This window comes from Eublepharis macularius, chromosome 17 (genome assembly GCF_028583425.1).
Source record: "Eublepharis macularius isolate TG4126 chromosome 17, MPM_Emac_v1.0, whole genome shotgun sequence".
In the NCBI taxonomy this organism is placed as follows: Eukaryota; Metazoa; Chordata; class Lepidosauria; order Squamata; family Eublepharidae; genus Eublepharis; species Eublepharis macularius.
In genome coordinates, this window is record NC_072806.1 from 3,913,855 (window position 1) to 4,201,561 (window position 287,707).

Genomic DNA, 287,707 nt, shown 5'->3' on the forward strand with positions numbered 1-287,707 from the left:
CACGGTAACAGCATCTTCGTGCGAGATTTCACTATTTTGCAGAATAAGGTAAGCCGTGTGGAAACGGCCATTGTGAATGCATTTGCATTCCACCCATCCTCCGAAGAGATGGAGGTGGCAGACATGAGGCTCCCTGTCACCATTGCCACCTTGAGAGAGAGGTGAGGCGGAGAGAAAGTGACCAGTCCACGCCCACCTACCAGGCTTCAGCGCTGAGAGGGGATTTGCATGAGTCTCTCCCAAGCCCTCATCCGAGATAACTCCACCGCACTGGGTCTCTTTACGTTAAATAAAAGCTCAACGTTCAGGAAAGGGCATGGGATATTCTGAAGGGGGCCGCATTCCCACAGGCCTTCCTCTGGTGACTCCTGCAAAGTCAAATGAGGCCAGAGGGTGTTTGAGGGCCTGAGGCAGCGGGTTCCTTCTTCCACAGGCACAGCTGCTTGTGTGGTTCTGTGGCGGCGGCAGTCACAGGGCGGCGGGAAGGCTGCAGGAGGCGAGAGTAAGTAGCTGAGAATGAGCCGTGTTTCTTTTTCTGTCCCTCATTAAAACTCAAACAAGTGCCTCTTCTGTGTTGCTTTTGGGAGCATGCTCTGCGGCCGCGGAGGAATGGGCGGCGAATGTTGTGTTTACTTGTACCTCACAGTTTGGGGGAAGAAAAAAAATTGCCTTAAACGGTAACTACTTAACTGTTTTAATAGCTCTGCTTGCCAAAACTGGTTTCGGGAGCAAAGACAGAACGTATCTTGGTGTGGGATGCAACGGAAAAAAATTAAAAATCAGAGTGGGTGGGTGGGATAGGGGTCTGCTCTTGAGGTTCTAAGGAGAAAAGGCACCCCTTTCAACTCTTTCAGATACAGTACAGGATAGCTTGGGTACAGCTTCTTTGGGACCTGCCTCCCACCAAAACCATTGTCTGAGTTGTTGAGATGTTATAGAGTGTTCACTAACATCCTCCCTGCTGAAGAGGAGGAGAGAATGTTTAAATCATAGAATGTTAGTGCAACAGTTGTGAGGAAGGAGAAAAGTCACCTGGGAAGGAAAACTTCACATCTAAGCCCTGGGGGCAGCAGGGGCTTGGTGTTTGTGTAGGAATGTAGAAGGTTTTGAGGCAGGATGTAACTTGTATCAGGGAGTCAAGGGGGCAGAATAGAGTTGCCAGGTCCCCTTAACCTCATATTAGGAGGAGGGTCCTGATGCTTACAGAGGGTGACTCCCTTGTGTGCATATACCATTGCCAGGTCAGATGATATCACTTGCGGAAGTGATGTGATCGCACCCAGTGGCCAGCATGCTTCCATGCCTGTGATGCGTGGGAGCATGTCTGCCAATAGGTGCAATGATATCACTTAAAGACGTAACATTATTGTACCCAGTGGAAGTGCGCCCGTTGCGTGCTGGCTTTTATGCCACTTGGGCCCATTCCTCAGACCTTTCTTCCTGCTGGCCAGGTGAGTGGAAGTGGGGGGCAGAGGCTGGGAGCGGGGGATCTCCCGCCCCCACCGGGCCAAGATCACCAGTCAGAGCAACAGAGCTGAGGCAATCCAAAAGCAATGGCGAACAATAATACAAGAAATCAAAACAAAACTGAAAAAGCCATTCTGGATTACCCATGTCCTCTTGTGGATCGAAAACTGGCTAATTAATAGGAAACAGAGAGTGAGTATAAACGGGCACTTCTCACAGTGGAGGGTGGTGAGCATTGGGGTGCCACAGGGGTCGGTATTGGGTCCAATGCTTTTTAACTTGTTTATTAATGATTTGGAATTGGGATTAAGCAGTGAAGTGGCTAAATTTGCAGATGACACGAAATTGTTCAGGGTGGTGAAAGCCAGAGAGGATTGTGAGGCACTCCAAAGGGATCTGTCGAGGCTAGAAGAGTGGGCATCCATGTGGCAAATGAGGTTCAATGTAGCCAAGTGCAAAGTAATGCACATTGGAACCGAAAATCCAAAATATAAATACAAGTTGATGGGGTCTGAACTGGCGGAGACTGACCAAGGGAGAGATCTTGGAGTCATGATAGATAACTCACTAAAAACGTCAGCACAGTGTGCGACTGCCATAAAAAAAGCTAATGCTATGCTAGGGGTTATTAGGAAAGGGATTGAAAACAAATCAGCCGGTATCATAATGCCTCTGTATAAATCGATGGTGAGGCCTCATTTGGAGTACTGTGTACAGTTCTGGTCGCCACACCTTAAAAAAGATATCATAGCACTGGAAAAAGTACAGAGAAGGGCAACTAAAATGATTAAAGGGTTGGAACACTTTCCCTATGAGGAAAGATTGAGGCGCTTGGGGCTCTTTAGCCTGGAGAAAAGACGACTGAGGGGAGACATGATAGAGGTTTACAAGATAATGTACGGGTTAGAGAAGGTAGAGAAAGATGTGTTTTTCTCCCTTTCTCACAATACAAGAACTCGTGGGCACTCTATGAAATTATTGAGCAGTCGGGTTAGAACAGATAGAAGAAAATACTACTTTACACAAAGGGTGATAAACACATGGAATTCGTTGCCACAGGAGGTGGTGGCAGCTACAAGCATTGCCAGCTTCAAGAGGGGACTGGACAAATATATGGAGCAGAGGTCCATCAGTGGCTATTAGCCACAGGAGATAGATGGTATTCTCTTTGTGGGGAGGTGGTGCTCTGTTGTCTTGGTGCTGGAAGGAAGGCAGTGGGAGGGCTTCTGGTGTCCTGGCCTCACTGACAGTCCTTTAGATGGCACTGGATTTCTAGCCACTGTGTGTGACAGAATGTTGGACTGGATGGGCCACTGGCCTGATCCAACATGGCTTTGCTTATGTTCTTATGTTTGCTTATGTTCCAGACTCAAATGTCTGTTTCTGTAAATATACATTACCTTCTTTAAGGTCTCATGGGTACCTATATGGGTTTATAATCTTTTTTAGCCATTAGCCTCCATTAGCTTCCAAGGCTATTAAGAAATTGTCATTCTTTTACCATAGGCCTGACTCCCACCAACTTTGTCTTTTCCAGCCCCTACTGATTAGGTTTGCCATTCGCCAATCCCTACCCCTTCTCTCAATCTCTCACCCTCAATAATATGAAATCCAGAAGAAAAAATGTGTGTGGGAGAAGGGTGTTGATGTTGACTGTCTAGGAATTTCCCATAGACTCCATGGTATTTACCATCAAGATTAGAGGAAATTCCTAAAGCATCCTCTGGAAGTGATGTCACATCCTCCTAAAACTCCACCTTCCCCAGGCATGCCCTCCCACAACTTTCCAGCATTTGCCTTTGGAGACCTGGGAACCCTACTAGTGACAGACAGCGACGTCACAGTGTGTTAAAAATTAGTTGCCAATCAGCATCTTACCATATCAGTTTATTACACAAGACTCAAATAACTGACAGAATTGTTGCTCCAAGATGCAAAGATGTCCATTTGCTTAGCTGGTTTTAAAGGAGGACTAGACAAGTTTGTGGAGGGCTGGTCCACCAAAGCCTATTCGTCATACTAGCTAAATCGAGCTTCCATTTTCGGAGGCAGTCTACTCCTCAGTAACAGATGCTGATTTGTGGCTAGATGGACTTGATCTGGCCTAGCACAGCTGTTATGGCTGAGGTGAATTTGAACTCGAGACTTCTCTGTTCCTTTACTTAGTCACTGTATGATGCTTGCTTGCATTGGAGAGAGAGCAGCCCAGATCACGGTGTCTTTCCCTGCCTTCCTCAGTTCTGTTCTTTGCAACTCAGGAAAGAGGGCCATGGGGTGTTCTGTACGTGTGTGGGGTTTTTTTTTTAGACAGGACAGTTTGGAGGCGGCAGCTTTGGAACACAAGTCGTTGGAGATGTCCCTCCTTGTTCGTACTGGTAGGTATCTGGGCTGGCTTTTCAGCTGACGCGGCTCCAACCGGCAAGGTGCCCCGTCTTTCTGTCTGCCGCGGGATGAGTAATGTTTACACAAATTAATTTAATCCCTGCTACTTTGGAGATGTCATCGGGCCGACTGGAATGCGAGATTGAGCGATTAATAGAGGGGGTCTTGAGCTCTGCGAAAACAGGCGGAGAATAAAGAAGGCCCTTTTCTCTTCCAGTCCTGCCGAAGGAACGTGGCTCTTCCATTGCATCTAAAGATGTGTTCACATTTAAATTCCGCCCCCCACCCCCGGTCCAAGGTTATGAGAATTTAAAAAAAATAATAATCACATTTCTAGCATATATCTACAGTATTTCAAGTCTAAACCAGCACCTTGAATTGGGCCTAGCACCCAGTGGAAAGCCAGTTGAGAGGTACAAGTGGCAGTGATGTATTCTTCAGCAAACAATTTCCATCTAGAGACTGGCAATATTCAGAACTGGCACCACGGACCCAATCACTCCTTCTGATTGCAACCCAGTTTGCAAGTGGCACCTTCAAATACCCCCAAATGCCTATTTTTTTCCTGATTGTTTGAAATAGGTCTGAATTGTACAGAAAGACGTGTTTTTCTCCTAGAGCTTTCTCACAGCTGTCCCCCCCCTCTCCTCAAATTTTTTAGCAGTCTTCAAGGGCAGTCCCTCAAACTCCTTGCAGTAGTCCCTTATGAATGCTCACCACCACAACAGTCATCTGGATGTCTACTGTACAAAAAAAAATGCTTGATCAAAGAGACCCTTAATCTGATTCAGTAGGATTGCTTTTCCTCTCCTATGCTTTAACGCACATGTACTATGACAGCTCGTGCATTCGCATTAATGCCAATAGTGGGATGTGATCTGAACTTGCTACCTAATGATGGCTGCTAGCTCAGGTGACTTTTTAAAAAGATGACACCAGTCTCTGGAGGAGAAGACCTCCAAAGGCCACAAAATCGTCTCCATGTTCAGAGGCAGTGACTCCCATTTTCAAAAGTCAGGAGTTCAACCTGTTCTTTGGGTTACTTTTCACATATTCAAGCAGCAGCATGCTGTACTATGCGATTGGTACTCTTTCATGCATGCACATTATCACAGCGTCTAATGACAGCCCTACTTTCCCCTTCTCCACAGACATATTGTCACTGCACATGGTTTGGCAGACAAACGTATAAATAATCAGGGAGCAAATCAGTCTGCCAGAAATCTATATATATAAAGACAAGTGTCCTGACTGACTCATCAACGCCAAGCCCAAACCTCTGGATCTAGAAACATGAAATTTGGGGAAAACATTCCTTTCATGATGCAAACACTCACTAAGAGGGTCAAAAGGGGTCAAATGTATTTTCCCAAAGGGATCCAGCTTCCCTGTGTAGCTGACAGGCTGCTGCCTGCTTGCGCCCCCACCCACTGCCAGCTCGGCCACTTTTCCCTGATTGGGCCATCTTTTCAAGGTCATTTGCATATGCAGGTTGATTGGGGCTCACAACATTTTACACCTCATCTCCCCCCCCCACAGAGACAGTTGGAACACACAGGTTATTTGCATATGTGGCCTGATTGGTCCTCCTCACCCCCAGATTCTAAACAGTCTGCAGTTGCTATTGGGAGTCATTGAATGTGTCCTGAGGTAAAATGCACTTCCCAGACTTCCTCTAAAAGTTCACTGTTCAGCTGTAATCCTGCGTTGGTGCTTTCTCCTTTAACCCTCATCAGTAGTTGTTTCAAGCCTTCACTGTTTTCTGCCAGTAACGTGGTGTCGTCTGCGTATAGCTTTACTGTTTTGAAATGAAAGGTGTTCCAGGGATTGTGCTCTTGGGTTTGGGGTTTTAACAGCTGTAAACTACTCTCCCCCACACCTTTCAGAATTCCCCTCACACCTTTTATTAGGACCAAGCAAAAGACACAAAACAGTGGCCTAGCTTGCCAGTTCTCCATCACTCTTCATCAGGCCAGATGCTACAAAAACTGAACGGTTCCCTATTGACTTCTCAAGTCCTAACACTTCTGGATCTGGAAGCTGCAGTACCATTTCTGGCCACCAGCAGGGTGTTGCTTTCACGGTGGCACAAGTTGTCTGATCTTTGGTGCGATATTCCTTGGTTCAAGACCCAAGGACACCTTCCATTGTTGGTTTTTCCACCTCATCTATCTCACAGGACTGTCATACGGCTAAATATATACCAGGCTTAGCAGAAAGCTCCTTGTTATTCTTCTGGGACGTGCCAATGTTGCGATACAGCATGAATAGATGGCATGCATTTGGGGACAAATTTTCCAGTTAGACCAAAGTTCCCATTTCCCCAACGGACCCTTGACTAGGCCGGCCTTGTGGTGCTCTGTCAGGAGCTCACCTGGAGGTTGTGACAGCTTGTTTGTGCTGTTCTCTGTGGGTGAACTTCACGGGGCCCACATGTGTGAAGGCCCACACGTACGTTCAGGGAGCTTTTTCCAACCAACTGTGTGGAGAGATTAAGAGGACATCACCTGGTGACATGTTGATCCAGCCACGCTGGCAGCAACAGCTACTCGGTAGGGTTGTGTTCAGGGATGAAGAACCCCCCAGAGACCTCTGAGGGAGGCTGACAGATGTAATTCAACTCCCCCTGTTGACCTCCCAGAACAAGGATGCTTTGAGCCTCCTCCCAGTCGCAAAGCGCCTCTGTTTCCTGATCCCTTAACCTCCCCCGGACTCATCCATGTGGCGTACCTTCTGCGAATAGACTTACAACTTCCTGTTATTCAATTATTCTTGGCAGCTCCGGGGTTTCTCCTAATTAGCTCTCTAAGACAGCTAAGAAAGATCAACACTGGCTCAGCCATTTTTTGTGTGCAAAAGAGGGATTGCGGAGAGAAGGTGCTTACATGGATAGTGGGGCCGGCGCTTACGTTCGATTAAAAGCGTACGGAGAGAGGAGTCTCGTTTCTGTTTTTGTCTGCAGCCCAGTATCCCACCCACCAACAAAACACCTGATCCCCAGATGGCAGCGTTCTGCGAGACGTTGCCTTAGCATGAGTCAGACTTTCGGTCTCGCCCAACCACCGTCTGTGCTGGTTGGCTGCAGGTCCCAGGCCGAGATCTTTTCCAGCCCTGCTGAGATCCGTGACCTGGAGATTTATTTAGAGATTTATTTAGAAAATGCATAGGCTACCTCTCCAGAGAGCCACTTGAGGCATCTCCTGCTATCAGAGGTGAGCAGGAGCATGAACATCACCCCCATTCTGCAATCACTCCATCGGCTACTTCTCAGCTACCGTGCTCAGTTCAAGGTATTGGTTATCACATACAAAGCTCTTCATGGCCTTGGCCCGGCATACCTATGGGACTACCTCCCACCCTATGTCCCTCCACGGCAGCTTTGTTCATCTAAACAGGATCTCTTGCAGGTGCCACTCTGCACATGGGCGAAGTCCACAGGCTTTCTCTGTGGTGGCTCCTACACAGTCAACAGCAGCCCATACATGGGCTTTCTCTGTGGTGGCCCCTACACTGTAGAATGGTGTGCCTGAGGAGGTCAGGAGCACCCCCACTCTCCTAGCTTTCTGCAAATTCCTCCAAATGTCAAATTCCTCCATGGTGGCTTTGCTCATTTGAACAGGGTCTCCTGCAGGTGCCACCCTGCACAATGGGTGAAACAGCAGCCCATACACGGGCTTTCTCTGTGGTGGCCACTACATTGTGGAACGGCCTACCTGAGGAGGTCAGGAGACCCCCCCCACTGTCCTGGCTTTCTGCAAACAATGCAAAACCGAATTATTCAAAAAGGCTTTTGTATTGTAGGGAGGGGCTCTCAGATGCTCCGCTAATGAGTTAGGGACCACAGACTTCACCACTGTGTTGCCTTAAGTACTACCTGATGTCTTAAATATGGGCTCCTATAAGCTGCTTCTGCTTCATGTGGTATAATGTCAGCCCTAGAATTGATTATGCTCTGTTTCAGCATTTCTACAACTCTGTAGAATCTGGATCCTTGCTAATGCTATGTCTTTGTAAACTTATATTTATTATCCTATGGCATTGTCTATGGAAATGTCCTTGACACTGTATGGAAATGTTGATACTGATTGTACTAATCTCACACTATGTAATCTGCCTTGAGTCTCAGTGAGAAAGGTGGACTATATAAATGACATAAAAATAAATAAATAAATGCATACATGGTAAAGGGGAAAAAATCTGTTGCAAGGAAAATAGAAAATGACTGCAAATAGAGGGTTCAATCCATGCTAGGGGTCAGGGAGGAATTTTCTCCAGGCCAGATTGGTCTGGGATCCTGGAGGGTTTTTTGGCTTTCCTCTGGACATAGAGCAGGGGTCACTGGAGGGGGAGGGGAAGGTAACTAAATTTCCTTCATTGTGCAGGGGGTCAGACTAGAAGGGCCCTTGGGGGACCCTTCCAGCTCTATGTTTCTGTGTGTCTATGTTAGGGAGGAACACCGTGGGAATTGGGAATGAGATATTAGAAAACTTCTCTTCGAAAAAAAGGAGAGGCCAAGAGGAGGTGGGAATTTCTCAGGTAACTGATGAACAATTGGCATTCTCTGCTGCCTCTCCTGTTACTCTTCATTGTCTGAAGAAATGGAATGGTCCATCTGCTTTGGAAACCAACCCATATCATAACCAGGAAATAGGGACCGCTTTCAGTGAATACGAGTTACTGGCAGGGCTAGATCGACGGTGGGGGGCAGGGGGGTAGTCTGCCCCGGTGCTGCCAAAGAGGGGGCACCAGGTGCAGCTGCCAACCCCAGGAGCCGACGGGCGGCAGGACAGGGGGCGCGCTTGCTGCATGCCCCCTATCCTGTGGGCAGGCAAAAGGCAGCGGGGGGGGGGGGCGACTGGGAGGCCACTCGCGCCATTCACCTGCCCCGCAGGACAGGGGGGGCGCAGCAAGCTGGCTGCCCCCTGTTCTGTGGGGCAGGCGAATGGCACGGGCGGCCTCCCAGCCACTCGCACTGCCGCTGCCACCTCTGCAGTGTGCCGGGGCAGCCGGCTTGCCGTGGGGCGGCATGTGCCGCCCTGCGTGATGATGTCATGGAAGTGACATCATCATGCAGCACTGGGAGTGTGCGTGCGCTGCGCACACACGAGTGGCTGGTCTTCAGTTGCCCTGGGTGCCGGCAACCGTAGATCCGGCCCTGGTTACTGGAATGTATTTTGTTGGTCTCTACTAAAATATGTGGGAGCAGAGGTTACAAATGAGACAATCTGGGAAAGTCAGATGAGGTTGCCAAAGCTCTGGGAGACCCGCACCCAGTCTCAGTGCAAAGTCAAACTTTTCTCTTGGGCTGCGCATCAACTTGGCAATGCTCCGTTGCAGCGCAAAGCAAGTGCTTCGCTGTCAGGCTCCCCGGCCCTCTACAACGTAACAGAGAGAAATTGGCCGGCAATCTTGCACATATGTCTTCCCTTGCGAGTTGCTAAGGGTGAGATCACATTTGCCTCGGATGAATCCCAACAGCAGTTGCAGCTTATACCGGCTTTGACCTCAAGGGTTAGCTGTCTGCTGGTTATACAGTTTTCGGTGGGCGGGGGGGGGGGGGAGCAACATCTGCTTGGAAAAAGGGACTTTTGGCCAAGAAGTTTAAAATCCTAACTTTTATGGACTGTATTTTTTTTTAAGGGATTCTATAATCGAGCCTGAAATTTTGCCCTGTCTGGACGGGTAGCAGATGACCAGGAGTTTCAATTACTCCTTGGTGAGGATCATAAAAGCATGAAACATGATTTCTGATTCTTGAATGAGGACGTTTCAGAGATGGTGTGTTTGCTGCTCAAAACAGCGTTCCCCACATTGCGTCCTCTTCTCTCTCTGTGTAATGTCTAGGGCTAAAAAAAGCATGATGTGACATCATTGGTTGTTGAGTTTTTCTGCTCTGTGTGGTTGGCCAGGAATAGGGTTGCCAACCTCCAGGTGGGGCCTGCACAGCTCATGGAATGACATCTCCATACAACAGAGATCCGTTCCCCTGGAGAAAACGGCAGCTTTGGAGGGTGGACGGTATGACATTATACCACATTGAGGCCCCTCCCCTCCCCAAACCCTACCCTCTCCATGTGTGTGTGTGTTATGTGCCATCAAATCGCCTCTGACCTATGGCGACCCTATGAATGAAAGCCCTCCAAAACATCCTATCCTTAACAGACTTGCTCAGATCCTGCAAACTGGAGGATGTGGCTTCTTTTACTGAGTCCAGCCATCCCAGTTTAGGTCTTCCTCTTTTCCTACCGCCTTCCACTTTTCCTAGCATTATTGACTTTTCCAGAGAATCTTGTCTTCTCATGATGTGATCAAAGTACAATAGTTTTGTCATTTTAGCTTCTAGAGGACTAAGATGTATCCACCCCCTTCAGGAATCAACGGTCACATCAGCAGAAGAGAATTGAATGTTCCATTGGTGATGGGAGCGGAGGAATCCTTGGAGGCCAGCTGCTGGGCAGCAGCAGTACTGCAAGGTGACATTGGCAGAGGATCTTTCACAGACAACGGCAGTGTTGCTTCGACTAACTCTGGTTAGTACTGCTCAGCAGAAGTAGGCAATGTTAAACCACTTCTGCTAATCTCTTACCTTGAAAACCCTATAATGAAACAATCCAAAATGATTACCCCCAAATCTCTAGGAATTTCCCAACTTGGAGTTGACAAGCCTAGCCAGGACTGGGGGAGGGGTGATAAGGAGCAATTTGGAGCCCCACTAGGCTGAGCCCCCTCCCCAATAATTGGCTCATATTGCCTAAGGTTAGTACTCAGACTGTTGTGCCCATCTGACCTTTCACCTTCGACCTTCAGGCAGAGGCTTACAGAATCAAACAGGAAACCTGTTTGCAACTAAAATGACATGCAGACAAAACTTGATGGGGCTAGAAATTCCTTTATGGGGGCGGGGGGCGGGATGCATCTTTCCAAGTAGAAATCTAGTACGGCAGGCAGCTGTGCTGCTGCACCTTGAAATGCTAGTTTTCTACATGCATGAGCCACTTTTATCCCCTGCACAGTGATAGGATCCCTGGTGGCCACCAATGGTGGGCAATCTCCTGGCAGTTTGCCTAATTGCCCACTGGTCACTGGCAACCATCAAGCTGCCTGGTGATTGCTCATGCTCACCACAGGCAGGCACTCTTTGATACACACAAAAGAGAAGCCAAACTGAAATGACGATCTGAGGGTAAAAATTATGAGGATGAGAAAATCAAAACTTTCCCAAATGCGAGCAGGCCTTTATTGCAGGGTATAAGCTTCCAAGAGTCAAAGTTCCTTTCTTCAGATCCGAGTAGGAAGGGAGTTCTGATTCTCGAAAGCTTATACCCTGAAAATCTTGTTGGTCTCTAGAGTGCTACTGGACTCAAAACCTGCTGCCTACCTGACAATATTTCCCCTGTAATGCAGTTGGAAAATGTCCACTGAATGTTTGAAAGAAGCCAAATATCGTTCCATTTGATCACATCCCCCTTTCACTGCCTTGCTGAACCGACGCAGATGATTTTGGACAATCAGACATGGTTTGCCAGACCAGTCGGCCACTGGGCTTTCCTCAAGCAAATCCAAGGAACAGCTAGGCCTCCTCCCATTATTTCCTCAAAGCCAACACGAGGGCCCCAAGTTTGAGCTCCGTGACATATTTGCTGTTGTTAAATTGATGCTATCACTCTGCACTGATTCTCTGTTCTGAATGCGGGGAGCGAATGACTCATTTCGTGTAATGTGTCTGTGCCCAGGAGGGGTAGGAAGGTTGAACTTCAGATGTAATTGTTAACAACAAAATCATTGTCACCTCCAGGGGCCATTTTCAAGTCTCAAGGAATTTCCGTGCCAAAAGTGGGATGTGGCAGGGGTGATGTTTGTTGAGAAAATGAGGTTAAGGGATGATTGAGAAGTGACATCCCATAGAGATTGGGAGGGGTGCAAGTTCCAGGGAACCTGGGGGCTGAGCATAATGCCACTGGAGTATGACTAGAAATATAACAGAGAGAGAGAGAGAGGAAATAATTCCTTTGCCCAGTCACTATGTCCCCATCTCACAATACATACGGGATATACAATTAGTTTGTGCAGAACATTAGCCAACGCTGCCTGGCCTTTCACGTCCCTACATGAACCGAAAATGCGCTAGCGCGCAAGGTTTCTGCAACACCTCTGGAAGCCCCCATGCTGCACAATGCTGCCTGTCCTCCCCCCACAGCAGCAAGGAGACACTCGAGAAACGCAGCCAGCTCCCTCCGGGAACAGCAAGGAAGGATTCACAAAGAGCCTTGCTTTGCGCAAATCCCAAACGAGCCAAAGATCATTCCAGGAAATTTATTTTCATTCACCGGAGAACTTAATTAGCCACGGAAGAAGCTCTAATTACTCTTTAAAAGTCCCTGCAAAACGTGACCCGGAGCCAAATTCTTGTTCTGCTGTTTCTAAAGTAAACAGCAAGGGCTGAGGTAATTTTCAAATGTTTACTTTTTTTAAAGACATCAAACAAAGAGGATGACAAAGATGTATTAAGCCGATCAAAATATTGCCCGTTTTCCCTCCCGATTTAAACGAAAAGCTTCCCAAAAGGATGGTGACTGTACTCTTCCAGCTCAGAACAAGTACAGACTAGCTAGCCAAACTCAGAAATCTGACTGAACAGAAGACAAAAATCCCCCCTCCTACACACATATCCTGTGCCCCCCCTTTGCTTGCGACTGTGTGTCAATGGAGTAGTTTGTAGGGATCCATGGGGGATCCCCCACTCCTACCCTCTGCCGCTTGCTTCCACTCACCTGACCAGTGGAAGGGGGGGGAGAAGGTGTGAGAACAGGCCTCTCGAGCGCACTCCCAGAATGTTGTGACAATGTCACTCTTCAGAGTAACGTCATAGTGCCACCATGAGAGCATTCCTGAATTGGGCCTGTTTGGGGCCCAAATCAGCCCTCTGTGAAGCTCGTGCACGCACCTCGATACCTGTGCGATGACATCACCCACAAGTGCCATCAGCAGAAGGTGTGGGAGTGCGTACAAAGCCAGTTTGGCATGGTGGAGAACCGGGTTTGATTCCCCTCTCCTCCCCTTGAAGCCAGCTGGGTGACCTTGGGTCAGTCACAGCTTTCTCGGAGCTCTCTCAGCCCCACCCACCTCACAGGGTGATTGTTGCGGGGATAATAATGACATACTTTGTAAACCGCTCTGAGTGGGTGTTAAGTTGTCCTGAAGAGCGGTATATAAATCGAATGTTGTTATTATTCCAGCGCAACCCGGAAGTGGTGTCATCACATAGCTTTTGGAGACATCACCACATCACCAGCAATATCACAACATTACTAGCAAGTAGACATGGGCACAAACCAAAAAAATTTATCGAACCAGCGGATTGTGGTTCGGTGCGGACCACGATCCCGAATTCCCGAACAGCAACGACCATCTCCCGTCCCCAAACCGAACCCGGATTGTGGATCGTGGAAAACGCAGCAGGGTGCGCCACTGTTCCCACCCCATGGCTATTTATAAGCATGGGTCCCATTCAGCAACATAGGAGGTCTGTGTTTGGCCGTCAGAGCTACCTATCAGGGTTTGCAGGGGTGAGATTGGAGTGCCCATGGCTACAGAACACCCCCTTCCCCCTCCCTCCCCTGGGTGTCTTCTCCCAACTTGTAACTGCTTTGCAGCTCCGTGGTTGGAAGGAAGCCCTGCTGATCAAGGAAAGCTGGGCTTCCATTTGGGTTTCCAAGGTGACAGAAGGAGGGCAGACAAAGCTCAGGCATTCCCCTGGCTCCGTTGCCAGGGGAATAGATTGCTGGCGCCTGAGTGTCTGGATTCCCGAACAGAGCCCGAATGCCACGATCCAGGCCTCTGGACCTGGATCATTGGCCGTGGACAATCACGATCCGCCGGGTCACAATCGTGCGATCGCCATTTTCGTGGATTTTTGATGCTCGTAATGCAGTTCGTGCCCATCTCTACTGGCAAGTACCCTGTCCATGGAAGTCTCTGAAAACCCTACTTGGAGATCCTTAGAAGAAGAGCAGGATCAAACCATGATAGATGTACCATGGCTACTAGTTGGGATTACTCCACAAGGAATTATCTCCTACACCAGTAAGCATGAAGAGGGACAGGTTTACTTACGAACCCATTTACAGAAGAAGAAAATGTCTTATGCTGAAACAATATCGAAAATTTATAAAATTGCAAAAAAGGGTGTGTGCGCATAATTTACTTCGAAACCAACAGATTAACATACATCAAGCTAACGTTAAAGGCTGGACAGAAAAGGCATTTTCCGGTGTCCTAAAAAATGCAATTTCCACTATAGTCACCTGAACCAGTTACATCTTCCCCTGGACGTATCCTAATCTATGACTGATTGTTTAGCAGCTCTTAAGTTACAGTTAGAGGCATTTCTTTGGTAAATTCATTCCTGCACTACCTTAGTGTAATCTGGAAGTAACTACAGAGTGGCTTACAGAGACCATCTTTCTCTGTTCTAATAGCGCGGAGGAAATTAAAGGGCTCCTTCGGGACTGAACCAGGTGAGAAAGAAGGCAAAAGCCCCCCAAAGGGAAAAAACAAACTATCCTATTAAATATATTTTGTTTATTTTTATAGCTTCTTTTTTTACTTTAAAGTGCACAGTGCCCAAAGTGCTTAATAAGTGTAATAAATATACTCAATACAAATCCTAAATAAATAGTACCTAAGACTCCCAATTTAAAATCCTGGTAAGTATGCATATACATCATATATAGTCTTATATACACACCACTGGTTGCAAAAAAATACGCTGCAGAGAAATACAATACTGCAATAAATGTCCAAATCACAAGGTGGAAATAGTTCCAAAGTAGGCTTATCTTCTGTTTCTTCTTTCTTATTATAAGCACACGAGCTCAAAGCCAAAATACTTCAGAAGACAGGATACTCTCACCGCCTCTGAGTAGTAGATGGGCGGAGCCTAATGGGCGTTGCCAGCTTTGGGCACTGTGCACTTTAAAGTAAAAAAAGAAGCTATAAAAATAAACAAAATATATTTAATAGGATAGTTTGTTTTTTTCCCTTCGGGGGACTTTTGCCTTCTTTCTCATGCTGTTCTAATAGCAGGCAAAGTTGGCCAATCAGCCATCAATGAGATTGGGTATACCAAGACTAAATATGCAAAACCACAGCCCTATGCACTGCATTGCCCTTACCTGGATAGACCAGGTGAGCTTGATCTCGGCAGATCTCAGAAGCAAAGGAGGGTCGGCCTTGGTTCATAATTGGATGGACCTCCAATGAAGATCAGGGTTGCAGAGGCAGGCAACAGCAAACCACCTCTGTTAGTCTCTTGCCATGAAAACCCCACCAGGGGTTGCCATAAGTCAGCTATGACTTTAGGGCACTCTCCATCACCATGCACTGCATTAATGATCAGGAAATAATGATAAGCTATTAATTTAATCCTGAAAAATTAACACTTACATGTGTGGCCTTAATGTAAGATGCTTATTTAAGGGTTTCTATCTGTTCTCCTGGGTTTCTAGAAATAAAATTCTCTCCCTGGAAGTGGGGATAATGGGCACATCTTGTCTCCGGTGCATATGCGTGTTCATTAATGCATGCTCATTAAACTGCTCTGTACCACATCCCCCAGTCTGCCATGTTCACATGCTGGCGATGCTTCTTTGGAATATCTCTGTTTTGTCTAACGTGTCTTTTACCAACAAAACAAACACCATCTTGCCTATTAAAGTGGTGGAGGAGAGCCTGCTGCAGGGAGTAGACTCAACGAAAACAGTAGGCAGCAGATGGTGCAAGACCTTCAGAAATGTGTAACTGTCAGGCTTAGTCTGTTCTGGTTTGTGCTGGGAAGAGATCTGATGAACGGCAGATGGCTCTAAGATTTTTGACAAGAGACTGGCCATTTTTTTACTTCTGTATCCTTCCTGACAGCCTCTTTTGGACATTTGTTTTGCATCTAACACCATAGAACAAAGTCTCCAACACCTCCTGGGCTCACTTCCCAAAACTGCAGAACTTGAGCTTTTCCATTATGCCCTGAAACATCTTGTTTTCTCTCCCCTTTAAGGTTCCCAGATGCCCCCTTCCCATCCCCCACTAGTGCTTAAAGAAGTGGAGGGGGTACAAATGGTGGGGGCGGGGGAGACAGCATCATGCCATCCCACAATGTCACTTCCAGCTAGGAACCCAGAAGTGATGTTGCCACATTGTGCAACACTGTAGGGATTTCCTTGATCTCTATGGTTTTTACCATAGAGTTTTGTGGAAATCCTAGAGCTTCATGTGATATTGTGATGTCACTTCCAGTTACGTAGTAATGTCTTGCTGATATCATGTAGAGCTTTTTTGCCAGGTCTCCATTCTCCCCTATTTCCTACTAGCTGTCAGCACTGGACTGGCAACCTTGCTCTCCCTGCTCCCCATCTTTTCATTGTAGGACTGGAGTACTCAGGACGTGTCTTCTCTCCAGGGCTCAGATGCTCTTCACAGGTCCCCTCCCTTTCATGATAATGTCATCTGTTGCTCCACAAACCAATTTCATGGCTGAGAAATGCTCTGAAGAGCTATTATGGTTGAAATGCAATGTACATGTGGTGTATGGAAATAAATAGTATAAACGGAGATCCAGGTTGGCAGGTCTCCTTACCCTCCCAGTAGGAAGGGGGGACCTGGTGCTTACATGTTCTTTGTTCCCAGCATCTTCGTGCCTATGCCAGTTTGGTGTAGTGGTTAAGAGCAGTGGGACTCTAATCTGGAGAACCGGGTTTGATTCCTCCCTCCTCCACTTGAAGCCAGCTGGGTGACCTTGGATCACTCACAGCTTCTAGGAGCTTTCTCAGCCCCACCCACCTCACAGGGTGTTTTGTTGTGGGGATAATAATAACATGCTATGTAAACCACTCTGAGTTGTCCTGAAGGGTGGTATAGAAACTGAATGTTAAATGATGTCACTTCCAGGAAGTTATGTCATCACACAAGAGCAGGAATGTGCGCCCGCTGTGCAATGTGGGAGAGCTCTCTAGGCAGCATGATGATGTCACTCACACCGTCCATGCCTTTCACCCTGTTGGCCAGGTGAGTGGTGGCGGCAGGGGGGGGCAGAGGGTGAAAGTGGGGGATCCCCCACCCCCACCGGAGGAATGGGATCCCTAACTGAGAGAAAGGGGTGAAGTTTGTTAAAGTAAAACAGAGGAAAATAAATAGGAATGTAAATCTACTTTATGGGACATTTAGTCAATTTACAGTGCAGGTTTAAACAGAATCAAAAAGAGCCCAGCAGCACCTTTAAGACTAACCAATTTTATTGTAGCATAAGCTTTCGAGAATCACAGCTCTCTTCGTCAGATGAAGAGAACTGTGCATCTCTGACGAAGAGAACTGTGATTCTCGAAAGCTTATGCTACAATAAAATTGGTTAGTCTTAAAGGTGCTGCTGGGCTCTTTTTGATTTTGCTACTACAGACTAACACGGCTAACTCCTCTGGTTTAAACAGAGTCACACGCCTCAAAGGCTTTTGAGGTTAATGAAGCCCATAACACTGTTAAAAACTCAGTTCTGTTCATGAATACACACTCAGGGCTGTTCATGAATACACACATGAAAAGCTGAAGTTTATCACATTGTTATCTATCCCTTCCTCCAAGGAGCTCAGGTGGTGATGTATATGGGTTCTCCTTACTTCCCTTGTATCCTTACAAAAGCCCCTTGAAGTACATTGGGCGGAGAGAGAGAGAGAGAGAGAGAGAGAGAGAGAGAGAGAGAGAGAGAGAGAGAGAGAGAGAGAGAGAGAGAGAGAGAGAGAGAGAGTCTTATAGGGCTACTTTGACCCAGGGAGCTTTACCGCTTGGTGGGGATTTGAACCCATGTCTTTTCAGGCCCAGCCTGATCACTACACCACCCTGGTTATTGTAGCCCAGTCTTGCACATGTTTCCCGAGGAAGCGCCAAGCTGGTGTTCGGAGGCATTGCAGTCTGAGCATCTCTCTCAACATGCCTGACAGTCTTTGAATCTTTCCTATGAGATCGCTGCCCTTCCCAGCCTAAACAAAGAGTAAATATTTAGAGTGGTTTAAAAGCAACAGCCCCAGGGAGACGTAACACGTCGTGCCTGGCCAACAGAAAAAAGCCATCCAGGACTCGGCTCTGTGCGAGAATCAAATAAACAGATGAGAGCCTGAATATTTTCTTAAATGCTACAAGGTGAAGAAGAGGAACGATCTGCTGAGCTCCTTCCGAATGTAACCCTATTCTGTCTTCTCAATGCAACGGTGTACAAAGTGGAGATTCCGCAAAAGTTTACAGGTGCATTATCGTCATCTCTGCATCCTAGCACTGTCACACATCCCTTATACTCTTGCCAGACCTCCTGTGCTGGTAAGCCCTGTTGCCCGTTTTTTATCAAATTGAAAAAAAAAGCGATGTCATGGATGTTATGTCACTTCCGGGTAAATTCTGCAACTGACATAAGGCAGCTCTAGGAATTGCTGGAAACTCTATGCCTCCTTGTCCCTGCCCCCAGGATTTGGCCTGGCTATAATGTTACATGTTTAAAATACTCAGAAGTCAGCAGCTGAAGTCTCCTGGGCCACATCCTGCCCCCTCTCCATTTATTACATCAGCCTGGCCAAGGATGTAAAAAAAGCCCTGCTGGGTCAGTCCAAAGGTCCATCTGGTCCAATATCTTGCTTCTCTGCCCCTGGAAGGCCGACAAGCAGGGCAATAAAGGCAACGACATTCCAGGAAGATATTGAGTGGTATACTGCCTCTGAACATGGAGGTTCCACTTAGATATCATTTAGCTTTCTTGAACTTGTCTAGTTTCTTTTTCAAAGCTATTCTAAGGCAGCAGATTCCACAAATTAATGTTTTTGTGTGTGTGCAGAAGTACTTTTTCTGGTCTGTCCTGAATCTGCTGCTAACTGCTTTCCTCCAAGGAGCTCAGGACATGGTTTGCCCCCATCTCCCAAAGACACGCTGATGTAGTCTAGTTTGAGAAATTGTGGCTGGCCTAATACAACTCTGTTGCATAAAATTTGTGTAAGGAGTTTTCAAGAAAAAAAAAACCCCAGATGTTACAGTGAGCCATACGGGAGCTCAATGCGGTTCTCCCCATCTGCCATTTTATCCTCACAACAACCCTGCGAGGCACGCTAGGCTGAGGGAGAGTAACTGGCCCAAAGTGAGCACTGATTTGTTTATTTGCTTGATTTGTACCCCGTTTTTTCCCCTTAGAGGCTAATTTTATTTTCTGAACAATCTAAAAGTTAAATATAAAGGATCAGCAAAGCTATCGGCTTCAGGTCTCCAGTACAGCATAACGAACACAAGCTTTCCATGATGGACTTTAACCTAGTACCGTAGGTAATAAAGGCACACAGCTGTTGGAATGAACTTCCCACTGTGGAAAAAATGCGCTGCCATTTCTCTCTTGTGAATTTTACCAAAGAAACCTTGATTCAAATAATCTACACAGAGTTTAAAAAATAAAGAAGTACATATTGAGATTCTTTACTTCAATCAGGAAACATTGCCAGAAATAGAATTTACCTTCCATTTACAAGTTTGCAGCGCTGAGGGGACAGCAGATGGACAGAAGTTATACACGTCGACGAACAGAAAACTGAAGATTCGTTACCGTTTTGTCATTTCTAATACGATGTTTATAATCAAAATGGACGTCACACGTGGATTACAATATAACACAAAGCTGCTTGATTGAGGCCCAGATGGTTTTGAAAAAGGTGCCCATTTTACAGGGGTAATTTGTGTGAGGAAACAAGATGGCATGAAGCAAAATGGAAATGGGAACTTCTAACGAATGGATGAGAAGTTCGAAATCATTCCTAACTCACACGAATGTTCTGCGCTGTATCAGAAAGAAGACATACCAAACCCTGGCCCGTTTTTCCATTCCTAGGCCAAACAATCTCAGTTTGAAAAGACACTACACTAGCACCCTCTGTTGTCCAAAGTGAGCCTACAGGCCCAAGTCCTTTTCCTTTTAATTTTTTTTAAAAAGGTATACGCTATTGAAATCAATGCATATAACCATTATACAAAATTATACCATCTGGGAATGCTTTTGTTAATTTCTTTTGTGAGTTAACCTCTTATGCTGTGACCAGGGCCATTTGCACATGCTTACCTTCCCTTGGAACGACCCAGAACTTCGTGCAAAAAACGCGGAAGATTGCATTTTCTTGCGCGAGATTTGCGCGACGTCGTGCAAATCTCGCACAAGAAAACACGATCTTCCACGTTTTTTGTGTGATGTTCCGGGTCATACTGAGGGAAGGTAAGCTGTGTGGAAATGGCCCATGTTTGCAATCTCTGCCATCTTCAAATTCCCTATAGTATAAACATTCCTGTCACAGGCTGTTGTTTCCCAGTCCTTGGTACTTGTGACTCGATGGCCTTTGGAGATGTGAAAGGAAGACAGTTGTTCTAAAGAATTAAGGCAAATCTTTATAAGAGATGATCTATGAACCACGATAGCAAAGAATGAAACCTCCATGTTTATTTACTTACTTAATGTATTTATACCCTGTGTTTTTCCTAATGCAGACTGAAGAGCTTTACATCATTGACCTTTCCTCCATTTTATTCTCACAACAACCCTGCGAGGTAAGTTAGGCTGAGTGTGTGTGACTGGCCCAAAATCACCCAGTAAGCTTTCATGGCAGAGTTGGGAATCCAACCTGGGTCTCCTAGCTCTTAATCTCTAGATACTCTAACCGCTACACCACACTGGCTTTCTTTAGAGGCGGTATATCTTTGAATGCCAAAGATCGGGGAGCTAGGAGGACACAGAAAAGCTATCATCTTTATTGCCTGCTTGCGAGCTTCCTGAAGGAGTCTGTTAGACAAAGACATGTGGGATTTAGAAAGCCTCACGGTCTGGAAGGCAATCCTTCCAGCTTTTTAAAACATGTGTGGGTTGGAAAGAGAACTTCCACAGTAGCTGTTCTTGCTCTCATTTTCTAATAACATGTTTTAACTAAGCCATGGAGCCAGGCTCGAGCCGCAAAGACCAGCAGATGTTGGCATCAGGCACAGACGTCTGCTGAACGCTGGCTTTCCGATAGCCTTGTGGCGAGGCTGTTGGTTTGTTCTTCAAAGTGCCCCAACCACGTCTAAGTGAAGAACGGGGATGCACCAACTTGACCGTGGGAATCTTACGGTGCAAAGCTCTGGGTGCTGGGCATTATCCAAAAGGAGGGGCCCTGTTAATCAGGAAGAGAGGCTGCTTTATGGATGGCCACTTGGGGTCCACAGCTCGGCACGCTTTCCTTTTCGGTCCTCAGCTCTTTGGATTTGGCTCTGAGTGTTTATTTCCGCCTCCTTCCTCAGAGAAGCAGCAGACATCATTGCAGACCAGCCCATAGGAGCAATGAGTGGATGAAGGAAAAAACCCAGGGATGAATTTCTTATCCTGGCTACAAGATCTGAAGAAGTGACCTGTGGCTCACGAAAGCTCACACCCTACCACAAATTTTGTTAGTCTTATAGGTGCTACTGGACTCTTGCTCTTTTATCCTGGCTCTTTCAGCCCCTGTTTTGATTTCCCGTGGGCAAAGTGAACCGCTGAGGTTTTTATTTTCATGCCAATTTCCAGTGGGAGGCAGTGCTGTTTTTCTCTTTAAAATAAACTCATTTTTGCAATGGTTTCAGGTGGTAGCCATGTGGGGCTGTAGCAGAAGAACAAGATACAGGTCCAGCAGTACCTTAATGATTGACTAGATTGTAGGACAGTGAAGAAAGCTGACTGGAAGAAAATTGATTCCTTTGAAATGTGGCACTGGAGGAGAGTTTTACGGATACCATGGACAGCCAAAAAGACAAATAAGTGGGGTACTAGATCAAATCAAGCCTGAATTCTCCTTAGAAGCTAAAATGACATGATTGAGGCTATCGTACTTTGGTCACATCATGAGAAGACAAGATTCTCTGGAAAAGTCAATAATGCTAGGAAAAGTGGAAGATTTAAAACGAGATGGCTTGACTCAATGAAAGAAGCCACGTCCTCCAGTTTGCAGGATCTGAGCAAGTCTGTTGGTGATAGGACATTTTGGAGAACTTTCATTCATAGGGTCGCCATAGGTCAGAGGCGATTTGATGGCACATAATACACACACACACACACACTGGGATTTCCAGATCTTGCTCATTTTTGCAATTTCATTCATGCATTCAATAGATCAGTATTATCAGGGCTTTTTTTCAGCAGGAATGCGGTGGAACGGAGTTCCGGCACCTCTTGAAAATGGTCACATGGCTGGTGGCCATTTTTGCCGAGGGTGATTTAAACTTTAAGAAACTTACCCCTTGTTCCAGCTGACCCAAAGTGATGTCATTGTGCGGTCCTGGGAGCATGCATGCCCTTTGTGCACATGCATGTGGGCAAACCTCCTGTCAAGAGTTGCCCCCTGTGCTGGCAACCCAGTGAGTTCCACCACCTCTTTTCCCAGAAAAAAAGCCCTGAGTATTATACAGAGCTCACTAATGTGCTCTGGCACCCAGTTTGGGAAATGCTGGTCTAGAATTATTACTCCCGGCAACTGATTTAAGAACGTAAGAAGAACCCTGCTGAATCCAGTCCGGCATCCTGCTTCCAACCTTGGCCAGCCAGATATCTCCAAGAATCACACAAGCCGGGTATATAGGCCCAGCTGATTTCCCCCTAGCCAATTGTTATTCAGAGGTATACTGCCATTAAACCTGGAGGTTCCATTTAAGTGAACTATCCTTTTGTTTTGAAAAGCAGTCAAAATTCCTCTTTCCTTCCCCTGCAATGGCAGATCCAGAACAAGCCAGCATCTGAAAACCACGTTGGATTCTCCATAATGATAAATTGCACTGAAAGCAGGAGGAGGCAAGAAGAGTGTGTGGGGATGTGTGTGTGTGTGGGGGGGGGGATAGCATTGGTGCCCTGAAAATCAACCCAGACGTCACTGATTTCCTTTGTTTGCAAGTCTCTGTTACAGCCCATTTAGCTGACAAAAGCCAAGGGGGAAATTGGCCTTTGATGACCATAAGGAAATAGAAAGCCGGTGGCCAGACATGAAAGAGAAGGCATAAACAAACGCTGATTACTTGGGAGGGGGTGGGGTTGCTTGTTTGCTTAGAAAGCAATTGGTGATTCACAAAATTGGCTCTGATCGGCAGGGAAGGTACATGCCTGGAATCAGAACTTGATGTGAAAGCCCTGGCTAGGGTTGCCAGCTCCAGGCTAAGAAATTCCTGGAGATTTGGAGGGGGGGTGGAGCTTGGAGTGGGTGGAGGGGTCTCTGCAAAGTATAATGCCATACAGTCAACCCTCCAAAGCAGCCATTTTCTCCAGAACTCATCTCTGTCAGATGGAGATCAGTTGTCATTCCAGCAGCTCTCTAGCTACCACCTGGAGGCTGGCAACCTATGTGCTCCATGTTTGTGGCACAAATGGTTCCCCGTCCTCAAGGTTGCTGTGCTCTGTTTCCCTAGATCTAGCAGCCACAATCAATATTATGCAAATGATCCTTTAATTATGTCAATTTCACACCATCCATTAATGTGTTGGATTGATTTATTGAAATCTATAGACCACCCCCCCCTTTTTCCTGGGTTGAGGATCCTTAGGGCAACAAACCGATCATCAACAGAACATTAACCGGAAATATATTGTGCATTACAAACCAACTGTAAAAGCAGGATAAAAATAGAAAACATCGAAATGGGCACCAGCAGGCCAAGACAGAAACTTGATTGAATTGCCATTCAGCCCCAAGGCATCCTGAAACAATAGGGCCTTTGCGCAACATCTGAAGGAGAACATTGAGAGCTAAACTACACGAGACGAATCACACGAGGATGCTCAAGTGAAGGGAGACACAATGTTGGCCGGGTAGTTTGAATTTCACCTCTCTCTACAGAGCCAGCAAAGATCGCTTCTCAGAGGGTTTGTTAATAATTGGCAGAGCCTTCAGGGAGGCAAAGAGGAAATTAACAAACCCTCTGAGGAGCGATCTTTGCTGGCTCTGTAGAGAGAGGTGAAATTCAAACTACGCTTCCCAGCTAACATTGCATCTCCCTTCACTTGAGCATCCTCGCGTAATTCATCTCGTGTAGTTTAACTCTGAGAAAGCCCTCCAGATTTTCCGGAGTGAGGAGGTTCAAAGAGGGGGTGGTGTAGTAGCTCGAGAAAGCCAACACAATATGTATCCACTTGCCTAAGGAGGACACCAAAGAAGATCTCAGTGTGTATGGTGGATTCTCATGGCTGGAGGTAATGGCTGAGACAACCAAGTCCCAAACTGTTTGTTCTTGGATTGCCAGCCATCGGTGTCCACTTCTGGCGTCTACCAGGAAAATGGAAGCCTGTAGGCCAAAGCATGACCCACCAGCAGGCCATCAATAGTCTGTGTATCAGTGCTACCAAATATTTTGGAATTCCAGAACATTCTACACAAAGAAAGTAGTTATAACCTTCCTGTCCTGCCTTTTTCCCCATGAAGCCCAAACCAGTGTAACATGGGGTTCTTCACATGACCTATTTTTTGAAAGAAAGAAAGAAAGAAAGAAAGAAAGAAAGAAAGAAAGAAAGAAAGAAAGAAAGAAAGAAAGAAAGAAAGAAAGAAAGAAAGAAAGAAAGAAAGAAGAATTTCCCTATGTACTTCACATGACCTATTGGATGACACCAAAAAGTCCATCTAATTCCACAGTGGTCATACGGTCAGACTCAAAAGTCCACCTTCTTCATCCATAGTGGCCACCTGGGTGCATCTGGGAAGACAAAATTGAGGGCACAAAGGCAAAAGCTCACCCCCTCTGGTTCTCGCCCCCAGCAACTACTATTCACCAACGTATTATTGACTCTGAACAAGGTTGCTTTCAGCTAGCGTGGCTAACACACCTCACCCCATTGCGAAGTCTCATTTTAAAGCCAGCAAAGCTAGGGGTTATCACATAGGATTGGGCCTGGGGATCTCCTGGAATTGCAATTGATCTCCAAAGGACAGAGATCAGTTCCTCTAGAGAAAATGGCTTCTTTGGCGAGTGGACTCTATAGCGTTAATACTCCACTGAAGTCCCTCTCCTTCCCCAATCTCCAGAAATTCCCCAAGCTAGAGTTGGCAGCCCTTGTCGGCAGTTTGCGTGGCAGGGAATTCCCTCTATGGCGAATTCCCTGGTGATCTCCAGACTGGACCCGGATCAGCTTCAGCAGAGCAGCAGGGCCACGCGTTTCCGGATCATGTCCTGGGTTCCAGTACGGGCTTTGGATGGGGAATTCAGTGGTTGGAGAGAAACTATAGGCATGCCGGGGCGCTTTGATGTTCCCTCTCGCAAGGCATTTCTAAGCCAAGCGGTGACATAACAAACAAGCTGTCAAGAGCCAGGGGATGAAAGAGGGAACGCGGATTGGGTGGGATACTCCTGTCAAGGGGCAGAATGGATCTGGAGGGAGAACAAGCAGCGAGATGTCTTCCTGATGCTCGGCCCTGTCGAAGTGACGTCTACTCTCATTTATCACTGATGTTTAGCTCAACTTATCATGTGTGGGTGTAGCCCAGGGTGGGGCAGGAGAGAGAATTGCCAGGGCTTTGATTTGGGAGTGATTAAATGCCCATTGTATGTTCTTCTCCATGTTCTTTCTTTTTTTTACCCCCTTAGCAGCAATTTCAATGGATGAGGAACTGCATGGAAGCAGGATTAGTGGCTTGTTGAAATAAACTGCACTGGCACGTGTGTGTGTGTGTGTGTAGTCGATTTGACTTGAGGCCGACTTGCACCGAAAATGACTAAGTCCTGGGGGTTGTGGGAGAATAGGGGTGCCAGGACTCTATCGCTTCCTGGCAGGAGGGGGGGGGGCAGAACCTGACACTTACCTCATGCCAGTGGCATAGTATGTCTTCATGCACATGCATGCTCCGATAGCTGCACAATGACATCATTTCCAGAAGTAATGCTGTCGCGCTAGCCACGGGAGTGCTCCTGTGCCCCATGTGGGGCCAATTAGGCTCTTTGCGCCCCCCAATTGGCCTCAAACGAAGCGTGGGAACGCTCCCGCGGCCTTCGCGACGATGTAACTTTCAGGAGTGATGTCACGCCCCCTGGGAGCGCATGCGCCGTGTGTGTTCCTGGGGTGCCAGCCAGTGGTGGGTGACCTCTGGGGGCTTGCTACCTCCCACCAATCGCTGGTGGATCAGCAGGCAAGGGGGCAAGTTTGTCCGCCATCTACAGGCACCTGGGAACCCTATCAGAGAAAAGGGCTGCACCAAGTACGGGAACAAAGAACCAAAAAACCCCAGTGGCGCAGTGGAAAAAGTTGTGTTCAAATATTCTGCCCTGACCCACCCAGCAAACTTCCATTGCAGAGTGAGGATTCAAACCCAGGACTCGTCGTTTAGGGTTGCCAACCTCCAAGTGGGGATTGGAGATCTCTCAGAATTAAAACTCATCTCCAAACTACAGATATCAGTTTCCCTGGAGAAAATGGCTGTTTTGGAGGCTGGGCTCTATGGGGTCCTTCCCTACTCTTCACCACTCCCAAATTGCCAGGAATTTCCCAACCTAGAGTTGGCAACCCTACTCCCAGCTTCTGGTCTGACACTCTAACCACTGCACCACACCACCTGGATAGATGCTGAGTGGAGTGGGGCAATTAACCTCAGGCTCCCGTTAAGCTTTCCGCAACACCTCCACAGAGGTAAAGGATGTTGCATGTGAGATGAAGGGGACCGACGGACTGGAGAAGGAGGGCGCCCGGCATTTCAGGGGGAAAACTGGATGGCCTTTTTCTTGGGGGTCCTCCAAACCCTCTCTCTCTGGAAAGCGAGGGGACCACAAAGCCATGTATAACATATCAAACAACAAGAAGATCTTTTCACTCCATTAATATTCATCCCCGTGCCAGGATCTCTGGTTTTCTCCTAGAGGCAGACCTCTCCTTTTCTTCTCCAGTGACCCCATATTTGGGACAGGGCGGCCCCTGCCTGGGGCAGGGAGGGTGAACTAGTTCTTCCCAGTATTCTCTTACTGTGCTTGGATAAGATAAGGGGAAGGGGGAAAACATCCCGTCAGCCTTCTTGACCGCTGCGCTTAATTTGTCTCAGGTTTTAAGAATTTATTTGTGGTGCCTGCAGCCTTGGCGTCTGGGCCCCAGTGGAAACACCAGCCACAAGCTGATCTTATCTGCAGCTATTATAGAGACGGCCGCTCTTACCCTCCTCGGACTATCTGTTATTTCTGCGAAACAAAATCTCTGGTGTTAGGATTCCCTTCTCCCCGCCACTCTTCACATCTCATAAACTTCATTTTCGCCCTGGGAACCCGCCTTCCCTGAGGTTTTACAGGAGCCAGTTTGGAGCTGTATTCTAATAAGGCCATCACATCTTTGGACTTTCAGTTTACGCACTAACATAGCTGGGGAGGGCAGGGAGGGCTTTTTTGGAATCAAAAGGCTGAGACGACTTTGCAAAAACTTCCCCAAATTTATGTTTCCGTATGGAGAAAACCTTGTACCAGTCCACACAAAATCTAAATGCAAGAATGTAATCCGTGTAGTATCTTTTATTACTACCGAGCAAATGGACACAAGATGTGGAGCAAGCTTTTGAACTCAAAAGAACTCTTCATCAGACTGGATTCCTACTTGTCTCCCTCAGACAAAACATGCAAGATCCAAACTTTAACACCGTGGCTTAAAGAACCTGCTTTCAACTCTTCTATCTTTTTAAAAAAATTGTCACATCTTGCCTGATGAAGAGTTCTGTTGAGCTTGAAAGATTGCACCGTGTTTTGTGTCGATGTGGTTAGTCCTAAGAAAAGGCATTACAAAGATTTCATGCTTGTTTTCTAAAGTATGGAGGCGTCTTCTGAAACAGGGACAATATCTTCTTCTGTATATTGCTACGTTGGTCTGCAGTAGAACCGCAGGATTTGAATCCAGTGGCATCTTAGAGACTGACATTTTTTTTAATGTATAAGCTTTCAAGAATCAATGCTCCCTTCTTCAGATCTGACTCTCTTTGATTCGTCTTGAAAGCTTACACACTAAAAATCTTGTTGATCTCTAAGATGCCATAGGACTCAAATCCTCCTGTTCTAGTGCGAAGTTGTAGAGCCTTCCGAGAGGACGGGGTGCCTAGAGAAGGCCACAGAAAACTGTCTTATATCTATTGATACATTTTTCTCCTGCTCTTCTTCCAAGCAGGTTAGGGTGGCATGCATGCTTCTCCACCCCATTTTGGCTTACGAACTGCTGTGCATTTATGAATATACAAGTTGAGCAGGAGGAATCAAGAAAGTACCAGAGAACCCTCAGCAAGAAGAATTAACAAAAGTAATGGAGACGGTGGAAACTGATAAATCAACATTGTTAATGAAAGGGCAAAAGGAAGAAGACTTCTCTGTACCATGGGATCTCTTCTACAAATGGATGACAAATAATTACAATGTTTAAACATAAATAGGATACTAAGACTAACTGTATAATGACATAACAGAACTCACAATTAAAGATGTAAGAAGATGAATTATTATAGGTAAAGAAATAGATATAGACAAGCAAAATGATAACTGTCTCATGTCTGTATATGTATGTGTGGAAAAATAATAAAAAATATTTAAAAAAAGAAAAGGAAGCACCAGAGAGCAGCACTCCCCCCGCCCACAGCTGTCGTTTATCAGGCAGCTGGAAAAAAGTAAGATTTCTGTCTCCTTGATACTATCAGAGCTGGTCCCGTCCTGAATGGCAAGCATGTGCCCAGATGGCTATTAGCCCACTAGCCAACCAAAGTCATGGTTCACACATACGCCTCCAAGTCCCGGCTGCCTTATCGAGGAAGTATTTTTAGCTGCTTGCTAAAGAGAAAGGGTTTTCTTCCCTCTTGACAGCCAGAGTGATCAACTCGCAATCAGTTGTCTTTAGTCACATAGTGTGAATTTTTAGTTCATACAAGAGACCTGCAATAGTTAGCTGGTTATTTCAAACCAGTACATGTGCATCCGCTGTTTCCCCCTCTGTAGCTGCAGATGGTATGCAGCCTTCTTTTCTGCTCATTCTCTCTCCCAGTTCTCCCTTCCCTCTGGCCTTTCCCTAAATCATCTTCGTTAGAGTGGCCTGCCCCTTTTGCAGGCTCCAAATAGATTAGCCGGACACTGCCCCTGCCTGTTCCTCTGTGACATCATGGAAGTTCAACCAGTCACGGACAAGAGACTTTGTCACCATCACTGATCACACAAAATCTCTTAGTGCAATGTGGCATCTGATCAAACCCTTGCAATGTTGAATATGTGTTTGTTGGCTCATAGAAAGGAGTAAACATCTCCATATTGGCCACGAGGGGGAGTCCTGTAACTTAAAACAAAAGAGCTGCCACTCGTATGCATAGACTTATGAAAGTAAATTCTGCGAAAATTGATAGGACATAGAGCCATGCAGAATCTCCCTGAGAAATGTTTGCTATTTTTTAAAATTTAAACTCTTTTTTCTTCTCTTGAAATCCCTCATATTACGCTTAAAAAGGGATTTCCCCCATCTCCTTGGGAATTTTTGTAGGGGTTGGCCAAATTTTCTATTCCCTTATCGTTCCAGAAATTAACTGTGTTGCATCCCATCTCTCCTTAATTCTGGGAAGATAGGAGAATTTCTAAAATTAATTTCAGAAGTGAAGCACACACAATATGTGACGTTTAATTCCTGCCATTCACCTGCACCCCTCCCCATGTTACCATTATATGCTGCACATTTATACAGAGCAATCTTGTTATTCCTTTTATGTGCCATACTGAAACGATCATGCACTCCCATGTATCATTGAAGCATGTGATGTAACCATATGTATGGTTGCATCAAGGCTGTGGCCTTTGCAATGTTCTAATCAATGCGCACGTGCACATTTGATTGTGCAGAGGGAGAAGAAAAGGTTAAAATGGACTCAGAGGAGCAGTGGCAAACACGCATGTGCACAATTCAGAGAGAAAGAAATAATGCAAAAGTCCCAGTGCTTCAGTTCCGGCAGACCGTATATTCTGGATGAGCTTTCCTGGGAGAAATTTGGGCAAGCAGAGTTTTAGAAGCATTCCTGCTTCAGCTATTGTGTCATGAAAAATTATAGAGTTGGAAAAGGTACAGAGGAGAAAAAAGGCAACCTAAATAATCACAGGGGGGGAGGGGACACTTAATAAAGGTTTATATAATTATAATTATGAGAAAATAGGGTTTCCCTCGTCTCTTTGCCAGAAGATACTCAGTGAAGGTGCTGGGCAGGAGATTCAAAAGAAAATACACACATAAATTCAGAATTAGCTTGTGGAATTGGCTTCTAGGTTACATGGGTTAAAACCAGGAGTCATTTCGTAGAAAAAGAGCTGGAGGAACTCATTAGCATAACTCATTAGCATATGCCACGCCCCTTGCCATCACTGGAAGTGTGTCATTAGCATAGCTGATTTGCATATGCCACACCCCCTGACATCACCTATCCTGGCTGTTTTGGACCCAATCCTGGCCATTCAGGGCCAAAATTTGGCCCAAAATGGCAAAAGGGGCTGAAAATGGCTGAAAAGGGGCCCAAAATGGTCAGGATTGGGCCGCTGCTGACTGGGAGAGTGATCCACCACCCGTCAGAGGCCCGATCCTGACCGTTTCGGCCCCAATCCAGACTGAAATGGGCCCAAAATGGCCGAGAGTCAGGTGGGTGGGGCCACCTGACATGTGACCTCTTTGGGGAACTGCCGGAACTGCATTCCTGAGTGTTCCCCCTCGAAATGAGCCCTGGTTAAAACTGGAATTGGATACATTAATCACCATGAGAGCCAAATGGAACAGCCATGTTCAGAGGTAATATACCTCTGAATAACAGTGGAACAACAGCAGAAGGTACTGGCATATTTGTCCTGTAGGCCTTGTTGGAGGCATCTGGTTGCCCACTGTGGAAAACAGGTTGCTGGACTAAATAGTCTGATGCTATGAGGAAAGGTAGAAGGAAGGAGCTCGGTATGTTTATCCTGGAGAGGAAACGACTGAGAGGTGATATGATAACCATATTCAAGCACTTGAAGGGCTGCCATAAAGAAGGTCGGATCAGAGAACCAACAGCTTGAAATTAAATCAAAAGAGTTTTCAGCTAAACACTAGAAAGAACTTCCTGACAGAGCGGCCCCTCAGTGGAACAGGCTTCCTCGGGAGGTGGTGAGCTCTCCTTCTTCAGAGGTTTTAAAGCAGAGGCTAGATGGCCATCTGACAGCAATGCTGATTCTGTAGACCTGGGCAGATCATGAGAGGGAGGGCAGGAAGGGTGGCACCAATGCTTAGTTTTTGTGGCCCCTTCTTACATGTCCAGGGTAATGTTGATCACAAGCTTGGGGTCAGGTAGCAATTTTCCCCAGGCCAGTTTGGCTAGGGATCCTGGAAGCATTTTACCATCTTCTGGGCATGGAGCAGGGGTCACTGGTGGTGTGTTGTTGGTGGTGGTGGTGATGTGTGGTGAATTTTCTACACTGTGCAGCGGGTTGGACTAGATGACCCTGGAGGTCCCTTCCAACCCTAGATTCTAGGATGGTTCTTATACATTTCTAAGCCATCCAGTTGAGTTTCTGTAACCGCCTTTAGTCCTCACTAAAGTCAAATAATCTTCCCCTTCCCCCCTTCCTCTCTATCCTTCCTTCATGGTCACACATTAATCAGCTTATCACTTACAATTGCTTCATTCATCAAAACGCAGCCTGCTGACAAAGGGCCCCAGCTCCCTCTGCAATGAAAGGATGGCTGTGTGTTTAATTAAAACCAATAATAATTTTCAGATTAATGAATAAATGCAACTCCCAGCTCTCTGAGCTGCTTGCAGGGGATGGAATTAATTTTTAATCTTCTGCTGAATTATTAAACCAAGTGGAGTGCTGATCCTGTAACTGGTATAACTGGGAATCTCTATGGAGATTGCCCTTTGAGCACATCGGAGGGGGGGATGGATTGTTTCTTTTTGCCTTATGCACTCTTCCTAATACAGCAATCCTCATTCTGGTTGCTCAGGAGCAAGCTCCGTTCACTGCAAAGGGGCATGAACGCAAGCCATTTATGCTTGGAATTGGGGCTACCAGCAGGAACCAACACTATTTGGATCAGAACAAATCCCAAAGCAAGAGTTAGACAATACTTCGATTGAGATCCAATAAAATTTTGCAAGCTTTGGACTTCAACAGATCTCTTCAGTCTGGATAAGCAAAAAAGGAGAAGTACAAAGGAAGGAAGGAAAATATGTTGTAGGGCATGGAAAGCCAGTGTGGTGTAGTCACAAGAATGCCAGATTAGGAGGTTCAAATCTCCACTCAGGCAGGAAACTTATTGGGTTATCTTGGGCAACTTGCTCTTTCTCAGCCTACCCTACATTGCAAGGTTGTTGTGAGGATAAAATGAATAATCAGGTATGTCTCCCTGAGCTCCTTGAAGAAGTCAGTCCACAAATGTGATAGAATATCATGGGGGAAACCCATTCAGACTTAGCTCAGCTCTTTCAGGCAAGGAGACTAGATGCCTACTGGGCCTCAAAGGCTGCCCAGTTCCTTAGATGTCACCTAATAATAACTGTGCTTATACACCGCTCTTCTAGACAGATTCATGCCCCACTCAGAGTGGTGGTCCATATATTATTATCCCCACAATACAGCTGGGAAGATGAGGAGGAGCAGCTTACCCAAGGCCACCTATGGAGCTCAGGGAGGTTGTGGGATTTGAACCAGCAGAGTGCTGATTCACAACCCAACCACTTAACCACTATGCTACAGTAGCTCTGAGGAGCAAAATACAGCAGAGGAGCTGGGGCTGAGAGGAGTGGCTTACCCAGGGCCACTTGCAGAGCTCATGGCAGTTGTGGGATTCGAACCGGCAGAGTGCTGATTAGCAATCCGGCCACATAACCACTATGCTACAGCAGCATAAGTTGAGACATTCTAGTGGCACCATCTTTTCTGTTGTATACCACAGCACCGCCCCTTTAAATAAACTGCATCATCAGTTTAAAGTGTGGAGCTCTGGCACTCTTCAGTCCTGCCCAGAGTATATAAAGACCCCACTGGGTCCTCCTTTGCAAATAACATTGTTGGAGAATGGAGACCCACTCGGAGCTGTCCAACTACTGCGGACCTGACTTGTGGCAATAGCAACTTCTTACCTGGCACAAATATCCAAGCAAATTCGAGCTCTTGCCTTTCTGCTTTCATATGAAGTCATGCCCCGTAGCTGCAGGATACTGCCCCACCTAGAATGGGGCCACAGGAGCTCCAAAAGCCTCATCATGCGGTTACAGCAATTAAAAGAATATTTAATTATGTCACTTTCCGCCCACTTCAGTTTGGAATCACTGGACTTGTTTTCAAAGTGGGAGATGATAATGCCAGATATCTCAGAGGCTTAGTATGGGCAGGAGGCCTGGGTGAGTAGCAGTTTTTTATTGGCTTTGGGCTTGGTATCTAACACAGGAAGAAAACAGTCAAGGAATGAACAACCTGCCAGAACTGAGGCCCAAGGAAAAAAGGGCCCACACATGCATAATGCATTTCGCCTCCTAGCAAACTCAAAAAACAAACAAGCCAGAAAATAGAAATGTGGGCTAAGCCCAGAAAGGAGATGTGGTGGGAAGATTCTGAAAACCAAATCCCTTAGCCTTCCTTTAACCTCGGTCTTTGAAGGCGGAGTGGGGGGGAAAAGTCGCACGGATACCTTGAGGAGTGGAAGTTGCTTTCATCCGTGTCCAAATGTGGAAAAGAAAAATGAAGGTGTTTATTTTCCACCCGCATTTTTCCTCAGCCCTGAAGTCGAGGAGATGGCTTGCAGAGATGGAGCTAGTTTAGAGATATTATCCTGGATGTTTTGGTGTATGTTACATTACATTTGCATCTCTGGGAAAAGCCCTGTGCTGCAGTTTACTTTGTGAAAACAAAGGAAAGGAAAAGGATATTGCCATTAAAATTCATTATGTGTCACAAGGGACAATGCTGACCCAGTGGTACGCTTATAATTATTTCCGATTGCACAAAGTATATTATTATACGAAGTACTTTATGATTCTTTAATGTGTTATCAGAGTCTCATTAGATAGGAGCATTGGCTGAGAGGTAGATAGAACACTGGGTTTGCAAGCATAAAATCACAACCTCTCCTGTATCTCCGCTTAAAACAATCCTGTTCCCTCTAGCTGAGACGCTGGGACAGCAGTTTGTCCCATGAAACTACCTTATACCATGTCAGAATATTGGCCCATCTCGCTCACTGTTAACTACCCTGATTAGTAGCACTTTCCAAGGACTTGAAATCCTTGAAGGGTTGAACCTGAGACCTTCTGCATGCCAAGCAAGCATTCTATTGCTGATAAAGTGACAAGTGGTGCAGACGAAAAAGAATCTTTAAAAGTTGTACAAACCCTACTAATTTTGCATGTAGCTTTGAGATTGACACTTGTGGAACTGTACAAAAGACATCCCCCATGGGACTCCCACGCTGGGCCATTGGGCCTTAATTTGCACCAAGCTTTGAAAAAATCAGGAGGGAGCTTAGAGTTTGAGTCCAGGAAAAATAGAGAACCTGTTGAGCGGGAAACTGTGTTTATCTCAGGCAGCCTTCCGACTCGGGACACTCCCAAGAAAGGAAGTGTTTGCTGGTATGAATCCACTACAGACCAAACGAGATAGGAATGAAGCCGCCACGGGAAAGTATATTAGGCAAGTACCCTATTTTTGCCAACGGGTGGACAGACGTTGTCTCTAAGGGGAATATTGTGCTAGCAAAAGTGGAGTTCATGAGATAACGAATTTGAGAATGAAGGTCAAGAGAGCACACCTTCAGTCTGTCTTTGTAAAGTGAATGTCGTGATCGAAAACTGCATCCAGCCACATAAATATTTGAAAAGGCATTTACAGGTCATAATTTGCCGAGGCAAACTCTTGCTTCGTCATCAGCTACTAGCAGCAAAGATCAAGGACGCTCCCGTGTGGTCCATTTTTCAGTCGTGGGAGAAAAACAAGCTGCTTGTTTAAACTTTGTTAACATCTCAATAGCAGCAAAAAAGACTGAAGGACCCACCTTGAGCCAACCGACAGGGTAGCGCTGAAAACGTGATCCAAAGCATGCTCCTTATCACGTCCTTCCCCCAAACTTCATTGGGTCTATCTTCTTGTCACAGCAGGTATCCAACATGAGTGAGACACCAACAGATACAGAAAGCTTTCATATACAAACAGTGTGCCATTAGAGGCATCTCTCACTTCTGCCAAATGTGGGACCCCCGGCAAGAAGACAGCATATAGGGCCACCAGTGGGCAACAGTATATGAATGAAGAGATCACTTTTGTTGCACTCAAGCAGGTCCCTTGCATTCTTTAACCTGTCGTGTTTCGATGTCAGCAGGCATTTGTCTTGCCAAAGGTTTGCCAAAATGTTGACATGATCGGAGCATCTGGTTCTAGCCAACATATTTCCTAACTTACATTCCTATTTTCAGACTTCCAAAAAAATTGATCAAGATGTCTTAAACTAAACATACTCAAAATTTTAGGTTTCTAGCTGGTGAAGTATAATCAAAAAGAGTCCAGTAGCACCTTTAAGACTAACCAATTTTATTGTAGCATAAGCTTTCGAGAATCAAGTTCTCTTCGTCAGATGCATCTGACGAAGAGAACTTGATTCTCGAAAGCTTATGCTACAATAAAATTGGTTAGTCTTAAAGGTGCTACTGGACTCTTTTTGATTATGCTACCACAGACTAACACGGCTAACTCCTCTGCATCTATAGCTGGTGAAGAAGCACCTTCTGTCCATCCAAGTCCTTTAATTCAATGTACACATTCCCACTCTCCTGCCCTTTTCTGTTTTTAGTATTCAGGGCTGTATCTTGCATGATGTGTATTGCAGTTTTCAAAGGAGACACGATCATGGACCTCCACCAGTCTGAAAAACCTAAATTGTGCACACAGCCACAATTGAGATTGTGGCTGCATGGGAAGGGAAGACTGAATTTCACCTTCAAGCCTCACTTAGTTTTAGTAATCAAACCCAGGCTCTGCGCATTGTTGTTAATTTTTTAAGAAAAAAGATGGGGTTTTAAAGGACATGTCTTTTTTCCTTTGAACCGCTAATACCAACACAGAGAGTGCTTAGCGAAAATAAAGCGAGCTTGAAGAGTTAAATCCTCTTCGTACTTGGTCCTGATCCGAATAGCTTACTTTTAAACAAAATGACAGAGATCTGTTACTTCCATTGTGTCTGTTTGGGCTGTATCTGGTATGGAAGTATCTCAACCACATCAAAAGATGGGCAAAATCCTGTTTACTTTTCTACTAATTAGGATACCCCAGCTCATGCAACTTACAAATTCCAGATTTCTAGATAGCATTAAAAAACCATGAAGATTTTGATCACTGCGTATTGTCATACAGAACAGTTCGCTCAATGTCATTTGTACACTAGGATGCACGGAAAATTTCATTGTTTAGCCATTGAGTCAATTCCATGAAAAATGCAGCTCGAATAGCGGAGTCTGGGGTTACGCCGAAAGCTGAGTTACCTTTGCTTCCCCTCCACCCCATTTGAGCAGAAAGAAAATTACATTCAGGCAGGAAAGTATTTCTGAATTAATAATGTACACATTTGAGGGAGGAGGGAAAAAACCCTCCACCCTCTGACTTTTATTTATCAGCCCACTATTCACCTCCCGAGCCGTGCTTCAGCAAATCCGCCTGTGATTATAAATACTTAATACAGATGTCGGAACCCACCGAGCATCTGATCCATCTTGTCTAATTAGGTCAGAGGTATTCACAATGGTGTGTCTTCCTGCGCCTCCAAGAAGGAACATCTTGGAACGTTTGCTAAACCTTTTCCGTGTGCTTGAGAGGGGTTTGTGGTGTTTCTAAAGAAAGAGTAAGGCTTGATATTTCCCCCCTTTTTAAAAAAGCCATTAACCGTTGAGAGAGCAGGTAGATTTCATTTAGGATCATGATACCTGATATTCATATAGCACTTTCTCTAAGCAAGCAAAAGACTTCTGTTATATCGTCACTTTCAGCAGCTCTGCAAAGTACCCCATATGGGTAGCCCTGTACAGAGGACTTGGCTAGAACTAGGTTTTATGATTGTAGCCTGCCTGCTGCTGAAACTGGTAGTTATGTGCTTGGCTAGCTTTACTCCTTCCCCATAATATCTGGCACAATGTACCCACACTGACATTACATTTTGCATTACTCCATAGTCTGCTCCATCATTGGCTCCTGATGGGTGGAAAAAATGGCAGATGTGTCAACTTTATAAAGTGTAACACAATTTACTCATGAGTCTCAACCACTTTGTATTTCCCCACCCTCATCAATGGAGACTGCTAACAATTGAACATTGCACCAGGCCTTCAGGGAAGCTCCCATGTATGCTGTGTAAAGCTGAAACCAGCTGATTCTTCAGTGCTGTCAGCCTACCCAAGATCAAATCTCTACCATTATAAAATATTCTGTGAGTGGCCTTGGGCCGATTAGTCTCTCTCAGCCTAATCTACCTCACAAGATGGTTGTGAGGACAAAATGAAGGAGAGGAGAAGCTTGCATACCATTCCGAGTTCCTTGGAGGATGGTTGGGGTTTTTAAAAACTGTAATAAAAAATAAACTCCAGGGTGAAAACCCTGGTCCTGTATGCTCTGGGAATTAGGGGCACTGTGTGAGGAGATAACCCTACTGTGGAGTTCAGGTTATGGGGAAACAGCAGAGCTGGAGACAGCTTCCCCATCCCTAGGGTACTGGAGTATCCACACTTATGACTGGGGAAAGCCAGTCCTCTTGCCAGGTGACAAAGAAATGTTTGCTGCCCTCATGAAAACAAAAGAACTAAAAAAGAAACAGGAAGAGGGTTAAGCTGGGGAGGCAGTATTTAAAGATCGCAGCAGTGATCTTCAACACAGCACCCTAGAAGTCCACCAGAGTGTTTTTTTGGCATCCACGTCCTTCTTCCACCAAAGCAAAGGTGCCCTGACTTTCCTCCACTTCACTGGGTAGGTGGAAGGGCCCGGCAGGGCATCACCTTTGTCTCCGTCTGGAGCACAGATTCAGAAAGTTGCCTCTATCATAGAACCTCCCAAAGTTTTCTAATCAGCTTCTGCCCTCATGGCAACCATTCAGTGCCCCCTCGTGGCAGCCATTTTAACATGTTCTACTACATGTTCTGAAAATCCCCATAGAGTCCACCAACTCAAGAAGGTTGGGAACCCCTGGATCAGAGGTAGGCAGGCCAGGGAAGATTCCACTGGAACTTCCAGCTGAATGTCTGAAAGATGAGACGGGAGGCAGAGGAATGCTTGGTACTGTGCCCTTTCCTGTCTGAAGCCTGCAAGGACCTTGTGCTCACCAAAGTCCTGCTGTGACCCCCCCCCCCCTACACACACTGAAACACCACATTAGATTCTCCTTAGCAAGAGAAATGCTGGTGCACCGACAGTTCCACTGGTCATCCCATTTGGGGATGCATGGGCAGCAGAAGGTACGCTATGTGGTTTACCAGATCTAGAGATGGAGTTGGGGAGATCCCTGTTCTTAATGCAGGACATATACACTCCAGTAGTCCTGACTCTTGTGGGATGGGTTAGGGGTCTGCTTTAGAGGTCCGCTAGCAGATAACTGCAAAGCCACTGACAAAAGCTGGCAAAATCCACTTGCATGTGCCCCTGGCCTTCTGGTAATGTCCACCAGGACGTATAGCTTGTTTCCGTTCTCAGTTCTCTCTCCCACTGTTCTTTATCTTCTCTATGTGGCCAATACAAGAGAAATTCACGCTTCTCTTCCAAGCCCTCTGAACTACTGAAGGACTTTTGGGAGTGAAGGAAGCTGGTGGCAAGCTCAAATAGAAGCTGGCTAATAAACCAAGCAGGTGTTTGCAGACCCGTTAACAAGGGCATTCTTGATCTAATGGAATATCTCATGATACCTATGGCCAAACGATACTCAATTACCATTTTTATGAGCATTCCAAAATGAGGCTCTCTCATTCTACTCCCCGCCCCAAGTATTTGAATAAACGTTGAACCTGTGGCCATTTTCTTAAGCCACAAGACACACTACATGATGCAAAGCTGGTTTTATAATGTCACTGCATCTCATCTCGGCTTTGTAGCCAAGGATGAAATAAACAACTGTGACTTCCCATCTGGCTATCTCTGTGCCGTAATGGAATAAACATGCAGGGCAGTTTGATAGATTTCAAACACAGACAGCGCAGGGCTACATCAATGAATTTCCAAAAAGATGCTGTTCTTAATGGCAAGACCCAGCTTTAAGACAGGCCGGAAAGTGGTTAATACAGCCACTCTTTCAGCTTGCTGGATAATGAAGAAAAATGTGGATCGATCTCCTCGGAGTTCAACGGCAAATGGCCGGAGGCACATGTTTAAGAATACAACCATTCAAAGATGTTGTACAGCTTGGAAACGGAAACACGCTCTAATTCAAAATAATGGTTATACACTTCAGAGCAGTTTAAATCCTTAAACGGCACAGAAATCAGGGTTATATTTAACTGCAGGCAGAAATGCTTCCTGTTTCATTAGCACGTCTCCCAAAAACACGAGAAAGCTGCTTCAGCCTCTCTGGGTATCCCTGAACTATTCAGTGCGACTGCTTAAATCACTGCTCCGTTTTCTTCCCTGCATCCCCCTCCTCTTTCACTGTCTCTTTCTTTTTCTCCTGATGGATAAGATTGTGCTGGAATTTACAGAGATCAATGACTAACAATCACTGGATATAATCTTTAGGTAGCTGTTCTCCTTGGGCTAATTTGACTTGTTTAAAAATTCACCTTTAAAATGTTTCTTTGATTGTTAAAGATAATGAGAAATTATCTATAATCAATAAAGCACAATTGCTCAATAGGAATTTCTGATTCCCAGCTAGGATGCCAAATCAACTAGAGAAAAGGCAAGTGGAAAAGGACCCGGATCCTGAGGTACAGAGGGAGCAATCTGAAGCAGATCTACTCAGAAGTAAGTCCCATGTTATTCAATGGAGCTTGCACCCAAGAAAATGTCATTCTGTCCTTTAGTCACAGTTCAGATAGGGTAGGGGCATGTCCAGTCAATTGCTCACCCAAGCATTGCTGCACTGTGAAAACAGCTGCCTGTTCTATAGTGTTTGGCAGAAACCAAGTCCTTGTTTTACGGACCAACAAAGACTCGCCACACCTCGGACCGGTAGGAGGCCTGTCAGAAGTGCTTGTGCCTCTCTATAAAGGCCCACCCCATATACTGAGCAGTCTGGTTTTAACTGCATTCTTCATCATTCTAATGGAAGTAATGGCATGGCACAACTACTGGCAGAACATAAATGCTTAGCGTAGCAGACTGTAACCTGTTAAAAAGGCCAGCTGTCTCCGCAGCGCTGCAATAAGTTAACACATTCAAACATCGGACAGGTTCAAATATCTGACTGGTTGGTTTTTGAGAAGGCAAATATCCCTTTCTGGTTTAGACCTACTGGCTGGAGTTTGTGTGTTTGCACAAATCCAGAAGGTTCTATTCTTCTACAAGTTTTCTGCGTCACATTTCATTTGGCGATTTTCCATTTCTTCTGAAGCTTAAAATACAATCACTACAGAGGAGTTCTGAGATTGGGAGGAGGACTTTTTAAAAAAAAACAACACCACCAGAAGTTACAACACACATAACTTTCAGAATTATTAATATTTCAGCAAAAGGAGGGTTTTTACATCTTTTTTAAAAGCTCCAGTACATGCAGAGTGTTTGAGATTAAAACCCATCCCCAGAGAATTTAAATAATAAACTGTACAGCAGGAAAGGCATTTGATAAGTAATACTTATGATGAGCTTTGACAAACTCCTTTTAAATAATTTAAAATTACCGTGACACTTGGCTGTTTTCAAGCTTGCAACTATACACAGAACATTTACAATATTTATAAATAAATAATCACCACTGTAAACACAAAATTTTACATACAATAGCAATTCCCTCAAAATAAGGAGGCTGACTTTTTTTAAAAAAACCTTTCTTAAGGACAATTTCTTAGGGCAATGCTTTGAAAAACTGATGGCCTGCTGTGACTACAGCCCATTATCAGTCATGTATGGCAATCTGTTAGGAGCTTGATAAAAGCTGTTTTTGCCGCTTGCCAGGAACTACACAAACTTGGGAGTTGTCAAGAACTTGGAAGGCCACAATCCAAGGCTAGTGAGTTACATTTGGCTTGGTGGTCAAAAACCGGTGGGGGGTGGGAGATCCCCCGCTCCCAGACTCTTACCTCCTGCCACCACTTACTTGGCTGGTGAGAGGAGAAAGATGTGGGGAACAGGCCCAGGAGCTCTGGACTTTCCTATTGCACTGGGAATTATGTCATTTCCAGCGCAACAAGAAAGTTGCCCCACTCCTTAAGGCCTTGAGAGGGTTTGCTTGAGAGGCAAGGCCTCCAAAAGTGGCAGTTTTCCTTGCTGTTCTCCACTCATTTATACTGAATTAGCCAATTGCCTATTTAAAGTGGATGCAGTTTAAGGAAAACACCCCTATGGATCTACATGACTTTGGATCCTTTCTTAAGACAAAAAAGGACATTATTTGTTTTCTGACAAATGATGTACTTGCACCAGAATGATGTTATAATATTAAAAGCATCTAAGCCCCAAAACTAGTAACACTCCACTAACAGCTATGACTAGAGATGTGAAGGCCTAGAGGGGGAAATTGGGGGGTTTTCCCTAAAAGATTTTTAAAAATTAAAGGGAAAAATTGCAAACTTTGAAGGAGAACTGGAAAAATCCCTATTGGAAAGAATGAAATTCTTCTTAAGATAGAGCTTTACTCCAACTACAGCATGAACACTTTTATGCATGTCAATCTGCAGCATAAGAGAATGATAATCCCTATGCATATCCACCATACCATACTTTCAAGGATGTTTACTGTCTACATGGGCAATAATGAATATGCTATAGTAAAACATTATTAAAGAGTTAATTGTTTTCAATGTTAGCTTGACATCCAAATATGAAGGTAGTCATATTGTGCCTATATGAGACTATTTCTGTCTTTCCTCTTTATTATGAAATGTGTTTTTTAATTTCAACTCTACCTCTCTTGACTCTTGGTGGTGGAGAGTGCCGTCAACTCACAGGTGATTTATGGCGACCCCTGGTGAGGTTTTCATGGCAAGAGATTAACAGAGGTGGTTTGCCATTGCCTGCCTCAGCAACCCTGGTCTTCGTTGGAGGTCTCCCATCCAATTACTAACCAAGGCACACCCAGCTTAGCTTCTGAGATCTAACAAGATCAGGCTCACCTGGGCTATCCAGGTCAGGGCCCTCTGACTCTTAAGAGGGCAAAAATTAAGATACATATGCTAACATGGCACAGGGTGCAGCAGTTTGTGGCTCCCTCTCAAGTATCGGGGATGTTTGCAAACTAGCTTGTAGAAAAACAATAAAGCATTTTATACTTTGAAATTTCATAAAGATGTGAAACAGTAAAAACATGTATACTAACAAAGTTACAAATCATGCCTTTTATGTTAAAGCAATAGCATAATTTTGGATTTGAGAGGGAAGTACAGCATATATTCAATTTCACTCAAAGTTTCCTTTTTTGTATGTGAAAAAAGTCATTCCCCCCTTTACCTTCAAAATTTACTGAAATTTTCCGTCACTAAAAATCTTGATAGAAAACAACCTTCTATAGTAAATAATAATCAATACTTCCAAGAACAAGCTTGCTGGGCAACTTGATATTGCTGCACTATTCTCTCAAGATCAAACACTGAAAGATCCGGCATTGTTTTTTACAGAATGAGAGTTTCTCCTCCTCTGAGTAACTGGTACTTAATTCAGGTATAAAATAAACTGGGTAAAAAATGTTCTTTCCAGTGACACAACTTATCAAAGTCATCTAACAGTATGTGATGAAAATGATCAGAACATGCCCTTAAGAGAACAAACATTTTCCACCTCTAATACACCATAACAAAGGCATACATTGACCAATAACAGCAGTAGCTCCTGTATTTAGAAACAGCATTTCAGACCACATTTGTCATCATTTCCACTGGTGCCACAAATGAATTTACTTTTCCATTACAGTTATAATTCTAAATTTGCCAGTGTGCTTGGCTAAACCAGGCTTATCATTATGAAGAAAATAAAAACAAAAACAGCTGCCACATCATCTTCCCACCCCATGTGCAGTTCTGAGCTACTATTGTAGCTCAGTCACTTCACTCAGAAGTTTTATTTTCCCATGATGAGAGACGGTTGTTCTTGGTCTCATTTCAGCTACCATCATCTTCACATACAAAACTTTCTCTATGCTCTTCTTGTATAACTTTCACAGAGCAAGGCAGGACCATGTGCAAAATGGTCCCCGACAGACTGTACAAAACTGCTGGATAATTTAAAAGTTGTGACTGAAAGGGGAAGCATTTCCATGTGCCACATATCTATCTCCATGAGTTCCTCACACCCATCATGTTGTCCCTTTTTCTCTTTTGCACAGTCTTCAAGGGATGCCATCTTTCCTTTGACAGCATTGTGAAGGAGGCACACTCCAGTCATATATATAAGACAGTCGGAGTTTAACCTCCTCTTTACAGAGCTTCCCTTCTTTAGCCAGAGTCTGATGTTTCTCCAACATGTCCTCAATGCCCTGTTTATGAGTAATGATGTACTTGTTGTTGCAGCCTCGTGATTTATACTCTGTGTCAAACCGAGGGTCATGGACCCTTTTCACATCCACAGGTGCTAGCCAGGCACCCAAGGAGACATCTTCACTCTGCCAGACATTGAGATAGTCTTGGCTGAGGCGCAAATAGTGCACCAGGTCCGCCGAGATCACGTAGCCGCCACCAAGGGCATAAGGCAAGTAGTAATCACAAAGGAGCCATGCATTTTCTTTCCATTTGCCACCCGATTTCACACGCCCCCGCCCAGAGAAGAAGCCCCAATACAGACGGCGTGGCTCCTTGGTTCTGAGTTCCTCTACGAGGACATCTAGACGTACAAATGTATCATCATCTGCCTTGAGGACAAAGCGAAAATCCAGGTGCTGGTCAAGCCAGACATACATAGCCAAGACCTTGGCAGTCAGATTCTCGTAGGAGTCACGGAGGTCAGGAAGGAGCAACAGGTCCCGATGGTGGCTCTGCTCCAGTTCCAAAGTATGAAGCTCCTCCCCACTCAAGCTACCAGTGCCCACCACAAAGCGGCACCAAACATCACCATGAGGGGCTCGGCCAGCCGCTGAGAGCCAAGTGCTGCGGATGATACTACGCCGTTCTGTATATTTGGGGCCACTGGCCACCAGCACAGCCAAGAAAGTGGTCTCCTCAGGAGGAGGAGGCAGAGCTACAGCAGGGGGATGCAAACCACCTATGCCACCAACACGGGCTGGAGGTTGCTGGTGTGGCATCCCCCATCCTTGGGAGGGCTTGAGGCCTTCTGAGGTGCACTTGGCCAAGTAAAGCAGCACCACACCAAAGAGCGACAGGCCACCCAGGCCCAGCGCCGTCTTGTGGCGGCAAAGGAGGCGGAGAAGCTTCATGTCTAAGGAGGTAACCAAACCACTGAGGGAAATTTCCTCAGGGTTGGTCTTTTGCAGGCACCTCCCTCTTAGGCAGCAGTTGGATTGCCTCGCTCCTTCCTTTCAATGGGTGAGGGCTTTATCCTAGCTTCTTCTCCTCAAAAACCACTGAGGGAGGTTTTCCAGGATGGCCTCTCATAGGCTCCACTCTCTTAGAAGGCGGTTGGCTCCTTCTCTTTCATTCTTCCCTCAGTCTGGTTCATCCCCTATAATAGAAGGCTTCTCTTAGGGTCTCTACTTCAAAGACCAAAGCGAGTTTCCTCAGGGTGGCCTTTTATAGGCTCCCCTTCCTTAATGGGGGGTGGAGCTTTATCTCTTCCCTCAGAGTGGCTCCGCCCCCTTCTGAAGGACGGCAAATCTGACCAGCCGTTAATGCCTGACTCCTCCCCTCTCCACAAGGGGCCGGCAGCCAAATCTCGCCCCTCTCCTTTCCACCCCCCCCTGAGGCTGCCTCAGTTTTTCGCCCCGCCCCTTCTGAGGCGCGAGGCCAGGGCTCCACCCCTCCCCCTGCGACCGCCGCCTCGAGTTTTGGCGGGAAGCCGCCCGGGCGAGCTCAGAGGGCTACGGGTGGCGGGTTGGGACACACCTCTTCTCCCTCAGCCCGCGTTCGGAGGCGCCGCCGGGTCTTCCCTCAGCGGGGGTTCCATTGTGGCCGGACGGGTTTCCCCTCAGGCGCGCACCTTCTCCGGCACCCCAATACGGAATCTGTATGGCGAAAAGAAAGGGGATGGCGTCCTGGCGCAGGTCCTCCCGCAGTTCCGTCGTCTCCGCCCACCCTTCTGAGGCGAAGGAAAAGAAAAGAAATGCGAATGAATAGAGGGGGGGGGTGAAGGAGGAGCCGGCGTCATGTGACTGTTCTCTCCTCCCCCTTCACCGGCTGCCATGATGTGGTAGGGCATAGGAAGCCGAAATCTGGTGCCATCTTTGAGGGCGTTTCCCGTCCATCGAAAAACCGCAAGGGCTTTACATTTGCCCTCGTTCACGCACGCGATTGAAGCCACAGTGGCCGCCATCTTAAGCCAGGGCATTCTTTTGCATCGGGCGTTCCAAACGCCATCTCGCGTGAGGGCAAACTGAGGCCGTGGTTAGTCTCCATCTTAGATCCGGGTACTGATTCAGTCTGCTCCACAGCGGGTTTGCGTCACCATCTTTCGACGGGGTGATTGAGGCTGCCGCCACCATCTTAAGCAAGGGCAGAGGCGGTCTCCTCTTTGCCATTTAACCAAAACCAAATCCGCTCTGCCACACTGGCAACATGTAAAGTACAAGGGAGGATCCGAGAATAAGTGAAATCTTTTATATGGGTATGTAGGAACCAATTGTTCTTTTCCCAGAGCAAACATGGACGCTGTAGAGTCCTTCTACCAAAATACACATGGCTCCCACGTTTCCACTCATATAGGTAACTAACTGGTCGCCTGTTTTATTTCTTATTTCTTACACAGTTTTTTTTTAAAGAAACGTTTCCCAACCAACTTTACAGGGAACTAACAAAATCCAAACCAAAACGGAACCCAGCCTGGTCTTACTTCGGGGGGCGGGGTGAGGGGTCCTACCGCCGGTCAGGCAATGTGATAGCCGCCCGTGGGGGAGCGGAAGTGGTGGGGTGCCGAAGCGCTGAGCGGTTTCCGGCTAGCCTCTGTCCTGGGCATTCCCGGCTGTTACGTCGCCCGAACGTGGTGGAGCGAGAAGCCCCGGCGAGGGGCTGGGCGATGCGGAGCCGCCGCGGGTCTCCGCGCAGGTACGAGCCCGAGAGCGGTGTGTGGCTAGAAGGGGGGAGCAAGCACGAGCTTCCGAGCATGCGCGAAGCGCCTAGGGGAGAGTTCCTCTGAGCATAAGCAGAGTGCTTTTCGGTTGGAAGGAGAGAGTACACGGATGTATATGTAACATTTCTTTTCCCCATAGAGGTACTCAAGGAATACGTGTGTGCTTAGATCGTTTTTGAAAAAAATATAAGTAATAATAAGAAACAAATTAATAAATACATAAATAATAAAGTAAAGAATAACCTGGATAGGATCAGACTGGCTTTCTTATTGGGAGGTTATTTTTTAATTAGTGGAGAGGACCTTTAAGCATATAGAGGGACTCCTTCCTGAGGAGAATAAAATGTATTTATTCATTTACATTATTCATAGACTTTCTCACAGAGACTCAGGGTGGATTACACAGCATGGGTCCATACAGTCAGTTCTGGAGAAATTTCATAAGTTATGTGACATACAAATTTGCAAAGATTTAAAACTAGCAGAAGTCCAATACAGAGTTGAAGAAATGCTGAAACAGAGAGCATAAGCAATTCTGGCATATTAAACAAGGGAGAACTTAAAACTTCACCCAGGGATTTGTTTATAGATATGGGGATGCAGGAAAACAAGAGTCATAAAAATAAATGCCCCTTGGATGCAGAGAAATAATGTGAGGGAATAATGCCCCCCTTTCCCTACACCTGCTATCAAAGCTTCCTTTATCCCTACTCAAGATTTCTTCAAGCCCCCAGTATCTAAGACACACTCACATACTGTCATTGCTGCCTCCACCATCTGGATTAAGCCAGAGTTTTATTGCAGTATCCTGGACTAAATAATACTGTGGCTAGCCAAATGCTTTCAGGATGCTTCTGGGAAGCTAATAATTTTCTTCATGCCATTTTCCTAGGCCCCAGCAGCTGGTATTTTGAAGTTCACTGCCTCTGAAAATAGAGGTTTCACTTATCTAAAGGTAAAGGTAGTCCCCTGTGCAAGCACTGAGTCATTACTGACTCCCCCCCCCCCCACCCATAGAGGGGACGATGACGTTTTCTTGGCAGGCTTTTTGTTATGGGGTGGTTTGCCATTGCCTTCCTCAGTCATCTGCACTTTACCCCCAGGAAACTGGGTACTCATTTTACCAACCTCGGAAGGATGGAAGGCTGAGTCAACCTTGAGCTGGCTACCTGAACCCAGCTTCCACCAGGATCGAACTCAGGTCAGAGCTTGGACTGCAGTACTGCAGCTTACCACTCTGTGCCACAGGGCTTCATTTATCTATTGTAGCTCTTTCCAGGTGGGTAGCTGTAGTAGAAGAGCAAGATTTGGGTCCAGTAGCATCTTAAAGCCCAACTGGACCTGAATCTTGCTGTTGAAACTAATTGCTGTTGAGAGGTCTACATTTTATGATGAAGCACTTGCGTGAAGCATTTCTGTGCATGTGTCTTTTCTGAATTTATCGATCATCAAATTAATTGAGGTAGATTATTATAGGGGGAGGGAGAAAAAGTTCTCCCTGTACACTTTTCCGTCTGCTACATAATTTTATAAAAATGTTATGTGTATCCCCTCCTCATGTTTTTCTAAACTAAAAATCCTCCAGCTGTTCAGCCATATCTCATCTGGAAGGTGTTCCACATCCAACCTCTTGATCCTTTCAGTTGCTCTCTTGCACATCGATCCCATCTCTGCAATATTCTTCCTGGGGTGGAGTGACCCGAAGTGTGCCTGATATTCTAAACGAGTGAGCTCTGGTATTTCTTCAAATAAGCTTCTGTCCCTGAAGCCAGCCCTGCAGATACATAGGAGTTTCTCTCAGAGTTGCCAAAAAACACAACTCTTCGATCCATGTGGATCTATGTGGCTGACGGTGCAGGCTGGCTTGGGCAGTACGTCTCAAGTGCTTGGCTGACCTAGCCATAGAGGCAGATTGGGTGCCAAAAAGTCTGGTACAATTGCTTCGAGGAACAGACGGAGATTACCTGTATTTTTAGAGGCAACACAGGAGGTTTAGCAGGTTGATTTTAATTTTTAATTATGAACATAAGAAGAGCCCTCCTGGATCAAACCAATGGTCTATCTACTTCTGCTTCACGCAGCAGCCAACCATTTGCCCCAGAGGGTCAACAGACATAGAGGCTGGGGCCTTTCCCTGCTGCTTTCTCCCTACATTTGGGGTTGAGAGGTTTTCTGCCTGGATGTGGTGGCTACCTTCAGTCGCCGTGGCTAGTAGCCATTGATGGGCCTTTTCCTCCATGAAGTCCATTGTTTCATGTACTTCTAGAAAGGCATTTGTTATTTTTAAAAACTGGTAAATAAGCAAGCCACTTCAAAACTTCCAGCATCTTCCTCTCTTTCAGCAGCGTGCTGTCTTCCATTTCTGTTTTAACTTTTGCCAAAGCCTTGTTTGTTTTCTCTTTTTGTTTCTGTTCCTCTCTCTAATCTTTGCAACCTTCTCTGGTGACGTTCAACCAGTTATGGGGAGGGGATGCTTTTGGACATCGATGGATCTCCCCCCCGCCCCACTCTAAGCAAACAGTATCAGCCAATCGCCTCTCCCTTCTCCCAAACATCAGATAAGCAAGAGAAAACCCAGCAGAACTTTTGCATTGTGTTGTTATAAAGAAACAGGACTTTGGATACATGGCGCAATATCAATTGATGAATTCTTTCACTCGTCTCATTTCCGTGAGGCCAGTAACCCACATGCCCTTTCTTCATTCCATGTAAGTGACAATGCCATAAATAGCTGAATTCCAGGTACCTAAAAATGTGCCCAGGTTTCTGTAAGAAAGCCTTCACTGTCCCTTTCTCCATGTGCTCTTTTCAGTGTGTTTGCTGCTACTGTGTATTCAGTATATCAAGATCTAGTATACCAAGTAAGTAATTATCCCAGTCTCTCCACGCGGGCCATTTTAGCTGGTCAGGAGGTAAGAGGAGCAAAGCGGTCTGTGCAAGCTCCGCAGCAGATGATGTTCGCGCCTGTCTGGAATTGAATTGCCTCTTGCTGTGATATCCAAATGCAGCCTCAACTTTTTGCGCATAATACTTGCAACCGAGTCTGCTCAAGCCCTGGGAGTGCTTGGACCTGTCACAATCTGTGTCCCCCCACCCACCCCGGGGCTGGCACTCTAGTTTGTCCCGTGTTCCCTGAAGCTAAGAATGCTACTGTGGAGGTGGCAGCTTAAACAATGTCGTTTGTTATGAAGGGAAGGTGTCAGGGCTACTCCCCTCCACCTCTGGAGCAAGCATGGAGCAAACTGGGCAGTCGTGCAAAGCTCCTCAAACTTTTTAAAAAGAACTCTCTGTTACTTTGCTTCATCTCTGGTCTCATTTCATTTTTGTTTTTTTTTCAAATGTTTTTAACTGTAGGCTGACCCTGGTGTTCTTACCTATAGCCAAAGGAAGGCTGTTGAAGTTCAGAAGCTCTTGTGGCATTTGAAGAGCCGGACGCTAGTCTGCAAAAGTTTCTGCTGGAATAAAAATTCTGCGAGTCTTTCATAGAATCATAGGGTTGGAGGGGATCTCCAGGGTCATCTAGTCCAACCCCCTGCACAGTGCAGGAAATTCACAACTGCCTCCCCCCCCACCCCACATGCACCCCCAGTGACCCCTGCTCCATGCCCAGAAGATGGCAAAACACCATCAGGATCCCTAGCCACACTGGCCTGGGGAAAATTGCTTCCTGATCCCAAAGTGGCAATCATCCTCACTCTGGGCATGTCTTTGCATGTCATAAAACTTCTGTTTGTTTCTGCTGCAGGTAACCCCTCTGGGATCTTTGTGGTTGTTCTAAATACATTTTCATGTATTCCAGCTTGCTGGGAATTGGAGGTAGAGCATCCACTTTGTATGCCGAAGGCCCCAGGTTAGGTTCGGTCCCTGCCATCTTCTAGTTGAAAGTTCTCAAGGGACAGTTGTGGGCGGGGGGGATGTCTCTCTGCCGGCAACCCTGTTGGGGCCACTGCAAGGCAGAGTAGAAAGTACTGAGCTAGTTGGACCCGTGGGCAGGCGTGGCATAAGGCAGCTCTGGAAGTCTGTGGTCTGGGATGCTCAGCTTCGGGTGGGGAACTCTCATAACTGCATGCTCTTCTGTATGAAAAACTCCCTGTCCATAGAAAACAACTTTGTCGGTGAGGACGGCTGGGAGGGAACGTTCTTCCTGACCCTGTTCTTGGTGGAAGGGATTTGGGGGGGGGAGGGGGGGTTACCGCTGTTTATAGCCCTGCAATCCGGGGCGGTACAGCCCTGTGACAGGATTATCATGTCAGCGAGAATAAAGCCAGAGTCTGGAAAACAGCATCTCCCCTCCCCCCCCCTTTTAATTGATCCTGCAACTTTAGGATATTTTTCCAGACCATCTGTGGTAGTGGATGAGAATTAGCAATGTCAGAGCTGTGGCTAGATAACGTCCTTACTCCAGACTACCTTCTGCAATCAGACAACAGTCCATTGTTTCCAAAAGGTTTTTACTGAAGAATTAGTTCATTATAGTCCACTGGCCTGAATACAATATCCGGGATGGTACATATGCATTGTTACCAATGACAGGCAAAGCATGAGGTACAAAGTAACAGATCCCAGCAGGCCCAGCCTCCCCCCATAGTTCTCAAAACAATCCCTTTGAAGCTAGGAAAGCGAAAGTCCTTCAAGGCCGGTTCTTGGTGGAACATCGGTAGCCAAAACAATCCTTCTCTGGGAGATAGCCGCTTGGGAACCTTGGCACCTGTGAAGAGAGCACTTAAACACTGAAAGGATTAAACATGGAGTCGGTTAGGCAAGAACGTACATGAGAGCATTCTGAACCTGACAGCAGCAGCCTCTGGTCAGGTCAGACTGAGCTGCTGTTGGTTTCGTACATGGACAGCTTCACAAATTCACAGGCTGCATGCTTCAGAAAGTCTGTGAAAGGACTGATTCTCTCGAATGATTTCTAGAATTAATTTGGAGAGTGGCCATAAAATCTCTCCAGTTGTGTTCTTCTGATTTGGTTTACATCTAGATGTCTCTTCAGTTACAGGCTTACAATGACTTCCTGACTTGTAGATCCAAAGGAGTTAGCTGTGTTAGTCTGTAGTAGCAAAATAGTAAGGATGCCTCTAACAAAGAGAGCTGTGGTTCTCGAAAGCTTATGCTACAATAAAGTTGGTTAGTCTTAAAGGTGCTACTGGACTCTACTATTTTCCTGATTTGTGTGTGTGTATGCAGTTCACTCCAACCTCTCTACCTTTTGGGTTTGACTTGCTTCAGGAAAGCATTTTAAATGCGTGGTAATATAGAATTTTCATGATTATCGATGAAGTGGTACCTGCAGGATTAGAACTTCTGATGCTGTGGCGTTGGTCATGGTGAAATTATTGGCAAGAACTTCATACGTTTCACAATTTAATTTATTTTTCTCTGTTGTTTATCTGAAATGTGTCCTGGATAAATGATTGTAGAATTGATAGAAAAGAGTCCAGTGATTCTCGAAAGCTTATGCTACAGTAAAGTTGGTCAGTCTTAAAGATGCTACTGGACTTTCTATTTTGCCATTACAGACTAACACGGCTAACTCCTCTGAAGAATTGATATTTTTCTTCCCCAAGTAGAGCAATATGACAGTCCAAGAGACAGCACACCTTGTCACAAGCTTGAATGAGCTCGAAATAATGTGGGGGTTCTTTTTTAAAAACACGTGTACATTATAATTGTTGTAGGGTGGTATTTGACCATTTTTCATCCAAATTTAGTTGGTCTGTTGGAGGTTGCAGCAAAGAACATCTTAAAGAAGCCGGGCTTTATCTAATTTGGTTCTTGTCTAGCATAAACATAACAATAAGGGCCAAGCCAAAAGAAGTGCAAAATTTACAACCAGTAAAACCACTTTAAAGTGCATGAAACTGGCAATACTATTGTTCAGTGAACATATAACTAGAAAACCTGCCAGCAGTGAACAATACCTGAAGAAGAGCATTCAGTTGTCATAAGGTGATTTTGCCAGTTGTCATTTTGTGAGGTTATTACTGCATTTTTTTAAATATATGTCCGTCCGTCCTTCTGTCTCCTGGATAAATGGCAATACTATTGTTCAGTGAACATATAACTAGAAAACCTGCCAGCAGTGAACAATACCTGAAGAAGAGCATTCAGTTGTCATAAGGTGATTTTGCCAGTTGTCATTTTGTGAGGTTATTACTGCATTTTTTTAAATATATGTCCGTCCGTCCTTCTGTCTCCTGGATAAATGGCAATACTATTGTTCAGTGAACATATAACTAGAAAACCTGCCAGCAGTGAACAATACCTGAAGAAGAGCATTCAGTTGTCATAAGGTGATTTTGCCAGTTGTCATTTTGTGAGGTTATTACTGCATTTTTTTAAATATATGTCCGTCCGTCCTTCTGTCTCCTGGATAAATGGCAATACTATTTCTGTCTATCTATCTATCTATCTATCTATCTATCTATCTATCTATCTATCTATCTATCTATCTATCTATCTATCTATCTATCTATCTATCTATATGTATATTTATATATAGTAATATATTTCAGTGACAGTATATGTTAGTGGGGATTTAAGATTATACTGAATAAAAACAGTTTTAAAGCTGGAAACCCCCAACTAAGATTTTATTACTCAGTGTCATGTGTAACCCATTTAATATATTTCTTGAAGTTTTATTTAGATGCTTATGCGTATCTTTATGTATTTCCTGGAGGATTATTACAGAAACCCCTCAGGAATTTTTATAACCTACTTTATCGAAAAAGGCAATTCCTTATTCCGTTTTTATTGCATTTTTCCTGCTGTTGTCTTTATTTCCCGTACAGCCTCTTGTCTTTGTTGATGACGGGGTTTTGCGTCATCGTTTTTAATCCCAGCTCAAGATAGACTCCTTGTTACGTTCGGAGTGTGCTGGAATCTGGAACTGAAACCTTTGGAGTGAAGCACAGGTTCCCCTCCCTTCTCTCTTGTTGACATGAGATTACCGGCCCTGGGATTTTAAAGACATCAGCCTCCCTCCCTTTAGGGGTGATTATTTGACTGGTCAACTATTGCCAACATATTTTTTTTTCTTGGTACGCCAGCCAGCAGTGTTAAAATTATTTAAAAGAAATGAAATTTAAGTGAATAAAGGAAAGTAGCAGTAACTTTTTTGAAATGGGAGTTGCATTCATCTGCCGGGTGGATGGCAGGGGAACTTTTTCTCTGTCCGGCTGCTAGGTTTTCCCTTGGCGGCTGCAGGGCAACCATTTCTGGTCTCTCAACTGATGTGTGCTCAGTGTGCGTGGCTCACATCTTGGTCTCTGCACAGAGGTCCCGTATTTTACAATGGAATTCTGCCCCCCACTACATTAGTAGCTACTCTGCCTCCATTGACACTTGCCCTGGACAGAGATTTTGAAATTATACAGAATAAATTCAACACAACAACTTTGGCTGCTCTGTGCACTTCTGCCATGGTTTGTTTGTCCTTGTCCATAATGAAATATAATGTCTGCTAACTTAAACCATACCTTGACCTGGATAGCCCAGGTGAGCCTGATCTTGCCAGATCTCAGAAGCTAAGCAGGGTTGGCCTTGGTTAGTAATTGGATGGGAGACCTCTAACAAAGACCAGGGTTGGAGAGGCAAGCAATGGCAAACCACCTCTGTGAGTATCTTGCCATGAAAACCGCACCAGGAGTCGCCATAAATCAGCTGTAGCTTGAGGGGACTCTCCACTACCACCTCTTAAACCATGCTTGAGAATTGGCCACCAACCAGGATTGCGGAGGAATACTAACCATGGTTTAATATTTAGTTAAGCTGCTGTTTCAGCCATAATCCTTCCTATTTAACATTTTATGGATATGGCGTTTTTTCCTCCCAGGAATCCCCCCCACTGCTCCCTGTTTTATCCTCAAAGCAGCCCTGTGATGTAGGCTAAGCCAAAAGATGACTGACTTGCCAAAGATCATCTAGTGAGATTTATGACAGGGTAAGAATTTGTATCTATAACTCTCTGGTCCTAATCTAGCAGTGCTTTAACCACTGTACCGCAGTGATGCAACATATGCAGGATTTAGTTTGGCGAGTGAAATCCTGGCTTCTCTTGATGTTTGGGTTCATAACCAGGGTGAAGACGACAAACCATGGTTAGCTCTAACTGGAGTAAAGCATAAACCGCACATTTCCAAAACAGCTCATCTTCCAAACTGCACGAAGCATTGTGAAAATGGCTTTTTTTTTTGTCCGCCTGTCCTCCTTTCAGGTTATCCAGCCACCGTCCTGGTATTTCAGATTGCTGACGCTGTGAAAGAAGAGGAGCACGATGGTTTCGAAGCGGGCCTTCATCTGCAGCTTGGGCTCCATCTATTTGTCCCTCCTCTTCGTCTTCTTGCTCATGGACGTCTACGCCCGGCCGGCCAACAGCTCCGCCTTGAAAGAGAAGGTGGCCGACAGCAAAGACGAGAACGAGATCCTGCCCCCGGACCACTTGAATGGGATCAAGATGGAGATGGACGGACATCTGAACAAGGAGTTCCATCAGGAAGTCTTCTTGGGGAAGGAGATGGAGGAGTTTGACGAAGATTCAGAACCACGGAGAAACAGGAGGAAACTGATGATTATCTTCTCAAAGTGAGCATTGCTTCAGTTTGATCACCATGACACAGCCCTGTAGCTTTGTTTTGTTGCCGTTCTGCCCGTGTTATAGCCGCTATTTGCAGGCTGAACCACACTTTGAAAAATTAAGCCCACCACAATATGGTTATCCCATTGTATGCCTGTTGGACCGGGAAAGCTGTTTCTCTAATTATCCTTCTGAATGTGTTTTTTGCCTGCTCTTCCTCCAAGGAGCTGAGTATAATGTATGCCTCATCCATTTTATTTTCACAGCAACCCTGCAAGGTAGATGAGGCTGAAAAAGAGTTAAGTTTCCCAGGGCTGGGTGGGAGGAGAAGTTAGGAAAGATCACTGACTGTCAGTGCTTTCCACGAATGGATCGTGGGATCCAGTCCTACATTCTGCATATCAAATGTCTGAGAAAACCTGCTTTGTTGGCGACATGCTGACAAACAAAGTCAAATGGTGTTTTTAAGGCCCCGCTAGCTCTGCCTTGGGTCCTAAATTAAACCTTCCAACAGTGGCTTGCGGTCTGTTTGATTTATGCACAACGTAGATACATTTTGGTTGTTGTGGGTTTTCCAGGCTGTATTGCCGTGGTCTTGGCATTGTAGTTCCTGACGTTTCGCCAGCAGCTGTGGTGCTACACCTCTACACCTTTTGGTGCTACACCTCTGAAGATGCCAGCCACAGCTGCTGGCGAAACGTCAGGAACTACAATGCCAAGACCACGGCAATACAGCCCGGAAAACCCACAACAACCATCGTTCTCCGGCCGTGAAAGCCTTCGACAATACATCGTAGATACATTTTCATTAGTTTTATTTAAATATGCCACATGCGGTCGAAGGTCACCCTGTTCATTTTGCTATAGGGGTACCTGGGCCGGTGTGTCTGCTTGCACCATTGAAAGAAACGAGACAGCCTGTGCTCAGCTGCGTCTTTGGATCTTCTGCAAGATAACAGCTCAGCAATCCCACTAATTGCTTAAAATTATCTAGCTTTTTTCTACATTGTGAAGATGGTTTTTCTCCCCAGCAGCTTGTGTGTGAAAGGGGAAAATAACCCTAAATGGTCTGGTAGGGTTTTTCGGGTTTGTTTTGTTTCCAAAAACCATTTAGTTTTGTCTGTATTCATAGCCAACCTCTGTTTAAGAATAATTTATCTCCATCCTTAATGCTGTTGGATTGGTAACTGCTTTGCCAGGCGCCTTGTCTACAAATTAAAAGGTTTGTTATTAAGAGCGTAGCAGATCAGCAGCTGGCAATAATGAAATTGAAATTTGATTAGTGTGCCTGGCAGCCGATTAGGGATTGATGTAATCCACAAACATGCCCTCCCCTTTTCTGCTTCCCGTTTTGTCTTCAAAAGTAGAGGTCGGAAGCAGTTTGGCTTCCTGGTCTTGCAAAGACTCACAGGCGGAGGGCAAGTGCTTTGCCGTCTCCTTCGGGAACACAGATTGGAAATTTGATCTCAGGTTTTAGGAAAAGAAAGTGTCGGGGGGGGTTTGTTTGTTTTTTAAAGATGAAATCAGAGACCAAACCATCGAGTTGAAAAGACTTTGGCCCTTGAATAATGTGCTGAGAAAAGGGGTCTTTTTGGAACAGCTCATTTTAAATTATTTAGATTACTCCAGCTCAGTTATACGAGCTGGGAGAGGATTTCACCCAGTTCTTTGGTATCCTTCCAGCCCCAACCATTCCAGCCTGTACTAAATATCTAACAGTTCCTCATTACTATATTCATTCTCACATGCCTGAACGTGGCCCCCAGAGCAGATCTACGTGAGAGATACTGTAAGTTGCCTTATTTGGACAGACTTTGCCAATGTGATTTGAAAAACGTTGACACCCTTGTCCCATACGATATTTGAATGTCCTCACTATAACGTTTATTGCGATTTATGGATCGCCCTTATTTTAACAACTGTATTAAAAGATGATATAGTTCTCTATCTCTAGGTGAATAGAAACCCAAGAACTACGCTAGCCACGGCCAAGTATCTCTCCACCATATTTTCCTTAAAGAAGTAAAAACTTCGTATCCGCTGCTCAAGATCATTGGATCAAAGGAGCCTGAAAAGGCTTAGAGGATTTTAAAAATGTCTCTCTATATTTTCCAGATAATGTTGATGCTCATCTGCCCAGTGCAAAATGCATTCTGTAGATTGCAGCCTCATTGGCAATGGTTAAGAGCTAGGTGCTCGCGCAGAGGGTGGAGAAATTAGCTCCGTTCATACTGAGTTTTGTTGCATCTAAGCTGCCCAGTTTCTCCTTCTGGGAATCCTGAAGCAGGCAGATCAGCTGCTTGCCCCTTGCCCTTTCTCCATCTGGCTAGGCAGGAGAGACCTCCTTCCCACGCTTGCTGGGAACTGCTTTTTGCTTGAGGTAAGAGTAGATGGCTGATGGAGCTCTTGAGCCCTACGGATGAAAAGGAAGCCGTTTTCCCTGTGCTTCTTCCCTCCCAGCTAAGGATGGTCAGGAGGAGGGAACTGCTATGAAAATTAGTCTCATCAAAGATAGCAATGAAGGAACGACTCCAGTCAGCAATTTTTCCTTCCCTTTAGCCTGGAACCGTTCCTGCCAGTTGTGGAACCGTTCCTGCCAGTTTGCTTTCCCAGCCAAACAGAGATTTAAACTCAGGTGGTTAAAGCAACATTCTTTCTGCTGACCTGCAAGGTAGATGCTTGCGCTGGGCCTCTTTGAGCTCCGAAGAACATAAGAGAAGCCATGTTGGATCAGGCCAATGGCCCATCCAGGCCAACACTCTGTGTCACACAATGGACAAAAACCCAGGTGTCCTCAGGAGGTCTGCCAGTGAGGAAGGGACACTAGAAGCTCTCCCACTGATTGCCCCCCCCCAAACCAAGAGTACAGAGCATCACTGCCCTAGACAGAGAGTTCCATCTATACCTTGTGGCTAATAGCCACTGATGGACCTCTGCTCCCTGTGTTTATCCAGTCACCTCTTGAAGCTGTCTGTGCTTGAAGCTGCCTAACTAATTGTTTGTGTACATTTACCCTGCAGAGTAGACCAGAACCGGGACAAGAAGATTAGCGCAAAGGAGTTGCAGAGGTGGATCATAGAAAAGACAGAGGAGCACTTCCAGGAGGCCGTGGAGGAGAACAAAATGCACTTCCGGGCGGTGGATCCAGATGGAGATGGTAGGAGCGTGGCAGGCAGCTTTCCATAGATTAGCTGTCATGACATGGGTTAGCTGCTAGAGGGCACTAATGGAGGAAGTCAGAATGCTTCCAGTTGTTCCATTTTGTTTAGGACTCCATGGTTTGCCCAAGCCTGGAATTTTATACTGATTGTGGAGTTCAACATTCTGAGAGTTAAGCTCAGAGCAGCTTTCAATAGTATCTCTGCCTAAATTGCAAACTCTTCTGACCTCAGGGGATTCACAGTTTCAGAAATGCAGTGGTTGGTGGGGAGGGGTGTGTGGGATAAATGAGACCAGTGGAAAGAATCATGAGTTTGGGGGCATGGGTGGGGGAGGACCTACAAAGCTACAAAACAGAAATCTGTACCTGGCTGTACAATAGCTTGTTTGTATAGCTGTCAAATGGGCTGCTTGCTCTGAGGCTGCCAAATAACTATTGCAGAGCAGCTAAGCCAGGTAGGAAGCAGAGGTCAGCCCCAAATCGGGTGCTGGATTGGGACATCTGGAACTCTGCCCTGGGAAGTAGGTAGATTTTTCATTCTGAGGTTCTGTAATCCCCCCTCCTCTTTCCAGCAACAGCACAAGTGCCTACAAACGTTCCTGGATCGCAGAGACATTCAGCGGTGTCTCCACTGGTGTCGTTCTGGTACGCTGCATTGCAGCCTGGGAAACATCAGCAATAGTTAGTCCCCAAAAATATGCAGATGCATTCCAGCATCCAAAAGCCCCCATAGGAGGGGAGGAGAAAAATAATCGGTTCTCGTCCCATTTAGTTCTTATGGTGTTTTTAGCCTTTTTTTTAACGTACTGCATATTTTACACTTTCAGTCAGCTGCCTTGAGAATTCATATGGGTGGAATAGTGCCATATAAATGCAGTACATTAAAAAAAAATATATCCTATAACAGTGCCTTTGTGCTCTCCTGGAGATAATCCCAACTCACCCCCGGAGAATGGTTCTGTAGGTCCCTCCGCCCCTTCCTTGCAGAAGCAAAAATTGTCCTTTACTGCCAGTCAGAATTCTTGTCTGGTATCTCCTGCTTTCACAATGCAGCCCCCAGACGACGAGTGGTGTGAAAATATTCCCCTCCCCACTGCAAATGGTGCTAATGAGGGGAGAGCGTTGGTTGTGCCGTTCCATAGATTGATGAAGGTGGTTGTCCGTTTCTGGAGGGGTGTATCTTTGTTTCCAGTAATTGAGTGTCTGTCTAGAGGATAGATAACAGTGACATTAAAGCCCCATGGTAAATAAAACTTGCAATCCGTAGGATAATGTACAAAATAAATGCAGCAGTTAAAACCAGGACTGAGGAAGCTGAAATACCATTAAGCATCCCTCTTTGCTTTTTAAAAAAATCCTGCCCTTTCTTCAAGAAACTCAGGTGGCATTCAAGGTTTCAGGGGAAAGCTGACAGAGGTGTGGGCAAACTTGTGTGCGTTGGCTCTCTGGTTTGCCGTTGCTGATCGCTAGTGTATATCCATGTGTGCAGATTGCCTCACAAACAACCAGGGCTTGATTAAGCCTCTTGGTTATGATGCCTGTTTCAATTGCCAAAGTCCAGGCAAAGGAAAACATACGAAGAGCAAAACAAGAGTCCTGTTGGATCAGACCAAAATTTCCGCTGTCCTAGCACCCTGTTTCTGACAGTGCTCAGCCAGATAGTTCCAGGAAGCCTATCAGCAGACCATGTAGGCAACAGTCTTTCTCTGCTGTGACATTCAGGGGTAGACTGTTAAATTATCTGGAGGTTCAGTTTATCTAAAAACCTGTCCGCCTTGACTTTTAATAAGTAAAAATTAGTAGAGAAAGTTGTCAGGTTACCTGGAAGGGTGGGGGAAAGGTCTGCAATATGGTGGCTGTTGCGGTTAGTTTTTTTGGCAGCACCCGGCCCCCAGTTTTGCAGGGTCTACACTAGTATCTCTCTTGCTGCATGTGTTTGGGACCAGCACCATGCAGAATCGATGCTGCATGCAGATTGGCCTCTGGGTGTCTTCTGGAAGTGAGCACTAGAATGTTTTTTTGTGGTGTGCTTGCTGGGTTTGTTTCACCCATCGGAGTGAAGTGTGGGTTGAGGGTGAACTCAGAATGAAGCAAAGGTCTGTCCCTCCACCATTGCATAGGTTTAGAAACCTTTTTTTGGGTTTCCCGATAGAATCCAGATGGAGATACGATGATGTTAGGCTGTTGAAATATTTCCCTCTGAACCACCTGCTGTCTTCACAGGTCATGTGTCCTGGGATGAATACAAAATCAAGTTTCTGGCAAGCAAAGGGTTTAACGAGAAGGAGGTAGCCGAAAAGATCAAGAACAACGAGGAGCTAAAAATAGACGAGGAAAGTAAGTTAGTTACAGCTTTTCCACTTCCTGCTTTTCCTTGGGATGCATTCAGCATGCTGATGTGTACCTCTGGTGCCTTAGTGGTGCTGGGATGTCAACACTAAAACAGTGCAGAATTTGTTAAAATGTTACCCTGCCGTTCCTTTGGGGCACTTCATATGTCATTGTATGATGCAGACATATGTATAGTAAGCCGAATGGGTGTCCAAAGGGCTGTGAAGGAGGGGGGCGTGTGGCAATTTGAGAAACAGCAGCTGTGACTGGATCAATGTAGCCAGAGGTTACCAATGCAAGATGATCGACTGACACAGCCTTGTACAAAGAAATGTTTGAGTGTAATTGGAATGGGTGGGTTAGTATCTTTTTTTTTTTAAAGCTTGGAAATAACATTGTGCCGCCTGATCTACCGTGAGGCAGTCAGCATTTATGCATGAAAAGCTATTAATCTCCTCCGTATGCACAGCGCGCAGACTGGCTTAATCACTCTGTCTGGTGCACCATATGGGGCAGAGGATCCCATCTGGCAATATGTTACGGCTCCAGCAGGAGAGGAGGCGGCTGTACCATGCGGCGAGCCTTCCCTTTTCTATATTGTGCACACCAGTTTGCCATTGCTCGTTCACCAGCCCTGCTTCAGCTCACGTCGCTGATGGAAGAGTCCTGTCCGTCTAAAGAGAACTTTGATGCTAATTGGGCCTGTCCCTGTCTTTGAGTCAGTTGTCTTCAGCTTGCTTCCCCATCCCTTAAAATGTATGGATAGGAGAGGGATGATTTTAATACCCCTTAGCAGCTGTGGGAGGGGCTCTAGCTCAGTGGCAAAGCATGCCGTTTGCACGCAGAAGGTGTCTGTTCAACCCCCAGATTTATAAGTATCTCGAGTGTAAGAGCTTCGAAAGGCTTTGGAAAGCCATTGCCTGCCTTGGTCAAAAAAGCTTAGTGGTGTAACTCAGTATAAGCCACCTGTAAAAAAAAAAATTCACAAGTATTAGGTGTTTATGTTTTTTAAAAAATTACTGGTTCCTGTCCTCTTGTTCTCCTCTCTTGCTGCTTCTGTTCAATTGATATTTACAGTTCAAGTTTCAGCACTGCTGGGTTTCATTTAAATCACCACTTTGCTTTTATCTATTGTATTTTTATAACGGATGGTAAGCTGCCAAGATAACTTCTCGTACAAGATTGGGTAGCACTCTTTTTTAAAACATTCTTTTAAAAATACAAATACAAAAATAATTCCATCCTGATGGGGCAGCAGGGGCAGCGGTTGCAGGTAGCTCACAAATCACTTTTGCATTTGTGTTATCTTCAAACGCTCTTCAGGAAGGCTGTGTTGTGTAGCATTTGGCATGTTAGATTTCAGATCTGGGTTCAGATTTAGGATTAGATCCCTACGCTGCCATGAAGCTGCCTGGTCAGTTGCTCCCTGAGCCTGAGCCTGAGCTATTTCTCTGGATTCGTGGGGGATAAAACGGAAGAGGAGAGAACAGTGTTATGCCACTCTGAAATCCTTACTGGAAGAGCGAGGTTTAAGTGTAGCAGACATTCCATGCTTGCGTTTCTGCACCAGAATGGTTCTGAGCTGTCAAAATTTTGAAAACTGCAGAGAAAGTTTGCAATGATCTGTAGTGTATACTATTTGCTTATCTGGCTACAGGTGTTATAAAAATTCATTTCTCTTTTTTTAAAAAAACACCAGCACAGGAAGTCCTAGATAACTTGAAAGACCGCTGGTATCAAGCCGACAATCCACCTGCAGACCTCCTGCTGGACGAGGAAGAGTTCCTGTCCTTTCTTCATCCGGAGCATAGCAGGGGGATGCTGAAGTTCATGGTCAAAGAGATTGTCCGGGATCTGGGTATGTCTCACTCAGAGTCGTGGTTGATCGGAGGCTTCGTTCTCACCACGGTGGTGGTGGTGGAGAGTACTCTCAAGTCACAGCTGACTGATGGCGACCCCTGGTGGGGGTTTCATGGCAAGAGGCTAACAGCGGTGGTTTGTCATTGCCTGCCTCTGCGACCCTGGTCTTGGCTGGAAGTCTCCCATCCAATTACTAACCAAGACTAACCCTGCTTAGCTTCTAGAGATCTGAGAAGATCAGGCTCCCCCGGGCTATCCAGGTCAGGGCCTCAATAAGGTAGTAAAGCTTTAATCTTAGGAGGGGGTAATACATGACTGAGTGGTCCTCTACCGTTTTTTAAAAAAATGCATGCATATTGAAGCGTGTCCAGGGCAGTTCTAATCTGGTTGCAGGAATCGATTGATGGTGGGTAGGCTGAGTCATCTTTGTATTCGCCCAGCTGAAACTATGTATGTATTTCCAGGTACAAGTTGTAATAACAATAACTGTGCTTATATACCACTCGTCTAGACAGATTAGCGCCCCACTCAGAGCGGTGAACACAGCCAGTGTTATTATTATCTCCACGATACAGCTGAGCTCGCAGCAGTCGTGGGAGTTGAACCAGCAGAGTGCCGATTCACAACCCAACCACTTGACCTCTGTGATAAGCTCAGCGAGAGCAAGGCCCTGGAAGCCTTTATAACTCGACCTGTTTGGTCTTTGCCTGTCCATTAATGAGATGCTCCTTTAAGCACAAACCAGATAAGCACCGGAAGAGTGGAAGTTGGGGTGCGTGTGTGGATTCTTAGAACCTGGCCTGAAAAAGGAGGCGGGCATAGCCATGGCAGCGAAGTTGAACCTCCATGGGCTGGAAGCATTAACCTGTCTGCTAAATGGCAGGCACACACCGTAGAGGAAGGCTGTTTTCTTTTGTGCTTTGCTCGTGGGGCTTCCCAGACTGGCCGCTGTTGGAAGCAGGATGTTGGGCTCAGTAAAGGGCATGTTGAAGGGGCAGATTAAATGATAGAATTTCTTCACGCTGGGCTGGCAGAGACAGGATGGCTGGGTCACTCTGGGCTCAGCACCGTCCTGGGGCTGGCTGGGGAAGCATCCTGTCGTCTTGGCAGGCTCCCGGAGCTAAGAAGCACCCCTTTGCATTGTCCCAGTAACTCTGTGTCAACCTCATATTTCCAAACAGGAGCTTGTGGGCGGGGGGGGGGGGGTGTCAGGTAAAAATTTGGGCCGGAGCCTGACACCATTTGTGGGTGGCTGAATGACCTTTACCTGGTCTCCGGTCTGTAAAATAAATAAATAAATAAAAATGAGCACCCCCCCTCCCCAAAGCTAAGCTCATAAATGCTTCGCTGAGTTTGCATGCACAAATTGGAGCAGCGAACACCTGCAAGTCCTGCGTAGCAGTGCTTGCTGGGAAATGGCAAGGCTCCCTTTTGGAAGTGTTTAAATGAGTCCCCTAAGTGATGCAGTGTGCTTTTTTTAAATTTGAGATGGCATCGCAGGCACCTCCATTGATCCCTGAAGAGGAGGGTGTTGACTTGCCACTGGCTCCTTCTTGCACCCCTGCAAACTGTAGGCTTCCAGAAGCCAGAAGGGGGTGCCCCAGTTCCCCACAAGGGCCCTTATCACCACTTACTTTCCCCCAATCTACTTCTCACCATCCTCTCCACCTACACCCAGCTTTCATGCCGTTTCCTCTCTCCGTTCCCCTCTCTCATTTCCTCGAGGCAGCCTCCGTCCTGTTTGCACGACTCTGAACTCCTTGATGAGTTGCACAAATTAAGCCCGTGCATGGAAGTGTGTGTAAATGAGTTGTGTGGCTTAAACTGCCCGATGTTGTCCTGTTGCCCAGATATGCAAAAAAATGGATGTTCTAAGCTACGTTGTCTTTCCAATAGCACAGCGGAAGAAAGCTCTGAGACGGGCGTCGGGAGACAGGGATTTGAATCCCTCTATGTGGAAATGTTGGGGACTGAGATAAAGCTTATTTGTGAATCAGTGGAGAATGATTTGCCTTGCAAGCAAAAGGTCCCTGGTTCAATCTCTGGCATTTCTAGTTAAGATTGCAGGTGTTGAGGAAAAGGCCCTTCTCCGCCTGAGAATTTTGGAGAGCTGCTACCCGTCAAAGTAGACAGTATTTTGCTGAAAAGATCAGCAGTCCACTTTTGCATAAGGCAACCCTACTGGTTTGATATAGTGGTTAGAATGGGAAACGGAGGGACCCTTGTTCAAATCCTGCCTCTCCCATTAGGCTCACTTGGTGGCTGCAGGCCAGCCTCCCTCTCTCTCAACCTACCCCACAGGGTTGTTGTGAGAAGGAAAGAACTGTGAGCTCCTGGGAGGAAGGGTGCAGACTCTGGGCAGTCTGAATTCCATATCGAGAAAAGCTGGGTTTTGAGACCTCAGCAAATTTGCATGACTCCTCTTTTCATATCTCTGAATAATATTGCTGTTTTGAGTAAATCTGGTTTCACTAGTTGTGGTAGACGGCAGGCAAGGATGCTCCTCAGCTACTGAGATTTCTGGATGTCTGAGATTTCAGCTATGCTGCCGTCATATTTTCAGGCATGCTTTCTACAGTCATAAGGGTTAGAAACTTGGCTTTTTAACAGGAAACCCTGCACCCCGTTAGAAAATCTTACTCATTCATCCCTCTGGCTTTTGAGATTTCATCAGGAACTGCCATCACACTTGCAAGTAGCAGCCTTGTAAGAAAGCCTAAAAGCTTTCTCTAAAAAAAAAAAAAGATTTCCTGAACCACGTTCTTTGATTGCCCTCAACGGCGCTCCTGCAGAGTTGCATTTTGTGTGTATCCCTAAATAGAATGTTTAAGAGAGAGGAGGGAAGAAAGAGGATGATGCGGTGCAGAACCTTCACTGCTCCTCACCACCAGCAGTGTTCAGCGCTTCTTGGGTAGTCGTGAAAACTCTTTTAAGACCTCCATCCTCAACCCTATCTGCATTCTGCCAAGAATAGAAAACCTCAAACAGGATGTACCTTACCCAGAGATGCTTACTTGAGAACAAGCTGAGTTCAGGCATAATTCAGATGTTAAGAGGGGGGATTTCCCCCCTCCCGTTTGTTTGGCTTGATTCTTTATCTCCTCTTCTGCAGATCAAGATGGCAACAAGAAGCTGACACTTTCCGAGTTCATTTCCTTGCCGGTCGGCACTGTAGAGAACCAGCAAGCTCAGGACATCGACGACGATTGGGTGAAAGACCGGAAGAAGGAGTTCGAGGAAGTCATCGACGCTGATCATGACGGCATCGTCACCATGGAGGAGCTAGAGGTGAGCCGTCCTCAGCACCCTGCACAGGTGCAGTCGGGTGGCGGTCACCGTCTTGGGTGCCTTGCGGGGGATTTAACGGGTTATAATACTTGCAGTGCAATCCTATGCAGAGTTACTCCGGTCTAAGCACATTGATGGGCTTAGATTGGGGTAACTGCACAGGACTGCACTGTTTGACTTCTCTCCTGTTGTCCTTAAGCCTACCTCTTTGTTGGGCCAGGGGGAAGTGGCTAGCTCTGCCGGTCTTCTCACCTTACGAGCAAGGGTGGTGGCAGTGCCTTGCTGGAAAAATCTGATGCCAGCAAGAGATAAGTGTATGATCTCGAATTTCCTACTCCGAGTTGAGCGCTATCAAAGCAGGTGATCAGAGTTGGCGTGGGGATTTTTTTCTTCTTCTTTGCGTCATGCGTGCTTGCTTCTGCAGGGTACATTTGGGCTCTGTTTGATTTCTGCTGAAAATGGTTTTTGTCAGTGGCAGTCAGAAAGGGTTTTTTTGTGCACTTAGCAAGAAAAAAAGTGGTGTAGAGCACATGTTTTGCATGCCGTAGATTCCCAGTTTAAGCCCTGCCTTCTCCTGTTTGAGGATCTCAGGCTGCAGGTACTGGGAAAGACTTTTCTCCACCTGAGACCCTGAATAGCTGCTGCCAATCAAAGCAGGCAGTGCAGAACAAGATATGCCAGTGGCCTTAGCAGAGCAGTTGACATGTGTATTACCTGATTAGTAGATCACCAGTTGGCCATGCCACAGAGATCACCAGTTGGCCACGCCACGGAGATCACCAGTTGGCCATGCCACAGAGATCACCAGTTGGCCATGCTGTGGAGATTGCACTTTTATGCCTGGAATGAGGGACATCATTACATCACACAAGATCTTAAAAGTTTGTAACCATTTTCTGTTGTAAGACCATTGAGGTTACGGCTTAGGATTTTTAACTATCCTTCAATCTTATTGCTGTAGCAAAATTTACTCTAGGTACTGGCTTTTAAACTGCATTGGCACTTCCCCCCACCCAACTTCTGCAGAAAGAAATTGTGCCAGTTTTGCAAATCCATGCAACTGTGTTACTCATGATCAAGCAACTAGATTTAATAGTGCTGTTTATAGAGTTCGTTCGAGTGTGCAGCTTGTTTCACACGCATTGCCTTTGTGGTCCTTACAACACCCCAGTAAGTTATGTCAGTGTTGTTATTACAATGAAGATGATGAGGCTGAGACACAGAGATTTCCAAAGTGCAGATTTCGGACACTATTATTCTTCCACTATTATGTGCAGTGTATTCCCTCCACTTCCCCAGTTCAAAAGCTTATGAGGTCGCTAGCAAGAGTAATACAGTGTTTTAAAATAGTAAAAAGTCCAGTAGCACCTTTAAGACTAACCAACTTCATCGTAGCATAAGCTTTCGAGAACCACAGCTCTCATTGTCAGATGCATCTGACAAAGAGAGCTGTGGTTCTCGAAAGCTTATGCTACAATAAAGTTGGTTAGTCTTAAAGGTACTATTGGACTCTTTACTATTTTGCAACTACAGACTAACATGGCCAACTCCTCTGGATCTATGACAGTGTTTCAAGAAAGCAATTCAGTTAAGATGATATTCATAAAATTAGCAGTAAAAAAAATCAGAGCCTGAGAAGCTGGTGTCTAACAAATAACCATTCTGCTCTGGTAGAGGGTGGGCAGTTGACCCAAAACTTGGGGAGAAAGAACATTTTTTAATCTGGTGCTTCAGGTTCCAGGCCCAAATCCTGGTGGCCTTTGCACAGCTTTCATGAGGTTCTTTTTTAGTCAGTTTGGTGTAGTGGTTAAGAGTGTGAGAACTGGGTTTGATTCCCCACTCCTCCACTTGAAGCCAGCTGGGCGACCTTGGGTCAGTCACAGCTTCTAGGAGCTCTCTCAGCCCCACCCACCTCACAGGGATAATAATGGCATACTTTGTAAACCGCTCTGAGTGGGTGTTAAGTCATCCTGAAGGGCGGTATATAAATCAAATATTATTATTATTAGTAGTAGTATTTTAAAAATTATTTATTAATAATAATTCTATAACATGGTGTCAACCTTAGTAGCTGCTTGGTACAAAAACTAACAATAACAAAATACGCCACATGGGCAACCTACTGAATCTCTTCAGACTTTCATTGTTGCTAAATAAACATCGGACTGGCATTTAGAGAATTCCCAGATGTCAAAAAAAAATCAGATCTCGAAATATGGATTTGCTGGAACCACTTCTTGTTCCGCAAGATAATCCATGAAGTTCTCTTGAGTCTCTCGTCCTGCCACTGACCTGAGTTTCAGCCCTACCCTTCAACATCAGGCACTCTCAGAACATTGCCTGCCTCAGCAAGGCGTGGCTGTCTCCTCCAACCTTTTCTTTCCCTCTTCTCAGGAGTACATGGACCCCATGAACGAATACAACGCCTTGAACGAAGCCAAGCAAATGATTGCCGTGGCGGACGAGAACCAAAATCACCACTTGGAACTGGACGAAATTTTGAAATACAGCGAATATTTCACTGGCAGCAAGCTGATGGACTACGCCCGGAACGTCCACGAGGAATTCTGAGCTCTTGACCCCCGTGGCTCTTGACGCACCTTCTTGCTTTCCAAAAAAAAAACCCGAAAGAGAATTCCCTTTTGCTGCTATATCTGTGTTCTGTGTGTATACCATGTGGTGTCCTAGACTCTTATTTTTGAAAAGGAAGCCGTCCATGTACGTGTATGTATATAAATATATATATATATAAATATAAACATAAAAGAACTACATTTCCCTTACCTTCAAGAAGAGAAGATGCTCTAATGCCCACAAGGCAAGATCCGGACAAGTTCCCGTTCACACCTGCTCGCTGCACATTTTCCTACCGGCAACTTAAGCTGTTGTCATTGGAGGCTGTTTTTAAATACCTTGCTCTTTTGTTTTATTTCCAAAAGCCACATGGTAACATCAGACGACTTACGCCAGGCAGGGGCGGGAAAGGTTGTATTTGATTTTTTTTTTCCATTTACAGCATGCCAGGAGAATCAGCGATGGCTTGGAAAAAGAGTTATAGCATTTCCCACAGCCACCTTCCTTTTGGTCTCATATAATTTCCTTTACAAAGATTGTAATGGCAGGGACTACCCAGTTAGAAATACAGGCTGGCTTCAAGATCTTGCCGCTTCATTAGTCTTCTTTCTTGCCGTCCTCAGATCATTTAGATCTAATTTTTAGATCAGATCTAATTTTTCTCCATTTGTAATCTTCATTTTTCTCCACCTTCTTCTTCTATTGATGCTTCCTTGTTCTTTTGCCCCAAGCATAGGGCTACGCAACTTTTTCGCACACCATGTGGTGCTCTTTCCCAGTTAACTGCAAGCAGCTCATCCCAAAAGTGTTTTTTTTTAAAGAATGCGATGCGCATAGCTCAAGCCACATGGCACGCTCAAGAAGAATGAGTTCTGTGTGGCGTCCAGTTTTGTTTTGCATTTTCCCAGTCTCACACTAATGTCATCGAGCCCCCTGGGTGCTTTGACCACCAAGTTGACTTAAATAACACAGTGTCATCCATACAGAACTGGATTGGCCGAAATGGGCTCCATGCCTTATGTGTTCTGGTGTTGTCTTTTGGTTCCCTGTTGATCCTCTTATGATAGCTTGTTTGAGAAGTCACCCAAATGGTTGGAATTGACCGACAGGGCCTCTTGCACAAGGAAAAGGGTCATAAAAGGGTCTCTTAATCCCATTGCTTTCAGGTTCTGGTTCGATGCACCTCTTCAGGTTAGCAGAATCTAGCATGGCGGCTTCCTGTACTATACCACTTCAGGCTGCAGAGGTGAGGGAGGGATGGTTGCACACACCTCGAACTCCTTGTATCTAGAAGACTAACTCCCCCCCTGACATTCTAGTTCTCTGTTCAGAGAGGAGGCTTTGGAGGGCGCATGCAAGCCAGTTTGAATGTATTCCTTCTACCTGAAGTGTATGATCCAGGCAAAGCTTTTGTCGGGCATAATTTGTATAAATTTGTTCTTATTTCAAACGAGTGCTGATTCAGATGTATTGAAAAATTGTTGGAAGAATGTTTGGGTTCTGAAATGTGGACCGCCTTTCCCTCTGTAGTCTGCAGGATCTTTAACACACACACACCCCACACACAAGCTGTTCCCTTACATGAGTGTGTCCTTTGTTTGCAGAGGAGCTTTTGTGCGTATATGTGTGCAGTTCCTCCCCCCTTCTACGCATCCTGGTCTGTTCCAGAGATCTTCAGGGGCTGCTGGTGAAAAGCCGTTCAATGAATTCCTTTCTGTTTTCAGGTCATAGGTTTGGCTTTTGGGCCAGGGTATAACATGGAATCAGCTGTCTGTCTTTAAAAAAAGAACTTCAACAAGACATGCAGGTATCCTCCATCTCTGTAGAACTTTTCAGTGGTGCTTATTAGTTCACGAACACTACAAAGAGTGGACCATAACCAGAATTGCCTTTCTGTCCCTTGTAGACTTCTAGCGTGGTCAAGTAGGAGGCCTGGTGAAGCTTGAACAATTTCTCCTTATGTTCCCTCCTGCCCCCCCAGATCTTTGAAGTAGTCACTGTGGTTGAGAATTGGGTCAGCTACCATTGCAGGTCGACCGAAACGATTTAACTTGCTTTCCCGCTTTCTGCACAGGCCCGTTCTTTGAAAATTCTGCTTTAAGATTGAATTTCTTTTAATATAATGTAAATAACACATCATTGGTGTGTATGGTTTTTATTCAGAGTATTTCCAGTTTTATTTAGATGGTTGTAGCAAGATCCTTTGGGGATGTGAAATAGTTTTGAGAGAGGACACCCTGTCTCTTTGAACATGGGGGTGGTGGTGGTGCAGAAGTGAGCACTCCGGAGATACTGTTTCCCTCCATACATCTTTCACCTGCCGCCCATTGTCAACCTTTCTGTATGCCAGAAGGCCCCAAAGTCCTTAATACATTGTTCTTAGAAGATGCTCCCATCCCTCAAATATTTTGGTTTCCCTTTCCCGCACCTTTTCCAGACTTGCAGCGTCCTTTTTTGAAACTCGGGGACTAGAGCTAGCTGTACATTGCATTTCAAACGTGGGTGAACTCTAGAATTGTACAAAGGCAGTATAGCTCTGGTTGGCTTGTTTGTTATCCCTTCCCTGATAATCCCTAGCATAGAATTTCCCTGTTCACTGCTGCCCATCACTGAGCTAACACTTTTGCGGAGCTAGTAGCCACCAAAACTCCCAAGATTTTTCTTGATCAGTTGTGTATATGTAAAGCTAAGAACATTTTTTTTTTGCCTCTGTGTATAATCCTTTGCATTTACGTTCACCCTCATTTGCTGTTATAGATCCAGAGGAGTTAGTCGTGTTAATCTGTAGTCGCAAAATAGTAAAGAGTCCAGTTAGCACCTTTAAGACTAACCAACTTTATTGTTGCATAAGCTTTCGAGAACCACAGCTCTCTTAGTCAGATGCAGTTTGCTGTGTTGTTGCCCTTTCATCGTGTTTGGAGTGATCTTTTTGGAACTTTTGGTTCTCACCTTCAACAATTGGGCTGTTAATCTGCAAACTCGGCCACTCCCAGATTATGAAGAAATCAAACATCATTGGTCTTAATACAGATTCCCGGGGCGGGGAGGGGGGGGACTTCATTACTTCCCTCTTTTGTGAGAATGGTCCATTTATTCCTTCTCGGCTATTTTGAATAGATAGTTATCAGAAGTCCCTGCATGTGTGGATCTGGCTATGTTTACTTTTGAGCAGAAGTTGTTTAGGGAATGAGCCATAGAAGAGTGTATACCTTGCATTGCCAGAAGTCCCAGAGCCAAGCTACAAGTGACGCCTTACACAGGTTGGACACTTGTCAGCTTCCCTCAAGTTTTGATGGGAAATGTAGGCGTCCCGGTTTTACAGCTTGGCTCTCCATTACAGCTGCAAGACCAGGATGCCTACATTTCCCATCGAAACTTGAGGGAAGCTGACAAGTATCCAACTTGTGTCATTCATCACTTGTAGCTTGGCCATCAGATTCCATTCCAAGCATCTCGGGTTCAAGAACCTCAGTAAGTGTTGGGAGAGACTTTTCTCTGCCAGATGCGCTGAGGAGCAACTGCTATTCTGAGCAGACGACCACTAAACCCAGTGAGCAGGTCAATGATCCGACTTAGAGCCAAGCTACAAGTGATGCCTGACACAGGTTGGACACTTGTCAGCTTCCCTCAAGTTTTGATGGGAAATGTAGGCGTACTGGTCTTGCAGCTGTAATGGAGAGCCAAGCTGTAAAACCAGGACGCCTACATTTCCCATCAAAACTTGAGGGAAGCTGACAAATGTCCAACCTGTGTAAGGCGTCACTTGTGGCTTGGCTCTGAGCCAAACACAGCTTCATTTTGCTTCCTTCGAATGGGATTCCAGGGACAAATGGAGGAAGAGGCTGCAACATGGAAATTAGATTTATATCCAGGTCTGTAGCTTAGCCTCTTCACTTCAGAATCTGATGCTTCATGAACTCCACATGCCTAGCATATGCATGCATGTGCAAATATGCAGATTTCTTGCAACGAATGTCCCTGCCCTTTCCACGAGTACTCTTTCCAGAGCACTTGGTTTGCAAAGCGGTTCACACTGCCTGCTCAGATTCGTTTCTGTTTTGCCTAAGACTGAAGAGATTGTATCCGGCCAATGCTTGAGTACATCCTTGCCGATCTGTGCCACCTTAACGATGCAGCAAACTTTCCACAATCTCTTTATCATGGGCAAATTAAGAGGTCCAGTTCAGACCATCTGAAATGCTCCACATAGAGAAGATGCTGCTTAACTCTAGCAAACCGGTCTAGCAGGTTTTAGTTCAAAAGCCTACCAAAATGGTTTCACCCCTGCCCACCAACCCAGCAGGATCACAGCAGCTAAGAAAGCTGTGACATGCTGTGCAAGGTGTAATATTCAGAAGGATTTTTGAGCATTCAACATTTCCCAGCATTTCTCGAGCAATCAAGGGTGTTGCTTGCAATTTGAGTGGAAGAATGTTTATTCATCACTGATCAGAACCAGCAAGCAGATATGAAATCTGAACAAAAGCTCTGTTATAAGAATTGAACATAAAACTGAAAAGCTTCAGTCCTCGTTGAGTTTAATAGTATTTTCTTCAAAAGTGCTGACTGCTGCAGTCTGGGTTGCATAAAACATTCCTCCATGGCGCTGACTCATAATGGAAACATTAGTTTTTTACTCTGTTTGAAAAGCAGTACGGAAGAAAAAGGTGGTGCTTAAAGACTTCTTGGAAATGCCCAGATATCAGAAGCCGCCTTCGGTGCATCTTTGTCAGGGCCATTCATCTTTCGTAGCAGGCAAGCCATCTGCCTTGGCTGTTTTATCTGCCCGAAGTGCGGATTGGAGTAGCTAAACCCCAGGAGTAAGCCACTTGAGGTGGAACATGAAACGCCACTTGAGCTTCTCTGTGCTTCTACTTCTCTCGCCTGTCGTTCCAATTTATGGGCTACAGTGTGGCAAACACGAATATCCCTTCCAAAATATGAAATGCTGTCACGAGTGTCCACAAGGTGAGTTGATGCTTTGTTATAATGTACAAGTTGAATACTGCGGTGTGTGCGTGTGTATCTCGGGGACAGCTGGAGAAACATGAATGAAACTGAGCTTCCACAGCAATAGGAGGATCTTGCTCAGCTGTCAAAGGCACAGCCTTTAGGCTCTGTTGCTTGAATCATTCCAAACATATTTGTTTCAGTTCAGTCTCTGGGTACGCATCCTAGTCAGCAATTAGTTTTCTAGAGGGTCACTTTGAAAACAGGGATTTGCAGAGTCCAACTTTGGTGTCAAACTCTGTTGCTGGAGATGCGGTTTATCTACCCACCCCTTTGGGGGATTTGCAACTGGAGGGAAGATTTCTACCAAAAACCAGTAGTTGCTAACCTCTGGAGCACTTGCTTTAGAAATCAGTCCTTTGGGGGGACAGCGGAGTCTCAGCTTTGCATTTTGGAATCTGAAATTCCGTATCTGGCATATCCAGTTTGAAGAAAGGGTTGGGGAAAACATTTCATTGCCCCAAACCTGGAAGAGTTACTGCCGGTCAAAGGAGACGATATTTATCTGGATTTGGTCTGACTCTGTGTAAAGCAATGCCATATATTCAATCTCTTTGTTCCGAAACACACAATTTCATTGCCCGAGTATCTGCTGGCATTGTAAAGTACATGGGGCCATGGAGGAAGTTGGTCGGAAAAAACAAGACGGAAAGCTGGCGAGGAGATGCAACTGGCTTCAAAATAATGTGGATAGCCCAAAATTTCCAATTTCTTCCCAACAACAATGAAAGGAACAGACAGAATCATGGAGGATAGTCAATGAATCCTCTGTGTTCAAAGGCAGTAGATTTCTGAATACTAGTTGATGGAAGCAGACAGCTTTCACCTTCAGGGTTTCCTGAAGAGATGACTAACTTGCTTTCGTTGGAAACAGGATGCGTGTTTTAGATCTAATCCAGCAGGGCTCCTCTTCATTTGATGCTCGTGGGAGAAAAGTTCATAGTCCTTGTAAGATTTCTTAACTATTTCATCTAACCACAACGGTGGTCCATCTAGTCCGGCAAGCATCCTCTTTCCCACCACGGCCATTCGGGATGCCCGTGGACGGCCAACAAGTAGGGCATGGAGGTCAAAGCTCTCCCCTTACCCTGCGATTAAGGTACAGCAACTGGTATTCAGAGGCGCGTTGCCAATGAACATGGGAGGTCCCATTTAGCTAAATGTTTTAATAGCTATGGATGGTGGACCGATCCTCCACGGAGATGCCTAAACCCCCATTAAAACCATCTTGCAGTTCTATTTTCTGTCTATTCTTGAATTTACTGCCCATCGAGTTTATTGTGCACCCCTCCAATTCTTGCATTCTGGAAGACCGAGAAAATTGTCCGCTTCCACTGATAAACTGATAAACCCAGTTTATCATTCTATCAACATATTCTATATACTTTGGCTGCCGCAGCCAGCCACAGTTTGCAACTGCACAATTTCTGTTTTAGCTGCATAAGTTCCACTCTCAAAACCTGATCCTTTTCTCCTCTTTAGGGACAGAAATGCGAGAGCGTTGCACTGAAAACAGTGACACCGTTTGCCAACCGTGTGAGAAAGGGTCGTACAACAATGTACACACTGTTTGGAACTGTAAGAGCTGCACCATCTGTGACTCAGGTAAGATTCCTTTGGCAAGACGAGAATCATAGAGGGGTAGCCATGTTAGTCTACTGCAGCGAAATTAAAGAGAAGTCCAGGAACACCTTAAAAGACTTAACTAGATTTGTTCCGGCATCAGCTTTTGTGAAGCACAGCTGACTTTGTCAGAAGTGGAGAGGGTGAAACAGAGGAAGGGAGGACAATATACACTGCCCTGAACTCCTTGGAGGGTGTGTGTGTGTTATGTGCCATCAAGTCGCCTCCGCCCTATGGCGACTCTATGAAGGAAAGACCTCCAAAATGTCCCATCATTAACAGACTTGCTCAGATCTTGCAAACTGGAGGATGTGGCTTCTTTGACTGAGTCAAGCCATCTCGTTTTAAGTCTCCCTCTTTTCCTTCTGCCTTCCACTTTTCCTACCATTATTGACTTTTCCAGAGAATCTTGTCTTCTCGTGATGTGACCAAAGTATGATAGCCTCAGTTTTGTCATTTTAGCTTCTGGAGAGTATTCAGGCTTGATTTGATCTAGAACCCACTTATTTGTCTTTTTGGCCATCCGTGGTATCCGCAAAATTCTCCTCCAGCACTGCATTTCAAATGAATCAACTTTTTCCTTTCAGCAGGATGAGACATGGTTGGTGTAGAAATGTATTTGACTGCATTTTGAACCTGCTTTCATGTTCTCTGTCTCATGAATGCTGATGCAAGAAAAAAAATTGTCTTCAACTTGCCCTGGACTCCTGTTAAATTTTACAAGACAGGCATTGATCTACATATCTCAAGACACCTCTGAAATCAAAACCCTTTGTCATCTAACAAACCACAATGGATCCATTCAGCCAGCTAATTCCCACATACAGCATATTTCCCTCCCAACCCCGTGGCAGAGTGACGATTCAAATCTGGTCCTCCCAGATGCTAGTCTGACACTCTAACCACTACACCATGGTGAAATATCAATCAACCACCCTGTTAATCTCAACAAAGAAATGGTTGACCAGAATGGTTTGACACCTGCTTTTGTTACTGTAATTCAGGGGTCATTTTGTAGAAAAACAGCTGGAGGAACTCATTAGCATAACTCGTTAGCATATGTTACGCCCCTTGTCATCACCGGAAATGTGTCATTAGTATAACTGATTTGCATATGCCACACCCCCTGACATCACCTATCCTGGCTGCTTTGGACCCAATCCTGGCCATTCAGGGCCGAAATTGGGCCCAAAATGGCCAAAAAGGGGCCCAAAATGGTCAGGATCGGGCCACTGCTGAGTGGGAGAGTGTCAGAGGCCCGAGTGTCAGAGGCCCGATCCGGGCCGTTTCGGCCCCAATCCAGGACGAAACGGGCCCAAAATGGCCGAGAATCAGGTGGGCGGGGCCACCTGACATGTGACATCTTTGGGGAACTGCCAGAACTGTGTTCCGGCACGTTCCCCCTCGAAATGAGCCCTGCTGTAATTTCTCTTGTGCTTTCTGTCTCTCAGCCAACGGACTTTGGGAGGTGGAGCCATGTAAAAGCACTTCCAATACAGTCTGTGTGTGTCTCCCGGGCTACGAGCCAGCTGCCACTAAACCTGATGAGAAAAGTGAGTACAGGGATTTCTGATTATCGAGAGACTGCCCATGCCACACTTGATCCTTGTTAACATCCTTAATATCTTGTTTCAGGATGTAACCCATGTCCCAATGGGCATTTCTCCAAAGGAGGGAATGAGGCATGCAAACCTTGGACAAAGTAAGTATTGTCAATATGCATAAGAGTAGAATAGAGCAAGAGTCCAGTAGCACCTATAAGACTAACAAAGTTCGTGGTAGGGTAAGAGCTTTTGTGAGCCACAGCTCACTCCTTCAGAAGTGAGTCTTTGTTAGTCTTATAGGTGCTACTGGACTCTTGCTCTTTTCTACTGCTACAGAAAGACTAACACGGCTACCTATCTTGATGTAAAATGCATAACAGGCACCTGAACTTGGTTGTGCAAAGGGCCTCTCTTTTGTTTCTTAACTTCTGTTACATTTGTGTCAACCCTTTTTTGTATTTTTATCTCTTATCACCAAGGTGTCCTGTGCCCATCAATGTAAATAAACTGCCAAAGAGTGATCTTGATGTGATATTTGTGCGGTGATACCATGACCCTTTTTGTGCGGTGTTTTGCCAACGCGCACCTCAGCAAAAATGCCATTGCATTTCGAGGAGGGCAGGATTTGATCCATGCGCATGGACGCATCAGTGACGCAGAAGAAATTTGTGGCAAATGGCGCTTCTGGAATTAATTTATAGAAAGTCTTCCCAAAATAAATCAGAATCTAGGAGTGAAAGCCTTAGAAAAAATAGTAAAACAATAGATAAACTTCTCTCCTCCCTGTTTTAAAATACAGGTGGAAAGAGGGAAAGTTGCATGGAGTCAGCTAACATATCATGGTGAAAAATAAGTGAGAATCTTCCTGAATCTGAGGATGTGCAGGCATTTATGGAAAACGTGGTGTCCCGTAGCCCCATCTCAGGCCTCCATATTTTCTGTCAGCGGCATTTCCTCTGTGACCAATCTGCTTAACTGTTTCTGTCCCTTTTTAAATTCGAAAAAAAATTGATAGTTGTACAACTGAAGGCACAAAAACTCTCCTAGCTGGGACCAAGGAGAAGAATGCGGTCTGTGACAACCTTTCTGTGGTGGTGCCTCTGACGACAAATCTCACCTTTAAGCAGTCCTCAAAGACGTTGACACATGCCACCTCAGAGACAAAGCCCACCTCGACTTCGTCTACGTCCAGTGCTTTGCCAACGGAGAGCTTACGCAGTGATGTTAACCGATCTGGTAAGGAAAAGGGATCAGGATTTGGGCTTGGGATACTCAAACCTTTGTCCCTGGGGACTGGTCATTATGACAAAGCAGGGAGATTTTTGCCCTCTGGGATGACTTCTGAACTTCTCCCCACTTGAACTTCGTCCATGAATTTTGAAGCTCTGAATTTCCGGAATGGAACTCATGCGTTCGGAATGTTCCGTTATTCATTTATGAGTTCTGTGTGACAACTGCGCAATTTGCACTTTGCCACAAGTCTCTCAGCTCGTGTGCATCTCCCCCAATAGGCTAAATAAGTGCACACACAAACAGTAGCAAGCTAGGAGGACCCGACAGTCTGAGTCAGTATTCAGCAGCTTCAAAAGTTTATAGGCCCAGGACATAGACACAGTTGTAAACTGGAGGGAAGAGTGGAATAGACATTACAGACAACAGTATCCTCATCAAGTCTGTATTGATTTAATAAGACTCTCTCTCCCTGTTGCTTGACATTCAGTAAGATGCCAATGGTAGGAGGCAAAACTCCCCACGTAGATTTGGTGCCATTTTTCAACTTTTCGAGCCAGCCCAAGCAGGAGAGCTTCTTTCACCACCTGAAACACAGCACTGCACTTAAGAGTCTCTGGTTTGAATTTTGCCTCTGCCACAGGCTTGCCAGCTGGCCCTTAGGGAAACCATGCTCTGCCAGGCCTCTGCCTGCAGCTGATAACATTGGCCTACACTGCAGGGTTATTGTAGGGACTGCTATAAGATTGTATGCATGTGGCACTTCCAAACCATGCTCTGCCAGGCCTCTGCCTGCAGCTGATAACATTGGCCTACACTGCAGGGTTATTGTAGGGACTGCTATAAGATTGTATGCATGTGGCACTTCCAACATTTGTCCATGGGCTGGGGGTGTTGCCCCCCCTCCGGTGCTGCTAATATTTTACCTTAATTGTAAAAAGAAACCTTGGTTCCCTCCACACCGTTCTAACTCCGGCTGTTTTTCCTCTGTTTACCTTGTTAGAGTATTTACCGTATATCCTCATCACCGCGGTGTTGTTCCTTGTATTGGGTGTGAGCGTTCCTCTGAAGATTTTTCAGAAAACTTCAAAAAACAAGGGATCAGAGAGGTCCGTGAGACAGATACATACAGGTCAGTGCTCGGCAGTTTTGGAATGCTCTCCTTCTCCTTTGGAGACGGGGCGGAAGTCTCAGATGGATGGAAGTCTACCGACGGGTTACTAGCTCAGCTGGTTTTAGAAGGCAAATGCATAGCAGGGAAATCCAACAGCAAAACCTCCATGTTCAGAGGTAGTATACTTCTGACAACAAGTTGCTGAGGTGGGGCAACCTCAGGGAAAGATTTTGGCCTCTTTGCCCCGATGGAGGGTGGGGAGGCAGAGGATTTGTGCTGAACACAGTGGCCAGGTGAACATACCATGTTCGACTGCCGCAGCGCCAGGACTCATTTCGGGGGGGAACGCGCTGGAACGCAGTTCCGGCAGTTCCCCAAAGATGTCACATGTCAGGTGGCCCCGCCCACCTGACTCAGCCATTTTGGGCCCGTTTCAGCCTAGATTGGGGCCAAAACGGCCCGGATCGGGCCTCTGATGGGTGGTGCTAGTTACGCTAATGAGTTATGCCAATGAGTTCCTCCAGCTCTTTTTCTACGAAATGACCCCTGCGCAGTGCATTCTAATTCATCCTCAAATCAGTTTGTCCAGTCCTGACTCTTCGTTGCCCAAGACAAATGTTAACAGCTTCTGTTCATTTTACAATTCATTTTTGTTTATCATAGCAATGAAAAGGTGATTTTCTTTTGACTTAGTAATAGTCAAATGTATGCTTCTTTGTTTTATTCATTCCTCTCCTGCCCACTTCTGACCCCCCACCCCACCCCCGGCCATTCTGCCTTTCAGATGGAAAAAACAGCTTCCGTATCCCTATCCAAGAGGAGCAAATCGATAGCAAATCCAGTCTTGTGCAAATCTAACCTTTGCCGGGAAGAAAAAGTCTTGTACCTCTAAGCCAAATCTAAAACTGCTTGGACTGCAGAATCGTACCTGTCCAGGAAGACAGAGAAAGCGACAGCGCGTGTTAATTCTTATCCACCGGCTGAAGCCCAAACTTCAAATGCCTCCGACAACTTTATTTGCACCTAACGTTCCTCCACCAATGTGAATTGTGGTTTGGTTTGATAATATTTTTACACAAAGACAAATCACCAACACCATTAAAAATAAGAAAGAAAAGATAGAAAAGAAATGGAAAAAACTGCCACTGCAAACCACCTGTAAAATACATTTCATGGAAGTTAAATTAGAAGTGGCGAGGAGGCAGGGTGGGGGGGAGATGGTGTTTGAAATGGTCTGAATCTCCCCCTGTGATTTAGGAATTCCAGGTAGCCGGGTCTTGATTCTGAACTAGAACGGATGTATTCAGAGATCCTTTGTGGTTTCAGTTTTTTTTAATATTCTGAATTTTGTACAGAATTATGCATGTGCAGTGCACAACTTCAGGTACCTTTTGCTGTTTTTTTTTTAAATCTTTCTGCCTCCTATATGGTGGATGAGCACAACCTCCTTGCAAGCTTGCCTCCATTCAAGCATTCATTTCCCCTTGGCTCCAGCGTCCGGCAAACGGCTGAGAAATTGACTGCTTCTCTTCATACATTTTGCTGTCATGTCTAATAGCCATTGATAGAAGAACCTGAACCTGTCCAGTCTTATTCCTAAAGCGATCTAAGGAGTGTTCAATGCATCCAATAGAAAGAGGTGGGGAAATGGACCTCACAGCTATGGGAGACGCCATTTCCCACTCTAGTAAAAGCTCTTTGCAATTAGAAAACCAGGGGTGGTGGTGGGAGGGTTCCAGACAAACCCTTTCTCTGCTGTGCTTGTTTTCTACTGTCAGAGATGTGCAAAAATGTGAACCTGAAATCCAAAGTAGTGGAAGCTATTGTACCAACACAGGGTATTGGTCGTTTGGCAGGAGTCTGAGGTAGAATGGATTGTACCACTATAAAATCTAGGTGGAGGATCTCGTATTTGAAATGCTGCCTTAAAATCTCCATGGAAATCAAAAACCAGCACAGTAAGCCAAGTGAAGGGGGCCCAAACCTTTCCCCCTGATGCACTAGCTTTCTATTTGCATGGAGTTTTTTGTAGGCAAAGGTTACACAGTCTGAAGCTGTGCTCCCATCTCAGGGCTCTGCCTCCTTATTCTCCTGCATGCATGAATCACACTTTGTAGACCCCCAACCCAAGCGGATCGTCATCCCATTGCCACATCTTGTAGCAGCAGGTTCCATAAGTTCATTGCACTAAAAAAATAGTTCCTTTTGCTAATCCCAAACTTGTTGCCAATCAGTTTCATTGTGCTGACCCTACTCCCAAGTTCTGAGATTGCCAATTCTGGTTTGGGAAATTCCTGGAGACTTGGGAGGAGTACTTGGGGAAGAAAGAGAACTCAGCAGGGATACGATGCCATAGCGAATGCCCTTCAAAGCTGCCATTTCCTTCAAGGAGACTGTCGTCTCTGTAGCCTGGAGCTCAGGAAAACTCCTGAAGTTAGTAACCCTACAGGCGAGTTCTAGTTTGGGTTGCCAACCTCGGTACCCTTGGAGAAAATGGGTGCTTTGAAGGGTGGAGTCTGTGGCATTATACTCTGCTGAGATGTTTCCTTTCCCTAGGCCCCAACCTTCAAATCTCCAGGACTTCCCAATATAGATTTGGTAACCCTAAGTTGCAAAGAGAACTTGAGGCTGTTGTTCTAACAGAGATCATAGATCCAGAGGAGTTAGCTGTGTTAGTCTCTATTTGCAAAATAGTAAAGAGTCCAGTAGCATCTTTAAGTCTTAAAGTTAGTCTTAAAGGTGCTACTGGACTCTTTATTATTTTGTAACCGATATCAATGGCTGGAACTCTGTTTCCCCGTTAAATTCTGCTTTCAGTCCTTCTGTTAAGAGTATCAACACACTTCAAGGCTTGGCTCCCTGCTATTAATTAGATCTCTTGATTGATCTGTAAAGTTGTTTGGTTTTTTTAAAATTATATTCCATGTCATATTTTGGAGTCTCTCGGTGAGATTATCTATGGTTAGGCTTTATTGTCTGCGCATTTGAAAATTAGTGTGTGTTTTTTTAAAAAAAACAATGCATACAACTCATTACTTGAATTTTATAAATTCCCTGGGTTTTTGATTTTATGCAGAATTTTTTCTGCTCTGCATGTGAACTGTTGTTTTATACACAGCATTTTTATACATAGCATTTTGGCGCAGATGAAAAGCATAACATTGTGGGCAATAAAATATGTCTGTTTCGTATCTTGTACTTCTGTCTCTGTGTAACGAACAACCCAACTGTGACACTTTCATAATTATTCCACATCGGAGAGATTTTCAAACACTAACTAGTAACTAGGGAAATAACTGCAGTTTCAAGATAAGTGTTTGTTCATTCCAAGTGATGAGAAGCTTCGGGATTTAAAAACCGTTCTCATGCCAGCTTGATATTCCTGGTGCCAGCTATTTGGAGACATTCACAAATGCTGGGATCTAGAGGGATCTAGAAGATTCATTGAAAGAAGTCCCTCCAGGGAAGTCTGGCTATGCGCCTGTTTATTATATGCCATCAAGTCACTTCCAACCAATGGCGGCCCTATGAATGAAAGACCTCGAAAACGTCCTATCATTAACAGACTTGCTCAGATCCTGCAAACTGGAGGACGTGGCTTCTTTGACTGAGTCAAGCCATCTTGTTTTAGGTCTTCTTTTCCTACTGCCTTCCACTTTTCCTAGCATTAGTGACTTTTCCAAAGAATCTTACCTTCTTGAGATGTGACCAAAGTATGATAGCCTCAGTTTTGTCATTTTAGCTTCTAGGGAGGATTCAGGCTTGATTTGATCTACTACCCACTTATTTGTCTTTTTGGCTGTCCATGGTATCCGCAAAACTCTCCTCCAGCACCGCATTTCAAAGGAATCCATTTTCTTCCGGTCAGCTTTCTTCACTATCCAACTTTCACATCCATACATACCACACCATACCATAGTTTGGATTATCTTGATCTTTGTCCCCAGAGAGACATCTTTAAGGATATGTGCCTGGTACCAAACAAATACCTTAGGGAGGCTCACTGCTAGGGCATGCATGCGTTAGCTTTCCCCATTTTGACCTCAACAACTGGCCTTTGAGATCTACTGAACATGGAGGTGATGTTCAAAACCCCTTTCTGAAGCCAAGGTAGTCCATCAAGGCCAGGATTGTCCACCCTAACTGGTTCTTGTAAGGTTCTTCTTGAGTGGCCAAGGCAGGAGAGGACCTAGCAGGGACCCGTGAAAGCAGGTGCGTCATATAACTTGTTTTCATAAGACAATTGGGTTGGGTCTGAGTGGTGTGTGGGGCTTTTTGGTGGGCCTCAGCAACTATTGATCCGTCTTGCTTCCTTGCACCTCTAACTGGAGTTTGAACCCGAGCCCACCTGCATGTGATGCATTGGCCCTGCCTGTGAGCCCCTCCCCAAATATATGGGCAGCGTAACATGCATGTCCCAAACACGGGGAGGGGAGGGGTGCTTTCTTTTAGTGGAAAGCACAATATAACTTTTTATTCCCATTACTAAAAAGAGTCCAGTAGCACCTTTAAGACTAACCAATTTTATTGTAGCATAAGCTTTCGAGAATCAAGTTCTCTTCTTCAGATGCATGATCCAAACTGCATGATCCAGTTCGGATCATGCATCTGACGAAGAGAACTGTGATTCTCGAAAGCTTATGCTACAATAAAATTGGTTAGTCTTAAAGGTGCTACTGGACTCTTTTTGATTTTGCTACTACAGACTAACACGGCTAACTCCTCTGGATCTATTCCCATTACTGTTATTCTATTTTAACTTTTATCCCTTTTATATCCTTGAGCTTTTTGTAATGATAGTATTCATTTATTATATGGAACTGTATTGCTTTACGCTGCTGGCTTTTGCTGTAATAAATAGGATTGTGATTGTGATTGTGGGGAGGGGAGGGAATGGGGATACTTTACCAGAACCCCTGCCTCCCCTTCCTGCCTTCTACCCATTAATATGAGGGGGTCTATTTATTTCAGACATATTAACAATGACTCTTGAGATTGCACAATGTGAGCTCAGTAGCACTTTAAAGATTTCAGGGGTATACGCTCTCGAGATTCGAAGCTCCTTTTGATTGCATGTACATGATAAGACTGCGTGTGTGGGTGTGTAAGTGAATAAGAGAGATGCTACAAGTTTGTACTGGATCCAGAGAAACAAGAAGTTTGTACCAGATCCAGAGAGCCAGTTTGGTGTAGTGGTGAAGAGTAGCAGGACTCTAATCTAGAGTACCGAGTTTGATTCCCCACTCCTCCACTTGAAGCCAGCTGGGTGACCTTGGGTCCGTCACAGCTCTCTCAGAGCTCTCTCAGCCCCACCCACCTCACAGGGTGATTGTTGTAAGGATAATAACAACACACTTTGTAAACCACTCTGAGTGAGCATTCAGTTGTCCTGAAGGACGGTATATAAATCAAATATTATTATTATAATACATGGGACCTGCTATTGGAGTTCCAGACCATTGGACCCTTTAGATCCAAGCACGGCAAGACTGGTAGCAGTTGTCCAAGGTCGTAAAGATCTTTCCAGCTCCTGCTATCCCTTTCTTCATTGCAGAATAGCAAGGATTGAACCTAGGACCTTCTGCATGCCTTTCCCACGGAAACATCTTAACGCTGCCTTATCTTGATTATCAGTCAATCCATGTAAGAACTCCCTTTTGAATCAGTCCACATTATTGCATGCGGAGGCACAACGGCTAAAGCCTCCCCATGTCCCATCCCCCTAGCAAGCCACACTAGGTTCTGCTAGCAGAAGCTATTTTCTCTGATAGTAAGAGGAAGATTCTAGATGCAAACCCTTCCGAGACGTGGAGGCTAATAGACACTGATGGGTTTAATGTTTCGGGTTCCCAGTAGGGTCTTTTCCTGCATTGCTACCAGTGACATGAAGAACTGGGTGCAAAGTGCAAGCTCGACCATGAAGCTAGCGATCCAGTCAGCTGCCATAGATAATAGCTACTGTCGATCGATTTCTCCATTGCGGATCTCTTCAATCCTTAAAAAAAAAAAACCATTAAGCCCCTGTCTGTCACCAGTTGCCGGACCCAATCCTCTTACTTGGCTCCATATTGTAAGAGGTGTACCTTGCATGGGTGACAGTGCCTTGAACTTCCCTCCTCCTACACGGTTTCCGGGAAAAAAGTTTTGCGGATATGCTGCCCACGCAACAGACCAGTTTTAAGAATGATTCTTAAAATAGCCTGAGATTTGCCGACTCTGATCTGCCATCTTTGATCATATCTGCCCATGTGACGTGCAGGGACTCAATTTTCCCAGAGGTACAAGGTGCTGACTTTGCTAGACTCACCGTTTCTCTTCCTGTTCTGAATTTCCCCTTCGTTTTGATTATCTTGAGCACCAAAGAAGCTTTGCTCCTTGCAGAAGGAGGACATGATCCAAAACTGGCAGGGCCTCGATCCTTTATGAATTGGAGTAGAAGAAGCGCCCTTCTAGATCAGGCCACCGGTTTAGCCAGACCGCCATCCTGTTTTCTGCACGTCTTGGGGAAGCTGGGGGACAGTAGTGGTTAGAAGTGTCAGATGGTGCCTGTGGAGACCTGGGTTTAGTTCCTCATTCAGCCATGAAGGAAAACTGGGTAACTCCAGGTCAGTCACTCTCAGCCTAGTCTACCTCCCAGGGCTGTTGTGAGGATAAACGAGAAGAGGATCAAATTATGTATGCTGCTCTGAATTCCTTGGAGAAAGGTTGAGAAAGAAGTCTGTTGGCAGGGCATGAAGGAAACGTGGCCTCTCCCAATGCTATCCCCTAACAATTGGAGTTCAGAGATAGACTGCTTCTTAACCTGGAGACACTTGTATTCAGATGTACACTGCTACTGACCTTGGAGCTTCCATTTTGCAATTGCTGCTAATGGACCAAACGGTGGGAGGTGTGAACATCGAGGAGGGGAGGATACATCATTCTCCATTAAACCTCTGCAATCAGTAGGAAAAAAGCCCCCTCCCCGTCCAAAGAAAATGGGAGAGTATCCGTAGTTCTTTCCTCCACGTTGTCCACACAACAACCCTGCAGAGTTGGTCATGATAAAAAACAAGTGCTTGGCCCATAGTCATTCCATGAGTTCGTGGCTGACTGGAGATTTGAACCTGGGTCCTCCTGGCATCAACACTAACCACTATGCCTCACTGGCTGTTGTCAGTGCCACAATCGCTGATTGTTTGTTTATCTCATCGACAGATACCTTGTACGGCATTGTAGCCCTTTAAGAGAGATGATTCCAGCATCTCGTTTTCAACAAGGGACAGCCACGTGCTGATTCTATGAACCGAGGCAGATCATGAGAGGAGGACAGGAAGGGTTACATCAGCGCTTGGTTCTCATGGACCCTTCTTACGTGCCCAGGGTAATGCCGATCACCACTTTGGGATCAGGAAGCAATTTTCCCCAGGCCAGTTTGGCGAGGGATCCTGACGGTGTTTTGCTATCTTCTGGGCATGGAGGAGGGATCACTGTGTGTGTGTGTGTGTGGGGGGGAGGTAGTTGTGATTTTCCTGCATTGTGCAGGGGGTTGGACTAGATGACCCTGGAGGTCCCTTCCAACCCTAGGATTCTATGTGACTCTAAGAAGTCCACAAGAGGGTGACGGAGGCAATATCCCTCCTCTGAGGATGGGTGAGTTTGCCCCCTGCACTTTGTATCTGAAGATATGCTACATTTTGACATGGAGGTTCCATTTTGCCCTCCTGGTTAATATTACACCTGCCTTTCTCTATTAACCAGTGGTAATATATTTTACTGGTGGTGGTGGTGGAGAGTACCCTCAAGTTATAGTTGACTCATGGTGATCCCTGGTGGGGGTTTCATGGCAAGAGGCTAACAGAGGTGGTTTGCCGTGTGCAATTCTGCTCTTCTTTGGAGGTCTCCCATCCAATTACTAACCAAAGCCGGCCCTGCTTAGCTTCTGAGATCTGATGAGATCAGGCTCACCTGGGCTATCCAGGTCATGTTAAATTGGCTGCAGTATCAGTAGACAGCAGTAGAGGGAGCTCTGAATCCCAGTTAAATCCTGTGTTATGGTATATTCGATTCAAGTATGTGTTACAATTGGTATTCTTCAATCTTTCTAGTCCTATGAGCTGCAAGCACCACGGTGTCGCATTCCTGCTGAGCTCCCTCCTCTCCTCAGACTCTTCTTTCCCTAGCTGCGCTCCCAGATCCTCAGGAATTTCCCAAACTGGAGTTAGCAATCCTATGTCAGCCGCTTGCAGCCACTAGGCCAAATCCTGCCCCACTAAGGGATTCCTTTTCATTGTGTGTTTCTTACCGAGGATATTTTTGCACCGGCAATGGGGGAAACTGTGGGACATGGAAATGCTGAACGTATGAAGGTGGCACCCTATATCAAGTCAGACTATTGGTCCATGTAGCTTATGATTGTCTTTGCAGTCTAACAGCAGCTCTTTGGTAGGGAAAGGTCTTTTTCAACACCTGCAACTTGACAGCTTTTAGCTGGAGGCGCCAGACACTGAACCTGTGACCTTCTGCAAAGTCCGGGCTCTTCCTCTGAGTCTTGGCAGCTCCCCCAGTTGGTAGCTAGAGCATGAATGCAAGCAAGAATTTGCTTGCCCTGCACAGTGTCTGTGTATGCATGCTTTCCCCAGCCACCTTCAGAACCCCCCAAACAACAAGAGCATCTGGTAAGCTGAGAAACCATAAACCAAAATAATCCCCCGTTGGATCTTTAAACAAGTATATTACACAATCAATTATCAAAGCCTAATTTGCAGATGCTTCCCTTATTGTTAGTGTGATAATGAATTTCAGCTTGACTTTGTTGCCGTGTATTGGCTATTCATTGGGCAATATAATTATTTACATACATTGCTTCTTTTGTTTTTTAAAAAAGTGCCAGTTCTCAAATTTAAGGTTGTGCCAATTTCCACCAATTCCGAGTCGGGACTTGGCATCAATACTCAGGACCGGTGAGTACAGTCACACACACACACACACACATACACAAAACTCCCAGTTTACACATCCAAATTCATAACAATGCTAAGTTGCACACCCAGGGAGGATTTTTAGTTTTTGTTTTTCAGTTTAGAGAGTGCTCTTGTTTTAATTTTCCCTTTCCCCCCTTTTCTTTCCAGTGCATCATTTCTCTTGGTCTGGAACAAACGTGTAAACCATAGAGGTGGGAACAAGACGTGTCTGGAATGAGCCACAAAATTGTTGAGAGAAACTAACCAAATTAGAAACTGGGATGTGAAATCTTCCTTTACCACTTTACTGGTTCATAACTATCACTAGAGGCAGAGATGCAATGGTGAACTTCCTCCTAACTCTTGTTAGGGCTTAAGTGCACATTACCCAAAACCTGAAGGGGTTACTGGCACTTCTGGAATAGCTGCCAGATAAAGTTGTCAACCTCCAGGTGGTGGCAGGAGATCTCCTGGGAATACAACTGATCTGCATGCCTCAGAGATAAGCTCTCCTGGAGAAAAAGGTTGCACTGGAGTGTGGACTGTATGGCATTATACCCTGCCAAGGTCCCTCCCCTATCCTCAGCCTCCGCAGGCTCCAAAATCTCCAGGAATTTCTCAATTTAGAGCTGACAACCTATGGAGGCGTTGCAACAAGTCACAAATGTTGGGAAGGTTTCCCAAGTAGGTTTCCTAATCTCCAGGTGGTGGCTGGAGATCTCCCAGAATTGCAACTGATCTCCAGGTGACAGAAATCAATTCCCCTGGAGAAAATGTCTGTTCGTATCTGTGCTAGTTTCTTTGTGGGGTTGATGGATTTCCTTTCTATTCAGCTGAATGTGTTGCTTTCCACGGTCATAGATCCAGAGAAGTTAGCCATGTTAGTCTGTAGTTGCAAAATAGTAAAGAGTTAAGTAGCACCTTTAAGACTAACCAACTTTATTGGAGCATAAGCTTTCGAGAACCACAGCTCTCTTCATCAGATGCATTTTCTCCCATGGCTGCCTTGGAAGGTGGACTTTATGGCCTTATGCCCTGCTGAGAAACTCTGTCTATGTATTCATTCATTTTATTCTGCCCTCCCTCAAAGGCATACAAGGTGGCGCGCATGATTTCTCTCAACTCTGTTTATCCTCATTTTACCCACAACACAGAACCCTGTGAGGTAGGCTAGGCTGAGAGAGACTGGCTGAACGTTATCTCGTGAGTTTTAAGCCCAAGTCTCCCCCATACTGCTCTAATCACTGTACCACACTATTTTAAGGGACAACTTTTCTAATTTATTTATTTATTTTTGGATTTTGTTTGTACCTTACCGTTCTCCTCAATGGGGACTCAAAGCAGGTAGGTTAACTGAGCGTGTGGTTGGCCCAAGGTCACCTGGCAAACTTCCACGGTAGAGTGAGGATTCGAACCCAGTTTCTAGCCCAACACACTAGCCAGTACACCATCTTAGCTCATGCACACACGCCCCGTTTCTATTACACGAGGGAAGCAGAGTTAGAGAAAGGCAGAGATTCAGAACGGGAGCGTCAGCACATTTCGACAGAGGCTGCCTTAACCTTAATCGTTCTCATCAGAATTTTTCAAGGGTGCTAACAAGTCTTACAAGAACTCACCTCTGGTACCGGATCTCACCAATGTTCTCATCGCTGTTTCGCAAACTAAGCGCTTCCGGCCTCGGTCTTTTGCGAAGTCATGAAATGCGGTTTCCAGGTAGACTCAAAGATAACAAGATACTGCCCACCGCTGCCAATTTTGAGTATGAAGTATAACCTCAGCACATTCCTCAGTTCTGGTTATTGGGGGTGAAGTGAGGGTGAAATGAGGATATGGGATATCTACATCTATTTCAGTATTTTCCTCCCAACAATGCTGCGAGGTAGGCTAGGTGAGAGAGTATGTGCTTCCCATTTGAACCCAAGTATTCTGGGTCCAACTCAGGGCTCATTTCGAGGGGGAATGGACAGGAACGCAGTTCCGGCAGTTCCCCAAAGAGGTCACATGTCAGGTGGCCCCGCCCACCTGACTCTCGGCCATTTTGGGCCTGTTTCGGCCCGAACCGGCCTGGATCAGGCCTCTGACAAGTGGTGGATCACTCTCCTGCTCATCAGTGGCCCAATCCTGACCATTTTGGGCCCCTTTTCAGCCATTTTCAGCCTCTTTTTGCCATTTTGGGCCCAATTTTGGCCCTGAATGGCCTGGATCGGGTCCAAAACAGCCAGAATAGGTGATGTCAGGGGTGTGTGGCATATGTAAATCAGTCACACCAATGACACACTTCCAGTGATGGTGAGGGGCGTGGCATATGCTAATGAGTTATGCTAATGAGTTATGCTAATGAGTTCCTCCAGCTCTTTTTCTACGAAATGACCCCAGGTCCAACTATGTCACTTTAACTGTGATGCCACCCTTCTAGGCTCAAAGCTACCAATGCATGGATGTCAGTGAAAAGACCTTCCTTCCATTATGTTTAATCCAGAGACACAGCTGGAGTCATCTGCTCCCCGGTCCATAAGTGTGCCCGATTCCTAAGGGGAATTCTGGTCTTGCTTGTTGATGCTATTTCTCAAAGAAGATATGTGTGGAAGGTCTCCATTCTGACAATTTCTAATATTCTGTGATGGCCATGGTTTTTAAAATTTTATTTATTTATTATTTATTTTAGACTTTTATTCTGCCCTCCTGCCCTCCCTATGGAGGGAAGGCACATCTGCTGGGAGGGGGACTGGTGAGACAAGGGGGGGGCGTGTAGGAAGCCAGCAGGGTCATATTAACCCATGGCCGGGCTCCTAGGCTTTCAAGCATTTCAGACCCCCTCCGGCACTTCAATCTTTCACCCCACTACAGCTGACAGCCTGACCCTGGTACGGTAGGTACTAGACTGCAGTACATAGCCCTATATCCATTTTGAGGGTCCCCCGAAGAATTCTATTCACAATTTTTTAAATATTTTCATTGCATGAGTAGAACTCTTCAGGAAAGCACATTTTGGTGGTATAATTGTTCAATACTGTAATATTTTGAAGCAAATTTTTTAAAATTATTTATTAAAAGAGTGGCGCAGAGTGGTAAGCTGTAATACTGCAGCCCAAGCTCTGCTCATGACCTGAGTTCGATCCTGGTGGAAGCTGGGTTCAGGTAGCCGGTTCAAGGTTGACTCCGCCTTCCATCCTTCCGAGGTCGGTAAAATGAGTATGCAATTTCCTGGGGGTAAAGTGCAGATGACTGGGGAAGGCAACGGCAAACCACCCCGTAACAAAAAGCATGGAGCAGGGGCCACTGGATGCGTGTGCATGGAGGGGAGGTAGTTATGAATTTCCTGCATTGTGCCAGGGGTTGGACTAGATGACCCGGGAGGTCCCTTCTAACTTTATGATTCTATGATTCCAAAACAAAGAATGACATAACATAGTTTGGTGTAGTGGTTAAGAGTGCAGGACTCTAATCTGGAGAGCCGGGTTTGATTCCCCACTCCTCCACTTGAAGCCAGCTGGGTGACCTTGGGTCTGTCACAGCTCCCTCAGAGCTCTCTCAGCCCCACCCACCTCACAGGGTGTTTTGTTGTGGGGATAATAATGACATACTTTGCAAACCGCTCTGAGCGGGCATTAAGTTGTCCTGAAGGGCGGTATATAAATAGAATGTTATTATAGTTATAAAAATCAGAGACAACTATAAACAACAGAATATGTAAACTGCAGGGTTGTTGTGAAGAGAAAATGGAAGAACAGAGAACAATGTATGCCCCTTTGGGTCCCCGTTGGGAAGAAAGGTGGGGGGGCAAATGAAATAAATAAATAGATGTGTGCAGCCTGGATGAATTGGTGCATAGAAAGAGGCCCTGTTATCCAAGCTGGTTGCAGCTAGTTTGAAAGAGGGAATCTTTCTCTGGTGGTTCTCTGCAGCTGTGGGGAGACATTGCCCTTTCCCGTCATCTCTCCCCCAGCCTTCTCCCACCTCTGCCCCTCACTTTGACATTTTAAACACCTGTAAGAGCTGTCAGCCTTGCTCGAAAGGTGCCTCCTCTGTCACTTGCGCTGACGAAGGAGTGCAAGTCAGGTCCACTCCGCTCAGGTGCCGTCCCCAAACCCAATACACCTCTCTGTCAGCTTCAGCAAAGAGGGAAAAGCCAGTGCCGACACACACACAACCGTGACATTTTTAGTGCGGACAACAAAGTCTAGTGGGTAACTTGACGTCAGGTTGAGTAATATCTCACCTTCGTCAGTTTGTGTGTGAGGGTGTGTAAGCTTCTCACACATATCACTTCATGTCTGACTGAGAATGTGGTTTCTTTTGACCACGTTTGTGTAGTTTTTTTTACAAGAAATGGTGAGCGGAGCAGAGAGCATTTACAGTAGGGTGTGCGGAGCTACCTCTGTGTCTTTTTTGCTACTTGAGGCAAATTAAAATTCCTTCTTCGTGGGTTTTTTTTGGGGGGGGGCTGCTGAGTAGCAAACCAATTTGCAGAGAATGTGACCAAGAGCTGACAGAGGAACTCAGATCGTATTTTCATATCTGCTGTCTGTCACACTTTCTCTTCCTACCTTGAGCAGCCTGTCGAGACCGCAAATAAAGGATACTGTCCAAGCGTACAACACCACCATTCTGACTTGGAAACCCCCCTTACTACCCCGTGCACACCGAATCCATGATTTCCCACACCATTTTCGTGCACCCACGTTTCCCTTCTTTGATTTATGCAATTTTAATGGTGTTTTTCTTTCGATTTGTTATAAACGCCATCAAAACAGGGCAAAGGAAAGAAACAAATCTGGTGCACCAGTAACAAAAACAAACAGAAGTCCACAATAACAACATTCAAACCCCCAAAGTCATGGAAAATAACCTTTCTTTACCTCCCTTGTGCAAATTCTCAGTCCTGTTCCTTGAACGGCAGAAGTTACCACCTCCAACCGATGCCCTGCTAAACTCCATCTCTCTCTGTGTTATGTGCCATCAAGTCACCACCGACCTATGTTTTTTTTTAAAAAAAAATTATTATGGGCTTGTGGAAAGCCTCTAAACGGCTTGAAGCTCAGAGAAAGCTCATCTCCTGAGAGATGGGTGTCCAGCACTGAGACATATTTGCTGTCTACTGGTTGAAATGGTCTTCTCCATCTGGAAATTGAAGGGGCTTCTCGGACTGGACAGGAAGGGGATTTCCAACCACTGTCTCTGATCATGCTGATTGGGCATGATCAGGGCGTACAGAGGAGGTGGGCCAGGAGAGATGGCGAAAGCATGGTGGGATATCACAATAGTTGGAGACGCACACAGCTGGGTAGAAACCTTTGAGCATTCTCTGGAAGTGTCAGTCGCTTTCCTAACAAGGAGCCAGGCCAGTTCCAGGTTTTGAGGGCCATGGGCAGAGAGTGGTCAGGGGCTCCCCTATGCCCACACATAGGCTCCCCATTCCCCCAGTGGAGATGGGGGAACCTTCACTCCCAGCCTCCACCCCCTCTCACCATGGCTTGTGGGGTAAGGGGAGGCACGGGGAACTGGGACCCCTAGTTTGACACCTTGACTGGATCCGGGAATGCAGGACGTGGGGGAGCTGAGCAGTTCACACACTCCCAGGAATTCAGTCGAGATTCCAGGCTGTCCAAGGCAGCTTAGAACAAATCCTTGAAACAGAATCACAATGAAGACATTGAGGGTGGGGGGTGAAGTGTGCATGAGATTTTTAGGATCACTCCGGCTGAGTTTCTTATCTTTGGTCAAGATCCCTTGGTATCACCCTTTTGGTGAAGATATGATGAGCCATGCTGAATTGGAGCAGTGGTTCATCTAGCATTCTGTCTCACACGGTGGCCAACCCACCATTTACTCTGGAGGGCCAACAACAGGGCATAGAGGCCGAGGCCTTCCTGGGAGGCTGCCTCTTGGCACTGCCATTCAAAAATTTGCTCCCTCTGGATGTGGCGGATCCCTTTAGTCACCATGGCTAGTAGCCATTGATGGACGTCTCTTTCATGAATCTGTCTAATCCCCTTTGAAAGCCAAGACAGTGCCAACCTTTGACACGAGTTTTCCTGGGCAACGGCCCGTGCTGAGGTTGCCAAATCATGCGACAGGATGAGTTCATTCATCCTTTTATCTAATTGAGAGACAGCTCCAGCAGCAACCTTTCAGGATGTCTCTTGCTGCGAGCTGAAAGCAGCTCTCTGACTTCCTCTTTATTTCTCTTTGAGGAAGACGAGAGGCTGTAACGCTGCTGATGTTCAGGACTCGAAATGCCACAGGAAGTGGACCACATGACTCGATTCCACTGAAGTGCGTGGGTTTCCACACTACATAATGGAGCGTAAGAAGCAAGGCGGAGAAGGGGGAGAGAAAGTGGACAACCAGAGAGGACCCAGCAGATCCACACAAGGAGTGGAACGGCGCAAGGCCAGCGTGGACGGGGGAAACAGCCCAGTGTTTCAAAGCTCGGACAGAGAACGGAAGAGATGGCGGCTGTGACCAAAGGACTGGAGACCCGTTTGCTTTACTTTGCAGTCCTTTGGTTATGTGGAGAGTTAAGAGAAGCTGCCCAAGATGGGTTGCCTCCAGTGATAGGATATGGCGGTAAAGTATGCTGCACAGGTAAGCTGTGTCCAGTGTTTTCGTTTGGCAAGAGGTGCCAAGCCTAGGGAAGATTTCCCATTTTTTTATCCTTGCCGTGTCCGTTCCCTCTCCATCTCCATTTGGAGTTTTATATATCCTTGACCAGAACTTGTGATTCTTTATTTTCATATTTTATTCGGTTCTTCACGCAATGTATTTCCTATAAAATGTATGAATTTTTAAAAACATGTTATAGTTTCTATATCCTATCCTAGAGTCTAGGCTGATACGTTTTTTTCGAAAAATATTGTTTTCTTTTTTTAAATTTAAACAGTAAATCATGAATGAAACATAAAAAACAAACAGAATACATGTAACGTACAAGCAAAGACTTTATCAGAATAGTGAAACTACATAATGTTTCCCCTCTCCATCCCCATACATACTTAAGATACTTCACGTACAGCCTTTTATATTTTGCATTTTATATTCAACATTATATTCAATCTTACTATGTTCAGCATATTAGCTTGCTAACAATTGATCTATTTTAATATTACTTATATACTCTCATACTTATATTACTTATATTTAATTCCCCTTAGTTTGCAGCTACGTATTAAAAAAACTTTCCATTTTTTCTGAAATTATTGGTTTGGTCTGTTATACCTATTAGATGTTAATTTTGCCATCGACGCATATTCATACAATGTATTCATCCAATCAGTCATGTTTGGACAAGATTCTGCATTCCATTTTGTTGCATATACAACTCTCGTCCAAGCTGATAAATGACTTATAGTGAAATCTTAAGAATGCTTTCTTGGCAGTAAGTCCCACTGGGTTGATATCAGAAGGACTCTAAGTAGACCTGTTTAGAATTGCTGTTAATAATAGGGGTCCCCGCTGGCTTGGAGGGAAAAAAATGCCCGGTCCCTTTAAGAGGGTTATTTGTCAAGTGATTCACCTCCATGTCATGAAAAGCTTCACTGCTCATTTCCACAAATTAAGCATCTCTTAAAGGGTCAAGACACTTTTTTCTCTGGGCCCATTGGTAATCCTTGTTAGGTGTCTGTGGTTAGAATCCTACTGCACACACCACTTTCTTCAGCAGTACTAGCTTATCCTGTTTTATAAATCCTATAAATCCTGTCCTTTTTTATTGAAACATGCACTAATTAAAAGATTTCCAGTAGAATAATACTGAGACTGTGGCTGATTCCGCACATGTTGGATAATGCACTTTCAATGCACTTTATCAATCGTTTGAGGTGGATTTTTTGTTCCGTAAACAAAAAAATTCATTCCAAATGATCTATAAAGAGGATTGGAAGTGCATTATCCAACGTGTGCGGAATCAGCATGTGTAGGATATATTGATATGGATGCATGTGTATTTCAGAATCGACTGCCCCTCATCTTCAATGGGTGACCTTCAGTTCCAGTATATTGAGAGAGGAGAAAGTTTTCTCTAGCCACTTTCCCGATACTAGGAATATTTTTAAGGCTATATCATCTCTCTCCCCCTTGCCTACAACATAACAAAAGCAAAATTTTGCATCCTTTGAGGAACTAATGAAAGCATGACAGTGACTCATGAAGGGAGAGAAACTCTTAAGAAATTGTGTAATTTTGAAGAGAAAAACTGGATGGCAGACCCTAATCTTAACTAATTTGTAATACTTTCCCCACCTTCTGATTGCTATCTTTTCCCATTCCATGGTATCTGACCAAGGGGAGCTTTAACTCTTGGAAGCTCCTACCTTGGAAATCTAGTTGGTTTTTAAGGAGCTACTGGACACAAATTTTGCTCTTCTATTATACACCAACCCCCTGAAACTAATCAAGATGTTAGTCTGTCTGTAGCAGTCGAAAAGAGCAAGAGTCCAGTAGCATTTATAAGACTAACAAAATTTGTGGTAGGGTAGGAGCTTTTGCGAGCCGCAGCTCACTTGTGACTCATGAAAGGTCCTACTCTACCCCAAATTTTGTTAGTCTTATAGGTGCTACGGGACTCTTGCTCTTTTTTATACCTGAAACAAACTATATCATAGATCCAGAGGAGTTAGCTGTGTTAGTAGTTGCAAAAAGAGTCCTGTAGCACCTTTAAGACTAACCAAGTTTAATATCGCATAAGCTTCCGTGAACCACAGCTCTCTTCATCAGATGCATCTGACGAAGAGAGCTGCGGTTCTCAAAAGCTTATGCTACAATAAAGCTGGTTAGTCTTAAAACTATATCATGTTAGGGAAAGTGGTGTATGTCATAGGATATTATCACTGGTGGCCAAGTGAGAGCCAAGCCACAAGCGACGCCTGACACAGGTTGGACACTTGTCAGCTTACCTCAAGTTTTGATGGGAAATGTAGGCGTCCTGGTTTTATAGCTTGGCTCTCCATTACAGCTGCAAGACCAGGACGCCTACATTTCCCATCAAAACTTGAGGGAAGCTGACAAGTGTCCAACCTGTGTCAGGCGTCACTTGTGGCTTGGCTCTGAGTTGCCATTTATTAGCCTCTACTAGAATATGTAATAGCTTATCCATTTTTATCCCATTCTTCCACCAATTAGTTCAGGGAGACATACATAATTTCCCCTTCCCCCACCCCACTCCATTTTGTCCTCACAACAGCCCTGTTGGGTAATTTAGGCCGGGAGAAAGAGTGTGTTTATGCCTGGCCCAAAGTCAGCCAGTCCACTTCATGACTACGCAAGGATTCGAACCTGAGACTCTCTGGTCCCAGTCTGATACTACACCACACTGGTACACGAGTTAGTCCATTACAATCAAACAACGCTATCCTTATCAGCCATTGGTGGCAGTCAATAGAACAAGAGTTTGTAGCAATTTGTCCCCTAATCCTTGTGAATCTGATCTAATCTGAACTTCCTTGACTGACAGAAGGGATTTCCAAACCATGTTGCGATGTCTTGGCTTCCAAGGAGGACTGTCTTGGAAAAGTCTGTTCTAACCCTCGATGTGATAAGTGCCGGCCAGTCCCAAAATGCAAAGAAGGGGAGGAACTGCAGTGCTCAGGTAACCCTGGCGTAGCTCCTTGCTTCCTTGAATGCAGGTGTTTTTATAATATTTTCCAGAGACCTTAGCATGCCCGGAAATTAGATAATTAGAGAATGACAGAATGAACAGATCAGTAATGCTGCCCTGTCTGGAGTTGCGGGGCAGCATGGTGGCTGTTTGCATAAAAAGACATCCCCAGAATGTTTTGCAATGAGCAGGGGTTCCAGGGCACATGTGCAGGGGGATTCTTTTGTGAAGAGGTGAAAGTCGAAGGGAGGCCCAACCGAGGGCCAAGCAATACATAAGAGGGGGAATGCTTGACTGGACATGCAAACTAGGTGCCACATGCAGCTCGTGGGAGGGCACAATCCAGAACATGGTGAAGGGGGCGGAGTTAATGGCAAGACTCCCATCCAAATCTCACACTGTATTATAGTGCTCAGAGCCTTGGACTAAGACCTAGAGCAGACTGAGAGAGAGTGATTGGGCTAAACTCACCCAGCAAACTTCATGGTAATGTGGAGCTTTGACCCTGACTCTACCCACATTATAGCCTGACCTGGATAGCCCAGGTGAGCCTGATCTCATCAGATCCCAGAAGCTAAGCAGAGTCGGCCGTGGTTAGTAATTGGATGGGAGACCTCCAAGGAAGACCAGTGTTGCAGAGCCAGACAATGGCAAACCACCTCTGAGTTTCTTGCCATGAAAACCCCACCAGGGGTCGCCATAAGTCAGCTCTGACTTGAGGGCACTCTCCACCACCATTACTCTATTGCCCTGACCTGGATAGGCCAGGAGAGCCTGATCTCAAAGCCAAGCACGGCCCACCTTGGTTAGTAATTGGGTGGGACACCCCCAATGAAGACCAGGGTTGCAATGGCAAACCACCTCTGTTTGTCTCTTGCCATGAAAACTTCACCGGGGGTCACCATAAGTCAATTCTGACTTGAGGGCCAGATTTCATTTTCTACCCACATCCAGCTGGAATGAGGAGAAGCACGGAAGGAATTGACAGGTTCTTTGATGGAGCCTGAAAGAGTCTGTAGTTTACTGGTTTTTTGGTGCACTGGCTCTCAGGGCTTTTTTTCAGCAGGGACGTGGTGGAACGGAGTTCCGGAACCTCTTGAAAATGGTCACATGGCTGGTGGCCCCGCCCCCTGATCTCCAGACAGAGGGGAGTTGAGATGGCCCTCCACGCTGCCCAGCAATCTCAACTCCCCTCTGTCTGGAGATCAGGGGGCGGGGCCACCAGCCATGTGACCATTTTCTCCAAGGGCAACCCACTGAGTTCCCCCACTTCTTTTCCCAGAAAAAAAGCCCTGCTGGCTCTTATTACGGTCAGGTCAGCTGTAAACCCTGCTGGGAATTATTCAGAAGGAACTCATATTTCCCTCCTCCTTTCTCTCACAGGCACCATTGATTTCGAATATTTCTGCCAAGAGTGTCCCTATGGAACTTATTGGGACAAGAAGATTGGCTGTTGCATCGCGTGGACAGAGTAAGTTCCTGGTTGTGCTTGCTTTATAACATTTCCAGCTCAGCCCACTGGAAAGGGGGCCCGCATGTAAACCGGGCCCAACGGGATGAAGTTGCTCCCCACTGCCCATGCAAAGATGGAGAGAATCGTCTCCGGGCATCTGACACTGAAGAAACGCTGAGCCTAAGAGAGGGATCCTAAGAGAGGAGCCCTGCGGAAGCTTTACAGAGGAAAATCAGGGCGGAAGTTAACCAGGAAGCAACAATCTGAGGGTCACCAGCTCAGGGCTGCCAAGAGCAAGGGTTTTGTGTGTGTGTGTGTGTGTGTGTGTGTGTGAGACAGAGAGAGAGAGAGAGAGAGAGAGAGAGAGAAATATCTCCCCTAGTATCCTTCTCATACCACCCAAACTCAGCACAAACATCCTATGAAAAAACAAACACACGATTGGTTTGGCTCCAGAGACTTGGGGAAACCGGTGAATCTCGAAAGTTGCCATTGACTACTCCCTAGCTCAGAGTCCCTCTGTGTGAGATGCCTCGGCACGTGTTTGTCAAGTGTAGAGCAGCGCAATATTAGCCAGGAAGCGTAGTTTTAAAAGACAGAGCCGGTGGAGATCGCTGCTCAGATGGTTTGTTAATTTCATCTCTCCAGTCTAAAACTGCGTGGGATCACAACCCGAGGGCAGCAAAGAATGGAAATGGGCTGGAGCTACCTTCCAGAGCTGGGCTTGGACCTGGAGAGGTTATCATGGGCTGAAGTTTCCCTTCTGGCATTTCAAACCCTCTTCACACAGCTCCAGTGTACAGCAAAGCCTTTGCCCTGCTGCTGGCTCTGTCTTTTTAAACTACCCTTCCCAACTACCATGACATCTCCCAACACGCATTCTTCTCAGTTTGTGATATGAGAAGATTTAACTCACGGGAGCAAGCATCCAGTGATGTGCAGGCCTAACCTAAGCAACTTAGCTCAGTCCCACTTGCATAAAACCTTATGCAACATCTAGAGCTTTCCTCTGTCTTGCAGTGCCCAGAAATTGCTTAAACAATATTTTACACCAGAAGACAAGCATTTCAGGATAAGCTATGTTTCACTTGTCACAAGGGGCTAGTGTGAGTCCCCCCCCCCCTCCCCGACTTCTGCTTGCACAAGGATTCTAGTGGAGGAATGTTCCGGTGGATCCTGGCCTGGGTTTTCATTGGAAAATGAGTCTCCCGTCCTTAGACTTCAACCCACCCCACCCAGCCATTTGCAACATGCAGATATTAATAACCAAAATGGCCTACTCTGCAGAGTTGCTGTGGAGAGATTACAGTAGTGCTTAGAACTTTCTAAAGCACTTCATAAATAAAGATACTGAAAGTGCTATCTGCTGGCATATCATAGTCCCTTTGAGGGTGAGCTGCAAACTTCCTGTTTTGTATGTCACCTCCACTAGGAATTCCACTAGGCTCTGAGTCGAGGCATTCTCTCCACTCTTCTATTCTGGTGGTAATAATACTGGCCTACCTTGCAGGCTTATTGGAAAGATGGCAAAAATATAATGTGAATTGCATTGTACACTTGAAAGCACTATGCATATGCTAAGAGTGAATGGCAGTAACTTACATAATGCCAGAATATTCTTTGTAATCCTGTAAAGCCGATAAATATTATCATTCCCTGGATTGCATCTGGGCAGCAAAAATAAGTGTGCTTTTCCAAAGGCCATCTAGTGAGATGCAACCCAGAAATGTGCTGCTAACACTGGAATCCTAAACAGAGTTACTCCAATTGGTTTAGACTGCAGTAACTCTGCTTAGCATTGCCCTGTGAGTCTGATAGCTGCTTGATACATGATGTTGTATTAAACATATTATTTTAACCATCTTATCCAAAACTTTTCCTTCTTCCTTCCTTCACAGCTGCAACAGGAACGGATTCCAAACTCTCTGGCAAGGGAATCGTACCCATAACGCACAATGTGGCTTTGATCTTTTAACTGTGGAAACAGGTAATGCCTGTGCAAATGTTTCTCATGAGGAGCTCTCTTGGGGAGTGTGAATGAATGTGGACCAGAGTGGACTTGTCACCTGATTCCAGGAACCTTGACAGTTCCCCATGTTTGCTTTACATAATGCAATTGACTGTTACAATTTGTTGATAAAAGCATGCTTTCTTTGATTCTCTATGATACATGCATCAGAGCACGCGCCATCTTAGAAGAGGCATTCCCTCCTGTGCAAGACACAGGGGTACGATGCTCTTCCAAGATGGATCTGTGTATGAATGAGAACAGTGAATCCAAGGAAACAAGCATATTTTGTTTTTCAGCTGATGTATACATATGTTGTAGCTGACATCATCTTAGAAGAGGCATTCCCTTTAGTGTGAGAGGGGAGGATGGATACCTCTTCTGATATGGATCTATAATAAATAATAGATCTGAAGAGATAGACATGTTTTCTTTGCTTTTACTTGGTGCATACTTCTATCGTAGTAGGCAACCGCTTAGAAGAGGTATTTGCTCTAGTGTGACAGAAAGGGAATGCCTCTTCTAAGAGGGTTATACATTTGTATATGAGTAAAAGCTATAGATTTGAAAGAGAGGAAAGCATGTTGTTTTTTGTATGTGTCATAGCAGACGTTATCTCAGAAGAGGCAGTCCTTCTAAGATGCATCCGATTTTGCAATTGTTTCAAAGAATGAGTGGATTCTTTTTGGAATGCAAACTGTTCCGAAATTTCGTGTTTCGCATCTTTCCCTCAGATGATGTGTTCGCCAACGTCTTGGCCATTCTGACGGCGGCAGGTATCGTTCTCGTCATCCTGCTGATGGTCTTCTTACTTTTTTGCATGTGGGGGCAGAAGAGGGGGAAACTCCCCGTTATGGAAGGTGAGCCCAATGCTATGGTTCATATCCAGCCATGCCCCCCTCCCCAAGTTATTTCCTCTGCTCAGACCTGTGAGAGGGCCCTTGGCTCAGCGAAACACCATTTGCTTGGCATGCAGAAGGTCTCAAGTTCAGTTCCCAGCATCTCCAGTTAAAAGGATCAGGTAGCAGATAATATGAAAGACCTCTGCCTGAGATCTTGGAGAAATGGTGCCAATCTGAGTAGGCAACGCTGATATTTATAAGACCAGGCAGCTTCATGTGAGCTATGGAATCAGTTGGGTCTGGGACCTTCTGCAGCCCAAACAGGTCACAGAGCTATGGCCCTTCTCCAAGTCTTCTTGAAGGAGGAGACAGACAGGTCCATTGTTATGCGGGGAGGGCGGAATATAAATGTAATAAATTAAATTAAATTAAGCATGAAGAGGGTGGAATGGAATGCCCTCAAGTTACAGCTGACTTATGGCTACCCCCGGTGGGGTTTTTGTGGCAAGAGACTAACATAGGTGGTTTGCCACTAGCCTGCCTCTGCAACCCTGGTCTTCGCTGGAGGTCTCCCATCTAATTACTGACCAAGGCCAACCCTGCTTAGCTTCAAAGATTTGACAAAAGCAGACTTACCTGGGCTATCCAGGTCAAGATGGAAAGAGGAAAATTCTTCTGTTATAATACAGAATTTATTACATCTTATGTATAATACATAATGCCAGAACTTTGAGGGCAACCCAATGAAATTGATTGGCAGGTGTGTTCAGGAAAGACTGACTTGAAGTCCCTTTTTCATACATAGCATATAAGGAGCTTTTGGAACTCACTGCCACAGGATGAATTTGGTGACTTTTTTCAGATGAAGTGTTGGAGGCAAGCTCTGAGAACAAGTCCATAGCGTGGTTTGCAATGTCACCAGACTGAAGTCTTGAGATCTCTTTCCAGTCTTCTCATCAGGAATTACCATATTATCTTTCCCCACTGAAATAAATGAATCCTTTTGATTCAAAGTGTGGGAAATATCCAGTTCCTCAGCCTCCACCTGGCTCTGATACAATAAAAGGGCAAACCTATTCTTTAAGGAAACTGGAGAAGCACTAATAAGAAAATCATCTAATCTGCTTTGTTTTAATTTCATGTTAGAATCATTGTTAACAAAGGGGCAAGCCCACTTTTTACCCATTTCAATAATCATCTATTCATTAAAATCATTATGTTATCAATATACCCTAGGTTAAAATGAGACAGCTTAAAGCCACTTAAGAGCTCTCTCAGCCTCACCCACCTCACAGGGTGATTGCTGTGGGGATAATAATAACATACTTTTTAAACCGCTCTGAGTGGGTGTTAAGTCTTCCTGAAGGGCGGTATATAAATTGAATGTTATTATTATTAATGTTATTATTATTTTCTTTATGCCTTACTGCACGTGTGCCAAGATAGCTTATGTGTGCACGTGAGCAGCAGGAACGAAAGGTGATCTAAGCTTCCTAACTTGATGCTGGGAACAACCAAACAGGAAATCTTCCCGTTTCTGGGTTCCCAAGAAGCATCTGGCTGTCCCCGTTGGAAATAGGATGATGGACATTTGGTTTGATCCAACAGAGAATTAAGAAGACCAGCATTTTGTCAGGCTATGGATGACAGGATACAGCAGATAGATCTCTGGACCATTGCATCAAGACACAAGTTCTTGGTCAAAATGGCTTTTATTCAGAAATCAGATCATTTCCATATACAGGTCCATAAGACTACTTAGAAGCGAGGCAGACGTCTAAGCAGCATGAGTAGAAGTTGACAGGAATGACATCATGTGAGAGAAACTTCTCTTTTAACATTCTAGTTTACTCCTTTCTCCCCCCTCCCAACCGTAAACAATACTTTGGCGCTCTCTTGGTGTGAGAACATTTCACATATTTGTGATACCATGTTGAGTTACTAGGAAGCAAGACACAGCACTGTCTGGGAATGAGAACAAGGTCAGAAACAATTGAAGCTGTTACAGTCCAACAAATAAACACCTGTGAAAGCCTGCGAAAAGAATAGTTATGACACTAGCAAAGTGATATTGAGCTATAGCAAGATACACTGTGTTCAGCAGAACAGAATCAAAATGAGTTGTTGTGGATTTTCCGGGCTGTATAGCCGTGGTCTTGGCATTGTACTTCCCGACGTTGTAGTTCCTTGGCATTGTAGTTCCTTGGCATTGTAGCTCCTGATGTTGTAGTTCCTTGGCATTGTAGTTCCTGACGTTGTAGTTCCTTGGCATTGTAGTTCCTTGGCATTGTAGTTCCCGACGTTGTAGTTCCTTGGCATTGTAGTTCCTTGGCATTGTAGCTCCTGATGTTGTAGTTCCTTGGCATTGTAGTTCCTTGGCATTGTAGCTCCTGACGTTGTAGTTCCTTGGCATTGTAGTTCCTTGGCATTGTAGTTCCTGATGTTGTAGTTCCTTGGCATTGTAGCTCCCGACGTTGTAGTTCCTTGGCATTGTAGTTCCTTGGCATTGTAGCTCCTGATGTTGTAGTTCCTTGGCATTGTAGTTCCTTGGCATTGTAGCTCCTGACGTTGTAGTTCCTTGGCATTGTAGTTCCTTGGCATTGTAGTTTCTGGTGTTGTAGTTCCTTGGCATGGAAGTTCCTGATGTTGTAGTTCCTTGGCATTGTAGTTCCTTGGCATTGTAGTTCCCGACGTTGTAGTTCCTTGGCATTGTAGTTCCTTGGCATTGTAGCTCCTGACGTTGTAGTTCCTTGGCATTGTAGTTCCTTGGCATTGTAGTTCCTGATGTTGTAGTTCCTTGGCATTGTAGCTCCTGACGTTGTAGTTCCTTGGCATTGTAGTTCCTTGGCATTGTAGTTCCTGATGTTGTAGTTCCTTGGCATTGTAGTTCCTTGGCATTGTAGCTCCTGACGTTGTAGTTCCTTGGCATTGTAGTTCCTTGGCATTGTAGCTCCTGACGTTGTAGTTCCTTGGCATTGTAGTTCCTTGGCATTGTAGTTTCTGGTGTTGTAGTTCCTTGGCATTGTAGTTCCTGACATTTTGCCAACTACAATGCCAAGACCACGGCTATACAGCCCGTAAAATCCACAACAACCATCGTTCTCCAGCCGTGAAAGCCTTCGACAGAATCAAAATTGGCATGGATGGGGCCAAGACATGACACATTTTGAACTGTTTGTATGTTTGACCCACAGACCCAGAAGCCGTTGGTACTTCGAACCTCCTGCATCTTCCACAACAACACGAGGACAGCTTCAGTTGCCAGTATCCGGAGGAGGAATGTGGGCACAAAATGGCAGAAGGAAAGGCCTCAACGCTGTTCTTGGCACATTGAAGCAGGGTGTAGCTACCGAGGCATATCTATGTCCCTCGATGTCTCACCTCCTGGTGGCTCTTGGCTGGGTGCCTGAACTGATTTTGTTGAACAGTAAGATGTTGTGGGAACATCTGGACAATGGCACTGCCCCTGGGGTGGCCTTTTCACACGTGCTGCTCAACTCTTGATGTCACATGCTCACCATTCTAGGACTATATATGCGAACTTAGTCTTGCTCCAGGGCTCCTTTGGCAAAGGGGGAAGATAAAAGATCCTGGATTGGATGCCGAGGAGGGTTTGATGGATGAAGGAAATCCCTCCAGTTTGCGCAAGCAGGGAGCCACCCATCATCTTTTATGGAACTCTGAAACCGTCACCTGTTAGACTGGAAGGGGAGGGTTGAATCTTTGGGGAGTGCTGCCAACTTTGATGCACAGTAGACAGATCTCTTGAGGAATAACAGGGAGGGGGTGGGGTCAGAGAAGAACCCAGAGAGCAGTGGGGTGGAACGTGGAGACATCCAGTGGGCTGGAGGCAGAGCCAAGATGGAATCTGGATGGTAAGGGAGGGAGCAACTGGCATGGGTGGGACCTATCTGAGTGGCTTTTCAGACCTCAGCATTGGATTTCGGAAAGGAAGCAAACGGCTGAGAGCTTTCTCTATAGGTTTAGTTTCTGGAGGAGCCAATTAGGTTTGCCAGCTGCAGCCAGCAACCTCCTGGGAGGAATTGGAGGGAGGGGGTGAGTCCTCAAATTAAACTATAGAATTTGGTGCAAATCCTAGGCGTCCCTTCTGTTTTTGCACCAGAGGTTATGTCATGTGATGCGGGTGTGTGCCCCCCCCAATTCCTCCATCCCAGCTTGTGAAGTGCCAGCAAGGAATGGAAGTAATTGCTGGGAAGTCTCCCACTAAAGTAGGACACCCCCACATCAACCATAGCCCCTACCTCTCTTTGTCTACCAAAGGATAGAAGTGTTTTAGAAACGGCAAAGTGACGATTAATTTGGGATTTTCCTAGCTGATTTTCTTAATGAGGCCTTTCTCTGTTTATAAGCAAATGAAGACCAAAAGCCCAGTGTCAAATGTGCAAAAGAAAGCTATGAATAACCTGGGACTTCCCCAGCTGGTTTGCATGCCAAGAAGGGCTGGCATGTCCCAGGATGTGCACGGTTACCTTCTTGGCCTTCATTGTCAAGGCGTTACGGGCGTTTCCTGTTTGTGGTCAACCTCAGGAAAAACTGGCGGGTGTTTTCCTTTCAGATGTTCCGTGATGCGTCTGAGACCATTTGCGTCGGCTGCCCAAACAGCGCCCCCTAATGAAAATCTCGTTAGAATTAATTTGTTTGCCCTTAATTGTGCTTCCTTTCAGAAACTTTGATTGAAGGCTCTTGGATAAAACATGTAATACATTGAATAAAACGTTTTAGCAAGGGAAGTCCTCCCCCCCCCCATTTCCTTCTGCAGCTAGGAGGGTGGAGATGATTGAAATTTACAAGACAGGAGAGGTATGAAGATCAGGCCTGTCACCGACAGTGCCAGGGGGTTTCGTCGGGGGGGGGGAGGGCTCTTATCAATTAGAGCGCTCGTTCTTCTGAAAAGTACAATTAGTCCCATAAATCAGAACATCTCCTACAAGTTAGAGAAAGGAATTTCACACTTTGCTAGTCCGGGCTTCTCATGTACATTGCAAATGAGATAAGGGGTAGCCTCCAAGTTCCTTATCTAAACGACCCGTTATAATTTAGAGACAAGAGGTGAAAATCTTGTGATTGCTTGATGTCAGTTAGTGCTGATTAACTTCATGTCATCCCCTTTTGAGAGGGCAAGACTTCTGCCCTACACAGAAAGGAGCCAAGTCAATTCTTCGAGGCTTTTCGAAGCTTCTTCTTAGAGGGCCTGTGCCGGATCCATGTGGCAATGCCCTGCTCTCAGACCTAAATCCCATTACTCTCACCACAGGTGGCACTTTCGCTTTCTGTGAACCAAGCGGCGAACAACCACGTCTTCCCTGAAACGCTTTCAGCCTCAGTGCATGTCGCCTACTTAGGGGATTTCCCCTTGAGTCAGACGGCCAGTGACGTGGTCCCAGCTTCTTCCATACATGAGGGAAGGTTCAGCCCTTCTTAATGGAGCGAGAGTTGCTTGTGTGCTGGGGAGGTGTGTATTCGAATCTCTACTTGGCCAGGTAGTGTTAAATGTGCATGGGAGATTGTTTGGGGAGGGGGCCGAGGATGAGCTCATTATGAGCAGAGGTTCACTGTTAGTGGTGGTGTGCATGCCACACGTCCATAGCCGTTTCCACACGGCTTACCTCTCTTCGTAATGTCCTGGTAGATCGCGCATAAAACGTGGAAGATCGCATTTCCTCACGCGAGATTTGCGCGACGTCACGTGACATCGCGCAAACCTCGCGCGAGGAAACACCATCTTCCGCGGGTTTTGCGCAATCTACCGGGACATTACGAAGAGAGGTAAGCCATGTGGAAACGGCCAATGTCTTGGTGTTTGGGTCTGAGCCCTTGAATTTGTCATTAGAGGTTTCCCCCAAGCATTCTAAAGTCCACATGCTTTACTAAGCCACATGGACCTTTGGTTTGGCCCACATTTGGTCTTTTGAGAGGTAAATGGATCCTTCAGTCTCTAAACACCCAGTGCAAAAAGAGGAGCGCTATTGCCCTTGTAGAAAGTCATGGCAGTATGGATATAAAAGTAATATACGTTTGCAGGATCTTGCTTGGCAATTCTTCACTCTCTCCTCCTTGCCCCCGTTTTCAGCCCCAGCATATCAAACCAGCAATGTGAGCGCACATCTTCTGTTGAGCATAGGGTGGGCTGGCAATTGACAAGAGGATCAGGGCAGGGTTGGAATGGAGATGGAGACACACCGGAAAGATATTCTGCAATGCCACAACATTATTTCTGGCCCCAAACGTGGAAATTGTATCAGATCTTCCAGAAAATCTGGAGAAAAGGACAGAGTTTCGGGAGATTCCTAGAGTGTTGCACAACATGGTGATGTCACTTCCAGTTTGTGGTGTTTTGCAATGCCATTCCAGCTTGTCTGCCCCCCACCATCCTCCGGCCAGTTGCCAGCAACACTGTTTTTCACCACTATTTTTTCCCTGCCATCCCATTGAGTGTCTGTGGGGGACAGGTAAGTGCTTGTGGGAGTTCCCCACCTGTGGCCATAAAATGGCAACCCTCATTGAGGGAACTCGATACATGATACAACAAGAAGTACTGTGTATGTTATGTGCCATCGACTCGCTTCTGACTATGAAACAACCTCCAAAACATCCTATCGTTAACAGCCTTGCGCAAATCTTGCTAAGTGAAGGCCATGGTTTCCTTTATTGGGTCACACCATCGCATTTTGGGTCTTCATCTTGTCCTACTATCTTCAGCTTTTCCTAGCATTAATGTCTTTTCCTCCCCAAGTACCTGTGGACATGAATTCCCTCCCCATTGCTGATCAGATCACCCAAGGAGGACCAAACAACTTGCTGATGTTTCCAGTCTCGCTATCTGAGGGAAGGCTAGCAAATCGAGCAAATCATAAGTTATGGCTAGTGGCGAACCCACAGAGTTTATTCTAAGCACACACACCACATCATTGCTTATGCAGCCATAACCTCAGTGCTCCCAGCCTGCAAGCATGAGCCTTTGGTTTTTTGTAACTGGAAGGAAAGGAAATATTGCAATAAAAATATTGAAAAGTACTGGGCCCAAAACCGAGCCACATGTTTTATCAATGATCTGGATGAAGGGGTAAATGGGCTACTCATTTAATTTTAATTGGGCTACTCCCAATTAAATTGGGAGTGGCAAACACCCAAGAAGATAGAGTTAAAATTCAACAAGACCTGAATACTCTGGAGAAGTGGGCAGTTGTGAACAGGATGCAATTCAACATAGATAAGTGCACAATATTACATCTGGGCCACAAAAATGTGAAGCACAAATACAGGATGGGGGATGCACTTCTGGGTAGTAGTGTATGCGAAAGAGATCTTGGGGTAAGAGTGGACTGTAAACTAAATATGAGCAGTCAGTGTGATGTGGTGGCAAAAAAAGGCAAACTAAGTCTTGGGTTGTATCAAAGGGGCCACTGCATCGAAATCACAGGAGGTCATAGTCCCTCTCTATACTGCCTTGGTCAGGCTGCTCCTGGAGTACTGTGTGCAGTTCTGGAGGTCCCACTTCAAAAAGGATGTGGACAAAATCGAGAGGGTGCAGAAGAGAGCGATGAGGATGATCAGGGGTCTGGAGACTGAGCCCTACGAGGAAAGGCTGAGGGTCTTGGGAATGTTTAGTTTGGAGGAGATTGAGGGGGGACATGATTGCTTTTTTAAAATATTTGAAAGGCTGTCATTTGGAGGAGGGCAAGGAGCTGTTCCAGTTGGCAGCAGAGGATAGGACTCAAAGCAACAGGCTTGAATTGCATGCAGAAAGGTACCGGCTGGATATTAGGAAAAACTTTTTCCCGGTCCGAGTAGTTCCAAGGTGGAATCAGCTGCCTGGGGAGGTGGTGAGCTCCCCTTCAGTGGCAGTTTTCAAGAAGAGGCTGGACGAATATTCGTCAGGGATGCTTTCAGCTCATCCTGCATTGGGCAGGAGGTTGGACTAGATGGTCTGTATGGCCCCTTCCAACTCTGTGATTCTGTGAAATGGAAGAGGGAAGGAAAGGGGAAAGAAGAAAGGGAAATGGCACGCATCATGAAACAGGAAGGAGAGAAAAGTAACAGCACAGGAAACAAGAAGGAGAATGTCAGAGAAGAAACAAGAAACAAGGAGAAAGGAAGGAAAGTAGCACAGACTAGGAAACAAGAAGAAAAATGATGGAGACCAGGGCCGATTCCAGACGACTAACCTGAAGGCGCTGCATGCCGCCATGTTCCGGATCGCGACGGGGAAAACGCGAAATATCGCGTTTTCTCGCACGAGTTTGGCGCGACGTCGCGCCAAACTCGTGCGAGAAAACGCGATATTTCGCGTTTTCCCCGTCGCGATCCGGAACATGGCGGCATGCAGCGCCTTCAGGTTAGTCGTCTGGAATCGGCCCAGGAAAGAGGAAGGAAGGAAGAAGGGGAAATGACAGAGAAAGACAGCATTTGTATCCATTTTCTATGTACATTCTTCATCTAATTTTTTTAAACAACAGCCCAACTCCTTATTGAACCTGCATGCCCAAACTTTGCTCTCGCTGCCCCGAAATATGTCCAACTATCATTAGAATAAACTCTGTGAATCTATACCAGCCCACACCAGGTAACCTTCCTTTCCTTGAAGGAGATCCCAACACTGATTGCTTTGTGTTTTTGTTTTTAAAAAACAGGATTCCGTAAGAAACACTTAAATACATCACAAAGCAGGCGACTGTGTGTGGGTTATTTTCTTTTTTCATTTTGTTTGTTGTCCTTTATAGGAAAAAGAGCCAGGGCTTTGGAAATACTCAAGTGAGTTAGGAGCCACGGTGCGAGGCCTTTGTATCTTCTGGGAGCGAATCGTTGCAACTGCTGGTTCTTGCTACGGCCTTCTTGCTGTCCATTGGTGGCTTGGCTTGAGTCACGGGCTGGTAGGGGAGACTGGCGTGTTCTTGGATTACGGGAATGTTTGGGGGGATGTTGGACTGGAGATGGAGGGAGACCATCTGAGAGCTGGTCAAGGGCATGCTTGCCAGGTTGCCGCCCGATGATGAATATTTGGTCGCGAAGGTTTGCTGCAACCACGAACTATAAGACCTGTCTTTGGAAGCGGTGGCAACAGCGACTGTGGGATTATTTTTGGCCTTATTATCACTACTATGGGCCTTGCACGACCCTGTATGAGGCCCATCTGACTCTGGTACATTTTTGATGATGTACTGGTTCCCATGGCTACAGACTTCTTTGGCCCGGAGGACGGCTTTCACTGAAGGGCAGTTGGCAAGGTCGGGAACTATGGATATTTGAATCTGAGGTACAGGTAAAATATCTCGAGTGGCTGCCTTGTTAGGCAGAAGGGAGATCACGTCAGGAGGGCCGGGCGGTTCCATCTTGGGGAGTTTCTCCAAAGGCTTGGGTGGCTGCTTGTCTACCACCCTGCTGCTGCTGGTGCCGCTGCTGCTGCTGGAGCTGGGGGCACTCGTAGCATTGGCATTGCCCTCCCGAGGGCTGTGCAGAGAATGGAGGGAAGTCCTGCTCTTGGTGGGCCGAGGGACTCTGTTATCAGACGCCACCCCGTTATAGATCAGCACAAAGTGACACGGCGACTCCAAGGGAAAGATCGGCTGAGACTTCTGGCTCTTGGTGAAGATCTCAATCGCCAGATCTAGAAATCAAACAGGCAGGAACCTTACCAAAATACAGGCTCATCTTTAGCAACGACTCACCCATCCATGATTGTCTACCTCTGCCCTCTCTTTTGTGGGGCGTTGCTTTGAGCGGTTGCACGTTAGTGGCTGAGCTACGAATCTCGTTGCTCTGCTGAGAGGTCTTTGGCGAGCCACACGTCTCTGAAGTACGGGGATACTAATACCAGCCTACTTTATAGAGTCATCATAAAGTTTGTAACCCAATGATGTAAGTTAAGTGTCATGCAAATGCCAAGCAATCTTCCAATCACCTGTTCGCCCACCCTGGGCAGCGTTCTTAACCGATCAGGAGAAACTGGAATGAACCCAGTTGAGGGGAGGCTCAGTTAACATATTCAGCTGAACCGTACGGTAAGGCCTTTCCTGGAGTGCATCATTTGATGTTGCCTGTGGGGAGAGTGCCTATTGCAATGTTCTCTATGAGGAAATGCTCCCTGCATATAGAAAACTAGCATCTCTAGGACATGGCTTCAGGATAGCTTTCTTCACTATATTTTTCTATATTCAGAGAGTCATTGGAAATGGGGAACGTTCAGAATCTTGATGTGGTACAGTCCAGGAAAAGCTCTGCCAAACTTCTCATCAGAATCCCCCCCCCTCCCAAGGTTGTTGTTCAGAGATTAGTGCAGTGTGTCTCCCCTCCCTTCTAGGAAGGAAGAGAAATAAAGGGAGGGTATATGAGAACAACGACAGAGAAGACGAAAGGAAGAGAAGTTTTTCTTTCCACTTACCCAGAGTTTCATTCACCACTGTAGGAATGATACTCTTCAAAGTACCGCAGTTGGTATGCAAAGCAGGGTTCGAGTTCATCTCCAAGAGCCACACCTGGAAAACACCATTCTCAAAGACGTATCTGGCATCCTAATTGTGCCAGTTGATTAGGGCCTTATTTGTATCTATATGTACATTGCTAATTTATTGATGCAGAAAAGTTATATTTTGCAGTGGGAAATGGAGCGGGAAGAGAGACAGGTTCGATTTGCTCAAGGAGGAGATGAAATTGGGTTGAAATAGGCCCTGGGATGAGAAATTCGGAATCTACTTTGGGCCTGTCAGCACTACATGCTCAGACTGGTTCAACAGCCATTCTCTTTTCTATAGGAATGAGAACTCTCTGACATTTGCTGTTCCTTGGGCCTCTTGTCGCCCCGGACAGAACTGGGGAAGAAAACATTTGGCAACTTATGAAATCTAAAATTCCCCCATGAAACCCAGGGGTGGAGCTAAGTTGTCTCTGGGAGGGACCAAGGCTGGTTAGCAAGTCTAAATAAAATAGTGGTGTTTTGTTGCTGCCGTGCTTATTTTACTTTGCTAAGTTATTATCCGTTTTGCTCTGAGACTTGGGGAATAAATATTTTAAATTAAATAAATAGATCAATTAAATAAATGTTCACTTAAAGTGTGCCACGAAAGCGGGAGGTGTGGGGGGAGATCATCCACGCTTCATTGCATTTCCAGCAACCGGCCTCAAAGCCATAAATATGTTAACTTTTTTTTAAAAAAATCAATGGATATTGAAGTTATTGCTGCAATAAATTATCGTAATGAATAGATTCGCCTGGCTAGTTGACAACACTTCGCAAAAGAGGATGTGAAACCAGTGTGAAATCTGTGGCAATGGCTGTGTGTGTGTACGTGGGAGGGGGAATGTCCAAAATTGGTAAGAGTTTTTTCAAATTGCCACCAGGGGGCACTGAAGCTCTGTAAGTTACCTGTCTCTTACCAATATCAGGCCTTTCCCCTTCTGGGTAAAATATGTTTTTTTAAAAATGTAAGGGAATAGCAGTGGTCTATCTTTCTTGGTTGTGAGGAGGCCTTTTTCTTTATCATTCCCCAGCCCCAAACCCTACTCCTAGCACAGCAAGAGGTGGGTCAGGTTTAGGATTGTCAACACACAGCAACCCTTGGGAGACGGTTGCCCGTTCTGGGTAGGGAAATTCCTGGAGATTTGGGGGGGTACAGCCTGGGGAGGGCAGGCTTTGAGGAGGGGAGGGACCTCAGCTGGGTATAATGCCATAGAGTCCACCCTCCAAGGCCGCCATTTTTTCCAGGGGAACTGATCTCGGTCACCCAGAGATCAGTTGTAATTCTGGGAGATCTCCAGCTACCACCTGGAGGTTGGCAACCCTATCTTGGGAGCATTTTTGGAATCAGGACTGGCATGCCAGCATGGTGCCAGTGCGCTGACATCACTTCTGGTGGAAACCGGAAGTGACGTTGTGACATCCGAGTAGATGCTCTAGGATTTGGGGAAACCTGATAGTAATCTTAGAGTTCTGTAAATAACCCCAGGTTCCAATTTTTGCCAGAAGTGACCTCACTGGCATGTGCTAGGGTTACCAAACTCCATGCGGTGTCAGGAGATCTCCTGGAATTACAACTGATCTCCAGTCCACAGAAATCAGTTCCACTGGAGAAAACAGCTTCTTTAGGGGTGGCTTCTATGGCATTATTCCTCGTTGAGACCCCTCTCCTCGCAAACCCTGCCCTCTCTAGGCTCCACCCCCCCCCCAAATATCCAGGAATTTCCTAACCTGGAGCTGGCAACTCCAGCACATGCACACGTACAACACATATTTCTCCCCAGTTTCCTCTCACTGGCCTTTCAGGCACTGGCAGCCAATGAACAGCTTTGCTAGGAGGTCTCTCGCTACCACCAGGATACTATTTTCCCCCTTGACGAAGAGACCTGTGGTTCTCGAAAGCTTCTGCTACAATAAAGTTGGTTAGTCTTAAAGGTGCTGCTGGGCTCTTTACTATTTTGCAACTACAGACTAACGCGGCTAACTCCTCCGGATTGATTGCCTTGGGATTCTGACACCCTCATTTGCTGCCGCGGATTGAACCCAGGCCTTCTGCATGCTAAGCAGATGTTCTACCGATCGGCCATATCCCCTGCTGTATGTAATCCTATAACCAGCACCACCCGGGCAATTTTTGGTGTTGGGCAAGGGGGACTGTGTGCCGGGTGAGAGGAGAGGGGTGCTGAGTGCCCTTGATCTCCCTCCTCTCCATGCCAACTGAACTGGCCTACGTGCTATGTGGGTCTTTCCTCCCTTTCTACACCCTGTCGTAATCCTCAGCAGGATCCAGTTCTTGTTATTGCCTTCATAACTAACTAGGCCAAGGCTCGTCACAACGTTTGATAGCAAGGAGGAGGCCAGAACGGCCCTATCCTTTCTTAGGCTTTGCTCGTGGCCTTCTTTGACCACACCCCAGATTGCATCCCGTTCCCTTTGACCTGCAAAGCTCCCAAGAAGCCAACCGGCCTCTACTGCATTGCCCAGTCCTGGATTCTCTGTTTGGGAGAAGCTTGTGGGTAGCAGAACGTTTCAGGAGCCGGACGAAGTTTTGTGAACTGGCCTTTTGTGGGCAGATGGGGCTGCAAACTTTATTTGATTGATGAGGTAACTGTCTCGATTTTTAAAACTCTATTTTAATGTTAAAAGGTGCCCCCAGTTAGCTGGGAAGTAAATATTTTTATGAGCTCGTAAAAAAAATGGCAGGTGGTAGGTGCTATATTAGAAGAGGCAGCCCCACTTTTTTCTCACATCAAAAGGGATGCCTGTCCTAAGATGGGGCCTATCAGGGAGCCCTGACACAGTGGAAGGGAAAGTTTGCTCATGTTCAGTTGCCAACCTCCAGGTGGAGCCTCAAGACCTCCTGGAATTACAACTGATCTCCAGACTGGAGTTGATCAGTTCCCCCAGAGAAACTGGCTGCTTTTGTTGGCGGATTCTACGACATTATACACCAAACTTCACCTTCTCTGGGTTCCTCCCCAAAATCTCCAGGAATTTCCTGACCCAGAGTTGCCAACCCTAAATCTGAGTGAGGGTTGATCCAGAGACAAGGCATATGCTCTCCCTCCGAATAGGATTCATGACATCATTGTGTCATCACATCGGATTGGCTGCCTAGCATTATGCCATCGTCATCATGCTCGTCACGTTATCCCTGATTGGCTGGACCATTCGCCATTCATAGGAAGAAGATACAGGGTTTTTTGTGGGGAGGATGGCAGCAAAGCAGCCACACGATCAGAGCATCACACACACATAAATAGCCAGCATAAACGCCGGGCAGAATGCCTGGGGCGGGGGTAGAGACACGATATTTCTGCCTCTGTAAAAAAACGCAATTTTCATGCTACAAAATGCTTGCGGGAGGACAGTCTATGCTTCCCTAATGTTATTCATATGTAAATGTATGCAGATTTAATCAATTGCAACTCGTCATGGGTACGATCGCTTTAATTAGGTGGCAGCCCTAATTATTAATATTGTTAATGCTATTGTTTTATTCAAGTAGTTCTGGAGGGCTGTCATCCTCCCAGGGGGGTGAAATCGGGAGAGACTTGCCGAAACCTCCGAGGGCCTCCTTGGTGGGGTGAAAGCTTTTAATTAACCATCCAGGGATTGGACACAATGGAGCGACACCGGATCTCCTGTCGGGAGGCAGAGTTACCTAGAGGGGGCTTTGTGTGCCAACCTCACAGATTGCATACCCTTATGTCCTGGCACGCCCCTCGTCGTTCCCATCCTAGATGCAGAAGGACAGAGGGCTCATGGCTGGGGGCCAGGCCCCGAAACAAGTTAATTTGTGCTTTTCCACACTGCTTTGTGGGTCCCCATCTGGGGGAAGCATCTGCTCTGGTGACAAAAGCACAGGACAAACAAATAAACCCTGGCTGGTGTGTCTGCCTGGTCTCCCTTCTATCCTCCTGGGCAGAGGAGGGCACAATGAGGCAACGCAAAGGGGGGCAAGGTGAAGTCTATGCAGGAGAGGAGTCCTCTTTGCTCAGACCAATTGGCTACCCTGAGCCAGGTGCCTTTAGAGGGAATCAAGTCATACCACCTGACCTGCTGGTTCAGGAAGGCTTTTCTGGCGTGTACTGTTAATGTGGCCAGAGCTGGCGCATCTGCTTTGGCTGGGCTGTGCATCAGCACTCTGTTGGTTCGAATCCCACAACAGCCGTGAGCTCAGCAAGTGGCCCTGGGGAAGCCAAGGGGAGCGTGTGGGGAGGAAGTTTCCTCACTCCGGATCCGGTCAACTCAATAACCTGCCCAGGGGTCCGCCTTGGAATGACGCTCGGTACCTTAAATTCTTCATCGATCAAGAAATCGCAGCCGATCAGATCGAAGTAGCCCAGCTTGCACTCCAGCTTGGACTTCACAGCCAGGAAGCAGTGCAACATGATTTCCTTCATTCTCCTCTGAAAGACGTGTGACAGGAACACATGTGGTGGACAATCCCGGAAGCCCATGAGACACAGCCTCCGGGGCCTCATAGCCGCATCACAACATGCAAATATCTGGGTGGGTTTATGGATGTGGCCAAATGTGGCCTCAACGGTCACCTCAGGAATGGCGGGTGGGGGGCAGTAGGGAGGAAAGCCCCAAGGATGCTCGCCTGGCCTCGGCCAGGGCCTTTTCGGTCCTGGCACCAACCTGTTGGAACTCTCTGTCTGTTGGAACAAGGGCCCAGCGAGATTTACTATCCTTCCGCTGGGCCTGCAAGACAGAGATGTTCCGCCAGGCATATGGTTGAGGCTGAGGTGGGGGCGAGCGCCTCTGCTGGTGTCCTGTTGAGAGGGATAGGAAAAAACCCCTCACTCCCAGTTTTCTCCTGCAATATATCAATGTCGTCTGCTCACCCCCATCTCAGGGGGTGGTTTTGGGCCAGGGTTGAGCAATATGGATGGCGGCCAAATTTTATTGCTTTTAATGTTGATTTTATTGTAAACATTTATTTATGTTGTGATCCTCTCTGAGCCTGTTCATAAGAAGAGTGGATAATAAATTCAAAAAACAATATGAGGAAGGCCACCCCAGGAATCCCTGGCTCAGTGTACTGTTTTGGTGACATTGTCATAAAATTCGATTTATATACCGCTCTTCAGGACAACTTAATGCCCACTCAGAACAGCTTACAAATGTGTTATTATTATCCTCATGACAATCACCCTGTGAGGTGGTTGGGGCTGAGAGAGCTCTGAGAGAGCTGTGACTAGCCCAAGGTCACCCAGCTGGCTTCAAGTGGAGGAGTGGGGAATCAAACCTGGCTCTCCGGATTAGCGTCCTGCTGCTCATAACCACTACACCAAACGGGCTCTCAAAAAGGGTATCACACAGGGCAAGCAAAACAGTTGAGGGTCTGGAGGGCCTAACTTCCTTGTTGGAGTAAAAGCAAGAGGGCTTGCAATTTTTTTCAGTTAGGAAACTGACGGGTAAGAAGTGAGTTATGAGGGAGATTTCTAAAATGCTGCACATAAAAAACTGAAGTTTATAATATGCTGTGAAGGTAGGGGAGACAGAGGAACACTTTTTCCAGCTCTCCCATCATACTAGAACTGCGGGGACATCCAATGAAGCTGATGGGAAGTAGATTCAGGAAAGACAAAAGAAGATACTTCTTGGTGTAATGTAGAATTAACTAAGGGAACTCACTGCCACCAGATGGAGTGATAATGGCCACCTAGACGAATGGATGCAGGAGAGATCTATCAATAGCTGTTAGCCGTGATGGCTAAATGGTCCAAAGGAGCATACCTCCGAACAGGGGTCATTTCATAGAAAAAGAGCTGGAGGAACTCATTCGCATATGCCACGCCCCTTGACATCGCCGGAAGTGTGTCATTAGCATAACTGATTTGCATATGCCACACCCCCTGACATCACCTATCCTGGCTGTTTTGGACCCAATCCTGGCCATTCAGGGCCAAGATTGAGCCCAAAATGGCAAAAAGGGGCTGAAAATGGCCGAAAAGGGGCCCCAAATGGTTAGGATCGGGCCACTGCTGAGTAGGAGAGTGAGCCACCACCCGTCAGAGGCCTGGTCCGGGCCATTTTGGCCCCTATCCAGGACGAAACGGGCCCAAAATGGCCAAGAGTCAGGTGGGCGGGGCCACCTGACATGTGACCTCTTTGGGAAACTGCTGGAACTGCGTTCCGGCGCATTCCCCCTCGAAATGAGCCCTGCCTCCGAAGACCTATCATGGGTAAGGAGGGTACCTATCTGTACCCTCCTTATGGGCCTTCTAACACATCTGTGTGGCTGCCATGGAAAATGCCTAGAGGGGCCCTAGTTCCAATCCTGCCGGGCTCTTCTTACGTCCGGTTCAGCATGCGTGGAAGGGGAACGACGTGGGCAAACTCACAGTAAAGTTGTTCAAGACCCAGTCTTTGGGGAGCCCTTTGATGTGCCGGAAGCGCTCGTTGACATAGGCATTGAAGCGTTCCATCCGCCACACGGTCTCCTCTTTGACGTTGTTGTAGATGGGGTTCTTTTTCTGCACGCACTGAAGGTTGTTGGGTGAGGAAACAAAAGCACCATCAGGGGTGAGACATTTGAGACACAAGCAGTTAAACGTACAGGGTGGGCAGGAAGGGGCGGTGGTGCCGTGGCTCAGCTGAAGGGCATTTGCGGGGCACATGGAAGGTCTGGTATCTCCAGTTAAAAGAAATGTGTGGTAGGTCCTGTGCAGGGCTTTTTTTCAGCAGGGACACGGTGGAACAGAGTTCCGGCACCTCTTGAAAGTGGTCACATGGCTGGTGGCCCTGCCCCCTGATCTCCAGACAGAGGGGAGTTGAGAGGGCAATCTCAACTCCCCTCTGTCTGGAGATCAGGGGGTGGGGCCACTAGCCATGTGACCATTTTCACCAAGAGCAATTTAAACTTTTAAAAACTCCCCCCTTGTTCCAGCTGACCCAAAGTGACGTCATTGGCCCTGGGAGCATGCGTGCATTTTGCGCGCACACATGTGGTACCAGGGGCACCACCTCCCACCAAGAGTTGCCCCCTGTGCTGGCAACCCACTGAGTTCCACCACCTCTTTTCCCAGAAAAAAAAGCCCTGGTCCTGTGAAAGACCTCTGCACAAGACCCTGGGAAGCAGCTGCTGAAAGAAGACTGACCTTGACAGATCAAAAGTTTAAGCCAAAGATCCTGGTCCAACAGCACCTTAAAAACCAACCAGATTTCCAAGGTATGAGCTTTTGAGAGTCAGGCAGCTCCAAGTTTTCAGCAAAAGAAGGATGCGTACACTGTATGGTTTTAATATGCCCTTTTTTCACTGAACAGCTGATGTCACCCCAGGCGATGTCTGTCTATATGTTACACTTTCTCCCATCCTTCCTCCCAAAAAATTGGGGCAGAGGACAAAGTTCTCCTCCATTTTATCGTCACCACAACCCAACGGCGTAGGTCAGGCAGAGAGTGAGGGACTGGCCCTCTCCAACCCAGAGATCTTCATGACTGTGCAGGGTTTTGAATCCAAGGCGCTCAGGTCCAATGCGCTAACCACTGCACCACACAAGCTGCTTGATCTGTAAATTCAGCCACAGACCTTCTTGCTGACTTCTAACAGGAGGCTACAGCAGTAGAGAACTCGAGCATCTACCAGTTTTTTTGCTGCTGCAAACAGTGTAGATTTCCACTTTGAAATGAGATGATTTTGAATCAGGGGACGAGCTGCGGTTTAGTAGAAGAACCTCTGGTTTGCATGCAGCCCAGGTGCAATCCTTAGAATCTCCAGGTAAAAGGACCAGGCAGGAAGTGATGTGAAAGACCCCTTCTGGAGACCCCAAAGAGTGACTCCCAGTCTTAGACAATGCTGACCTTGATGGACCAAGAGTCTCTTTTGTCTCCAACAATGAGATCCTATCTAGAATTACTCCAATCTAAACCCATTTAAATCCATGAACTTAAACTGGAGTGACTCTGTGTAGATCTGCAGTACATCTACCTTGTTCCCATTTTGCCAGTGTAATCCTAAGAAGAGTTACAACAGTCTAAGCCCATTGAAGTCAATGGGCTTAGACTGGAGTAACTCTGTTTAGGATTGCGCTGTGCTTCTCCTTGTGTAAATACACACTGCAATTCTTTATGTTCAGATCAATTTCTCTTTCCTTGCACTGAATTTTCCCCTTTAAAATGTTGCTTTGTCCAATATTATTTGTGTGTCAATAAATCAACATTCTGCATCTATTCTAGGCATGAATGGCTTGCATTGTATCTATTAGCTATGTATATAAACAATAAAAACTCAAAAGGGAAAAGCAGAGCCCCGAAACTGTTGTCAAGAATGTGTATAATAAGAAATTCAGCAGGGAACAATTATTCACCTTGTATCTAATACTAAATTGGCTCCCCCCTTCCCCGGTGTGGCTGATGAAAGCCACCCAGCGGGGCCACCCACAGGCGCTTGGGGCCTGTACATACTTCAGGGGGTCCCCCGGGTTTGCTGAAAAATATGATTTTGTAAATTAATCAGCAGAATAAAAGGTTTGATGAGGGATCTCGAAGGGAGGGAATGTTGAGACCGGTTGAACGGTCAGTCAAAGGGGAAAAGAAACCAGCTTTCTCAAATCCCTGAGAGGTTAGAGAATCCTGGAGGGGGATATTGGGGAGGGGGAGAATTGCACAGTGTTTACCCCTCCCTCTTCCAGTTCCTTGCAAGCCCCCAGCTTGTCTCCGTGAACCATCAAACAGCTGTTTTGTTCCAGGACTGACGAAAGAAGACTTGGCTCTAATTTGGGGGCGGGGGCTTCAGCGGGGCCACCTGCTCAGGTGTCGCTTCCTTGCCCTGCCCACTCGAGACAGATCCGTTGGAAATTGGGCCGCTGCTACCATCGCACCTGCTTCTCATTTGATGTCCCTTGTGGCAAAAAGTTTCACCTTGGGCTCCGCCTGCAGAGCTGAGCAAACAACCCTGTCACAGGAAAAACAAGATCTCTCTTGCCACTGGCATGAATTGCTGGAAGACAATAACCAAGCGGGATGGACCAGTTAGGAGAACACGCATGCCAGCTGTCCCCCAACCCCTGGGGTGTGGGGGTGAGCAAACGTGCCCTGTTCTCTCTTTATATTCATTTATATTTTCCCAACGGTTTCAGTTCTCCGCTTTTCTTCTGTTTGCTTTGCTAGATCCGTTTGTATCACATATACATGGTATATAGTTTTAATACACAGTCAACGTGATATTTATACAATGGATGCCATTCATACACAGTACAATACTCTATATTGATTTATGGATGTACACACACAACAGTGGGGAAAAGGGAGGTTTTGAAGAAATGCCCCAGCCGAGGAAACGGTGCAAAATCAGTGAATCATAGGTCCAATTCACTCTGGGAAAAATGAAATCGAAACAGGAATTTTGAGAACGAAACAGCAGAAGTAAGAAATTCAACGCCGTACGTATTGGCCAGAGGCAGCAGGGGCGGCTTTCGCATTCAGGCAGCGGTCAAAGCCAGTTCCTCAGGCCTAATCCACCTGCAACCTAATGGCCTCTGGACAACACTGAACCTTTTTCTCTCTTCATGCTATCATCAGTCCCCCCACCCCACACACACACTTCTGGGCAGCAGAGCATGCCCAAAGTGTAGAGTTGCCAACCTCCAGGCAGGGCCTGGAGATCTCCTGGAATTACAGCTGATCTCCAGAGCACAGAGATAAGTTCCCTTGGAGAAAATGGCAGTGTTGCAGGGCGGCCTTCGTGGCATTCTGCCCAGCTGAGCTCACTCTTTCCCCCAAACCTTACCATCTTCAGGCTCCAACTAAATCTCCAGGAATTTCCCACCCCAGAACTGACAACCCTGTCAAAGTGTCCTTCTCGGTCTCTTCTGACTAGACTTTCAGTGCTTTACAGCACATTTGACACCCCCCGCCCCGTACAGTGAACATCGTACCGAGCCACACATTCTCTCTACCTAAGCCTCCTCACTTGCAAAATGGGGATTATAGTAATCACCTCCCTTACAAGGTTGTTGTAAGGACTGTAGCAAGATAACGTGAAGAATTTGGAACAGTCTAATGTTCTAGACAAACGCTAAAAATACTATGGGGATGTAGTTCTCCTGCAGGGGAATTTCCAAGGGAAATTAGAAAGAGAAACTGCTGAACTGCAACTGATAACGAAGCTCAAGACAATCCATCCACTGGGACTGAATCGAGACCTAGGCTTCCTGTCTCATTACCAATGCTGATTTCTCCACACCCACCACCCCTCTGTATACCTCACCCTATCCAATCGCTCCTGCTATTGTCATTCGCCGGCTATTGTCATTTATCTGCTATTGTCTTTCGGCATCTGAAACCGCTCCATTCTCCAAGGCATAAGGACAGATGGACTCATATTCTAGCTGTATCTGAAGAAGTGAGCTGTGACTCACGAAAGCTCATACCCTAAGACAAATTTTGTTAGCCTCATAGATGCTGCTGGACTCTTGCTTTTTTCTACTGCTACCGACAGACTAACACGGCTAACATCTATGGGGAGGTTGTAGTGGGTGCCTTTTAAAATCATGAAATACTAGAAATCTCAGCTCTTTCCTGAAGGTTAGAGAAGGCGGGATCACGGCGAGTGGCGGAAATCTGCCACAAGCTGCAGTTCACAGAGGGTGACCTGTTTGGACTCACCTGGTTGGTCAGGTGAGAAGTGATGTCGTCTGACATAGGGTTGTAGTTGAGGCATGTAAGCCGGGCATACCCATGGCCAAAGAACAGCATGTATGGCACCGTGCAGGCGATGAGAAGGTAAGACCGGACGTCGAACTTCTTTCCCTCGATCAGCAGCGGCCTGTCAATATACCTGGAGGGGGGTGGGGTTAAGCATCCATTGGAAATGAATGGGACGACTAAAGCCTCAGAGAGTTCATATAGTATCGTCTGGACACAAATAAATAGATCCCCAAATAAAGGCGGCTGGGTCAAGCACATAGAATGAGAATGGGCTTTACTGCTTCAGACGGCGATGGATTCCCTCTCCAGATATTCCTTTGCATAAACAGTTCCATGCAAATAGAAAACTAGCCCAGCAGGGAGGGAATTTCAACCCCCTCCCTTTGCTGCCTGTGCTGGTTTTCTATGCGCAGGGCATTATTTGAGCAAAGGGAAGTGGGATTCTGAACAGCCATCGTCGCCTGCACACTGAAATGGCGCCGTCTGTTCTGCCGCTCCATTCTCTGGCATGTGCAGGGCCTGAGAGAGAGTAACAGCCTGGAGGCAGGGACCTTTTTATTTCACTTTTGCCTCTGCGCGGAACACCGAGTGCTTGGTAAAGATGATAAACAAAGCAGTAAAACCAAGCGCACACCACACCTTGCCTGGCAACCAACCTCCATTTTGAAGAGGCCAGCCCCTCGCTTTCTGTGTAAGGGAGGTGTGTGTTTAGCTGACTGCTTCTTATTCAGCGCATTGCATTTGTCTGGCCTGGGCACTGTGTGTGCATGTGTGTCTTTCGAATGCAGTCATTACAAGACGAATATAAATAGCAATGAAAAGTTCTGAACGGGCAACGCATCCGTGTTGGATCCTAAACTGCAGGCGCGGTTCTTGTTTCGAGTCCCTCCTCTCTCACTGGCTGGTTTGAGGTAGAGGCAGCGGATGCAGACGGGGGTGTTAGAAGCTTATTCCAAATGCACAGTACAAAGCCTCGGTGGCTGCACCTGTCCCTTTGAAGCTGCCTTTAGATTTCCAGACAGAAAGAAATCTCTGATCTCCCCCCCCTCCCTTTCTCCTCCCTCCCTACCTGTGAAAATGCTAATGGGCTGTCTGTACATTAAATGAAATTGTGGGGGTGGGGATAAAACAAAAACAGGAAGGAGCCGTGATCACACGCTGCAGGAAATCCTTAAAATGCACACACTGTGCTGCAGGAAATAGAACAAATTAAATAATTGAAGCCTCTTGTGAGCCCAAAGGATTCACCCGTGGAGGAGGCTCCCTGCTGTGTCTCTGCGTGATTTATTGCCCTGGATGGGCCTTCTTCCAGTCAACTGGGAGCAGGGTAAGTCTGCCACTATTCAGATGCTCTAGAAGTCCCGATACAGAGAAAGGGCAGAACTGTTTTCTCTAACAGCCTCTCTGCACAAGACTTCTGACACGTGCTCTTCATGTATCGGGAGACGTAATGTTAGCCGGGAAGCATAGTTTTAAATGACAGAGCCGGTGGAGATCGCTCCGGAGGGGACAGATTCTCTCACAGCTCTCCGCCGCCTCTGGCATGTGGGACTGTCTCCCCTTCTGGAGCCTTTGCTCTGCTGAGGCTTGGTTAATTCTAAGTGTTAAGCAGTGATGGTGGAAGGGCAAAGGCTCTGGAAGGGGAGACAGTCCAGCAGGCCAGAGGCAGCAGAGGGCTGTCAGAGAATCCATCCCCTCCAGAGTGATCTCCGCCGGCTCTGTCTTTTAAAACTATGCTTCCCAGCTAACATGGAGTCTCCTGGCACTTGACAAACATGCACCCAGATGCCTTGTATAGAGACACTCTACGAGGAGGCTGCTTGCTGTGTCTATGCATGAGTCACAGTTCTGGGTTTGTCTTTTTCCACTCTGCTGGGAACAGGTAGAACTTTCATAGTCTAAAAAGCCAAAGGTTTCTTTACCTAATCTATCAGGTCATTTCTTTAGGATATTTGCAAAATATGGTGGGAGAGCTTTCCTATGCGTACAATGCTGCATTTTGATAGTAGTTCTCACGGAGATGGACACCCTGCATCTCGGCTGGCTCGCTTACAGGGGGACTGCATGAAGGAATGCTCCTCCACACAAATTCCCCATACATGGAAAATGAGCACCTCATGGAGAAAGACTAGAACCCTTCTCCCTGACACACTAGTTTTCCAGCTGCAGGGAGAAGCATGAAGTCATGGGAGCTTTCACTTGCAGCCTGGAAGTGTACGGACCAGAAGTTCAAATATCTGCAGGAAAACCAAAGCTAAAAAGAGAGATTTCTGAAGAACTCTCCTCCTGTGTTTTAGCTCACTTTCAAAAGTTAATGTTCTTACAAGAATATCTGACATTTCCCACCACCTACTAGATAAATATTTCATCTTTAAAATTTAATGTTGGCTATATGAGTTCTTACACCTGTTTGATTTTATTACATTCATCTTCATTTACAAGACCATCTCCCCCCCCTCTCCCCACAACTGTTTCAGACATTGTTTCTAACCCACCTCAGACCCTGTGCCTTGGTGCACCCTGGGAAATGTAGTCCTCAGGTGCCAGACCGAGAGGGAGAGTAAAAGAATAAATGGCACCAGATCATTGCAGTCTTTCCCCTTCCCCTTCACTGCCCCAAATGAAAACAAATTGGGCTTTTTCCATTCTCCATTTGTTTGGGAATGAGAGCACCTCCCTTCCGGATCCCAGGTTCAGGCATACCTACGGGGACTCCCTCCCTCCCTAAGCTCCTCCATGGCAGCTTCGCTCATCTGAACAGGGTCTCCTGCAGATACCACCCTGCACATGGCCAAAATAAACAGCAGCCCGTACATGGGCTTTCTCGGTGGTGGCCCCGACCCTAACCCTGCTGCCAGATTCCATACCTTTGCAGGATCCTTGCCCCGGGGCTTCTGTGAGGCACTTTCCTATATGCAGGATCGTCTACAACATTCTGCAGCTCAAGTTGAAAACGTTTGACCTGCTCTTGGTTCTTCAGGAGGAAAATCCCCCGGCCTTGGTTCAAGCAGGTGGGCTTGCAGATCCATATATGAGGCTCTGTGACGAGAGAGAAAGTGGAGGGCACTTGGGATGGGCTGTTTCATTTCCGTACACATTATTCATTTCTATTTACCCAGACCTTAAGTAAAAGTTGGGTAACAGTTCATGGAAGTTTGTGAAACGATGCCAGTTTTCATTAACCCTCTTTGGTAGATGTGATACCAGGGACGCCGCAACTGCCTCCAGCCAAGAGGAAAGGCACAATATAAATATTTGAATAAATAAATAAAAATACATTCTGGCGAGTTCTATGTTTGATCCAAATCATGTAGTCTGTTAGTGCCAATTATCCATTTCTTGCCATTTCCTTTGAGGAAGCTTATCTCCGTAGTCTGGGGATCACTGGGAACTCCAGGAGAGTTCCAGACCCCACCTGGAAGTTGGTAACCTTCTCCCTGCATGTGTGAACCAGGCCCATAGAAAACAGGAAGCCATCTGGAAATACCTTTGCTGTATCTGAGTCAGGCTCACCACGTGATGGGGCTTCATTGGAACTAGCCGAGATATTCTTTGGTTGGGTGGAAGTGGATCAGGTGACCGGAAGTGATGTCATCGGTCCCTAGCTGTGAATCCCTATATAAAGGGCATCTCAAGAGGTAGTCAAGGGCAAGCAGAGGAGCTGACAGAAATGCCTCGGGAAGACGGTCAGGGGGCAACAGCTCCGGAGTTTCCTCCTTTACCATAAAGGACCTGAAGGCGACAGGTGGAAGGACTGGGGAGAGGCAGGGCTGGGAAGGACTGGGGAGAGACCAGCCAGAGTTCCTGAGAAACCTGACGCCTGGTTTCTGAAGGCATAAAATGTTGGAATCTCACAGTCTGTTCAGTGCTTAGATGGGAGCACACCTGGATATGCCGTGGATACTGCTTAGGGAAAGGGAGGCTATCTGGATAAATAGATCCAGAGGAGTTAGCCATGTTAATCTGTAGTTGCAAAATAGTAAAGAGTCCAGTAGCACCTTTAAGACTAACCAACTTTATTGTAGCATAAGCTTTCGAGAACCACAGCTCTCTTTGTCAGATGCATCTGATGAAGAGAGCTGTGGTTCTCGAAAGCTTATGCTACAATAAAGTTGCATCTGACGAAGAGAGCTGTGGTTCTCGAAAGCTTATGCTACAATAAAGTTGCATCTGACGATGAGAGCTGTGATTCTCAAAAGCTTATGCTGCAATAAAGTTGCATCTGATGAAGAGAGCTGTGGTTCTCGAAAGCTTATGCTACAATAAAGTTGCATCTGACGAAGAGAGCTGTGGTTCTCGAAAGCTTATGCTACAATAAAGTTGCATCTGACGATGAGAGCTGTGATTCTCAAAAGCTTATGCTGCAATAAAGTTGCATCTGATGAAGAGAGCTGTGGTTCTCGAAAGCTTATGCTACAGTAAGGTTGGTTAGTTTTAAAGGTGCTACTGGACTCTTTACTATCTAGATAAATGAATCTCATCAGTTTGGCAAAATAAATTCAAATCCAAAGCTCACGGCATTCACCTCTGTAAATTTCAAAGAAGACTTCTCTCTCGTCTTTCATGTCCAGGCGGAACGTCTCGGGGAAGAAGTCCTCCATTTTCAATAACCTGCAAGGACCCAGGATAACAGTGGTTTCAAACACGGCTAAACAAGCAATCCTGTGTCATGTTGAGCACTGCAAGCCACCCAAAGGTCTGTGGTTTTCATCAAATGCAAAGATGGCATCACCTGTCCCCCCCCCCCCCGCCCCTGCCTGCCTGATGAATTAGTCTGTTGATGGGAAGTAACATTGTGAAAGTTGATGTTTATTGTGTTTTTTTCCACCGAGTCTGCACTGAGTAGAGAAATCTGGGTCAAAACCAAACTAAATAAGTTCAGGCTGTTAGCCATGTTGGTCTGCAGTAGAACAGCAGGATTTGAACTCAGTGGCACCTTAGAGGCCAACAAGATTTTCAGGGTAGAAGCCTTTGGGAGTCAAAGCTCCCTTCTTCAGACACTTTGACTCTTTACTTAAAATAAATGCCCCTAGTCCAGGAAATCTAGATTTCAGCAACATCTGTATTTGGAAATAAGGTTGAATAAATGTCCCCCATTTCAGTTCTTTTTGTATATTTGTGTGTACTTTGCTAGCAGTGTCAGTTCTCTGCTTTCTGCCCTTGCTTTTGCAAACGCGTTTACATCTGCACATATGCATTGTATGTTCCTTATGCACAATTTATGTTACTTAGACGTATGACATTTATCATACACACACACATATATATTATAGCGCTTGTTTATTGATGCACAAATGATCTGGGGGAAATGTACAAGAATTTTATGAGAGAGAGAAAAATTAAGCACGAGGAAATGGAAAATGGCAAGTGGAATAAAGAACCATAGAATTTGATTCCCTCGTGGAAGAAGTCAGGTTTCAAGTTGAAATATCTGGGATTAGAGATTCCAAACGCACACACTCTTATTTGAAACTCAGCCACTTGTCTGTGTTCAAACTTCTGAATGCTAAAAATGTAAATTTTGAAAAATCCCCTATAAATCTTCAGTGTTGCTAATTCATTTTCAGGCGATAGGGTCAGGTTATTGATTAGGCAAATATAGTAGGTTTACACAATAACGTTGCTTATTCTCACTTCTCCAACTGCATAAATCCATCAGCATCCACAACTGGGAATTGGGCTGTACACAGGAAAAAATTTCCCAGCTTCTAGGCACATTTTATTTCTCAGTTTGTGGGCCAGACACTGGGAATCTTATTCAGTAACTTCTCTCTGGCTTTGAGATTTCCGCAAGTATTGTCCAAGCATAGCACCGTAAGGACTCTCTTTCTTTTTAAACACTTTGAAGCTGACTTCTGTAGCTGCCACTATGAAACTCTGCGGCTTTATAAAATTGGATATTATTTTGATTCCCAACAACCACCATGCGAAATAATAAGTGAATACTGCTATTGTGTCTATTCAATAAAAAGGGGATGTTGAAGAGGAGGGGCTTACTTTCCGTTCTTGGAGATCTTCATCATCACCCGCTCGTACTCTCGGAGGTTCACCAGAAGTCCAATCTTTGTGGTGAGGACCCTGTTGTTTGGGATCTGATAAAGCAGCTGTTGACCTGAAGCATGGAAATCCACAATGGCCAATGTGGTGCGGCAGACAAAAAAATGAAGCCATGATCAGTTAACGTATGGAACTCACTGCCACAGGAAATGGCACCGGCCCCTAACTTAGATGGCTTTTAAAAGGAGATTCGGCAAATGTATGGAAGATAGGTCTATCAAAGGCTGCTGGCCATAAGCAGTTGTGAATTTCCTGCATTGTGCAGGGGGGTGGACTAGATGACCCTGGAGACCCCTTCCATCTCCATGGTTCTATGATAATGACGGAATAGAACCTCCACGTTCAAAGGCAGTGCATCTGTGAATACTAGTTGCTGCCTTTTGCAGAGTGGGTTTCTCAGGGTAAGCTAACAAGAACAACTGTTGTGTTTGTACCCTAGCTGTGGGGTGAGAGGCAGAGCGCTGTCCACGTTGGACTTCTGGTATGGGACTGGGAGTGTCGGCTTGGCATGTAGAAAGTCCCGGGTTCAGGCCCACTTAAAGGTGCTTGGTACTGATATTAAGAAAGGCCTTTCCTTGCCTGAGACCCTGGAATGCTGCTGCCAATGAGAGCAGGCAATCCCAGGAAAGAGGGGCCGGATCTCTACGTCTCCCCCCCCCCCCCGCACCTGGCCTCCTCTTACCTTCCCTGAAGTTGCAGTAGTCTTCCCGATGCTTGGTCTCACACCACTTCAGGGTGTAATCCACCCTCCGGTTGTCATAGATACGCTGCCACCCTTTGTTCTCGCAGTAGACATTCACTCTGAGCCGAAAAGGGGGTTAGGAGGACTTACTTGTTTTGGGAAATAGCTGCAGAGGTCATTAAGGGAGCCCTCATTAGCCCTGGGGTCTCCAGTGCCCCCAGATCTCCTCCCTGCAGCATGGCAGGATTGGAAACCTCTTGCTAATGAGGAATGGAGACTGGCCTTTGCGCCAAAAGGAGCCGGGCTGGTTCGGAGGGTATAGCAATGGGGCCGGCAGAAAATGGAGCGCGCTATTTCCATTAGCAAAGAAGCCGTGCTTGTGAAGGGGACAGGCGAAGGGAAAACTCTTCCCCTTGACTGATGAGCAAAAAACCTCCCTGTTCTAACTGGCTGCCCTAGACAGTCATCGAGGGTCAAATAGTAGTAATCCCTCCACCCCCCCCCTCCCCACCCCCAAGTTCCATTTTAGGTATATGCGGAAGCCTGATGGATTGTGAAGCTGGTAGAGTTGCCAGCTCCAGGCAGGAGATTTGGGAAGTGGATCCTGGGGAGGCTGGGATTTGGGGAGGGGGACAGAACTCAGCAGGGTATAACGCCACAGGGTTCACCTTCCCAAGCAGTCATTTTCTCTGAAGGAGAAACTGGTCTCCGTTGCCTGGAGATCAGCTGCAATTCTGGGAGATCTCCAGCCACCGTCTGGAGACTGGCAACTCTGGCTGGCCAACATCACACAATAGGGAAACCACACTAATTTGAGAGCGTGGCTCGGAAAGGCCGACTGGCCAGCCAGGGCAGACCACGCTCCTGGTCGCAACAAACTGCTCCAGCATCTTGCTCTGCACTGCACCCCTCCTTCCTGCCTCCTGGTCTCATCAAGAGATTTTCTAAAAACCACTTTCTGGTCCTGGAATATTTTGCTGCAGCTTACGAGTTCAGTCCATCTGTATAGCGTCTCTCCTCTCTGTACACACTGACCAAGCAGTGCAAGAAAGGAGCTGTGACGTACGTGCAATTGCATGGTGATTCTTTTTGTGCGTAGTGTTTCATGGATGCGTGGTTGCTCACTTGCGCACTGATAAAACACCGCACACAAAAAGGATGAGACAGCTGTATGCACATTCACATCAAGGGAGGTCTTTGGCATCAAGGTGCAGACGGATAGCAATAAATTAGGGCGTGGGAGAGAATTTGCAAATGGGATGAAGAATTAGCAAATGGTAGGACATCCGCCTGTACAAAACTGGGAACTGAGTAATTGAACGTGGAACCAGGTAACAGAACAAAGGAGGATTCAAGATACATTGGATGGAAACAAGACCTGGTAATTCCAAAATCAAAGGACGGGGAGAATTTGGGAAGCATTTCTACCCACTGATGGAGAAGCAGGACCCTAAAGGGAATACTGGAGATTTCCCTTCGGACCGTCCTTACATGTCGAATCCATTGGCTCCCCCGATGTAGAAGAACGGCCCCGATCCAGAGGGTTCTTCTGGCTTCTTTTCCTCTTGATGGTTCATTCGTGGTGATTGTTTTAGGTTGGCTTTGTTCATCGATTCCCCTTTGGTTAAGTTAGAAACACCTGGAATGGAAAGGGAAGGACGAGTTTTAGAGAACGCTGTAGGGGAAAAAAGAAAAAATGTCTTTGCCTGAAGGAGCTCACAGTCGGAAATTTGGTATAGGATGTGCAAAAGATGAAGGTGGGGCTAAGTGGCGGGGGGATGGAAAGAATTAGGTTTCATAAGAACATAAGAACATAAGAACATAAGCAAAGCCATGTTGGATCAGGCCAGTGGCCCATCCAGTCCAACATTCTGTCACACACAGTGGCTAGAAATCCAGTGCCATCTAAAGGACTGTCAGTGAGGCCAGGACACCAGAAGCCCTCCCACTGCCTTCCTTCCAGCACCAAGACACAGAGCACCACCTCCCCACAAAGAGAATACCATCTATCTCCTGTGGCTAATAGCCACTGATGGACCTCTGCTCCATATATTTGTCCAGTCCCCTCTTGAAGCTGGCAATGCTTGTAGCTGCCACCACCTCCTGTGGCAACGAATTCCATGTGTTTATCACCCTTTGTGTAAAGTAGTATTTTCTTCTATCTGTTCTAACCCGACTGCTCAATAATTTCATAGAGTGCCCACGAGTTCTTGTATTGTGAGAAAGGGAGAAAAACACATCTTTCTCGACCTTCTCTAACCCGTGCATTATCTTGTAAACCTCTATCATGTCTCCCCTCAGTCGTCTTTTCTCCAGGCTAAAGAGCCCCAAGCGCCTCAATCTTTCCTCATAGGGAAAGTGTTCCAACCCTTTAATCATTTTAGTTGCCCTTCTCTGTACTTTTTCCAGTGCTATGATATCTTTTTTAAGGTGTGGCAACCAGAACTGTACACAGTACTCCAAATGAGGCCTCACCATCGATTTATACAGAGGCATTATGATACCGGCTGATTTGTTTTCAATCCCTTTCCTAATAACCCCTAGCATAGCATTAGCTTTTTTTATGGCAGTCGCACACTGTGCTGACGTTTTTAGTGAGTTATCTATCATGACTCCAAGACCTCTCTCTTGGTCAGTCTCCGCCAGTTCAGACCCCATCAACTTGTATTTATATTTTGGATTTTTGGTTCCAATGTGCATTACTTTGCACTTGGCTACATTGAACCTCATTTGCCACATGGATGCCCACTCTTCTAGCCTCGACAGATCCCTTTGGAGTGCCTCACAATCCTCTCTGGCTTTCACCACCCTGAACAATTTCGTGTCATCTGCAAATTTAGCCACTTCACTGCTTAATCCCAATTCCAAATCATTAATAAACAAGTTAAAAAGCATTGGACCCAATACCGACCCCTGTGGCACCCCACTGCTCACCACCCTCCACTGTGAGAAGTGCCCGTTTATGCTCACTCTCTGTTTCCTATTAATTAGCCAGTTTTCGATCCACAAGAGGACTTGGCCCTTTATCCCATAGCTACTGAGCTTACTTAGGAGCCTTTGATGAGGAACTTTGTCAAAAGCTTTCTGGAAGTCAAGATAAACAATATCTATCGGGTCTCCCTTGTCCACTTGTTTGTTCACTCCCTCAAAGAACTCTAACAGATTGGTGAGACAAGATCTTCCCTTACAGAACCCATGCTGAGTTTTCCTCATCAGCTTTTGGTCATCAATGTGCCCACTAATTTTATTTTTGATAATAGTTTCCACCAACTTACCCGGTATTGACGTCAGGCTGACTGGCCTGTAATTTCCCGGATCTCCCCTGGAACCTTTTTTAAAGATGGGGACAACATTAGCTACCTTCCAGTCCTCAGGAACAGATGCAGAGTTTAATGACAGATTACATATTTTTGTGAGGAGATCTACAAGTTCACACTTGAGTTCTTTCAGAACTCTTGGATGTATGCCATCTGGGCCCGGTGATTTATCAGTTTTTAAATTATCTAGCAGTCGCATAACCTCCTCTCTCGTCACCTCAATGTGACTCAGGTCTTTCAAAACCCCTCCCAAAGTCAGTGCTTCCGGAGTGGGCATGCACTTCTTATCTTCCACAGTGAAGACAGAAGCAAAGAACGCATTCAGCTTCTCGGCCATTTCCCTATCACCCTTTAGTAATCCTTTTACGCCTTGGTCATCCAAGGGCCCCACGGCCTCCCTAGCTGGTTTCCTACTTCTAATATATTTAAAGAATTGTTTATTGTTTTTCTTTATGTTCTTTGCAATATGCTCCTCATATTCCCTTTTTGCCTGTCTGATCACAGACTTGCACTTTTTTTGCCACAGCTTATGCTCCTTTTTATCAACCTCACTCCGACTAGTTTTCCACTGCCTAAAAGAATCCTTTTTACCTTTTACAGCTTCTATTACATTGCTTGTTAACCATGCTGGCCTTTTCCTAAACCTATTTGTGCCTTTCCTAACCAGCGGTATATATTTAATTTGAGCTTCCAGGATTGTAGTTTTAAATAGTCTCCAAGATTCCCCAAGTGTTTTGACCTTTTTTACTTTCCCTTTCAGTTTCTTCTTCACGTACCCCCTCATCTCAGAAAAGTTACCCCTTTTGAAGTTAAACATGGCTGTGTTGGTCTTATTTGGCAATTTCCTATTTATACATATGTTGTACTCAATAACATTATGGTCACTGTTCCCAAGTGGTGCAATCACATTTACATCTCTCACCAGGTCTTCAGCATTACTGAGGACCAAATCCAGGATCACCTCTCCCCTAGTAGGTTCTGTAACCATCTGTTCCATAGCACAGTCATTGAGACAGTCTAGAAACTCACTTTCTCTCCCCCGATTCGAACACCCATTGGCCCAGTCAATGTGTGGGTAGTTAAAATCACCCATTACAACACAGTTTTTTTGTTTAGCAGTCATCTTTAATCCTGTCATCATTTTATAATCCTCCTCTATTTTCTGATCTGGAGGGCGATAACAAACTCCCACAGTTAAGTTTCCATTTGGGCCCGTAATTTCAACCCATAGCATTTCCAGAAGCGAATCTAATTCAGTTACCTTCTCAATCTTACTGGAATGTATACCTTCTCTGACATATAGAGCCACCCCACCACCAACCCTTCCCTCCCTATCCTTCCGATATAATTTATATCCAGGAATCACCGTGTCCCACTGATTTTCCTCATCCCACCAAGTTTCTGATATGCCCACAATGTCTATGGAGTCGCCCAACACTAAACATTCCAGCTCCCCAATTTTACCTCGGACACTTCTAGCATTTGTATATAAACACCTGTAACTTCCCCGGCACACTTTGCCTCGAGACGTAGTTAGGTCATCTGCACTGTTTGTCTCCATCTCAGTTGACAACTCTAATCTATCTCCCTGTAGAAGTGTTATACCTAGCCCTTCATCTCTCTGAGATGAACCATCCTGAACCAGAGACACTTTATCTCTTGTCGGCTTTCCCCTAGTTTCATTCCACTGCATGTATCTAGGCTTTGTCTTAGCTGTGGGGAGGGAAGTCGAGGTTGGTGGTAGTGGCTAGAGTGTTGGACCGTATCCCGAGAGATCGGGGTTCAGCCATAAAAACCACTCACTGCAATCCTAAACAGAGTTACACCCTAAGTTAATGGAAGGGTATAACTCAGTTTAGGATTGCACTGTTTGCAGTTTAGGGTTGCAGTTAGGACAACATGGGTGTGTGCGTGTGGGGGGGGGAGAACTGTGTCACTGCTCTAAGTGGTGGAAGGGTGGGATAAAAAGAGACGGCTGGCTTCGGGGGGGGGGACCTCACAGAAAAGGTAAGCCTTGCGCAGGAAGAGGAAGAGGGCATCCTGTGATTGCCTGAGGATGAACGTAGGGACATGTAAAGCTGCCTTATACTGAATCAGACCATCAGTCCATCAAGGTCAGGACGTGTCTCCTCTAGAGTTGTCAACTTCCAGGTGGTGGCTGGAGATCTCCCGGGATGAGAACTGATCTCCAGGCCACAGAGATCAGACTCCCCCCTGGAGGAAACGTCTCCTTTGGAGAGTAGACTCTATAGCAATGTATCTTGATGAGGTCCCTCTCTTCCTAACCCCCACACTGGGTAGGCTCCACCTTCAAAATCTCCAGGAATTTCACCACCCAAAGCTGGCAACCCTACCTCTGAGAGGCAGCAGGGTCCCAGGCAGAGGTCTTTCCATCATCAGGTACCAGGGATTGGATCGGGGAGCTTCTCCATGCCAAGAAGACACTGAGCCACTGAGCCACGGCCCCTCCTATCTTTTTCACTGCATCAATCCAGGCTCTTGGCAGGACAGGAGTTTCCCTGAGGCTCCAGTTGCGTAGCGTGACCCTCTGTGTAATAACCTTCAGTTTGTTCAGTGGGGCTGACCAGGGCAGTGTGCATTGGATCGAAATTGGGGGAGCAGCCCCGACTTAATGGCGGATTCCTGCTTGGCACCAGGGCTTTTTTTCTGGGAAAAGAGGTGGTGGAACTCAGTGGTGGAACTCAAGACCACACAACGATGTCACTTTGGGTCAGCTGGAACAAGGGGGGAGTTTTTAAAAGTTTAAATTGCCCTCGGCAAAAATGGTCATGTGGCTGGTGGCCCCGCCCCCTGATCTCCAGACAGCCACTGGCGCGGAGGGGAATCTAAACTCCCTTCTATCTGGAGATCAGGGGGCGGGGCCACTGGCCATGTGACCATTTTGAAGAGGTGCCGGAACTCTATTCCACTGCGTTCCAGCTGGAAAAAAGACCTGCTTGGCACACACATGCTCCCAGGTTCAGTCTCTGTCATTTCCAGTTGAGAGGAAATCAAAAGGGGATGGAGGCTCTAGGCGGTCCCAGCAGAGAGGGACCAACGGTTGGAATCCGGATGGCAACTTTGGATGGGAAAGGGCCTGGCTAAACTTTGGGGTGCCTGCTTTGGCGGCAGAAGGTCTCACGTTCGATCCCTGGCATTGCCAATGAAAAGGATTTGGGGTGCCAAGCTAGAAAATGCCCCTGGGGAGCCACCGCTAGCCAGTACTGGCCTAAACGGGCAATGACTCCGTCCAAGGCAGCTTCGTCCATCCGTACGGTCAATTCCACAGATGAATCGATCTGTGCTTTACGGGTCTTATCTGGCTCCAAATGAACGGATGAAGCCGACAGCTCCCCACGCCAGCCTCTCCGTTCTCACCTGGCCGACAGATGTTCACAAGTCTGCACAAAGCCTATTGAGTTTCACGGAGCAGACAGGGAGGGTGATTCTGCTCTCTGGAGGCCGGGAAAGAGAACCAGGCCGATTAATTAGGGGGGAAAGACTTACAGCAACGGCAGAAGCCCCAGGGATGCGAAGCAACCTTCCCGCCGGCTCAGTCAGGTTGGTAGCTAATTGGCTCTGGGCTCAGTTACCTGCCACGCATCCCCAAGCTCTCGTACTGAGGGCCTTGGCTAGAGTGTCGCTGGCTTGTTTTTTCAACCCCCTCCTAAAAAACCCAGGTCTGTGCCAGGGCTGCGGACAGCATAGGAAGTTATCAGTTTGTTGCTAGGTTGCCAACTTTGGGTTGGGAAACTGCTGGAGGTTGGGGAGATGGAACCTGGGGAGGGCAGAGTTTAGAGTGGGAAGGGATTCCAGCAGCATATAATGCCATAGAGCCCACCCTCCAAAGGAGTCATTTTCTCCAGGGGAACTCCTCTCTGTCGTCTGGAGATCAATTGTCGTTCCAGTAGATCTCCAGGCTTCACCTGGAAGTTGGTAACCCTGTTGCTTACCATTACGTACAGAATATTGGTTCAAAGTTTAGCATTAATAGAGGAGAGCCTTTCGGATGTGGCTGTGGCTCAGTGGGAGAGTATCTGCTTGGCATGAATTTGGTCCCAGGTTCAATTCCCAGCAGGCTCCAGTTAAAAAGCTCAGGTGGCAGGTGATGGAAAGACCTGTGCCCGAGACCCTGGAGAGGGGCTGCCCGTCTGAGTAGACAATCCTGGCCTTGATGGACCGATGGTCTGATTCGGTTTCATGTGTCCCACTGACACAAGCGGTAGAAATTTTCCTCCACCCCAAAAAACTGGGGTGGGGACAGCTGTGTTGTCCACCCGCCACCAAAGGAAGCGCTGGTTGTAGTCACATTTTAAAACAAGAGGGGCTGGGGCTGAGGTCTGTGTGGGAGCCCTAGTAGGCGAATGCAGGTCAAGAGGCCGTAAGAATCCCCCTGAAGGACTAGCCCGACATTCTGCTTCCCGCAGTCAACAGAGACCTCTCTGGGGAAACTCACAAGCAGGGCATAAAGGAAATGGCCTTTCCCCGTTTCCAGCATCAGTTGTTCAGAGGTAGACTGCCTCTGAGCATGGAGGTTCCATTTTGACATATAAATGCAAGGAAAAGCCATGACGGATTGGAACCAAGATTCACCCCCCCCCCTCTTGTTTCCCAGAGTGGCTGTTGGAAGAGGAGGATTCAGCGCTGTCCCTTTCCTCAGGTTTCACAGGAGGACAAACCAAAGAGTTAGAAAGAGAGGTCAGGGCACTCTGTTTACTGTTTACTGCCCTTTGATACGTAGCTTGCTATTCTCAGGACTTCCTCCTCCATATCCTCCTCCTCACTCCTTCTCTTCCTGGCATTGTTCCAGACACGATCTCTCCTTCTCCTCCCTCCATCTTGCAACCATGGATGCAGGACATGTCTTAGCATCCATGCCCATCCCTAGACTAGATACCTAGGTAGGATCTCTCTCTCCTCTTTTCCTACCAGAGTATGGAGTTCCTACAATAAAGATCTCTTATTTCCTTTCAAAATATAAGCAAGTGTATGCTTTGTTATTTTCTCTCCTGCACACACACCAGTTAGCAGAACCAGCTCACAACCACCTATAATCACGCTTCCTCTCCTAAACGATAGACTCTGCTAACGGCCCAAACATGGAATCCTTTAATTAGGTTTCTGGGGCCAACATATGATTTATTTATCAGTGGCCTCCAGGAAAGCCACAAAGCTGATCATGAAACAGCTCCCATGCAGCTATTCGCCACTTCCTGTTCCTTTAACAGAGGGACTTTTTCCCAGGTGCCCTTTTCTTTGCCCCTTTTTGCACAAGGTCCTGAATCTCTGCAAAACTAGGCAGTTTCCTGGGAGTAAGCCCTATAGAGAACAGCTCTGCTGTTTTAGCCATGACACACACACACACCCCACAGAAGCCAGGAAGGACGGAAAGAAAGGGGCATTCAGATCCATTCTCTACATTTTAGCCTGCAATGGACGATTGGGAGCTGAAAGGAACCAATGAGAAGGCAGGAGTGGGGAGCAAAGCCTGGCCATGTGCATAAAGAGGGGTGTAGGGCCAGTAGGGCAGAAATGTTGGGATGGGTGTGGCATCTACCAAATGGCCCTGGAGGGCACTGTATGCCCAGGTGCATTGGCAGAGGATTTTCTTTTCCTCCCTCCTGCACTGTTACACTTGTGTAATTATCACTTCCATTTCTTAGAGATGATTCTGGGCTTCTGCCACCAGTATGCAGGCTATTTCCAACTAAACCCTCTTGTAGGCAAAAAGCGCAAACCAAAAGAGGGGGAGAAGGAAGATGGAGGCAGATTCCTGGCTGAGATGGGAGCCCTAATCTTAAAGTGGAGTGTTGACTATCAGGGCTGTGGCTAGCCTTTGTTGGTCAGGGGAACTGCCCGCCACATTTCCCCCTGAGGCTTTTAAGATATGAAGGAGGGAATCAAGAGTAAACTCACCGAAACTTATGTAACCTCTTTGCCTGGCAAGTGTTTCTGGGCTTTTAATGTCTCTGAAGGGACATTAATTCTTTTTTAATGTTGCAAAATGTTGGTCACTTCTAAGTAGGGTTGCCAGCCCCAGGTGGTGTCTGGAGATCTCCCGGAATTACAATTGATCTCCAGGCCACAGAGATCAGTTCACCTGGAGAAAATGGCTGCTTTGGAGGGTGGACTCTATAGAATTATACCATGGTGAGGTCTTTTCCCTCCCCAAACCCTGCCTTCTCCAGGCGTCACACCTCGCCCCCCAAATCTCCAGGAATTTCTTAACTTGGAGCTGGCAACCCTACACAAACACCCCAATCTCCTCGCTTTACTCGTAGCAAAAGGAAGGTTTCCTGCTGGTAATGTCATAAGGACAAAAATGCTGGGGAGTGGATATTGGATGGCCAATTGAGAAGTTCAGTGGGTGCAGTTTAGTATGCGGTCAGACTCTGGGGAGCAATAGCTCTACCCTGCCATTTTTAAAAAACAGAAATGTTCCTGTTCTAAAAACAGGCTCCCTTACTTTAATGCAGTCAGACTTTTTTTGAGATTGCATATGTGGAGGTGGGGTGTGTGGGGGTGGGAGAGGTTATAGCAAGGCAACAGGGTAAAAAAAAAATGCCCCCCCCCAAAAAAACATTAACCTTATCCATGATTTGAATCCAGGAAACATCACTTCTTGTTTTGCCATTTACAGAGATTAGAAGGGAACTGCCTTCTTAAAATGTAAGATACGAGCATGTCAATTATTCTTGTTTTCAGGCTGCACCTCTAGAAGTTAAATCTCTACAATGGAGTGGGTGTGGAAATGCATCTTGGCTCTAGTATAGATACATGCAGATGAACGCTAAGGCGTCATGTGACGCACAGCTTGCCGGTTTATGCCATGTAGCTGAAGAGGGCATCGGCAAGCCATGCGATGTGAACTGCTGAGAGCCTGTTCCGGGAGGATTTTCTCCAAGAAAAGAAAAAAAAACCCTCCAGTGTTTTTTAAGTCAATGTAGGAAAAGGTATGCCCTGATCTGAATAGCCTTGGTGAGCTGGGCTATTCATGGGAGGGCAAAATCCAGAAAATGGTGAAAGGGTTGAAGTTAATGTCAAGACTCCCATCCAAATCTCACACTGTATTATTGTGCTCAGAGCGTTGGACTAAGACCTAGAGCAGACTGAGAGAGAGTGATTGGGCTAAACTCACCCAGCAAACTTCATGGCAATGTGGAGCTTTGACCCTGACTCCACCCACATCGTACCCTGACCTGGAGAGCCCGGGTGAGCCTGATCTCATCAGATCTGAGAGAGATTGGGCCATGCTACAAGTGACGAATGACATACATGCATTCCTCTCTGTTCACTTGCGCTCCACTTGCACTCCACTCGATCACAGTGTTGGCTAAGGCTAGGCAGGGTTGGACTTGGTTAGTAATTGGATGGGAGACCTCCGGCGAAGATCAGGGTTGCACAGGCAGGCAATGGCTAACCACCTCTGCTAGTCTCTTGCCATGAAAGCCCTGCCATGTCAGCTATGACTTGAGGGTGCTCTCCACCACCACCAGGACAAAGTATAGCAGAATACGGAACAGCATTCTATAGGTGCTGAAAAGACATCCGCTCTGCACAGTAGGGGTAGCAGCTGAAGGCCAAGCTAGAAGTGACGTAGGACCAAGCTAGAAGTGACCTTGAACAGCAAGTGAACAGACTCACATGCATTCCTCCCTGCTCACTTGCGTTTCACTTGCACTCCACTCGATCATGTGATCGAGTGGAGTGCAAGTGGAGTGCAAGCGAACAGGGAGGAATACACGTGAGTCTGTTCACTTGCCGTTCAAGTGTCATTCGTCACTTGTAGCTTGGCCCAATCTCTCTCAGTTTTGGAGTTCCCTCAAAGCTGCATTCTCCCAGGGAATGCAGAGTTGTTTTCACCCCATCACAACTGCCGAACTGCCCTCCCCACGTAACCAACAGAGTCATTTGTACGCTCCTTTTTGTTCCTTTCTGCTGTTGTATCTTCCCGCCGTAGTCGTCCCCGGCGAACCTCACCTGCTTTGCAGTTTGATAGACTCCACTGGAAACCTAAGCGAAGTGCAGCGGCTTTCCCACAGATTTCTAAAGATCTTTCATCGACCCATCCTGGAAGCCAGAGCACTTTGATAAGAAGGAGGTGGTGTGTGTGTGTCTTATTCCACAACGGCATCACACAGAGGAATGCGGATGGTGGGGGTGGGTGGGGAGATTTCGTGGAAAGGGAGTGTGTAAGTCACTTTTTTTTTTAAAGTCCTGAAATGGGGCCAGACTTTGTGAGGAAAAGGCCTCTGGGTAAGGATTGAATGGGATACACCTTCTCTTCCTTATTTTTTATTCTTTCAAGGGATAATGCTTGTTCCAGCACCATATTCTAAAATTATCTATTAGGGAATAATCTATTTTGCACGAGCTTGAGGAGAGGGGAATTTATTTCTTGGAAAAGAAGACCATTGAGCATGGGCGGGAAGCCAGGAGAAGGGCTTCTTACTTTTTAAAAAGCCCAGCTAGAGACTCTCTACACGAGACATCTGACACATGAAGAATATGTCGGGAGATGCAATTGTAGCCGGGAAGGGTAGTTTAAAAAGACAGAGCCGGCACCAGGGCAAAGGCTTTGCTATACACTGGAGCTGTGTGAAGGGGCTGTGAAATGCCAGAAGGGAAACTTCAGCCCATTATAATCTCTCTAGGTCCAACCAGGCACTGGAAGGCAGCTCCAGCCCATTTCGATTCCTCACTACCCTCTAGTTGCGATCCCACAGTTTTAGACTGGAGAAGTGAAATTGACAGAGCCTTTGGGAGGCGAAGATGAAATTAACAAACCCTCTGAGGAGTGATCTCTGCCAGTTCTGTCTTTTTAAACTATGCTTCCTGGCTAACATTGCGTCTCCCTACACTTGACGAACACGTGCCAAGGCTTCTTGTGTACAGAGACTCCTAGTGTAGAGGTTAAGATCTGCAAGCCTGGAAGTTCAAATGTCACCTCAACCACAAGCAATCTCAGCCACATCCCCCTTTCTGTAATATTGGGAATAACAACACTGGCCTGCCTCACAGGGTTGTTGTAAAAATCACTGAGACAATGTATGTGAATCATTTCAAATACTCTGAAGAACTATACAAGTTATATTATGATTTTATATGTTAAAACTAAAGTTCATAGCAAATAGGGCTTTTTGGGGTTCATTTTTTCATTTATTTAAAAACAAAGGCACAACTTCTGTTGCAATATCTGTTTGATTTTGATGATTGGAAAGCTTCAATTTCAGTTCATATCTTCTGCTCTCCCCCCCCCTCCTTCCTGAACTCACTTAATGAGGGATGAAATGAATGGTGTTTATTCATTGTCATTACATTCATTATTAGACCATCTCGTTTTCATCACCGTAAGGAACGCAACAAAGGCATTTTCCCAGTTCCGTTTTCAATCATTCGAAAGCAAATGCTCATACCTATTTTTCTTAAATTTGAAATCAAATGTACATCCCTAGTTACATGTAGCCTTCACTGATATCTGCAGTGAACTGATATTTAAATCTGCATGATTGCAATTTTCTGTAAATGAAGCTTCAATAACTGTGGGCTGCCATTACATTATGCTGAAAGCAAAATTTCAGACAAGGATTCCTGGCGGGACGAAAAGTTGTGATGTGAAAATTTCTCTTGAGGACATCACACACCTCTCTCTATTTTGACTCTGCCCCAGTGGCTAATGATACATTTGTAGGTTCCTTGGGGCAGTGGCCTATTATTATATGTTCACCCCATTCTTCCTGCAAGGAGCTCTGGGGTGATGTGCATGGTTCTCCCCTCCTTGATCTTGTCTAACAACATGAGAGGCTGGTAACATGAGAAGTGGTTTGCTCAACGTTACCTCAAGACTAAGAGGGAAACTACACGAGGCACCCGTGCATGTGTCAGGCCCTGCAAGATTCCCTGGGTAATGTAGTTTTAAAAAGAACAGCCACTGCATGCGATTCTTTGCCAGGGGAAGAGCAGTGGGGAAGATATTCTCTCTCTTGTCTCTTGTAAAAAGCCTCCACTCGGGTTTTCCTTCGGGAGTACTCTCTCTCTCTCTCTCTCTCTCTCTCTCTCTCTCTCTCTCTCTCTCTCTCTCTCTCTGAGTGGAGGCTTTTTGCAAGAGACAGAGAGAGAATCCCTCCACCACCACTTTGCCCTCGGTGGAGAATCACATGCAACGGCTGTACTTTGTAAGGCTACATTACCTAGTAAACCTTGCGGGACCTGACAAGTGAAGAACACACATTGGGCGTCTCGTGTAGTTTGGCTCTTTAGAGGGGTTTCAATCCCAGGACTCTCCGTTCGTGGTGTGATTCCCCAACCACTACACAACCCTAGTTTAAAAGCACCGATAATTACCAATAATAGCAATGCTTGGGGTGAATCAGCTGGGCCTGGACAGGGTTTGTGGCCTGACAGAACAGGCTCTGGGCGGGAGTCGTGGAGCATGACAGAACCCAGCCGGGGGCCACTTTGATAGCCACCTGCTCTGAGGAGGGATCCAGTGTCTCCAGGGCCCTTCAGTTCCCCTTTGCCCACTCAGCTCATTAGCTAATCCTGGCTCTTGATCCAAGAATTGCTTGACCGCGAGAGGCTCCCACTTGCCTCTCATTAGCGCTTCCGAGAGCCTCTCACCGCTTAATTAAGAAATGTCTCCTGCAACCGAGAGCCAGGCCATGCCTTTAAACAAGGGCTGACTGACAGCGAAGGGACAGAAAACTTAAAATCTTGTAAGGGAGAAAGAAAGGAGAGAGAAACCCTTTCAGTCTTTGCCACTGAACTGTCCCCTCTTTTTCCCCATTAAGGAGGTCTGCCAGAGACCTGGTTCCGTACGTGTCTCTCAAAATGCCACTTCCAACATTCAGTTCCTGAGGTCCACAGCTGGAACGGTACCCTGATGTGTGCAGCTTCCCAGTTCAAGCTGAAACCCCAGTTATGAATGGCACAACAAGAATCCCATGGGGTGTGGCCAATGCTTCTCTGTGCTGGAGACACAGTGTGGTCTTGTGAACGGAGGAACAAGGACTCGTGTGGCTTGGGTACAATCTCCTTTCATTCGTTTTAACTGGGTGACCTTGGTTCATTCTCTGTCTCAACCTGATCTACCCCTTCGGGTGGTTGGGAGGAGCAGAGAATGATGCCGGCTACCTGGCTCACCATGGAGGGATATCCTATGATAAATTTCTATGCTTGGGTAGATCCAGAATTGCCCGCCTGTCTCTATGACTCTGATCACCTTTCTGGTAAATCTGGCAAAATGGGATCTTCTCCTGGCCAAGTGAAACTACAAAATTCCGAGATTTCTCTTCAGAAAACTCCTTGTCCAAAAATCAGGGTTTGGATATATGAGACCTCAAGATACGTTGAGATTCAGAACCTGAAACCTATTTTCCTTCCTTTCCTCTCTTGTTTTCTTCTCTGCCCTGTTCCATTTGCATTCTGCAAAAGTAGAGGAAGAACACAGAACACGTGGAGAGAGAGTTATGGTGGGTCATATCTGGGCCCCGTCTATCCATCACATCTTAAAAACCAGTCCCTCTCTTTTCCCAAGGAGCTCAGGGCAGTAACATGGTGTGAAACCCTTCCTCTGCTTTATCCTCACAACACCCCTGTGAGGTAGGTGAAGCAGAGAATGCTTTGCCTAAGGTCACCCAGTGAGCTTCCTGGCAGAGCAGGCATTTGAACCCAGGACTTCCTAGTTTTCCTCTGACACTATAACCAGTGCGCCACATTGGCAGTTAGTCCACCATCTGGACTCCCAGAGGCCCAGAAACAGGCAAAGAAGCCAAAGCTTCCTTCTGCTGAGCGAATCAGAGGTCCACTGCCTCTGAACATGGAAGCTCCATTCAGCTATTTGCTTTTGTGTTTTTCTGCTCTGCCTGTATTTATTTTAACCCATCTGTACCCATCTTTCTTCCAAGGAGCTGGGGGGAGGTTTGGCTTTATGTGCATGCCATCCTCCTGGCTTTTTTATGGTCACAACAACCCTGTGAAGTAGATCCACTCAGTCGCCTAATTAAAGCTTCAGGGCTAAATGGGGATTTGAACCTTGGCTGCTTGGATTCAAGGCCATCTGCGACACCGCTCGGTTATCCCAGCAGCTGGGCTTTCTCTGGTTTGTGCCTTGGCTAAGGGGGAGTGGGGCAGGTGGACCCGAGATAGCTCAGATAGAAGATGAAGCTCATGGGTGGCTCGACCGTGGACCCCTCCCCCGCCCTCCCCAGGCCTTTGAGAAGGGCTAACCTGGGAAGCAAGTTGGTCTTCGGAGAATTAAGAGAGGCGGGAAGCAGAAGTATTTTGTCACGGGAGTTGGTGGTGTCTCTTCCCGCTTTGAAGCCATGTCCTCTAGAAGCTGCCTGGCTTAGCTCATAATAGGGAGGCTGTGATGTCACCCCATGACTCTTGCTAAGGTTACCAGCCATCCAGAACCCTTACCAGGACAGTCCAGCTCTCTCTCTGGCTGCCCAAGTGGAGACAGAAGAGGGGAAGGAGGAATAATTTGGAAGAGCTATGGAGCACCTGTGTGTGTGTGTTGCCCTCAAGTCACAGCTGACTTATGGTGACCCCTGGCAGGGTTTTCATGGCAAGAGATTATCAGAGGTGGTTTGCCTGACTCTGCAACCCTCGTCTTTGTTGGAGGTCTCCTTTCCAATTACTATCCAAGGCTGACCCTGCTTAGCTTCCGAGATCGAATGAGATCAGGCTCACCTGGGCTATCCAGGTCAGGGCACATAATGGAATGGAAAGAGGAAGGGGGGGATTCTGAGCCCCACAAGAGAGGAGAAGGAGGAGGCAGACACTGGCATTGTTATTATTATTGTTGTTATTCCACCTTTCTCACTGAGATCCAAGGCAGATTACATACTGGAAGTGAATACAATATAATCAATCACTAGGACATTCGATCACAGCGAAATTACAATAAGATCTGCAGTTGGGGCATTCAATGAAAAACAGAATACAGTAGAGTATGTGTAACTTTGAAAAGTAGCCTAAAACCGAAACACATAGATGAAACCTTTCTGAATTAAAGCGTAAGTGATTGATGTGACATCTTTAGCAATGTCGAATTACGGCTAAGGTGAGAGGGGCCTTTTCTGTTTTTGACCATCAGCCGTGCACTTGGCACCTTACGATCTAGCCAAAACCACTCAAAATAAAGACAGTACTCTAGCCCCAATGAGCTTACATGGTAAAGTTTTTAAAATGAGTTAAGCAGGGAAGGATGCGACAGGGAAAACTGTTGTGCAAGCAGGGCTTTTTTCCAGCTGGAATGCCATGGAACGGCGTTCCAGAACCTCTTGAAAGTTATCATGTAATCAGAAAAGGGCCCCGCCCCTTTCCTCCCTGATCAGCCCAAGTGTTGCTGCTTTCAAAGCCAGCAGGTTTTTTCCCACTGACAGGAGGGGGATTCCCCTCTCATCAGCTGAAAAAAGCTGTTTTAAAAATGCTGGTGGCTTTTTCAGCAGAAGGGAGAAGGAGGAGGGACCTCCTCCTCCTCCTTCCCTCAGATGAAAAAAGTAGGAACATTTGAAAGCAGCAACATTTTTCATGCCACGCAAGAAAACTGTTGCTGCTTTCGAAGCCTGAAGCTTTTTTCAGCTGACAGGAAGGGGATTCCCCTCCCATCAGCTGAAAAGCGGCTGGCTTTTGAAAGCAACACTTTTGTTGCCATTTGCAAATGGCAAGAAAAGTGCCACTTTGAGCTTCAGTGTGCTCCGTAAAGATTCCTGAATCATTTAGGAGCATACCGAAGCGTTTAAACATCTGAATCCCGAAGCAGCTTGCCGCTTGAGAGTTCCACCACCTTTTTCCAGAAAAAAGCCCTGAATTAGGACCAACAAAATTGCAAACAAGCTTTTGAGTTCCTTAGAACTTCTTCATCAGAACAGATGTTCAGTTCATAAAAAAGTAGACAGGGAAAAAAGATGTTCCCGGGTTTGCTGGAGAAACCCCGAGCCTGCAGTTTGTGGAGCCTTAAATTGGAACACAGAATGGGTTTTGCAGACTGAAAGAGAGAAGGTGGTTTGGGGTACTAAAAGGGCCCAAGATGCTCCAAAAATCAAGATGAACAGATGTTCTCTGTTTCATTTCTGTTTGTGTCAAGAGATCTAGTAATTTGTTTTTTGCTGTCGGTTTTGCAGATGGCTTTTATATCATGTATGTACGTTGTATGGTTTTTAATACTGCAATTTATACAGTATTTATATGTGCAGGACACATCCTTTATCCAAATGATAAGATGAAGAGTGTATGTTTATTGAGGCACAAAATGCATGTATTTGACAGGGAAAAAATCAGCTTGAGGAACAGGTGTGTGAATGAAGACTGTGGGTTCACTTTTGCGCAAGAGAGAAACAAAATCCAAATGGGGACTTTTGTTTCGAACCATTAAGGAAAAGAAATTTGAAATCAACCCTAACTAAAGGCTACTAGAAAAGAGAAGCCACAAATGTGAAAATTGACTACAAATTATATAGAAGGTTTATGTCAATTGCGGCTTCCGTGCAGGAGAAGAATGTGAAAACTTTTCAAAAACTGCCAGAATATGAGTTTAGCTAGTAATTTGAACAAGAGCTGGAGATAATTGTCCAACCCAAACTGGCCTCCTAAAGTAGATTTGGATTGGAAACAAACAACATTTGGTTGTGTGAACTGAAGCCCAGAACTTGAAGACTCCGCTCCCATCTTTCTAACAGCTTCCCAGTGAATGAAAATAAAACCAGGGCCATGTGTATATTAAAAAAAAGCCCAGGGTTGTTTTGTTATGTTTTTTGAACATTAGCAGTTGCAGCTGCTGTCCAAGATGCTCTTTTGAATTTCGCATTTGATGAATTCTACCCAACAGAACATTAAAGAATGAAACAAGGGAAAAATACTCCCCCCCTGGCCAGTTGGGTTGATGAAAAGATCCAAATGTTCAGAAATACTCCTCTAGCCAATTATTTATTTCAAAGGCACCACTTGGGATCCTTCTAGCAGTGAGGAAAGCCAGCAGTCTGCATCGGTGTAAATCTTTTTGTTGACCTCTTCTCAAAGATCGAGGAAATGGCTGGACTTAAAAATGATTTCGGGGCACTGGCTTGAAACAGGCAAATGAGACATTTATTTAAGAGATTTCTAGGCTGTCTCATCAGGGCCCATTACACGTATATTGAAATGTCATTGAAATTGACTGTACTCACTCACACTGCGTAGTCCGCCTTGAGTCTCAGTGAGAAAGGCGGACTACAAATAATGTAATCAAATAAAAATGACATAAAAGAAACTACCGCTAATGTCCCCATTGCAGATCAACATTTCTCTGCTGCTTTTCATTGGCCGTTTCCGCCACGAAATCAGAATCAAAACTGCCTGCATCTGTTTTGGAAAGGCAACGTCAGAAATCGCGTGGAAAAGCTGCCAGTGAGTGTTCAGTGAGTGGGGCGCTACTTTTAGGACGTCTGGAAATGGCCATACTGTGAAAGCAACAGAAAGAAAATATCTTTCCAAGGACTACTTGAAACATCACGAAGGAGTGAGCAATTTTGGAACTGGCCAGCACCCTTCCTCGAACTGGATGTAAAACCTCAAAAAGAGAGGAAGAAGGAGGGGAAAGATGGCATTGGGCATATGAGTGAGAAAGCCAAGCCTGCAATAGCTCTTAAGAAGCTTAGTACAGAATCTGGAAAGCGAAAAAAGACCACAGCATCTGATGAAAATGCAGATTTGTTTGAGTTAGCCCTCCCAAAGTATAGAAGGGCATTTTGGCTTGCACGTTTGAATGCCTTGCCATCGGCAGTATTATAGGGAAGGTTTTGTGGTATCCCATATTCTAACAGACTCTGTGGATGTGATACTAACCGAATTGATCCTATCGATCATATTCTTTTGGAGTGTCCTGAACTTTTAGATTGGAGAGCTAAACTTACTCTTCCTCTGTTTAAGCAGGATTTTATTTCTCTTGAAGCTAAATCTTGGCTATTAAGAGATGAAAAAAAAAACAAGTAACTTCATTGTGTGGCTAAATTGGGGGAGGGGGCTGTAGTAAAATCATGTTGTTACTCTGGTAGTAAACTCTGGGTTTCCCTTTTAGTAGGTGACGGCTCACTGTTTATGACTTTGATCGTGAAAATGGTAATTAAGAAGAAGAAAAAGACCCAGCACTGGAGAATTCCTAATTTATTGGTTCCACTTTGTGGATGAGATCAAATAATTAAAAATTCCACAGTGTGTGGGAATTTCAATTAAGAGAGTTTTAGAAGCATCCCTACATGTAAACTGAACTTAGAATCTCTCTACACGAGACATCTTACATGGGGACACTCAAGTTTAGTCTCCCTAAATATTGGCAGGAGAGCGTAGTTTAAAAATGTTAGCAGGGGAGCGTAGTTTTAAAAGACAGAACCGAAGGCTCTGTCAATTTCACCTCTCTACAGGAGGGTAGATTAAAAAGACAGAGCCAACAGAGATTGCTCCTTAGAAGGTTTGTTAATTTCATCTTTGCCTCCCCCAAAGGCTCTGTCAATTTCACTTCTCCTTTGGGGAGGCAAAGACGAAATTAACAAACCCTCTGAGGAACGATCTCTGCCGGCTCTGTCCTTTTAAACTACCCTCATGTAGAGTATGCTTCCCCGCTAATATTGCATCTCCCTACACTTGAGTGTCCTTATGTAAGATATCTCCTGTAGAAGGGAGTAGGTGTGTACATGTGTGCAGTGAGGGGGGGGTCTGCTTTTGTGTTGTTGTTAAGAACGTCAAGCCACTTGGAAATGCTTAGCTCCAGCGGTGATCTTGGGCCATGATAAGGCGGGCTCCCTTGTTAAGTCAAAACACATCCCCGTCTCTGCCTAATACAAGGAGGCTCATAATTGCCAACACAAGAAGCAGATCAAAGAAGACCAGCCCCCGGGATTCTTCTCTTTAATGATTAAAGGTGAACTTTCATGCACGCTGCATATTTCTGACACACGTTATTTAAGTCTGCATCTTCCCCAGTCTTTCCCCTTCCTGTGCTTTATGTTTTAAGATGGGCTTCCCTCTCCCAGTGACTAATTATTAAAACATTCCCCCTTTTCCCCCTGCAGTGTATTCAAAGCATTAATTTGGGCTTTAAATGGCAGCGGCTGCAGACATCAGTGGCAGAGTGCTAGCCTGGCTGTTATCCTTTCCTCGGGGGGGGGGGGCGGGGTGAGGAGCAAGTGATGAGTTCAAATGCTGGACTCGGTCTAATAAGAATCCGGGCCCCTTTCACATGTCCAGATGGCTGACCTACCTGTAAGGTCTAGGGACTGCTAGATCTACCCCAGCTATACCCCAAAGCAGATTTACAGGGTCCATTTTAGCTCCTCCCCTTAATCTCTGCATTCTGTTCCACCTCTGCTTTGACTCAGCAGGTTTTCCCAGGCCCGGCCCCTTTTATACCCTTCTTCCTTCACAAGGCGAGAAACCCGAGTCCTGCCTAAAATCCTCTTTCAGCATCTTCCGTTTCTTTACAGACAACATATTTCTCGGTGCCATTTCTTTATTCAAGTGATTTGGGGGGTTATGGCCTCCCCCTCCCTATTGTAATAAACTTGAGATCCATTTTATTACCAGCGTTGTAATCGGACGATTAACAGCGAATATTGCCAGAAAATAAAATAACAGTCGCGTACACATATTTGTGGCTTCCGCCCTTCCCTCCCTGCTCTCAGCTAAATAGTCCTATTAATGAACTGAAAATCTTCGCCTTCAGCCAAACTGCATACTAATGGGAGCAGGCTTTCTAGGTCTTTCCATATTTCTGATTTGCTCTTTATCGGCCTCCCTTGGATGGTTTGAGTTTTATGAAGTTCTTGGCAGGAAGTGGCTTTGTTCAGTTCTGAGTCAAAGTACACAGTACATGAAGGATGGGAGCTATTTCCAAGGAATCAAACCTAGCTAGATCCACAGGGGTCATCATACGACCTCCTACCATGGCTGCCTGTCCACTATGTTGTCTTTCGGCAGCCAGAAATGGCTTGAAATCTAGGGTAACCACTACATACACGGCCCTGTGCCTCGTCTCTCCCATTGCTTTCCTCCACTGGTCCTCTTGATTCCCCTCCAGTGCTCATCTCCACAGAATTTGCGTCCTGCTGGCTCGGCTAGTAAGGGAAGTTGGTTATCCGGTTGGGAGGCTGCCAGAGCGCCATGGTGGGAAGGTGCAGAGAACTGAGCGCGCCACAGTTGCGACTTTGTACTAGCTGCTTCTGTGTGCCTGGGAAGAGCTTTTTTTGCCTGGAGATGGGAAGCACCCCCCCCTCTTTTCTGATTCCCATACCTGGAGCTATCTAGAAGGACCCTGGACAAATCAGGATAGCTTCCCCTGCTTCCTTTTCTCAGGAAAGAAGCAAAACATTTACCTTGGAGTAAGGGCACGGCTTACAGTTGCAAGTTTCCAGTATACACCTGAAAAAGGTATTTGGGGAGGGTCACCTGTGGCAGAAGGGGGCCAGGCTTTACAGACAGTGGACATGGGTGGAAGCAATTACATGGTTTGTCGTTGTTAACCTTTAAGAAAGAAGGTTCTGAGATTCACCTGCATCTGCCGATGGAGGTCCATTCGGGTGCTGATTACCTTTCTGTGTTCTGGCCTTGCCTTTCTTGTTTCGCTTGGCACCCACTAAAGCCCCCTTGGAGTTTACCTTGGAGGTGGAAAGGGACTTTCTGGCTATGTTGACAGAGTCTGCGATAGGTTCAGATGGAGTGATGATGACACCCACGTTGTCCTCCCGACCCTGAGCCACTAGTTGTGGCTCAAGGGGCCCCTCCTTAGGCCCCCTCTCCTGGGCCCCTGCTCCCCCCAAAGAAGCACCTTCCACATTCAAACCCTCTGTCTCCAGGAAGGTGCCTGTGGGTGGAGACTGATACTGGCCTTGGCTGGCCTCTGTCGCTTCATCTCTGCTCAAGTGGCTTGTTCTGGAGAGCCCTGAACCTGCTCTGGGAAAGCCCTGTAGGTCCAAGGCCTCCATTTCCTTGCTGGTACTCAGTCCACAGTTGCTGACATAGTCCAGCACGCTTTGCATCCTGAGCGCCAGTTTTTCACTTTCCAGCTGTGATTCGGACGCGTTTCTTTGAGCGTCTGCATCCTCTTTGGCAGGTTCACCTTGCTTGGTCAAAGGAGAGAAGATGGATTTCCTTCCAGGTACTTGTCTAGCTGATGCCCACTTATGCTCCGGACAGTGGCTGTGAAGAGAACCAAAGATCACCTGAGAGTTAATTCAAGAGTCATCTCATTTGGCCTCAATGATGTCCTTTTTGAGTCAGTGGAAAAGAGCAAGAGTCCAGTAGCACCTATAAGACTAACAAACTTTGTGGTAGGGGATGAGCTTTCATGTGCCACAGCTCACGAAAGCTCCTACCCTACCACGAATTTTGTTAGTCTTATAGGTGCTACTGGACTCTTGCTCTTTTCCACTGCTACAGACAGACTAACATGGCTACCCATCTTGATTTATCTTTTTGAGTCAAAAAGACAATTATTTGACCTTCTCTAAGGGTGATGGGCCCTGACCTGGATAGCCCAGGAGAGCCTGATCTTGTCAGCCCTGGTTAGTAATTGGATGGGAGTCCTCCAATGAAGGCCAGGGTTTCAGAGGCAGGCAATGGCGAACCACCTCGGTTAGTCTCTTGTCATGAAAACCCCACCAGGGGTCACCATAAATCAACTACGACTTGAAGACTCTTTCCACCACCAAGGATGATAGAGGGGTGGAAATCCCTTGAGAAATACAAATGGTTTCTCATTGGCCCACAGTCCCTCAACTTGCCAGCCATCGTACTTCCAGGGAGCTTAATCCCCTTGGCCAAGTCAATACATCCATACGGAAGGTCTCATAATGTCCATTTCATAAATTATCATTGAGACAGCAAGCTTCTAGGATTTGGTAGATTAACCAAATAAAACGTTGATTAGCCAAATTGGGGGGGAGGCATTTTTAATTGATGAGGGCCAGTTTTAACCCATGAAGACGAAATTTAAGGGGAATCTTGTCTGATTTTGTTCTAGAGTCACAGGGTTTGGAAAAAAAATATTTGAGATGGCCTCTTCAAAAAGAAAGACTGGTCGTTTTGTTCATTTCCTTCTAAGTATGGGTTGGGTCCCATAGCTCTGTCCACTAATGGGGCCGTTTATGCCAGAGACAAGAACCTTCCACTGATGCATGAGACGCTTCTGCCAGAGGGAAGGGCTCACTGCAGGATTCGACCCCATGTGTATGTATCTATTAACAGGGCTCATTTCAAGGGGGAACGCGCAGGAACGCAGTTCTGGCAGTTCCCCAAAGAGGTCATATGTCAGGTGGCCCCGCCCACCTGACTCTCGGCCATTTTGAACCTGTTTAGTCCTGGATTGGGGCCGAAACGACCTGGATCAGGCCTCTGACGGGTGGTGGATCACTCTCCTGTTCAGCAGCAGCCCAATCCTGACCATTTTGGGCCCCTTTTCGGCCATTTTCAGCCCCTTTTTGCCATTTTGGGCCCAATTTCGGCCCTGAATGGCGAGGCTTGGGTCCAAAGCAGCCAGGATAGGTGATGTCAGGGGGTGTGGCATATGCAAATCAGTTGTGCTAATGACACATTTCTGGTGATGTCAAGGGGCGTGACATATGCTAATGAGTTATGCTAATGAGTTGTGTTAATAAGTCCCTCCAGCTCTTTTTCTACGAAATGATCCCTGTCTATTAATTATATTTGTATTTTGCCCCTCCTCCAAGGAGCACAGGGCTCTACCCACCTCCTTTTCATCCTCACTTTAACCTCACAATGAACCTGCGAGGTCTTTTAAATTGAGGGACAGAGACTGGCCCAAGGTCACCCTGCGAGTTTGAGCTGAGAGCACTGTTGATCTCCCAGTCCATAAATTAAACCCAGCACTGCAAGATGTGGGTTCCCCCCCCCTCATTTTAAACCTCCTGGCTGAAATCACCCTCAGCTACAAGATCCCCCCGCTATAAACAACCACCTCTGCCCTTGGGGGAGGAGGGGTTGATCTGACCTAGATGGGAAGAGATTTAGATTCAAATGGCTATGAATGATTTTGGCACCATTGGTCTCTCTCAGTCTAACCTACCTCACAGGGCTGTTGTGAGGATAATATGGGAGGAATGATTTTGATCTAAATTATATGCCACGTTTGTATTGCATTTTAAACAAAACAAACCACTTCGGGATGCAATTTTTATCTGAAAAGTAGCAGCGGGGGGAGAATCCCCTTATTTCCGGCACCGGCCCGTTCCCCTAGAGCAACAATGAGATACCAACTGCAAAGAAAAGGCCAGCCTAGAAAATAAGCAGAGTTGGCCTCATCAGCCCCGTTTCATTTTGTTTGTCTATGTTAGCTGTTGTCATCATGCATGGTGTTGGGTTTGTCCAATTTCGTTGTTAGTATTGACGATTCGTTGGTTTCGTTTTTGCAATTTACACATGCAGGGCATATGATGCGGTGTGCGTTGGTGTGTGTTGGCCTCAACAAAGTGTGGAGGCTTGTTGCAGTGTAAGAGGCTCTTCCACTGACTGAGGAAGACTCCTTAGGCTGGAGGAAGGCTTCACACTTTGCTTAGCAGGGGCAATGGGAGCAGAAGACTGGCCCCTCTCTGCAGAATACTGTTTTACTAATGCACAAATCAGTGTTCGAAAATGCATTCCTTTTACAATGAAAATTCAGCACAAGGAAACAGCAAAACAAAGACTCGAGAATTCAGTTCACGTGAGGAAGAAGCAAAATCGAAAGAGGAAGATTTGAATTAAGGTAGCACGCTTGCGAAAAATTCGCTCACATTCGTAAGAAGTGAAGCAAAGTAACAGAAAGGCTAACCTTTGCTCAGCATATCCTAAACGCCTGAGTAAAGCTTTAGTGTATTGGGCTTGCAGATGAGCCATGGAGAAGGTCTAGAGCGAGCCGCGCATCCCCGTTTTGCAAGCAGGCTGGGACGGCGCCTTGGAGGATGATTTTTGCTTTGCGCTTGCTCGACACGCGTCACGCATACAGGCAGCTTGGCCCCAGAGCTCTGAGCATCCAGGATCCGAAGGCAGTTTCCCCCTGGCCGGCTCAGAGAAAGTCCTCTGTGCTATCAACAAGGGCTGGTCTCCTAGCAACTGCTGCTTAGGAACCGTTGCTAGAATGGTGAAGGCTTTCCTGCATTAATGAGCAGGCTAGACTTCTACCAGGGACGTGAGCGTGTGTGAGCCCACAAGCGCACGGTTATTTAAAGCCCATCCAAAGCTATCTCACAGTGCAGCTGCATGCATCCTGAAGCATCACCACAGCGCACAGAGAGCACCCTGAACAGAAGTGCACATCTTGGCAAGAGTGAACCAATGTTCCCCATTTCATTTCTTTTTTAATATTAACTTATATTTTTGTCCCCTTCTTTTCAGCTGCGTGCATCTGTTTGCTTTGTATGCACTATTCATGTGCCATTTATACATCCACTATATGTCATAATATGTATCGTGCTGGTTTACTGATGCAAAAATATTGTTAAAGATGCCTATATTTGATGGACAAAATTCAATGCAAAGAAGCGGGAAAAGGCCCAGAAATAAGGAATTGCAGGTTTAATTTGCGCCACAGAGCAATGAGATTGAAACAGGGCTTCTGAGGTCAATGGAACCGAGATGAGAAATTGAAATCCTCCTTTGTGAAACCAAGTAAGGGCCGTAAGAGCATTTTAATTCACTACACACAGGCTCACAGTCTGCCTAAAAGAAAGGACAGCCAACTGGTTATCGTGCAGGTCCAACTCACCTCTGAATAAATGGTCCCTGGAAGACTGAACACATTTTAATCAAGAGATGGTGCGAAAATGGAAAGTGATACAGAGATTTCCCATAGAAAGGTGCTTTAGAGATTTGCAAAATAAAGAAATAAAAATCTGCCTTAGTTTTTACATGCAAGGAAAAGCGCCCCCACACACACACACACTGTTAAGGGGGAAAAACCATACTCCACACTTCCATCTCTCATTTTGAAGCATGTAATATGTATAGATGCATTTGCGTATCATGCTGTGCTTCAGCACTTACACTCAGTATCTGGGAAACTGGTACTTTTACATGGCACCCACTTTATTATGGAGCCTGGCCACTCACAAGGGTGTCAGTTTGTGATGACAGCGTGTCCAGATTCTTTTTGAGTGGCGTTTTACCAATGTGCGAAAGCACATGTGCTCATTGGTGAAATGCGCCACTGGAAGAATCTCAGTGCAATTGTGCAGATGACCAGTCTTGCTTCTTGTCATGGTTTTGCCAGTGTGCATGCACGCGTTGGTAGCATAAAGGGGAAGGGAACTGAAAGATTTTGCAAATGGAACCTGAGCTGAATCCAGAATTATTATTATTATTTAGAAATTCTCCTAATAGAACCTGAATTATGAAAGAAGGTGGAAGCACAGATAGAAATTCTAGCACAAGAAAGTAAGGGGATGGAAAAGGCGGCTTCACTCTTCCTTGCTAAGTTGCACTGCGCAGGGAGCACATGAAATTGTGTGCACTCCAGCCAAAAGGGAGGCCGGCCTTTCAGCTCTTCAACAAGAGACCGATAACCGGCTTCTTTGGCGTCTGGGGCTCTGCAGCTGCTGTTCAGGTTCAGCGGCCTTTCCGAAAGGCTCAGCTCCCACCGAATTTTCAGATCATAATTTCTTACCTCTTTTGTGAGCCGTAAGGGCTAAACGGCAGCTCAGGCAGAGCCTTTGAAATTGTAATGACACCTTTGATTTTCAATCCACAGTTGAAGGCTGGGAGTGGGACGTCAGAGGGAAGGGGGGGGGTGACAGACGATCTCACGGGGCCGGAGACGGTCTGCAGGGTGGGGGGAGTGTAGCCCATTTCCAGAGGCGCTGGGGTGGAGGTGGGGATTATACAGTGGCTGATGCCAACGAACGATTGGGGGCTTATCAGACTGCTAGTTCAGTTTGGCAAAAACAAGCTGATTTTCGGCATCATTTTGGAGTTTTAACAGAAAGCACACTCTCCAAATTAAATGTGTGTAACAGCCATACAAGGAGTTTGAAACTGGTACCTTAGGAGTGGCCTGTTTAGGTTTGGAAATGGACGAATTCCTGAGCCAGTGGGCTTTGGGGTGGCCAAAGAAGGGGAGAAGTTCGTCCTTCCCTTCCCTCTGCACCTTGCCCCCAGGATTCCATTTCTGTAACCACAGAATGTGAACAGAGATGAGCAAAAGCCCCCTTTTTTATTCCCTTTTCTTCCTGTTTTTATTTTTGTGAATAGCTTCAGTTCTCCGCGTTTTGCTCTTGGCTATTTAGGTTCCTTTGTGTTTGTGTGTGTGTACGCTGTTCAGTTTCTAGACACAATTTATACAGTATTGACAGGTAGAATGGATGTCTTTTGTAATCTGTAAAATGGATGTTGCGGATGCATTGACACAAATCACATTGAAGAATATGCACATTTTGTGGGGGGAGATTTGATGTGAGGGGACAGATAATGAGGTGGAAATCAAGAATACGAGGCTTGATATATGCCCGATTAGGTTAGCAAAACTGAAATGAGAATGTTTTGTTCAGAATATTAGGGAATGGGATAGGGTTGCCAGATGGGGTCCAGAATAGTACCAGACCCCAGGGGTAGGAGTGGCACTTACAGGTTTTTTTCTTCACTTCGCTGGTATGGTCATAGATCCAAAGGAGTTAGCCGTGTTAGTCTGCAGTAGCAAAACAGCAAAGAGTCCAGTAGCACCTTTAAGACTAACCAACTTAATTGTAGCATAAGCTTTCGAGAGCCACAGCTCTCTTCGTCAGATGCAACGATGCTGCAATGATGTCACTACCAGAAGTGATGTCATCGTGCTGCTCCAGGTTGGCTGGTCACTCCTGAGCGGAGCCACACAGCCACAGGAGGCTGGGAAGGTGGGTGGGCTGGCCAGGTGTCCAGTATTTGGAGAATGTTTCCACCAGACATTCCTCAAAAATACTGGACTGTCCAGATTAATACCGGACACCTGGCAACCCTAATTAGGGATAAGAAATTCAAAATCATCTCTAAGTGTGACACAATCCAGGATGTGACCCAAGAAGACACAACAACATGGCTAGCAAAATGCCCACTGTTAGAAAAGGAGTCATGGCCTTTGATTGCAGGTGTAGAACAGCGTAGCAGTTAGTGTTGGACTAAGACTTGGGAGGTGAATTGGGTTTAAATTCTCAATCCTGCCACGATTTCCATTGGGTGCCCCAAAGCCTGTCATTCTTTCTCAGCCTTCTTACCTCACAGGGTTGTTGTTGTGAAGATGACATGGGGAAGCGAGAACCATGGACACCATGGACACTAGAGAAATGGTGGAATTAGAATATATACTAGATAGATTTTGTCCTGTAGAATTCAACAGGGCACCTGCCCCTTCCCATGTACAGCCCGGCTTTCTTGGCCACATTCTGAATGTGGCCCCAGTCTCAGCAGGGCAGTTAACTTGTGCCTGGCTTGTGTCACTTGAGACTCCAAGTTGTGGCTCACATAACGGAATGCAATTCCATTAAAAAAAAGGTTCCCTGCAGTTAGAAATCTAGCATGGCAGGCTACAGTTCTTCTCCCTGACGTGCTGGTTTTTCTACATTCAAGGGCCATTTGGAATGCCATTTGGAATTCACAAATTGTGTGGGGAAGTTCAGATCTTCTTATGCCCTTTGGGTACATCTGCGCAGAGGTTTCGTCAGGGTCTGGAAGGAAAACCTTGACACGGGTTGTGGTATGGTGCTTGTGTGGGATATCACACCTGCAGAATGGTACAGGAGGATTGTAAGGGACCATCCCACAGATAACTTCTCATCGCATGGCACTTGCCTGATACAGATTCCTTGCAGCCATGTTTCGATGGACTTGAAGTGGTACTCCATGCTTCCATAAGTCTTTGAGACAAACTTGAAGGAATCAAAGACTTGCACTTTGCCCCCCTTCCACCTGGCTCCAAGGCTGCGCTTCTCTTCTCCCAGCCAGATTTCCACATGGACGATGTCGTGGGGTTGCCGTGCCCCTGCAATGAGGAAAGAATGTGAGATTCTTTTCTTGGAAGGAAAAAGAAGGACCTGTTATCCTACTTATCTATGAGTCTGTGGCCCCCACCATTACTTTATTTTATTTAGATAATATACATGCTTGCCTGTTTGAGGCGGGTCGCAAACTAAGCAAGGTAATAATATAAAATCGTTAAAATTAACAATCCATTAAAACCCCAGAAAAGAAAAACCCTCAGAATAAAAGCACATAAAACTATTAAAAGCACATAAATATAGATGTGCATAGATGGAAAAAGAAGAAAGAGGAATGAGACTGGGCAGAAAGCGACAGGTAGATGAGTAGATGGACGGCTGCGGGTGGGGGGGGGTGCTGGTGAACATTTACGTTGTGTATCAAAGTAAGTTCCTGAAATGAAGACGAGGTCTCCGGGCTTCAGGTGTTCCTCGCTGGGGAGAGTAATAGGAAGGGTGTCGTACTGGTATGCTTGGTTTCCCGAGCCAATATAGAAGCCGAAATCTTCCGTTAAGTCCCGTACCGCTCTTCGGATAAGCCCGCAACAATCTAGGAAGAGCAGAGACTTGGACTCTGGAGCTGCAGAATGAAGCAAACCGAGTGTCAGCTGAAGGTTGAGAAGGAGAGCCAAGAAAACTGTGACCTTGGCACAGTGGCTGGGCCAAAAAGGGGCCCTGAGAACAAAGAAGGGTGCTGTAGGTTTAGGGGAACCATCTGAATGGATCAGGACAAGGTCCAAGTGATCCAGCACTGATTCTCTCTTGAACCAGGGCCTGTTTTAGAACCCTCTGGAAGTTCACAAGCAGGGCATGAAGGCTGATAAAGGTGGATAATCAGGGGTACACTGCCTTGGAATACGGGAGTTCTATTCAGTAATCATGGCTAAGAACACAAGAGCATGGAAATTATCCATCTGCGTCAGGCCAAACATCCGTCTACTCCAGCCAGATCGCTCACAAATGGACACTCATATTTTGATATTCAGTGGTATACTGCTTCTGTCCATGGAGGTTCTCTTTAGCTACTGTGCCTATTGGCTGGCAATAAGACATTTCTTCCATGGTTTCCCCTAACCCTTTCCCTAAAAAATAAAATCTAAACTTGTGGCTTTAACCACAACCTCACTGGATTGTCACAGGAAAAATTGTTCCCTTTTGTTCTCTCTGCCAATCAGTTTCATTGGATGACCCGGAATTATATTAAAATGAAACCAAGAGATTCTCCTCCATCCAGTCTTTCCTCCCTGTTCACGATTTTACAAACCTCTATCGCATTTTTCCATCACAGCCCCTCCCCATTCTATTCTCTAAAACCAAAAAATAAACATTTTCAAACCATCCGCTATTTTAGCGGATATTTTATGTACATCGAATAGCACCTTTAAGACTAAGCAACTTTATTGTAGCATAAGCTTTCGAGAACCACAGCTCTCTTCATCAGATGCATCTGACAAAGAGAGCTGTGGTTCTCGAAAGCTAATGCTACAATAAAGTTGCTTAGTCTTAAAGGAGCTACTGGACTCTTTACTATTTTGCAGCTACAGACTAACACGGCTATCTCCTCTGGATTTAGCTACATCTATTACACTTGCGTCCCACTATTCCTCTAAGGAGCTCTGGGCAGCCTACATGGTTCTCCTCTCCTCCATTTCAGCTTCACAGCAACCTTGAAAGGTAGGTTAAACGGAGAGAGAGTGACAGATCTAAGGCCACCCAGTGAGCTTCACAGCTGGCAGGGATTGGAACTGGCTGAAGAAAATGCCCCTTACTGCCAGGTTGGTGGTATTTCTTGGCATAAGGCACTCCAATGTAGCTCTTAGCTTGCTTGAGAAACTTCATCCGAAGCTGCCACTGGGCTTCTGGCTGTTGCAGCCGTCTCTGTATCAGTACTTTCCTTCCAGCGAATCTCTGGAGTTCCTCCTACAGTCACACACAAGGAAGTAGGAAATAAAACAGAACGGTGTCACAAATTGTCTTGGTATCCAGCAGTGCAGGCCCATAAAGAGAAAACACCCTGACTGTGCTAGGGGTGAGCAAACGCCCCCTCGTGTGATCCCGTTTTTTTTAATATTCTTGGCTACCTTGATGTTGATCACACAAATGACTGTCTCGAGATTCTTTGTGTGTAATGTCTTGCCAACATGAATACGTGCTCTTGAGCACTGATGAAACACCACACAAAAAGAATCATGGCACGGCCATACATACCACGATTGCTTTTCTGCAGTGCTTTCGTTATTGCTCAGGGGGATGCATCAGTCACACGGAAGCGAGAGACATAGGAATCAAACAAATTGAGAGAGACAGCAGATGCTGTACATGTAGCACTCCGAGAACCTTTTTTAAAAAGTAACAACAGAGATTTCTGAATGCCCAGATCCACAATGGAAACAAGACCAGATGATCTGGAACTCCAGAATGCAAGGGAAAATTGAACGATGTTTCCGAACTTAGATACATTCTTCTGCATAGAGTCTGTTCTCCAATGAAGTTAGGCAATGGAATTGGGATGGGAGGAAGCTTAGCCATCTCTGTCCTGGGGTTTGCCATTACTTTCCTCTGCAGAGTTTTCCTTGGTGGTCCCCCATCTACTCGCACATGCATAATAAGTCTTGCAAACTCCCTCTTGTGAGAAGAGAGAATTCAGGAAGCCCTGTGGCACATGCAGGTAGGTGACCACGTGGTGGGGGAACAAGGAGGGAAGATGCAGCTACCGGGTGGCTTGCCAAGAAACCACTGCTCCTGTATCCCCCTGTAGAAGATGTCCTGGAGCTGTGACATTCTGCTTGTGTGAAGGTAGGAAAGTGGGAGCCATTCCAATAGTGTCAGTCTGGCAGAGCGGACTCCAGTGGATGCCACTAGGTGGCACTGCACAGTCGTCCTTTTTGTTCACACCCGCCCTGGCATGGCTTTATTTATATATGTATATATATAAAATATACAGAAACCGCGTCCTTTCTATGATATTTTATTGGTGTCTTGATGCAATTTGTACTTCTCTGTTGCCCTTTTTCATTTCTCTCTTAGCCACAGGCTCTGCGGGCAGCACGTTTCCAGGGACCTGTGATTTCCTTAATGCTTAGAGGCAAGTTCTGAATAATGCGGAGGGGAATCACTGAGCGAGCCCCAGCGTTAGATTTTTCATTTTCTAATAAGTGAGAGCGCGAGTCTTCAATCTGGGGGGTCAACCCCAGCACTTCCAGGCAGTGCAGTTAATTATCCGTCTTTGCTTTGGCTTTTGAACTACAGCCTGATGGGTCAGAAATCAGCCAGCAAAGTTTGACAGCGTGTACCAATAAAGGCAACCACGTGTTAGCATCTGCACTTTATAGTGGTCCTAATGATGCAGGAGAAGGGCCAGCTGGCAACACTATTTGGCCAAACTCTGAAATCTGTCGAATGAGGAGGGAAACATCCCCTTCAGTTTTTGGAATGTGGGATATAATTAAGAGAACCAGAAAACCAGCCCCCCCCCAATGGGGCCCGAAAGCTGCTTACATAGTTCTCCTCTCCTCCATTTTATCCTTACAACAACAACCCTGTGAGGTAGGTTAGGCTGAGTGCATGTGACTGTCCCAGGCTCACCCAGCAAGTTTTCATGGCAGAGCAGGGATTCGAACCTTGCACTACCAGATCCTACTGGTAGTGGATACTGGATATCCTACTGGATAATTAGAGTAGACCAGAGAAACCTTGCTAGACCGAAAGTATCTGACTTAGTATAAGGCAGTTTTATGCATAAACAACCAAGGGGTAATTTTTTTCTGTTGATCTCATCCCGTATCTATTTGTAATGAGCGATCTTTTCTCTATATCTCCCTCACTTCGGCATGCCAACAATTCTTTCCTTTTTTCCCCATTCTGTTATTTCCGCGGCTTCTCTCTTGCCCTCTCCTAAATCATGCTGGACGACAACTTGCCAAGCAGATGTTGCTGAACTTCAGGACTTTTTCTCCCCCAGCTGCCTGGTCTTTTATTATTATTATTTTCACGGCCTGAGATTTCTTATTTCACAGTACAAAGAGAACCAAACAAAGAGTGCTCCAAGTGATTTATTTGCCCTATTCCTGGATATTCAAAGAAAATGGATACGATACAGTACGAAGGGAGACTCATGAAAAATATATATATATATATATATATATATTGTGCTATTCGTGACAACAGAACTACTGAGGGGAACTTCACAAAAGCCCTGCTGGTTCCAGAGGCCTAAGCAAGATCAGAATCCAATGCACGAAAGTGATCCTAGAAGAGGAACAACGAAACAGCCTTTTTATTTGCCAAGGTTTCTGGCAGCCGCAGGTGAACATCCCAGTAGCTACGCTGATGTGGGAGTCACCTGCCAACTCCTGCCTGCTGGCAGCGCTGCGCAGCTTATGTTCCTATGGGGTGCAGCCTCATAGCAACCGTCCTGCGTCATCTGGCGCCCGTAATCACAACGGGTGTGGGGGAGTGAGCAGGAAGGAAGCACGGCAGGTGTGCATGTCCCATCCCTAAAGTTTCGCGTGGCCTGCATCCCCAGAACACCACGCTGCGATCTCTCAGATTCTTGCCTCTGCCTCGATTTCATTTCTCCTATCTGAGAATTGAACCCGCAATTTATCATTTTTGTGCTATTGTCTCTTTCCTCGTGCTGAAGTTTACCCTGGTAAAACGTCGCCGTTTTCCAACGTCGTTTGTGCCTCAAATCAATCGATGTTATAGGTATAAATGACATATATTACACACATAAATTGTGTGTAAAAACCACACAAGCTGTGTACACAATCTGGCTGGCTGGAAAAAAAACCCACTGTAAAGCAAAGAGCCAGAACCATCGAGAAAAATATAAGATAAAAAGGAACAAAACAAGGATCACTCACCTCTAAAACTGTGTGTGTGTGTGGGGGGGGGGGCTCAGACACAAATCTGCAATATTTATTTACTTCTTTGATTCACTGCATTTGTCCCTAATGGAGACTCAAACTAGCTGCTTTGGAGGGTGGGCTCTAAAGCATTATATCCCACTGAGGCCCCTCCCTCTTCTCCCCAAACCCTGCCCTCCCCAAGCTCCACCCCCAAATCTCCAGGAGTTTCCCTATCCAGAGGTGGCAACCCCCGAGAGGGATCAGAAAATAGAGACCATCCCTGGTAAAGAGGGGGCAGCTGGGGCCCGTGCAAAATGCTCACCCTACATAAAGGCTGCAAAATGGCCAGGGAACAGCTGGACTTTCATTAGACAGGTTGCCAACTCCAGGCTGGGAGGCGGGGCCTAGCAAGTGTGGGGTTTAGAAGGGGAGGGATGTCAGCAGGATAGAATGCCATGGAGTTTACCTTCAAAAACAGCCATTTTCTCCGTGGGAACTGATCACTGTGGCCTGGATCAGTTGTAATTCTGAGAGATCTCCAACCACGACCCTGACGTTGGCAACAGTAGACAGGGTGCTGGGAGTTGCTCTTTCCACTGTGACCTGTCAGCTGGCCACCTTAGGTGGGGTTATCGTACCTTTCTCTGACATCACTCCAGAGCCCATCAGGCGCCAAAGGAGCAGGTCCCAGCTTGCCAAGCTATAGCAGAAGGAACTGGGGACATTGGGTAAAGGTGAGTCCGGAGTATAGAAGAACGGGAGCCTCTGAAATGAGGCCAGGGGGACTGACGGAGTGGGCTGACATGAGCCTGCCAAATGGAGGAGGTCGTTTGGGGTTGGTTGAGAATACAAACTACAATACGATACAGCAGCAGTATGGTTTAAGGGGCATCTGCCCTGCTGGGAAAAGCTCACAGGGAATCTGAAGGTTTGCAGACATTTTGGGCAGGGCCTGTGTTGATTTGACAGTCTGTCTACAACACTTAGATTTGTTATTAGGGCTGGTGTCGGATCTGCCTGCATGGATTTACGGTGTCTGGGCCACTTGCCGGGCCAGCCAACGAAAACGACAGTAAACCTGTCAGGTAGCCTCAAGTGGTTGGGCTGAGAATCAGCACTCTGCTGGTTCGAATCCCACTACTGCCACGAGCTCTGCAGGTGGCCTTGGCTGAGCCCCTCTTCTCAGCCCCAGCTCTCCAGCTGTATTGTGGGGATAATAAGACACCACGAGAGCTGCTGTAGCATAGTGGTTAAGTGGCTGGGCTGCAAATCAGCACTCTGCTGGTTCAAATCCCATGACTGTGCTGAGCTCCGCAGGCGGCCTTGGGTAAGCCACTCCTCTCAGCTCCAGCTCCCCAGCTTTATTATGGGAATAAAAATAACATTGTCTGTGTTAATTACTCTGAGAGAGACACTGATCTATCTAGAAGAGCAGTATATAAGTGCAATTATTATTATAACTAGTAGTTACGAGCACAGAGAAGGATGCTAAAATATCCTTAGGCCAAGCTGAGCCAGTGTCGCATCAAGGATAAGGCTAGTAGACATGCAGGTTGGGGGGAGACCTATGTCCTCCAAATTCTCGTTCACTAGTGAAGATCAGTGGTCTTGCAAGGCTAACCCTCCCCCCATGCAGTTGTGAGGACAAGGCTCCTTGGAGGGTAGTCAGGACACAAACACAACCAGTTTTTAAAACCAGAGGAGTTAGCCATGTTAGTCTGTAGTTGCAAAACAGTAAAAAGCCCAGTAGCACCTTTAAGAGTAACCAACTTTACTGTAGCATGAGCTTTCGAGAACCACAGCTCTCTTCATCAGATGCATTTGATGAAGAGAGCTGTGGTCCTCGAAAGCTTATGCTACGGTAAAGTTGGTTACTCTTAAAGGTGCTACTGGGCTTTTTACTATTTTGCTATTTTACAGTTTTTAAAAGATACAATAACACTGGCCCTGACCTGGATGGCCCAGGGTAGCCCTATTTCATCCGATCCTGGTTAGTACTTGGATGGGAGATCACCTAGTAAGTCCAGGATCACTACGCAGAGGCAAGTAATAGCAAACCACCTCTGTCTGTCTCTTGCCTTGAAAAGCTACGGTGTCGGCATATCATTATAGCTAACAGCATAAACCGGCATATGTCACCTGCAACTTGATGACCCTTTACACACTCACACACTGACAGAGAGGGGGGAATTTTTGGAAGGTGTGGCATGTCTTCAGTCTTCCCTTAAGCATATGAATTGTTTTATCCCCCCACCTCTCCCCTGCAAATCTGGGGTTTCAACAGACTCTGCTCCATAGTTGGGCCAGGCTCCTTCCGCATTGGGGATTCCACTTGTGCCAGCTGTTGTTTAATGTTTAAACAGCCTGTGTCCTTGGGACAATTCTTCCCCGGGTTGGGTCAAAGGAGGAAGGAGTCGGCCTGACTATTCCGGGGGCTATAAAAGTCAAGGCCTGCTGAAGAGGTCGTCTTGGGGCTTCGAGGATGGAGGCAGGAGCAAACTCGTCCATTCCTTTTCATATTTGTTGACATTCTCAGTTATCCGCTTATTGCTGTTGGTTTTGTGGATTCGTTTGTATTGTGTACGGGCACACTGTTTGATTTCTACAAGCGATGTGGATGGTATTTATGCTAAGAATGTACATCATTTATGCGTACCACATATGTGCAATGAATTAGGTTGGTTTATTGATGTGCAAATAACATTTTAAAAATGCATATGCTTTACACACACACAAGTTCATCAAAAACAGAGTGATAACAGTCAGTTCAAGTAGTATAAGAGTGAAGCAACGAAGACATTTATTTTATTTTATTATTTATTTACGTTATTTCGAGTCTGCCTTTCTCACTGAGACTCGAGGTGGAGAATTAGTACAGTCAATATCAAAGACATTTCAACGGGTACATAACTGGGTACATAACTGAAAATTTGCAAATATTTTAAATCAGCAAAAAACAGAATTGAAGAAAAGTTGAAAGAGAACACAGGCAATTCTAAGACAGACATATTAAACAACAAAGAAATACCCAGTAGGACCATACTTAACAGCAACAGACAGTACTGGTGCATCTCTTTGAGACCAAAATCCAAAACTGCCTCTAGACTGTAGGGGAAGGTAAAACATTTCAGGGCAAGATATAAGAACCAACAGGATGGACTACTTTGTGCTTGGAGTTAGAGTTTTCCTGTTTTTTCTTCCTTGAAATCCACCAGAATGTACCTTGTAGGACATTCTGGTTCCAGTAGGACCATACTTAACAGCAATAGACAGTACGTAGTAGTAGAGTATATAGTCCCTACACTTTTACTGATGCATCTCTTTGAGACTAAAATCCAAAACTGCCTCTAGTATGTGGGGGAAGGTAAAACATTTCAGAGCAATGGATAAGAACCAACAATAGCCAAGATGGCTATTCCCTGCTTGGAGTTAAGAATTTTCCTGTTTTTTCTTCCTTGACATCCAGCAGAGTGTACCTTGACCCCCAGACATGGGCGAGCTCTGTCCCTGGAGCTTCCAAGGTGCCATCCTCAATCAGGATCCACTAGAAACTCCCCCTGAACTGTGAAGTCCCACCCCTTAGCTCCCACGCTCCTTCCCGTCTCCACCCACTGCCACTAGGCTCCACCCCACCACATGAGGTCTCATCTCATGAAGCTCTGGAGGCTTCATTGCTCTCCCAGAACAATTCTCCCAGAATTATAATTGGTTTTCAGGCTACAGGAAATGGAGGCTTGAGAGGGTGGATTCTATGCAACTGCATCTCTGTTGCGCTCCCTCCCCTCCATGCTCAGGCTGTGCCCCCATATTTCCAGGAATTTGCCATGCTGGAGTTGGTAGCCCTACATGGTGTACGACGGCAGGCAATTTAGGACGTTTAGAACTTCTAGACGTTGCCGCCAACGTGGGTGGAACATATTTTTGACGCTCTGTTCCCAGGGAGCAGCCTGTATCTCGTTACATGTCCCAAAGACTTCGGGGGACTTAAGTTTTCTTAAGAGAGTTTCTACCAATACTCCTTCCCACTGCACGCTCCTGTACATTTTACGCTGTATGGTGTTTGTACGGGAATTCCCGCTGGTCTCCGGGAATAAAATTTCAGGGGCTGCAGTGGGAGGGGCAGATCAGCAGGAGGGGAGGGGCAAATGCATAGAAGTCCTTGGAAATGTGTGTTTGGATACAGGCCAGTTGGTGTTTGGCACAGCTGCAGACGGCATACCTTGCCCTGAGTCAGGCCCCTGGTCCAGCTAATCCAATATTCTAGCAGCTGTCCAAGGTCTCGAGCCTTTCCCAGCTCTACCCTGTGATCCTTTGGACGGGCAATGTCACAGGCCGAACCCGGGAATCTTCTCCTGGCACAGCACACATTCCGCCATTGAACTACGACCTCTCACCTTGTTAAACTACTGGCTGGCAACTCTGACTTGAGTGTGGCGGACGGAGTAGGAAAGATGGATTTGAATGAAGTATCTGAAAAATTCATGACTGTGATTTAATGATGAATTTCTCCCAGGAGTTTCAAGACCCAAATTAACTAATCTTGTTACCCAACTGGAACTGATGCATTAAGAATCCCCCGTTATTCTTGTTTTTTAATGCAAATCCTATAGTGTGTTGCATGTGTGTGTGGCTTACATAGCTGCCTGCTCCTTCAAGGGTAGGGTGTTTCCTTTTCTGTTGTTGTACATGTGCTCTGACCTAGACAGCGCAGGCAAGCGTGAGCTCCGCAGATCTCGGACGCTAAGCAGGGTCAGCCTTGGAGCGCCATGGACCGCAGGTAAGCGGGGAAGGCAAATTGCGGGTTTTAACGAGTTTTAACGCTTGAAAAGCGTAATCACTCGCTTTAATTTTGCCCATCTGGAATCGGCCTGGGTCGCTAAGCAGAGGCTTGCAATGGCAAACCACCTCTGTTAGTCTCCTGCCTTGAAAACCCCACCAAGAGTCACCACGAGTCAGCTATGACTTGACAGCACTTTCCACCACTACATGGGTATTGATAAAACACTGTAAAAAAATATCCTGTTGATCTATTACATCAATAGGGACGATTGTATCAACATTCTGGGTGGGTAATGTTTTACTGATCCACGTCAGTGCGTTAGTTAACTGCCACGCAAAAAGAAACTCGCTGCGATCATACACATAATCACATCAAGGCGATTTTTTGTAGTGTTTTATCAGTGCATTTTTGTAGTGTTTTATCAATGCATTTAGTAAAGGTCAAGAAGAGAAAACAATACAGGTACATTGAATACTTGTGGCTAAACAATGTGAGCGATCACATTTTCAAGCCCATTGTTTCTCCATTATCTTTCCTCTTCCATTTTATTCTCACAACAACCCTGCGAGGTAGGCTAGGAGTGAAATAGTGTGACTAGTTTGAGGACACCCAGATTGCTTTACATTCCTCCGATTCCAGGAATAATCTAGACATTCTACTAGTCAGGATGGGCTCTGAGTGGAGTGGGGTTTGGTACAGAGAGAATTTATGAACTAAGAAGATAATGGAAGTGAGGAATTCCTACCACGACTGTCACATTCCTTCTGTGTATGGTCAAATCCGCAAGGCCTTTTCAGTGATGGCCCCTATCCGATCAACCACCTCTTCAGCAAAGGCTGCCCTGCAGGGAAGGTTTCCAGTAAAGGCAGCCAGCTTTGCCTCTCACTGGCAAGCAAAACCACCTCTTCTGTTTCCCCGAGGCTGTAAAGCGTTGAACTGATTGCTAACTTTTACAGCCTTTTAAAAACCAACAAACAAAAAACCTGCCTAATTTTATTTTTGTACTGGCACTGTTACGCAACTGTAGCGCTGTTTAATCGATGTGTTGTTGTAAAAATGTGGGCGCTCTGGAAAAGCAGCCGGCCAGAAGATTGCAAATAAGTAAGAATCAATACAAATAAATAATGAATGCAGCAACTCCACATTCAGCCATGGGAACTCTCTGATGCGCTTCGATGGTATCGATCTGGTGGCCCCTGCACTGAGCTCGCTGTCTGGGCTGTGCTTGGGAGAGCACAAGAAAAAGATTTCACTGGGGGGGTGGGGGTGGGTGCGGCAGGGGCTGCAGGCACCGGGGGCTCTTGCTCGGAGCAGAAGGTGGCTCTTACTTCCCCCTAGTCCTTCATTTCCACATGTCACAGAACCCTCCTTGACCTTGCAAACTGCAAAGTGGCCGGAATGAGAGGGATCACGGGTTTATTTTTCTCAACACTGAGAGGAAGGAGGCTTTCAAAAATGCACGAGCCTGTTTTCTCCCCCAGCCTTGCCTCTTGCCAGGGCTTTTTTTCTGGGGAAAGAGGTGGTAGGACTCAGTGGGTTGCCCTCAGAGAAAATGGTCACATGGCTGGTGGCCCCGCCCCCTGATCTCCAGACAGAGGGGAGTTGAGATTGCCCCCGACGGCAATCTAAACTCCGCTCTATCTAGAGATCAGGGGGCAGGGCCACCAGCCATGTGACCATTTTCAAGAGGTGCCGGAACTCCGTTCCACCGTGTTCCAGCTGAAAAAAAGCCCTGCCTCTCGCCAAGAAACTCAGGGTGGCTTATGCAGAGAGAGTGGGGCCAGCCCAAGATTGATTGGGGGAATGTCAGGCCTGAACGGGGATTCGAACCCAGGTCTCCATGCACCATATTGTCCATCCTCACCCCTGACTCAGAGGGCATGGGAGGGAGGTGCTGATTGTAGCTAGTGCAAAAGAAACGAATTTCACATATGCACAGAGATGCTCTTTTAAGCAGATTAAACCAAACTGATTGCAGTTTGCAAAGTGAGGTGGGGGGTGGGGGTGGGAGGGTTCATTTTAAACTCCCAGATAATGTTCCTGGTTTTCCACCTGCGAGCAGGGCTGTTTGAAAGTCAGCCACTCTGAAAAAAGCTAGAGAGAGAGAGAAAGACAGTTTGGTTTCCCGCTGGCCAAGCACACCCCTACAACAAAGACCTGGCTCCAGCAGGGCTTGCCAAATGGGGATTGTGTTAAATCACCCGAAACGCCACTCTGGGCTCACTTACACAGACAAAAGGCCCGCAAAGTTTTTGGGACCAGGGCAGGTCACATTATTGATCTTCAGAACAAAGATGGGAAGAGGGAGGGGGACTCCATCTCCACCTGGGCAGGGCAGAAATCTCTCCAGTGTGGAAGGGCCAGGAGCAGGAAGAGGGAGCCAGGGAGGAACCGTGTATGGAGATCAGCCCGAGGTTCTAGCTTGCAAGAGTCAGGCAGCAGCAGAGGAGAGCAGGGGGAGGGTTGGGTTTCACCTCTGAAGCACCAGGTGTGGTCTGTTGCACCTGGCCTGAAATTTGACTGTTTTGGCATCTTCTGCATCAGGCACTCTCGTGCCTCGCATATCTCCAAAGCTTGGCTACTTTAAAAAGATCTGATCAAGCTCTTAAGAGTGTCACAACAGGCAAAAGTTCAACAGGTGAGGTGTCATGCTGCACTCCCGCGAAAAGCTTAGAATCCTAGTTTGGGAGGTTTTCCTTGAATTGGCCTTGTTCCTGTATTGGCTGGTTGCAACAGCAGCTAGAAGAGCTTTTTACCAGTTTAGGTGTGGCCCCATACATACAGGAGAATCTATATTCAAAAAGTCTCTGCAAACAGAAAACTAGTCTGGCAGGCTGAGGTTCAGTCTTCCTCTCCTTGCTTGCTGTGCTAGTTTTCTATTTGCAGGGAGATTTTCACGGAAGGGAGCATTCCAGAAGAGAATCTTCCACCTGCAGTCCGAAGTGGGACAGTCTGTTCTAGCACATCATTCTCTTGCATGTGAGAAGCACTCCTTAGGCAGTTATATCATCTCAGTGCTCTTTTGAACAAGAAAGCCCCGGCACCCATCATTCATGCCTTGGCAGCTGTCTTAATCCTTGATTGCTTCTGGCCCACGGTCATCGCAACATAATTTAAACAGAGAATACAGAGAAGATACAAGCCATCTTGTAAAAAAACTGCCAATGAAAATGCTTTAAAAGTACAGCATAAAAAGATCCCTCCAGGGAGGCACAAGGTTTCATTCTTAGTCCTAAACGTAATTGGTCACCTACACAGTTTACGGCTATGGTGTGGAATGATTTACTACATATCTTTCTGACCGCTGCAAGAAATAATTCCAGTCTATATGCAGTAAACGTATTCGTGCCTAACAGCAGAACTCAGATTATATCCCAGTAACACCCAGATTAGACTTTTCTGATGTGCTTTTTATGGGGCTGGTACTGGAGACTGGTCCAGACTGTAGCCTCAAGGATGCTAACTGGCACATCGAATCGTAGAGTTGGAAGGGACATCCAGGGTCATCTAGTCCAACCCCCTGCACAATGCAGGAAATTCACAACTACCTCTAGTACATGATGTATAGTAGAGCACATATGGCTGACTTTGGTGTCAAAGTCATTGGTCCAAGCCCGGGATAGCTGAAAGGCCGCCTTCTGCCATACACCCCGTCCCCCTTCAAATGTCTTCTGAGGCTTTGCTTAGGGATGAGTATTGTTCCAGTCTTTCACTTTCCTTCTGTGCCGCATTCCACTCCTCCTAAACTTCAGTTGAACTAGGAAAATTTCTCAAATGAATTCCAGAATTAGATCGCACACCAACGGAGCCGTTATGCAACTCGGCGCTAAGGAGACACGGCACAAAAAAGAATCTTGAGATTTCCGTAGGCACAGTTAGTTCCCAATGTCCCATAATTTGTGTGTGTGTGTGTGTAGCCTAACAGCATGCACCTTTACATCAGTTGCATAGAGGGGGGGAGGGGGGAAAGTATACGAACAAAAGGAGTTGAAAAGTTAAGCAAACGGCACATGCAAGAATTCTGGACAAAACAGAAAGAGTGGTGTAGTGGAGGCAGTGGTGTAGTGGAGAACTGGATTCACTTGGGAAACAATTATAGGGGATTTGCGATGATAAAATCCAAGGAGAGAGGCAAGGAGAATTTCCTCATGGTTCCGGTCAAGAATCCTTGCAGAGCCAAAGAGGGACAGACAGAAAGAAGACACAATGGAGGGAAATCAACTCCTTTCTAGTTTTATTTATTTTTATTTATTTACGTTTTTTATAGTACGCCTTTCCCAGAGAGAATCAAGATGGATTACATACTGTTAATCCATGTGAACTATGGCTAGAACATCCCATAAACTATGCAATCTGTTACAGCAACATGCAGTGTGCAGTTGTGCAGTGTGCAGTCCCTAGCAGATTGTGGGTCATTGGGTTCTTCTGTTTTTGTTACAGCTTACTCCATTTACAGTGCTGGGTCTTTTGAAAGGTCTAAATTTTTCCAGGGAAAAGTAAACCAGGCCATAGAGTCCCCCCCCTTCCCGCCAAGGCTGGAATTTTCTGGCATCTTTGGACGATGCTTTTCTGCACACACACCCATAAGTGGGCACACCCATTCTCGGTTTTGTGTTTGTGAGTATATCTATGCGAGGGAGACGATGTTTTCTCACAGGATCAGGCAGTTAATAATGAATTAGCGCAGGATGTATCTTTCGAAAGCGCATGTTGGGCATGCAAACAAAATTAACGGCTCTAATTGAAAGCGATTTCTTCTCCTCGGCATGTTTGCCAGGCCTCTCCCTGGCTCTCCGGCCTCAAAATGGCTGTTTAATGTTTGTCTCTGGAGACTCGGAGTCTATAGCAGGGACACTTCGGCAAACTCACTTATCTGCTTTATGGGTTTTACCGTTGGCAGGGGCGGGCCTTTCTCAGCCCGGGGGAGGAGCCTCCAGCCTCCCCCACCCCTGGATTTTTCACATTCAAAACTGTATCCCACCATTCCCTGCCAAAGTGTTAGATTTCCAGCGGTGGCAGGGGGGGTGGGTTATTTCCTGAGGCACTAACTTGGTCATTTTCAGGTCTGTAGGGTGATGCGATTTCTGTGATGTGGTTTGGAGAGATCTCAGGCTGATTTAGGGTTGCCAACTGTCAGTAACAAAATTCCTGGAGATGTGGGGGTGGAACCCGGGAAGGGCAGAGTTTGGGAAGGGAGCTCAGCAAGGAAAGATAAACATTTCCTCTTTCCTGGTCGCACTTTGTACTTCACCTCCTGTCAATCTTCTTCCCATTTCTCCTCTTTCCACTGCTTTGGAGCTGGCGGTGAGCGATTCATTTCTTTTTACATTAATGGATTCAATCGCCTTCCATTTTGCTTCTCCACTTAACACTGCAGGTTTTGAAGACTTGTCAGGGCAGTTTTTGCATACAGTTTGTGCGTGTGGCGTGTGCCGTTTCTGCTTATAGCAGACACACGGAATGCTGATTTCTTGATGCATAACAAATTCTCAAAAATGTGGATGTTTATGGGGAAAATTAGGTGCAAGTCAAGAATCACAAGTTTGATTTACACAACGGGGGGGAAGCAAAATAGAAAAGGGGGCTTGTGGGAGGACATATTTGCGGCCCGCCTCTACTTTCAACGCTGTGTAGACTTGCCTACTCTACAGCCAAAACCGCAGGCATTCGGAGACCAGGAGATGGCCTGAGATGGTAGATCAAAAGATTAGATGAACTTGCCCCGCACCAGTAAAGGAATACTCCTGTTGTAACCTGTGGTTTTGCTTATGTGCATCAGTTCTCTAGAGTTGTGCACTCTGCAGTTATCTCAAGATGGTACCCCTTGACTCAGGGGAGCTGCTATGGCTCTGCCACTGAGGGTGGAAATACACGTTACCAGGGCTTTTTTTCTGGGGAAAGAGGTGGTGGAACTCAGTGGGTTGCCCTCGGAGAAAATGGTCACATGGCTGGTGGCCCCGCCCCCTGATCTCCAGACAGAGGGGAGTTGAGATTGCCCTCTGCACCGCTCGGTGGCACGGAGGGCAATCTAAACTCCCCTCTGTCTGGACATCAGGGGGCGTGGCCACCAGCCATGTGACCATTTTCAAGAGGTGCCGGAACTCCGTTCCACCACATTCCAGCTGAAAAAAAAGCCCTGCACATTACTAAGCACCTAGAGACACTCAAGTGCAGGACTGCATGTATAGTCCTCAATTCATGTGCGGGCTCTTCTTGCTTGGTGCATGTGAATGCTGCTTTCCCTTTACATGAGCGCATCTGCAAGTGATTCTGGGGGGTAAAGGCACCAATTCAGCACTGCTTTGGATGTGAGAACAAGTCCTTTTACTTGCCAATGTGCTCTTGACTTGCCGATCTGCATTTCTTTAAGGTGTGAGAAAGTGTCAAGATCTGCGTTTCAAGGAATGGATGTGGGGGGAACTGGGACACTTTTAGCAGTTGAGGAGGAACTGATATGGAACTGCTGAACAGGGAGCAAATTGAAGTGTGATTATGCGAATGAGTGCATGGAAAGTTGGAGGAGGGACAGGTGAAATGAGGCTCACTGGAGTATCCCGAGGTACTTCGTAATGTGTATTTCCAGCTTCAGTGGCAGAGCATCTGCTTAGCATATGGAAGGTCCCAGGTTTGATCCTCAGCTAAAAGGACTGGATGGCGGGCGATGTGAAAGGCCTCCACCTGAGACCCTGGAGTACCACTGCTAATCTGAATATATGATATGGACTTTGATGGACCAAGGGTGTGATTCAGTATAAGGCAGCTTCAGGTGTGTTCATGTGTGACTGCTGGGGCACTCCAGACTCTTAGTTCTGTGGCAAAGCCCACTCCGCTACTCCAGAGGTGGCAATGGATTGGCGATCTTGTGGCCGCTGCTAGCCCTGGAATTCTGGCAAAAGGCACACATTTCCTTGTAAAGGTGCATTCTCTGCAAAGTTGTGTCCCTTTACTTGTGCGGGCGCACAGCCATGTCTGTAATGTACATGACTGAAAAGTAGCAAGCACCTTTAAAAAAAAAAGGTGGCATTTTGTGTGTGTCTCAGGGACTGTAAGCAGCTTTGTGGGCAGTTTCCAACCTGCTGCTCTCTTGCTTATACAAACAGAGGGGGCAGCCGCCTTGAAGGATTTGTGGACATAGCAGGAACGTAGCTCTTGTGCAATGAGGGTTATGCTCAGGGTGGTCACACATGTTCTTTGTGGGGCAAATTTTAAACCATATTTTCCCATGTTGTCCAGTCACTGTACCTATATCCCTGAAACAGATACCACTGCTGGGGAGAGCCATTGGCTCAGGTTTTGAGCTGGGTTCGAATCTCACCTCATCTGTGCAGCTAAGAGACCTGGAGCCGCTGTCTCCCTCTCTCTCTCTCACTGATTATACCGCACAGGGTTGTTGTGAGGTCAAAACATAGGAGGGGGGTATCACAAGCCCTGAGCTCCTTGGAGGACTCACATTCACCATTTTCCTCCCCAGCTCTAGAAATGTGAGTCTGTCCTACCTTTCAGTGGTGTGGTTTGGGTTACTGAAACAATGTATGTGATATGCTTTGGAAAACACTTGACATTTATTTTGGTACCATTCACACCCCACCTTCCTTCTAGGGACTCTTCAGGCATCCATGAAGTGTTCCATTCGGGCACTGATCTGGCCTTTAGAAAGGGAGCTGCATCCTGTTCCTTCATACTGCATGTAGCTGCCGTCAGGACAGAATGAGCCAATGCAGCGCATGCCAAGGGTGAAGTTGGGGGGAGCCTGGAGGATTGGGGCCAGAATGGATCTGGGTGGCTATAGAGTGGAGAGTACTTGGTGGAAGGAATGATAGGAGAACTTGGTTGAGAGTTGTCTTGTTTAGTGGTTAGTTTAAGGCTTGGAGTAGGGGGAGGAACTGGGTTTTGAATCCTTGGCTTGAAGTTTGCTGACTGACCTTGGGGCAGTCTCCGTGCTCCTTCCCTCCCCAAACTCCACCCTTCTCGGCCACCACGCCCAAATTTCCAGGAATTTCCCAAGCAATCCTAGCTAATTGGCAATCCTAGCTAACCTGCTTCATGGGGTTCTTGTAAGAACTAAAATGGCGACCTTCCATCCACGCGCTTCCTGCAGGAAGGGTGGGCTGTATAAATCAGAGGCGTGAATGAATGTGGGATGTAGCCAAAGCAGTAGCTGCTCGCTTGTTTCAGCCCCAGATCTCATTTGCCAGCTCTGTAACGTTTTATTAGTCATAATTAAAATCCTGCCTGGTTGGCAGCTCTGTTTGAAAGGCAAGCGCGACTCAGAATTTAAAAACAAAGGCAATTCCAAACCAAGCTGGAAATTCACATTTTATTTGAAGTATACACACAAGCAGAAGAAGGCTGTTTGATATACAAAAAACGGGAAAGGAAGGGGGGAGAGGCCTAGTCGGTTTCAGAGCAAGTTCAGGAATGTAAATAAATACTGACACCCCCCCCCCCAAATCAATGGGATTGCATTTGATTTGCGGGACTAGGGAAAAGACAGACGGCTGCGGACCCGTTCCTCCCCAGCATGTGGTGCTTGGTGATAAAACAGAGCCTGGGATATTGGCAGCACAATATTCAACCCGTCAATACGAAACGCGGTAATTAATGGTAATTGAGAAAACGAGCTGCTGTCTCCTTCTTTCCCTTCTCATTTTACAATCTGGAGCATTTCATAAACACAGCCCGCCCACCCGGCCTCCCCGTCTTTGCTCCCAAACTGGCTGGTCCGGATACCGAGCGGGATTTTCGTGACTCATTATTGCACCCAAGAACATCTTTTGCTCGGAGACATTGGAGGTTCTTTAAGGTAATTAGCAAAGAGCAAAAGTCAGAAAAGCTGGCCAGTTTGCTTCAGTTTGAAGAACACCCTTGGCTTCAAAGACACATAGAGGAAGAGTAGGCCAGAACCGAGGCCAGAACCTCGGGGAGCACAGCAGGCGTCTCCTCTCATGAAGAGCTTTTGGAACCCACCGTTGGGTTTGCACTGGAGTAGATTGTGTAACATTACAGTTGTTTTATTTGTTTTTCTGAACATGTAGATAAACCAGACCTCATGACAGGATTGCCAATCTCCAGGTGGCAACTGGAGACCGTTGCCCCAACACAATGATGTCATTTCCAATCTAGTGGCAGAAGTGATGTCAAACATTGGCACAACATCAAATAGTTTGTCCACGGGCCCTCAATTCTCCCACTGGGTGCCAGCTACTGCTGGCAACCCAAAGGTCAGACCAAATCCTGAGACCTGGCAACCATAAATTCCCTACTGAGCAGGGACCATCCCAAATTTAGTGTTGTTTGACCAGAGGCAGAAGAGGAAAGGTGTACAAAGCATGCTTTGTTCTTCAAAAGCCATCTTTAGAGTTCTTTATGTTTAAGGTATGATCGGTTGCATTCAGCTCTTTGGTGGAATAAGGTCATGAAGATCTTCCTTCCATTCTATGTGCTTATTGCACAGGAATGAGCATGTATGTGCATGCTACAGACTTTTTAGGGAAGACTCAAATCCAGTTATGTGTGGGGCTCCATGACCTCCACACTGAAAGGGGAAAAAAAATGTTTAAAATCTGGTCATCTAAGCGCACACTGACTTAATTTGCATTGTTTTGCATGCATTTACTTCACATTGCTGACCACACTGCGTAGCTTTGTTCTGGTTTTACCACTGGGGGGCAACAGGGAATGAAGCAATGTAGGGAGGGGCTGTGGCGCAGTACACAGGCTTTGCATGCTGCAGATCTCAGATTCCGGCTCCTGGACATCTCAAACAAAAGAATCTCAGGGAGAAGACGTTTCTCTGTCTAAGTCTCTGGACAGCACCTGTCTATCAGACCTGACTAGACAATACTGAGGTGGATTGGCCAATGCTCTGACTTGATATAAGGCAGCTTCCAACTTGGCTCACTTTACCAAACAACCAGCAAATTTGCCAGCATTCGGTGGCTATTATTCATGCACCTTCCAATCAATCTTTGCAAGACTCAATAAATTAAAATGTGGATACGATGGCATCAGATACTTTCCTAACCCTGCAAATGGCAGCCCACGAAGGGGAGTCCTCTTGACGTGAGGATGTCATATCATGTGTTTTCATTACTGCCACCTCTTTGCTGACGCTTCGTGGACAAAAATAGGAACATGTTCGTAACACAGCAGTTCTCCAGCCACAGATCACTGCCCCATGATAACTGATACATTTTGCTGAAGGTTTCGTTTGGCTTTTGTATGCTGCGTTTTCTGTCTCTACCATCGCTCACGAGCAGATGTGTTGTTCGGTATAAAACGCATATCTGTCCTCAAATAGATTCACAACCGTTCATAATATGTACCAGCTGTTGTCATGTGTGAAACAGCAGGCTGCACGCTGCATGGTGCCTTAGTGCGCATACGCACACGATTAACTTCATGTATCAGCTTGCCATGCCGATATCTGGCCTCTGGGGAAGGAGCTAACCCCCCCCCCCCCGAATGGCATTTCTGGCAACTCATGCTCAAAAGGCACTTCGAAAAGACACGAACTGGAGACCGTGTCTGAGCAGGAAGAGGCATCAGAAAATGGAGATTGTCTCCAATAAATGGGAATCTGTCCGTGACGGGGGAGAGAAGAGATCTCGGCGGCAACTTCAGACTCGTGGTGCAGCAAAACAGGAAGTAAAGTTGCTGCTGACATAGTTAAATATTGCGTGTGCTGGAGGTGAGAACCTGCCTTCTATGCTCCTATCAGCAAAACTGGCTTAGGCAATATGGTCGTGCAAGATCGTACACTCTCACCACCTTTCCTTATCAGAGGATTTATCCCTCTACAGGGCTTAACGGGGCAGCCTCGAGAGTGATAAAGGAGGACTTTGAGCCGACACACCTGATCCGGCCCTTTGAACATGCCCCGGGCCCAGTGCAACGGCCCAGCTCATAGCCTTGGCACGTCCCAGTTACAACCTGCTGAAGCAGAGACCTGGGTTTTACTTTTCCTCTCTCCTTCAAGGTGAAGACTTTGCCAATGCGATCGACGGCATTACCAGACAGTATTAGACGGGAATAGCTAAGATCTAACTGTGTCTGGTAAGACAGCGATCGGCAGGCACACAGCCCTGTAGAAAAGACAGTCAGCGTCAAATGTAGATGGATGAGGCTGGAATGGTAGGAAGGAAGGAACTAGATACTGAGGCACATCTGTGCTATCCTCCACCCCACTTAAATTTTTGAACAAAACTGATGATTCTACAATCGTGCGTTTAGATTCTATGTTATTTTCACGTTTAAAAGACATTATGAAAATCCTCTTACAGCAACGGGAATTTGGGAGTGCCTCTGCCCCGCCCAGGAGCCAACTGGGCATGGCAATGTCACTCTCCGCACATTTAGTCAAAAGCACCAACTTTCTGTCCTCAGCTCCTCCTACATCCATGTCCCCTTTCCCAAAACCAGCGTACCTCAGAGATTGCTCTGGGTGGCCTACTTTAGTTCTGGTCCCAGGAAGAAGGACCGAATGACTTCTCCTAAAATGGGATTACCCACCTCTGGATAAGGCCTAGAGTTGTCCTTGTCCTGGAATAACAACTGATCTCCAGACTAGAGAGACCAGTTACCTTGAAGGAAATGGCAATTTGGAAGGGTGGACTCTAGAGCAACATTCCCCATTGAGCTCCCTCCCTTCCCAAACTCCAGCTTCCACGGGCACTGCCCCCAAATCTCCAGAAATTCCCCCAAGCCAGAGTTGGCAACCTTGTGCTCAGCACGAGAGCCCAAAAAGGTATATCTGATGGGACATCAGCACAAGTTCTCATGTTCCCTTCAGTGCCTCTACGCTGTCCCTCTTGCTTATTCGTGGCACTGCCTTTAAGAACAGCTATGCAATGCCACCAATCTTTCCCGAAAGCCCACCTTTTCTTGGAAGCCTTTGGCACAATCTGTGTTCACTATCAAAATACATGATGTGCCTCCTTCCCACCCTCCATGTTCTCTGTTGCCTTCTCTAGGTCAAATGTGTATCTACAAGCTCTTCAGGGCAAAGAGCCATCTTCTTGACCATGATAAATCATGATAATATCAGGGCATTAGAGAGCCTGTTACTGCTCTTGGTTGCATAAAGCTGCCAAACCACTCGGAAAGTTTAAAAAAAAAGGCCAACTCCAATTTCGCAGGATGTGTTCAAAAAGCAAGAGAAACTATCAGGATGTTGCTGCGTGTGTTTTGGGTGTATGCCTTAAGTGAAAAGGCAGCTTTTGTATTGGCCTAAGCCTTGAGCCTGCTGAAATCTGCTTCTTGGTTCCTGCTCTGAGCTCCGCCCCTGAGTGCAGAAGGGTCTGCCCTAGGCCCCACCCACATACCAGGTACACTATGTCAGGCGTTGGCAATCTGACAATTGCTTTGTTTTCTGGCCTGCTCAAGAGCAGCAAAGAACAACGCCCCACCCAGTGTCAGAGCAAAGTCTCTGGGGGATTTTTTTTTTGGTGTGTCATTGAGTTCACGCTGAATTTAGCATGCCCTCCGTAGAACCAGGTGCCTGTGAGCACATTTTTACTGAGATCTTTTCAGATTTTGTGGCTCGCCTTGGTTTGCAAGGCAAAACAGAATGGATTTGCAAGGCAAAACAGATTTCAGCGCTCATTAATAGTCAATTTGCAGAAGGTCTCTCCACATTTCGCATCATTTCCTCGACCACATTCCAAAAGGCTTATCAGTAATATGAAGAAGATACTCCCAACTGACCCCCCTCCCCTTTTGAGATAGTTCACTTTGACTGAGAGAAATAAATCCACAAAGGGCAGAGACTATTCTTCCATCAACAGAAACCCCTTCGGAAGAAATACAAAAGAAAAATTTGTTTTCGAAACAATTCAAGTTTCTAAAGGAGTCTCATCAGACTCTTCAATTGTACAGAGAATCAACTGAGTTGGGTATTCATTCCCCTTGAAAAAACACACCCTTGGTTCTGTTTAGATGTAACAACAACCTTGTGCGGTTCTTTTCTGTTCGTGTTATGGGAACAACCTCAAACGGCCTCTGGCTCATACATTCTCCCATCCTCCTCCTCTTGCACACTGAAGCCCCAACAAAGTTCATGGGTCCCACCAAACCACGGCCGTTTTCACACTGCTTACCAGCCACGGAACATCGAGCCAAGCTCCTGGAATGACAGCATCTTCCTGGCGCGATTTTGCGCGAGTTCTCATGCGAAATTGCGCCAGGATGACGCTGTCGTTCCAGGAGCTTGGCTCGATGTTCCGTGGCAGGTAAGCAGTGTGAAAACGGCCCACAATTGTATCTGGATGGCGCAATGAAGTGTGGTTTGTTCTCTGGCCTGTAAGGAAAGGGTTGGCATGTTTTTCTCCATTCCCAGAAAATGGCAAGGCAGGGGGATTCAGCAAGAAGAAACTTTCTGTGTCTGAGATGGGGCCAAGGGGAATATTAACCCATAGGTTCAAGGGGCTGAGCCAAGGCTCATTTTTTTTAATGTTTATTTACATTTTGTCCATGGATCCTGCTTGTTGTGCTGGTTGGTTTTGTCGATTTGTTGTAGAAATGGAAAATGCAATGCACAAGATTAATTTATCGATGCTCAAAGAGCGTTAAAATATTCATACATGTTATGGGGGAAGTTTGATGCAAGGAAACAGTAAGCAGTGCAGAAGTAAAGAAACACAGGTTCAATTTTTGCATGGAAAAAGCGCAATCAAAATTTTGGTCAAAGGAGCAGGGCTGAGTGAGAAATTCAGCGCTATCCCCAGTGAAGTATGAAGGCATGAAGTGTGTGTGTGGTGTGTGTGTGTGGAATCTGTCAATTTGGTTAGGTCCCATTTGTTCCAGTGGGGCATAGGATGAGCTCCTGGGATTTCACCTTAACAAAAGAAGGGCACATGGCAGAGATGCTCTTTGATTTAATCAAAACTGAGCTGGATCACTTCCCCACGGATTGTGTCCTACATTCATTAGTAGGAACGGGGTACCTTTTGGATTGCCCACTTTGGTCAACAGCCATGAGCTGTTCCATCTTCCCTGCAACATTCGCCTGCATTTAGTGCTCTGGGACAACATTGTTCACAGCAAAATAGCAAAGAGTCCAGTAGCACCTTTAAGACTAACCAACTTGATTGTAGCATAAGCTTTCGAGAGCCACAGCTCTCTTCGTCAGATGCATCTATACTGTACAGGTATAGGACACTGAGAGGATCTTATAATACCAAGGTCACCTGAAGTCTGATTTTTTTTTTTGCTCTTGGAGGGGGGCAAAGCTTGTCTCTGTCACGGTTACATGGATGACAGGAGGGCTTTGCTTCTCACAAAAAAATGCCCCCATTGTTGCTATCGCTGCTAGAGCTTGCAGGAACACGGTCTTGTAGCTCTGTCAACGAGCAGCCATTCCCTGGCAAAAAGCTGGGTGGGGCATAAATCTATTCACCTTTTCTCACATAAATCACTTCCAGAAGAGCATGCTGGGAAAGGTCGCACCCTGCTCCAGGAGCAAGTGAGGTGACATAGTTAATGCAAGCCTGTGATTGACCGGCTGCTCACTAACCAGCCGCTCAAAAGGACTCGGGAGACAAATTCTTCAAGATTATGCGAGGAGAATAGGTGGAGAGAAACCAGTTTCCAGAGGGACGTGAACTACAGAGGTGCAGGTCATTTGTCTATCTCAAAAATATAACAAGCGAAAGACGGCTCCTCACACTTGTTAGAGGGAAAGTGAGGTAGGCAAAGTGAATACAAATTACATCTATTTTATCCTCGTTACAGTCTGCAAGGCAGGTTAAGCTGAGATATGCACCCATTACGCGTCATGTGACGAAGTGAATATTGGAATTTGGCCCTACTCCAATACTAAGCACTATATCACACCACCTTTCTGTAATACATATGTAAAGAGAAAGAGTCCTTCGGACTCCTCTTGCTTCCCTCATAATCTTCCCCTCGCACTCCGTGCCAGACTTGCTTTCTCACAGGCCAATCCTTACATTAGATTGAACGAACTGTTGACATTTTAATCCCACAGCATATATGGTTTTCTTCCCTTGCACTTTATCCTCACAACAACACTGCGAGGTAGGTTCAACAGAAAGAGTGATGTGACCCAAGGTCCACCCTATGACCTTCATAGCTAAGTGGGGATTGAACTCAGCATTTCCTCTCCCAGTTCAATACCACTGTACCACACCAGTCTTCCCATTTCCCTCTTTCGCCTATGCTTTGGTCATTCTACTTTACTCTCCTCTTTTGGTCAACTGGTCAGTTCTGCAAAGGGTACCTTCAAGATCAGGGCCTGATTAAAGGAGCGTTACCATTCTCCAGGCTGCCTTGAGTATTAGCTGTAAGACAATTAAACAGTACATAATTCATTTGCTTGAAAATTTTGACTGCTTCCCACAGACTTCTGCTGTGGCCCGCCTGCTGAAACATTTGCCCCAACTTACCGTGTACTGGAGCCTGGCCTGGATTTCAGGTGGGCGTACCATCCTGCTCTGGATCTCCGAAGCTTTCCAATGACTGTAGTAGTTTGGCTCACCCTTTAAACATCGTTACCAGACAGTGTTAGAGTAGATTCAAGAAATCCAGCACTGTCTAGTAAGATGCCCACAGAGGACCATAATCCAAACAGGTGGCGGGGGCTAGACGGGGGATCCGTTAATGTAAAATCTTCATGGAAATCAACCAATAAAACAGTTCCCCCAAATCACTGTACCCCTGATAAACTGATGAAACAAAATGTTTAGGAGAGGAGAAGAATGCAGGATTATTTTTTTAGGAAGCAAAAAAGGTTGAAAAGGGACCAAAAGAAAGGAAGGACCAGGAGTAACCACTAATCTCAGCTGGACAGTGGGAGACCAGAATTGTGTGATATATCCCATGCATTCCAGCGGCCCCTTTTAATGTCCTAGCTAGTCAATCATTACCTCTTGTGGGGTTGGAGGGATAATTTGGGGGGCACCTTTCTAAACATCTTGTTAGTCTGAGTGACTACAGCAGCTGTTCCTCAGTCATCATCCCCGCCTTTCCCCCAAAGACTTGAGAAGTTAATTCTCAGAGTGGCTGGTTAGATGCATCTTGCCTCTAGCACATTAGAAGCATGCGCATGAACACTGAGGCGCCATGCAGTGTGCTGATGGTGCCGTTTCTTTTCATCTGATAGATTATGGGTTTCTAATGAACAAACACTGTCTTGTGCTTTTAGGTCAGAGCAGGACAAGATATGAAGAGTAAATGAACACCTGAGACAGCCTGTAGAGAAGAGCCTCTGGCAGTGTGTAGTAAATGGTGGTTGTGATCCTGGCTACTGGAATAGGGATATTATTGGTGTGTCCTGATTTTCATCTGGAAATGGTAGGAAGTACATTGTGTTTTTTAACTGGAGCTTCTTGTGGAGTAGAATACTGTTCTCATAACAATGCCGACACCCACATTTGAATCACATCCTTCTTTGGTCGAAAACAGTGGAAGGCGCATGGAATGGCCTAGCCCCAGTAATCCAAATCAGGCGCACATTGATGTATCTGATGTGCAGGCAACTGAAGAGTCCTCCCACAAAGCGGACCTCGTCTTGGAGTGGAGGTGGACATGGTACGGCTTGAGGCACCCACCCGATTTGCAAGAGCTTCCCCCCCCCGCCTCGCCCTCAAGCAGCCGATCGGTGTATTGGAAATCATGGTGCACTGGAGCACAGCATCAGCTAGTTCACCCATGCTTGCAAAACACATTACGTGGTTGGAGAGCCAAGAGTCATCAAGAACCCCAGAATGGGAAGGAGGAGCAGAACTGGGATTTGGTGGGTTTTTGAGGGTGCCCAGTCCGAGGACCTCAAGCCAAAGCATTTGCCCACCGCTCTCTTACAAAAGTCTACTTCAGGGGTCATTTCGTAGAAAAAGAGCTGGAGGAACTCATTAGCATAACTCATTAGTATAACTCATTAGCATATGCTATGCTGGAAGTGTGTCATTGGCACAACTGATTTGCATATGCCACACCCCCTGACATCACCTATCCTGGCTGTTTTGGACCCAATCCTGGCCATTCAGGGCCGAAATTGGGCCCAAAATGGCAAAAGGGTCTGAAAATGACCAAAAAGGGGCCCAAAATGGTCAGGATCGGGCTGCTGCTGAGTGGGAGAGTGATCCACCACCCGTCAGAGACCTGATCCGGCCTTTTTTGGCCCCAATCCAGGCTGAAAAGGGCCCAAAATGTCCGAAAGTCAGGTGGGCGGAGCCACTTGACATTTGACCTCTTTGGGGAACTGCCAGAACTATGTTCCGTTCCCCCTCGAAATGGGTCCTGGTCTACTTAAAGGATTTCTTAAGTGGAATATAAATGCCTTTCCTGCTAATTGTTCGCCCTGTTTTTCCTTTGCCTGCACAACAAAGGGCCGATACAGTTCTCTAGTCTCCTGCAGGGGAAGGCAGCCCGAGCTGTCTGGGGCACCTTGAGAGCTGCCTGTCCTGTGGGGGGGGGGCATCCAACTAGAGCAAGGATTTTCTATTACCAGCTGCTGAGTCACATATCCATTTGCAGGGGCAGGAGGCCTGTAATCCACTTCTCATGGACGTGTAAAAAAATATTTTGGATGAGTCTCAGGCAAGAGATTAACACACTTCTTCAAAACTGTGAATGCACTTCTTGAAAACTGCTAACACCCATGGAAATATCTGATGAATAATTTTTCCAAATAATGTGTTTAAATAAATGCATCCATGTAATACTAGCATATTTGGGGCTGAACTATTGCAGAACCCTGACCTGGATTGCCCGGGCGAGCCGGATCTCATTAGATCTCATAAGCTAAGCAGGGTTGGCCTTGGTTAGTAATTGGATGGGAGACCTCCAAAGAAGACCAGGGTTGCAGAGGCAGGCAACGGCAAACCACCTCTGTTAATCTCTTGCCATGGTGACCCCCTACCAGGGGTCACCATACATCAACTACGACTTGACGGCAAGATTTCATTTTCGCTATCTTAGAAACCTTAGTGGTTAAGTAATCAAAAAGTATGGTAATCAATATATCTCTCTGTGACTGTGTATCTGTACATGTATGAGAACAGTCTTTTTCTTTCTTTCTTTCTTTCTTTCTTTCTTTCTTTCTTTCTTTCTTTCTTTCTTTCTTTCTTTCTTTTCTTTCTTTCTTTCCACCTGCCAGGTGTGCAAGAACACCTGTGCTCAAGGTTAAAATATCCAGCAGTAATAACACCCTCTCTAGTTAAACCACCCTCCCTGTAAATCATTATTTACGCTCTCTTTTAATAACTGACACCACAAAGAAAGATCACACTCCCAGCTTTCTTTGGAGGCTTTGGTAAGGGTGCTTAAAGGGACAGGGGAGTTTTTCTCTTTAAAAGGCTTTGTAAGATGATATGCGAAGCCTGCAGAATTTGTGCAAAAATAAATGCAAGAGAGCAAGCAGGAACTTTGTAGCAGGCCCAGAATATCTTGTTTGTGGTTCTGCCGATACGCTTGCGGGTCTCTTGAAGCCCGTGTGCCGAATCTCAGGGAGTGCAAGCTCAGAGCTAGGGATTGGGAATTGGTGAGGCAAAGAGAGAGAGAGAGCCATACTACGGTTGACCAGAAGCTGAAAATGAGCACCAGGAGACGGGGCCTGGTGGTTCAGGGTACAGCTTGATTCACAAGAAGTAGAACTAGTAAGGAAAGCACACAAACCCGATGGAAAATATCTCGCCCTCTTCCTTTTGGTTCCTTCAAAATAAAATTGAAAATTCAGGCCAAAATTCAGCATATTTGCCATAGCATGTGGGGTGGGAGGGCAGGGCTCCTCAGGTGAGATAATTTTAGAAAGGCTTCCTTCCTGAAAGGGGCAGGCCATGTGAATTTGAGAGTGCCTTTCCTGCTTCAATATGGTTGCCAACTCTAGCTTGAGTGGAATGGAGATTTGGGGGCTATGCCCGGGGAGGATGGAGTTTGGGGAGGTTGCTCAATGGGGATGCGATACCACAGAGTCTACCCTCTGAAGCTACCATTTCCCCCAGACTCTGTAGACTGGAGATCAGTTGATTCCCCACTCCTCCGCTTGAAGCCAGCTGGGTGACCTTGGGTCAGTCATGGCTCTCTCAGAGCTCTCTCAGCATCACCCACCTCACAGGGTGATTGTTGTTGTGGGGATAATAATAACATACTTTGTAAACTGCTCTGAGTGGATGTTAAGTTGTCCTGAAGGGTGGGCTATAAATCAAATGTTATTATTGTTATTATTTATAATAGTTGTAATCAGGAGAACTCCAGGCTCCACCTTGAGGTGGGTAACTCTTCCCACACAAACTCAGCAGCTCCGCTAGGAAGGTAAGCCCAACTGGTCGTCGGACTTTGGCAAATGCCAAGCTATCCCACTCCTTGAGAACTGACACCCACAAGTCATACAGCTGGTGTGACTCAGCGGAAGGCCTCTTGCTTTTACCCTTTGAGCATCTCAGCCGTTGCCACCTGCAGTCTTTCCTTCCCTTACTGGTCACTGACCTCTTATTTCTGAATCCACTGCTGATCTTTTCCCACGCTGTGTGCAAGAGACCATAATCATCATTACCAGGCAGTATTAGAAAGACAGAATACATCCAATGCTGCCCAGTAAGATGGCAATGACCTCCCAGGATCGTCGTTGGCCGCAAGGAATGGCGAATATCATTGACCCCAAAACACATGAACCCACAGGAAATGCTAACAAGAGAGACGGCATGCAGATGAAAGCAAAACTCAGTGTGTTACCATCTATCAGCCAAGCCAGTCAGGTCTCCCGTCCTTCTGTCCCAAAATTCAAGATTTACACACAGATATCTCATTACAGCCAGGGGGAAGCACTTTTCAAGCAAATCCTGCTAAACTACATTTTCTTGCACTCTTGATATCATGCTTCCAAGTTCTTACACAACTCTCTACTATACATGTTGTCATGTGCAGTGCTAAACCCTGTGTTTACTCAGAAGTAAGTCTCACTGTGTTGTGACATTACGCCTAGGTAAGTGCACTCTGAACTGCAGCTTCAGAGATTTCTCCCAAACTTTTGAAGTTAAACAAAGCAATCCTTCATATATTTTAAAAAATCTTTTAAATCAAGCAGCAATAAATTTTCTAGTAAGTATGCTGGACAATTGCATGTGGGCCCTGTTTGAGGCCCAAATTGGCCTGCTGTGAAACATGCGTGCCCTCCCACACCTGCGCAATGATGTCACTTCTGGGAAAGACACGGGAGCACGTGCGTGAGGAGTGAAGAGAAGGATGAGTGCTGGCCCCCTCCCACCGGGAAGGTAAGGGGATCTGGTACTCCTATAAGCACATGTTAACTGGAACACAAAAGTGCTTAACTTCAGATGGCTTGTGCTCTCAGATTTTTTAAAATTGAAGGAATTCAATCTTTGGAGTTCAAATATATGTCCAGTATTCTTCTGGCTTTAGTACATATGTTCCTTATGCCACCAGAACTGGGCATGTTGAGATGGATCGAAAATGTCACCCGTTTGATATAGAAGAGATCAGGTTAAGACCGGTGTGGTACAGTGGTTAGAGTGTCAAACTAGGGTTGGAAGGCCCAGGTTCAAATTCCCACTTGGCTCTGAAATTCACCGACTGAGTGCGGGCCACTTTTTCTCTCTCACAGCCCAACCTACCATGCAGGGTTGTTGTGAAGACCATCTATGCCACCCAGAATCCTTGGAGGAAAGTTGGAATAACAATGGAAGTGGGGGGAGGGGGGAGCAAAGGAAGCCCAAAACTTGGAAGAGCCCGTTTAGCACCAAAGCTTTTATGGCAGCTAAACTTCGATTCGTTCAGTACAAGCAGTGATACTGAATAATCGTAGGAATGGAAAGCCAGTCATTCAGTAAGCAGCCTTTCTGCTTATTGTTTGCCCCTCACAGCAGAGAGAGGAATTCAGCAAGGCCTCTTGGCCGTGATTGGGCTTTGCCAGCGGAGGAGAAGCGATGGACTTGCTAGAGTGCAGGCAGTTCAAACCTCCCTCCCTTGTTACCATTTTGATCTGCGGCTCTATCAGAAGTAGTAAAATGGCCTCCAGGTTTACCTCAGGAAGTACGGGGAGGGGCATGCCCGGGCTTATCCAAAGTGCAGCCAAGAGTAAAGAAAGGCGCTGCCGTAAGATTTTGACAACGCTTCAGCCCTCTAGCAAAGCGAAACCACTTTGGCTCCTTACTCCCCACCTCCACAGTTCGTCTTCTAGGCCCCGAGAACAGAGAAACCTCAAGGATCAGGAGGCTGAAACGCAATGCTTTTTTGGCCCCAGTACGAAGAAACCCGTTGCAGGAAACCCGTGCACAAAGACAACCCTATATAGAACGTCAGGACGCCATTTCAAATTTCACTTTGTAACCAATGATGAGATTTTCAGCTGAGCTGAATAATGCCAGTGGCCCTGCTCATGGCAAAGGAACACAAGAAGGAGAATGCAAAATCAAAATCTGAGATAGAAGAAACGGTATGATTTTTTCCCCTCCCTGAGATGAGTTTCAGCTCTATTCACGAATGCTTGGATGTATTCCAATTAGCCACGGCACATAAAGTGAACCTCCCTGTCTAGAGGCAGTTGATCTGTGAATGACAGATCCTAGGCACAAACCCTAGGAGATGGCTGTCACTCTTTTTTGGCCCCGTGTTGTTAGCTTCTGAAACAGGCTGCTCAGTCTGATTGGCCTTTTGCCCCATCTCACATACAAACAACAAAAGCAATGTACTTTCTTTTAACATGTCTGTTATAGAAGAAAACACCCTGGTCAGCAACTTATTTTGCTCAAGATTCTAACAAGAGCACATGAATGATGGGCCAAAACTCCTGTTTGCATTCTCCTAAATTTGTTTCCAAGTGCTATAACACCAGTCCGTTATATCCCTTTTTCCTCTTCTTGGCTGGTCCTTAAACTGCAAAACTGACTGCAGAGGGGATAGATTTAGCTGGGGGAGGTGCAGCTGCCAATCTCTAGCTTAAATGTTCTTTTCTGACTTACCATCCTGCCAATTATGATTGAAACGAATATTCACCCATATTCAGCATCTACCGAATTTTTGTCCCTGAAAATTGTACTGTGAAATTCTGCTGATTTTGCATGGGAAATAATACCTTCTCAACAACCTGAAATGGAAGTCTTAGTGCTTGATAATTTAGGCAGGCATCAAGTACAAGATCTCATAAACTGTCAGCTCTCCGCTACCACTGGTTACTAAATTGCTTTTTCACATCACCAGTTACGTGCTGTCAAATATCGCCTGTGAAACAAATGATTGTGAGACGTCGGACACAATTGCCAAATATTCTGTAGATATTTGACAAATGTGAGATTTGTCAAGAGACAGCCTGGAGAATATTTTATTTCCAAATTCATGGAAGAGAATTTTTGGGATGAAATCTGTTGCAGCTCAACTGCAAATGGTTAATTTTGTGACAGAAGCTGTTCCATTTTGCTGCCCTACCCATTCACGAAAGTGCTCAGCTATGCCTCCTCCTAGTTATTAGGTAACTGTCAAAAAAGATAAAGGAAATCAAATTCAGCTGACAGCCAGCCATGTTCCATTTAGTTCATTCAAAAGCTTCTCTTCCTTTTTACATTTTTTCTCCTCTTTTTTTTCCTCCTGCACCGGCATCAATAATTCATGTTTTTTTTTTAAAAAAAAAATACTAATAACAAAATACCCAAGATAAGCAATAAGAAAATTTAAGCTCTGGCTGCTGTCTGCCTTTTAAAAAGGGGAAGGTTTAGATTCGGGGTTATTTTATTTGAAATGCTTATGATTCATTTCAGGGGGCGGGGGAAGCGGGTTACAGCCAGTGGCATGGTGCTGTGGGCTAGCAGCTGTTTTGACATTTCAGATCCTGCAGTGCAATCCTAAGCAAAATTACCCCTCCCCCAGGGCTTTTTTTCTGGGAAAAGAGGTGGTGGAACTCAGTGGTGGAAGTCAAGACTGCACAATGACATCACTTTGGGTCAGCTGGAACAAGGGGGGAGTTTTTTAAAGTTTAAATTGCCCTTGGCGAAAATGGTCACATGGCTGGTGGCCCCACCCCCTGATCTCAATCTAAACTCCTCTCTGTCTGGAGATCAGGGGGCGGGGCCACTGGCCATGTGACCGTTTTTAAGAGGTGCCAGAACTTCGTTCCACTGCATTCCTGCTGAAAAAAAGCCCTGCCCCCCCTTTCTGGGTCCACTGAAGTCAGTGGGCTTAAACAGATATAACTGTTGATGATTGTGTTGTAAATGCTGTTGTTTGTAAAACGTTCATGAGATGACTGGTGCAAATGATCACAGCTAATACAGTTACACAAGTAGGGAATTTATCACTGGAGAATGATCATTTGTTTACATGGCTCAGGAATAAAAGGGGAATAAAAAGCCTGAAGGAAGGTAAGAGAGGTATAGAAATTTTGCAAATTAGCTTTAACCTGCACCCCCCACACAGGTCCCCCCCCCCAACTGAGGGTTTTAGGGCAGTGAAGTTAGATCCTGACTAAAGTGAATGGGAGGAAATAAATCATTGCACACCTAAAGTATCTGGGGTCTAAATAACCCTAGAATAATCACTGCTCTAGTTTAATACTACTTTGTCAGTTTAGCAATTAAGATGAAGGGATGTTAATCAGACATTGTTTTGTTTCACACTTCCAAAAGATTTTTAATTGAAAGGAAAAGTATAAAGTTATCAGTGGGACCCAAAGACATTAGAAGCCCCAAATATGATCTCTATTTAGTTTTGCCCTTGGATTATAAAAACTAATCCTTAATACAATTTTACATCAAATTGAGGCCATTATCCAATACCTCTCATTTTCAAAACTATAATTTAATCAGGGTCTATTTGACCACAACATGAGGTTATACTTTTTTTTTTAAGGAAGGTTTAAACTTGTTTTCAGAATAAGTGTGATATTAGAGTGATATATCTGTTCACTCTCTACACTGGAAATTTCAGCTCCTAGGCTGAATAGCCTGTCTGTATTCTCCCCGTCCTCAAACTCTAGATACAGGAAATATTTAGGGTTTTTTATTTTATCAGCTTTTAAATGGTCTGCTTGTTTTGTGGGTAGTTTTTATGCTGCTGGTATTTTAATGGCGTGTGTTTTAATATTGTAGTTTTTGTAAGCTGCTTTGAGCAGGCATCGGAAGGGTATAGCAAAGATTCTCTGAATATACTTGGAGACTCCACAAAGTGGTGAGTTTATGCCCTTGCCCTCTTCGATATGCTTAGGGTTGCCAGCTCCAAGTTGGGAAATTCCTGGAGATCTGGAGGGTGAAACCTGGAGAAACCTGGAGAAAGTGGGGTTTGGGGAGGGAAAGGACCTTGGCATGGCATAATTCCATAGAGTCTACCCCCCAAAGTAGCCATTTTCTCCAGGTGAACTGATCTCAGTGGCCTGGAGACCAGTTGTAATTCCAGGAGATCTCCAGCTACTTCCTGGAGGCTGGCAACCCTAGATATGCTCCACCTTTTCCAGTTTAAGAAGACCCCTTGAGGTTGCGTTCTCCCCAACCTGCCAGATCCAGCATGCTAAAACCCTGGCGCTGCTTTATTCTACAGCCAAAATCTAACATGGCAAACAAGTTCTCCCAGGCAGAGCGCTGGGCCTCAGATTGGGAAGGGGCCATGGCTCACAGCCCTTGCTTGGTATGCAGAAGGTCCAGGGTTTGAATGCAGAGTCCCAGTTTGCACGCACAGGGTCAGCACGTGTACACAAAGGTCTCGTTCACAAGTGATGTTGAATATTTGTAATGGTGGGGCAGGTACTTGTGAACTAGGAACGAGCGCCAATAGAAACTTGATCTAGGAACCCTCGAGAAAGTAAAATTCAGACTATAGTATCTGTTGAATGTGTACTGAGTCAGACCGCTGGGACCTCTTAATTCCTGCTGGAACAGACCAATGATTGATCTACTCCAGCATCCTGTGGGCAACCTAGAAAGCCTACAGTGGGGGCATACAGGCCAAGGCTTTTAAACTGGAAATGCCAGGAATGGAATCTGGGACCTTCCACATGCAAAGCAGGTGCTCTGCCACTGAGTCACTGCTCCAGCCTCCTCCTCCTCCTCCTCCTCGCCATTATTTCAGCATCAAGGTCATTTGGGAGAACTCTCCTTTAACTTCGTTCAAACAGAACTGGGGTCACACCATTCCAACTAAGCTGGAGCAAAATTCAACAGTCACATTCTGTACCCCAAAGAACCCCCAATTCCCCCTCCCAGAGCTATAAGATAGATCGAAAAGAGTTTACTTCCACTCAAAGAGCATTTCTAAACTTCCGATATCTGAAGTCTATTTTTTTCTGAATTAAAATGGAAGACACACGTCACTTTTCTATGCAGAAAGGTTGAGTTTTAGCCAGTGTAAGAATCAACTAACCTCAGAGGAGACAACTGTTATATTTCTGTATGCGTAACTGTTCTGAGTGCACCTCTGAATTAGGATGCAAGCGCAGAGTGGTAATTTATGCAGAGAGACAATAGGAGGGCTCGTAGCACCAATGCGTCTCTTTCAGAAGTGGACGAATAATCTAATTTTATCCGACATAACAAGAGAGCAGTTTCTTGCCACCAGCGGTGTTGCTTGGAATAAAACAGAAAAGAGTCCAGTAGCACCTTTAAGACTAACCAACTTTACATTAGCATAAGCTTTCGAGAACCACAGCTGTCTTCGTCAGATGCAGGATGCATCTTGACAAAGAGAGCTGTGGTTCTCGAAAGCTTATGCTACAGTAAAGTTGGTTAGTCTTAAAGGTGCTACTGGACTCTTTTCTGTTTTGCTACTACAGACTAACACGGCTACCTCCTTTGGATCTATGCTTGGAATAAGGATCAGTCAGAGCTGCAACAGGTAGGCTGGAGATAGGCAAAGCTGCTGTGCCCCTGCAAGATGAACGGTTGAAAAATCAAATCAGGTAATACAGAAACATGGCAGAATTCCTTGCCCCAGTGGAGGCAAATTGGAAGGCAGCAAGCGCAGAACCATGGGCCATGCAGAGTTGCAACAGACAGACTCTTCCCAGGGTGGCTACTTCACTGCACCAGAAATGATGGAATAATCTAATCACACTCAGTTCATAATTAACCCACCCCTTGCAGAGGCTGATGGGAAAGAGATGAGGCCAGAACACTAGATCGTGCAGAGATACAACAGGCAGACTTCTCTTCCGGGAGGTGATTTTGCAATGATTGTCCATCAAGACGGTATGAACACTCAAAGCATACCTAAACTGGAGAGTCCGTAATAACTGCAGTGGTAATAATGCACAGAGAAAGGGATTAACGGCTGTGCCCTAAGCAGAGTTACACCCTGCGAAATCCATTGACGTGAATGTTTCGGAGTCGGCTGAAAATCTACTTTAACCTTGCTTACAGCAATGCACAATTCATCCTAGCGCAGATGACAATTCTTGCAATGAATACCTAAGTTCAAACTGGACAGGAGCAAAAAGAAGGGAGCATCAAAAGTATATGATAGATCTCTCAGTTAATAACATAATATTAACTTGGGTGATGTTTTATCTCCCGGAATGGAATAGTATTGCCTCATAAGAGAGCCAGTTTGGTGCAGTAGTTAAGAGCGGGACTCTAATCTGGAGAACCGGGTTTGATTCCCCACTCCTCCGCTTGAAGCCAGCTGGGTGACCTTGGGTCAGTCACAGCTCTCTCAGAGCTCTCTCAGCCCCGCCCACCTCACAGGGTGTTTTGTTGTGGGGATAATAATGGCATACTTTGTAAACCGCTCTGAGTGGGTGTTAAGTCATTCTGAAGGGCGGTATATAAATTGAATGTTGTTATTATTATAAAGGTTTTTTTTTAAATTGAGAAAATAGTGTGTAACAATATTAAATAAGTAAATAAATGGGGAACAAAAGGTCAGAAATCAACTTGCTTGGAGGCTTAGTGTGATCAGCAGGACAGGCAGGGTGGCAGCTTCTCACAGTCCTGTGCCCGTAGCTAGACACAATATGGCACATTTCGGGTGCAAAAAAATCTGGAGATGCATGACTCTGGAAAACAGTGGCTGGAGGATTTTTATACGAGAGCTTCTGGGCAGGGAACACAGATCCAGAGGAGTCAGCCGTGTTAGTCTGTAGTTGCAAAACAGTAAAGAGTCCAGTAGCACCTTTAAGACTAACCCACTTTATTGTAGCATAACCTTTCGAGAACCACAGCTCTCTTTGTCAGATGCATTGTCAGAAAAATTGGTAACTGCGATTCTCGAAAGCTTATGCTACAAGAAAGTGGGTTAGTCTTAAAGGTGTTACTGGACTCTTTATTATTGGGCAGGAACAGTCTATCTGCTCATTCAGTGTGTGGAGGGGTATAGGAGGGGGAGCTTTTCTCGGCTGCAGAAACAATTAAACCGTCACACGGTCAGGCCATTGGCGCATCTGCCTCAATATTGTCTACTCTGACAGGCAAGAGCTCCCCGGGACTGGAGGCAAAAGGCTTTTTCCAGCCCTGCTACTGGAACTCTGCATGCTGCTAGGAAGCTGACTAGGTGCGTTGGGCCAGTCACCCTCTCCATTCTAGCCTACCTCACAGGATTGTCGTGAGGACAAAATGGAGGAAGGGTGTGGAGAAGATGTGATAAGACTGAACTTGGGGACTCCCTGCATGCAAAGCATTGTGCGTTCTCACTGAACTATGAAACACATACACACACACACACAGAGAAGATGAACACTGGTTCATCCATCCCAGTCCTGTTTAGTCTGACTGGAAACTGCTCTCTCCAAGGTCTCTTTTTTAAAATTGGAGATACCGCTGACTTCCTAGCATGTGTTCTGCCCCTGAAGTTGTGGCCCTTCTCCCGGGGCCTGAATAAGGGGGTTAAAGGTTGTTACACCCGGAAAGAATGGGACATTCTAGCTGCATATACTCAGAGAGACAGAAGAAGCCAGCTTTTTCCTTCTTCCAGGAAGAAAAAAATTGGCAACTGGGCAAAAGTTATTGCTACCATATTAGAGACACTTCCCAATCGAAATACCAACAGTAAACTAATTCGAAAGCACAGCTCCAACAACACAATTTTCAGCTTCTTGATTATCACGGCTTTCTTTTTTTAAAGGAAAAAAATGCAAGTTTCTAGTCCTTAGGGTTACAAAGAGAGGCTTGAAACTGTGCGGCCAGTGGCAAAGGTCAGCTGGTTTCTTGGAAATCAGGGAAAGGCGACTGGGTGAGATTTTCAGTGGTTGGGGTCAGGCTGGGCTTCAGGTTCAGGACCTTACCAAATGCCTTGCTCATTCTCATATTTGCAAAACTACCTCGCCCCGCTTAGAGTCAACAACGCTGCCCCAAGGGCCGGTACATCTGTGACACAATGCCCCCAAACACGGCTACTGCCACTGTCCTATGTGGCTGGAAGCTCCAGAGGAAAAAAATGGGATTTGGGTTTTTGCAGTGATTTGAATGTAATGCAAGATGAGTGCTCTGTTTGCGTGGCAATCATTCAGTCCAGCCTGAAGTCTGTGCTCTTGCTCTCTGCTAGTCCTATATAGTGGAGCCCGACTGCATTTTTCAGCAGTGTGCTTGATGCAGGATGGGCCATATAACTTACAAGGAAATTTCCTCGAGGGCTGCTGGTGGCCAGGAGAGCCCTTGCACCTCGGCTCAGATCATCAGCAACCGTCATCAGGGTCAGCTCATTCATTGTCTCCCGTACTGCTGTCAGTCTGAAAGAGGAGGCAGTGGGTGCGCTAGTGTCCGCTTCTGCCACTGATGGGCTGATTGGCACCTGCAGCCTTGAATGAAGCTGTTCAGTTGGGCTTGTTCCAGGGCCATTTTCACTTCCCAGTCCATATGTTGCTTGAGGGCACCCTTATAGTGCTTTGGCAGTGCAGCGAGTAGGTAAGGATACACTGCTTTCAGGCAGTAGCCAGTTGCTGATTTTTATTGGCAGGACATAGGAGGTGTTAGAGCCCAAAGGGAAAGCTGGAATCAAGACGTGGCTTTTGTTGTTGGTTTGCACCAGTCTAAGTTTTGCCCTGACATTTTTTAATAAATAAACCATCCTTTGTTTAGCACAGAGGTGTCTCAGATGGGACTGATGTTTCCATGATGCAACACACACACACACACACACACAAATATATAAAATCTCTTTGAATACTAATTGTTCCATTGTTTTTCTTAACTATAAGCTACACTGGCACACACCATAGGATCAAGGGCCAAGGAATAAAATACCTTTCCTTTCCCTTCCCGTCCCAACCTTGGCCAGAAGGCACACAAAAACATATTTGTCCATCTTAGATTTTCTTATGAGATTAAGGACAAAGTGGAACAGACCCTTCAATAGGAACCCAAGCGGATCTGAGGACAGAAAGGTCGTAAAGCAAAAAGAGTCCTCAGCCTCCATTTCCTTCTCAAAACAAGGGCATACATTGCATTGCTATATTTTTAGAACAGTCTAAGCAGTCTTGAGACATATATACACACAGTGAGTTAGAAGTAGGGTCGCCAGATCCAGGTTGGGACATTCCTGGAGATTTGGGGGACAGAGCCTGGAAAGGGCAAAGTTTGGGTAGGGGAGGGACCTCCTTAGGGTATCAACCCATGGAGACCACCCTCCAAAGAAGCCATTTTCTCCAGGGGAACTGATCTCTATGGCTTGGAGATTAGTTGTCATTCTGGGAGATCTCCAGCTGCCACCTGGAGGCTGGCAACCCTAGTTAGAAGGGTCAACGGCTGAGTCTTAGACATCAGGAATCTGCTCTGGACTTACAAAGAGCTGCAACGGATTTACTGAGACCACTGATCTGAAGACTGACGGAGAGCCATGGACAAGAAGTGAAAATTCTCCATTTTTATCACATACATATATATCCACACAACAACAAAGGCAAACCTTAGTGGTAATTATTCTCATCTTAACCCACTGACTTGTACATAATTGTTAGCTTAAACAGGCGTACCGATGTTATCCCCCACCCCATCCCTTCTCTTCCAGCCAAACAACTAGATTCATTCCCCCATCAACGAAACTCTGTTCTGTTCTCTTATCTCTCCTTTGCCAGCAGAAGGGCACATACTCATTAGGAATTTCAGTTGCAGTAGACCAAACCGACCGAATGTTTTCTGGAAATGGCCCAAGATGTTTTAGTACTCGTGGCACGAAATGCAAACGGTGGTTCTCCCCCCTGCATAATAAAATTATCCAACTGACAACTTTCTGTTCTTTGGCAGTAGGCCCAATCTGTGACCTGGGGTGGGCTGTCACATCTGCCCAGTGAGGGGGCTAGCCCCCAATAATTCCTAACAAAGGATGCTCAAGGATGCGGAGCCTGTCGAACAATCCATACAGCACCCCCTCCTGCATTCGCAGTTCGATGGGATGTCCCCCAAAGGCTATATGTATGAATTATGGATTCCATTAACCAACTTGGCTTAGAGGAAGAGAAGGGAGAAAAAAGAAGCCGCTGCCTTTAATTCCGCCCTCTGAATCATTGTCTCATACCCAAGAGTTGCCGCTTGGGCTTCACCACTTCCAGCTCTAACCCCATTAATTTGATTTTCCAAAACATTTAGCAGAGTCTTTTCTTTCCCAACCGCACCAAAATGGTCTGTCCTTCCACATAACTCTCTCTTCGCCCTGCTGCTCTCGCTCTATACCCGCTGGCCGCACTAAGTTCTCCATCTTGACAAGGACAAAAATAATATTAAACCAACCTTTCCCATTACGGCTCTCGGCACCGAGCCCGTCGGAGGCCCATCAGCAAGACGAACGACACGTTCCACAGAGCATATGCTTAGTAGTTTCCTGAAACACCAACTTGGCCACACGCAATGGAGGCACAAAGTATCATCGGACTGGGTGGGGGGAATTACGGCAGAAGCCCATGAAAGGGAAGCCACGTCGTATTTTTTGGTGGTTCTCTCGTTAAATACTGAAAAGGTGGGTCAAGCAAGGATGTGGAGAAAGAGTTTCCCCCTCCACCTGCGTCAGGATGCCTTCTTATAAAGGTAGGCCTACCTGTAGAGAATAGGAAAAAGCAGGTGGTGGAAAGGAAGGAAAGAAGGAGGGGGGAAGAAGAAGAAAAGAAAATCTACGAAAGATGGAAAGGAGGAAAGGGAAAGGAAGAAAAGGAGGGAAATAATGGAAGAAGGAAAGAGAGAAGGAAAGCAGGAGGGAAGGATACAAAAGAGGTATGAAAGGAGTGAAAGAAGGAAAGGGCTGAAGGATTGGCACTGGGCTGTCTCCTTACCACAGCTGCACAATCAAAGCAAAGACAGATATGTGAAATTTTTTGTCAGACTCAAAAAAACCTCTCTGTTTCCCAAGCCCTCAATGAGCCCACTCTGTCCAGCTTTTCGGTACCCATGAAATCTAAAACCAGCCTGTCCGTCACCCAGGATACAGACTTCACTGAGTTAATCATCACCGTTATTGCCAAGGCCCCAGCCCCAAGAGGAGGGGGGGCAAAAAAGGGGGAAAGAATGACCAAAGAGGGCTGGCAAACAAGGACCTCCACGAAGCCCCCCATCCACCAACCCGGGGGCTGGTTTTTCTTTTCCTCCTTTTTCTTTTCTACCTGGGCTACGTCGCTTTGATCCTGTCCCCTTCTCCAATCTCCCTTTCCTGGCCTTCCTTCCTGGAGTCCAGAGAGGCAGTGTTTGAGCGGCTTTTGAAACAAGCAGGTATCAATTATCTTCCAAATGGGAATGTGGTGCCTCCGGTTTGTACCCAGGTAGCTCCAGGTCTGAAGAGGAATGTGAGTCGAGCGTGGAAAAAAAAAAGCCCTCTTCTAACTTGTTAGTTAACCTGCCTGCCTGAGCCTTAATCAATAGCCAGGAACTCTGAAAGGAACAAAGAACAAGAAAAGGGAGCCGTAATCTCCAGTCCCCATCAGATAAGCCATTCTTGGAGTCGCAGAAGACAGGCTGGCTTGTCCATTAGCTTCCAGAATCTAAGAGATGATTCAGAAGTCGCCACGGCCTGTCTATAATTTTTCTCAAGTTTGTTTTGAACTTCAGTCCGTTGCTTTATCTCCTATATTATTTTTTTGGTTCTCGTGCCATTTTAATTCTCACTCAAGAGCGGGGAGGAAGGCCATCCGATTCTACTAAACTCACTCTCCTTATGCTAAGTTTGAAAGTGAGGTTTCCTTTCAGCTTGCTAGGGCTTACACCCAAGTACATTGTAGCCAAACAGTAGGTAAGTTTTAGGTTTCTGCAATCCTAACCAACACTGTGACAAGGGATTTGCTTGCAAACTTCTCTTTTGAGTAAAATGTCCAGGATCGAACTGTCCCGGGGAACGGCGGGGGGACACTCTGTTGAGCTAGCTGCATTCTCAGTTCTGGTCCCCCACAACATTCAAGGAGGGGCTTTGTATTCCACCTGCCCCCCCAAATGCATTCTCAATTTTCTAACTAACCAGTTTTTCAAAGACAAGTTGGGGGGGGGGTCTTAAATTAACATGTGACAGCAACCATATTGGATGTTTCATTTGCATTTTTGTAATTCTCAAACTCATTATGGGCTTCTTGATGAGAGTGGCGGCCTGCAATCACCCGCCTGACCTTTGGGTTGTTCGGAATAAAAGACATTTTTGGAAGGGGGAGAAAAACCAAGGTCGCTTGAAGCAGAAAGCCAAAGAGAAACAACAAACTGAACATTTACCATCTTTGAAAAACAAGACGGAAATCAATTTGAAAAAGCTTTGTCGGAATGCTGTATGGATAATTAAGCAGATTTGAATTTACAATTTTGTCATTAAAAAGAAACCAGCAATCTCATCTTTTGTGTGTGTGTGGGGGGGGGGGCAGGGGCGGGTGTTTTATGTCCTTCTACTGAAGAAATGAATTATTATCATGATCTGCTACTTTGAATTTATCTGCCATAATTTCCTCAGGGCAAGCGGCTTCAAGTTTATGAGCTTTAAACTCAAGTTAATATCAAAACTTCTCTTAGCAGTAGGATCAGGCATTGCTGCATTTGTAACCTGGAAAGGAAAGTTTGCACCTCGCTCAGTTTTCAATCTGAACTGATTTTATTGTCTGTAGATATTTTGGGCTGGCTAAATACAACAGGAAGGCGTAGCGATACTCGGTACCCATAACAGTCAATCTTTTATGAAGTATTATTAAGACAGCTAGGGGAAGAAAATATCAAATTGTGCAGTCATACAACTGTCTACTTACACAATAAATGTTACCGAGCCCCTTTAAGTCCATTTTCCGGGACTCTTTGATGGGGCAAAAAAGGTTACTGTCTACGCCACAATCATATGCATGATTACTCCAAGTAAGCCCCCAGTTCAGTACTGCTTACTCCCCAGTAAATACATTCAGTGCTGCAGTTCTAGATTTTTCAGTGCGGATACAAGGCAGAGTAGAAGCCACACTTTGAAATCTGGTTGTTTATTGATATCCTTGTGCATTGCGAGTTATCTGATTTTAGACTACAGCTATATTAATAAGTTTGGGCTTTTAAAAATAGGACTTCAGACTTTTTGGCTGCCATCCTATGCACACTTATCTGGGAGTAATCCCCCACCCCGATTTACACCTACACCAATTTAGCAGTGCTATGGATTTTAATGGAACATTCCTCTAGGAGTGCATTCTAGAATGGCACCCTTAAACAAATGTACGCACTTGGAGGTAAATCCCATTGGAACCGATAGGATTTACCCCTCAAAGTAAATGTAGGATCAGGATATTATGGCTGATCTTGTAGGTAGAAATTTCTGAACCCAAAGACTATATTAAAGTGTAAGAGGCCAGTAGGCTCCTGGGATAAGATGGGTGGGATGAAAATATTTTAATTAAAAATAATAAATATGAAAACGTAATTATCATACATTATAGAGTTTTAGTAGGAGAGCGGCTCCTCAAATGTCCATTTCTGAACCATCCATTCTATTCAACGGTCGGCAAACTGAGTTATTCAATGCCTATTCATGAACGTATTGCATATATTAACATATTCATTTTTCAACTTAACAAATCTCGGGGTGGGAGGGGGGGGGGCAGGAATCAGTACCTAATCTGCTGCTGGTGGTGGTGGGGAGAACTGAGTTATATAAGTTTACCAGATTTCAAAGAAGGGTCTTTAGATGGCCTGAGATGATTTTTTTACATGGTTATTCTGATCACTGGAAAACCACTATGAAAAGATGAGCTACACATAGGGAAGTCTGTGGGTTCACTCTCGTCTCTGCCTCAAACTCACAAGGTGACCTTAGGTAATTCACCCAGCGTCGGCCTCCCTCGCTGCAACACAAAGATCATAACACAACTGGGGACATGGCCCCATTTGACATGGTTAGCTCCAAACACCTAAAATCTGTAGGAATTGTGCATATGATGGTTGCTTTAGAAGCTAGTTTGGAACAGCACTGAACAAAGAATGACGACTTCTAATTTAAGGGCTTTGATCAAAGTAAAGGTAATGAGCTGGCAGGACGGACAGGTTCCTTCTTTCCCCATAATTATTGCCCCCCCCCCCCGAGTTCTGAGCTCAAAGGTCAAAAAGTATTGAGATTGAGATAGTTTTGAACAGCACTTTTCTAAAATTCCAAGCAGATCAAAATGGTTTCTTGTCTTTTTGAGAACTCATAAACGAACCTTCCAGAAAGTGGTTTTCCTAACAGGTGAAGGCCAAGCAAATATTATCCATGGACTCCCCTAATGTTCACAGTGTCCAACTGCCTCTTCCTGCTTTTGGACCAACAGATGACAAGAGGTTTTGCTTGCTTCCAAATACACGTCTTAACTCTCACCCAATTTACTGTGTCAACAAAAGCAGGAACAACCCAAAAGCCAAAGATGACCCCAAAGGTCATTCTCTCCACCATTTTCCCCTGCACGCAGACCATTAAAATAGTTTAAACACCCTCCCACTGGCCAGCAAAAGAGTTCTGCATGCAGCAATTTGGAGTGACCAGTTCTTTTGTCTAATGCTTTTCTGAGACCCTACGAGACACAGCAAGTAGAGGCAGGTTGGGTTTGGAAGAAGTGCTCCTGCAAGAGTGAACGAAAGCGCAGCTTAGGAGGAAGCAAAATGTTCACTCCAAGATGTGCTTTTATGAACGACTCCAGAGAGAACGGAAAAGAACAGGAAGATCAACTCAAAATGGCTCCTCTGAGCCGCAAGCCAACGGAATCAAGGGTTCTATTCCATTTCAAAATCTCCCAAAGAAGACCAAAATAATGCCTTTCCCTCCAAGCTCCACGTTACATAATTATTTGTGCAAGCAAGCAAGACCGATTTCTCTCTCTCTCGTTCTCTTTCTATCTCATGTCAAAGCAAACCAAACTAATTTTACAAGAAACAAGGCTACAAACAGACTCTCTTGCTTTACGTCGAGACCAGAAAGAAACAAGACCAGCGTCACCAATGAGACAAAGATGTTTAGGATTCAAAGACAGTTACAAACCCTGCTTTGGCTGTTCTTTTCTCCATCTCAGGATGTCTTCTAAAAAAGCTCCCACCCACCCCCCGACAGCTGTAGTTCAGTCATCACAACCATTTCCAAATCTACCTTCTTTGTAAAGATCACGGAGACGAACTCCCCCCCCTCCCCATTGGCAGCCTGTGATTGAATTTCTTCCTTCAGCCTCTACCTGTCCCAACTGGTTTGACTAGTTGTAAGGTGAACATTTGAATTCATGAGTTTTCAGCCATCCCACCCCCCACCCCACCACCTCCGCCTTCCATCTCAAAGCAGACAAAACTTGATACGGTTTTTACAAAACTTCCTTCAGTTTACCTGGAGAAAGAAGCAAGACAAAAGAAATGGGAACAGGAGCTCTTAAGCGCACCTAAGCAAGACAAGTTTGCTATGGCCGACCGCAAACACCATTAAACTCCAATTTAGAGCTCATCTGGCGTGTTACGACTGAAAAACTGGAACCTGTTGCTTACAAGGACTGGGAACCCATTGAAATAACTTTGGGGCAAGGTGCCCAGTAACCTTTTCCCAACCCAAGACCACCATCAAGCTTCGAACATCAATAAATACATTCATAAAACAAGTCACAGCAAGAATCACGTGAGCTACGATTTCATCTTCGGCTCTTTCCACATCTCGACAGCAAACCCGGTGCAGGAATGGGATTTCTCAGCCAGAAGTTTTGCAAGATGATGACGTGGCTTTTTTTTTTTTTTGGAGGAACGTGAGAAGCACGTAAGCGAGCAATCATAACATAATTAAACTACCGAAAAGAAAAGCAAATCCTTAAAAAAAATTACAAAAGCAAAAAAAAAAATTAAAAGGTGGGGGGGACACGCAGTATTGCACGATCATCGCAGAAGCCCGACCATCTTGCTTGTTTAAGCTGGAATACAGAAGAGACGGAGAATGTGTAACGGCTCGGCTTACATGTACCTCCTCGACCCCTCCCTGCGCAGGTGCATTCTTTACGTCCAACCAATCTCCTTGCCTCCAGCCATGAACAGGTGTGTCCTGCCATCTTGGGATAGGCCAAGAGGGGAAGTGTCTGGTTTGATGTAGACACGGACCCCCACAATAGGTTTCGCAGCCTCCCACCTCCAAAGGATCATTCCCTTTCAAACGTGGGTGGAAATAATAAAAGAGAGTTTAAGCTTGTGGGGCTACCGTGCTATATAAAACCGTAGCAGGGTTTGCGTCTCCGATTGCTCTCAGGCTTCAAATCTGCTTTGGGGGGAAAAATGCAGGCTAACCGGTTGCCAAAGGCTTTACAACAGGGTGGATAACCTTCCGGCAAAGGACTCCTGTTAGGAAACCAATCTCCCCTCCTCTTATGTCACCACAATGGCCACAAGGCAGGGAAGGGAGGAGAGGACCTCCAACGAGGAAGCTGCCCGCAGTGGCATTCCATAGCAGTAGGATGCAGAATGGTTTCATCCACCAAAGATTGCCATCAGCGTTAATTCTACCTGGTGTGCTGTCCGTTCTGGGTTGTTGTTTTCTTTTGAGGATCCCTGTTCCATTGATGTGTGTTACAGTTTATGAAGCAGAAGCTGTTGACTCGGGATCCTTGTACAGTTAAGGCATTATTAATCTGGGCTGATGCCCCCGGAATGCATTTGTGTTTAAGACCACACCTTGCTGGGTATGTCTATCCCGTACCGGCATGCTTTGTAATGATCCCATGAACCAACGGACATTAAGTGATCCACCAGAAATTGGGCCCTGGTCCGTGTTCGAGCTTCTGCTCTACCCCTGGCTTGCAACATCAAAGCTGGGGTTCTTGCTGGTTGACCTTGGCCTGACTCAGCAAGATACTTGGTAAACCCGAGGTACCCAATCAGGGACCCTTAAATGTCACAGGATAACTTATTTGCATTCAGTGATCTTAAGAATGCAGACTTGCTTGAGAACACGAGGAGAGCATTTGTGGGATCAGGCCAAATCCACCTAATCCAGCATTCTTTGCAAGAATCCCAGCAACAAGCAGACACTCGGCGGTCCAGTAGGAATTGGCCAGAAGCCTATTGATAGACCACAGTCTAGGCCTTCCTTTTTTGGGGCCCCACATCGATGCTAAAGAACGAGCACGTTAGCAAAAGGAAATTGTTGGAGGTATCCAGCGCAATATGATTGGCATAGGCAAGAGGAGGCCCTGGGCCAAACCCAGGGCTTTCCGTCGGCCATCTTGCAAGCTGAGAAAAAGGCAAAGGGCTCCTTAATATTTTCTTTGAAAGGATGACCAGAGAGGCCTGGCAGAACTGTCTCCTCTTTAAGACCTGCAGCCCCTTACTCTAGTGAACATACCAAAAGAGAGAGATGGGAGTGACCTGCTGAGATGTCTAGCAAAAAGGATCCACGCAAGCCTTTCTTGCAGTTTGCAACGGGGAGGAGAGAGCCCTTTGCCTGGCAGAGGAACCCTTGTGAGGCATTACAGCTGTTCACGCCAGCGCAACTAGTAGTGAGCAGCTAAGATGTCTACAGGAAGGGCTGTGCCAGATCCCTTCCTGGTGTATGCATTGGGGAAAGGTGAACCCATTGCTTGGGTACACGTTCACGGTTATTTGGGGAAGGAACTGAGAATTAGGGCCTGTTTGATCAGGGGTTTATTCATTTGATCAATCTTGTACCATGTCTGTTTTTGTACATGCAGTTCTGCTATTCATCTTGAGTGTCTTGGAATGGGAAGAGAGGAGACAGAGAAATAGTTGAATGAATGAATGAATGAATGAATGAATGAATGAATGAAAGTGTGTGCCAAAAGGCAGATCTAAAGCTTCTGGCCTTTCTGCCTTTGTGAGAATTAATTGCTAATCTGGGCCATATGATAGGGAGATGCCCCTTTTTATCCAACCCTTGGAAAGAGGAGGGAGTTGGGATCTGCCAAGGTCTGAGGCTACCTGTTGGGTCTCTGTAGCTGCCAATGTTCTGGGCTGGCAACATTCCCACCAGTAAGCATACCCAGTTCAGTGGCTGATGCAGAAGTACAAGGAGCACGGAGCGATGAGCTGAGGCGACCATTTTCGTTATTTCATTCATTGTCATTTTTTTTGGTTTACTCCAGCTTTGCAGCTGCCACCAATGACTGTCTTGTTTCTTCTATACCATTTTGTGTCATTTATGCCATTTCTGATGCAAAAACAAATGTTGGAAAAGGGCAACAGGAAAAGAAACTGGAGCGAAAACAAAGGTTTAGAGGCTCATTTTTCATGGGGAGAAACCATATCAAAATGGGAATGTTAAAACTGAACCAGCCAGATTCCAAACACTGTCATTATCTTAGGAATAGGCTTCTCTAAAGTCTAAATGAGCCTTTATCTTAAGGAAAGCATCTGGGGTGTATGAATGAACCTGACTTTCCAGGTACAGCACACAGTTACATCCTTCTAAGTTCATTCCAGTCAATAGGCTTAGAAAGGTGTAACTATGTTCAGGATGGCATAGCATGCCTCAACTATCCAGGAATTTGGAAAAGCCTCCACATGAGATTATGGGTTACAGAAGAGAGGGGGTGAGAAAAGGAGTATTAAAACCAATTGTCTGTAATAGCTATTTACTAGCAAGAGCCTGTTTTTTAAAAAACGGGCCCTAGAAAACCCGGGAACACAGATCTTCCTGCTGCTCCCTCTGGAGGGGTGGGTGGGCTCACCTGGCCGTCCTGCCACGGTGGTGCCCTCTGGAGGCCGCATTGGCCATGATACACTTTTTATACTTGTGCACCAGTGCAGGTGCACCAGGATAAAAAGTGTGTCATCGGTAACACAGTTTGCCTTTTATGTTTAAGGATATGAATCACCTGTTGAAAAAAAAATATTCAAAAATATTTCTTTTAAAGATGGTCAGCAAACTAAGAAGGGTATTGTCAGTCTTTGTAGAAAATGATAATACTTAACATTTACATAGTGCTTTCAGTTCTAACAACAGTCCTCTAAGGGAGCCTAGAGTGAGTATTCCCCATACTGTAACTGTGGAGCTGAGGCTGAACAACTCACCCCAAACCAACTATGGCGTTTGTGCTGAGGTAAGATTTGAACCTGTGACCTTAGAAGTCGACTCACTGCTGGTTCTCTTAGCCACTGTGCTACACCAGCCCCTCAAGTCATCCAAGCAGGGTTGGGGAAAGGCCAAGAGATGTTTCATTTTTCACTTAATTTACATTTGGGTGATTTCTTCCTCCTCCATAAATTGAAGAATGAAATACATGCTATACACATTTGCTGCTTCTCCTTGTTTTTAAGCAAACATGTCCCCAGTGTCCCCTGGAAGATGAATTTAATGGTATGACCAATTATCATGCTCATTAGCATCAGCACCTGAAAAGCTCCCCAAAGACGCCGCTCAGCAACCAAGCGGAGGCTCAAAGTTTTGCTGCCCTGTGTGAGCGATTTCCTTCTGCAGAAGTGACAGAACGTTGGTGGTGGAGGTTTTGGGAGGAGTGTGAAAAGGCATGTGGGGTTTCCAAGTCTGATACGAAATTTCGAGGTTTCGGAATTCTCCTTTTCCTTGTCTCCAAGAGAAGGGATAAAATCTCAAAGACGGGGGCCAGAATCCAAGGGGGAAGGCTACCTTCTGCTTGCTTGAGAACTTTTGGGATTAATTTGGCCTCCATGTCTGTCAGGCTCCACTGCCTTCATGTCTATTGCGCTCCACCCCAAGACACCAAGTTCTATCCCATGTCTCTCAAACTCCATCCTTGAATCACCAGCCACAGTGTAAGTCAATATGATCAGGGGCTGGGACATTCAGTAAATAATCCTATAAGGTTACGAATTGTAGAAGTTTGAAAAACAAGCAGTACTCCGAATTCACAGCTAAAAACAGTGCAGAAACGAAACGTAATCAATTTGACATGACATATTAAACAACATGGAAACTACCTAGTAGGAGCATAGTTATAGCAACAGAAAAAGCACAGCGTTAGAGTTTACGGTCCCTATCCCTTTTTCCAAACCATCTCTCTTATCTTGTGGATCACACACGGAGCACAGAAAATCTAAAGTGCAAAACTGATATAGAATCTGGCAGATCTGGGGTGGAATCGAAGTAGAACTTGGCACGTTTGCAGGTGTAGCCTAGGATAACCTGGGCTTTTACTGACTCTTCAGACCTGAGTCCTGGTTGTTCGGCAAAGCACACTTTTACTAGACAGATTAGGAAAATTCTGGCTGGTTGCCAGCTGTAGGAACGGGTCAGACTATGGGTCAAAATAAATTAATATGATTTTGTGCCATATCAGACCATGAGCGAGTCTGTACAAGAAACCATCATAACCCTTTTCATTTTTTTCAACGGCATGCCCTGGGTTTTTATTATAACTATAATATATTTTTGTTGCTTCAGTTGCGGGGCTTAGATGATGTGCTGGCAGAGAGCGGAAGCAATGATGGGCCAAAATAAAGCCATCATTTCTTGGCTGTAAGAATGAAAAGATGACACCGACGCAAACAGCCCCACGTCAGGGTTTTATCAACAAAGAATCTCACCATTAATCATTGGCAATGTAAGCTGTCACACCAACCAGTTGTTATATACAGAGGCTGCTTGACGGAATGTAAGTTGCATTTCCACACATGAGGTCTCCTCAGTTCGAAAACGTTCTGGGCTGCCTGAGGGAAGTCAGAACTCTTCGGCCCAGCCTATCTCCCTAAATTCTGAGGAGTTGGCCGTGTTAGTCTGTAGCAGCAAAATAGGAAAGAGTCCAGCAGCACCTTTAAGACTAACCAACTTTATTGTAGCAGAAGCTTTCGGGAACCACAGCTCTCTTCGTCAGATGCATGGAGGGTAAGAAGAAACTGGTCAGATATATAGGTGGAGAGGGGAGGGGGGAGTAGATGCAAATCAGTAGCTTCTGATAATGGAATCAGTTTGCTTCTGATAATGAAATCAGTTACTTCTGCTAATGAGTCTTAAAGGTGCTACTGGACTCTTTTCTATTTCCCTAAATTCTGGAGTTCAAAACCACCTGCTCTCTTCTCCAGAAATGAACCTATGCATTTAGGAATCCTCCCTTGTTCTGTGTTTAAATTCCCCATTTTTGTACAGACCACTATACACAAGCTATTTGCTGCACTATTCCCTTCTCTTCACGTGTGTCTTCCCCTTCCCCCAGATCACTAATATGGGTGTGCACATCGATTAAAGATTGCAAAACAGCCACCTCAGTGTGACAATAAATATTGCATGAAAACTCTTTTGGAGTGCTCTTTTAATGAGGTACAAACACGTTTCCGTGCCTTGGTGAAACACTTTAAAAAAAAGAATCATGATGCAACCCCGCATGTGTTTACGAGATTGCTTTTTTGCAGTGTTGTATGAATGCACACATGCATATTGGCAATGCAGATGAAGGAGCGGAAAACCACAGCAAATGGTACAGGCTCCACTTTTGGAATTAATTCGAAATTCTCCCTCTTAAACAGAATTTAAGGAGGAGAAGAATACAGCTCAAGAATGAACTTCTGGAATGACAAAGGACACAAGAAAATCGGTACAGCCCTCCAAACTTGTGGAAGGAAGGGTAGGCTACACAACAACAGCAAAAACTACTTTGGATGGGTCTATTTACGCCTGGGTTTTCCCTTCCTACTCACAAACCTAAAGCACCTTAAAAACCATGCAAATAAACAAAAAAGATTGATCAAAAACAAGCCCCCTTTCCTTAACATAGGCCATAACAAGCTACTTCAATTAGGAAGTTGTTACCTCCTTCTTGAATGGGTGTTTCCAACATTGGGCTTCGGCGGGCTTCCCTCGGGAGGGCGTCTGGCAACTGAGACGCCATGACGACGCTGCTTTGCGCCCTTGCAGATCTCCAAGGAAACCAAGCAAGATCTTAAGGAGTGATGGAACGACCATCGTGCAGCATTAAATCCTCAGCCCTTTCTCTACATGCCAAGCAGCCATACAGTCTCTCCCAAATTATCCTCATATTCGAAATAAAATGCAGAAGCATTAGTATGAACAAAGACTGAGCAAATATTTCCTGTTTTGTTACTATTATTGCCAGAGTTTTCAGTTCTCTCCCTTTTACTGTTGGTTAAGTAAAACCATTTGCATGGTGAATGCATGGCCGTTTCCACACGAATTACTGGCCTCCGGAACGTTGCACAAAACACGCGGAAGACAGCATCTTCTCGCGCGAAATCGCGCCAGGAAGACGCTATCATCCAGGAGTTTTGCACGGCATCGCGTCTTCCTGGTGCGATTTCGCGTGAGGTGCTATCTTCCGCGTGTTTTGCGCAACGCTCCGGAGGCTGGTAAGTCATGTGGAAACAGCCCATATTGGGACGGTATACACAATTTGTACAGTATTTAGATATACCATGTACATCTTTGTTTCGTGTCAGTACAATGTATAACAAGCAAACAGTACCAGAAAATTCATACATTTTACATGAAAATGGACAGAATCAGAAGTTTGATTTTCGCAGGGAGAAGTGAAACCATGGCTGGGAATTACAGGTCCAAACAGCTGAGAGCAGCCCTTCAGAACCACCCCTACAATGCTTTAGCGTGTGTGCAGCAGCCGGCCGTGGTTCCTGCAGTTGCAAACGCAGACACAGTCCCCAGCGTCACTGCTACTCACCGCATCCGATTCATGATGACCTTTCTGCAGTGTTATCCTGAACCTCGGAGCCAGATCTTCGGAGGTCATCGAATCCTGAGGTTTTTCTTCCCTTCCTCAAACAAAGCAAGGTGTTTACCATTGCCATTGCTGCAGAAGAGAGTAACTTCAAAGCAGTTCATGCAAAAAAACCCCAAAAAACAACCCTCTAGATCACTACGATACGGCAACTCGGTACACTTCACCGATGCTGCATATTGTAGTACAGAGACGGCGTGCCTGTTCTTTGATGTGCTTTTTGTTTGGCCTATAATATTCAGTTTTGTTTCATTTCATTCTAGACCATACAAAGCATAAAAGAAAAATCTCTGGTTGATTTAATGTACCGTAGTACCTAAGAGATTCAGCTGTGATCGCCCTGCCCCCAAAAGCCCATGGTTCAACCTCGGCCTCCACCACGATGAATTCCCTAGGTGGCCTTTAGGAAGGCCTCCCCATAAGACCCTACCAAAATGGAATGTACAGAACTTACTTTCTTGCGGAACTCTTCCAGTTCTCTGAGGGCCTACTTAAATGCCAAGAGGGGGTTATATTGGTCTTTTGGCCCCTACCCGTTCTCATTTATCCACACCCATTTAGCACTGTGCCCAACCATCTTTAAAGAACCAGACAATTTAACTCTGAAAATTACAGAGTGGCAGTATAGGGTAATGGTTAGAGTATCAAACTAAGATTTGGGGAGGGCCAGGGCTTTTTTTCAGCTGGAACACAGTGGAACAGAGTTCCGGAACCTCTTGAAAATGGTCACATGGCCGGTGGCCCCACCCCCTGACTCCAGACAGAGGGGAGTTTGGATTGTCCTCTGCGCCGCTCTAGTGGTACGGGGAGCAATCTAAACTCCCCTCTGTCTGGAGATCTGGGGGGGGGGGGGCACTGTCCATGTGACCATTTTCGCTGATGGCGATTGAAACTTTAAAAAATTCCCCCTTGATCCAGCTGACCCAAAGTGACGGCATTGTGCGGTCCTGAGTTCCACCACCTCTTTTCCCAGAAAAAAAGCCCTGGGGAGAGCCATAGTCAAAGCTCTGTCCTGGTATGGAGCTCGCTGGGTGACCAGTTGGTAATATCAGTTAATAGTCTGGGCCTCATTCTTCTACTGTTGCCTGGCTGTCTGTCGTACAGCTCGTGATGAATGGGTGGAAGAGAGGTAGGGGGCTCAGGGCGAGACTCTTGCCAGCCCGGCCCAGCGAAGGAAAAGGTGGGCTCAGGATGAAACTGGTTTCCGAGAGCTGTCTGTTTTGATTTGAATAACCTTGTCTTAATTTGTCTTAATTTAATTTCTCCCGTGTGAGAACCAAATCCTTCAATCTTTATTTTAATGCATATTCTTCTTTTATCACAATATATATAAAATATAACCTTTTCAATGTAATTCTTCTGTTAAAAGTATATAAATAGCATAAAATGGGTCTCTCCTTGCCTTTTCAGACCCTGGTAAGCCCCCTCTATGTTTTTTTCCCATGTGGCTGTTCTCTGCTCAGCTAATTTGCCACCCCGTGGGGCTTGGGAGAGGCAGGGTGGGGGCTCCCTCCTCCCCAGCACAGGCCAAATGGGCCATTTCGCATTTATTTTTACAAATGCGGAGGAGCGATGACCGAGTGGGCAAACAAAGCAGCCTAACCTCCCTTGCTGAATTGTGCAGGCTACTTAGACAGGAACATGCAAATTATTATTTTTTTTAATTGCCCCCTTTTAAAACCACCGGATGTATATTGCCATGCAAATTTATAGTCTCGGCTTGCAAGCACAGTGTTAATGCAGGCTACATAAGAAATTTCAGCCCAAGAGAGCAGACTTTGGATCCGAGATTTGGGTATTGCATGGGTATGTGGACATCTTATATCTAATAGCCCCATGCAGAACACACACAAAAAAAGAGTCATCCAAGGGGGCACCCATGTTTCTGCAAACGCAGAGGAACCACTAGGTCTGCAGAAGCTCTTAATGTCAAAATAAAGGGGGGAATGAAATAAAAGAGAAAACATTCAGAAGTGTTGAGATCTCAGGAGATTATCTCGTGAGATCTCAGCTGCCATTTTGGGTTGTCTATAGCAACTGGGGGGCAGGGAGAGCTGTGCAACATCATTCCCAGCCAAAAAAAAAAAAGAAAAGGAAAGGAAACAATGCCATTACTTTGGGGTGATCTATGGTTAACATAGAGTTTGGAATGAATCCTAGAGTGGCACTCCCAACATAATGATGTCAGTTTCAGTTTTTGGCCAAAAGTGATGTTGCACACCAGGTATGCCAACGGTATGCCCCCATTCCCCTCCCCCCACTGGCCTTGGAAGAATTGACGGGGAGGGGGCTAAGATTAGGGAATAGGACACCTAGTTCCTCTAGTTGCCTAGGCAACATCAAACAACATTTTCAAGATCCCTGCCTCACCTGGACTCTTCAGAGCAAAGGGCGAGTAGTTGTTTCATTTGGGGAAATTAAATTACCCTTCCCCTGTGGGCCCTCGTGGGTCCCCTTCTTGTACTTATTCTATTGGGCCATGGGAACAAATGGTTAATTCTGCATTTAACTATACAAGATATATTAACAACAACAACAACAACAATCTGTCTGTAAGATCCAGGGAAAACTTAGAACATTATTCATTCAATTAAACTCCTGGGCAGTAGCTTTGGAACAGACAAAGAAAAAAGTGCTTTTGCACACAACACACAATTAGCTTGCAGAATTTGCAGCCGCAAAGGGGGGTAATGAACAGCCCCTAGCTTAGACAGCCTCAAAAGGGGGAGATATGATTACATGTCTAGCATCTCAGTTTGACCCTTAGCGGATACTCTAGGATGGGAGCCCTGGCAAAATGTGCCCTCTGTGTTCACAAATACAATAGCCATAATGAAAAACAGAGACTGCCCCAAGGAAACGGGATTATAATTATCTATCAAAGTTTCGTCTTACTCTTTCCTCGAAGAGTTCGTGGAGGCATCCGTGGTCCTCCCTTCCACTGTATTCTTGCAACAATCCTGTAAGTTATATTGAGTGTAACAGGAAGAACCAGGTCCAATAGCACCTTAAAGACCAACTAGATTTCTACAGAATGAGCTTTTGAGAGTCAAAGCTCCCTTCATCAGATACCCAGTATCTGAAGAAGGGAGCTTTGACCCTTGAAAGCTCATACCTTGGACATTGAGTTGGTCTTTAAGATGCTGTTGGACTTGTATCTTGTTTTTTGACTGCAAACCGATACAGCTACCCACCTGGAACTATATTGGGGTGTGAGGCCATGGGTGGTCTACAGTTGTCCAGACAGCTTCATAGCTGGACTGACATTTGAACTCGGGTCTTCTCAATCTTAGGATGTTACTAACCATTTCATTACATGGTTTCTCTGTGTACATAAAGGACACTGCAATTTGCCCTCAGTTCCCTTTTCCTCTGTGAGCAGAGTTGCATATTTATTTATTTAACTATCTATTCCTCACTTTTCTCCCCAACGGGGACCCAAAGTGGCTCACAACATTTTCCCCTCCTCTATTTTATCGTCACGGCAACCACCCTGTGAGGTAGGTTAGCCTGAGAATGTGTGACTAGCCCAAGGTCACCCAGTGAGCCAGCATGGCTCTAACCACTACACATACTGGCCCTCCTACAATTAGCACTCATGCAAAGGACTTTAATTTACTGTGATCAAAGGCCAGAAGGGTGATGATTAGACGGGGGGGGGGGGGAATTGCCCTAGAATGACAGTGTTCACAGTGGCTTTAACAGAATATAAAAGTGTTCTGAAATCAGCAGCGAGTTCATGGGAGCAAAGTTCACTTCACAGCCCCACCTGTCCTTTCAGGATCTGAAGCTAGAAGAGGTTTTTGTGTCATGCCATGTTAAACAAGCAGGGTGGGGGGGTGCAGAGAGGAAAGGCTAAGGTGAGAGATTACTGATCTCTACCATGTTTGCAAAAGGGTGTGAAAGCCTGAAAGGACGGGATCGAGGTGGCAGGATTCTTTAAGACTGGCAAGCCTGCATTTCAAAACGTGGATGCAAATAATGCCAATGAAGACCTTGTTCACCTGTCTGAGAGTCTCTCTACACGAGACATCTTACACGGGGACACTCAAGTGTAGGGAGATGCAGTATTAGCCAGGAAGCGTAGTTTTAAAAGACAGAACCAAAGGCTCTGTCAATTTCACCTCTCTACAGGAGGGGCCTTTAAAAAGACAGAGCCGGCAGAGATCGCTCCTCAGAGGTTTTGTTAATTTCATCTTCACCTCCCCAAGGCTTTGTCAATTTCATCTCTCCTTCCAGGAGGTGAAGATGAAATTAACAAACCCTCTGAGGCATGATCTCTGCCAGCTCTGTCTTTTTAAACTATACTTCCTGGCTAACATTTGTCTCCCTACACTTGAGCGTCCCCATGTAAGATGTCTCATGTAGAAAGACTCAAAGTGAAGCACCCATCTGTCTACAAGAGCAATATACAATCATACTGTTATTATTTGAAATCATATTGTACACATATCTCTAGTAACTCTGTGTATAATTATCAGTGTGTATCAATGACATTCATATTTTAAAACCATTAACTCCTTTAAAATTCAGTGCCCCAGTGCCCCAAATACATTTTCTATAAGAAGCGGTTGGATCCACCCACACCCACACATTACAATTTACTACTGAATTTATTTATTTTAAATATGTCTATCCTGCATGTCAGTTAGAAGAAATCCTAACAAAGAAATACCCAACGAACAAATGAAAAGAATTGCAATGGTAATTAATCTTATACCTATAAAGGTGCAAGAAAGGGTGGGGTCAGTGTTTTGTCACCTCTTGCAAAATACGCCAAGAGAAGGGGGACACTGTACTTGTGCAGCTTCAGTACTGGAGACACCAGCAGCGCCTCCTGCCAACCCGCACCTATGACCATTGGCCTACTCACCGTAGGCGAGCTACAGTCCTCGCACTGCCACAAGTGACTGCTTGTGTGGCTTGAGCAGAGAACAAGCCTTTCACAGAAAGCAGTTGCTAGTAGCACTGTCTAATATATTATCTTCACTAAAGCACAGTAAAGATGATGTCAGCGGGGGTCTCTGGTGAAGACATTCTCACAACAGGGGGCCACTACTGAAAGGGCCCTGTCTTCAGTCACCTGCCCAGTTGCTGACAGTAGGGGTACCAGGAACAGGTCCTCTGAAGATGACGTCTTGGGCAAGGGGACTGGGTAGTTCACCTGGTCCCAAGCTGTCTGCAGTATATTGGGTCATCATAACATCAACATCAGCTGAAGGGGGTGTGGCTGGAGATGCAGGGAGATGTGAAATCCGAAAAGAAATGGAAATGTCTGTAACAGCCAATCCTGCCCGCTCTCTCGGCTTCTGCTCAAAATTTAACTGTCAAATTTACTCAGCTAGGAGGGCTGTTTTTGGGGAGGTGGTCTCAAGGAGATGCTTCATTAATGAGTTAGGGTCGGGATCATAGACTTCACCACCATGTTGCCTTACATCCTCTCTGTTGCTTTAAGTGTGATCCTACTTACTTATGTTGTCTAATGCCAGTCCTGGAATTGCTTGTGCTCTGTTTCAGCATTTCTTCGACTCTATTGGATTTTTGCTAATGTTGTCTTTGTAAACTTGCATTTATTTATCCTACGGCATTATTTATTGAAATGTCCTTGATACCAACTGTACTAATCTCACACTATGTAATCCGCCTTGAGTCTCAGTGAGAAAAGCAGACTATAAATGACATAAGTCAGGGGTGGGCAAATTGCGGCCCGCGGGCCACATGCGGCCCACTACAGAGTTTTTTGTGGCCTGCCAAGACGGTCAGAAAAATTTCACTCCTGATTTCAAAAAAATTGTAGAAAAATGTGATAGGGTACATTTGTCTCATTAAACTGATTCTAAAATTAAATGTGCTTGCAGCTATAGATGATATGAAATTAGCACAATAAATAAATTGAATAAAACTACCACTATTTTATTTAATTTATATTTATTGATTTTTATGATACAATTTATACCTTTTCTGAAATGCAAAGTTAACTAATGAATGCAATCATTTTAAAAGGTGCGGCCCTCCACTAACCTCCACTCCCACAAAGTGGCCCCCGAGCCAAAACAATTGCCCACCCCTGACATAAGTAAATAAAATAAACAAACATGCTCTTGCTGGGAAGGAAGGCAGCCCAGAACACTAACTCATGCAGAGAGACATCGAATGGCACAATAGTAGTGTATATGAAGACAGGGCGTTCACAATGTCATCCAAGAAACAAAAAGAACTATTGAAATCAGCAACAAAAATGAGATGGATCAAAATCAGCGATGGCGACAACTGAAGGAACGAAAAATAAAAAGAGATGGCTGTCTCTGTCTAGAACCTCTCCTTTTGTGTTGACCCCACCACGATCCTACAAGGTAGGATACTGAGGAATACTGACTAGCTCAGGTCACCCGCTGAGCTTTGAAACGAGGGCCTTGTCTGACTGTGGCGGCTCATTCCCAGCTGCGTCCTCGTAGCAAAATCGGGCTCAGAGGCCCTCCAGACTCAGAGACTTCTCCTGAGTCACCTTGTCACTCGCTGATCCTCCCCCCCTCCACCGTGCCCGGCCACACCTGCTTTCCTGCCCTTTCCTCTAGTCAAGGCAAAGAGCCAAGGAACGGGGATGCGGGGTGGGGTTTGCTCACAATAACCTTGTCTCTGATGCAACCCCTTGGCACTCTCTGCCAGTTCCTTTTGTTGCTGGTGTTTAATTGTGGGGTGACAAATTCCGGTCCGGGCCTCCGCATTCATTTCCACCCAACCTGGCAAGGTCTGGGCACTGGCTTTCCCTCCGCCTTTGTAAGTGGAGGCAGGTGTTTCTTTCCACTGCTAATCTCCCTTCCACTCCTCCAGAGGCAGCAACTGCTCCGCCGTTCCAGATGGGTGACGGGGAGGCTGGTTTGGGGGCGGGGAGGAGGGGGAGCTGGAATTGAAACTGCTCCATCAGGAAGCAGGGAGAAGCACTCCATTCATAAAGGCGCGCCTGCTTTCTCCTTTGTTTCATACTCCCCCCCCCTTCACTCTCCCGTATTTCTCCATTTCAATTTTTACAAAAGACTGAAAGAGAGAAGTGGATGGGTGGCAGGAGGGACCTTAGAAGCAGATCTGAGCCAGGCTGGGGCTTAATTGTGGACAGGAATCCGCTTGGGACATTTTTGCCCCTCAAAAATATGGAGGACTAATGAAAGCCAGTTCGGTGTCGTGGTTAAGAGTGTGGGACTCTAATCTGGAGAGCCAAGTTTGGTTCCCCACTCCTCCGCTTGAAGCCAGCTGGGTGACCTTGGGTCAGTCACAGCTCTCTCAGAGCTCTCTCAGCCCCACCCACCTCACAGGGTGTTTTGTTGTGGGGATAATAATGACATACTTTGTAAACCACTCTGAGTGGTTGTCCTGAAGGGCAGTATATAAATCGAATGTTGTTGTTGTTCGTAAGTGATAGGGGTAGGGTTGCCATTCTCCAGGTGGGACCTGGAGTTCTCCCAGAATTACAATTGATCTCTAGGCTGCAGAAGTTAACTTCCCTGGAGGAAATGGCAGCTTCAGGAGGTAGAGGCTGTGGAATCATATCCCTGCCCAGCTCCCTCCCTCCCTTCCCCAAACTCTGTCTTTTCCAGGCTCCAAATTTTCTAGGCATCACCCCCAAATCCCCAGAGCTAGCAACCCTAGATGAGGGTCATGGAGCCCCAGGTTCAAATTCCTCCTCAGCCACAGGACACAGGACTAGGTGAACCTTCCGCCTGCTTTTTCCGGGCTCTTAGGACTACATCACGCCAGAGTGCAGTGGGAGTCCACATAATCGAATGCTTCTTTGCAGCAGGAAACATCCCTATGCATTAAAAAAACCCTAGCATGTCAGGGAGAGGCTTAGGCCAGACTTAGTCTTCCTGACAAGCTAGCTTGCTACATTCAGGAAGTTTGGGGTGAAACCTTCAGTCTTAAGATCTCCACCTGCAGCCTGGGGTGACAACGCTGGCTGACCATGTCAGTGAGAAGGAGGCCTTCGCTTTTTCTCTCACTGGCAGCTCCACCTTTGCAACATGTCAATGTTGTTCAACTCTGAACTGCCTTTTCCCTCCCCGGAATTTGGAGCGGCTGATGTGGGGTTCCATAGGCACTCCTGTCCAGGTGAGCTTCAAAAGCCAAAACGAATCGCTTCAGCAGGCGAAGCGGCTCTGGTGCCTCCGGGCTGCTGCGTGACTCTGCGAAAATCACCTTCCTTGTGCCATCGAAGAGTGCCAGATTGGGAATTAAGAAGAGACTTGCCACACCGGTTCTGCCAAGAGTGTCCCCCCGCCCCCGCACACACACACCTTCCCAAGCCACAGCTTCTTTTGCACGGCTAATGGCTTGTAAGAGGCTGACTCCATGGCACACCACAGACCTTCATGCCCAGCTCTCCCCCAACACTTCATTTCCTAGGAATGTTTCCAAGCGGCCTTTGCAGTAACCAACTTCCTGAAAGGTGGTGTTCCAACTGAATCTATGCAAAGCTGTACACACCCTCCAATATTTCGCAAACAAACATGAATCTATCAGGCTTTTGTCCCATCTTTGCTCCAAAATGCTCAGGGCAGCTCCTCCTCCCCTATTTAATCCTCAGAGCAACTCTGTGAGGGCGGCTATCCAGGATGAGGACAAATGCCACAAGGTCCCCCAGGATGGCATGCAGCTGAACAGGGGTGTGAATTCGCTGTTGTCCCCTAAGCATGGTCCTATGTTCTAGCCACTATGCCACACCACCTCTTCCCACTTGCAGATGTTTGTAGCTGGGGTTACAGTATTTTGTTGCTTAATAGGTTAGATCAGCCAAATAAAAACCTTTTCACCTATCAGAAGGGATCCCTGTTTTTTAAAAATTCTGATGGGAACCATCTTGAGGCCTTCATGTTGAATAGGGGTGGGCATGAATTGCGAAAAAACCAAACCGTGCAGTTTGTGGTTCGTGCGTTTTCACGAACCAGGAACCAGGAACTTCCCTGAACTGGGGCAAGTTCGCAAACCGGTTCGTGGTTCGTAGTTCATGGGGTTTAAATGCCCCTTTCTGTGCTGCTTAGCAATGGTACAGAAAGGGGCATTTAAACCCACGGATCAGCTGCTTGTTGGGGAGATCCCCGACAAGCAGCTGATCTTTTAAACAGTGTGGCTTGGCTGGCTGTCCGGGTTCAGCCGCTTTGCAGCAGCACGGAAAGGGGCATTGCTTTTTTAAAATGAACAAAACGAACCAGCATACCAGTTCGGAAGTTCATGGAAAGGAGCTTCCACGAACCGCTGGTTTGAGAACCACAAACCGGGCCGGTTCGTGGTTCTTTTTGGTTCGTGTTCCGTTTTGCGCCCATCTCTAATGTTGAAACCTCCTAAATAAATACAGAATATAATCCCCACCACGGCATGGTATAGCTTGGTCTCCTCAGAAGCTAAAAAGGGTGGGTGGGTACTTGGATGGGAGACCACCGTGGAAGACTCTGCAGAGGGTGGCAATGGCAATCCACCTCTGCTTTTCACTTGCCTTGAAAGCCCATTGCTAGGGGTCCCCATAAGTCAGGTGCGACTTGTGGACACTTTACACATACATAATCCCCTCCATCTTGTTTCTCTACAGTCATAAGAATGTAAGAACCTCAAAAGAGCCCTGCTGGATCAGACCAGTGGTCCATCTAATCCAGCACCCTGTCTCTCACAGTGGCCAACCAATTTCTTTGGAGGCCCAACAACAGGACGGGGGGGGGGGGGCAAGGCCTTCCCCAGATGTTGCCTCCTGGCACTGGTATTCAGAGGTTGACTGCCTCTGAATGTGAAGGTTCCCTTTAGTCATCATGGCTAGCAGCCACTGTAGACCTCCTCCATGTCTTCACTGAGTATTGAGCAGGGGTGTGTGCACCTGAAAAAGATTCGATTTTCCTCCTTCAGGTATACCCGAAGCAGGAAAACAATTTGGAATAACCCGAATCCCAAAGCGGCAAGCCCCTCCTCCCCTCTACCGTCCAGTGAAAGAAGGCAGTGGGAAGCTTTGAAAGAAGCACTTTTGAAGTGTTCAAGTGTTGTGTTCAAAGCTTCCCGCCGCCTTCTACACAAAGGTTTTGAAGTGTTACAAAGCTTTGTTTCGGTATTTCAAAATTGGTTCAGCAATGCTGGGGCTGATTCAGGAATACCAAATCTAACTGAATCGGGCCCGGTTTGGGTTAAAAATCCAAATCAGGAGCTTGAAGCACACACCCCTGGTATTGAGTATTACTGGAAGGCTCATATGGGAATTGTGAAGGGGCCGTGGCTTAATTATGGGGACTTTGTTCGGCTCCCCTAGCTGGCACCCCAGTGGGAGAATTTAGGGGATGGGGATAAGCAATTCTGTGTCATGCTGACATGCGTCATCCCTTCCAGCACAAGACTGGAAGTGATGTCATCGTGTCAGGACAACATTCTAGGATTCACCTCCATGGTTAAACTACAGTGTTCTGGGTGGAACCTAGAGGGATGTGCTGCCGGGATGACAGCACTTCCAGTTTTGCAATGGAAGTGACGTTATGCTTTGGTGTGACACCTAACTGTCACCCCATTTCACACCTGCCACATTGTCAAGTGGAGACAGAGAATGGGGGTCCAGGCTGATAGGTCTCCTGCTACAGCGGGAGACCTGGTCTCCCTAATTGGCACATAGAAGGTCTCCAGTCCCTGCTACCTCTGGTTAAAAAGGATCCCAGACCTTTCCAGCTTGAGTCCCTATAAGTCACAGTAGACAATACGGGGCTAGATAGATTCATGGGCATGGCAGAGGTTGTGCCTTGAAGGCAGAAAGTGCTGGGTTCCTAGTTGAAGAATTTCAGGAAGTCGGGCTGGCAAAGGCCCTTGTCTGAAACCTTGGAAAGTTGCTAATGATCAGCACCGGGGCTTTTTTTCTGGGAAAAGAGGTGGTGGAACTCAGTGAGTTGCCCTCAGAGAAAATGGTCACATGGCTGGTGGCCCCGCCCCCTGATCTCCAGACAGAGGGGAGTTGAGATTGCCCTCCGCGCCGCTCAGCGGCGCGTAGGGCAATCTAAACTCCCCTCTGTCTGGAGATCAGGGGGCGGGGCCACCAGCCACGTGACCATTTTCAAGAGGTTCCGGAACTCCGTTCCACCGTGTTCCAGCTGAAAAAAAGCCCTGATCAGCACTATGGCAAACAGAGTGGGGGTCTGACTCGGCTGAGATTTTCAATTTCAGGATTTGAGCACGTGTACGGAAAGTTCCAGGTTCAATTACCAATGTCTCCAACTAAAGGAGTTCAAACAGTAGTTTTGGGAAGACCTTCTTCTCGCCCAGAAGAGCCACTGCCAGTCAGAAATTATCCATATCGGGGGGGGGGGGGGGCGGTCTGGACTACAGTGAGGGAGACTGAAACTCAGGACTGACTTCAGATGTGGAGGTTTCTACAGAGGAAAGTCTCAGAGGGCCAAACTACAAGTGACGATTCGAATGACACAGGTTGGACACTCGTCAGCTTCCCTCAAGTTTTGATGGGAAATGTAGGCAGCTTGGTGGAATGTTGGACAAATGACAGTTGAAAAGTCCATTGGACAGCCGTCGGAGAGCCAAGCTGCAAGACCAGGACGCCTACATTTCCCATCAAAACTTGAGGGAAGCTGACAAGTGTCCAACCTGTGTCGGGCGTCACTTGTAGCTTGGCCCTCAGACTCAGTTCCCAGTGTGGGGGTGGGGAAAGAGTCTTGCTCGAGTCCTTGGAGAGCTGCTGCCCATCAGAGCAGAGGATCCTGCAGCAGTCTGACTCGCTAGAAGGCAGCCGCGGGATGTCAGGCAGTGAAGGTCACCTTGAATTTGCATCTGGAGCTGGATGGACAGGCTTTCTTTTGCGTGGATCGGGAAAAGGCAGCTGTTGCCTGTAGCCACAAGCCTGGCATCCCGTGCCTTACCTCAGCGAACAAATAAATACGGGCATTATAGCCACACCCTCCATTTTTTGAAAGGATCTTACTTCCTGGAGAGTCCTGCATGATTTCCAGCAAACCAAATGTAGGAGAAGTTGTGCCTTGATTGCCTTTCTCTCTCCCCCCCTGCCCCACTTGTGCAGCATTGGTCTTGCCAGCACTTGGAGACGGAAAAACTACTACTACTACTACTACTACTACAACTACTACTACTACTACTACTACTACTACTACTACTACTTCTTCTTCTTCTTCTTCTTCTTCTTCTTCTTCTTGGGGCCACTCAATTAAACTGACAGGCAATAGATGCAAGTGGGGCAACAGAAAGTCCTTCACACCATGAACAATTTACCTGTAGAAGGCATGATGGCTGCCAGTTTAGGCTAAAATGGAACAAGACAGATTCGTCGCAGAGAGAGGTCCACCAATGACCCTTATCCATGAAGGCTAAATGGAACCTCCAGGAGCAGTGGTAGTGTATCTCTGAATACCAGAAGCTAAATGGGAAGAAAAACCAAAGGGAGATTCAGACCTCTGGGGCCGGTTGCAGTCTTTTTCGTGATGGAGGGGAGCAACCCGGTGGGTCACTCTTGCAAACTGGATGGTCTGCTCCAGTAGGGCGCACCTGATGTTCTCTGGGGCACACCAAGGCTTGAACTGGTGGACGGTGGGATGTCAGATTAAGAGAGTCAGCCTATACGCAGCCACTGGGCTCCATTCAAGGGAAGGAATTGCAAAGAGGCCCGTAAAAGAAGCCACAGTGGATGGAGTTATGTTCCCAGAGTCCCTGCCAAAATATCCAGGGTCTGGCTTGTGACTCATAAGGAGATCTGCTCTGGCTAAGCTGCCGACTGTGGGGTCTCAGCCTGATCTTGACAGCACAGGAACTTGCTGAGGGTGTGTGTGTGTGTATGTATGTGTGTGTGTGTTGTGCCTTGATGCCACATGAGCAAAAATGCAAGGAAGCTTCAAACAGTATAACTTATTCTCTTTTTTAAATTGACAGGTGTACTGGAAAGAGTCTAATAGCCTGTCTGACTGCTCAGCCATCTGCATGTACAACACAAATACGTTTTGTTTCCTTAGATGAACTCATAGGAGCTCAAATGCACACACACACACACACACAAAAGCACTCAGAAGCCAACAGACAAAAGGAAGCTGTACTGTTCCACGGAACCTTTACATTTCTCTCGCCCCGCCCTGCTGCCAATATTTATTCTCTCCAATCTTTCAAAGAGGCCGAGGGGTACACCTGTCTTGCATTACGAGAACGGGAGGCTTTGTGGTATTTGTTAGTGATCGAGCGGCTTTCATGGGGCCTGTGAAACGTGTTTATTCTCTTTAGAGGTCTAGCTTGCCCCCTCCCAAAGGATCAGGGCAGAGAACCACTGAAACATGCATGCAGCATCAAATGTCACCCAAGTGAAATGTCCATGAGCCTCCCTCAGCTTCATCCTGCTGAGCCTAGGATTACTAACTGGCCCAGTAAAGAGGCCTGGCTTGTTCCTGTATCTTTTCTGATATTCTTTTGTCACACTCTGGCCTCCTCGCCTCATAAGATGTAGCTCAGAGAGATGCCTTGGTAGTGGCAGGGACTATATGCCACTCTGCTGAGTACAGTCTGCTGATGCAGACACGTGCAATCTTGATGCGGCCGCACAAAAAGAATCTTGTTCATTTGTGCAATTTACATCAAGCACACATCAGCAACGGGGAAGAGGGGGAAAGGAGCTGAAAGCTGTAGCCAACAGGCCATGAAGCAATTCCGAAAGTAATGTTAGAAATCCTAGGAGTAAAATCGGATTCAAGAAAGAGTGGAATAAAGTGCTGAATGAGCTCGTGCAATAAAGGAATGGAATGTAGGAAACCTTTTCATTTGCTCAGTTGGATGGCGTCAGTGCCCTATGGAGACCTTGGCTTTTCTCCAAAAAATAATTGGTATCACCAGTGGGGTAAGGCAGTTCCTTGAGCTCAGGGGTTGTTTGGGAGCCCAACACTGGCTACTGCTGCCATGTTGTGTAGTGTGCACACATGTGCACTGATACCCAATGCACCTCAGCAGCAGGACATGTTTGTGAAATAGGCGCTCATTTGTTCAGTGGAAAAGGAAAATCCTTTGTATATTCTCAAGGTTCCTTCCTTCCAATGCATCAGGGAGCCCTGGTGACTTTGCCTACAAATCCTTGCACCCAGTTCTGAAAGCCACAAACTGCAAGCACAAACAAATTCGGCAGACTGGCTTTTCCAGAAGCAAAAAACAGACAAATCAGCTTTGCATGGGGAATGCAAATGAAAGAGGCAACAGCTGGCGGCACCTTCATTCAGCACATTTGAATACCAAATAAATAACGCCCACCACATGCAAATGCAACGGAAACACAAACTGTGACCCACTGCCGGGGCAGGTTGCCTTTGCACGTGACCCAGTGAGATTGATGGCTTTTAGAGTCGTGACAAATGTAATGTTGTTGGACCAGTGGGGGCCATTTGAAGGCGTCTTTACTACGTTCAGCACAAAAGGGCCCCTTTTCCTATAAGCTTGCCCTGAGGGAGGGGTCTGGCTGCCCCAAACAGACATCCTTGCCCAACACGTATGAGGCAATAAGCACAAGCAGGCACTCTTCCACAAGATCACATCCTATTATTATTTAAAATGTCCTACTTTTCCTGATTAACCCAAGGCAACTTACATGACCTCCTGACTAGAGGCGGGCATGAATCGGGAAAATGGTGGTTCATCGTGTTTCATGAGCCACGAACCATGAACCGCCATGAACTTGCCCAGATCACAAACTGGTTCGTTTGGTTTGTCAGTTCATCATTTCCAAGGCTGCAAAAGGTCTGCAGAAAGCCCATCCCTCTGTTGCCTATGTAACAGATTGATCGGCGCTAGGCTGTCTGCAGTGACGAACCAGAAAATGAACCATACGAACCGCTCTAAAAATCATAGCAGTTTGTTGCAGTTCATCAAAAATGAGCCCTGACGAACCGCCAGTTCGTGAACCAGAAAACGGCCCGGTTCGCGACGAAATTTGGTTTGTATTTCGGTTCGTGCCCGTCTCTACTCGTGACCCATACAGCAACATACAGTATATATTTATTTTAGTCTAGAATCAATAGAGAGGCATCAAATACACATTGAATGTAGAAAATTCATATTCTTTTTATAACAAATAAGCCTCAAGGGGAAAGCCTGCTAGAAATGGATGACCTTCCTGGCAGAGAAGGCCGTCAAAGCGGATGCTTTCTGGACCACCTCCAGGAGTCTATTCCACAATATAGGGGCAAGAGTGGAAAAGACTCAGAAAGGGGTGCAAATAGAGTGTCCAGACCCCTAGTTGGCATCCTTGGGAGCTTTCTGGGCAGAGCCCGGACCAGAAATGACGTTCAATGATGCCACGTCTGCCAGAACACCGGGATGTGATGCGAGTATGCTGGCCAATGCCCCGGCTGTCCCCCCAAATTCCAGTTGGTTGGCGGCACCTAAGGCCATCTTTGCCACCACGCCAGCCTGCTCTTGAGACCACAGGTTCAATTTGCACACGGGAGAAGTGGAATTGAAACAAGGATTTCTGGGTGGAAACGGCAGAGAAGAGAAATCAAAATCATCTGTGGGTGGCAGAGAGTTAATCTTGTTGGATCTCTACTGCTTACCCTTTCGAAGATGGTGTTCCAAGCTTTGGATCCCCACCTCCCACCCTTTGAAACACCATCTTTGCATATGATTTCATTTGCAGTCATTGATCTTCTTAGAAAGCAGGGCAGAAATGCGCCTGGGGCCAGAAGAGGCAGGGAGAAGGCATGTGTGTGCGCACGTGTGTTAATTCTGCCCTTCTCCCAATTTCAGTAATGATTCTGTCCTCCTTGCCTGCCTTTGCACTCTCCCATCATCTGTCAAAATGGGCCTCGGTTCTGAGAGCAACAGATGGGAATGCCTGCTTATTCCTTGCCCTCGCCTGCCAGGCAGACGCCTCAAAGCGGCTTGCGTGGGCCAGATAAAATATTTACGTCCGATTGCCTTCAAGTCTCTGGCACTTTTTGATCTGAAATTCAACTGCGAGGAACCCGGCAGACCAGCAGCAGCCAGGAACACAGACTCTGTTGCGTTGGTTCCTTCCTCATTAGGTTGATGATCTAAGGATTTCTGCAGCTAATCGGCAACTCGGTCCAAAGGAGTTAAGAGTCACACTTCTACCCAAAAAGCAAAATGAGCAAAAGTGCCAGGTCCCCTGAAGATAGGACACTGAGACTCAAGGGGTGGAGACTGGCCGAAGGACACACCTCTTGAATCAGGAGGTGGAGCCTAACAGAATGGGGAGGAGTGTGACTGGATGGGAGTGGCACCTGGCAGGTTAAGGAAAGAGAATGCCTGTGCCTGATGCCCCAGGGGTGGAGCTAGGGTTCCCAGGTGCCCGCCAGTGGCAGGCAAAATCCCAGGGGTTTGTCTCCTTGCCTGCCGACCCACCGGTGGTCGACAGGCCACTGGGAGGCACCCCAGGAATGCGCACCATGCATGCGCTCCCAAGGGGAGCAATGACATCACTCCAGGAAATGACAGCATCACTCTGGCTGTGGGAGTGTTCATGAACTTCATTTGTGGCAGATCTGGGCCCCAAACGGGCTGAATTGGCCCCTCACGGAGTGTAGGAGTGCTCCCATGGCCGGCATGATGATGTCACTTCCAGGAGGTGACATCATTATGCAGGCACTAGAGTGCATGCATGTAAAGAAAACCTCACTGCCGGCACGAGGTAAGTGCCAGGTCCCCCACCCCTGCTCCTGGCGGGAGTGTATAGGCACCTGGCAATCCTAGGTGGAGCCTTTATGGCCACAGGGGCAGAATTGTCAAGCCAGACAGGAACGAGTCTGCCCCTTTGATTCTGGGCTCTCCCTCTCAGATTTTACTCATTCTCCATGGATATTCTAAAAATACTAAGAAACGCCTCAAACTTCAGTCCAGGTTCTAAGGCCTGGCAGTAGAGTTGCCAGTTTCGGGATGGGAATTTCTTGGTGTTTGGGGAGCGGTGCCTTGGGGAGAACAGGGTTTGTGGAGGTGAGAGACCTCACTGGGGGTATAATGCCATAAGAGTCCACCCGCCAAAGCAACCATTTTCTCCAAGGGATCTTTGTAGTCTGGAGATCAGTTGTCACTCCAGGAGGTCTCCGTGTCGCACCTGGAGGTTGGCGATCCTACCTGGCAGTCTTAGCCTCTATAGTCCTACCTGGATGAGGGAGGTAGGGTGTCATCTCCTTCTCTGCTCCCTTGCTGCAATTGAGCCAAGTACCATCCAAACAGGACAGCTGCAATCAAAATGAGCCAGATGCTCACATTTTAATCAGGCAGTATAAATGTCTAGTTTTGAACCCGGCCTGGTCAGCATGAATGGGGCTGGACCCTTCTGCGCATCTCCTCTGCCAAGGGGCATGTCTTCTCATGATCCATTTCTGCCAATACCTTCCTCCTCCTGTAGACCCCAAACTGAACCTCACGTTCTTCCTGAGGATCTACTGAACACTCCTTCACCCCAAGGGCTACTTTTGGGGAGGAGCAACAAGCTGCAAAAGGGAGAAGAAGCTGGGGATTTTCCATTCCATGTAGGGTTGCCTTCTCCGGGTTGTGAAACTCCTGGTGATTTTAGTGGCACCTAGGGAAGATGGGTTTCGAAGGGGAGGGATCTCAGCTGGATATGATGCCATAGCGTCCGCCCTCCGTTTTCTCCAAGGGAACAGATATCTGTTGCTTGGACATCCATTGGAATGCCAGGAGAGCTCCAACCACCTGGAGGTTGGCAATTCCACAGGCTCTGCCTCACCCCCTGCTTAGGATGCATCCCGCTGTCTCCGCCTTGTTGGAGATCCATGAAGATTTTGCTTGCCATTCTTTCATAGTGGTGAGCAGGGCCTGACTCAATGAACCTCCAAGAAAGCAGGCGCTTGCAGAGGTTATAGAGGTACAATAGGACTGACTCACTGCAAGAATTCCCCAGATGGCCCACACCCACCCAGCCTGGCTTCTTTGGTAGTTGCAGTGACTCAGGGAGCCTTTTTCCAACTCACCCGGGCCTACAAAAGGAACCGATACTACAGGAAACGTTCCCTGGAGTAGCCCTTTGGAGGTCGGCTGGCAGCCAAGAAAAACGGGCATGTCCGAACAAGGACCAAGTCTTGAGGTGGAGACTTTTGTCCAATGCAAATTGCTTTGTATAATTAAAGTCGAGGAGGGAGAACAAACTGAGAAAGAGATTTGGGGTGGCAGCTCTTTCTGAACGCAGGTTGGAGGGGGGGGAGGACCCAAAATGTCTGAGGTGGCTACCTTTTGGATATTGTCCAGTCAGTGTGCACATTCTCCAGGGTATGGAACCTCTTGGGCGAATTCACAATCTCTTCTCAGATTTCCACATGGGTGCACTTAGCTCTGTTAAGAAGTAAATATCATGGCAATGATTCATCTACCACCACCCCGAATCTTAATATGTATTGTGGAGATTATGGAGGAATGGAAAGAATCATGTATGCTGCCTTTTGCTCTTTGTTGGAAGGGTGGGGTAAAAAAATGTACTAAATAAATAAAAAAATTACTTAGCCAGAATTTCCTAGTCCAACCAGAATTTTATCTATGGTGTTATGGGAACAGTAAACAGACTGAAAATGGGACATCTCTGTGCTTGCCTCAGGAACTGCTTATTAACAAAGCTACCAGCAAGATGCAAGGCAAAATTTAAACTGGTACAATCAACAACGAAACACAGCATGTCTTTGGGGCATAGCTCCTCCTGCATCCTTTGATGAAAGGCGGCTACTGGCCACTTACTGAAAGCATTGTGCATCTTGCTTAATCCAAGTGCTGCAAACTGCTATAAAGCTGCTGGAAAAAACTGTAATGAGAGATCCAACATTATCTTCTTACCAGGTTTCCAGAATGGGAAGATTTAAAGTTTGAGGAGGGGGGCAATGTCATTGAACACTGTTGAGGTTACACTGAAGCATTGCATGGAAGAGATTATACTACACTTCACAGCTTTGAGTGAGGCCTGGAGATCTCCCGGAATTACAACTGATCTACAGAATTTAGTTCCCCTGAAGGAAATGGGTGTTTTGTAGAGTGGACTCTATGGCATAATACTCCACTGAGGTCTCTCCTTTCCCCCCAAACCCCGCCCTTCCAAGGTGGTACAGCAGGATGCCCGAACAAGAGAGCTCTGACTCTCAGAAGCTTACACCTTGAAAATCTTGTTAGTCTCTAAGGTGCCACTGGAATCAAACTGTGCTGCTCTACTGCAGAACAAGACAGTTATCATCCTAAAACTGTTTTCGTTATGGTTGCTCATGGTTCATTTCACTTAGTCCACCTTTGTACCACTTATACACAACTGGTACAAAAATAACTCCAAAATATATGTTCTCTGTAAAAGACCTGGGAGATCAGGGGATCTGGTGAGAGGCAACTGCCAACACCCTTTGCTTCTCTGTTTGTATTTATCCAAACTCGTCTTTGTGCAAGCCCATCAGTAACTAGACCAGCATGGAGAGGCTCATTTGACCCCCCCCCCAAAGTCTATGGAGATAGCTGTATCTACCAGAAGAAAGACTTGTTTAACAAACGGGTCTTGTTTCAGAGCTTCGGGAAGCTGACAGCAACGTGGGTGCCCTGGGGGCATAGCAGTTCTTGTCTCAAGCTAGTAAGCGAGGAGGAAGGCATTCGCTTGGAGCCCAATTAAAAGGTCTCCTCGGAGGGATTGGCTCCACGGCAGGTGATCTGACTCCAGAAAAACAATCCGAAAAATTGGAAAATACCAGAAATACATCCCCAGGGCATGTCAATAAGAAAGAGGGAGGGGGACACATCTCTCCGTTCCCCCAGTTCAGCAAAATACATCTGCTAACAACCAGATTTGTGACAGACAGGTGTAATAGTGCACAGCACACAGTCCAACTTCTCTTTCCGCTGCGGCAAGCTCTGTCAAAGCATCTAAGGAGGGGCACCGTTTGGAGGCAAGGTGCTTCAGGCCAGGCGCAATTGATGCAGGGGGTCGTCATAACTCAGGGGCTGAACACATGCTTTGCCAGGCAGAAGGGTCATTCCTGATACTTCCAGTTCCAAGGATCTCTGGGGAGGTCTGGGAGATAGCTGGGTTTTCTTCACACAGACCCTAGATGGTCCAATAGTCAGTTTCGAAGTCAGAACGAATAGTCAGTTTCGAAGTCAGAACGAATAGTCAGTTTCGAAGTCAGAATAGTCAGAACGAAGTGGATGCCTCCCCGTGTACCAACGGAAGGTGGAGTTGGACCGCTTGGGTGCTCTCTGGCTGTCTGAACTTAATTTACAGAAATTAGCCTTCAAAAGGGGGGGGGTACAGAGAATCTCAGAGAGGCTAAATAAGCAGGGCCCAAGATGCTTGGACTCACTGTTTCCTACATTTCACATTTCATAAAATGATGTGCATTTATAGATACACACATAGCCCAAAGAGAGTAAGTGAGTGTGTGTCTCAGGTAGGTAGCCATCTTGGTCTCCAGTAGAACAGCAGGATTTGGGTCCAGTGACTCCGAAGAGACCAGCAAGATTTTCAGGGTACGAGCTTTCAAGAGCCGAAGCCCTCTTTTTCAGATAGAGAGAGAGTAACAGTAAAGGGGACACATGTTTTTCTTTTGCCTCATGGGTGAAACTCTGGTGACCTTTTTACTCATCTCAAATTAAAACCTGGTAGGCATGCCAGAGGACCAGACAAAAATGTGCCCAGGCCAGATCTTACTCACGAGGTGCCAATTACCTCCTAGCCTTTTATTTCAATATGTTTTCCCTTCCTACAAGGCACGATACGTAATTTTGTGGCCAGGCTGTGTCAAGTTCTGGTTTGGGACATGGGTTCTTCTGCTTAGGATGAAACTGCAGCAATCTCTTTTCCCTTCACCATCTGAATGGAAATTGATACTGTGTGTGTGTGTGTGTGTGTGTGTGTGTGTGTGTGTCTGTCTGTCTGTCTGTCTGTCACTGGACTAAAAGATACAAGCAAATTGGAGATCCCAGTGATGAAACACGGGGCGAAACAGGAAGCCTGGTGCTAGCTTCCAGGTGGTAGCTGGAGATCTCCCAGAATTACAACTCATCTCCAGGCCACGAAGATCAGTTCCCCTGGAGAAAATGGCCGCTCTGAAAGGTGAACTCTATGGCATTATACCCCGCTGAGGTCTCCCCCCTTCTCAAAACTTGCCATTCCCAGGCTCCACCCCCAAATCTCCAGGAATTTCCCAACCTGGACCTGGCAACCCTAGGAAACAAAAAAGGGGTGCATTTCGACATCCCTACTTCCTATGGTCATAGATCCAGAGGAGTTAGCTGTGTTAGTCTGTAGTAGCAAAATCAAAAAGAGTTCAGTAGCACCTTTAAGACTAACCAATTTTATTGTAGCATACGCTTTCGAGAATCAAGTTCTCTTCGTCAGACGCATGATCCAAACTGGTCAAATACCAGTTCTCTCCCCTATCTCCCCTCCTCTTCTGTATTTGACCAGTTTGGATCATGCATCTGACAAAGAGATCTGTGGTTCTCGAAAGCTTATGCTACAATAAAATTGGTTAGTCTTAAAGGTGCTACTGGACTCTTTTTGATTTTCCTACTTCCTGTGTAGCAGATGCAGGGAGGTTATTTTGGACTGGCTCTGGCTCTCCCTCCCCTCCCCCTGCCATTTCATCACCCTCCTCCCTTCCATTTATAATTTGTTTTTCTGCTCCTGAGATCTCAGAGGAGTCTCATCTCCTAGGAATGAAATGTTTTCAGCCGAGCCCTGCAGGGCCTCCTGCTGATTTGCTTTTCTGCCCTTCTCCCTGGAGGTCTTTACTGGCTGAGGTTTTTTTTTTTTTAAAAAAAAAAACAGGGACATTCCCTTCCCCCCTTGCTGCCAAGTTAGTTGGATCAGAGGGGTTGAGAGTGTGGTCAAACAGACCTGCAGGCTGCCGGCCCGAGGGGTCAAGAAGACTAACCTCGATTCACAAAGGGCCCGGCTGAGTAGAAGGCCACTTCAAGATGGCTCTTGGCCTCGAACTCATAGCAGGATGCTGGGAGCCTGAAGGCCTTTCTTCGATGCTGTTTGATGCCTGGTGGCTATGGGGTACCAGCCAGGGTGGAAGTCAAGTATCCTGCCCGTGCCACTATTTGTGTGCTTGTATGTGATTAGACAGATACAACTCTGATGGAAATAGCCAGCAAAGGGGACAGAAGTTTGCATTTTTTGCAGCTGAAAGCAAGAAGGCTCTTTGGGTAGGAAGCTCCAAGGAGATGCTGTTTGCTTTAGGGGAGAACCGGCAGGGCTTGAAAGCCCACCATTGATCCTCTTCTGCTCCTGAATATCGGAAAATGAACAGCGCCCAAATGCTGTCAGACTCTCTCCTCTTGCGAGGAAAGCTTCTCTCCGACGTCCTATCAGGGCAGGGAGGGAAAATAAACCTGAAAAAGTGTCCCCCCCCCCCCGGAAAAGTCACGGCCGAGGCGAGAGTTGTTAATTCTGTACCAGAGAACGGGAGGAAGTGCCTCCCGGGTACATTATTAACTTTCCCGCCTACCATCCTCACCCAGCTCTGCCAATCAAGTTAAGCTTTTGTAATCAGTTCTGCTCAGAAGTTGCTCGTTGTCGCTAAATATGCACGCACAAAACGTCGTTGCTAAACACGCACGCACAAAACTGTGACTGTAAACTTTCAGGAATTCCAAATCAACATGCAACTGAAATAAAGCATCCGGGTCCATGCACTTGCTCATAGTCCATTTCTTGCTCTCTGTACCTCTCCAGTTCTTTCGCCGCCTCTCGCACTGGCTTCCCTTTTATCCACATTTAAATTTGAAGCTCCTTTCGGCAGGGATTTAGAAGGGTGTATCTCCAATCAGGATTGCATTTGATCCGTTTAAGCAGTCACCCTGAGTAGCAGGGTAGCAGATTTTTAAAAATAAAATTTTCATGTGTCATATAAAACTGCACAAGGTGTCCACCATGTCTCACACCCTGGTGGGAATGCCTCTTTGAAGAAGATGTCTGCTGCAGCAGGTGTGTACATCTACTAAATTATCTACACTTATTTCTTAAAAACGATGGTTTTGACTCAGATGCAGATCCATTGCAGAAGAGGCATTCCCCCTTTATCTTTCAAATAGGAGGGAACGCCGCCTCTACAGTGCGCACGAACTCAACTTGCCTACCACATAAACAATACAAAGGGAAGGATGAGGCTAAGGACAGTTTGACACAATATCCTGAACACTGAGTCCAGCTTTAACCCACAGTACGCATACACACAGGTTCTCTTACTAACGTGTTTGTTTGTTTGTTTGTTTGTTTGTTTGTTTGTTTGTTTGTTTGTTTGTTTGTTTGTTTGACACCTTGACTTTCTCCCCAGGGGGGCCCAAAGCAGTTTACATCATTCTCTTCTCCTCCATTTTATCCTCACAGCAACCTTGTGAGGTAGGTTAAGCTGAGAGCGGGCGCCTGGCCCAAGGTCACCGTGCGAGCTTCCACGGCAGAGTGGGGATTCGAACCAGGGTCTCCCAGAGCCTAATAATTCGATAGTCTGACCTCTACACTGCACAGGCTTTCAGAGCTAAACTACAAGAGACAAATTACATGAGGATGCTCACATGAAGGAAGTTGCAATGTGAGTCATCAGAAGAGAGCTGTGGTTCTCGAAAGCTTATGCTACAATAAAGTTGGTTAGTCTTAAAGGTGCTACTGGACTCTTTGCTGTTTTGCAACTACAGACTAACACGGCTAACTCCTCTGGATCTGATGAGGAAATCGAAATTGTTCAAGATTTTCTATTCCTTGGCTCAATCATCCACCAAAAGGGAGACTGCAACCAAGAAATCAGAAGAAGACTGAGACTTGGAAGAGCAGCTGTGAGGGAACTAGAAAAGATCCTTAAAGATAAGAATGTCTCTCTGGGAACTAAGATCCAGATAATCCAAATTATGGTATTCCCCATTACTGCATATGCATGTGAAAGTTGGATAGTGAAGAATGCCAACAGGAAGAACATTGATTCATTTGAAATGTGGTGCTGGAGGAGAGTTTTGCAGATGCCAAGGGTGGCCAAAAGGACAAATAAGTGGGGTACTAGATCAAATCAAGCCTGAATTCTCCCTAGAAGCTAAAATGACAAAACTGAGGCTACTGTACTTTGGTCACATCATGAGAAGACAAGATTCTCTGGAGAAGTCAATAATGCTAGGAAAAGTGGAAGACCTAAAATGAGATGGCCTGGCTCAATAAGGGAAGCCACACCCTCCAATTTACAAGATCTGAGCAAGTCTGTTAATGATAGGATGTTTGGGAGGTCTTTCATTCATAGGGTCGCCATAGGTTGGAGGCGACTTGACAGCACATAGCACACACACATGTGATGGATCCTTTTAACTGGAAATTGAACCTGGGACTTCTCAGATGCAAAGCAGGTGCGCTACATCTGAGTCACAGCCACTCCTGACTTTGGGCAGGTCACTCCCTTTCAGCCTAACCCACCGCACAAGCGTGTTGTGCGAATAAATGGAAGACTGGGCTGTGTGTTTTGCCCTGAGATCTTTGGAGGAAGAGATAGATGGGTAGATGTAATTTGCCCGCCTATTTTTGGCCTGTTGAGTATTGGGCTAGCTACGAGGTAGGGGAGAATTCAAGAGTCAAGAGGAATCCAGTGAAGAGTTAACACGCTCCAGGGATCCTCTTTCCAGTCCCACCTAAGCTGCCAGCGGATCTGGTTCCAGGGCTCTGTGTGGTTCCTGTTAAAACCCGGACTGAGCAGGAAAAACCGGTGAAAGTGGTGGTTTTGGAACCCTGAGCTGGGGGCAGGGGGGCTTAGGTAACCGACTCATCAAGTTTCCTTCTGACTTTCCAAAACCTCTGAATGAGGAAAAGGAAAGTTCAGATATCCCCGGGAGGAGGCAAGGGGGGAGAGAGAGAACATTTGTCGCACATGTTGGATACACAGCGGTGTTGGCATGCAGTCGAAAAAGGGCTTTCGGGTCCGCTGTGAATTGAATGGAACGGCTTAGCTGAATGGTTGGGGAGTTTAATCTTCTCCCTCTGTAACTGCCAAACTTCTGTGCTGCCGTTTGGTATCATTTCCGCACTCGATTGTGGCTCTGTTAAGAGTGCTGAGGTCTGAATTGAGCTCATTTGGCTTCCAGAGAATGGCAGGGAGGGCGTGGGCGGAGGGACGTGGGCCCGCTTCGTTTCCCAAAGAACCTTTTGCCTGGTACAGGGGGGCCTTTTAGAGAGACCAGTCTTGTATTTGAACAGGATGATTCACAAAAGTGGGTAGCCGTCCAAGGCAAACAGAAGGTGCCGGCTTTCCACAGCTTGTTAACTCCTTGATGGTTTCCTTGGAGCCCAGAGAATGATAGTTTTCTTCCCAATGGAACAGAGACGGGCAACGGGAGGACTTGGCAGCCAAAGTCAGCGGTCAGAGCCTTTCCAGCTGGTTTCCAGCATACCAAGCCCTCCCCAGCCCCCACTCTCACACACCCAAAGTTATGCCCCTCAACCACTCTTTCACAAAATCTCGAACCTTCTATATTGCAAAGAGGCTTTGGCCGAGCCTTCCCCTTATAATGCACCTTGGCTTTCACCCAAACCGACTCAGGGCAAAGGGCGCTTCTGCCCCGGTGGAGGCATCTGGTTGGCGGCAGAGGAAACAGGATGCTAGGCTGCCCGAGCCTTCGGCATAATCCGCCAAGGCTATTCTGATGTTCTCATGTCCTATGAGAGTAGTAGAACCTCCACGCTCAGAGCCAGCCTATCTCTGAACTCTCAAGTGCCGGGGGACAAACTAGCAAAGAGGGCAGTTACCTTCCTGTCTTAGATGGAGGCATGCTGGAAGCACCTGGGGGTCAGTAGGAATTTGGGTCTGCTTTTGGCATCTTTAAGGAGGGGGAGAATTTCATATTTGGCTGATAGTAATAGTTTGCAGTGTGAGAAGATAGGAAAAGGGGAAAAAATCTTCAATTGCTTGACAGCCTTGGCGACATCTGGCTCCCCATAGCATAGATCCTGCTGGAATGGTTCCCCCTGCCTCCAAAAATGAGCCCCCCTTAAGAAAACGGCATCTAGTTTGCCCATAGAACCTTTGCCTGTATTCTCTGGCATTGCACAAGAAACAGAAGATGCCCAAAGGACCTTCCCCCTTCCTCCTAACAAAGCAGTCAGGGCTTCTCCTTGCCCGAAGCAAAATGCTGTATGTTTGACAGGCCAGTTTCTGCCCTGACTGGGGGAATTCCTGCATTTCTCCTGAAGAAATCAAACAAGGCTGACGTCTCGGTTCAGCTTATTGCTTAAAGTTGCAAAATGGTCACCCCAGCTGGATATACACATTGGGAAGATTTACTAGGGATAGGTTGGTTTTGCTTTGAATGAAGAGACCAGGGTCCAATCCCCAATCAGTCACAAAAGGGAACTTGGGCCAGGTACTCTTTCTTAGCCTAACCCGCCTCACAGGGTTGTTGTTTGCATGACAAACTGTGATGACTGCATACCCTGTTCTCAGCTCCATGAGGGAAAGGTGTAAGAGTGACAAAAAAAGCTAGCAACTGCAGCCAGAAAGCTCATAGCATCAGCTGCCTGAAAGAAGTATATATATATATATATATATATATATATATATATATATATATATTAAATGGTGTTATTGTTCTGTTTCCTGTATTTTTACCAAAAATTTCTAATAATTTAAATTGTAAACTGTCTCGATTGCCTTGGGAGAATGGAAACATATAAAAACAGAAAGCAAACAAAACAATTATCATGATAACACATCATCATAATAATACTTCTTTATTTCCCTTGTCATTTCTCATTTGCCCATCTGTCAAAGCATTGCAGGCAGAGTATGCATTACTGTAAGACCCCGGTACGATGACTAAAATCTGATTATATCAAACAGAACACTAAGAAAGCAAAGTAGGATGACACCATTGAGAACTCCCCCACACCTCTCAAAATGTGCAGTTTTCCCCCATTTCAACAGCGTCGTCCCCTTTTGTTATTTCTCCCCCTGGTTCTCGTTACCATGTTTGCGTTTCCATTGATTTCAGTAGGCAGTGTTTCTGGCAGTGGGGCTTTGGTGGCAGAGTGCCAGGGTAGGGTAGTATGGTTAGAACTTTAGACTAGGACTGTGGGGACATGTATTCAAATTCACAACTGGCTGTGATGCTTGCTGAGGGATGCTGGGCCTGCCTACCCCACAGGGTTGCAGTGAGGACAAATTGGGAGAGAGAATCATGTCAAGGAAGGGTGGGACGAAAATGTAATATGATAGTATAAGGTAAAGGTAGTCCCCTGTGCAAGCACTGAGTCATTACTGACCCATGGGGGGGACATCCCATCCCAACATTTTCTTGGCAGATTTTTGTTACGGGGTGGTTTGCTATTGCCTTCCCCAGTCATCTACACTTTAGCCCCAGGAACCTGGGTACTCATTTTACCGACCTCGGAAGGATGGAAGGCTGAGTCAACCTTGAGCTGGCTACCTGAACCCGGCTTCTGCTGGGATTGAACTCAGGCTGTAAGAAGAGCTTGGGCTGCAGTACTGCATCTTACCACTCTGCACCACAGGGCTTACCACTTTTTTAATATGACAGATCTGACTCTCCCTCCCCACTGCTCCCCGCAAGTTCTTGAACTTCCTAAACTAAATTTCCCAGGAGCCTTTCAAACAATAGCCTTAATTCCATAGCATTAATTCCATAGCATTAATTCCATCATTAACAATTTCACTTGTTTCCATTACAACAAGTCTGACGAAGGGATCTTTTGGCTAATTTCTCCCCACTGCTCCAGCATCGCCTCCATTTTCCACTGCAACAGAGAATTCTGGAAACTGAATTCCCCAAGAGTCTTTGCTATTAACTTCCCTGGGAAGCAGTATACGAGTATTCTATGTAAATTACATAAATTAGATGGCAACCACCCTGGAGACTACATTTCCCTGGATACGTTGCAGTGGTGTGGAAAGGTAGGGAGGACATATGAGAGAAAAGGCTTTTCTGCTCATTTAATGGTTGGTTGGCCAGCTAAGAGGTTAAGAGGCTGACTGCCCCCCAGAGCTCTCCTTATCACTTCTGGGTGATGCTCTAGGAATCCCTCCAGTCTCTATGATAATTACCATAGAGACTGGAGGTATTCCTAGAGCATCACCCAGAAATGATAGGGAGAGCCCTGGTGATAATTACCATAGAGACTGAGGAAATTCCTAGAATATCACCACCAACACTATTTCCTTCCTCCATTTTTTCCCTGTTCCTCAAATTATCGAGGGTGGGATATTTGAGGTGGGAGTTGTTTAATGGAAAATGGCCAGCCTAGGCTGAGGGCAGCAGGGGGCTCACCAAGAGGGGCCATTTATGAATGATTGGAAAGCTCAGGAGGTAAAATACCGCCTGCCCTTCCGTCATTCTCTAGTGTCCATTTTCTGACTCATGATGGGCTGGCTCACCCATTGCTATTCAGAGCTCAACTGAAAAATCGCCCAATGAGACAATTGATTGGGGCCAAAAGCCAGATGGCCCTGCTTCAAATTTCTGCACATAGCCTGCTTAAGCAATGTTAACAAGCAGGAGGGCCAAGAAGGCAAAAGGAATTCCCCTAAGATATGGTGGATTCACAGAGATGGACGGATCTGAAATACGTATTTGAATATATCTTTTGTTTTGCGATGAAAATCCGAGCAGGAAGCCAGTGCTGTGATTCAGAACGATACTATTCAAATTCTTGGTTTTGGTTATAAAATTCTGTACAGCATCGAAGAGAATAAGTTGGATGGAGCTCGCTAATACTTTTCCCGCTCATCCCGTGATGTTTCTGCAACCTGAGAGCTGCTTTCCTGGATCAGGCCAAACAGCTGCCACCCACAGGTTTTTGAAAGTGCACAAGCAAAGCCGTTCCCTGTTGTCGGTCCCCACCATCCAGATAGGAAGAGCAGATCAAAATCCATTCTGGATGCCAGCGTGCGGCAAGGACCTCTCACAGATGACGTGCGCTAAGTCGAACAAATCAACAAATTGCCTTCCTTGGTCAAATGGAGGGTCTGTCCAGTGCATCCATGAATTCATTATCGTTATTGCCAGACACTCAGGGACTACGAGCCAAACTACAAGTGACGTCTTACACAGGTTGGACACTAGTCTGCTTCCCTCAAGTTTTGATGGGAAATGTAGGCATCCTGGTCTTGCAGCTGTAATGGAGAGCCAAGCTGTAAAACCAGGGCGCCTACATTTCCCATCAAAACTTGAGGGAAGCCGACTAGTGTCCAACCTGTGTAAGGCGTAACTTGTAGTTTGGCTCTGAATTTCTCAAAGTGCTCTGAGAGACAGTGCCCTCAAATGAGAGATGCTCCAACATCCATTGGTTCTGCTCGCATTCTGCTTAGTGGTTGCAAGCGAGGAGCTGGTTTTTTTGACGGGCTATTTGGCTTTTTGTGAGCTGCTTAATCCTGTTCATTGAGTTACTTTGGATGCGGATTAAAACACAACAGCACAGTATAACTCAATTGGCAGTATTTTCTAGTTCTCTCCCTCTTTCACAGACCTGGAACGCTAGCGCTATTGCGCAGCTGCAAAGCCGTCCAACAGCTGCTCAAGGCTGACCAGGGCTAGACAAGGAGCTCTGAGGCTCTGCTACCATCTTATTGTTGTGGTTGAATATAGTATGTTTACCTGCCAAGCCTGTTCACCGTGAAGCTCTGAGCATCCGTGCCTCGAATACATCAGAACAAGTTAGCCTGTTGCATTTTGTTAATGTATGATTATGTTAATTAAAAGAAAGAAGGAATGGGTGCCCAAGGCACAGATGGAAGCAGAGGGGAGATATTTTCTGCTGGGCTCGTGCCCAGCCTGGCCAGGCCAGCGGACCCTGCAAGAATCCCACCTCCAACATGCAGCAAAATCAGCGGATGAAGACGGGTAAGACAAATGGGAGAGGTAAGGAATGTAATGCAAACATTTTGTTTCCAAAAACACTGCACATCCCTCAAGGATCACTGAGCCGCACCTCTGAGCACGTAGCCTGTTGAGAGCTGTGCAGCATATTGATAACTGCACTCGGATGTGTATTCAGAACAGGGACTTTTGCACTGAAAACGGCGTGGACCAATTCAGAGGAACACGTCTGCGGGGTAAAGGGCTTGAACAACGGTGACGGAGTCCACGTCGCCTGATGGTTGAGCAAAATCTGAACTCAGAATCTTCCCAGTTGTTTCCAGCCACTGGCGTTTGAAGTGGTTTTGTGTCACAGGCATCTACGGGATATCGTCCATGCCGCCTTTCTGGAACAGAGCAGCTTTCCATCTCCGCGTGCCACACTCACTTTCTTTTTCCTCCTCTCCTCCCACTTGGGCAGAAGTCCCTCAAGCGCACATTCACCATGGCAATTAAATTTCTGGATCATGGACCCCCCGCCCCAAAGCTGTTTTTATCCCAAATTGCTCAGGGAGTGTATAATCCAGAAAATGATTAACTCACAACAAAAGCAAAACCTGCACAGCCAGATCCTTAGCGGGAGCCGTGCCAAACAGGACATCCACTGCCAGGGAGAGGTAACGGAAGGTGGCTTGACTAACTACCCACATTTGGATCCTTTACAGGTTCCAGGTAATGAGGTGTCAATACAACTTGGGAACGGTGGGCTGGATCCAGACATCCGTGGACACAAGGCTCTTTCCCTTGTTCCCTTCTCCCAAAAGACCTTTCCAACCTTTGGGGAAGTTGACTCTCAGGGACCCACCAAGACTGAGAGTCAAGCTAAACATGTAAGTTTTGAAAGAGTTGGATCCGGATGGCCCAGACCCAACCTGGGATCCCGCAGCCACACAGCAACTGCAGGGAATGGCTATTAAAAAACAAAGGAGAGTTCCAAAGGTCTTGGAATGCCTCTATGGGGAGAGGAAGGGCTCCTGTATCCCCCTTTAAGCCACTTCTCCATGTCAAAGTAGCATGGGAGGAGGGTATTTCCCTGTTTTTACTGCTTCACATGCACAGAATATTCCACATGGAACAGGAAAAACAGAGGCCTCCCCCCCCCCCCCGCTTGTTATTTTGGAAAATGGCTTGAAGGGGGAGGCAGGAACCCCTCCCCCTACGATGGCATTCTGGGGCCATTTGGGCTCTCCTTTATTTTTTAAACAGCGATTCCCCAAAGCTGCTGTGTGGCTGCAGGACCCCGGGTTTGGTCTTGGCAACCTGGACTGAACCCTTCCAAAACCTGCATGTTTAGTTTGACCCTCTGAGCCATGAAATTTTTTTGGGGGGTGGGGTGTACTGAGCAAGCAGAGGGGGGCAAAAAAAGTTTTTTTCAATCTCTCCTGCCTCCAAAGTGTTCAGCAACCAGCAAAGGGCTGATACGGGTATGACAAGAGAAAACAGACCAACGTCCCCGTATATATACGGGGATGTTGGTCTGTTTTCTCCAAAGTGTTCAGGGCAACATACGTTCACAACAACCCTGAGAGGTAGGTCATGTTGAGAGTCACTGGCTCAAGAGACCCTGGTGAGTTTTATGGGTGAGTGAGGAGTTTAACGTGAGGTTCTCCCCAGCCCTAGAGGGTTGTTCTAGTCTCTATACCATAAGGAGAAGCCCTCAGCAGTTATACCAGCTAAGGTTGCCAGCTCCAAGTTGGGAATTCCTGGAGATTTGGGGGGTGGGCCTTGGAGACGGCCAGTTTGGGGGAGTAGAGAGACCACGGCACGGTATAATTGCATACAGCCCACCCTCCAGTGCATCCATTTTCTCCAGGGGAACTGATCTCTGTGGCCTGGAGATCAGCTGTAATTCCAAATCTCCAGCTGCCACTCAAAGGTTGGCGACCCCAGCAACATGGCCACACGAAAGGCTTCACAGTTAGCCCCTGACCACAGATACAGCCACGTGGTGCAGCAGAATCTGAACTGCCCATTTCAGGGATGTTCGTGAATGGGCCTGATTCAAATCTGCAGGACAGTGGGGTGATGGCATGGATTGCCCTACTTCCTAGGGAACGCTCCCCTGTGTTGAACAGCATAAACAAAACCCTCCGTCAGTACTAGACCGGCAGGACGTGCAGAGAGAAGAGGTGGGCTGTTCTCTCCCTTCTGCCCTAGCTTTCCAGGTGCTTGGGGCTTTTTTACGCAAAGGAACATTCCAAGCTGGAATCCACCCCCTGAAGTCTCAAGCTGCAAGCAGGGCCCAGCCCTGCTTTCCTTCCACCACAGGGCTCTGCTGCTCCGTTCTCCTGCATGTGTGAATCATGCCTGAGCGCACCTCCCAGTTCTGGCAAAAGGAGGGGACGCTGCAGGGCGTGGCCCCACCAGGCCAAGGAAGCCTCCCAGCCCGGACAGGTCAGAGGATCTTCCCCGACCACTGGGGCAGCTTCTGGCGAAAGCGGATGACTTGGGGCTCTGCTCTTGCTCAGCAGCACCCTGGGCTTTGCTTCCTCTGCCGGGGCTCGCCCTGCCCTTGACTGCACAGGAGCTGTCTCTGGCACCATCTGGCATTCGCTGAGCCTGACTTGTGTAAACTCCCCTTTCCCTACATGACTTGGGAGCCTCGCCCTTTCCAGGAACCCTGTGGAATTCATCCTCCGGGGCAGGAGCCGGGGCAGGAATTTAGATCCCACAAATAGATTTCAGCCTTTCTTTTTTCAAGGCACACGGTTGGGGCGAAGCAAGGCTGAGTAATGACTGAGCTGGAACAAGATTTGTAAAGGGACAGGGGGCGGGGAGAGAATCTCTCTATGAAAAAATTGCTTTCAAAGCATAGCAGCCTTCACAATTTTTAACCCTTGCAGGTTTATCAAGCGCTTCATGGATTTGCGTTCAAGCAAAAGGGCCCGGGGGGGCAGGGGGGGGGAGACAGGGTTAGCTTTCAGGAGTGAACGACAAATAGTTATACGGATTGCAAGCAGTAGCATTGGGTTCTTTGTAATGGGAAACTCCATGCTCAGAGGCAGTATATCTTTACATAGCTGGGACAAATGAAAAGGGGAGGCGTCTGCTGGGGAGCTGCTAAGAAGGGCTGCCAGGTGCCCTCCCACTCCTGGCAAGAGGGGGGATCCTGGCACTCACATTTTCTTTGCTCCTTGTGTGCATGCGCTCCTGGGTCTGTGTGATGATGTCACTTCCGGGAAGTAACATCATCGTGCCACACCAGGAGCGTGCCTGGCAGGACTGTTCCCCTGCCTCCCCCGCCCCCCCCGCTGGCCAGGTGAGTGGTGGCGGGGAGCAGACGGTGGGAGTGGGGGATCCTCCGTCCCCACTGGGGGGACCGGGGATCCCTACTGCTAAGGGACATCTTGCAAGCCACGGCTGGAAACATCATGCTGCCCAAGACGTTTTGGGAACATCTGGCAGACTCTTCTTATGACTTTAATGCGCATGTGCAACAGTAAGTCTCAGGCACACTGTCAACAAGAGGCAAGTGTAATCCTACCGGAGGCTGGCGATATTGCCTGCATGCCCTGCCTGTGGGCTTCAGGGAGTATCTGCCTGGCCCCAGTGGAAAACAAGATGTTGCATTCAGTGGCCCTTGGATGTGATCCGACAGCTTTGCTTATGCCTTAATATGCATATGAAACCATTGTTCACACATGCACACATTGCCTTCACGACCTACTTGTGAACCCGGAAGCTTCTAGGTATACACTGCAGTGTAGGATCAGCCAGACCAGGCTAAGGTTCATCTGGTCCAGCCACATGCCTCCGAGGAGCCCCTAGCAGGGCAACAGGCTACCCCTGCTGTTCCCCCTAATGACTAGTGTTTAGAGGTACAGTGCCTCTGAACATGGAGGTTCCATTTAGCCATTTGGGCCAACAAATGGCCCTCTTGTCCCATCTCCTGGCTGTCCCGTCTCTGGCCAGCAAGAGGCTTCTAGGAAGCCACCCACAAGCAGTGCCTGAAAGCCTTCCGTCAGCCCCAGCCCATGGCTTGTCTGAAGCCTCATGGCCAACAAGAGCCCAGCAGCAGCAACGGGCGTCCAGCGCTTTCACCCACGCTCGCCCTCAGCTCTGAACAGGCTCGTCCATGAATCACTCGCTCCCAGGAGTCGGGGAAAGGGCGCGATCGTTCCCTTTGTCCTGGCCTCCCAGGAAAGGTGAAGCAGCACAAGCCAGGACTTCTCCCGTCTTCCTGAAGGGGTGTGCGTAAGAAAGCTTCGCCTGCCAGATTTCTCCATCTTGGCAGGATGCTAAAAGCACAGGAGCAGAGCTGGTATGAAAAGTGGGCCGCTCTACCTTTACCAACTTGAGGGTACAGCAGGAGGGTGCCAGACCCTCCCCCATCACAGGTGGAAACTGGGACATGTTTGTCACAAACACACACACACCACTCTCCTTCCACAGATTGCTTCACAAGCCCTGCCCTGTTACCCATCTCCCATCATGCTCTTCGCCACCGGCTGCACAGCTCAGTAAAGGTGGGTAGCCGTGTCGGTCTGCAGTAGAGCAGCAGGGACTTGGATCCAGAGGCGCCTTAGAGACCAACCAGATCGTCAGTGTAAGCTTTTGAGAGTCAGGGCTCCCTTCTTCAGATACGAGACTTGTGTCGGAGGAAGGAAGCTCTGACTCTCAAAAGCTTACACTCTGACAATCTGGTTGGTCTCTAAGGTGCCTCTGGATTCAAATCATGCATCTGCTTGGCCTGCAGAAGGTCCCCGGTTCTCCAGGTAATCTCCAGGTAAAAGGATCAGGTAGTAGGTAATGTGAAAGACCTCTGCCCGAGACCCTGGAGAGCCACTGCCAGTCAGAGTAGACAATACTGTCTCTGATGCGCCAAGGGCCTGATTCAGTATTAGGCAGCTTCATGCATCTGTGAATTCTGCAACTGTTTCTCTTCCATTGATTTGAAAGCTGAGAAGGTGACCCACTATTACTTAGAGGCAGTCTAGAAAAACACCGCAAAGTGGCTCTGTGAGTCTTTCAGGGGCCACAAGACTCCTGTTTGTTTCCAACGCAACAGATAAACACATTTTTCCCCCTTGCTGGCACAGCCTCATTCCTCAGCTGCAGCCCCCTCGAGATAATCGCCCTGCAGATAAGTGACACCACGCACCCCAGCAGGTGGTGGCTGCCCTGCACGGTGACTTCACATTCAGGCACACATGAAATTACTGCCTATCTTGCCAACCCATTCGCTTTCACAAATGATGCTATGCCGACGACTCACGGGAATGAAATTTGAACGAGCCAACTCCAAAAAGGCGAGAAGGAGTCCAGTGATCTGACGGGAGACGGGGAAAGTGGTAAACAAATAACACTTGGCATATGGGGGGGGGGGAAGGGGTGCGTGTCACAAATCTAAGCGGCTGCGAGACAAATGGGCAACCTGAAACTGCACTGACAACCCGATCCTTGTCTGCCGGCAGGGCGTGTGAGAAGGCCACGGCTTTAATTAAGAGAGGATTCGGTTTCCCCAGTTGATAAGATGACCCTGCCGAGTTGGGTTAATGACTGGAACAGGGATGCGCCAAAAAAAAAAAATATATGGGTAAACTTATTTTTGAAAACAAACATTCTTTGAAGCACTGTTGTAAACCGTAGCGGCTAATCTTGCTGTAGGTCAAATTCGAGCCTGGGCTTTCAACAGCAATTCCATGGACTGATGCCAGATGTTCCAACTGCTTCCGTGCCAGGCCGATGCAGGGGAACCAGACTTCGCTTCCTGCCTCTGGGTGTGAGAATTTCTTTCGCCTGCCCTGAGCTGCAGACAGAGGCCTGCCCACCTGCTTAGGGGCGCCAGCCTCCAGGGCGGGGCTGGAGACCTCCCAGAATTACAACTGGTCTCCAGGCCCCAGAGATCAGCTCCCACGGAGGAGATGGCGGTTTCGGAAGGTGGACACGGTGGCATGATATGCTGCTGAGGTGCTTCCTCTCTCCAAATCCTGCACTCTCCAAGCTCCACCCCCAAATCTCCAGGAATCTCCTGCCTCAACCGTTAATGGTTGAGGGGGCCAACTGGAGGGGGTGGGAAAACAACCCCAAACATGTCCGATACAATTCTTGTGCCTCTGAGAGGTGTGTGATCCACAGAATTCAAAGGGAAGCTTCTCATCACAGCATACAGTACCGCATGATCCAGTGTTCATTGCAGTAGATCAAACAGCTGTTAAAGGGAAAGCGACAAAAGGCCAGTTCGAAATCCGGCAAACTTGGCAGAAGCACCTCTGGCAGTTCGTACCTATGTAATAGACCGGATTAATGGTCATGCTGGCTTCCTTTCCTCGGGATCCCCGGGAATTGTAGTTGTATGAGGCTAAGGACTGCAAATACAAAATCTTCTCAAGACCCACCAATTCAGGATTCTTTAGTTGGGGTGGGGTGGGGGCGTAAACAGGCACCAGGGAACCATGACAGCCTGACAGCCAGCGTTTCCCTGCGTGCATCTCCTGCAGGCTCGGTACGTCTTCATGTTGTGAAGCACTTTAGAGTCTGCAAAAGCCAGGCCTGCCACAGAAGCAGTCTTGGCCTGGAAGAATAGGGTTGCCAGCCTCCAGGGGGTAGCTGGAGATCTCCCGGAATTACAACCGATCTCCCTTCATTGAGGCCCCTCCCCAAACTCCACTCTTTCCAGGCTCCACCCCCAAAATCTCCAGGAATTCCCCAGCCTGGACCTGGCAACCCTACCTGGAGAAAATGGCTTCTAAGAAGGGTGAACTCTCTGGCATTATACCCCCATGCAGGGCCTGTGGGGGCTGAAGCCGCTGGGTTGGGCACTTTTGTATCATCCCTAGCTACTAGAGATGCCAGCTTTCCTTTTTTATCGGCAGGCATTCCAGACCTTCCACAATTTTCTAACAGCTATCCTCGATGCCCCAGGTGGTATTTCCCCTGTCCCTGCAACTCCATACTTGGGGAAAACTCCACCGGCCAAATTTCTGCCACTCTGATAGGGGCAGGATCAAGGCCTTTTTTTTAAAAAAGGCCACCTCCCCTCTCCCGGCCGTGTTACTTTCACTTCTTTTCAACTAAAAGAGGAAACAGATTTATAATCTGGCAAACCAGGACACTCCCTCCAAATAGAGGCAGGCTGGGTGTGTGTGGCGCCGCAGATCAAAGGTCACATTTGCACACTAGCCAAGTGTCTGCTCCTGAAACACCCCCCTGCCATGGGAAGAGGCTCTCTACCACTTCGGTCGTCATTATTAGACACAATAATCAGGAAAAATGGGGTGACTCGCGCCAATTGCAAAAGCAGCAAAAACAGGCAGAAAAGGTTGGGGTTCACACACACACACACACACGAGGGGCCCTAAGACGATGGGAGAATGCGGCTGGAGATAAACGACGTTGAGAGTTAACTGAAGGAGAGGAAAGGAGGTAAATGGGGAAAATAACCTGCTTAAATCCTTGGAGTTTTTACAGAATTTTAGACGAGGGGGCAGTTTTCCAAATTGTTCCCCCCTCCCCATTTGTCACTAGCTTGATCTTTCTAATTCCAAAGTACATGGCCGTGTGCCCAGCAATCCAGTAGCAAGTTGGGGCCATTGGTAGAGAAGACTCCCAGGGTACGCAGAAAGAATTATTCTGTAAATTAAAAAAGAAGACCTCTTCCAAACAGCCTAGGGACCTCTGGGCATGCTTATTAGCCCCCGGGAAGCACAGAGGCAGAGGTATGGGCAAGATTTGGGTCCAGACCAGTAGCACCTTAAAGACTAACTAGATTTCTAGAGAATGAGCTTTGGAGAGTCAAAGCTCCCTTCTTCGGATAGTGAGCTACGGGCAGGCTTCCTTGAGATACGGGGTGCCGCATTTCCCAACCGTCTCCCAGAAATGAATGGAAAACCAGCGCTTCCTCATGTTCTTCAGAGGAACATTGGTGGGCCCCGTTGCTATCGCCTTTAGTATCTTTGAATTGTTAGCATCGGAAGGCGCAAAGAGATTAACAACAATTACTTGTAAGGTCTTCACAAGCTTTTTACCTGTTGGAATGAACAGCTTCCTTAAACAAATCGCAACTTCCTTAAAGCTAATTGCCTCCCAGCGCCCTTTAAAGACATTGCAATGTGCTCACCATCCTAGTAGCTAGAGATTTTCTTCAAGGTGACGTACACGTACTCAACAATAAGGGCGATAGGAATTCTGAAAAATCCACCCTGAGCCAGAAGAAGAGCTAGTCTGGGTAAGCTGACCTGGCAAGCTCAAGTAGGAGAAATCCGGAACGCAGCTATCTTGAAGGGGGGTGGAGAACCAGCCAGTACTGATTTTTTTAAAACCATCCATTTCCCTAAAAACAATCTCCTTGTGAAAAGAAATGAGTATGCCACAAACATGAATGCTTTTTGTAAAAAAGAACAAAATAAAATCTTAAGTGGGTAGCCAGTGGAGTGACTGCAGGATGGGAGTGATGTTCATGCTCCTAACAGTTGAGCCACAGCATTTTGCACCAGTTGGAGTCTCCTAGTTATTTAGATGGGAGGCCTATGTATAGTGCATCACAATAGTCAAGTCTTGATGTTACCATAGCACGGATCCAGGTGGCCAGGTCGGCCGTGTCGAGGTAAGAAGCCATTTTCCAGGCTAGGGAGAGATTGTAGAAAGTGCTTTTTGTGGCTGCCTTAACTTGTTTTTCTAGTAATAGTACTAGATCAAGTATAACCCCTAGGCTCTCAACCGAGTCTGCAACGGTCAGACAAACTGCATCAAAAGTGGGGAGTACAATGTCCTTCAGGATCTCTGCCTTCCCAACAAGCATCACTTCGGTCTTGTCTGGGTTTAGTTTCAATTTGTTCATTTTCAGCCAATTCACCACAGCTGTCAGGCAGCGATCCAAGATTTCTACTGTATCTTGTGGGGGCCTGGATAGCGAGACACAGAGTTGGGGGTCACCGTGCTCAGTTCAAGGTATTGGTTATCCCTTTAAAAGTTCTTCATGGCTTTGGTCCGGCATACCTACGGGACCCCCTCCCTCCCTATGCTCCTCCAGGGCTTCACTCTTCTGAACAGGGTCTCCTGCAGGTGCCACCCTGCACATCGGCGAAATCGACAGCAGCCCATACATGGGCTTTCTCTGTGGTGGCCCCTGCCTGCCTGAGGAGGTCAGGAGAGCCCCCACCCTCCTGGCTTTCCACAAAGGATGCAAAACCAAATTATTCAAAAAGGCTTTTTACTCAGACAGGAGAGCTCAGGGCTGTATTGTGGGGGAGGGGGTCTCAGATGATCCGCTAATGAGTTAGGAACCAGAGAGCTCACCACTATGTTGCGTTGGATTCCCGCTAATGCTATGTCTTTGTGAACTAGTATCTAATTACCCTGTGGCATTGTTTATGGAAATGTTCCTGATAGTGACTGTTCTAATCTCACACTGTGTAATCCGCCTTGAGTATTAGTGAGAAAGGCGGACTATAAATGACATAAAGACAATAAATAAATAGATAGGGTAATGTACCGATGGGCAAATAAAAGAATGTCTAAAGGGAACCTCTATGTTTAGAGGCGATTAACCTGTGAATAGCAGTGCTGGGATGCAACATCGGGAGAGAGTTTCCGCTTCTATGCCTGCTTTGCAGGATTTCTGGGGACAATTAATTGGCTGCTGCATTAACCAAGATGCTGGACAAGATGGACCACTAGTCAAATGGAGAGGAGTTAGCCGAGTTAGTCTGTAGTTGCAAAATAGTCAAGAGTCCAGTAGCACCTTTAAGACTAACCAACTTTATTGTAGCATAAGCTTTCGAGAAGCACAGCTCTCTTCGTCAGATGCAACATTATTGTAGCATAAGCTTTCGAGAAGCACAGCTCTCTTCGTTAGATGCAACATTATTGTAGCATAAGCTTTCGAGAAGCACAGCTCTCTTCATCAGATGCAACATTATTGTAGCATAAGCTTTCGAGAAGCACAGCTCTCTTCGTCAGATGCATCTGACGAAGAGAGCTGTGGTTCTCGAAAGCTTATGCCACAATAAAGTTGGTTAGTCTTAAAGGTGCTACTGGACTCTTTACTATTACTCAAATGTTCTGCAACCTCTTCTTATACCAGCCATCAACGTCACTGGTTAAGTTCCTCCCGTTACTGCAACCTAAGGCTTGGGGAAAGTTTCACCTGCGCTTCATTTCTGCAACTCTGAAAGACGCAGCAGCAGGCCAGGGTTTTGTTCTTTTTGAAAAGGTTGGCAAAACCTTGAAGGGTTTTTTTTGTTGTTGTTACCTTCACCTGTTTTGAACTAAGAGAGCAACGTGTCATATTTATAATCTTGCAAACCAAGCCGCTCCCTTCCAAGACAGGAGGGCGGGGTAGTGTGCGTGCATGCTCCGTATCCGGGGTCTCACACACACTATCAACGTTACAGCTCGCCAGTCATTCACAGATGAAACATGCGGAATTTCTTTCATGAAGGACGGTTGTGGTGCATGGGGGAGCTTTTCCAAAGGACAGGGTGCCCCACCCTGCCTACACACCTGGCATAGGCCGGAGACAGGTGTTGGGTTTCATACGGACAACAAGGGCTGACTCAGAGATGACACGCACTCCCTTCCCATTGGCTGCGCCTGGGGAGGGAGGCCGACCAGGGGAAGGGAGATCAGCAGGGCAGGTTTCCAATGAGGGTTTGATTAACACCCACCCACCCCCACCCAGCCCTGGGCACCTAGCAACAGCCCTCTGCTTGCATGTTCCTAGGAGCAGAATTTCCAACTGCCCAGAAAACAAAAAGCCCAACCCCGTTTCCTCCAGCATTTTAACAACAGCTTGGTAGCTGAAATCTGTAGGGCACGAGGCTTTTCGTGTTGCGGAGAGCTAAGCTGTATCACCCGCAAAGGTCTAACCAATGATCACACTTATTTATTAAATCAGAACAATGTGCCACAAGAAACTGTACACAAAGCCTGGATGTGGACGAGTCTACACGATCCCGCGCTGGGTGAATGGGCTCTACCTAGAATTGCCAACTCTGCGTTTGGAAATTCCTGGCACGAGATCTTTGTCGAGCAGCGCTTCAAGAACACGAGAGAGCCGTTACCTGTTGGAGTTGACGGCGGTGGCCTAGATGCCCCACTCACTCCTTTTTTTAAAAAAAATGCTTCTCCTTTTAAAGAACCAGAATAAAAGAATGTCAGTTAAGTCAGACAAAGGCTGTGTGTGTAGGGGGGGAGAACACTCTATCTTGTGGGAACAAATTGTGTTTGGTAAATCATTAACAGCCTTGGCTAACCGGGCAGAAACCTGGAAACCCCTGTTCTCCTCCAATGGTCTCCAAAGAAAATGGGAGCGGGGCAGTTGCGGTTTTTAATGTTAATGGAAGGCATAACTGGTTGAAATTAGACTCCTGCGTTGAAGGACAGATTTCTTATTCCTGCTACTATTTCATCATGTGCCGTACTTTTAACTTGCTAAGTGTTTGACCAGCATGATAACTTTTCCTGCTGTAACAACAGCCCTGCAAGGCAGGCCACAATCATATGGAGCTGTACGTCCTGCAGGTCTGCCACGGCACAGGGGTTGGGAGGAGCAGGGTTGCCAACCTCCAGGTGGAAGCTGGACTTCCCCTGAAATTACAATTCTTTTCCAGATGACAGAGATCAGGTCTCCTGGGAAAAATGGCTGCATGGAGGGTGGTGGGTTCAATGGCATCACATCTTTGTTGAATTCCCCCACCCCTCACCAAGCTGCAACTTGCCAAGGCTGCACTCCCAAATCTCCAGAAATTTCCCAACTCAGAGTTGGCAACCCTATGGAGGAGGTACCAAATTCAGCATCCTAAACATCTAGGATAGAGGGCCAGCCTGGAAACTGAGCGCCTCACGTTTCAAGAAACCTTCCTAATCATTAGTGAATTGCAGATGTATTATATACCCTAACTAACTTTTCATTCTATTATATTCTAACATGGTTGCTTTTGCTGAACAAGTATATATAGCGGCAAAGGCCTTGCTTTAGGAACAGAATCTGAGCACAACAGGGCGTGTCCAAAATTCTCCTAGTCTGCATTTGTCCCCAGATTGTAGCATTCCCGAATTAACTGGTTTCATTTCCAAAATGAACAGATGCATTAGCAATTCTCTGTTGTTCCAGAGTTGTTTCTTAATTTCCAAATTTTGTACAGGACCTTGCACGTGCATGATTTGCGTCAATATTCAGTTCCATTCATTCTCGTGCGCATTTTGACAAAGCAAGCAGCCTTTGTACCAAGGTTCTTTCTGTGTGGAGTCTCTGATCAATCCACAGGAGAGACATATACTTCAGTAGGGTCTACCGTTTTGGCAGTGCATGACAGTTTATTCCCTCTGCACCCTACTCTCCTGGGAAATCACTGCAGCATACATGGGAAGAGAACCTCCTTTTGTCTTCACAACAACCCTGAAAAGCAGGTTAGGGTGAGAGAGGGCCAGTGACTCACTCAACATCACCCTGTGTCAAGCATTCCCAGGACTTGTTCCAGTTCTCTATTGGCTACACCACGCTCTCTCTCTCTTTATTTTTATGTAGTTCTCATACCAGTGTGGCATAAATAACAATAACCTACTAAACTGTCTTCCCCTCTCTACAACTCCCTCTCTCTTCCATTAATTTCCTGTGTCGAATTGGTGATTGTGAGCTCCTAGGGGCATGGACCTGTCCTTCCTTCCTTCCTTCCTTCCGTCCTTCCTTCCTTCTTGTTTCTCTGTAGAGCCACGCATGGTGAAGTCACTTTGACAACAGCGGCTCTGCTATAACAATCCCTACCACTGATATAGCGCTTTTGAGCATTCAAAGCACTTCAAAGCACTTAAACCTTCCAAGCAACCCTGTAAGGCAGACAGACAGGCTAGACCCACTTTGCAGACAGGTGACTGGGAGCAAGGAACTTGCCCCAGGGCGGCTGATGCCTGCCTGGGAGGTTTGTGCAAGGGACTGGCTTGAGTCACAACTCAGTCTGGCTGGCATTGATTTACGCTGCCCTGCAGGCCCAATCTGGGTGAAGCAGCAGGCTAGCAAAGCATCTGTGGGTACCAGCAAATGACTATCCAGGTCCTAAGCTTAGGACCCTCCCTCTGCCATTCAGTAACCCCCCCCCATTACCATCCACCGCAGCTCAGATCGGTGGTTTGCCACAGGCAAAGAACATGTGCACCGCCAATGGAGCACTGCAGAGCCAAATTCCCACTACAGAGACCAGCCCCAACTTCTGGCAATTGCCCATACTTGCTTCAGAACAGACACGGCATTCAAAATTACAATTTGCTTTGAGAAGCGCTTGGCTCCTTTCCCCCCTACCTTGACCATGTCGCCAGGCAGCACCACCACAGTCTCAGGCCAATTGCAGAAGATGTTGGAAAACACAGAGCAAGCCCATGGGCTCCCATTGCATCGTTTTTAATGAGCGAAAGATGGCCCCAATAACCACGAAAAGGTTGCCTGGTTACTTTCGGTGGCCAGGGGTTTGTCTTGGGTGAAGCAGAGAGGAGCTCTTCAGGAGCCTGCTCCATTCTGCTGGGCTTGAAGGATCTGGCGTGCAGTCAATTCCCTGGGACCAGTTTTCCCAAACTCCCACGAAACGACACAACACGAAGTTCTCCCTGGCTCATGCGAGGCAGGCAGCCCTGCTTAAAAAATCATCAATCTACTCCCGAGTCTTTGAAGTGAGGCTAGTCCCGTGAAATGAACCAATGGGGGGGGAAAAATCAGCAAGGTTTTTTTTAAAAAAAGCCATTTTGCACTTTTAAAGTTGCCTTCTGAAATTCACCTTAAAGGCTGGACAATATCCTATTGGGCAAAGCAAAGGGGGGGGGGAATAAGATGCGTGTCTTGGTGGAGTCTTGAAAGGGGAGATTTATTCCACCAAGTACATTAGAGCCTTATCTCAGCCTTGGCTGTGTAAGAGAATGCTGGTGGAGAAGATCATTGCCTGGTACTGTTTCACAGGCCAGGAATTTTGCATTGAATAATTTTTAACTTCTGCCCTAACAGGGGAAAACAGGGGCTTTGCGCGCATTGCCGGCTTAACGAGTTCCCAGGCACACAAAAACGGAATTCTTAAAACAAAGCGTTGCGGGAGGCGAGAGAAGGTCACGTACGTGGCCGCGTGGAGCCTGAAGTTCTCCATCAAAGATTCCTTTGCTGGGGTAATAAATAAAGATGGGGAAACGGGTTTAAGGCAGGGAACACACTACCGGGGCATCCACAGATTCATGGCTCAATGCTGCGCATGTGGGGATTCCCACGTTCAATCCCCGACATCTCCCGTCAAAAGGTCTCAGGGAACAGGGGTAGGAAAAGACCCTTCTCTGCCCCAGAGCTGCTGCCTGTGAGAGTGTACAGAGCCGGACATAGTAGGCAGCAGGTTCAAGCAGAGCATAGCAGGGCGTAGTAGACATAGTAGGCAGCAGGTTCAAAGGGGCAAAGCGCCTCCCTTGGCAGATTCGTCCAACTCTGAGGCTGAGCACCCTTCTGAAGCATCGTAAGGGGAGGCGCTGGGCTAGAGAAAGGGCGTCTGCACTGTGCACAGAACATTCCTGCCGGGATCTCCAGTAAGGTAACAGGTGTTGAGAATGAGAGATCATTCAGCATTTAGATTAATGATGGATACATGAAGCTGCCTTATAATGGGGCGCAACCATAGAGTCTCTCTGCACAAGATGCTGGGGCGTGTGTTCATCAAGTGTAAGGAGATGCAATGTTAGCCAGGAAGCGTAGTTTAAAAAGACACAGCCAGCGGAGATCGCTCCTCAGAGGGTTTGTCAATTTCAACTTCGCCTCCTGGAAGGCTCTGTCAATTTCACCTCTCCAGTCTAAAACTGTGTGGGATGGCAACCAGAGGGCGGACAGGAATGGAAATGGGCTGGAGCTGCCTTCCAGAGCTGGGGTTGGACCTGGAGAGGTTGTCATGGGCTGAAGTTTCCCTTCTGGCATTTCACAGCCCCTTCACAAAGCTCCAGTGTACAGCAAAGCCTTTTGCCCTGCCGCTGGCTTTTTAAACTACCTTTCCTGGCTACCACTGCAACTCCCGACACGTGTTTTCCATGTGTCGGATGTCTTGTGTAGAGAGGCTCTCGAGTCCACCAAGGCCAGAACTGGCTGTTCTTACTGGCAATGGCTTTCCACGATCCTTGGGTCCACGCACATCGCCGACTACCTGGCCTTTCCAGCGGAATGTGCCGGGGACTGAGCCTAGGACCTTCTGCTAGCAGAGCAGATCTCCGTCACTGAGCCGCAGCCTGTCCCTGTTACCTCCCTGCCAAACTCTGAGGCTGAGCACCTTTCAGACACGCATCCTTAGGGAAGGGAGCTCTGGGCTAGGGCAAGAGTTCAGAGGCAGAGCATCTGCACGCAGAAGGTTTAATCCTGCATCCGCAGTGAAAAACTCTCAGGTGTTGGGAAAGATCTTTTTTCTGGAGAGATCTGACCAGCCAGATAAACAACGCTGAGCTATGGGGGCCCAAGGAGTTCACTCAGCTTCATTCATTGGAAGTAATTCTGAAGGCATCGCCCGGTTAGTAAACTGGCCAGAACATTATCCGCTTGGCACGTTGACTAAATTATTCACCTGCAATATTTCTAGCGCGTCCTTCCATCTTTGCAATTCACAAGCCACCTTGTGGGCAGCTTACAGAAATTAAGAACGGATAGACTTACAGCCAGGATCCTTTGCATATGTGCATGTGCCACATTTTTTAAGAAGGGGTTTGTACCACTGATTTGCAGAGACCCTGCACCGGTGGTCTCCCAGATACTGGGCAGGTAAAATAGCCAGGCCAGAGAAGAGTGCAAAGTCACTTCCTTTGCATACAGACCATTTGCTCATCTTTAACCCTGACTAGTATCAGCTATGATAGCTAAGTGGAACCTGCTGCTTCAGCAGCAGTCTACCTCCGAATGCTGGCGGGCCAGGGGGCTTTCATGCCTTGCTTACGGTCTTTCAGAGGCCATTGCTGGAAACTGGGGGTTGGACTAAAAGGACCTCTGGATCTGATCCGGAGAGGTGATGAAAGCCAAATTGCATCATTCTTTTCTGCCACCTCCATCTGACACCCAAAACATGAGTGAGGCACGGCTGTTCACACATGAAACAAGTCTGGGAAGAGTCACAAATTGCCCCGATTGCAAAAGAGGGATCTTTTTTGACATGCTGAATATTGTGGTTCATCGGGTGGGTTTCCCAGCTACGCCCAGGGGGATTTTTGGCTTCCTCGAGATCGTGTCAGAGCTGGCTTTTTCCATGAGGCCTACGCCATGATCGAGAGCTTCAGCAACGACAATACGAACTCTGTGTACATGCCAGTTGAAAATGGCATGCCCTGTTGATCACCTAATCCAAGACTAACCATCACCCGTAGAGCTATTTTTCTTCACTTGATTCTATATTTGGCCCCTGTCATCAACACGGACCACTTCTTTCTTTCTTTCTTTCTTTCTTTCTTTCTTTCTTTCTTTCTTTCTTTCTTTCTTTCTTTCTTTCTTTCTTTCTTTCTTTCTTTCTTTCTTTCTTTCTTTCTTTCTTTCTTTATCTTGCTTGCTTGCTCAACAACAGAGAAACAGAGGGAAAAAATGAAACTGGGACATTCAAACTGAACCATTCAGCTTTTGAAATTTGGACCTCTCCCTCACTGGGAATAGAAGAAACCAACCAGAGATGTCTCAAAATCTTCCCAATATGCCAGAATTCAGAATCAAAGACTAGCAAGCACCATCTACTACGGGCCAAGTCACACTGCACAGACACCCCTCGAGTCTGTATGTCTGGCATAAAGGGCATTCCCTTACAAAACATCTGGGAACCTCAACAAGCGCAGATCTCTTTAGATCTCATTGTTGAGAGGTTATTGCTTATTTTCAGTACAAAAATTAAAAGGATCTTTTCATATGACACACAATTTCCCCCTTTATCAGCTCTGGAAAGAACCAATATTTTCTTTTTAACTGCCTTGGTGATATTAATCCTTGACAAACAACCTTCCAAGCCATCCATTCCCCATGGTCTGTTAACATTTGTATCTGATGGAAATTCATGCTTTACAAGGAAGGACGGGGGGGGGGGGAGACAAAGAAAGACTGAGCGGCCCTATTTGTCAGTTATGTTCGTTAGGCATGAGAAAAGATGAGGAAATGGTGATGGAACAAAGCCACCTGCCACTTCTTTGCAAAAAATAAAAAAAATAACCTGTGACTTAGGGAGAAAAAAACGGTGTCTGGTATTTATTTAACAGGCCTTCCTGTTTCCTTTGCTCAAAGTTTTGGGGAGTGTGATGAAATCTAATTTATTCTACCCTTTCCCACCAAAACACCAGTTTGAATAAAAGGTCTTGTGCTGCTTCCAAAAGATGCACATGCTCAGGCTTTGCAGAGTCTCTGGCACGAGGGGAGAACTCCAAAGTTGAGGACAGCCCCCGAGGACATAATTTTGCACACCCCCTCCATCTGTACAGGATCGGAGGTGCCCCCAATTTTGGAGTTCTCCTGGGTGCAGGAAGGAGGTCCATGCAGGTGAAAAGAGGGAGGAAGCCATGTACCACTCATGGAGACACGCCCTCCCATGTCTTCCTTGGGAGAAACAGATCCAGAGGAGTTAGCCATGTTAGTCTGTAGTTGCAAAATAGTAGAGAGTCCAGTAGCACCTGTAAGACTAACCAACTTTATTGTAGCATAAGCTTAGACAACCACAGCTCTCTTCGTCAGATGAAGCATTATTTATTTATAAATAACAACATCAACAACAACAATAATAACGGCGCTTATATACCACTCTTCTAGACAGATTAGTGCCTCACCCGGAGCAGTGAACAAGTTAGTGTTATTAGTATCCCCACAATACAGCTGGGGACCTGGGGCTGAGAGGAGTGGCTGACCCAAGGCCACCTACTGAGCTCATGGCAATAGTGGGATTCGAACCTGTACAGTGCTGATTCGAGCCGAATCACTTAACCACTTCAAAGCGGTTTAGAACATTGTTCTCCCCTCCACCATTTTCCCACAACAACGACCCTGTGAGTTAGGCCAGCCTGAGAGGATGTGACTGGCCCACAGCCAATCAGTAAATTTCCATGGTAGAAGTGGGGATTCGAACCTGGGTCTCCCCGGATCCTAGTCTGACACTCCATCTACTATGCCACCGTCATGCGTACAAGACTGCGACTTGGGTTCCAAGAGTTTGAAATGGCCAGAGTGCCTCCCCCCCCCCCATCATCAACATCCAGGACACACCCAAATGAGGGGGGGGGAGAAAACCGTCCTGCTGCCTGATGCTGAAGAATGATTGGCAACATTCCTGACTTTCGAAGGCTGAGCTCAGACTAAATGAGATGAATCAAAAAGAGTCCAGTAGCACCTTTAAGACTAACCAATTTTATTTTAGCATAAGCTTTCGAGAATCAAGTTCTCTTCGTCAGATGCCTGAGAAGAGAACTTGATTCTCGAAAGCTTATGCTAAAATAAAATTGGTTAGTCTTAAAGGTGCTACTGGACTCTTTTTGATTTTGCTACCACAGACTAACACGGCTAACTTCTCTGCATAAATGAGATGAGAAATGGGAGAATTTTGCAAATGGCGGTTGAAATGATTAATCGCTACAATAACATTTCAGATGTCTGCCGGCAGAAGAGCCCTTGAGTCTGTCTGCATCCTCTTGAATTACTTTACCAGCATAGTCAGAAGAAGGTAACAAAATGGTGTGTGTGGGGGGAAAGGGGCTGAGATCTTTCACTGGGGAAAGAACACTTCTCCAAAGCCTTGATTCCCCCTTCCGCGGGGAAGCGAAAAGGTCTCTCGGTGGCTGCTGTAAGGTCAGCAGCTGGAAGGCCGATCCTCTCCCTCTGCCCTCTTGACCCACTGGCATGTTTGAAAGTTCGGAAGTCAAAATGGCAAACCCGGCCTGGCTGCAGACTTCAGGCATCCCTGCCACTCGGTAGATAAGTTGGCTAGTAATATAAATAGTGTCCGCCCACGGGCACGATCAAAGGAAGCGCCTCGGATTATCGCACTGAGAGAGTCTCTCTTCGTCCTCCTTGATTCCTCTAAAGTACTCGACTTCCAAGAAAACAAAATGGAAAATAAGGACTTGATTATCTTGCTGCTGCCGTGTTCCAATAACGATGCAATCCCTTCCATTTTTAATATTGGGGCCCAAGGGGGAGCACCGAGTGAGAGCAAAGAGCTGCCCTCATCTGAAGCGGCACAGGACATGCTAACTTATACCAACTCTTTGCCAAGATTTGAGTGTTACTTTTTTGGCGAAAATCATTTGCCAAGTGGGCAGAAGATGAATTCTCTACCTGCTATCAGCCGTTGTTGGTTGGCCAGGTGTCTTTGAGAAACCACAAGCACAGCATGGAGGTGGTTCAGCATTCATGTAGGAAGCCTGAATCGTGCTCCGTTCTTGCTGTTTGCAAAAGGGGGCTGATGGCTCAGGGGTAGACACGTGCTCAGTCCATGCGCTTGAAGTGAATGGGGGTTGGAAGGGTGTAACGCCCTTTAGGATCGCACTGTATGCATGCTGCCTCAGATTCCATGGTGGAAGAAAGGCGGGATTTAAAAGCCACAGATTAAAAAAATAAAATAGAAATCTGCCTGCAGGTGGAAAGCTAGCCCATCAGGGGAGAATGTTCCAGCTGAGCCTGCTAACTGTTATGCTGGTTTCCTACTTTCGGGGAGGTTTTTTTAATAAAAAAAAAGAAAGAGAAAGGAGAGGAACAATGCTGATTCCGATGCCAGAATAGCCTGGAATCTTCTTGTTCAAGCTAAGCACATCTGGGTCATTGTCTGCCAAGAACCTGACAGATGCTACGTTGGCTGCAGTCCTAAGAACATTTTTCCTGGGACTAGGCCTTGTTGAATAAAATGGGACTTGCTTTTAAGTAGACCTGCATAGGATTGCTCCCTTTGTGTTCCATGATGGAAGAAAGGCAGGGATGGCCATGAAATAATGGCAGCTTGGGATTGCTCCTGGGTCAATTATTGCCTAGTATTTTCAAGTGGTGCCAGAACTCGGTTCTCCCCTCGTGCCTGCTCCTGGGTCCTCAATTTGTGGAGCTTGTCTGCCTGTGGTGCTATGTTCTGCCTTCATGTGTATCGTGAAGAGTAAGACTTCTTACTGCTGTTGCTCTGGAAGCATTCAGAAATGGAAGAGATGCTTCTCTTTGCCTGAAGGAATCCCACCCCCCTGGAGGTGTTGGAGTTCTCCATTACCTGGAAGGGATTATGTTAATTTTAACAAAAATACCTGGTTTCAGTATGGAGCACTACACATGCAAATTCCTTCCATCTATTTGCATCTTTCCCTTTCACTCTATGTTAGCGATTTTGCACATGCTCTGTGATAAAACCTTGCAAAAAAGCAACCTTGCAATAATTGTCTACCATCGTTGTATCAAGGTATATGTGTGTGTGTGTGGTGGTTTGCCAATGCATAAGAGCATATGTGCACTTCAATTCACAATCATACTCTTAAAAAAAAATTGATTCCATCATAGCTATGATCACATCCAGATTGCTTGTTTGCAATGTGTTATCAATGCACTTTGGTAACAAGGAAGGGGAGAAAGATACGAACAAATCAAACTGGAACTTGCAGAGGTGTTTCGAACCCAGAAACCATTTCAGAAATGTTTCTAGTTGAACAGGAATTCAAGGGGAACAGAAACCAGCACACAGCAGCATTCCAGAACAATGAAGGAAGAAGATGGGGGGAAATTCGCTCATCTCCCTAAGAATACCAAATTTGGCTGCCAGACAACGTCATCAACAAATCTCATGGCCCACGGGAGGTGGGTGTGGGCAAACTTTTCACTGTAGGGCACTGAATGTGAGCAAAGATATTGGCAAGGTACTCCCTCCACCATCAAGCATGCCAGCGATGAGCAGCCGGGGCTGCCGTCATATCAACTGCAAAAGGGCATCAAACCACTGTGATCTGTGGTACCTGCCTGCAATTGTGCTTATCTGGCTTCTGATAAGATAGGAGACAGTGAGAAAAGCTCATTAAAGCAGAGCCGGGCATGCCTGCCATTAACAAACTTGCCCTTCGTGGCACTGTTAGCAAACAGAGGAAGCCATAATATAAACTGGCAACTGCCGGTTACAAGAACCAGGATGGCCTTTGCTCTGCCTCGAGGCCAACAGTCGCAGCCATGTGTCAAGAGGGTGCTAGTTTGGTTTGTCCTCCCCAGTGCATCAGAAAGGCTTTTGAGACTGAATCATAGAATCATAGGGTTGGAAGGGACCTCTAGGGTCATCCCTGCGCAATGCAGAAAATTCACAACTACCTCCCCCCCCCACACACACACAACTGCAATCCTTTCCTCCATTTGCAAAATTTCCCCACAATGAATCGGACCAGAGTCAGGGTGAATTGATGTCAAAGGACTGGTCAGAACTTTGGAATCAGCAGACATCTGAACTGCCTGTAGGGCTGCTGGGTGTCTCAAGGACTACCCTGAAGTCTCAAGGGGCTTTAGCTTTCCTTCTCAACATCGCCCCAGGGAAAAGCTGAAGGAGAGGGGCCCTGCTGAAGGAAACAGGCTAGTTGTTTTGAATGGATCGGCACTGTTTGCTATTAGCCCCGCCCTCATGTTCAATAGGCTCCACCTTTGAGGAGCCAAACTCCACACTATGTCTACCAGGCTTCGCCTCTGAGAGTCGAACCACACGATACAAATTACACGAGACCGAGCGAGTGTCAGGAGTCCTGTCTTACCCCAAACGCCCGTGTCCAGCATTCTATCGATGAGCACGTGTCCTGGTCCAGGCACGCATTCAACATTTTCTGCTCTAGTGTAGCTGCGACGGCGCGTGTATGCAGTCACGATTAGTAAGTCGGCAATTCAGAGCATCCTTATTTCCCATATCTTCCACGTCCCATCTGTGCAAAGTGGAGATGCATGATGGGATATTTTGGAGGTACACGGAGAAAACCCGTGCCACCGCAAACACGGATTCAATGGAGGTCCTGCAGTCCTGGCGCATGTAGTTGAAAACAATGTTGGAACACGTGTAAGTAAGTTTTCGTGTCATTCACGTGTAATTTGTATCGTGTGGTCCAGCTCTGAGTCATCAGGTGCAGCCAAGCTTTGCCCTTGATCAGCTGAGAGCATCTTCTGCCCCTCCCTGGCACTCCTTGGCTCCACCCTTACCCCATCAGGCTCCACCCCAATCTGCAAGGCCTTTAGCTCTCTGTGTTTTCATTTCAAGATTTGCTCAGTGGTGCAACTAAGTCATTTTAGACACTGGTTTTATACACACACACCCTTCATAAGCAAAGCTTATAGAGACCCTGATTGAGCTCAACAGCAGGGACTCCGGCCTTCTGCCCTCCAAGCCAGCTGGATCTGTGCCTCAGAAGACATGGCAACCATAAACACCTGGTTTCTGGGCTGCAGCCTGTAGAGTTTAGCTGCCCCGGGCTGCAGAATGCAGGGGGAAAGGGGCAGTGCTAGAAGGGCCCCACTTTCTGGCTTTGGCTTGGCTATAAATACTTCTGAGATCCAAGCTACAAGTGACCCCTGACACAGGTTGGACACTTGTCAGCTTCCCTCAAGTTTTGATGGGAAATGTAGGCATCCTGGTCTTGCAGCTGTAATGGAGGGCCAAGCTGTAAAACCAGGACGCCTACATTTCCCATCAAAACTTGAGGGAAGCTGACAAGTGTCCAACCAGTGTAAGATGCAGAGGAGTTAGCCATGTTAGTCTGTAGCAGCAAAATCAAAAAGAGTCCAGTAGCACCTTTAAGACTAACCAACCAGTGTAAGACGTCACTTGTAGCTTGGCTCTGAGTCAAGCCTGGGCATTTCCTCTTGATCTCTTCCTCCTGCCTCACTCCCCCACTCCCAGACTGAACTCTGAGAGCCTTGCAGGAAAAGGCTGAGCCCTGGAGAATGACCAGTCCAGCCCCCAAACCCTGCTGTTCTAAAAACATTTCCAAACAGAAGGGTCCAATAGGAACAGTGATTGACCAGTAGCAACAGGATCCGGAAAGGGGGGCGGGCTGTCCTTGGAAAACGCTTGGCTGGTATGCAGTCATGTTCTAGTCTCATACTCTTTAAAGAGTGTTCACATTCTCTCATAGCTGAAGAATGCCTGAGTTACAGAAAAACACATGACATTTGGAACTGGGACAATAAGGTCTAAACACCAAAGGTGAGCAAAATTAAACTAGTAAAGAGTCCAGTGGCACCTTTAAGAGTAACCAAATTTATTGTAGCATAAGTTTTTGAGAAACACAGCTCTCTTCGTCAGATGCACCTGATGAAGAGAGCTGTGGTTCTCAAAAGCTTATGCTACAATAAAGTTGGTTACTCTTAAAGGTGCTACTGGACTCTTTACTATTTGTAACTACAGACTAACACAGCTAATTCCTCTGGAAAATTAAACTAGCAATCCTCCATGCATTTATTTGGGAATAAGCCCCATTAAACAGAGAATAAAATATTAGAAAGGGTTGTTAATGATTAGGCAGACAGACGCAGGCACTGTATTCTATGATAAACTACAGTGAAATGTAGTATACTTCCCATATACTTTATATTTATTTTCTATATTTCATTAATTTTGAGACAAAGATTCCAACTGATAAAAAACAGATTGAAGTAATTTTCATATGCATATATTTTAAAATCCCCCTTTAACCCACCGCCTCCCTCCCTTCTGTTCCTTTGATACTCTCTGTACAATTCCAGCCTTCTGAAAAAGTTATTTTCTGGGACAGTCATCTGTACAGGGAGGCTCAGACAAGCTACTCTCTTTTAGTTTCAGATCTCCCATCTGCAATAAGGCATATCTTGCAGGGTTCTTGACTGAAATAATTGCAAAGTGCTTTGAACACCTGAAATACATGACATAAATGCCAACCAGCATCTTCCTTGTACTGTGTGTTATGTGCTGTCAAGTCACCTCTGACCGATGGCGACCCTATGAGTGAAAGACCTCCAAAACATCCTATCATTAACAGACTTGCTCAGATTCTGCAAACTGGAGGCCGTGGCTTCTTTTATTGAGTCCAGCTATCTCATTTTAGGTCTTCCTCTTTTTCTACTGCCTTCTACTTTTCCTAGCATTATTGACTTTTCCAGGGAATTTTATCTTCTCATGATGTGACCAAAGTACAATATCCTCAGTTTTGTCATTTTAGCTTCTAGGGAGAATTCAGGCTTGATTTGGACCCACTTATTTGTCTTTTTGGCCATCCATGGTATCCGCAAAACTCTCCTCTAGCCCCACATTTCAAATGAATCAATTTTCTTCCTGTCCGATTGTCCAATTTTCACATATTTGTATCAGGACAATGTGCTTTGCACTCTAGTGCCCCCAAGTGGCCAGTTGCATACGCTGAATCTTCCTACCTGAACAGGTACAAAAGTTGTCTATAGGGCTGAGCTGAAGGGGTGTGTGTGTGAAATTAAAAACGTGACATCCCTCAAAATGCACCTGCTTCAAGTTTCAGTGATAGTTTGATGGGGGGCTTACTCTAGTTTGATGGGGTACAAAACTTTCTCCCATTTGAAGCGAGGGCACGAAGCTCTGCCCTCGCTCTGATTTGACTTCTTCCAATGGCGTCACAATTGGTAGCCAATCTGATTGGTTACTCAGCAGTATGACACCGCCAGATGGGCTGCCTGATCCATGACGGCCAGGGCAACACAGCCAACAAGAAGAATCCTCTTCAGAAAAGAAAAAATAAATGTGGCACCAAATAATCTGCTAAGGTAAACAGGAGCAAGGATGGGCAAAGTGTGTTTTAGGAGGCATTTCAGAGAATATTTCAGCAGGCTCAGGACTCCCCTTCTTGTACTAAAAGTATGTGCATACAAAAATTCTCTGTGGCCTTAACACATTGACTAAGGAAGCCCAGCTGAAGGGCCAAGGGAGGAGGGAGGACTAGAAGTGAACAACACCTCTTCTTCTACTACATTTCTCCCTTGTGAAAGTTGTCATTTCTGCAAGTGTCTTTTCTTCTCAGACCAAGTTTGTTTCTACAAAATGTTAGCACAATCTTCAACACTGTGTTTGCAGCCAAACAAAGGACAAGTGGGTTGTGTGTGTGTGTCCAAAAGAGCATGAAAGAAACCGATGCAGCGTCAAGGACAAGGACAAAAACGAGGTAAACCAAACCAGAAGACAACAGCAACAACCAAAAAGAACCGACAACAGCCCTATACATGATGCACATACACGGCTCATTTCGTGCATATAAATAATTAAGACTGGATACATTATTTGCTCCTGCTGCTTGCCTCGCTTCATTCATTTTTGCTCTAATTATACTTCTAATCCTAAATTATTTTGATTTTGCTGGTGTTATTTTATTGGTATCTCGTAAGCAGGATGGAAACTATATTAATAAATACATAGAAGCAGTACACATTGTGTGCAAAATCATGCCGCCTATGGAAAATGACAAAACCGACAGCAAAAACCATCAAGTACATCGGACAGGGATTGAAACGAGGTGCCATTTGCTTTTCTCACGTTTCAGCAAAGCTGCCGTTGACCCGGCAGCTTCAAGCGCAAGCTTCGTGCCCTGAAAAGCCCTGGAGGAAACACAGATCACAGGGAAGTTTGTTGCCCTCTGCTCATTGGTCAAGGGAGATAAAACAAACAATGCCTGGGAGGCAGCCAGCGTGGCATCGAATCCATCCACAAAAGCCACGCTCTACTGGGCCCTCCAGAGGGCCGTTACTGCCCAGCCATATCAAGGTTTCTAATGAGAGATGGAGCCCCAGTCAGTGAGAAACTGGAAGAGAGAGGAAGACGTGAGGGCATGTCATTCCTATTGTGGAGTTTTATCAAAACAACCAAGGCTCCTTGCATGCATCCACTGTGTGGGAGCAGAATCCCTGCACCCGTCACGGTGCCTTCGGGCACCATGATGCCGATGACTTTTTTCTAGGTGTCCGCCCAGTGTTTTGAGAAAGGAAGTGGTGCCAAGTGGGCTTCTGGTTAGCCACTGGAGATCTGATCGGCTGTGCAGATTTTTTTAAAAAAGATTACTACATCTGCGGCAGCTGCCACCACTGCATGATAAAAAGATCTTCACTGCATGACAAAAAGATCTTCACTGCATGACAAAAAGCAAGCTGAGTGTACGCAAGAAAATATTTTGTTTTAAAAGGGATTCCTCTTATGTAGTTTGAAGAACCAGTTTTGTGTAGTAGTTAAGAGCGGCGGGACTCTAGTCTGGAGAACCGGGTTTGATTCCCCACTGCTCCACTTGCAGTCACAGCTTCGCGGAGCTCTCTCAGCCCCACCCACCTCACAGGGTGATTGTCCTGAGGATAACAATAACACACTTCATAAACCACCAAGCTACAAGTGACGAATGACACTTGCCTGGCAAGTGAACAGACTCACGTGTATCCCTCCCTGTTCACTTGCTCTCCACTTGATCAAGTGGAGGGAACAGGGAGGAATACATGTGAGTCTGTTCACTTGCCAGGCAAGTGTAATTCATCACTTGTAGCTTGGCTCTGAGTGGGTGTTTAGTTGTTCTGAAGGGCAGTATATAAACTGGATGTTGTTGTTTTTGCTTGTTATAAGCAGAGCTTCTGTCTGAAATGTTGAGGAGTTACAACTGGAGTTATGCATAACCTTACTGCCTGACCATTTGTGGCTGGCTCAGCCTAGGGATCTCATTCCCCCAGTGGGGGTGGGGGAACCCCCACTTTCACCCTCTAGCCACCCCAGCCTCCACTTACCTGGCCAGTAGCGGAGGAGGGCACAGGAAAGGCCCTCGCGGACATGCTTTCGGGGCAGCGCGACAACATCACTGATGTGATGTCATCGCGCCACCCCAGGAGCACTCCCCGCATTTTGCTGCAGGCCAATTTGGGCCCCAAATGGGCCGAATTGTGCCTGTTTGAGGCCCAAATCAACCTGCCGAGAAACACAGGAACATTCCTGCGCCTGTGTGGTGATGTCACAGGAAGTGCCATCGCAGGAACTGACATCACTGCACAGCTGCGGGACCGCACACGCGCATTAAGAGAGGAAGAAGGAGGTAACAGCCAGGTCTTCCAGGTGGGAGCTCAGCCTCCCATGGAAGCCATTTTGCGGTTGCACTCACCAACCTGTATCAGAATTCCAAAAGTGCTTGCAGCTCCCAAAAGTTTGGAGGACCTCTGCTCCGTAGGACGTGATCACAGAATGCAGGATTCTGCCTATCAAGGATCTTGTGCAAGAAGCAAAAACAAGTTTCTAGATTTTATGACTGTAAACACATGCATGGAAGTGTGAAGGCAACACCGACTGATTATCACCAAAGCCAGAGAGCGGCTAAATAAGATTTGTAGCAGCTACGGGGAGGGCTTGATTTTAAAAAGCCACATTTTAAGTCCTCGTGCCTGCAATCAGAAGTAAGAGAAGCGGCTGAATAAAATTTCTAACATGCTAGGGTTTTTTTTACAGTGACAGAATACTTTGGGATACTGCGTAGGACTGCAATCTGAGGTGGTCTAGTCGAGACATGAGTTGACCTCTTCCTTCAGTTCTAAGCTGCTGTGACTTCTCCTGGCCTGACAGAACTTTTGGAAATAACCAAAGCTCTAAAAATGGTCACTTTGACATCAAATTTATAATCAATATAAGCATAGCATTAACTAGCTTTCTCATGGCTCATGGATATTACCCTTTCTGCCTTCCTCTCCCTTAACACAGCTACTTTATGTATGTACGTATGTATGCAGGGCTTTTTTTCAGGGGGAACGCGGGGGAACGGAGTTCCGGAACCTCTTGAAAATGGTCACATGGCTGGTGGCCCCGCCCCCTGATCTCCAGACAGAGGGGAGTTTAGATCACCCTCCGCACCGCTGAGCGGTGCGGAGGGCAATCTCAACTCCCCTCTGTCTGGAGATCAGGGGGCGGGGCCACCAGCCATGTGACAATTTTCTCTGAGGGCAACCCACTGAGCTCCACCACCTCTTTTCCCAGAAAAAAAGCCCTGTATGTATGTATGTATGTATGTATGTATGTATGTATGTATGTATGTATGTATGTATGTATGTATGTATGTATGTATTATGTATATATGTATGTATGTATGTCATTTATAGTCGGCCTTTCTCACTGAGACTCAAGGCGGATTACACAATATGAGATTAGTACAATCAGTAGCAAGTACATTTCAATACAGTATCAAAGACATTTCATAAACAATACCATAGAGTAAATAGATCCTAGTTCAAAAGACATAGTATTAGCAAGAATCCAATACAGAGTAGAAAAAATACTGAAGCAGAACATAATCAAATCTAGGACTAACATTAGACAATATGGAGCACTGGTGGTACATAGGAGTACATATTTAAAGCAGCAGATAATATGTAAGGCAATATAGTGATGAAGTCTGTGGTCCCTAACTCATTAGCAAAGCATCTGAGACCCCATCCCTACAATACAGTCCTCCCATTTGAGTAAAAACCCTTTTTGAATAGTTCAATTTTGCATTGTTTACAGAAAGCCAGGAGAGTGGGGGCTCTTCTGACTTCCTCAGGCAGGTCATTCCACAGGGTAGGGGCCACCACAGAGAAAGCCCGTGTACGGGCTGCTGCCGACTTCACCCGTGTGCAGCCTGGCACCTGCAGGAGACCCTGTTCAGATGAGCGAAGCTGTTGTAGAGGAACATAGGGAGGGAGGCGGTCCCGTAGGTATGCCGGACCAAAGCCATGAAGAGCTTTGTATATAATAACCAATACCTTAAACTGAGCACAGTAACTGATGGGTAGCCAAAGGAGCGACTATAGGATGGGAGTGACGTTCATGCTCCTGCTCGTTCCTAATAACAGTCAAGCTGCAGCATTTTGCACTAATTGGAGCCTCCTAGTTAACTTAGATGGGAGACCTATGTATAGAGCATTACAACAGTCTTATCTCTTTCCCGCCACCACATCTCTGCCTGCTTGTGTGTATGAGTGTGCACCTGTGTATGATAAGCCAAGTAGATAAGTAACCTCCCTTAAGCCAATTTGCCTGAATACTCTTAAGAATTTGCTACAATTGGAACGTGAAAATGTCTCCCTTTTCCTCTGGACTGGGCCAATCTGTAGGGTAAATATTTGCCCAGAGCTGTCAAAGAATTGGGAGAGCGCAAGAAAGAAAACTAAAAAGGGGCAGCAGTAAAAGCCTACTGGATTCTGGAGTGGCACTGTGAAGACGAGCCATTTTATTGCAGCATGAGGTTCCACTGGCCACAGCAAGCGACACGTTCTTAATTTCTCAGCCTTGCTGGCTGCTCCAATTCTCTATTGCAATTTTGCTTTTTTGGGGGGGGGGGGGGACACACCAAACCTGCAATCCTTAATTTTCGCATCAGTCCTTTTTCTTGTGCTGAATGTTGTTCCTATAAAATGTTAACGCATTTTCAGACATGATTGTTCTGTCAATCAATCCGCCTTAGACATAGCAATGACACTCAGTGAATCTAAATGTGACGCAGAGTGCTTACAAAAACCGTACAGCGTACATACTCAGAGCAAACTCATTTAGAACACCAACAGCAAAAAAACAGGAACTGAAACCATGAAGCAAAATAAGAAAAAGATATTTTAAAATGTGGACATTAGGGCCGTTTCCAGACGGCTTACTTGCCTCCGGAACGTTGCGCCATCTTGCGGGGGAAATGCGAAATATCGCGTTTTCTCGCGCGAGTTTTGCGCGACATCACGCGACGTCGCGCAAAACTCGTGCGAGAAAACGCGATATTTCGTGTTTTCCCTGCAAGATTGCGCAACGTTCCGGAGGCAGGTAAGCCGTCTGGAAACAGCCTAGATTATCCACACACTTAGTCTGATGCATGAAGTCCACCATTAGCAGATAAACACAGAGGGTGGGGGGTGGTTGCCAGCTCCAAGTCTGATCTCTGATTGTCTCGAGATTGGATATAATTCCAGGAGATCTCCAGCTACTACCTGGAGGCTCACAAACCAAATGGCTGAACCCGGTAAAAATGAAGCTACCAAAAGTGGGACCACCCCACCCAGGATTCACAACCATCAATCACTCCAAAGATGAATAAACTTATTAATAAAGTATCAAACGTTCATACAATTAATCCGAATTCTTTGTGCATTCCATAACAAGTAATTAATACATATTTACAGCAGTCTTAGTAATAACAATAATACATGACTTCTCTACCAAAAATCCAACTCCAAGTCAACTGCAAAAGAAAGAAGAAATGTATTATTATAATCAACGGAACTCTTTACTTACCTTGACTTAGTCCCAGAGCTTCTCTCTTGGAGTTGGATTTTTGGTAGAGATGTATTATTTGATACTTTATTAATAAGTTTATTCATCTTTGGAGTAATTGATTGTTGTGAATCCCAGGTGGGGTGGTCCCACTTTTGGGAGCTACCTGGAGGCTGGCAACCCTAGCGGGGCTAACGGACCACGGAACTAAGGCTTGAAGAACTGGCACATTGCCATAAAACCCAGGGTGCCACGCAACTGATCAGAAAGGATGCATCCTCACTGCAGAAAAGTTGTGCAAACAGAGAAGGACCAGCCATGAAGCAGCAAGTGGAGGCAGCAGAATACAGGTGACTTTAAGGACATGCCACTCACCACAGCCCAATCTGCTGGCAAAACCTCCCGAGCAAGTCCAAGGAGATCCACGAAAGCTGCCCCAAAGCATTGCCAATTGTCCTAAGGAATCCTAAGGAATCGGTGCCTTCTAGTGGGCCACAGCGGGAAACAGGATGCTGGATCAGTTCTAGCAGGGCTGCTCTTCCATGCTTAATGGCTCATATAGGAGAAATTCTAGGTGGGTTGTGCCCCGTATTTTTATTTTATTTAGTTATGTCATTTATAGTCTGCCTTTCTCACTGAGATTCAAGACGGATTACACGATGAGAGATTAGTACTGTAGTATCAAGGACATTTCCATAAACAATGCCACAGCGTAAATAAATACATAGGGTTGCCAGCCTCCAGGTGGTAGCTGGAGATCTCCCAGAATTACAACTGATCTCCAGGCAACAGAGACCAGTTCCCCTGGAGAAAATGGCTGCTCTGAAGGTTGAACTCTATGGCATTATACCCCACCGAGGCCCCTCTCCTCCTCAAACCACACCCTCTCCAGGCTCCACCCCCCAAATCTCCAGCAATTTCCCAACCTGTATGTGGCAACTCTATAAATACAAGTTTACAAAGTCACAGCATTAGCAAGAATTCAATTAAAAATGTTGAAGAAATGCTGAAACAGAAGCAATTCTGGGACTGACATTAGACAAGATGAAGCACAGGTAGCTCATAGGAGCACATATTAAAAGTAAATGGGTGGTACATAAGGCAACATAGTGGTGAAGTCTACGGCCCCTAACTCATTAATGGAGCAACTGAGACCCCTCCCTACAATACAAAAGCCTTTTTGAATAATTCAGTTTTGCATCATTTGCGGAAAGCCAGGATTGTGGGGGCGCTCCTGACCTCCTCAGGCAGGCCGTTCCACAGTGTAGGGGCCACAGAGAAAGCCCATGTACCAGCTGCTGTTGATTTTGCCCATGAGCAGGGTGGCACCTGCAGGAGACCCTGTTCAAATCAGCTGCTGTAGAGGAGCCCTTCAAGAAGAGGCTGGATGAATATTCGTCAGGGATGCTTTAGGCTCATCCTGCATTGGGCGGGGGGGTTGGACTAGAAGGTCTGTATGGCCCCTTCCAACTCGGTGATTCTGTGATTCTGTAACATAGGGAGGGAGACATGTATAGACGGTGCTGTATGAGCATCTGCCTCTACATCTGGCTGGCCTCTGCATGGATAATGAATGTTGTGCGACAGGCTTACCTGCAAATAGGCTTACCGGAAAATCTCCCCTTTTGACTATATTTGTGGGAAAGGTTCAATCAGATAAACAGGAATCCATAAACCAGGGGGAGGGGCTAAACCACTCTCAGTCTGCTTCTTAGTATGCTTTTGGGAAACATACTTGGGTGGTTAGATGGTGAAGACTGATGTGATCTACTCACATCCTGTTGCCCTCCAGCACACAGAACCAGTTCAGGGAACTTCTGCTGTGATTCAGGCGACGGAAGGCGGCCCCAATGCCCTCTTGTCTGGTTTTCACCAACCAGAAGGGGCGGAAGAAAACCATCCTTGGGGGGGGGGGAAGCTTTTGTGAGAGGCACACATGGAACAGGAATGTTACGACCTTTCCTTTCCTTGGGGCAGATGTTTCTTTTAATCTTCCCCTTACACCCTCTGGGTAGTTGGCTGCCACCAGGAATATATTATTCCAAGGTATTTTATTTAAATTTTCCCTTTTGGTAACATTCCTAAGCGTCAGGCTCCTTCATGGTTCTATGTGGCCCTGAGGATAGGAATGGGATATAGCGACGGCAGCTACTCTGGGATATAACAAAACAAAAATGAACTTTTATTTAGTCAAGAAGCATATCGGTTTCATAAACGTAGTTCTCAGTTCTTAGAGTTACTTCATTTACTCCCGTTCACACAGATCTCTTCCAAGGCTTCACACACAGTTCGCCTCTTTCTCTCTAACTCAATATTTGTCTCACAGAAATGCTTAAAACTGCTCAGGCAGCACACGGCCAGCCTCTTTCTCTGACTCTCATTCACAGAAATATGAAACCTGCTCAGGCAGCCCACAGCCGGCCTCCCTTTCCCTGACTGAGTGTCCTTTCACAAACAGGCTCAGTTCAGGTTCCAGACAGGTTATATTTCTCTCATAAACACTTCAGTATACTCAGGCTGCACACAGCCAGCCTGCTTTCCTCTGACTGAAACCTTTCTCTCTCTCTCTCAGTCTAAACTGCATTCACTCCGCCCACACTCTCAGTCAACCAATCATATTGCTCACTCTTCCCTCTCTCACCCCCACTCTTCACCTAGCTCAAACCAAGCATTTAAAGACACAGGCACACATTTACTTGGAATCATTACAAGGAATATCACAATAATAATTATAATAATACACTGTAAACCGCTCCGAGTGGGCATTAAGTTGTCTTGAAGGGTGGTATATAGATTGAATGTCATTTATTTATTTATTTATTTATTTATTTATTTATATTCCACCTTTCTCACTGAGACTCAAGGCAGATTACATAGTGTGAGATTAGTGCAATCAGTGGCAAGGACAAGGGCAGGCATTTCCATACAGTGTCAAGGACATTTCCATCAACAATGTCATGGGGTAAATGAATATAAGTTTCCAAAGACAAAGTATTAGCAAGGATCCAATATGGGGTTGAGGAACTGCTGAAACAGAACATAATCAGTTCTAGGACTGACATTAAACAACATGAAGCACAGGTAGGATATAGGAGTACATATTTAAAGCAACATTATTATTATATGGAAGCAGGAGTGGAGTCAACACAAATGAGCTGCTCACTTCCATGTAGAGTTGCCAGCTTCAAGTTGGGAAATTCCTGGAGGTTTGGGGAGTAAAGCCTGGAGAGGGCGGAGTTTGGGGCGCGGAGGCACCTCAGAAAGGTATAATTCCATAGAGTCTACCCTGCAGAGCAGCCGTTTTCTCCAGGGAAACTAATCTCGATGGCCCTGGAGGTCAGGCATCGTTCCAGGATCTCCAGCCTACTTCCATGGGTGAATAAGAAGGTGCCGCTGAGGTGAATTACAGAGGAAACTCGGCCAAAGCTTCGATTGCCATTCACGCCGGGGAGGAAAGGGTGTAAAAGAGCCCTGTGGCTAAGTTTCAGCTTCCATGGGAGGTAGATAAATGGGCGGGGACAATCTCACATTGCTGTCATCAAACTGCAGGCCATTTGTTAGGAACGTGCTGCCGTGCAAAGCCCAATGGGTTGATCCGATGACCCGCTGTTCTTGCATGCAGGGAGAGGCCAAAGAGCCAGGCTGTTAATTGCAGGCATGTAGTAATTAGCTCCCAGATGACAGTGGACTCCCTCGTGGCCTTGATTCTGCCTCCTAATGTTCCCTGGGGAGTTTAGTCACCAGCTTTGCTGCAGGGGGGGGTGGCCAAGATTGCATCATCGGTTCTGACCTCACCCACCTGGAAAAGCAGCTCCTCAGGGAGGAGGCGAGGAACACCCGGGGGGGGGGGGAATGTGCAGAGGCTTCTGCTTACAGCAAGGAGGCTGCAGGAGGGACTCCAGATATTTTTCTGAGCAATCCACACGGGGCCTCGCCGTGTTGCATCAGCATAAACTCATCTTGAAGACTTCCAAAAAGAAACCCAAAGAGCAATCGCAGCGGCCTGGGGAGGACCGGTTAAAGCACTTGGGAACATTTAGTTTAGAAAAATGTTTAGTACTTAAAAAAAAAACTATTAAAACATTTGTATCTTACTTTCCCCCCATGGCTCAAGTGGGTAAGCGAAATGAACATTATTGAGACACGTGCAATTATGAACGAGAGAGAGAGAGAGAGAGAGAGAGAGATCCCCCACCCCGTGCCCCATTTTATCATAAAAGAGGGGGCACTAGCTAAACTGATTGGCAGTCAGTTCAGGAAAGACAGAAGGAAACAAAAAGTGCTTCGTGTGCAGCATAATGAACTTATGGAATGCAATCCCACACAACTGGAACCTCCAGGGGCAGAGGCAGTATACCTCTGAATACCAGACGCCAGGGTACAAATAACTGGAGGAGTGAGGTTGGCCTTCCTGGGCCGATTCCAGATGGCCCTCCCCATCCGGAAACGTCACATGTCGTCGCGCGGAAAACGCAAAATATCACGTTTTCTTGCGCGAGTTTTGCGCGATGTCGCGCGCGACGTTTCGGGATGGGGAGGGCCGTCTGGAATCGGCCCTGCTGTTTGTGAGCTTCCGCAGGTGCATCTGGCTGATGTTGTTGAGATGAATGCCACAGACAATGGGCCTGGTGTGGCGAAGAAATCTGAATGTTCTTACTTAGCCACAATCTTCCATGTACAGAAGCAGTATACCTTGGGATGCCAGATGCTAGAGGCATGCTGGACCAGAGAGACTTGGGTTCTGATCCGGTGATGCCCTTCGTATGTTCTTCACGACAAATGCCTTTTCTCACGAACCTTTGAAAGCAAAGGAGCTTCTTGAATGCGCCCATGGCGAGTGTAAATAAACAATAAGTGGGAGATCCTTAGCCACCTTCTTTTGGTTTTTCTCCATATTTTGGACTCAAGTATAAAGCCAGCTGACCCAAGTAAACATATGGTCCCTGCTCCCCACAAAAACTTAGTACCTTACCATATGGTGTGTGTGTGGGGGGAGGGAGTCAGAAACGAGAAGCAAAATATGTTTACACCCAACTTGATGTGCATGGAAGGCATTATTTGATCTTAGCCAGGAGGCTACAAAATGCAAACATAGTAATTAAGGCGCTCGTTTTAATTGCAGGCGGCTAATTGCGCCGGATGAGGCAGGATTTCTCCGCCCTCCACCCCTCCCCTGAGCCAGAAATCTGAAGCCCCAAACTAATCATGGCAGCTTATTTCGGCTCACACCTCACCTGTTCATTAACAGGAGCGCCTATCGCTCCGGCTAGGGGCTTTCTTTTCATCCCAATTCCCTGGTAGCCAAAGCGCTGCTGGTGCTGCCAGATGGTGCTTGGCTTCTCATGGCTCCTAGGTGTGCAGGGCAGCTGTGGCCTGGGATCCCTTTCTGCCAGCTCCGCATCACAAGAAGGGTGTGGCCTTTGCTTGTGGATCAAGACCCAGAGACTGTCGTTCAGATCTTTACAAGTTCTGGGCTAGATTACTGCAATACACAGCAATGCTGGGCTGCCATTCATCATGGTGAAGAGGTTTCAGTCACAAAGTCTAACCCATGCTGGGAAATGTGTCTGAGTTCCAGCAAATGTTGTGCTTTGTGCCTAAATCCGATGTACCCTGATCAAGTACTCATTCGCATGAGGGATGAGATCAAAGTTTGAAAGCTAGCGGGCTTGATACAATTCGATTCTGTTTTGTCCTTATGAGATTTTAGCACTTGTTTCTCTTTCCTTGCGCCTTAAGGCGTTAAAAAGAACGCACCATTCAATGTCCCTTTTGCTGCCCAGTTGTGTATCAATGGCCCCCCAAATGGTGTAAACCGGTCATCGACAGCAGCAACAAAAATGAGACCAGCCAATGACAATGACAACGAACAGAAACGAGTATAAGACCAACACGAGGTCTCAAACCTGCTTCCTGTGAAGGGGGAAATGGCATTTGCAGAGAAGAATCAGCCGGTGGCTGGAGGTTCTTATCCCTTTCCGTTGCAAACTCTTCTTCCCTCTTCCCGCTGGACAAACCTGGGGAAAGCCTTGGGTGTGGTGTTATATGAGAAAGTGTCCGGCAAGGGAAGAGTCCAGTACACCACTCCCCCTTGTAGATTCTCTCTTTCAAACCTCTCTCCCCACCACACACACAAATGGAAAAAAACCTTCATTTGGTACAGGTGGGTTTATGGATGGCACCTTTGCCATCCATAACATGTAGTTCTGGTCTTTGTACAGCAGAACAGCAGGCAGGTTTAACTTTAGGAGACATTGGCAAAGGATATCACAGTAGTTGGTTGTTGTGGGTTTTCCGGGCTGTATTGCCGTGGTCTTGGCATTGTAGTTCCTGACGTTTCGCCAGCAGCTGTGGCTGGCATCTTCAGAGGGGTAGCACTAAAAGATAGAGATCTCTCAGTGTCACAGTGTGTGGTATACAGTGTGGTATACACTGTGACACTGAGAGATCTCTATCTTTTGGTGCTACCCCTCTGAAGATGCCAGCCACAGCTGCTGGCGAAACGTCAGGAACTACAATGCCAAGACCATGGCAATACAGCCCGGAAAACCCACAACAACCATTGTTCTCCGGCCGTGAAAGCCTTCGACAATACATCGATATCACAGTAGTAAATCGGCCAATACAGAGCAATGCTCTAGAGGCACGGCGTGTCTGCATCTGAAATAGGATGTGCAAGTCTATCACAGAGCTGGAAAAGGTGACGAAAAGGGAAGTGAGTTCTAGGAAAGAGTTGGGGGAGTTGTCCTGTGGGAGAAGAAGACTACTAAAGGGACACAAGCAGGGCTTCTTTTCAGCGGGAACGCGGGGGAACGGAGTTCCGGCACCTCTTGAAAATGGTCACATGGCCGGTGGCCCCGCCCCCTGATCTCCAGGCAGAGGGAAGCTTAGATTGCCCTCCGCGCCGCTTGGTGGCATGGAGGGCAATCTAAACTATGCAAAGTTACTCCCAGTCTCGTATGCTGATATGTTTCTAGACAGGTTTTTGGAGGATAGGTCCATGTTAATCAAAATGGCCAAACAGAGCCTCAATAATGGGGCAGCTAAGTATGCGTAGTATATAGTAATGGGACTTAATAGTTGCAATCTTTATTGCTATGTGGACAAATAATGAAAAATATTAGGTTTTTGTGCACTTTAACATTGACTAACTCTGATTAAGATATGTTTTGTGTACTCTGTATTTTAATAACTCTTGTAGAGCAAAATCTTACTGTTCCTTTGACCCTGTATCCCCCCCCCCTTTTCTTTCTGTACCCCTCTTATTCTGAAAATAATAATAATAAAAAAATGGGGCAGCATAGTTCAGAGTGCTCACTGCTGGAGGACAACAATAGGGGGAGACTTTGGTCTCCGGGTCGCCGATTACGGTCCCCTGTGGAGCTTCTTGCTGGCTGCTGTGAAACCAAATGCTGCATTAGTGGATCACCGATATGATGCAGAAGAGCTTCAGTTCTTTAAGCATGCATTTAAACGACAGTACCACGTTGATTCAACTCTCAGGCAAAAAAAATCACACGGAACTGCTCATCTACCAAGAAAACGGACAGGGACACGCATCCTTTGAAACCTTGTTTTGCCTGGCCAAGAGACACTATTAAAGAACGACATTAAACATTCACTCCCTCATAAAAATGTAATTACTGCAGGGCCTTGCATACGGAGAGAGCTCATTTCAAGTCTGTCTGCATTCTGTACGGCTTCGGCGGTGGCAGCGTTGTCAGTTTTTATGTTTTCTTTGCCGGTAGTCAACGCTTGAAGAGCGAGAAACTTTGCTGGCTGTTAACCAAATGGGTTCTCTAATCTCAATTTAGCCTGCTCGATAACTCTGCCCCTTATTTCTCAATTTACAATGGAAGTTACCTTTTCGTGCAACAAGATCGCACCACGGCGAAGCTTCCTTCTGAAAGTGTGAGGCAGAAAGAACCCCCCCAAAGGGGCAGAATCTGGGTTCGGCTGCGTATATTCCAGGATTTTTTAATAGGGGTATCAGGTGCAAACATAACATACTAATTGGAACTCCCAAAATGAAATTTAAGAGCAGAAAGCAACTGATGCCAGCCTGATTTAGATCCGGGCTGGGATGCTGGGGTGTAGGGGGAGGATAACCCCAAGCCACTCAGCCTCCATGTGTGGGTGGGGCGGAACAGGCGCTGATATTACTCCAAATCAGGACCACCCTCCCCTTTCCAAATGCTGCCTTTTAACATTAAACAGATCTCCCAAATGTTGCTTGAGCATTACGGCCTCAGTTTTTGAGCACTACAGGTTTGGGATCCACCACCACCCCTTCCGAGGGAGAAGAGCCACAGAGTCCGGAGGAGGCCGCAGAGTAAGCTGTAGAGGCATTGACTCTTAGCTCTGACCCCAAATCCACCATCAGGAGTCCCCCTTAGCCAGAATCTGCCCACACATGAAGACACCTCCCCTGAGCCAGAACTTCCCGAGGAGCCAACACCCATGTTATCAAGCACCCCATGATCTCCCCCACTTCCCCAGTGAAACCAACACAGCTGATGAGAACGTATTAGAAAGGCTCCAGGGTGTAAGGGTCTGAGTCAGGGCTTTTAGCCGTTTAAGATTCAATCTCTACCCTGCCAAAAGAAGGCAGAGTCTGAAACAGGTCACACGGCCAGGGGAGGATAAAAGGCTGTGGGGAGTTGCTGATATGTTTCTAGACTGGTTTATGGAGGATAGATCCGTGTTAAGCAAAATGGTTAAACAGCCTCAATAACGGGGCAGCACTGCTGGAGGACAACAATGGGGGATACTTTGGTCTCTGGGTCGCCGATTATGGGCCCCTGTGGAGCTTCTTGCTGGCTGCTGAGAAACCAAATGCTGGATTAGTGGATCACTTCCTGGTGATGTGTTGAGATGGGGAGAAGGAAGGAAGGAGCGAACGAATGAACAAGCGAACAAATGAACGAACGAACGAACGAATGAACGAACGAATTCCTGCTGTTCTAGTTGTTTGAACAAGCCTGAGCCTCTATTGCTACTGCTGCTGCTGCTGTTGTTGTTAGTCTGCCTTTCTCGTTGAGACCTACGGCGGATTACACAGTGCAAGTGGAAATTCAATATAATCAACAGCTAGGACATTCACTGAGCAAAGTACAGTAACAGCACATTCAGTAAGCAGATACAATAGGGAATGGTAGCAGAAAATTTGAAACAAGCATAAAGATGAGGGCAGAGATTATATCCTAGATAGACTGTGCCCCCCCTGCTTCCAATCTTCCCTCTGTATTGCAAAGTTGACCACCTCTGGCTTCTTGCAGAGCACCGGAGAGGGTTGGAAAGGATGAGAAAGACTCGTGCAGCTTTGGACTTATATGCCTGACACAAAAATGAGAGACAAGACCCAGAATTAATTTTACAGTTGGTGACTGGGCACCTGTGTTCGTGGACCCTAGTATGGGCAAGAATAAGAGGGGGGGGAGTTGCTATTTAGGACAAGTACTGAACCATGTGGCCATTTAACACACTTTTGGCTGATTTATTAATGCACAAATAACACTGAAAATTACAAATCGCTGGTTTGAATTGCCACAGGGGAAACCGCAAAATCAAAATGGGGGATTGAAGAGTCAAAACAGCAAGGATAAGAAACTCAAAATCATCCCTGCTGCTGTTACAATAACCCCAGCTTGCAAGCGCCTGGCAAGGTCTGAAAGAACCCTAGTCCTGACTATCCAGCCACACGAGCAGTAACTCGGAGAAGAGGTGTGTGGGGGGGGGATGGAAATGATCAGTACACACAATGAAGGATCTTCTCGGCTATAAAGGTTCGTTGACATTTTCCTTCCCATTGACGGCGATCAGAAGAACACAGCTCCGGAGTGGAAATGTGGATAATGCAGGAAATTACACGCGCCATTCATCTCCATTGTGCCGTGCCTCTGAAAGGGTATTTACCTGCTGCACTAGATTATCTCTGGCTGCGTTATCAGAGGGCACCAGGTGCATTCAATTAGATTCTCAAATAATATTCCAACCTTGTTCCCCCCCACACACACACACACGCACTGTTCTGCCTCTTTATCCCTTCCCAAAACAGAATTAGGAGGTCTGTAGAAGGCTGGAAACCAGAGTTAATTGCCACATTAGGTCTCTTCCTTCTCTGGTTTGCGATTACTCTAATATGAGACCCTTTTCCCATCACTGCTGCAGATAATAGGTTTCTATTTATGACACTTGTGATCACCCAGAAATAAACTCTCTTTGCTGGGGTTATATTGTGGAATAAGGGGAGCATCTGTAAGGTGGAGTGGCAGAAAGATGACAGAAAACCTACTTATTTGTTACATCTGGGGGCTTGCTTATTATAATTATTCAAAAACTGGGCCAATTAACATTTCAAATGCTTGCTCGTGCTGAATTAATTCTTGATCAGCTCAAAAACGGAGAGATGCAGGCACCTAATCAAAAGATTGATCCCCGCCCCCATTTTGATGGTGGATACCTTGCGCATTGACACCCGTGCATGGCGGGATGCAAAGGAACTCAGATTTGGAGAGGAATATTCATCCAAAACGTCTCAAATATCAAAAGGCTTGATTTGCCTTTTCAATCCGATTTTTCTGTATATTGCTGGAATTCAATAGGCTGCATTCTTTGAGATTCACAAAAAGGGGAGGGGAGAGATAGCTGGCTCATCCCTTTCACTGGCACTCTTCTCTCATTTTTCATCATACAAAAAAAATCAACTTGAATGGAAGATATTTATTACAGAGTCAAGAAGGAGAGGGAGAAGCCAAGCAGCGCTGAACCTTCAAATTCTTTTAAAAAATACCTCAAAGTGCAGCATTCAATTGGACTTGCTAAGACTGTCAATTACAAAGTGACCACTAGGTGTCACTCTGCCACTTTCTCCTGTGTTCCTCAGCAGAATGAATAATCTCTGTACTGGCTGTAGGACAATGTTTTGTCTTAACGGGGGCTTTTTTTCTGTTTCTCTTCTCAATGTCTATTAGGTGGAATCCTAAGAATACATTTTCCCCTTTGTTATAAACTGCATATGCATTTTTCTTGGTCTATATTTACATCCAGGCCTCTCCAAAGACGATTCTATCCATCCATCAATAGCCCATCTATGAATGGAAGGAGACCACTGGTACATGCACATTGGTACATGGCAGCCTCCGATTGGTTTTCTCCATGGACTCATTCCCATTGCACCTCTCCACTGGTTCCCTCTTCATTCTTCCCCAAGCCCAATCTGGAGTCAGCTGGAGGTTTTGCAAACCCTCTTTGTAGATTTGATGATTCAGGAAACTTTTGATTTCTGCGTTCATCCATTCAGGCTTCAAGCAGATGAAGAACTAGAACAAGTTCAAAGAAGAATCAGATAATCTAGGAACTGTGTGTGTGTTGTGTGTGTGTGTGGGGGGTAGGTTTTAGGACAATTTCACCCAGTGCACGACAGGACTTCTTGTTGTGCGGGAGGCAGCAATACAAATCACCGATGGAGAAAAATAACCTTAAACAGGGTGTTCAATATATTCTCCCATTGCTGCTATGGCTCTTTTAAAGAGATACCATGAAATGGAATGATTTACAGCTAAGTAAGAATACTCCTCCCTTCCATCAAGGAGAAATCTTCTTTCGAATGGAGCACTGTTTACCCACAAGAATTGTCTGGCCAGGGGAAATAAGAGATTGCTATCCCAAAATTGTTTGCGATTGAGATCAGACAGAATGCTCATGGGAATAGAGGCGGCTGGAGACCAGAGATCGAGAGGGTTCTTTGTCGAAGGGGGCGAAGGAACTGCTGCTCATGGAGGGTACGCCTGCACTCATCCCTTCTCGAGCTCGCTCTGGCCTCCTGGTATGTTCAATGAAAAATGAGCATGGAAACACTGCTGGGGCAGTGAAAGATCTCTGACCCCACAGAGCCACTGCCAGGCAGCCAGAGTAGACGTACTGCCCTTGATACGGGGTCTGAAACCAAGCCAATTAACATTTCCGCCGGGATGCAAGTTTCTAACTCATAAGACTGCACAGTTTGGCCTGGAAACATGACTGGTGGCTTTTCAGAAGTCAGGCAGCAGGTTGGGGAAGGTTCTCCAGAAGACAAAGCTCCCATGCCGCGCGTATTTCTTTACTGTAAACAGAACGCATCATGTAAAGCAAGCCAATGTATGCAGGTTACCTAATTTCTGCTGGCTCCAGAAGTCTCATTAATTTACGCCGGGTTTTTCTGCAGCTTCCATTTATTTCAGTTTAGACGTGTGCAGGAGCGCTTCTGTGTGGATTGTGCGAGGAGGGCATCGCTGGGATTCTCCCCCCCACACACACACACACTGTAGACAACACAGTGCCTAGAGCTGTCCCCCGGACACAGCATTCTTTTTCAGACCCTGCAGCTTCCATAACGAAAACCGCCCGTTCCTTTGTCACTCGCCATCCCCTGGCTTGACGCAAATGGCATCCCTCTTTCCATATCTTTGCCCCAACAAGCCCTGCCTGGGTATGCAGAAGGGGCCAGGAGTCCTGCAGGTATGCAGCTCGCTTTGGCGGTTTTACGCAGTGCTGTATACAATCGGTGTGACTGGTTTGTGGCCTTCTGGTCCCTGAAATACCACTCAAGCCGATCTTCAGCGTTCAGGGAGGGTGGAAGCTTTATTCTTGTGTGACATTTCGGGTTACGGCCGGCTCATAACTCCCTGGAATTCACGCCTCAGCCTTCCACCTAAAGAACTTTCTACTTTATTTCTGATACTGAGTTCAGAAGCAGATGGTGTGAATTACGGATTAGCCTGGCTCTGCCGAGGAGGACAGCGTCACACATCCTATATCCTCAAACACTTTCTCGGAGAGGCCTTTGCGGGTCCTGTTTCCTTGTGTGCAGGGAATGCTGGAGATTTACGCAGTGGCAGATACTTGGATCCAGCTAAGTCCCCGCCCCCATTCCATCAACAGATCCATCAGTGGGAAGGGGAGGTGACAGCCACGCTCAGCTGAGACCCCCCCCCCAAACTTCCAACTGCCAAGGATGGGGCAGGAGGGAGGGCAGGACACGGCCAGGCACCTCTCCCAGAGGCCGGGCTCCAGCTGAGAACAGCCCCTGCCCAATATTTTGTGTTAGATGGTTCCTACGAGCCACTGCGGGAGCCAATGCTTGGCTGGTGGGCAGAATAATAATTCCAAAAAAAAGGATTATAAGTGTTTTGATTTTAAAAATATACAGTATACGGAATTATATTAGACAGAAAAAATATGGAATTAGGATGGGAACCTTACAGCGCTAGTCTTGAAAGTAGCATCTGCTCTCTGCCCCCCCCCGGCCCCCGGCCCCCAGACAGCAGCACACCCTTCAGACCTCATCCAACCGGCTGCAAAAACCTGGGCTTCACTCGCCCCTGCGGACTTCATCGCATGTCCCGGTCTCTCTCTCCAGCTCTTTCTCAAGGAAAGGAGGGACATGTGGTAGCAGGCAGCCCCCCCCCCCCTCGAACACATCCAAATATCTTAGAAAACGTTTTCCTAGCTATCCATCTGGCTGGGATGGGCGGTGGGGGGGGAGACAACCTTTCACTGTTTGCTCAAGAAAAGGCTGGTGGCGATTTTCTGCACGCTGATGCCGGATGGAAGAAAAGGCCTTTGACGTGCCTGCGTGGGCCCATCAAGAATTGGCCTGAGCAGCCGAAAGAAATCCCAGCCACCCAACACAGGCACATCATAAACATATTAAGGGCCTCGGCGCGATAAATTCTGTTCCGGCCCCTGTGCGGAAAAAGAAATAAATATATGTAACCAAACGATCAGTGGTGGCACAAGGGTAAGATGTCCTTGAGGGGCGCAATTTATTGCCATTACCCAGATATGTTGCTATAAAAGGGACAGCAGGATGGCTTTCTCTGCCTTCATAAAAACTTAATTTACAACTTTGTGTTCGAAGCCCGTGTGACACGCGGATCTCCTTTGGAGGCAAAGCTGGCCCAGGAGCTGCGAATTGTCGGCTGGGCTAATGAAGCAGAAGGCGAAGAGTTGTCAGGAGGGATCCCTACACCTCTCCAGCTGCATATTTATTAGGCTATTTGGGTTGATGAGGTTAACTAAGCAGCTGGTGGCTACTGGCGACGGATGGAGTAAGATCCTTGCTCTGCCTAGCCTAGGACTGGATATTCTGACCGGCAGCAGTTCTCAAAAGCCTTTGCCTTTCCCAGACAAACTACCCTGTGCTCACTTAACTGCAGATGCCAGAGGGACTTGCTGCAGGCTAGGGTTGCCAATCTCCAGGTGGGGACTGGAGATCTCTCAGGATTAAAACTGATCTCCGGAATACAGAGACCAGTTCCCCTTGAGAAAATGGCTGCCTCAGAAGGTGGGCTCTATGGCATTATACCCTCGGAGATCCTTCCCCTCCCCAAACCCCGCCCTTCCCAGGTTGCATCCCCCAAATCTCCAGGAATTTCCCAACGTGGAGCTGGCAACCTTAATTCGGACCCTGGGTTCCTCTGGCACAGCATTCCCCAACATGGTACCCATATGCACCATGGCACCTAGCGATACATTTCTGGCACTGCTGTAGCACAGTGGTTAAGTGGTTGGGCTGCAAAGCGGAACTTTGCAAAGAAATGTCTTCCCCAGTGCCTGAGATCTTTTAATTGAGGGTGCTGGGGAATTAAACCTGCCTAACAAAACATACACTCCGACACTGAGCTACTGTCCTTTCCTTTATGAACACATATATAAAACTGCTGGATATTTCATCAGACCTCTGGTCAGACCTTTGATATTGTTTGCTCTAACTGGAAGCAACTCTCCAGAATCTCTGGCAAAGAGGGCCCTCTCAGCCTCTGAGATGCTTTTACTGGAAATATAACAGGGACCGGACCTGCCACCTACTGCGTGCAAACATGTCCCCAACCACTGGGCTATGGCCTTTCTCGCAATGATACAAGGTGTTATGTGTATGGGGGGCGTGGATAGGGTTGCCAGGCCCCTTCAACCTCGCTCGGGGGGATTGGGGCCTGACACTCACCTTTCTGGGGTGTGTGCGTGCGCAAAGGAAGTGACGTCATCACGTGATGCCCCCCTGGAGTGCACCCACACTCCGCAGGGGCTTGGATTGGAGCTGCTGTGGAGGGCAGGAGCACTCCTGCCCTCTGCAGTGGCCCCAAACAGGCCTGATCCGCACCAAAATGGGCTTGTTTCGGGCCCGTTTTGGCGCAGATCAGGCCCATTTTGAGCTGCTGTGGAGTGCAGGAGCGCTCCTGCCCTCCGCAGCAACCCAAAACGCCCCCGTTTGGGTGAGGATCAGGCCTGTTTTGAGCTGCTGTGGAGGACAGGAGCGTTCCTGAGCTCTGAAGCGGCCCCAATCCGGGCCAAACTGGGCCAATCCAGGAGGCTGCGGCGCATGGGAGCGCGCAGCTCCGCAGGGGAGCGCGCACAGAAGGTGCACCCCCCCACACACCAGCCAGGTAAGTGAGGGCGGGGTGTGAGGGGTATGGTATCCCTAGGGGTGGATAGGTGAAGGGGTTAGCAAGCTTATGCAGCTCAGAGCAGTGGTCTTATCTAGTCCATTCTGACTGGTGGCAACTCTCAAGGGTGTCCTCTTGATCAGTACCTAACTGGAGATGCAGGGACTGAATCTGTGACTTGGGGTGTGCAAACCATGTGCTCTGCCACTGACCCACTGCTTCTCCCCTGCCTTTTTTTCTAGGATGAGGATTTTTAAAAAATAAATAGGGAAGGCAAGCAGGCAACTGGAGCACGTGGAAATGCATCTCATTGGCTTCCTTATCCCTGTTCTGAAACCCGTGCAAAATTCAAAATTCCACTTCTGCATTATGCATTTACTAAAAGCGAGTTGAAGAGACCCAGCTTCTGCCAGCTTTCCCTACAAAGCAGGTTTCTGCCTTCGTACCACGCAGCGCACACCAGCAGCATTCAATAAATAATCAGGTTTTTCAAAATCTTCCTTGCCACTTTTACTAATGATCCATGATGTTTGCGATAAACAAGCCATTTCCCTCCGAGAAGCTTCAATCAGCTTTTGGTCTCCTGAGATCCAATTTTCCCCCTCTCCCTCTCTCTGCTTCTCTTATCTCCAGCTATGGCGCTTTATAAGTTCCCAGAGCTGTAAGAAGGCTAAGTCAACCTTAGCACAGCCTCTTCTAGGAAAATAAATATTGGACATGGCAGGCGTTGACGGGGACTGAACTCAGAGGTATATTAAACGTTTGATGGAAGGAGCAGAATAGAGCGGGAGAGTGGGAAGCACGGGGAAGATCTACAGAGAGCTCGTATGGGAGCTCTCATGGGTTCGGACCATCTGATAGGGTGAAGGGCAGAAAATGGAAAGAAGGGTTTCGAGTGCAAGAAACACAGCCATTCAAGGAAGCAAGGAAGGAGCCATAGACAGGGATTAAGGTTACGTTTTATAATAATAATAACATTTGATTTATATACCGACCTTCAGGACAACTTAACACCCACTCAGAGTGGTTTACAAAGTGTGTTATTATAACCCCCCACAACAATCACCCTGTGAGGTGGGTGGGGCTGAGAGAGCTCCAGAGAGCTGTGACTGACCCAGGGCCACCCAGCTGACTTCAAGTGGAGGAGTGGGGAATCAAACCTGGCTCTCCAGATTAGAGTCCTGCCGCTCTTA

The 287,707-nt window shown here is 46.5% G+C and overlaps 6 protein-coding genes across 6 annotated transcripts; 3 read left to right on the forward strand and 3 right to left on the reverse strand.

Moving 5' to 3' along the window:
- Positions 1 to 40,496: 40,496 nt before the first annotated feature.
- B3GALT6 (beta-1,3-galactosyltransferase 6) lies at positions 40,497 to 45,170 on the reverse strand. The gene is made up of 2 exons (XM_055001027.1): positions 45,000 to 45,170; positions 40,497 to 44,619 (listed from the first exon to the last, which is right to left on the reverse strand). Exon 2 carries the CDS (start codon positions 44,372 to 44,374, stop codon positions 43,334 to 43,336), a length of 1,041 nt encoding a protein of 346 aa, XP_054857002.1. The 5' UTR covers positions 44,375 to 44,619; positions 45,000 to 45,170; the 3' UTR covers positions 40,497 to 43,333.
- Positions 45,171 to 46,032: 862 nt separating this feature from the next.
- SDF4 (stromal cell derived factor 4) lies at positions 46,033 to 70,127 on the forward strand. Its single transcript, XM_055001501.1, has 7 exons — positions 46,033 to 46,154; positions 54,401 to 54,768; positions 57,781 to 57,917; positions 60,144 to 60,257; positions 61,951 to 62,109; positions 65,224 to 65,399; positions 67,794 to 70,127. Exons 2-7 carry the CDS (start codon positions 54,461 to 54,463, stop codon positions 67,968 to 67,970), a joined length of 1,071 nt encoding a protein of 356 aa, XP_054857476.1. The 5' UTR covers positions 46,033 to 46,154; positions 54,401 to 54,460; the 3' UTR covers positions 67,971 to 70,127.
- A 2,687-nt stretch (positions 70,128 to 72,814) lies between these two features.
- On the forward strand, positions 72,815 to 79,352 carry TNFRSF4 (TNF receptor superfamily member 4). The gene is made up of 7 exons (XM_055001767.1): positions 72,815 to 72,941; positions 74,466 to 74,588; positions 76,058 to 76,159; positions 76,242 to 76,308; positions 77,166 to 77,386; positions 78,384 to 78,512; positions 79,279 to 79,352. Exons 1-7 carry the CDS (start codon positions 72,815 to 72,817, stop codon positions 79,350 to 79,352), a joined length of 843 nt encoding a protein of 280 aa, XP_054857742.1.
- A 14,318-nt stretch (positions 79,353 to 93,670) lies between these two features.
- TNFRSF18 (TNF receptor superfamily member 18) lies at positions 93,671 to 106,088 on the forward strand. Its single transcript, XM_055001536.1, has 6 exons — positions 93,671 to 94,027; positions 96,891 to 97,025; positions 98,418 to 98,505; positions 100,386 to 100,474; positions 101,230 to 101,355; positions 104,532 to 106,088. The coding sequence occupies exons 1-6, from the start codon at positions 93,892 to 93,894 to the stop codon at positions 104,669 to 104,671; spliced, it is 714 nt and encodes a 237-aa protein (XP_054857511.1). The 5' UTR covers positions 93,671 to 93,891; the 3' UTR covers positions 104,672 to 106,088.
- Positions 106,089 to 110,049: 3,961 nt separating this feature from the next.
- On the reverse strand, positions 110,050 to 154,528 carry TTLL10 (tubulin tyrosine ligase like 10). The gene is made up of 12 exons (XM_055000987.1): positions 154,329 to 154,528; positions 151,053 to 151,699; positions 130,701 to 130,848; positions 129,210 to 129,328; positions 128,468 to 128,582; positions 126,996 to 127,081; positions 125,338 to 125,509; positions 122,429 to 122,600; positions 118,165 to 118,305; positions 116,104 to 116,220; positions 111,737 to 111,830; positions 110,050 to 110,962 (listed from the first exon to the last, which is right to left on the reverse strand). The coding sequence occupies exons 1-12, from the start codon at positions 154,391 to 154,393 to the stop codon at positions 110,115 to 110,117; spliced, it is 2,724 nt and encodes a 907-aa protein (XP_054856962.1). The 5' UTR covers positions 154,394 to 154,528; the 3' UTR covers positions 110,050 to 110,114.
- On the reverse strand, positions 154,403 to 198,975 carry LOC129344861 (uncharacterized). Its single transcript, XM_055001770.1, has 5 exons — positions 198,738 to 198,975; positions 160,266 to 160,416; positions 158,870 to 159,076; positions 158,312 to 158,501; positions 154,403 to 154,649 (listed from the first exon to the last, which is right to left on the reverse strand). Exons 1-5 carry the CDS (start codon positions 198,744 to 198,746, stop codon positions 154,403 to 154,405), a joined length of 804 nt encoding a protein of 267 aa, XP_054857745.1. The 5' UTR covers positions 198,747 to 198,975.
- Between the last annotated feature and the right edge of the window lie 88,732 nt (positions 198,976 to 287,707).

Excerpts from the sequence above, each read along its gene's own strand:
- B3GALT6 (XM_055001027.1), bottom strand. The coding sequence starts at position 44,374 with ATGAAGCTTCTCCGCCTCCTTTGCCGCCACAAGACGGCGCTGGGCCTG.
- SDF4 (XM_055001501.1), top strand. The coding sequence starts at position 54,461 with ATGGTTTCGAAGCGGGCCTTCATCTGCAGCTTGGGCTCCATCTATTTG. Across the intron at positions 54,769-57,780 it reads CTGATGATTATCTTCTCAAA|AGTAGACCAGAACCGGGACA; the intron begins GTGAGCATTGCT and ends TTTACCCTGCAG. Across the intron at positions 60,258-61,950 it reads GCTAAAAATAGACGAGGAAA|CACAGGAAGTCCTAGATAAC; the intron begins GTAAGTTAGTTA and ends AAAAAACACCAG.
- TNFRSF4 (XM_055001767.1), top strand. The coding sequence starts at position 72,815 with ATGAAACGCCACTTGAGCTTCTCTGTGCTTCTACTTCTCTCGCCTGTC. Across the intron at positions 72,942-74,465 it reads CTGTCACGAGTGTCCACAAG|GGACAGAAATGCGAGAGCGT; the intron begins GTGAGTTGATGC and ends TCTCCTCTTTAG. Across the intron at positions 76,160-76,241 it reads CACTAAACCTGATGAGAAAA|GATGTAACCCATGTCCCAAT; the intron begins GTGAGTACAGGG and ends ATCTTGTTTCAG.
- TNFRSF18 (XM_055001536.1), top strand. The coding sequence starts at position 93,892 with ATGGCGGCTGTGACCAAAGGACTGGAGACCCGTTTGCTTTACTTTGCA. Across the intron at positions 97,026-98,417 it reads GGAGGAACTGCAGTGCTCAG|GCACCATTGATTTCGAATAT; the intron begins GTAACCCTGGCG and ends TTTCTCTCACAG. Across the intron at positions 100,475-101,229 it reads TCTTTTAACTGTGGAAACAG|ATGATGTGTTCGCCAACGTC; the intron begins GTAATGCCTGTG and ends TCTTTCCCTCAG.
- TTLL10 (XM_055000987.1), bottom strand. The coding sequence starts at position 154,393 with ATGGCTCATCTGCAAGCCCAATACACTAAAGCTTTACTCAGGCGTTTA. Across the intron at positions 130,849-151,052 it reads ACCTCCATCGGCAGATGCAG|GTGTTTCTAACTTAACCAAA; the intron begins GTGAATCTCAGA and ends TTTCCATTCCAG. Across the intron at positions 118,306-122,428 it reads CTTCTCACCTGACCAACCAG|TGCGTGCAGAAAAAGAACCC; the intron begins GTGAGTCCAAAC and ends AACAACCTTCAG.
- LOC129344861 (XM_055001770.1), bottom strand. Across the intron at positions 159,077-160,265 it reads GAAATACCACCAACCTGGCA|CTCCAGAGTCCAAGTCTCTG; the intron begins GTAAGGGGCATT and ends TTCATTCTGCAG. Across the intron at positions 154,650-158,311 it reads CTGCAAGGAATCTGTATCAG|GAAAGCCTTCACCATTCTAG; the intron begins GCAAGTGCCATG and ends TCATTAATGCAG.